Raw genomic sequence first — 256,977 nt, 5'->3', positions numbered from 1 at the left:
GTTGTCACTTTTCATTCAACAGCTGCATGCAGTTAAGAGAATAGGACTCAACGTCATGCTGAAATTCAATCGAATTACAGGTATGATGAGGGGATATAAAGAAATGATGTAGAATTTTGAAAAACTTAGTGGTTTTTCCCCCATTTTTGGTTTTGTTTTTTTTTGTTTTTTTTTTTGGTTTTTTTTTTTTTTTTTTTTTTGTTCTTCCTGAGGACTTGCTTATCTTTCTATTTTTCTCCCCCCCCAAAAAAAAAAAATGTAAATTCCAGTAGTAGAAAAGGTCAAAGAAAATATATCAAACACTAGTCGCTACCAGCATTTCAACAACTCTGATGTCTTGACCTGAGCTGGAGAATGCTTTTAATTATTGTAAATTATTCTGAATTTGAAAGTCAAGTTTATGGGAAACATATGTATATTACATAATTAATCCTACAGTTTTTGTAGGCTCTTTCTTTCAGCATGTTGGCTGATTGTTCCAGTACAAGATATTTCCTGATCCTAAGCCAATTTCTGCCCTCTCATCTGCACTACACTCTTTCAGAATGTTTCAGTAAACTGAGCAGCTGGCAATATTTTTTCATATATCTTATGATCTGACAACATTTTGCCATTCTTTAAAAAGCATGAATCCTTTGCATTTTGCATCCTCCAGGTTTGGATGGCAGTCCTCCAGAGAGAGACATGATTTGGCAAACAAAGTGATTTAGCAAAATGCTGATGTTCTGCATATGCTGCCATCTTTTCCAAGTGTATTTGGTCTTGAATTAAATGCCTTAGACTACATGGCTAGCTTTACAGAGAGTAACATTTTAGGATTCTTGTGGGTTTTCCTAGCCAAAAAAGCTATCTGATTTTGCAAGCAAAATTGTCACTGATATGTGTTCAAGCCCAATGTCAAAGGTAAAAATTTGTGACTTATGCTCTGATGGAAGTCAAATAAGTATGTCCTAGTTATCCAGGCAGTGGTAAAACTAGGGTATAATTTCATTCAGGTCTCATGACAAAAGTGATCAAACTCAGGAACAAACAAAGGTTTAAATTACTGAAAAAGTTTTAAGTGGCAAAACTGTTTTATAGAAAACAGCGAAGTATCAGTCCATGTTTTAAACTGATGCTTAAAATGTTTTAAAACTTCTTCAGTCAAAACATGTATTCCTACCTAAGGCTACTGTTAGCAGCCACTTTATTAAGAACTGAAAATTGGCTGATATTCTTCTGAGACTCTGAGTCTCCTTCTAACAATTCCAAACAGTGCTACTGAATAGAGAAGGCTGAACAACATTTCTATGAAATATACTGTGTTTCAAAGAACAGGGTTTATATGTTATTTCAGTCTAGTTCCTCAGTTTATGATTAACTGCTGGGAACTTGAGGTGTGAGGAGTAGATGGTCCAGAGAACAGATGTGGTTTACTCTTCTTTTAGTTTACTTTGTGGTTTTTTGCAACTACATTTGCATGTGCTAATTCTCACATTTTCAAAATAAGGATGGGATTAATGAATGTTAATAAAGTGCTTTTCATGCCAATAGAAAAGGAGGCTTTAGATCTCGGGATATGATCGTTAGAGTGGAAACTTACTTGTGAAACATTTAAATTATTTTCAAAGTACATTCCATATTGCACGATCTGAATGCAATATTGAAATACAGTATTGGAAGATAAGTAGGAGTTAAGTCATGCCATATTTGTTTTGGGTGGCCAAATACGTGGAGTCAGAAACCTTGCCACAGCTGGATCAGCTTTTCAGATAAGAAAGGGCAATGTTCCACCACAGAGCAAGCAAATGCTTGTCTGCATGTAATTCTTGCAGATCTCCAAAAGGTTGTGTTCAGGCCATGGCTTGACATCTACCACGGATCATGGAGGTTAACTGAAGAGTATTTGCTTCATGAAGTTATGTCATGGTTTAACCTCAGCCAGCAGCTAAATACCACACAGCCATGCCCTCACTTCTCCCCTGCCTCTCTGGTAGATGGGGAGGAGAATTGGAAAAAAAAGATGAACCCCACAGGTCATTAGCAATTAAAGAATTGAAATAAAGCTGATAATAATGGTGGTGATGATGATGATGATAGTAATAATAATATAGTAATGTAAAGGGGAGAGGGAGAGAGAGAGGGGAATAAAGCCCAAGAGAAACAAATGATGCACAACATATTTGCTCACCCCCTCTTGATTGATGCCCAGCACATCTCCCAGCAGTGATCAGTGGCTCCCAATGTTTGAAGGTGCCACCATCCATTGCTGTGTTCCATCTTTAACAGTCCAGTGTGTCAGTATATTTTCTTGGAGGCTGGCGCATTATAGGCAAAGTGATACAGCCACTCCATGCCATGCACTTCAGCCCAGGTGTCTTTTAAATTCTTTCAGAAATGAGTACCATTGTCTCTCTTTTTTTCTGGAGTATCATGTCACCACAGGCCTTGCTTTTCAAGGCCCAGGACAGCGTTCTGGGCGGTGGCTTGGGACACAGGATCTGTGTCCGGCCATCCAGGGGCTGCTTCCACCACTGTGAGCACATGGCCCTGGCCCTGGTGTTAGCTTCAGGAACGCATAATCACAGAATGATTATATGCAAGTGCTTTTATTGAAGAGCTCTGGGTGTCAGGGGTACAGATCCAAATCTGACTCCCACATGGGTTCAGGATGAACATGTTTTTATACCCTTATTGTTATATAACAACATATTAATTGTTAAACTTATATTGTTCTATTGTATACATTGATCTCATCTAAGTGTGGATTTTGTCATTTCTATCAAACCCCCTAAACATCGTTTCTCATTATTCTTGTTACAATTAAACAATAATCATATCCAATTACCAAACAATCATCACATTTAACAATCATATCATTTATCATATAATAATTATATAATTTATCATAGCCATTAAATTATTATACAGGTTCAGTTTCGCATGATCCAGTAAAGCCCAACATTTTCCCAAGGACTACCTTAACATTTTCCCAGGGACTACAAGGCCCAACCTTTCTTTCCAACTCCCTGAATATCCCATGATTTTAGAAACTTTTTATCCCTATACTATCACTGGTGGGTTGGTGGGAGTGTGTTACAGCCATCCTGCCGGGTCTCCCAGGGTTACACTGTAGACACCATCGTCCACGCAAGCTTGTCCTGCTTGATTGCAGCTCATGTTTCACATTCATGGATAACCTTTGTGAGAGTGTCCATGGATAAGTCCCACCCCTCAGTCATGAGCCCATCTGTGGGTTACATCCCTTCCTTATGGCCCAAGGAGTCATGGGCCCACTGAGCTGAAAATAGCTCACACTTATGTTGCCAATCCAGATATACCTGAGATACTTTAATCTTAGCAGCCTGATCCACCTGCTGGTTATTCTGTTTTTATTCAGTGACCCAACTCTTGGATACTTGAGCCATCTGCCTGATGAATTTTCAAACCCAGGGTCTCCACCCAGGCATCAGTAGCTTGCCACAGCAGCGTCAATTCCACGATGGCAGTGCTGCCAGTTATTCTGTTTCCATCACTGCAGCCACTCCCACAGAGCATTTGCCAATATCCATGAGTCGGTGTAGAGATAAAATGCTAGACATCTCTCTCATTCAGCAATGTCTAAAGCCAGCTGGATAGCTTTCACATACACAAACCTTCTCCTTCAGCAGTTTCTGTGACTTGTCGTAGGGAACTCCTTATGATGCTTCCCTACTATAGGAACAGAGATGGTCCTTACAGGACCCACCAGCAAACAGGGCATTTTGCTTCTCTCTTTCTGATAATGTATTATGCAGTGGGGCCTCTTCAGCACATGTTACTTCCTCCTCTGGTGACAAGCTATCAGATTGCACTCTGTTTCTTAAACTAGGCTAATAGACAAAAATAAATCAACATCTGAATGATTAATTCTGTATTTTATATTTGGCTTTATAGTATTGCCTGCACAAAAGGAGAACCTTATGAATACTTCTGTGCATGAGGTCACTAAAGATTATGGATTACCATCTGGAAGTGCTGCACTTTTCCACCTTCTTAGCCCATCCTTCATGTAGCCTATTCAGAATTCTCCTCGTGCTCCCTCAGAGCATGGAAGTTGAATGCGTAGGCTTTGCACATCACATACTCTCTCGCAGTCCCTCTTTCACAAAGTGCCTCTCACAGGTCAAGAAGTTCACGTCACTGTGAAGACAGAGAGGATCAATAATAAAGAACTGCTGTCATTTGACAGCTGCTCATTGACACATATTATGAGTATCCAAATTTATTTCATCAGCTTTTGCTGCCATTCTCTGCGTATAGACTCAAGGGACAAGAAAACAGCTACAGAAGCTGCATCATTAAAACCTGTTTGTGCAATGCTGTGGGCATGTCCAGTGTGAACAGCTTCAGATTCATGCTTTTTTGCATGTTCTCAGAGCTGCAGCTCAATTATTTATAGTATGTACAGTGTTTTCCTGAGAAAATGAATGAAGGCAGGTAAAGAGAAACTTTATTAATCCTGGGATTCAAGCTGTATCCAAAGGACACTGGCAGTTCAGAGGACTTTTCTAAACTGCACAGCTGAGAAACACTTATCCCTGTGCGCCTTACCCAGCACACAGAGAATACCACATCAAAAGTACCAAATCAGCTTCATTGGACTGCATAAACAGAAGGCTTTGTGTTTTTATTTGCTTTCCTTCTTGTTTAAAAAAACATCAAACTTAGGAAATTGCATGCAAAATTAAATAAATGAAGCTCTACATTCATAAACGTATACAGTTACCTAGTTAAAATGTAGGAAGTCAGGAAATGCAAAAGTTAATATTCTTATGTCAGCAATGCTGTACTGAATGGAGACAGTTTTCTGCTCTTGTTTTCCTTGTTATATTTATTCAAGTTTGTGGCCCCTCTCAAACTGCAGAAGCTTCACAGTTTTTGAGAAAAAGATAGTAACATCCGAATCAAACCAAGTAGACTGCTCACACTTGTTTGTAAAAATGTGATTAAGCCTTTGCTTAATAATAAAATAAAACTCGAATAAAATTAACTGAATACATTAATTGCTATACTTCTGCTGTTGATTGTATGCTGTAAAATAAACCAGATGTACACTGTGACAAATTAATATTATTATCAAGTAGAAGCTTGATATTCACATTCTGTGGTTGTTAATGTCCTACATTAGTGAATTAGAGAAAATTCTGTGCTGTCAGATATGGGGTTTTTAATTACCTTCTACTCATTAGTCCAAAGTGACCAACGTCCAGTAAGTTACTAACAAAGAGAGGAATTCCAGCACCTCTCTGCTGAAGGAGCTTCAAAATATATATCCTTCTAAGGACTGCTGAAATATCTTTATTAATTAGCATATTCTTCATTTTAAAATGTAAGGCATTTTGCAATTTATTAGCTGCACAACTTTTCAAACACAATAATGTATAAATAAAGGTCTGAGACCTGAGTTAACTGGTTAGCAATCTTTCTGAAGCATATTTACAATATGATTGATCACCAATATTTTACAATGCTAAATATACAAACAATTTCAACTGGTTTAGTCCAGTGCATATTGTATATTAATATGTTATTGGGGGGGAAGGTGTCCCCTGGGGGGAGTGTGGTCCCTGGTTTGGTTTAATTTTTTTAAGGGAGGAAACATTTGAACGTTTACTATTTGCTATTATTTTGAATTTGATAATGAATATTTCATTTGACTGAAAGGACCAATAGAAACAGCATGTACAAAAAATGCCCAATTATATTAAGATAAACATTGCTCTGCTGATCCCAAAACCTACTTACAGTTCTGTCTTCTAGTTGAAATCAAGTCTGCCAAGAATCACATAATTTTGATCTGTTTAGAAGAAAAAGTCATATGTTAGAGCTGGATTTGCAACCTAGCTTGCAAATAAGCCTACCCTGAGAATGTGAATGTTTCAAATTAACAGCTAGTCCCAAGCTTCTTGTGTAAGTCTGTTGTGAACGCTGAGTAAAGAAAAATGCAGCCTGCAGAAGCAAGTGGAGACCTTGAGTAGCTGTTATTTGGCCATTCAGTATTCATTGCCCATAACCAATGGCAGTAAAAATGTTTATGAACGCTGATCATTTCCCATGGGATTAGTAATGTCAGGATTTGTACAAGAGCACTTTATCTTCCATTTATGCATCATACTATAGTTTCTGAAGTTATAATTATCTGTGTGCTTCAAAACATAATGTGTGTGTAAAGGAGTCTGTTCCTTTTTATAATACATGTAAGCTATGGAATACACCAATTCACGAACAACAATGATTTTTTTTATCTGTTCATTTCAGAAATATGATCTGTTTAATCTTCTAGAATTCACATTTATTGAAAGAAAACTAAAGCCCACATTCTTGCTATCCACAGAGTAGCAGAAGGAGGGATCAAAAGAGCATTTAGTCCTAGTTATTAAGTAGTTGAAATTTAGATGGTATCATCAGTAGAGGCTGCTTTGGTGGATAGAAAAATGCTCAGATTTAGTCCCAGTACCATACAAAATCAATAATATATACACAATATCAAATATGAGTGTAAAAGTGGATAGTTGGGTGTAATTGAAAAATTATAGAGGGCCCTGTTGTGACTTCTTTATGAACCATCTGCCACATTAGACATATGTAATATATGCAATATAGAGATAGTGTAGGCCTGCAGAAAGTAGGCTGCAGTTTTACAAGATATTTTTCCGGTTTTCAGTCATATTAAAAAGCTGTTTGTCATGAGTAAATTCAGGGAGGATAGAGAACATCTGCCTTGTAAAATTTAACCCTAGACAAATTGTGTTTGACTTGACTTATTTTTTTTTTTCCTCTCTATATGTAAAAAAACATAAACAGATTTTTTTTTTTTCCTAGCACTGCAATCTTTTGACAGAGGCTGCAGAAAGGCTTGCAAACACTTAAGATAGTAATCTTATTTTCAGAAAAGCAGTGGTTGAACTGAGTATATCATTTGGTGAAGCAGTGGTTCCCCAGCCATCACTTGGTCATCAGTTCACTGTGCTGTGATGTTTAACGCCCTGCTCTGGCCCTGAAGCCTTCCATGCAAAGTTCTTCATCCGAGGCCGTGGACACACTTGAAACATTGAGAGAGTTTATATTGGGTTGGTCTTTCAAATTGCAATGGGCATTGTGGTTTTCATGCAATGCTGGTCTGTGTAAAATTCAAGTTTATCCTGTCATGAAATCACAGTCTGATTTTAAATTCATTTAGCATTGCATATGGCACTGAGATGTGATCCTACCTCATAAGATGCTAGTGTCCTAATTTAGGAAATAATGTCCACCAGAGACCTAAAATGGATTAGACCAAAATGTTAACACTGGGAATAACCAAAACTAATGCATGTTTTCTATCCTTATGGTTAATAACATTTTTTGGAAGCATGCATACCTTGTAATAAAAGGGGCAGCTTATTTCTAATTACGGAACCTATTTTTAAAGAAAAGGAAAGCAATATACTTGTTAGTTGACACCAAGATAAACTCTGAAAAGAACTGTGCACCTCCTTATTACTGGAAAACAGTTATAGATGCAGCAGTTTAGTCCAAGATCTTGCAAAATTGAATTTAATTGTTGCTATCTGTCTTGCTTCAATTAAGACATAGTGTTGTGTAAATTGAAAAATCCTAATAATTTTCTGGATTGTTTCCAAATGCTTCAGTTTTTGAAGGAGATCAACCAGCTGAAATGTCAAATTTTGCAAAATGATAGATATACTGTGTCCAATATAAATATTTGTCTTCCTTGATATGGCACAGGAATTTTTATAGTGCAAGAATATGATATCTCACTTCATCCAAGTGCTTTGTGGGTTTATTGGCTAAGTGATTTGTGCAAATACCTACACCTGTTTTATAAGTATTAACTAATTAAAAAATTTTGGATAGCAAGGAGTAGTATCTTCCAAGATGTTAATAAAAGTATTTTTAGTAGGATTTACCATTTAACAATTTTGTTTTATATATTATTCTCTTCAAGTGCTTTTCCACTGTTAGACCCATTTCCTGGCAGGCTTATCACACCTGTGAAAATCACGCACACACTGTTTTGTACTGGAGGAAGATTCAGGAGGAGCAGCATTTATCATTAAAAATAAAATTTACTAAACCAGTCTGGTCTGCAACATTGAAAGCTGTGACTTTGTCAGATTGTATGAAGTTCTCATGAAGGATTTAATCCTACAGTTAAAAGAGGATGATGGACATATAGTTTTTAGAATTATTGATGCTTTTCACTGATGTCTTATTTTATTGAATTATTGTCCTTTCTAATAATTGGTTTCCAGTTACTTCTTCCCTATTTTTTTTTCTGATGTGTTTTATTTAAGCTTACCCAAGCATAGATGAATTCACTCTCTCTTGCTTGAGTATCCTCACAATCAGCTCTTGAGCACTGCAGGTCAGGCTTAGCAAGACCACAATGTAATCACACCATGGTCTGAAACAAGGAATCAACAGCTATTTCTTGTTACCATATATTGCATACACATTCAAAATATGCATTGAAACCTGTAATAAACCAGAAAAAGTTGAAGATGTTTATAGTACAGCTGGTCAGCTTTCACATTTTACAAAGTGTATAAACTGTAAAGATGATTTGCAGTATAAAGCACACATTTGCTGTGCAGCACATTTAAAACAGTTGTAGCCTATCAGGTTTTGTTGGAAAATAAAAGAGGTATTTACAGTTGAGTTGTTTTCTAAGGTATAGAATCAAGGTTGTTTTCCTTCATCCCTTTTTTTGGAAGAGCTAGCCAGTTCCTTACTCACATACCCAGAGTTTGGGCTCCAGATGCTGAGAGATGCCCAGATCTCTGCTAGTCCCAAACTGATCAGGAAAGGACAGGAAAGTTGCAAACTTGTAGGGGATCAGGGAACAATAGTAAAACTTGGGTCTTAATGTTAGAGAGAAGTTATTTTTAGCAGAAGCCATGCTTTTGGGTACCTGGATATATCAGTGAAGACATAAACAGAAAAGGACATTTATTATAGGCCCTATTTTTATAGTTAGTAGATAAACTAGAAGTCTAGTTTCTAATTTAGTATGAATGTAAATAAATTCTAAATAAAGTCTGTCTTTAACTGATGGAATAAAACTCTACTGAGCAGTAAATTAATTCATTTAATAAATCATAAGACAATTCTGAGGTAAATGTGAAGCAACCCCTACTTTGGTGAGCCCACGGAGAGCTGAGATGTCATTGCAGCTGCAAGGTGTGCAAGGAAAGCCACCTGAGGTAAGTTTTGTCTAGTACAAATACACATTTAAGAATTAATTATGTAGCTGGGCATTTCCAGGGTTTCAGTTTGTGTCAGCGTTTTTAAGTGGCTTTGGTGTTCCTGAAATATATTGAAGTGTTAAATGTTATGCAAAGCTTTCCCTGAAATGGAGCTGCCCTGGTGCAACCGAAAAGGGGTAAGGACAAAAGAGAGAAGTAAGCAGCAGGAGGAAGGGAGCGTTTTTTCTGCACCCCTGTCAGGAAATCAGTGTGGAAAAGAAGAAGGAAATACAAATATCTGAGTGTAAATCAGTGAAAACCTGAGAATGGGGGTATGCATGAAGCAGGGAGGGGAAGGCATTGAGATGTTATGTAGCCTGTAAATAGGCAAAAGGAGAAAGAGTTATGGAGTCAGCTAGGGTTTAATTATCAATTGCAGGATGTAGTGCTTGTGGTGGCCACTGTTAGACCTGATGAGCTAGAAAATACCTTGAAGATTTCTGTCCTAAATAAAGCATCTTAGTAGCACTGCAATCTTGGGGGATTACTTTGAGGGGTATAGCACTGCTTTGGTTTTTTCTCTTTGCTTTTGGTCTCATTTTCTCTCGCTGATAATACGTCTGTGCTGACGGGATTTAGGAAAACCACCATCTTATCTACCAAGCATAAAGAAAATCAGTTCCAGCAAAATAAGTTTACTATTACCTCCTGTTCAAACTCACTCATAGAAATGTAAAGCCTACCTATCCTTTTTGTCTCTCAGTGGTGATGGTTTCATTGCTACACAAAAAGGAGACGGATGCAAATCAACAGGCTTTGGGTTTCTTCTTCACTTTCCCAGATGTATTTGGGTTTTGGATCCATTCACAGTTTTAACACCTCTTTCTTTATTTTTATATAAGAGAACCGATGAAATGCTGACTTTTATAAAACACCTCATAAGCCTTGGCTGGCAGAACATCAGATATAATTAAAAATTGGCTGAACTATTAGCTAAAAAAATTATTTTAATTTTCCAACATGATTTTTAAATGCCAAATATTCCCCGCAAAAATAATAGTAGTAGTAGCAGTAGTAGTAATAGTAATAATAGCAATGATGATGATGAAAATTCGCAGCTCATTGCACTTAATTCTTTTCCTATTGTTATTTTTATCTTTTTAAAATGAAAGTAAAATTTAGATATATGTCAGAATGTAAATGCTTGGACTGGCTTCATATAAATTTTGGTTACTGGTTTATGTAGGAAAATTAAGCAGAATAATATCATCTATTCCTTCTATACTGAGTATAATTTTTAACATATACAGTGAATACTGCAAGTTATGCAGTGGTTATAATGACAGGAGAATAAATTAATAATAGTGGTTTTTTTCTGGTTTGAGTTCTGGTTAGTGCAGGCAAAAACACAGTGTTAAAAAAAAATGATTGGGAAGCAGGTTTCTACTTAGAAAAATAATACTTTCCAAAAAATGCAGTTAAAACATTTGTATTTATAACTAAAATACTAGTTTTAGAATACTGTATTTATAATACAGATATTTAGACAATAGAAATTATTTTAAGCATTTGTTCTCAGTGTTTTGGGGGAAAAAAATGTTATTTTACTGTATGAAATATCTCATCTGTCCCTGAATTTTGCATGCTTGTACTGCTGACAAAACTACACCCTTAACTGCTTGTTAGCGCTCACAGAGCTGCAGAGCTGATGGAGAGCCAGCTGTGCTTTACCGATCCCCGCGAAGCCCTGACGAAAAGGCCATTGGAATGCCCATCCCTGCGCTGCCGGCGGCCCCGGCTGTGGCCGTGCGCTGACAGGGACGCTCGGCTCGGGCACGTCCCGCCCGGGCGCAGCCAGCCGGGCGCTGCCCAAGCGCCTCGCTCCAATGGCACTTGGCACGGGCACAGCCGCGCTCCCAGCGGGGCTTGTGAAAAGGCCATCCAGCATCCCGGGCCGAGGGAATCCCAGCCAGATTCTGTTTTAACCGAGAGAAAGCCCCGGTCGTTGTGCTGACGAGCACGAAGAAATCTGCTCGCTGGGGGTTCGGGCAAACGGAGAGCCGAGAGGATCCATGTTTATCCCGGTGTGCCGCCTGGGAGAACGCAGTCATGTCAAATCCAACCCCCTCCTACTCAAAACTATAGATTTTCTTACAGTTCTTCGCTTGCAATGAATATCTACTTATACATTCAAATGCTAATTATAAATGTCCATTGAGACTACTCACTTAACATCTTGATTTATATTCAGGCTTAACCGTCACTTCTAATTAATATTCTGTTTAAGCCTGTATAAATAATACATGCCATGATTTAAAGCAAAATAGTTAAAATGGTAATAAAATAAGCAGGTAAATTTCCATATGATGTTTATTTTTTGCACCCACAGAACAAACTCTTGTAAGCCAATGTGTTTCCTGGTTTTTATTATCTTTCCCTGCTTCCTGCAGAGTAGGAATAAATAATTTTAAATACAAGAAGAATAATATACTCAAAGATCCTATTTTTTTTTTATTTGACATTTGTTGTTTCATGGTTTGGGAGTTTTTATTGTCCTTTTGGTATTTTGCTGTATTTAAGACAATATATTCTCCCTCTTTGAGTCACCATTTCTTGTAATTATCCTTTCTAATATCTCTGCATTCATCTGCAGCGGAAATTGAGAACTGCCTTATTTTGTACACACTGAATGACCCAGAGAAGCTACTCTGCAGTATGGCTTATCACTGACAGATCATTTCTGCTTTACCATATTCGAAAGAAAGCTTAAATTAAGAATTTTTTATTTAAAAAATTGAAAGCCTTTAGACTATGAATTTGTCTCAGATACCTCTTTGAATATAATTGGTTTGGGGTTTTGAGAAAGCATAGTGTTATACCCCTCATAAAAATAAAAAAATAGGCCATAAAAGGACACTAAAGTTAAGTGACATGCATAACTTGAAATTGAAGTCCTGAAGATATGGGAAGAGCATTTTCTCTTAACACAGATGCACCTCAGCATTCTGCCCAGCAGCAGAAGATCATACTCTATATGCCTCGCTGGCTAGGAAAAATGGGAAGATTAAATTTTATGTTAAGGACATATCCAAGATAGCTGAGGTTATGTGAGTAATCTTCATGTCTTCTCTGTGTTTGTTTGATACACATGATATAGTAACATCTTTCTTGTAAAGGCTAAAGAGCTGCTGTTTTAGTTACTGTGAAGCCTGTGGATGATTTTACGTAAATGCTTAGATATTCATTCTGAATACAGCTCCAAACAAGACAGGGTTGTACATCATTTCAATTAATTTATTTCACAGCCAGTAGTATTGCTTTACAACCATCACAACAGTGGCAGAAATTAGAGCTTTGCTTCTCTCTAAGTGTGAATAACATTACAGTGAAATTTTTAAGCAAATAACCTCCAAAGAATAAAAGATGCTAGATGAAGTAATTAGATGGGATGCCAACAGGTTGGCCTCCAGGTTATTGTTAGAGTCATGAAATAATTACTTTCATTTTCATTGACTAGTTTGTTCCAGAAATTGCTTTTCTGAGGAGTTGCAACCAATATGTAGATACATGAAAAATAAGACTCATTTTAAGAACACTTTTGATTTTATTGTGACAAGGAAAGTGTCCACACTCCACAATGAACTGAACTGTCAGTGTGTGGAGCTGGTGCCAGACAGACAGAAAAGACACACAGTTTTCTGCGCTGGACTTTCTGGGACTGGGCTCTGCTTAGTTCCCTTCTGAAAGGCATTGAATTCTGCAGGACTATTCCAGATCAACTTCTCTTCATCAAAGTATTTTTGCTTAAACTTAATCATAAGTATTGCACCTACTAGCTTTGATAGACCCAATGAAAATGGGCTCTATACTCGTAAGTTTTATCTGCAGAATAGTTTCTGTTAGCATATCTTAGTCACTACTGGATTGCAGGAGATGAGTGTTACCATCTAGTGATTTTAATTAGTTAATCTATTTTGCAGTGGAGTTGGCTGGTTGAGTCAAAAATTTCTGGATGTAATTTTAAAAATAAAAATAAATGAAGTATTTATTTGCTGTTCATTTGTTTTCTATTAATTTCCTTTCCTGACCACTGATAAAAGAGAAAGACGAATCAGTGTTCCTTAAAAAATTAAATATCTGCTCAAGAAAGACAGTGACCAAAACTGGTTTCAGTTCCAGGTATTAAGGCACTTTACTCAAACTGTGGTAGCTGATGGCATGCCCAGGAGAGGAAAGTCAAAGCAAACCCTGCAGATGGGCCGCAGGAACACTGAAGAGAGGCAGGGAGAGAAAAAAAACTCCTCATGGGGGCTTTTAAATGAGAGCTGTGATTAACAGTGAATCTCATCTACCTATTTTTTTAAAGCTCATTTCTTGACCTCTTGGTTAAAATCAAGGGCAGATTCATTGGGGAGAGAAAGGGAGCTTCAGTACTGTACAATGGGTGCTGCCTGGGCTTTGCCAGCTCACAACAGTTTGTTTCCATCCTTAATGTAGATAATATCATGCAGCCAAAGAGGTCAGAAACCTGCAGTATATGCAGTTAACCCCTTTCCTTCCTGACTCCTGATTCCAAAGCCATGCTTATGCTTCTTTTGGAGACAGATAGGTGATGGGGTGATTTCTGGGACTGGCCACAGGGACCCCTCTGTGGGGAATTTTGGGCATCGCTGTGCTGAAGGCAAATGGCTTCCAGTGCAATGAGATCACAGTGGTGCTGTGAGATTTGCCAGGGTGTAAATCACAGCCAGTTGGAAAGGCAGCTACAGAGGGGCTGAAATCTGAGCACACATAACCCCATAATTCACAATTCCTGACAAGTCATGTCCCAGCCACCTTGCAACTCATCACCTCTGGCAATGCTGGCTCTCTCCCCTCCACAGCCAAACCACCAGGGTGGCCACAACCCCCTTGTCACAGCCCAGCATTTAAACAGAGAGCATCACTGACCTCAGGTTCAATATGTATTTAGCAGTGGCTGAAAATCAGATGCAGCACCATTCAGATAGTTCTTCTAAACCTGTGTGTAACATAAAGCTGAGTCTTTGTACTGCTCCAGTGAAAGCTGTGAGGTGGAGCCCAGAGTTATTAATCTGACAGAATACAGAATGATCAGGGATAGCATGGAAACTGGGAGTGGGAATGCCTCCAGACACCTCCCTGCTGAAGGTCTTCTGAGTTGCATCAAAAGGAGAATTTCTTTTTTTCCCTTCATTTTTAGTCAAATATTTCTAAAAATTATGTCATAATGTCCCCAACACATGTAATTAATACTTACTGTTTCTCTGTAAGACTTCCCCTATTTTACTGAATATTATTATGGGTTTTTTTCAGGAAATATGTGACGAAATTCTGTAACTGACAGCATTGAAGAGAGCTGTACTGGTCTTTTTCAAATAGGCATGAATCCATGATGTTCTGCTTTTTAAATGCCATAAAATTGAATTTATATGCTTTACCCTTTTAATTGCTGGCCCAGGTGCTTTAAAAATATCACTTTTTTTTTCCGAGTAGGTGTGTCTTAATATCAGCAGCTCTTTTTTTTTTTTTTCAGGTTATTTATTTATAATGACATCTTCTCAGTGATGTTCTTTCCAACTTAAGAAGGCGTTCAGCTTTGAATCTTCCTGTCTTATTCTTGGTTTAGAACGCTTGCTGACAGATAGACTGGAGCGAGCTGAAATCCAGAGCAGCACAATGGAGACATTCAGCAGCTCTAGGGCCAGGCGGTCGGTGTGAGGAAGGGTGAAATCTCTGTGCTCAGAGTAATCCTGAGATAAGCCGAGGGCCATGTTTCCTTTGTACATTGCTGCCATCTGCTGCATTTCACCAGCAGGCTCCTGGCGTGGGTTTTCCTTAACCATACGCGGAAGAGCTCCGAAAGCAGAAGCAGCCCCACAGAATCCGTCTCTCGGCAGCAGTTCCAAAGCAGCCTGGATTCTTTTTTAGGCGGTGACTAAACCTCTCTCTCGGTCCTCGCCCAGCTCTGCGCTGTCCCGCAGCACAGACAGCAGAGTTTACAGCTCGGTCATTTGCTTATATTTCCCATCATGCAAATTTGTTGCGAGCAAAGAATTAGTTCTGCTCTCTGAACTACCAAAGAAACGTGGAGAGGGCACAGGGACACGGTTTAGCGGTGCCCAGGACACAAAGTATATGATCTCCGTTAATCATGGTCTTTGCTCGTAGTACTTTGCATGGGTCATCCTAAACAGAGAGGAACAGTGATTTGAGAGAGTTATAGAAACATCTGTGCAGTTTTTACATTGGTTGATCTGATGGTAGTGGGTACACAGAAGTTATCGCTGTTAGTTATGCTAGCCTTACTATATTACATCCCACTGCTAACTTTGACTGGTCTTTTCAAAGCCTTTGAGGCGCCAGCTCTGCCCAGCAGGTTGCGAGCATCTGGGCATATTTATCTATCTGTACTTATACTGAGATGGGTGATTTTTTGGTAAATTCTGTGCTGGCAATGTCAACTTTCATTACCTACTGTGATACGTGCCAAACCAAAAAATTCATTATGTGGTACCACGTTCACCTCTGCAACAAAAAAAAAAAAATTAGTAATAGTTATAGTATAGTGCAAGGAGCATTGAATTTCAAAGTGTTTATGTTTTTTTTGGCAGAAGTAAATACTCCATCATGTTAGGTACTTGACCCATAATAGTCAATAAAGGAGACTACCTAAAAACAGAGATGAAAAATCTGACTTTGTCACCAAAGGAGAATCAGGAGTATGACACTGATCTGGCATTTATGTGGGTAATTATCTTGCACAGAAGGTTTTTGGTTTGGTTTTGTTTTGTTTTGTTTTGTTTTAAATACAATTACAAAAAGCTGAGGCTTGGAAAAAAAATCTTTTTATTGATTAGAAATTATTGCCTGCTTCTGTAGGAATTGGTCTCTAGATTGTTTGCCTGGTATGAGTTATCATACCAGATAAATGTTCTCTGCAGATCCCTGAGAAAGACTTTGCTTGTTTCTCAATATCTTTGTTTTCTTAGAGACATTTTGATTTTTTTTTCCAGTAATTTTTAGCTGAAAAATTCCTCAAACTGTAAGAGTGTAAGAATTCCTAACATTGTTCTCCAGATTTTGGGAAGATCCAGGGGCCACTATGTAAAATTAATGAAAACTTCCAACTGTCCCTAGAATGAGGTGGGTATATTTATTTAATTAATCTGATTGTCCTCACAGCAGTTGAGTGTCAGGTAGCATTTGCTAGGTAGGGGGGGAAATGAAATACAAACACATAAAATAAAATTATTTGTGGTTAGTAGTCTAAAACATATCCAATATCTCAAAGTTTTGGGGTTTTTTTTCCCCCCTTTGCAGCAGTGGTGCAAGACAGCAGAAATCACAATCTTGAAACTCGGAAGGAACTTCAATTTCTCATTCTATTTGATGTAACTTATCTGGAAAAAAAATATTTACAGTATATGGAAAGAAGTGTGGAAGGAAAAGCAGAATAAGGATCTCTGGCTCAACCTTGCGTACATTACTACAATTACTACTACTTGTCTACATTACTACAAAAGTAAACTGAATCCAAATGAGGCCTCCTTAGGTCATTCCTGAACGTTGTAGCACCATAGACATTACTTGTGCTTGAATATATGCAGTAATGTGTGTGTGTGCCTGCCCAATGCCATTCAATTCTTTACTAAAGTACATTCGCGAGGATCACAAAACTTTATCTTTCTCAGGGACCTTCAACAAATACTAAATTTCCTTATTAGCCTTGACTAACTCCTTAGAATAAAAACCTTTTAAATGAAGCTGCTGTTTTAAGGGTAACATACTGGTTATTATTTTTCCCCTGCTACAAAAACATATTAGTATCCTACAAAAATTTGAATCCTTCCTTGCTAGTGCAGTCTGTCACAATAAACTGTTTCCATATTCCATAGTGCATTCTTGAAGTGTAGAAAGTAGCTGTTATTTAGGTTTCTAGAATACTGGATGTCTCATTTTTGATGTCAACATTAAACTTAAGTGTTTAGGTAAGAGGAAAGGGTGAGATAAGAGGAAAGGAGACATAGCAGTTATTTTTGTTTTGTTTACTTTACAGCCACTTGGGAAAACACTGGGATCCACTTTTGCAGAGACATTTAGCACATAAAATTTAGGACGGACTCCACATCTGCCACCTAAGGACCGAATTATCCTAGTTTTCTTGTGTCTCTATGCCTCAGTCTTTTCTAACACAATGGTTCTGGGGAGAGATGCTGTGAAAACAGCAAGAGGAGTACTGGTTTCCACTTGTGGCACAAATATGCAACATGCCAAAGCCTTTGCAGGAAAACATCTGTAACCAGCACAGAGGAAACATTATTAGGCCTCGATTCAGGATTAAGCTCATGCACAATATTTTCAAAACTGAAGGGGAAGCTGCCTGCTTACAGTACTGGCAATATTTAAATCTTTTGCTGACTTCAGTTGACACTGTTGCCAAATGAGATTTGATTAAGTAATGCTTTGCCATAAACCATTGAATGGTTTTCATACTGTCATGAACTGCCTGTACAGTAAAAGGTGGCAGCTTTAATAAGAACATACACTGTAAATAAAACAGCAAATACATAAATAAATAATGAATGCAAAGAGGCTTCCATTTGTTTTTTAATTGAAAACCAGCTGAGTGCCAAGTGCTAACTGTGAAAATTATTTGAAACATTAAGTTAAAACCATTATATACTAAGCACTTCTCTAGGACAGCCCTAAACCTTTATTAGCTGGAACAGAGACATTTTGAAATATGATTTTATCAGCATCCCTGCCAATCATTTATATTTTTGTACTTAAATTCCTATTCTCACCACAACAGTCTTATTCCCTGATCAGGCCCACTCAAAGTAATTCAGCTGAGATGTTCCAAATGGCAAACGTAATTGATGTACCAGTTTATATAGGGCATAACATTACTACTGCATTAAGATTTCAGCATCTGTAGGGTCCTGAATAAGATGACATGACATAATAAATTAGGAAATTGCAATATCAATTTAGATTTGGAAGAACAAGTTGGATTAAAAAGATGAAGTACAGAGACTGTCAAGAGACTTCTTGGTAGGCAGTTTAAATGGCAATAAAAATTTCTGAGTAGACTTGGCCAGGGCTGTCAGAATAAAATAAAGAGAAAAATCATTTTCCTGTTTGAAATTGATAGAAATCAATTTTCAGGTGACATTTCCTAAAGTTGTCTGGACAGAAGCAAATAAAATTAGGTTTAATCCTGAGAAAATAATTTTCAAGTAGCTATTAATCATGAACATCACAAGCCTTTAAATATTTTGCTTGTGATCTCTTGCCTGTAGAGGTGGAAAAATTTGTTGCTCCATTTAATATTCTTAATAAGTTGCAACATTTAGTTTACTCACCTTGCTAAATGATGCTGTCCCTTTAAAATACAAAGAGAGAAATTAGAAAATAATTTTTCCCCATGTCTGAAAAAGCTTGAAAAGTAGTATTCAAATTTCTAATTATATAAATGCCAATTAATAGGTTTTTCCCCTTAGGTGAAATAACAAAGACTCCCTGCCCCCATAACTCATCATGCCCCTGTCTGATCACTCCTTCAATCTCTGAAATATCCTGCATTTACTACTGCATTTATAGACACAAAGCAAAAACAGAACAGCAGAGCAGTTTTTGTGCTGCTACATGTGACTTCTGATGATTCTGTAGTGTTGTGGTCTCACTAAATCTCCTGGGAAGGAGGCGGAAGCAAAAATTAAGTTATTCAGTAAATCTCTTTGTCTTCAGTGGACACTTGCAAGTCTGCAGTGCATTAGAGAGCTTACATTACAGAGAGCAAAAAGAAGTTATTTTAAAGAAAATGAGTGCCATACTGTAATATTTAGTTGATTTCAACCAGGAAGCTCAGTCATCAGTGGGAAATTTGTATCCCCAAACACTTGTTTTACTACTGCTTCTTGGCTACACTTATGATGCTTTTTAAAACTATGAATCCAGGGACATTCAGGAAAAAAACAAACAAACAAAAACCAACCAACCGACCAAAAAAACTCCACCCACAAACCACACCATGTTTCTCTTAGGAATTATAAGGTAAAGGAGAAAAGAGATGGTTTTGGGACCTTATCTCCACTCAGTGCAACCATATTGCCAGATTAGTTCACTTGGAAAATTCCAGAATAGGTCCCTCAGTGGGGTCATTTGACTCTTATTTTCTTAAGATAGATTAGAGCTGTATGGAAATTGAGGAAGTACTTCTCAGTACTTTGAAAGAGTATCCTGATTAACAAAATTCCTTTCTGAGACAGCAGCTATACTATTTTTTGCTAAAATCATCAATATTCATCAGGCATTTCTTCTCAAGCATCTACTTTCATTGAGGAAAATGCTTTGACTAATGTAAATTACTTTTCCCTTCCTACACAGTGGAAGGAGGCACCTCTCATTCTTTATATTGGCAGGTGTAAGGATCATGTGAAAATGCTCATGGAATTGTGTGTCTTCTTGCACTCCTAGGAATGTTGCTTGCAATGCATGTTGAAGTGTCAAGTGAGGTTATTTTATAATTTTATAACCTGTACCCCCATCACTGACATGAAATTTTTAGGTGCTGTGTAGCACGCTGTATTTGAAGCACATTTTAGAATCTTTGTCACCTTCCTTTCAGTTTGTAAAAATTAATTAAAAGTAACCTTACAGAAGTACTCCTAAAGGTTCCTGTAGCAACATTAACTCTCTGACTTAACATGTCAAATACTTTGGCAGTGTGTTAAGTCTCCAAAGACGCAGCTAAACACAGAGAGAGTGGGTCGCAAGAGAGGAGAACCCTGTGGGCTGATTTAAGGTTCCTGTTTTCTGCCAGGGTTTACAAACTTTTTGGGGTTTTTCCATGATTATTAGATTCAAGGATTTCATCCCTCGTGCATCTCTGCAATAGGTAAATTATGTGCCTGTGAAGAAAAGTAGGGCCTTGTTGTAAAACAATACACATGAAAAAAGGGGTATGAAAACTCAGGGAAAATACATAATTCTTCTTAAGGGGAAAAAAGATAACTTTCAATTATATTCACTGGCTGGACCCACTGTAACAAGGGCAAAAAAGTATTGAAAGGCAGCTGAGAGTGGCCCAATTTTGCAACTTTATTGAAGAAAATTAATTCCAAAAAAAGCCTACACAGATTTTGAAGTAGCAGCAAGTAAAGTGGATTCCAACTGTGATAAAGTCCATAAACTTGTTGTCAAATTAGGAACTTGTTTAAAGAAGCCTGGATACAATATTACTGATGTAAAACATGTGCACACAGACTGAGTTGAATAAACAAATCCCTAACCAAACATATTTGCAGCATTACCAAAGTATTTGACAAAAATGAGAGGTAGCAAATAATCTCAGGAATCATTCCAAATTGTGTGTGCATCCCTTGCACTGTATTTTAACTAATTTTCTACAGTGACATACTTTTTTTTTCTCTGCCTCCCTTCATGCACAATAGGTTTATGCAGCCAAAAAGAACTGTGTAAGTCTTAAAAAAAAAAACAAACCAAAAATCCAACCCAAAAAAAGACCCCAAACCAAACCAAACAAAACCCAAAAAACCCCAAAACCAAAACAAAAGAACCCAAACCAAACCAAAACAAAAAAACCCAAAACAAAACAAAAAACCAAACAACCAAAAAAACAAACAAAAAACCCACCAAAAAAAACCCCCAAAACACACACACAAAGAAAAAAAAACCAACCCAAACAAACAAAAAAAAAAAAAAACAAACAAAAAAACAAACCAAAACCAAACTAACCAGCACCCTACCACTTTTGATTTTCTGATAAATCAGGAAAGGTAATAATGTCTTCAGTATAAGACAAGTATAAGAAGGAAGACCAAAGACAAGAGATTTGGCAGTTGTTGCTGGCTGGAAACTACGCTCCCATGAAAGAGACACTGCTTTGGTGCCCCTAACTTGTTTTATTTTAAGCTTTCTCAGACCCAGGTTGAACCTTCTGGGTCTCAAGCACAACAGAATGTTATGCCTTCAAAAAGAACAAATTGGATGAAGCTTTGACTCTTCACTTCCTGGTTTATCTGGTTTCAGAATATAAAAATTCTGGCACTTAATGGGTATTGGAATGAAATTGCAGCACTGTTCTGAAGAAATTCATCCATAAATCATGATGCCATCAGGATACCAGTATTCTACAAAAAAACAACAAACCTAAAACTTTTTCTTCTGCTTCCACACTGATGCCATAAATACAGAGGCAGAATAGCCCAAATTTTGAAATTCAGACATTATTCCAAATATTTGAAAATAGCTCAATTTTCTATTCTCCTTTTGGAGCAAAGGATGACTGTATTTTCACTTTTTATAGCCCAAAGAAGCGTGATCGATCACAAACATCAAGCTGAATTGAGTCTCTGGAATATTTAAAACCAGTCTCTCTGAAATCACTAGGAGTGATGTTTCCTCTCTTTAGGATTATTAAACCTACTCCTGAGATGAGACAGTGAGTGCACACTGTGCACACAGCAGTTTGAAGACAATCTAAAATCAGTCTCCTGGAGATTTTCCAGGGCAATTCCTTCTTTCCTCCCCGCTGCTGTGTGCACTCTTGGGCTGAAAAGGTAACATTTGAACTGCTATTTGCCACTGTATCACTTTTCACGATTAGCTGTGCCAATACAAGGGGGACGGTGGGACTGCCGGCGGGAAATCAGGAGCCAAGGATGTGACCTCAGAGGTAGGACCTGAGAGGTAGGTTGGCAGAAGGGGCTGCAGAGCTGCTCAAAAGCAGCTTTCACCTTTCTGAGGTGAGCAGAAGGGGGACAGTGAAAAATACTGCAGCACAATGAAACAGCAGTGAGTGAAATGCTGATTTTGGAAGGTGGAAGAACGTCTGTCCCAGTGCTGTGGTTTAACCCCAGATGACAACTAAGTACCACACACAGCCACTTGCTCACTCCCCACCCTTCCACCCCTCCCCTGGGATGAGGAGAATGGGAAAAAAGCCCCACATAGGTTGAGGTAAGGACCACTTAATAATTGAAATAAAGTTAATGATAAGGAAAGACGAGAGACAGAGGAAAAAAGCCCAAGAGAAAGAAGTCCATTGATTGATGTCCAGCCCATCCACCAGCAATGGTCAGTGGCTCCCTGTCAACTGCCCCCAGTTAATGTGCTGGCACGGCATTCTATCCTCTGGAATATCCCTTTGCCCAGCTCAGGTCAGTTGTCCTGGCCATGCTCCCTCCCAGAATCTTGTCTCTCTGCTCCCTGGTGGAGCATGGGAAGCTGAAAAGTCCTTGACTTAGGGTAAGCACTGGACAGCCACAACTAAAACATCAGCGTGCTATCAGTATTATTCTCACACTAAACATAAACCACAGCATTGTACCAGCTGCTAAGAAAATCAACCCGATCCCAATCCAAACCTTTACACCTAGTGCTGGGGTGCATTGCCCTGGCAGTTGTGCTCTTTTGGACTTTAAACTGTGTAGCTCAGCTGGTCTGCACTAACCAGGACCCTCCACATATTACATGGGGTTTTTGCTTTGCAAAACTGAGACCGCTTTCTCCCAGGGCACGAGGGTGTGCTGCAGAAGTAGTTGCTGAGGGGCAGGTGGATGTGGGAATGCCTGGGGCAGGAGGAAGAGTCTTCTTCAGGTGATTTTGTTTGCATGGAGAGCATTTCACTGAAACTCTACCTTTTGGGTTTGCTTTTTCACTGGGGCCCTTTGGCTCTAATATTGCCAGAAAACAAAACAAAAAAAAAAAAAACCAAAACCCAAACTAACAAACCGACAAACCAAACCCAACCAACCAAAACAAAAAAACTCACCACGACCTTTTTTTTTTTTCTTCTTTTTTCTTTTCTTTTTTTTTTCTTTTTTAAAATGTGTTTATTTTACTCCTAATATAAAAGTACTATTTTGCAGCAACAGTTTCTTAGTAGCTGTTGAGATCCGGATCTCCCCTGTGCGGAGCAGGGAGCAAGGCTCCGGCATCCCCTCCCGGACGGAGAAAGGTGCGTGCTCTTTGTTACGCGCTGAAAGAACACAATAGTTCAGATGTATCTGGGAGACTGCTTGTTTGTGTCTGCCCACGCAGTAAACTCACACAGTAACGCTTCTCTGGTTAGAGATTCTCTGCGAGCAGCCTTTTTGCTGCTATCACAGACGGCCTGGATGCCGGGAGGAAGAGCGGCAGCGCAGCCTCCTCCCCCAGCAGCTTCCTCGTATTCCATGGCTCATCTGCATAGCGCTTACCCAGCAGGCAGCGGTGCCCGGAGATGCTTCCAGGAGAGTTCCCACACGAAATTTAACACGAATGGGGCTTTAGGGGAGACACAGCACGTTGTTTTCCAAAGAGAAACCCACAACCATTCGGTTTTGTCAGACCAGAATATTAGCAACGCCGTCATAACATAGAGAGAGCACTATTCTCGGAGCTATAAATACTTGTCTTGCTACAGCTAGTTTCGGCTGGTCCGATGGCAGTGGTATTTATAATTGATCACAGTCAGTTACAGATTTCTTTGTTCTTTCTCCACACCCACTGCTGCACTTGACTAGTCTTTTCTTCCTGAATGTCTACATTTTCTTAAAAATTCCCTTTAATTTGCAAGCTGGCAGTCTGTTTTGACAGTCTCAGTCTTTTTTTAACCTCTGATTTGCTGGAATAAATGAGGATCAAGTCAAGCATACGTATTTTAATCTTAATTCCTCATGGAACAGCCAGTACCTGCTATTTGATTTTTGCCATTGTTCACAACACAGGCACTGTGCTTCAAAGGCATTTGTGCAGCACCAGTTGAAAGCGTTACTGCTGGGGACAGAGGAGGAAAGAGGAGTCACTCACCTGAGATTCTGCTTTAATTACGTGGTTTTCATTTCTAATACACAGCATGCTTTTCAGTGATTAATGAAATAGTCAAAGGGATAAATAGCAAAAATATATGATGACTGCCTAAACCTTTCACCTATAAAACACAAGAATTACTGCTCTAGGTGCTTCAGACCAACGTGCCATTTGACTTCCAGAGAATACAGCAACTGAACAAAACAGCTTTCTGTTTTGTGCAGAAAGCTGCTTAATTTTTAGTTGTTTTGAGCCTGAAATATTTCCTTAATGATCACTCCCACAGGTGGTGGCTCAAAGCTCATTTCCTTGAGCCATCTTAGGCTCTACTTTCTAGACTGGGGGAAATGTGCAAGGGATTTTTTTTAAGTCAGCTGCAAGATATTAATTGCTGAGAGGAATATATCCTCAGCCACTACAGATTCATTTTCCTGTAGGTTCTTTAATCAGAATTTATCATCGATTTGAAATTTGTATTTATAGTTAATTATTAAATCTTTCTGACTAAAATGCTATTGTTCCTGTTGACCTTTCTCTTCCATTCCTCTTTAGGTTTTTTCCACTGCCTTCCTTTCAGCTATAGATACCTCATAAATGCCTTACAACCCCAAAAATGCATAGCTTGCAAACAAAAGTCCTTTTGTGGACTGAGCTGCAAAGTTGCACCGTGTGCTCCTATCACCACCTCCACAACCTGCCTCCAACCATGCCCACAGGCTGAACATGCCAAGGCACTGACAGCTCTCCTGTGCTCTCACACTGTGACTGCACCACAAGATCTGCAGGCACAGCTCTGGAAATCGAGAGCCACCTACTTCTCCATAAACCCAAACGACATTAATATCTCTGAATACACTAGAAACCTGCATGCTGTCATAGATTTAAATACTTACCCCCCCCCCCCCCCCCCATTCCCCACCTTCAGGATTTTCTTTACCAATTCCAAGTTTCCCTTGGAAACAGGTATGCTACTACAACCCTTCTCCAAGGGTGTAGAAGCTTTTTCCTAATGAAGGATAAACATAACCTTCCAATAACACTCCTTTATCACATATTAATATTTAACTTAACGCTGTTAATCACAATGGTAATAAGTGTGCTCCCTTTTCCTTTCCCAATTGTGCTCCCTTTCCTTTCAGTGGGTGTGGTGGTTGCAAACACTCAGCTCTGCCTGAATCACAGAATGAGCCCTCCCATTCCTACCACAGGGACACAGCCCTTCCAAATCTCAAGGGATATGCGTGCCAGGGATATTATCTCAGGATAATGCTGAGAGCCGGGTTAAACGATGGGAATTGGTATGTGAGGCATCCCCCTGCCAAGCCATTCATCACGGATCCCGCTGGGATCCCAGCAGAGAGCCTGCCTGTTCCCTCAGCGTTGAGACACCCAGCTTTGCCTAGCAGGTGTCCTGGAAGGCGTTTTGCCAAGTGGGCACAAGTTATGAAGCTTGTTCCGAACTCAACATAGCACAGTTTTAGGGAGGAAGGGCTGAAAATGCCAGGGAAAGCCCCTTTTCTCCCTCATGCCAGGCCCCGCTCCTTTAGCTGGCACTGCCGGCAGCCATGGCCCAGCAGCCGCATGTGAGGGCAGCCGGGAGCTGAGGGGCCTCTGTGAGTGCAGGAAGCATCCACCTCTTCTCTGGCATTGGCTTTTTTTGCCATCATGCCTCCTCCCTGCTTGTGTCGCCAGCCCAGCTGTCCTGCTGGCAGCCCCCTTTGCTCTTGGGCAGCCAGGCCACGATGCCATTTTCTCTTCCCTGCCTCATCCCGGCTTTCAGCCACGTATTTGGCCCTGGCTGGAGCCCGTCCCAAGCTGAGGTGCTGCCTGTGTCCCCAGGGTCCTGCAGGAAAGGCACCTCCATTACTCATCACTACATCCAGACACATTTATATTTTTCTGTTATATTACATTATATGATCCTAGTCTGCTCTGCTTTCATTAGGAGTTTTCTCTCGGTTTTCCCGCTTTGGAAACTGAATCTTGATTCTCTTTTCTAAGCACTTCTTCCTACCACTTGCTGCATCCTCCAGGCAAGCACAGCCATTTTTAAAGAAACCTTTTAAATAAGCAAGATGCAGCAGACTTTCTAACTTGAAGTGTTTGGGAGCCCAATAAGAATGTGTAAGCCAGCTCTGCTTATTATGTCTCCTGGTTGGATCATTAGGTCAGTAAATACACTCCTACTAAATACAACTCTCATCTCAATGCATTTTAAAACACTGTACTTAAGGTGAGGAAGGAAAAATGACAGCAAATGCTTTTGTATATATGTGGTGACTTTTTTTCTAAAAAATTCCTTGACTTCATACCACCTTGAACCTACAAAGTTTGTATCTGGGTGCTAGGTTTCAAATAAAGCTTTATAGGCTGGTTTCATTAATCATCCAGGGTATCAATTAATAGAATTACCAGAACATTGTAAAGGAAATTCTAGTGAACTTTTTATTACTGTGATATGAACTGCAACAGCCAAGTCTCATATAAATGAATGTGATAGAATGGTCAGTGACAGTGATAGTAATCACCTGCTCTTAGTTTGATCACCCAAGTGGAATTTTCATTGGGAATTTTTAATCACAGGCTCATAGTTCTTTTTATGATCGGAGCAGCTTATTTATGGAGCCACTGTTTTTCTGCATCTCAGGCCCACCGAGTTCAGCAGACCAAGAAAGAAAGGTTAAGATAACTTAATTAAGATCAATGAAATTTCCACTGGGAAGACAAAATCCAGTCAACAGCAATCAGTCCCAGTGGTGCAAGTCAGAGAGCTCCTTCCCTTTGGAGAAGAGGAGATATCCTGCCTCCTGCAGCACCAGGGGGCCTCACCACACTGCAGCAGAGCCACTCTGCCTGCTGGGACAGTCACTCACTGGGGAAAGCCATTGTGCAGGGTGATGGGCTCCTCAGACCTAGAGCTGATGCTTTCCATGCATCCCTGTCCCCACACACAGGTGTGGCACCTGCTGCACCTGGCACATTACCTTTACCTTCAGCTGGACAGTCTGTGACAGAAACAGCGCTATGTTTCTGCCAAAAGTTTGTTTACACCCATGCAGGAGGGAAGAAGTTTGTCCCCAAAATAGGCTGCAAAAGGAAAACTGTTGCCTTCCCAGCTCCGACACCAAACCATTTGGTCACATCTACACCATAAACCTGCAAGAGTCAATAGTGACAAATGAAAATATATAAAAATAATCTTCCTTGCAACACTATCAAGTTTCTTGTGAAATTTGCTCAATTTCTTTTAGCAGAATTTTATAAAAGGCTAACAGATTACAACATTGTCTCATTAAAGCAAAACAAACATTTTGAAGCGAGCACAGTTCAAAGTACAGTTAGGGAAAGTATCCTCTCTCTAGGCAAAGTTATCCTTTCACTACAAGTTTGTTTTGTTGTTTCAACTGAATTCTGGAAGTATTAACTTAGATGCTTAGTGTAAGAAATAATAATTGCAAATATGCAACATTATTACCTCTGCTGAAAAAGTTGAGCTGGTTTTTAGCAAGCATTCCCTAGGGAGAGATGTTAGAAGGCTGAATATACAAATACCTATAGTCTGCAGAGATTAAATAAAGTCATTTTAATTAATTCCCAAGGGGGAGAGAGTCTTTCCAATCTCTAAATTGTATGGAAGATCTGCAATATAAAAAAGAGACATGGTATGTAATTTCAGCTACTTCACAGGTTTTTTTCCACCCCAGAAAACACAAAATGTTTTCAGAGTGATACAGGTTATCTTTCTTAGGACTGATACCCTGAGAAGAGGAAAACCATGTCTCACTTGGCCTCAGAAGGAAGTGCTGCTAACAGTGTCACATGAAATAATTTTCTCTGTTGTCTTGAAAACACAGATCTATAATTTAAGAAGTTGTTCCCCACCAATTTATAACAATGTCAGGTTACACACCTAAAAGAGATGTGCTTTCAGAATGTGCTGCAATAAGTGTGTATCATCCCCTGTCACTATCCCAGTCCTGTGAATACTCCAAGGACTGGAGCTGCTGTAAATCAGAATGCATTAATTCTATGCCTTAAGGAGCTTGCAGGGAAATGTCTCTTGCCTGCTGTTGGTACTGTCATCTGTCAGAAGGGGAGCTGGTTTTGCTGAGGCATGTGGGTGCTCTTTCCGTGCCAATAAGAACTAACAGTAATTGATATTAATAAAGCAACACTCTTTTACACTTACTAAAGGCATGGACCTAATTATCAGCAAGCATAAAAATAAAACAAAATGGAAACTCATCATATATGTTAGCTAGAATAGAGCAGCTACAGTACATTAGAACATCCCTTTCAAAAAAATCCCCAAGTTTCAGAGAAGCCAAACTACGGATAAAATAAACCATTTTGCAAACAATTTTTTTTCCTGGAAATTTCTATAGTCACAATGAATGGCACTGTGGCCTCCAAATAAATTTCAATACTTCCTGCTGTTCTAGAATTCTCACCCTAAGCAGGAGGACTAGGCCACAAGTCTGATTGTATTTATGCTTCTGTAATTGGTTCCAAAAGAGAAAGCTGGTCAGGTAAAAATCTGAGTTCATGATCTTCTCATGGAAAAAGAGAAATAATAAAGAATAGAAAGAAAAAAGAATAAATTGACACGCAGGAACTCAGCATCTCAGTGATCAGGTGTGACCATACATAATTGTTACCCATGGTCTGAAAATACAAGGTAAAGATCAGATAAGAAGGTTTTAAATTTTGGATAACTAATTATGCTGCTGTTCCTGTGTCAAAAAACAAAACAAAACAAAACAAAAATTAAAAAAAAAAGTTAAAACCTTGCTACCAGCAATCCACTCAAATATTTAAACACCTATCCTTTGTTAAACCCCACCCTATCACTACTTCTCTTTACAGATGGGTATCTTCAGCTTTAAAAAAAATGAACATTCAGGAGAAAATGCAGGGAACATCATATGATTCCACGCAAAATACAGTAAGTCCAGCCCTTGGAGGATTTCTCTCTGCTTTTACATATTCTGTATTCCAGGCTTTACTGCTGCTGAGATAGTTCATCTAGCTGATAATCCTTTATGTGACACAAAACCATTCTGAAGGATGTCTGTGTGACAGAGTAATGAATTTCCTTCCTGTTACAGCCAGTTTTACCTGCCTCAGTTTTCATAATCACATCACTCCAGATCCGAGGGAGCCACCAGTTTTGTTCACAACCTATTTCACCACTCTCACTGTGGCTCCTCCCCATGGGTCACACTGTAGCAATTTCAGTGGCAGTTTGCAAGGCCACAGAAGGAAAAGAGCACCTGATGCCACGTCTCTGGGAAGGGTTAAGGGGGAGACAAGATGGAAACATAGCAGTGGGTGAGAAACAGGTAGTCTCCTCCTGCAGATGTATTGGAAACTCAAGGAGCAAATACTCCTGTCTTTTCTGTGGTGAGCATGAAAATCCCACACAGCTTGGGCATGTTACATTTCACTATACACTCACCAGAGCAGGACTGTGGAGATAAAACTCTGTGCTCTCCTACTAATTATTTGACCAGGACAGATTTTCCCCAGGATGTATGCTGTCACCATGGAAAGTTTCAAGAGTTTGAAGAGAGACTGAGGTGCAAAACATTCCTTGAAGTCAATTATGGAAACACTTCCAATGAAGAATTACACCAACAGCCATGGAGACAAGTACTCACAGGCCTTGAGAGAAAACCCAGGAATTTCTCCAAGTCCAGGAAAACCTAGCTTCCTTCAGTAATGACAAGCCTTTGGGGAAGGAAAAAGGTAGCAATCAGAGAGATTAACTACCAGTTCCTTCTGCTTATTACCTAAGGAAAGAATGCCACTGTGCCTGGGTCAGGGTTCCACTAGGCAGAAGAGACTATGAATTCCATAACAAAAGCAGCCCTCTTGAGGAAGGAGAGAGAAACCCAAAGGAAAATAAATCAGATGAATCAGTACTTATTGATGTCTGCATTCATTACAGGCAGAAGAAGCTGAAAAATAGGCTGAAGGGAAACTCTCAGACATGAAGTTCCTTTCCACAGCTGAGCTTGCTTCTGGCAGGTGGGGATGCTCTCATTTCCTATCTTATCCTAAACGTGCTGCCGCTGCTCCCCTTGGGCTGCCTCTAGTGCTCATCACGTTTCTCAGCGAGCTGATACAAACTTTCGAAAATCACAAACACATTGAACCACTGAAGCTTCTCCACAGGCCATTCTCTAAAACACCTTGGTTGGAAACTGCAGAGCTCCTCTCCATCGGAGTGCCTAGGAGCCTCCTCCTCTCCTCTCCTCCCCCTTCCTTTCCTCCCCTTTTCCCTTAATTGTTGGAAACGGGTTAGTTTTGCCATTCCACCGGTTAAAGCCATTAAAACAATCCGAGGGAGGGAGATGCAAACGAGCGGTAATTGTTTGTACCCAGTGGAAGCTCAGCTGTCTTCGGAAAATACAGCAGAGAGAGGTACAGGGGGGAAAAGCCAGCCCTTCGGATGCTCACAGAGAAACTCTCCGGAGCTCCGCCGCTCCCAGGGAATGGCGGTGGGAGGCGGCGCTGGGAGCAGGGGCGGGACTCGTGATTTCCATAGTGCGCTCCCAGAATGCGGCGGGGTTTCCCAGAGGGAAGGAAAGGATATTTCCTGTCCCTAAAAGCGTGTCTTTGCACCCGTGGCTTTCACCGCGCTGTCGGGAACGGACACCCGAATGCCTGGGCAGTGGAAAACGAAGGACACCGTTCGGCGAGTAGCCATAACTTGTAAGCTATGATTCCATGGGAGGTATAAATATCCCTGCGGAATACTGGAAGCTTCGGCTGGTCCGAAGGTAGTGGGGTATCTCAATTGATTGTTCACAGTCAGTTACAGATTGATCTCCTCGTTCTCTCTTTCCCCCCTTCCCACTACTGCACTTGACTAGTCTTTTGCACCCCAAACAGAGCAGACCCTCCCGCAGCGTTTGATCATCACCGCCACCATCCTCTCAGTTCTAGTGCAAGGAAAAGCACAGCCCCACATCCCAGCCAAAAAAACCACCCTTTTGTAAAATATTTATAGCAGTGCCTGCTATTGCAATACCCACATTTCCAGCCAAATTCTTGGTGGTTCAGCCTGCCAGGCGTTGCCTGCAGCCTCCAAATCTCTGAACATAACCTGGCTAATTTAGATTAACCTGGTGACATGCCAGAAGCACAGCAGGGTGCTCTGAGCAGAGGTGTCCCATAGGACTGGCTACAAGCTACATTAAATACATACCACTTAGCACAGTTAAAAGTGTTGCCAAGCATTTTTGAGAAGTAGTACAGGAACCTCATTTTCGAAACTACACCTGGTCATACAGGTGCAGCAGAATAGAGACGGCAGAAGGGACAGACTAGCTGTTTCTGATGGGTAGAAAGCTAAAGTATTGTCTGAAAAGATGCACATGTGAGCATTTTTGGGAAGAGAGAGGCATCTCCTTGGCCTTGGGCAGAAGGTCTAACCACTGTTGTAAAAGCACAGAGGGTCACACCTGCTGCTCAATAATAAATTCTTTGATGGAGCATGTCAGGCATCTGCTTTCCAAGAAGGAGTTTTATGCTGACGATCACGACAGACTGCACAGAACTCACTGAGTTCTGTGACCTCAAGAAATGTGTTTAGGTCTGAAAGAGGAATGGCCTTCAGGCCCTTTTCTGCTGGCTGGAGCTTCATTGGGCTTTACTCACCACTCTGTTTATTTTGGATTTTGTCCGATTCTCTCCCTGCAGAGAGATTTTTACCCCATAGGGGCATCCCAGATGCCAAACTTCAGGCTTTACATTCCAGTGCAGGTGCCAGTCACTAATTTTCTGATACTGAATCTTTTACTGGAATTAATGAATCATGGCTTGGGATGAGGAAAATTTTGCTGCATCCATAGTGCTGGATGGATCTTGTTTATTCTGAAAGATAACACTGGATTAAATTTAGTAGAAGGAAGAAAATTGACCTAAGAAAAAGGAAATGTCATAGACAGCAAAGAACCACATAATGACAACTCCTTTCTTGTGGCAAACTAATATAGCAGGATACTTATGAATGCATTTGATAGATTCTCTGAGGTCCAAGTGTCTGAACAAACTAAATTTTGCTGTTAGACTCTGTGGAGTTAGAAAATGTTCATTATTTAATCACTATTAAAGTGCATGGTCTAAATTAGTTATTTATTTCAGCCAGTCACCAGATGAAAGCAAGGAATGCTCCAAACCAAAAGAGTTTTGTGGCAATGCTATTTCCCCCCCTCCAAACAGTATCCCAAGATCTGCAATTCTCACTAGAACACTTTTGTACAGTGCTACTTATTTTATATCTGAGCTGATGCATGTTTCAGGCTAAATGTTTTCTCTTGTTTTTTAGCTCTCATATAGTTATTGATCTGTAGTTACTAGTGGCAAATACATGTAATTAGCTGTATTGTCTGGTACTGCCTGTGATTCATTTGTATATGTGTAGTAATCTTCACACATTATCCTAATTTCCTCTTTCCTTTCCAAGCAGTATGTTTTCCATCAGTGACTTAGGTCTGGCCTTTCAAAGTGCAGAGCTTCATGCACAAGAGGATGACTTGCTCCTTACATATGCACAGTTCCTCTTCAGGCTGAAGTGTTCAAGTACTGGATGTCTTGTGACACTGAAGTTTGACCATTCCTATAATTTTCAGCAAAACAAGTTGCATTGTTAGGAAAAAAAACTCCAAACAAACACTGATTTTATCCTACCACTGAAACTGTTACCACAGCACTGTGATCAAAGGAGGACTTTTTGATCCTTACCAGTTCTTTTGGCCATTTTCCTGCATGAGCAAGCACTACCCTTATACCCACTGTGTAGTCATGGCAAACAGCATGCTTCAAGGAGATCATTAACAATTATGGTGCACTTTGGAAGTGAAAGAATGAAAAAAAATAAACCCACTGTGACCCTTTTTTTTATTTAAAATGTGATTTTTCTGTTGAAAGATTGGATGGTTTGTCCAAATTGAACATTAAGGGTGATCTCTGAGAAAAACAAAGAGGCAGGCAGATTATAGTAAGGCCACTGACATTTCCATGGACTCATTAGCACACCAGTAAACAGCTCTCTCAATGTGCATCTGCTGAAGTCAGGTGCTGCTCCTTCAGGCTCAGGGAAAGGAGCTTAAACAAAGCTGAACCCTCTTGTCACTAGGCCCTCTGTGACAATCTGCTGGGAGAAAACCTACAGCTCAATTAAACTAGTGGAGTTTTACTTGCTATATGTTAGCATGTTTGAGACTGAAAAAGACCAAAACCAACTCAAAATCACCAAAGAAGTGCCAACCCCCACATGAAAATGCATCATTAAAGTCCACTGTCCAAAGGCATCAGCAAAAGTTACATATGAAATATTTCACATGGCAAAGTGAATGCAAAACTGAATGCAAACTTCCTTAATCAAAGCAGTAGTACCAATTTCTAGTGGCATGTCCAGTCTTCTGAATGCATTCTGTGGTTCAGAAATGAGTGTTAGTGCAGCAGAAGCAATCAGCAGAGCTCTGGAGCCTAGTTTGTGTTGCATTCTTTGCTTGGAATAGGCCCATAGGTTAAATGCAAGTTATTAGGCTGAATGTGGAAAGTAAACAGCAGAGAACTTGTGGTCTGACGTGTAAACCAACAAGATTAGCTGAGTAAATGGCCCTGTCTAGCCTCAATTTCTCAAACTTCAGGGAAAATTTATAAATTACCTTTTTCTCCTCCCCTGAAACCACCTTCTGCTGGTTCTTTTTTTCTTTTCTTTTTTTTTACTTTATCATTCTGAGCAGCATTTTACCAGGCTGTATTGCAGAACAATTCTCTCCTACTGTAAGGCAAAACATACCAGATTTCAGGAAGGCCACTATAACTTAGACAAAGGCAAGTAGAAGGGTATAAATGCAGGCCAGGCTGTCGAGTGCCAGCTTTCACTATGAAGAAACAACTGGCTGTTCAAAACCCCAGCCTGTGGAAATCCTTCAGAGGATTGGGTTACTGATTGTGATAACGTTTTTATTTGCATGTTTGGATTAATATAGCTTATCTCCTTTATGTTTCTGTTAACCAAATCACACACAGCTTGAGATGTGAACAGTATTTCTGAAACAGAAACACCCACCTTTCTAATGTAAGTATTTGGAGCAGTTCACAGACCAGACCCCTTTCTCTCTGAATGCAAAAATGAAAGTGGAGAGTGGCCATGTCCTTCCAGACCCAAGCAGCCTCATCTAGCCTCTACAAAGACATTATCATTTAGTTTTCATGATACATATAGAGCTTGTTCAGACATATTACAGCACAATGGCTTCACATAAAACCAGCTGCTCCTGACACAGAAAATCCAGCACTAACATTAACATGACATCAGTCTGTGGCCTGAGAGCAGGCAGAGCTCTGTCTAAAGGAACTGGCTTCAAGTGCAGAGCAACCTCCAAGGATGTTGAATGAAAACAATTGACCTGTCAGTGGGATTCTGGGCAGATATGAAGACAGGTCGTGCATGTAGAAGAACATTTCTTCTGCCCATGGTTGCATGGCTTCACACAACCTACCATGGGTCCAGGCAGGAAAAGAAGGGGAGCCCTTTGTAGTCCGCAACTGAGAGCCCTCCCCTGGCAAATGTGCTGCAGTGAATTGCAATGATTCCTGTGACACTTCAAGCTGTGCTGAAGTCTTGGAAATGCCTGGCAACTGATCCAAGATGCTACTGCATTGAGTTTTGCTTGGGTTGCTCACAGATCCCTGATCTGCATTGACAAAGAGAGTTCTGCCACTCAAGCAAAGCAAACCAAAGCGAAATTGCATAACAAATAGAAGGGTCTGTACCAGTTTGACTAGGCAGATTACAGAGTTTGCACAGGGCTTGACTTACTCACTACCCACATCATGGGCTGAGCACAAAAACTGCAACACTCAGCCCTCTGAGCAGTGTCCATTACCAATGCAGGCTGTCAGCAAAAAGCCTTTTGGAGCACAAACAGTTTGCACTGGCTTCTCTTGCCTACCAAAAAAGAAAAGACAGCAGTCTGATCACTACAGTAAATGCTACTTTCTGAGAAGCCCTTAACCTGTATCATTTATTCATGTTCTACTTTCTAGAAAGCTCTTTCCTCAGCACATAGCCTCACACACAAGAGGGCATCAGCTCTGCAGTGCCTTTCTTGCTTGCCACAAGCCAAATCCTGGGCCATACCCAGGGACTAACATAATTAGCAGTCTGGACATAGAAAATTGCTAAGAGTAGAAACCAGGTAACAACCTTGATTGCAAACCCTCTGCTGTTAAAAAATCTCTTCCAGTACTAAAAAAAACTATCACTTAATGCAGTATTAAGATGCCAGGCCAGTATTTACTGTCACAGACACAGTACAAATTCATTCCTCAAGGAGCAGCAGCTGTGCTACAGTTGCTGCCTATCTTAGTTCTTAACCCTTCAGGGAAAGGAGCAGACCCTGAAGAAGTCCCAAGTCTGACTACTTTAAGATGTACTACAGTTTACAGAAATAAGTTTGTTTCTGAGAGGATGCATGTGTGGGAGATACACCAGGCCAGGCTCTGTGGACTTTTAATACTACACAAATCAATCCTGTGCTGAAGCATAAACTGCAGGATCTCTTCCAACTGGAACCATAATCAAATGATGTCATATGCTCAAGCAGCTGTGGCAAAGAGCAAGTGAGGGGAGCTCCCTTATTATTCTCTAGCACTGCTCTTTTTTTTTTTTTCTTCTGTAAGAAGGGAACACCAAGGCTAATCAAGCAGCATTTAGGTAACTGTTTAATAAAATAATTTAAGATGTTTAGGAAAGCATCCTAATGCCTCAGGAAGGAAAAAGCAGGCATGCATAATGCATTTAACAAATTCCAAAAGATGGTATGACCTGTTCTCTTTAGAGTGCATCACATTAATATCACTTTCTGTACAGAGATAACAGATCTCATGGTGTATCCATCCCAGTGAGTTTCACAGAGGGTTCATGTGACGTTGACAGTGTACACAGCAAAGGAAAGGATACTTGTACTAAGAAAAGCAATTTGCTTTCCACTATGACTCTGCCCAAAGCTTAGAGGCAGCAGTATCCTCATCTTGCTGGGGAGTTAAAAATGCATTTATTATGACATGCAGGGCCAAGGTGAGTGGCACAGCTGAGGACTCACAGGAAATATGGCCAGGCAACACCTGTGTAAGGATGGAACAAATCCTCATTCCTTCTAGTGCTCATAACCTAAATCCATAACCTGCTTGGGGTAACACTGCCTGCTTTTGCAGTTCACTGTTATCGAGAAACTGTAAGCAGTACTAATTACTGTATTCCTATGCAGCTCCGACTTAAGCACTACTGCTCCTGAACAAGAGTCAGGTCTTTCAGCACCACACTGAAGGAACTGTGATACCAGGCTGCCTCCACCTGTGGAGGCAAGGAAGAGAGAGAGGTGGCAGGAGCACTGAGCAAGCACATCTAGGACACTCCCCCGGGCCTTGTGTCTTCTATTGCCGGAGGGGCTCCCTGGAGGCTGCAGAGGTTGCAGCCCAGAGAGGGGTTGTCTCCTGCTTCCTGGGAGGAAGCAGTTTAAAGGAACAGTACAGCATTGGCAATGACAATGTTAATAATTTAGCACCTGTCAGAAAAGACCCAAGAAATGCTCATGCTCAACTTTAACCCTTACTGTCCCCCAAGGAGAATGGTGCCTCAGCCCTGAGTGAAGTCCTTCAATAAGGGACTTTTCACCCTCCCTTCTACATGTTCTGTATTTATCCATATTCCCCTGTAAGTTAGACAGCAGCTGTTCTGGAATAAAACCCTTTAAGTCTGCAAACAACTAACAAGGAGCAATTTAGTTCCCCACAGCATTGTGTGAGGTATTTGCTTGGGCATAGAACCTGAACTAAGAATTGATTTTAAAAGCTTGTGCCTAGTTCTTTGAAGAACTGAATTAATAACACTGGCAGATAAGCAACAAGCTCAGTCCTGAGTTGTATGTATATTTTCTAAAGCTAAAAAAAAAAATCACCTTGGGTATTCAGCTAAGTCTGATCTCGCTCCTGTTGCCTGCACAACACATTTAGAATAGATTATAGCTTTTGAAAGCTCTACAGAAGAGCTGCAAAGAGAAATGACAGTAGATGGGAAGATAATGCACTTTATCTGGTAAGAGTCTTGTAGATGAAATACTGTCTAAGCTTAACAGCCATCTGTCCACTTAAGGACAGTAGAAAGAAAAAGCCCTCTAATGTGAAAAGAGGAGATGGGCAATGCCAGGGCCTGAGGTAAATGATGACACTGCTTTAACACTTACTTGCTTAGCATTTCCCAGCTTTTGCTGATAAAGAGTAGGAGCTGAATAGCATTCAGGCACAACCCAGCACTCCCAGGAAATTTGATACTGTCCCTTTCACTCATAATCAGCTGGTGAGCTTTGTTCACTATCTTTGGCTAAGCCATTAACTAAGGGAAAGCCTTTCTGCAGTCCCATACACCTCAGCAAGAATAATTTGATAGTTATGCTTTGCTGTGTGGGTTGTTAACAGTGGGGGACAGTCCCCTATTAAGGCAGAAGGGAAGGACACCCCTTCAACAGGGATGCCAAGTGCAGTAGGAAGGTGTAAGGACTACGTACCCCCTTGCAGTCCCTTTTGGGTCCTCAGACTCTACCTGAACAGCCACCTCCTGGACATGGATTTATCCTTGCTACGTAGAAGAATGCATGTCCCCAGAAGAAAAAAAAAAGATTGGGTAGTGGTTTTTGATTTGCACACTCTCGAAAATCTAAAAACTAATGCAACAAGCAATTACTGAAGGAAGACTGGTCACATTTTGCAAGACAAAACAGTGCTGCTAGGAGAACTACCTATAAAACGAAATGTGAATCAAAACTGCCTCAGGGACACTCAAGTTGCACACACCGCAGCATCACAGCTCTGAGGCAGACAGTGCTTCTAGAGTGCATAAGTCTGCAACCTCAACATGGCCCATAAATTTATGGACACATCTAAACTGGGCCATTCAAGATAAAAAGCCACTTTTAAATGCATATACTCTCAAGGGGAGCACAGGGAGGATGTGATTATTCTTTGCACCTGCAGTACCTGCTAGAGGAATAAAGGTCATTAGAAGGTTTCAGTCTGCTTGCCCAAAGAAGAATGACTATCAAACTTTCCTCTCTGCAAAAGGAAAGGAGACAGTAACACACAGATCTGACACCAGAATCCTAGCATTGCCACCCACTAGATGGTCTTTTTGTGCCACACTCCAATTACTCCAAAATATATTCAGGAAGACTAAGATGCAAATGAATCAATAAGGACTAGTAAAGAGAGGTACATTAGAAAAGCTTGGTATTTTACCATCACTCTCACTACAGAGAGGCTAAAACAGGTCTAGAGCACACTTAGTTAGCAAGTCCCTGTGTCTTATCTCAGTAGGACCAAATAATTCATCCACACTTTAGAAAACCTCCATTCTTATCCTCAGCTATGAACACAATGATAGAGTCACATGAATAGGTACAAAGAAACAACAGAAAAGACTAGCTGAAAAGACTGCTCCCCCCAGTAACCATAACAACAAATAAGAGAAAACTGTTTGTCTGAGGGATCTGCTTCTCTCTTTTTGGTAGTATCTTTTAACTTAAAAGCAGCTGCATTGGAGTCAAAGAACAAAGCTCAAGATAGTCACAAAAAATAAAGGATGTATTTTTCTCCAAAGATCAAAACTGTAACTAACATAAGACATTCATATTAGAGTATTAAGTTCAGTGTCCAGAAAAAAACTCATCTGCCATATAAAAAAAAAAGATACTGAAATTGCTTTACTGCTCAAGAATCTCTTTGCTCAAAACTGCTTAATTCTTCTGTCACCAAGTTTTGTCAGTAACTTGATTTTAACTACATTGTACAAACAACTTTTCTTCTCCACCCTCAGCTTATCTAAAGCTCTTCTTTTGTTCTGGAGAGTTTTGTTGCATGCTCCTCTATAAATTTGCTCAAATGCTCTAAATCTCTGTCCCCGCCTTCAAATTTAATTGGGTTGTTCTTCTTGTCCTTTGGAGCAAAGTAGATGGTGGGGAATCCCTCCACTTTGTAGCGGTCATTCGTCACATCGTTGGCAGTAGCATCCATCTTGGCTATAATCAGATTTTTCTCATTCTTGTATTTTTTGCCTAGCTCATTATACACTGGTTCTAGTTTCTTGCAGTGTCCACACCATGGGGCATAGAACTCTATGAGAACATCATTCTTTGGATCCATCACTATGGTATCAAAAGTTTTACCCACTACCACTTTCACAGGCCCTTTGTTATTTTTTGGCACTGGCTGAGACTTCACAATTGGCTTCAGTTTTCCTAGAAGGAAGCAAAACACACACAACACTGTTAGAATATGGTAAGAGCAGCCCTTACAATCTCCTCTAAGAAAGGGCAGAAGTACATCCTCCTGCCAGGGAAAAATCACTGCACCAGCAAATGAACTTACCTCAGCATGAAATACAGGCTAGTTAACTGGTGACCTTGTGGCCCAATAACCTCATGAAATATGGGCAACAGATTTTTTTTTGCAATTCCCTAGAACCCTTCTCCTCTTTTTATGGCTGTCCATCCACAAAGTAAATCATCCACCCATGATTTAATAGAGTAGTCCCAAATATGAATGACCAGCTCACGCTTTAAAGCCACAGACTCTGTTTACTGGAGCAATTACTTCAGGAAACAACTCTTGGAAGAGTAAACAAAATAGCTTAGAGAATCCTATTTTAGAAACTTTTTAGTACCTTTTTTGAATGCCACCACAAACTGCCTGAGTACATCAGAGTCAAACTCTTCTGGCTCCATGGCATACTTCTTGCCACCTTCATCCAGAATGGCAGCGTTGACATCCTCTCCACTCTCAAGCAGGCCCAAATCTTTTATTTCAGAAGAATAATCTTCCTCATCAGAAACAGCAAACACGTATTCAGGGAAGTCTTTAGCCACTTCCAGGACTTTGCTTCTCCAATACTGAGTAGCTGAAAAACCAGAACAGGACAGAATTAGTAATTTCTAGTTATTCTGCCTCCTCTCAAAGTGAAGGAAGGGTAATTGTAGCAAACCTACCAACGCGGTAGTCGAAACTGAAGTCCACAGAGTAGTAGACAACCACCAGAGGACGCTTGGAGTATCTCTTGGCATCGTTGGAAGGCTTGCGATGACCAACTAGAGGCAAAGCATGTTTTAGCACGTGCTCTTTAATCTCTGATCCATCCGTAGAGTCCTGTAAAGAAATAGTGAAAAAAGTTCAAGCAAACAGATTTAAGCAGCATTTCTGCTGCACACTACTAAAAAACCAATATTGGGACACACATGAATGCGAAAGAGTGAAGGATGTGTTATAAAAACAAGGCTGCCACCACATTTTCTTCAAACCTTTGAGCATCAAATATTGTATGGACAAATTATTATTTGAAAACATAACATCTAGACTAATTTCATAAAGTTCTCTTGAAAAAGAAATACAGTTTCAGTGGACAAACAGGTTGACTCAACTATCTAGTGGGAGTACTTCCAACAGGAAGATGCCAACTGATCACAATTACAGAGAAAGAGAACCTTCAATCCCACACACAAACACTTTAGCTCTGGACCATCTACTCACTTTAAGATTCAGAACGTGCATCTTGGGCTCATGCTTCGACTGAAATTTTTCGGGCTGCATGACAACCAGTTTCCCTGGAGAAACTTTCAATAGTTTTGCAATCTCATTGCTGAAGGTGTGATGGAACTTATAATCTTCTCTCAAACCATTAGCTGAAAAATTAAGGTGACGGTGAAGGAAAAGCTATTAGAAAGTGAACTGGCAGTCTGTAACTGAGATCTTGAGACTGTAACTGCAAGGAAACGCTCTTCCTGTTCTCCAAGTGACACAGAACAACCCAGTCTTAGACAACAGCTCTCACCCATGGGTGAGAAGCATGTGAATATACATCCAATTCCAGCAGCGCTATTTGAATGCTGTTCAACAACCCATCCACTTGGTGAGTTATTCTACACACTCAAACACCTTGAATAGCTTCCAAAACATATACAGCAAAACAGTTATTCTTTTGTCAATCTCTTACCTCTTGGCTTCCCCCCAAACTGGTCAGCTAGTCAAACTATTTGCTTTGGGGCAGCCTGGGAAACAGTTCTGTATCTTGCCATGCTGAAGCAAACAAATGAGCTCCTAATCCAACTATGACAGCAGCCCCAGAATCAGACATAGACAGGTTGCCAGGAATGGTCTAACTAAACTGACCCAGAAGTGGATGATGATCCTTTCTGCAGGCCTCTCATCCCAAATGAGTTTGGTGACTCTGGGCTGCCAGATATGAAACTAGTGTAATAGACAGCAAACACATCTAGGTTTTAAGCCAAGAAATTGTGGTTTGCTCCTCAGGAAACAATTTTTCCCTCCTCTCTAGTCCACATGTTTTTAGGGACACAATTACCAAGCAGAGGTGTATTCTGTGACTGGCTGACACTTCAGTTACAGCCTCAAAATCTGGTGAGAGCTTATTTTTTGAGTACAAGTAGATCACCCTTCCTCCTACTACTTCTCCTTTCCAACCCTCCCTACTATACTAGGAGCAGAAATAAATGATCTTTCCATGCCCAAAGTGCTAGGCAAAATCCCAACAAAACATATATTCCATTAATATTTTAAAACATTCTTTACCTGCTTCCTGATACAGCTGATAGGTTTTGTCATTCTCTCCACTAAAGACACCAATGATGATGACATCATCCCCATCCCTCAGAAATTCTTGTACCTGTTTGGTAGCCTGAATCTGTTTGGATGGAGGACCAGCCTGCTCAATCATGTAGTCGACAATACCTGTGAGAGAAACCCGCCCCCAAAAAGTTGCTTAGAACATTTACTGAACTGAAAGATTTGGGCATTCCATCTAAAACATTTACTGTCACATTTCCTACGAACACCTTTCCTCCAGTGCAGCCTCCCACAATAACCTAAAGACCAAATCAGCAAGGTTTCAGTCCAAGTTTTTAAAGCTGCAGTTCTGAATATTCCCTTTCAGGTTGGTTTCAGAAGAGGTGACCAAGCACACAATCCATGAATATCAGTTGATCTTGCAAGCAATGCTTCTTTCTGAAATTCCAGACCCTTCACTGTCTCCTGAACCTGTTATGAGCCAAAGCTACTTGAGTAGTCTTAAGTCTAATTAAAACTTAATATGGGGTATTTTTGCCAGCCCCCAAGGTGCATTCCAGTAAAATTAAAATCTGCCCATTTACCCATACTGCCACTGTTCACCATGTGTATTTAACTTACTTGATATTGAAAGGAGCTGATACTACCATCAAAAGATGTTATGAAGACTAGAGACAAATTTAAATATCCTGCGTATGTATGAGAGCAGAATTTTTTAGTTTTCCCCAGCTACTGCTGCTATGACATTAACAAGTCTGCAAGTCCTACAGATATGTCAAAATATTTGAGGCCAAGCCTGTGGCCTTCACATCGTCTGAAAAAAACCCTTCGCCGAGGATCTTTCTCCTGGGAAGCTGAGAGGCCTGAGAGGAAAGGAAAACAATTCTTATCTCATTTGCTTCTCCTGTGTTTGCTCACACGTGGAATGTGTTTGGAGATTGTTTACCCACAGGTGATTGTGTCATTGGATTCTGGTGTGAGTTGTTTTGACTCATTGGCCAATCAGGGCCAAGCTGTGTCGGGAAAGACTCTGGAAAGAGTCAAGAGTTTTCATTATTATCTTTTTAGCATTAAGTATCCTTTCTGTATTTTTTACTATAGTATAGTATTCTTTAATATAATAAAGTATCATAAAATAATAAATTAGCCTGCTGAGAACATGGAGTCAAATTCATCATTCCTCCCTGCCACGAAGATCCCTGCAAATACAATACAAGCCCTCAGAACACGAGAAAAAGCCTAAGTTGCAGTACCATATTTTTCCCGTGGACCGCTGTAGTCATAAGGTTTGCCCTTGCGGAAGATTTTGAGAGTTGGGTAGCCAGTAACATCAAACTTCTTTGCAAGCTCCGTTTCAGCTGTGGCGTCAACTTTAGCCAGGGGGATGGGAGGCGTGCGCTTGCTGAGCTCCTGGGCTGCCTTCTCGTATTCTGGAGCAAGCCTCTTGCAGTGTCCACACCTAGGGAGGGAGAGCAGAGGGCGCTGCTTACGAGCCATTAAGCCTGCCAGGTACCTTCTACCCCTGGAGTGGAAGAGTTAAGTCTTCCAGCATGCAGAAATGTGATCATTGAATCCACAGAGGGCACTTCAGCCTTGGAAAATGTGTCTCTGCAACCTGAAGCTGGCCTCTGTGCCTAGCCTCACATTACTACAGCTTCATTTTTAGAAGCCATTTTTAAGCTAAGGACCAATTCTCTTTGGTTTTCAGTATCTCAGTGTGTTCCCAAATCAGTAAATATTGTGAACCTCCAATGAAGATCCGGACACCACCCCTTGCTGAGACATAGATCCAGTCTAGTCTGCTAGTGATTTGCAACATGATCCCAGGTGCAGATTAGAAATCAGGTATACCAGAGCTTTGCACAAGACAAAGATGTGTAATGAGGCATAACAACGGTAGACAGGTTCACCAAGTGTGTTCAGGCCATCTGTGCTAGACAAATAGAGACCAATACATGGTCTTGCTTACCATGGAGCATAGAACTCTACCAGGATTATATCAGCATCATTCACAACTTCGTCAAAATTATCGTGGGTCAATACCAGAGTAGCTTCAGGTGGAGGGGTCCAGTTGGGGTCAGAAACCTCCTTGACTTTGGCCACAATAGCTGAAACACAGTTCAACAACCCAATTAGCAAGCATGCATTTTATCATACCAGTAGCATGCCACATGCATGAATTTGAAATCGGAAGGCAAGCACAGTACTGGACCAATGACTACACATCAGGTTTCCATGAGAACACTTTCTTAATCAAGCTCCTTTATGCCTTATTTCCTTGTTGGCATTACCAAGAAGGTCTTCTCTTCACCCCATAGAGTGTCTTATGCAGAGCACAGATCTGTACTTTGAAGCACTGAATTCCGTGTCAGATAAAAAAGTAAGTTTTCCCCTTCTGACTCGAGCTGGGCATATTAATTAAGCAAAATATAAGTGGGTTTCTGTACACTCAATACAGAGATCAAATGTTTATTGGCTGATCCTTCAGCAAACATGAGACTGTCTTCTCTTCTAGTCAAGTCATATTTCTAGAAACCTTCTGTCAATAACAGCACTACCCACTACCTGCAAAATTGTCCTCTAGCATGCAGCCTGTTGAAAAAACAGGGAAAATTTCAGCATTCGTAATATTACTTGCTTTAAGAGAAGTCAACTGATATCAGAGTCCTTCAAAACAGCCACATATTAAGAAACAAGATTATAGGCTATTTTCTTTTCTTACAGGGAGCTGCAAAGGACTGGTGCTTACCATCTTCTGTCCGAGACCCATCATAGTCAACAGCTTGGCCTTTTTTCAGGATTTTGATGGTTGGATAGCCACTGACATCAAAACGACTTGACAGTGAAGTGGCTGCAGTAGCATCTATTTTGGCTACTGGAATAGGAGGGTCATTTTCCTTCAGAGTTTTGGCTATCTTCTCATACTCAGGAGCAAACTGCTTGCAGTGCCCACACCTGTCAGAGGAAGACACAAGTAGGTAGGTAAATGCACAGCAGACATGCAGAGGTGCTCTGCTGCTCTGCAATTCCAGGATGCCTTCTAACAGACATCCACATTATAAGCACAGAAATGTTTGTCTTGCTATCTGTTTGGATCATGAAGAAATAGAGAGCAACTGTAGCTAATGTACTGTATGTTCACATCAAAACCTTTCCTTTTCTTAATTTTCATTCAATGTGGAATGTATTGCCATATGCTTTATAAAACCACTGTAAAAAAATTCAACAACTGCTAAAAGTTGTAAACATTATGCTTCTTCCTTTCTTCCTAACTTCAGCTTCTCCTTAACCAAGGTTTATCTTCTCTCCCTAGCACCCTAAATTGAAGGAAAGAGGAAATCAACCAGCAGTTAACTTGGCCTAATGAAATGTCCCACCCACCATGGTAACACAGCATCTGCCCCCTCTTTGGCCACACCAGAACTCTCTGGGAAGAACAGAGGCTCCTGCTGCAAAAGCAGGCATGACAGAGGATACCAGCATAATAAATGCTAAACAAGCATTTAGCATAATAAATGCTAAATGCTTCAGCCTGACAAGGTAAAGATGAAACCAGAAAAATGTAGGAAAACAGAAGGAAGTGTGTGGCAGATAGCCTGTGCTCCTTAGCATCTCAGCTGGCAGGAAGGGGAGTAGAAAAATAGGAGAGGTGTTTAGTCTATGATGATACACATCATTCTGCTCAGATAAATTGAACTTCACATTTAGTGTTCATGTAGGCAAACTACAGCTGCAGAATTAGTGCCTACAGCCAAGAAGGAATGGGATTCTCTGTGACAAGAATGGCGCAAGTTAAAATGCAGCTCCACCTCAAGCAAGATCATATTCCCCCTCTATTCAAAGGCTGGAGAAGGGCCAATGAGTAAGTCATTTTTGTTTCACCGAGCCACAAAGGAAAAGAGGTTCTGGCTGCATCACTAACTGAGCAACTCTAGCGACAGTATCTCCTACTCTTGTTTTCTCCCAGTTACCATCCCTAATGTTTCTGAACATAAGAATGCAAGAGAAGATATATCCTGGCCTAAATCCTTTGTCTTGGTTATATGCAGGTAAATCCACTGTAGCTCCCTGGAGCAGACCAGTGGTGCTGTATACCCCGGGATGCCAGCAGAACTGCCATCTTAGGTAGATGTATGAGGCACTGCTTAAATTGATAATACAAACAAGCTGTGTCCCCAACCACACCACACCCTTCTGTCAAGGGCAGAAACGTGAATTTGGAAAGGAAAACCTGGCAATTCCCCTGCTAGGGAAGTCTTCATTACTCCATCTACTCCATCACTCTCATGTGCAGATGAGCATTCTCAGTGGTCCAGCACTGGCAGGATGACAGCAGGCTGCAAGACCACACTGCATGACTTTTCTGGGCCTCACTGGGACCATTTCTTTTCCCTGACAGGCACAAAACAGGGATAGAATCAGGCTTGTGCTCCCCTTGGCATGAGATCCCTCAGTATGACCCACAGCTGTGGAACGGGAGCAGGCTGCTAGTTATTGCATGGTACAGGGGTGGGAAAAAAGTTTCTTCACCACCACCAGAACCATCTCTTTTTCTGGACTATAGCAGAGTCCTGAGCATCTCCTGCAGACAAGTTACTCCTTTCTCATCTTTAAAACGGCAACACAAGCTCACTTTTTAGGAGCTTGCCCTGGCAGAGAAGTGCTCTGATGCTACACCCATGGAGGTGCTGCTGTGAACCCACCATGGTGCGTAGAACTCCAGCAGCACGGTGTCCTTGTCCGCAGTGAAGGTGTCAAAGTTTGCATCATTCAAGACTAATACACCATTTTCTTCTTTAACTACAGAATCATCGTCATCTTCATCATCTTCTTCTTCATCATCATCATCACCTTCATCGTCAGCTTCTTTTGTAACAGATTCTGGAAAGGTAAGAATATGACACAGATTAGATTGTGTCAAGTTTAACGTTAAAGTGACAGTACCAGAATGAAGACGGATTAGATAACTCCTGTGGTTAAGAAAAGTACCCACATGAATTAGTTTGTGCTCCACATATGGTGACAGCTATCTCAGTTTGCAAAGAGCCTGAACTCAGATGTTTGACCATTTCAATTTTGTCCCCATTACACCAGCTAACACTATTAATATTTCAGTAAAGTATCAACACGTATTGCACATTTCAGAGAGAACTAACAAAATGGACACAAGAAGTATTAAAGAACGCAAATCTATGCAACAGTTGCCACAAAGGTTTGATGGACATCTTGTTGAAATGTGGGCAGTGAGATATGTTTTGCTGGGCAAGAAGGGCACACAGATGATACCTGAACTTCAAACAGAACCCCTTCATCATGCAACAGAGTAGCTGTCCTTTAAGTGTAGCCAACTTGAAGTTGGAAAAATTAGTGTCTTAAACCAAAAAAGCATGTGTTATCTGTTCCCATGGCTCCCCTCGTACCCCCTACTCAGGAGAGACCTGTAACACCACAATAGCCATGTGCTGCCTGCCTGCAAGGCACACTTGCTATAGACCCAAGTGTTACAATTTCATTTCTATCAAGGTGGTTTGGAGGCAGCACTTGAAAACTGTGCTTCTTTCCTGACTGCTCCATCCACCTCTGCCACTCTTGCTTTCAGTTACAGCGATGTTTCAGGTCTGCTATTCATTGAGGAGTCTTTCAACTCACAGGAGCATCAACCACTCTGCTCTGGATCAGCACCAGGCTGCAGTGAGTGTAAAATCAAGTAAATGACTGCAGGAGTCCCACAAAAACCCACTCCTATGCACCTGCCAAATGTACTCTTCTAAAAAAAAACAAACAACGAAAACTGAGGGCAAGCTTCTTCTTTCAAAGAACTTTTGGAGAGGCCTTTGAATTAAGACCAAAACCACTGGTCCAGAACAGTCCTTTAAAGGAGAAAGCAGATTTGTTAAATTACCAAAGCAAAATTAGCATGTGAAAGCTGAAACCAGCACATTTCTACTCATTCATTCTTTGTTGGCTTGGAATTTGAGATGGTTTTTTCATATCTGACCTTTCACATGTTCCTTTAAAGTTTTTTTTTTAAAAACAAAACAACTATCTTTCAAGGAAACCAGACCTTCCTGAAGGACTTTAAAAGAATTTCAGTTACAGAACAAGTAATGAAAATATCTCATCTCAAATGAAAACTGTAAAACAATGAAGTTAAGTGCCTTTTAATCAGTGGGACTCCGAGAAATTGGAGGAAAAAAAAAAAAAGAAAAAAGAAAAAAGTGATTAGGGCTTCTTGTTTAAAATTATTTTCTATTTAACTGCCTTTTGACTAAGCTGAGAGGAGTTACTGCAGCAGTATTCTGAAAATATTCTGATTTCATCAGGAAGTTGAAAGTTAAGAATGATAAATATGTACTATCCAGATATGAAAAAGCTAGCAAAACAAAACCCACATTTGTCAGACTAACAGCAGACATTAGGAACAACCTTACCATGGATAAAATTATGCCATTAAATTGCAATAGCTACTTTTATTTTAGAAGAAAGTACACAAAAATGAGCCTATATGCTCTCAGGAAACAGTACAGGCTCTTGGAGAAAATACGTTTATTTTAATTAGAGGCCAAATTTATGTAGCACGAAATACTAAAGCTAAAGATGGAGAGATCACAGGAGATCGTTTATCACACAACCACAGTCAGCTGGATTAGGTTTCTTTAACAAGTACTAGTGTTTCACCTGATCTTTGAGGCAGCTAAAAGCACTGTCTGCAAGCAGACAATGCCTCCTGTGTTGCAGCACTTGCTCACTCTTGAGAGAATCCATGCCTCACATACCTGCAGGACTGCCCCGGTGAAACAGCTGGATTTCAGGGGGCTCCAGCAGGCAAAACTTGTGCCTTACAGGGGTGCCCAGCAGTTCTGAGGGCTATGTTTCACCACAGGCTGTTCCTGGCTGGCCTGTGCCTGAATTCCCGACCATTGCATTCCTGGCAAATTGCTTCAGATATGATTTTTCCTGACACAAAGGAATGCGAGCAAAACCAGCCCGCCAGTTCTGCTCCTGCGCCTCAAACTATCCACCGGGTTGTGACCCTTGCTCCTGCTCTCTCTGCTCACCACCCACCCCCAAGAGAGACGAAGAACACAGCAGCTACAGTGGCACCTGTTTTTCAGAAAGAACAAGGTATCACCTGCAAAAACATCCATGGTGGAAAATGTAACCATCAAATCCACCACCCCTCAGTGAAATAATTTTGTATCTTTCCCTACAAGTGGCCGTACAGCCTGCGAAGGTAAAACTTCCCTGACAGTGACACATTGTCATGGGCATTGCACACACCCACTTCCTCCTCCCTGGAGATGGAGGCAGGACAATAGCACTGGAACAGCAGGGCTCCACCTTTTCCCAAGCAGCTTAAGGAGGGCGTGCACTAAAAAGAAAGCTAAGCACACTTAGATATCGGTCCTTAAGAGTGCAGACTTACTTTCTGTAGCTTCCAGCTTCACCAGCACCCAGGGCTATCATAGCTACCTCTGCCATCCCTTTCTTGTTGGGACTGAAAGACCTGTTTCAGGGACCTAACCATGGGAGAAACAAACATACCGCCCGTCACCCTCCTCACAGGCGCCCCCCCCCCCCCCCCCCCAATAAAAACCAAGAAACTTTCCTCTGCATTAAAAATTTACAATTTAAAGAGAACAGAATGAGTCTGTGGCACCTGAAGTGGCAGAAGTAGCTAATAAATACTTACATAAATCAGCCCATGAAAATAAAACAGCTGCCCCCAAACTGAAATATCTTTGTTTCTTAAAGTGACTTGTAAAGCCAGCGGACAGACCAACAGCTGTGACAACTGTGGCTAAAACCTGTCCTCTGGTAAAATATGGATAATCCTCTTATACTAAAAAAAAAAACCAAAACACACGCAAAAAATTTAAAAAAAAAAATTAAAAAAAAAAAAACAAAACAAAAAAAACTCCCAAAACCCCCACCAAAGGAATCCACAAATTTCAACACATTACTACACAAGTCCAAAAACATGATCAAGAAGGTACTTTTTTTGAGACTTGAAGTACACAATGCTGGCTGGCAGGCCTTCTTTAGGATGACAGCTACTCTGAAATTAATTCTTACAGTAACTTCACTGAACACTCAGCATTTATCAGAAATGTAGCCTAGTAACATTTTCTTAAACAAAGCAGATCCTGTACAAAAAAGTCTGCATCCAGACACCAATGACTTTGGGATGCTGCCTGGAAGTTTCCTTTTGAGGAGCACACTGTTCCCTAACTGGATGAGCTCCATTTTCAGAAACCCAGAACTCAGGACTCATCATGTGTTGCTAGGGTATTTGCAAGATTTTCAATATCATCAGCCCCCTTCAATCTTTTCTGTGGTGGATCCTCTACATGATCCTTCCTTTCCCATCATCAGGATGCTAAGGGTGTAGTGGTCAGGATCCAGACTAACCTCACTTCCAGCATATTCACCCCCCTGCCCTGCTCAAGCTTCCCAAATCCTGCAGCGCAACAAGCTGGGTTAATTCGGAACTTTTCATCTCCCCAACAATCGATGTGCATAAGATTACTTCCTTGTTGCAAAGTAAATTTATTCCACTTCACCCAAGTCTGCATTCCAAGGGCAAAAATTGAAATCCCCAACTATGTGCATTTTTAAGGCAAAGGCTTTGTAAAGGCTAGTTCATGATCTATATACAAATTCAAGATACACAATAGAACCTGGAAAACTATTCAAAGCTGGGCAGTGGATTAGTGTTCAGCTCCACACAGCAGGAGATACTTCCATCACTGTGTACCTTTGATCCTGAGAACTCCTAAGATGAGAAGAGCAGCAAGCACAGGAAATACTGATGAGAGCCAGGTCCACAAGAAGCTGGAGCCACTGCTGCCAGCCACAGGTAACACTGTAACATCACAGGTGTTACTTCACCCTTTGAAGGTGGCAGGGGAAATCAGTACTAGGCTTTGTCACATGTTACAAAGAAACCATAACCATGTTCTAGCTAAAAGCAGAGAAAGAGGCATAAAAATTGTATTCCAGTTTGCAACAGAAAAAAAGAAAAGAGCTCCACAGGAAGGTTCTGTATCTCCATCTCCTCACTGCAGATGCCATGTCATTTAAAACAAATCTCTTTACCCTTATTCTACAAACCATACACAAATAGGGTAACTGATCTAAATGCACTTCTGCAAGTTTTAGTGCCTGTTAGGCCAGCAAGAAGCTGCAAGACATGAGTTCAGAATCCATAATCCAGTCTCTTCAAAAGCCCTCTAATATTTAAAATACAGCAGTGTTCATGCAGGAAATATGAACGATGCATAATTTACCAAATTCCACATGAAAGAAACTTAAAACTGAAAAAAGAAACACCTTCAAATGCCTGCCTCCTACATACAGGCACAATACTCATTAAGCCTCAGCAGCTTTATTTCAGCTAATTTTGGAAAGGAGAAGACACACATCAGTGAGATCCAAAGACGGTAGGAAGAAACACCAAGAAGATGGTAACAATGGACCTTCCTTCTGTGAGGGGGAAAAAAAAATCAGTTTGAAACACGAAGAATGCACAGAGTTCCTGAACAAAGGAGTAAGGAAACGAGTGCTCAGTCACAGAACCATAGAATAAGAAGGGTTGGACGGGACCTTAAAGATCTCACAGTCCCAGCTCCCCGGCCATGGGAAGGGACCCCTCCCACTAGACCACTGCTTGGTGGTCTTGAACACTGCCGGCACTGGGGTACTCTGGGCAGCCTCACCACACCCAGAGAGTAAAGCATTTCTTCCTCATATCGAACCTAAATTTCTCCTTTTTCAATCTGCACCCATTACTCCTCGTCTTATCACCACAGTTCCTGATCAAGAGTCCCACTCCGCAAAACGAAATCGCAATCTGTCCGATAGGAGTCTGAATAAAGAAATCGCAAATTCCCCGGAGATTTAGAAGCCGGTGATTGCCAACATGGCTAATTGTGAGCTAGCTGTTAACTCCGTGCTTGGCAGAGGCGAGGCAGAGCCGCCCCACGGCGCAGGACAGCCGAGCAGCGCCGGGACAAGCGGCTCGCACCGACCTCAGCGCCTTCGCGGGGCGGGCTCAGCGTCCTGCACAGAGGCCTGCGAGGAGCACCCCGGCCCCAGCGACGCCCGCCGACCCGGGCTCTCCGCAGCGCCCAGCGCCGGGACCGCGCCGCCGCCTCCCGCGGGGGGACCCGGCGTGCGCTGCCGGCCCGGCCCCTGCCCGCGCTCACCTCCGTCGCCATCCTCCTCCTGCGCCGCCGCGCCCCGCGCCAGGAGGGCGATCTGAGCCAGCCCCAGCAGCAGCACCAGCACCCACATTAAGCGCATCCTCATCCTGCCGCCGCTCCCGGCCCGGCCCGGCCCGTCCGCTCCCTACGCTGCGCTCCCGCCGCTCGCCCCGCCCCCCGCGGCACGCCGCGCCCGCTGATTGGCTGCCAACTCAACACGTGCTTGGCGGGGTCGCCAATCAACAATCATCACGAGGGCCGGCGGTGCGGGGTGCGCGGGTTTCGCGGGCTCCGCGGCGCCCCCGGGGACCCCCGGCGACGGCGGGCGCGGCGCCGCGGCGGGACACGGGCGCCATTGATCGGAGCTGCGGCAGGAGAGCGGCGGCGCCACCGCGCGCAGAAGCGCCCGGCCGCTCTGAGGTGCTGCCCCGCCATTGGCCGCCGCGGAGCCGCCAACCGCAGGCCGCCACGCGTGGAGCGCGCGCTCCCGCCGGGGGCGGGAGGCGGGAGGCGGGAGGGACGGGGCGGGAGCGCTCCGAGCGCGTGCAGCCACATCGCCCTTCGGGATTGGCGGGCCGGCGGCGGGGGGCGGGGCCAGCGAGCCGCGGCAGCCTGTGAGGGCGCGCCGCGTGCAGCGGGGCGGGGGCAGGTGAGGGCGGGCTGAGGGCAGCCTCAGGGCAGCGCTGGCGATTCTCGAATTCCCGCAGCTGGAGAGGGACATTCGGTAATTTTGGGAAAGGTGGGATGTAGGCGCCGCCCTTGAGGTCCGCAGGGACCAGGGAGGGTGCGGAGCCGCGAGCCCACCGGTAGCGCCGTGATTGCACGGGAAGGTGTCGCGGCACAATTTCTGTCCGTGTTTGTCCAGATGGTTTGTCTGGTGGACGTCTAAGATGCAACAAGACGGTGCTAAAACCTTTTGGTGCTAGAATTGCCAATCTGTCCCCATGCTTCGGCTAATTACATAGGCTCATGGGACAATTATTTTCATTTTTATGAAACTTTTGACTCTTTGAGTTGGTAGGTTGTAAGCATAAAGAGCTGCTAAGTTCAGTGTGCAGCAGATACACTGTAAAAGAGTAGCAGTAGCTTATGATAAATTAATATCGTCAAGGTTTTGAAGTGCAAGCTTTAAAATGTAAACTCCACAATTTTAGACGATTAAGACACTGCATTGCTCTGAAAGGTTGCTGTTGCATCAGTTGCCATTTGGCATTTGTAAGTGGTCTGTAGGTTGGAAAAAAAAAAAAAACACATTAAAAGGCCTTCTATGTTCAACATTCATAAGTTATGGCCTAGAAGTCAGTGCCTTTCCTCAACTCAGCTGCCACACAAGTTATCTTGAAAATACAGCAGCTGATACAGGAGAAAATTTTTAACTTACTTGGCATATCACTAGAATGGAGTGGGACCTGATCTGAACCAAGTTAAAGCTGTCTGGATCCTGCCAAAATTGTGAGCCTGATCCTGCCTGGTTTTGGTGTTGATACAAATATTAGTTTGATTAACGTTGATATTCAGTAGTTTGATGATAGCACGTCATGAGATTGTACACTCCATATTCTCAGTGGGAAGAACTAAGAGTATGGAAGGTTCTTATTTATTTTTTATTTATTTAAATAAAACCTCGATTTAAATATCGTCTTGGGGTGTGACATATTTACTGTCTTTATCCTCTGAGTTTGTAAGAGATATATTGGCTGTTGTAATCAATTTTTTTCTGATTTTTGTTGAAGGTTTTCCAACTGACAGTGACCTGTCAAGGTAGAGAAGTACTAATACTTCATGACAGACATTGTCTAGGCCATTACAAAACTGGTTAAAGTAGCTTGCAGAAAAAGTGAGCATGTAAAACGGGGAAGTAGTGTCAGCATTGCTTTTGTCTGCTGGAGTGTGAAATACTGAATTAAATGCTTTTTCTTTCATGATGAGTTTTATGGTTATCGTGGTTTCTGTCACTCCAGGTTAACCAACTGAAAAAGGAGATCAGTAAATTTGCTAGGCAGTCAAAGGTGCCAAATACCAATATCCTGCCAGACAGTGGAAAGGAAATGCAAATAGTACAAATAAAGGGGAGGTGGGTTTGTTATTACTTATTTGAGCTGCAGGAGGAAAGCCTGGAAGGCAGAATCCCTGTGATCCCTGTTCAGCCAAGGACAGCCTGACTGAGAAATTTGCTGAATTGTCAGTTCACTGTGTGGGTGGTACAACACTGGTAGCCCAATGGATCTTAGGCACGTCCCACTAGACAAACAGGACCTTGGCAAAGGACCATGGTCTGGTCTGTCTTCAAACCAGCAGGGCTGTGCCTGTCTTCCTAGATTAGGGCTGCACAGGATGGCACAGTCAATACAGAGCTGCAAATGGCACACCAAGCAGACAAGTGATTCATCCCAGACCAGCTGGGGTGCCAGCTCCCTGCATTTGTCAAATATACTGGGCACTTGGAAGTGTGCCAGCTGTGCAGCTCTTCCAGGGGACTCCTTCCTGCTCTCTAAAGGGCTGGCTACCTGTGGGACTGACGAAGCTGAAAATCCTCTGGGCTAAGCACTACTGGTAAGAGCACTGCTGCCTTTTGCTGAGTGCTCATTCCTTATGCAAGTTAACGACAGGAACACTCCTCTTTGCCAGGAGGGTCTCTAGGCAGAAGGCAGGTGGAACACCTGCCCAGTATAGGGTCATCTATGGGTTAGATGCATAGAAAAGTGAATGGAACAGGTCTCCTGCAGCTTGTCTGATTGTGAGAAATTGACCATACAAATCCCTAGTCATGGGACACACTGGAAGGTCCAGAAAGCATGAGGTCGCACAGAGCACCTGTGGTGTAATTTCTGGGTAAAAGGCATTTCTACCTGATAACATTGGCTGTGCTGCAGAAAAATGCAGGTATTAGTGCACTCTAGTTAATAGAAAGTGGTTTGCATTTGTGCACTGTGCTTTCATATCCTGATAAGGTGTTAGCATCACTGCTGGCAGACCTGCATCCCCAGAAACAAGCAGATTATTGTAGTTCTTAAATATGCCTCCCCTCAAGGACATTCAGTAAGTGTCTTTCCTGTTGGTTGAAGTTGCCAGTGGTTACTTTAAAGTCTTCACAGGTTGCACCTGTGTTCTCCAACATCATTAAGTGGTGAACTGTGGAAATCTCTCCTTGTATCACACTGTACTTTTCTCCTTTAAAAGGTAGCCTAGACACTACTAATCCTATACGTCATTTTGCACATTCTGTGGGGCACAGCTATTAGTCTTAGAAGAGGCCTAATTCAGCAGTAAATGTCAAAAAAGAAAAAGCCAATCTTCTTCCACAAAAATAATGAAAATGGTAAGACATGTCAGACTAAGCTGTATAGGTTTAACTTCTGCTGTTAAAATGTATTACAATCTCAAAAGTAAATGTGGACGTACTTGGCCTTTCATAGGCTGTGAGTTGACACAGGCAGGCAGCTGGAACAACCACAATCTTACAGCAAGAACATAAAGAGTAAATTTGAGCTAAAAATGTAAGATTTAAAATGGCACAGTGTCACACAAGTGTTTTGGCTGATTTTTCTGGTAGTTTTCTTGTCGACCTTGGTTATCTTGTTTGCATAATATTTAAACTTTCCCATGATGCTGAGTTGCCTTGCACACAATCTTCATATAAATCATTTCAGTGAACCTCAAAACAATGCTTAAAATATTCTTCCTGATTGCATTTCACCTAAATTATTTGCATTTCACCTACATCTAAAACTTGTAGAACTTGTCATTTTTGCTCAGTGGTTGATTCATCTATTATGATGATTATTTTAAAATACCTTTCAATAATTTTCAGCCATCATTGTAGAAAGATGGTTAAAAGTTTGATGTGAAAATGTTCCACTTCAATACTACCAAATTCTTGTAAGTTAATGAAATATGGTAAGTGACAGTAATATTCCTCTATTGCTCTCTTGTTTGGCTGCAATGATTTTGAGTGTCTATATGGATGACTGCTTTTTTTTTTTTTTTTTTGCCTTTTCTTTTTTATTTCGGGGACCTGCTTCTTAGTTCTTGGTTCTCTGTTACCCCTTGTTCTGTCACTACCAGCCTTGTACAATTCTCTCTCCATCTTTCTTACAAGACCCCCTTCATCTGTTAAAAGGCTTCAGTGAGTGACCCTGGAGATTTCTCCAGGCTGAGAAATTCCCACTCTCTCAGCCTTTCCTCAAAAGAGAGGTGTTTTTCTCCTGTCATCATTTCTGTTGCCCTCCTCTGGAGTTGCTGTGACAGGTCCCTGTCTTTCTTGTGCCCCAAGAAAGGAGCAGGATTCCAGAGCTGGACATAGTGTTTCAGGTGAAACCACCACAGCAAAGCAAGGAGATCCCTCTGGATAGCATCCTGTCCTTCTGGCATATCAAGCATATTTGGACACTCCATGCTGGGAGATTTGGGCAGCATTTGTGGTAATAAGTTAACCAGGGCCCAGGCAAAGGAATGTGGTAACTTATTGTCAGTAAACTGAGATGCTGGCTGGCACAATGCTGGCCTGTGCCAAGCAGAGCACTTCCAAGGACATCTGAACATTCCTCTGGAGCTGGCACATTCTTGGAAGCTGTTTGTGTGCAGCCAGCCTGCTTGGAGAATGAGAGAATTTATTAGCACAGGCACCTCCACATTGTTTGGCCTGGGTGCCTAGGAATATTCCAGACATGCCCAATTTACTGTTGTAGGTGTGGCAGTTCAGTGATGTGTAGGTTGGTGCCAAGAATAGCAGAGAACATGTTGGAAAGTATGTACTCACTGAGGTAAGTGGCCTAAATGCTGACTCTTACTATATTTTTTGTTCGAGTTCTACATTGTAAGAACCAATGGATAATGAGACTACTTCAGTTGTCTGTGAAGTTACATCCTAAATTTTGATGACCACCTATCCAATACAGCTCTGTAAATGTAGTTCATATCTAAACTGTAGTTTATATCTATTTTTTCTTTTCTTCAGATTAAATATATACCTATGGAACACTTTCATGGAGTTTATTGGTAAATGAACATGGAATAATCTTCAGAACTTTCAGCAAAGTCACATTCTAGTGTTTTCTGTGTGCAAACCCAGTTTTACCAGTGCCAACCTCCAGGGTGCCGATAGCTTTCATGTAACAGGATGGATATAACAGTGACTGCTAGACTACCTTACTTTTTCAAAACTCATTCTTCACTTTTTGTATAGGCGACAGAATGTCCTGCCTCCTGTAGAGGACAATTAAACATTGAAGTTCAGTGCATTGCTGACTCCAGTGGCTGGCTCTGAGAGGCAAATATTGAAGGATACATCTTAAACAAGTGGCAGAGAAGAAGAGGAACTGTGTTTTTCTCAGCGAAGGTGCTGGTGAAAGACGTGTGGAGGAGCAGCTGTGCTAATGGTGCTCTGCACCAGTCACTGGAAACACCGGGGTCATTTTGGGGGGTTAGTGGAAAGAGATGGAAACACAGATTTCCCAGCATTGTCTGTTTATATTTCAGTGTCTGAGTGGATTTGTCTCTGGTCTTAATTTATCTTTACTCTGACCCTTTGGCCTGTGAAGAGATCCACTGATCCTACAGGAAAGAAAGAAGGGGATATAAAATGGGATGAGCAATCCCCTTGAAATGAGGGTCCCATCTCCATGAGAGTAAGTGAGTTGTCATATGCACAGTTGGTCACAAGATGTCAGTGTCAAAGAGCAAGTTGGAGTGAAGGGCCTGGGAAGCTGAGATCTCCCAGTTCCCCATTGTGGGAATACTGCAGGGAACATTTGCTGTGTTGGCTCTTGGCATTGCAAATTGCTGCAGTACTTTTGGGGCTTGAGACCATAGTGCAGGTGAGAAATCTTTCCAGCTCTTTGCAGGGTGGTTTTGGTTTGGGTTGTGCATAAGACCCAGCAAAAAGCTGAGAACTTTTTGAGACAAGGTGAGAGTAGGAAGCAGATAGGATTAGGAGCAGGAGCAGATTCTTGCTGGAGGAGGAGGCTGTTGCCCTTTGGACATCTATCTTCTGTGGTAGAGTACTCCACTAGGCAAAGGTAAGTATCCTGCATACAGCTTTCAGCTGACATGTGAAAGCACAGGCCTTCCAGGCTGTCACCTGTAAAGAGCCCATTTTTTTATCCAGGATCAGGATACAAGGGGTTTAAGACTGATCTGACTTGCTATCTGTTCCAGATGACATCAGAGGAAAAACTTCCTAACAAAAACTGCTGTGTGTAGCTAGCACAGCATGGCACAGTTTTTGCACCTCAGACTGCTGCATGGGAGTCGAGAGCAGGGGAGCAGGGGGCCATGGGAAGCCCACTCTTATAATGCCTTCATTAAAACCATTATTTTGGCCCATCCTCCCTGGTATTTCCAGGAGCTTCAGGAAGCAGCTGTTTTCCAGAAAGAAAAACATGTCAGGATTACTCCTGGTTTCTGCTGAAACATCATTTTCCAGAACTGTAGTTAGGATGTGGTCTCCTTGAGATTCAGTTAGATGCTCAGTACTTCCTTCATGAAAAACCTTTCAAATGGGTTATGGAGGAAGAGTAGAAGTCCCAGTTCTCTCTCTTCCACTGCTGACTAAAACTGTGTAATAAAACACGTACTACTATAGATCAAAAATTCCTTCTATTTATAGCAAATCAGAACTAGACTCCTTGAACTGTGAGATGTATTTGTTTTCTAATTAGCATCGCATTTTTTCCCAAGATTCTCTTGCTTTCTTATGCTCTAAAGGCTCAACCTAGTGTATTTTTTCTCCTATTTCTGTTCCCAAGCACATGCTTGCATTTGCAGTTTGTTGTGTATTGTATGTTTAAAAGCCATGTCATTCCCCTGTTGCCTCTAGCTTTTTTAGGAGTAAAAGCAGCAAGAGATGCTACTTCTTGGACTTCTGCTTTCAAAAAAAAATCAGGGCATGAGCTATCCTGAAATCTTAAATTCTTAAATAATTGCATTGGCTAGCTTACATCCATTTTCCTCATATACGTACAGTTTGCCAAAATAGGAGTCACATTATTGCCTTGAAAATTCCCTCCCTGCTCTCCAGTGCTGCTGTTCCAGCCCATATGGGCACAGCCAAGTTAACTGCTTTGGGTACCAACAGTGACAAAGCTGTTGAGAATCTGCCAGAGTGAAAGCCTTGGCAAGGCTTCTACAATTTGTCCTGGTCCAGATTCAACACCATGCAGCTTAAAGCTACTGGAAGTACAAGCAAGCCTGCAGGGCTGTACACTACATTTATGTGACTCAGTGTTGCTCAGTGATTTCCACTTCTCCTTTTTCAGAGCCTCTTACCAGAGCAGTACAGTAAGAGAGACCCTCTGTAATTCAATGGACTTCAGCCACACTTTGGCTGTATGTGAACACATGTGGCAAAGCCATTTTTATGCTTATTTCCATAAGAAAGCATATTGCTCTCTCACCTCCTTCTGTGAGTGGCAGCTGCTACCAATTTGTGATCAGTATTCTCAGGTGAATTGTGGGTGACCATGGGTGAGGTGAGTGGGTGTGTCTAAAATCAGTCATATTGGAAGTGTTAGGCATTTACACTTCAAAGAGAAAGTGTCCTGCAGTACATCTTCTCCTTTCTTTTGGTTTTTCAACTCTCTGACTATTATTGAAAGCAGTTATTTCTTCAAAATCCTGCCTGCCTCATGTTAGGGAGCCCCAGCCTCACCTCACCTGGCATCTATGGGAGGAACACATTATTTTAGTGAATGAGCCAGAGTCAAACATCTGTGATAGTATTGGCATTGCAATACCTGCTGTTATATTGGTTTCATGATTGTAAGGCAGCTTTTAACTGGTGATTCATCAAAACTGAGTATTTGGCATGTGCCTGCTTAAAGTCTGAGATGGTCCAGCTGGGAACAAATTTTATGTTATTCTTTGGCTGTTTGAGCAGGGCCTGTGTAGGAGGGGACTGTAGATGCCTGAAGGGACTGTGTGGAAATCCCATATTTTGAGCCTGCTGGTGATGCCATGAGGAAATAAAAACCACACATAGGGTCATATAGGAAAAGATGCAAATACAGGGGCTGTGCCTAATTTGGCTTTATGTTGGGCCATCAAACTGCCTTGCATTTCTTAAAATTTTGTGCCTGTTTGTCAGTCCTACAATGCCGTACTTCACTAATACTGTTACTTCTTCAATTTTAAGTATCCTCTTTTTGCAAATGAATATTTAAGTAGAAATTTCCACACATGGAAACTGATGAAAATGGGGAGACAAGGTTGTTCTATAAGGAAGGCTGATACTTTTTATTTCCAGTCCCCCCTTCTCATGTTTATGGAAGGTCCTTCCTGATCAAGTAACATCACTGGAGAGTGAGGCTTTTTTAACCTGACTTGCTAGTTTGTGCTGAAACTGACTTCCCTGCACGAAAAATCAAGAAGAAAATACAGGTAGAGACACAGAGACAGCAACAAAGAATTGAACAATTACAGAGGTAAATTCCCGTTCACAGCTTTTGAAGTCATCTTTGCAATACTTCTGGATCACCAAAGGAGAGCAAAGCGGAGAGCACTGAGGAACAGAACGGCGTGGGAGAGGAGGGGATTCTTTCCAGACACGAAGGAGAAGTGGGATGTCAGGCTGCAGTTTGCTAACAGGCTCCAGCTCCACCCTGGTCCGGCCGGGGCGCACCGTGGGGCGGGCGGGCACCAGGACCCCGCCGGGACCCCCGGCTCCGGCCGCTGCTGTCCGCGGTGCTGAAGCTTCGAGGGAAGGAGGTGGACGGGACGCATTCGGCATACCGACAGGTTTTAGTCTTTTTCGTGCAGGCGAATGATGGAATTACACACGGTGGCTTGTGCTGAGGTGGTGGCCGCGATAGGTCTGTGCGGGCTGCTGGTAAAGCCTTGGTAGTCGGACTGCCTCGTTGGTTGCTTATAGCTGGGATATCTGATCAATGCACAAAAGCCTGGATGAGGAGCTAGGGCATAAGTCCGACTTTGACAATGTAAAGAGTTTGGACTGAAGTATATCCAAGGCTGCAGCCTGTGTCCTGGAAGCGAGTCCAAGTAATGGCACTGTTGGGGGTCTCGCATATTACAACTTTTTATTTGCTGCAGCAATGAAATGGTCACATTCTCTGCTCACTCACCCTACCACACACACCCCCACCTACTCTCCTCACCCCCCCTCCCCACAAAAAAAAAATAAAAAAAAAGAAGTAGACTTTGCTTGTTTGAGAATAGTGCTTTTTTGCAATAAAAGTCAAGCTCTTTTTGCCCTGTTTCAAATCTGTTGCATGGTGCTAACTGGAGCCATTGCAGCAGAAACATTACTTGGAATCAGCAAGGAGCTTAATGAGGCTTTTAGGTGGGTTTTGTAGCATAGACGGGAACAAGCTATGTGTGTGTTTTGCAAGGTGGAAAAGGTGTGAGAGCAGGAATGCTTTGTGTTTAAAAACCTCAGCTCTTTAGTCACTTTTAATGTGTACCCTTAACCACGTGTAGTCACTGGAAAGCAGGGGTATACACAGTTTATGGCCATGTTTAAGATAATGACCCTTCCTGCTGGCCAAGGCACAGAGTGGATGGCTGGGAGTAACCCCAGGCCCCTTGTGCTGGGCTGAGCATTAATGTGCTGACCAGCCCAGTGCAGGTATGAGGTACTGCCTGCCGTCTCTTGGAGTGGGTCAATCCTTGATCTTACCGAGTGTCAATCTTCTGACCCTCTGCATTTCTCAGAGGAATGTGGTTATTTTTTTGTTGTTAGTCAGGAATATTTACATGACTGTTTTCGACTTCACAGCTTCTTTCTTTTGGTTTTGTTGGGGCTTTTTCATTTGCTTACCTTGCTCATTTTAGTGTGCTCCATTGACAGGAAATTTTTCTGACTAAACTTAAGCCAAGGGACCAGCCAAGCCTCAGGTCAGATTCAACTAAACCTTAAAAGAAATGGCTATGAGCTCCAGTTCCACTCTTTGAGGGTTTGATCTCTTTTGATTATTGATGCCATTGTTTTGTTGATAATTAGGTCTAGCATCAAGCTGAGTCTCCACTTACATCTCCATCTAGTGGGCTGCAGCAGGGTTTAGAGTCTTAATGGCAGCTCTCAATTCAAAATCTGGTATCACAGTGTATGCAAACACCAGCCTATTTAATACCCTGACTAACTGGGCATCTAATATCTTCACAGCCTACCTTCTGGAACCAATGCTTCTTTAGCATTTTATTAGCATTTGGTTTGGGGCAGTGATAGAGGTACAATACAGAGCTTGATATAGAACACAGAGTTCAGTGAACCTTTGGTCTGGCATGGTAGGGCTGTATTCTTGTTTTTAATATTCCAAGTCAGGTTGTCAGCTGATTTAGAGCACCTGAGACTGTTCTGAAAAGACAAGAATTCAAGATCCTAGTTTTGTTCATTGACAGGTTTTACAAAAGCATACAGGTGCCTGAAGTCTAAATTCATTGCTGCTCCTATAAAATTTAATTGTGTTAGGAACTGAAACAACAAGAGCACATCTGTTTGTTAGAGGTGCCTGTTTTTTCACAACTTCCATGTATGTTGGAGATTGGCAGACTGGGTGGGTATTTGGTGTAATTTGATGCAGTCTTTGATAAAAACAGGCTTCTTGAAAATATGCAAAGTCTTCTACACACTGAAAAGGAAAGGGACAATATTAGTACAACTGCTGGTGTAGGTGTCAACAGAGTGAATGTTACAATGGATACATGTCCAGTCTGTTTACAGCAATAATAATAAAAATAAATATTTTCAATTCACATCGTGTTTTTCAACTCAAAGGATCCCCAGGTGGTTTACAGATGACAGGCAGGATTTGTTGAACATGGCACTGAACTGCAGTCATAGGAATTGTCCAATAATATTTTCTGGTGCTGTCTGGCAGTCCTGAGTGAATCTGTAGGATTTGTTTGGGAAAGCAGAATGTAAATGACGGAACTGAAATATAATCAACACCCAAGTGTTTGAAATTTTGTAGCTAATAGTTGTTATTATTTCACACATCAGTCTTGAAAAGCTAAGAGATCTGCAAGACCAGGTCCTCTTTCCTGTGAAAAACAAATGAACAAAAAACACTCTCCCCAAACAAAAACAAATTAAAAAAAAAAAAAAGGCAACTCCAACCAACCAAAAAAAAAAACAAAAAAAAACCCCAAAACCCCAAAGCAATGATGTTTAAAAAGAAAACATTTAAACAGAATGTATAAAGAAAAAAAACAAAAACCAAAGACAAGTGCCAGATTCTGTATCTGGCATGGGAGACCCTGGATGTACGAGCGAATTGGGGGATGAGAGGCTGGAAAGAAGTGTTGTGGAAAGGGACCTGGGGCTCCTGGTTGATGGCAAGTTGAATGTGAGGGCACAGTGTTGCCAGCTGGCAAGGGAGGGGATTGTCTCCCTCTGTACTGGGGCAGCCTCACCTCGACTGCTGGTGACAATTTTGGGCACCACAATATTAAAAAGATATTTACCATTACATAAAGTAGGGGATGAGAGATATCACTCTGTCTGAGGCAGTCTGAGGTGCTCAAAGTCCTTTGCAAGTGATTCTTAAGGCAGTTTGGAAGTTGTTCTTCACTACATAAAGTAATGATTATAATAAGAGCTGCTATGCCAACTTACTTTCCCAAATTCAGGAAGAGCCCAGAGCAGGAATCCTTAGTGCACTATTTCCCGATCCTTGTTTTTACAAAACTGAGCTCATTTCCTGTTCAAATAGACATTTTCCACTTGCACTTCACAGCTGTAGAGTAAGACACATGACTTGAAATCACAGCCACCTTCAAAAAAGTACAGTTATTCCAAAGAGCACAATAATTCACAATGGTACAGCTAATCAAGAACATCCACTGTGGAACAGCCACAAAGGTCTTCAACAGCACTGGGATTCTGGACCCTGCTCTTTTACTCCACTGAATTTTTAGGATAAAGGGCAAGTGACTCCATAGCTTTTATCCCTGTATACCCTAGGTAGGTTTGAAAGAATCCTCACTCTTTGAACTTCAATGCCCGTAAAGTAGGAATCACCAAAGGGAGGATTCCATTTCCATTTACCTGCTGCTCCTGCTTTCTGCAGGGCCATTGCTTGCCCATGGAAACACCTGTGGCGCTCCAGCCAGTCTGGACATGAAGCAGATGACCAAAATGTCTACAAGTGGTCTTACAAGGTAGCATGGGATCTTGGTATTGATCTGTGAGGTTGCAGCTTTTAACTATTCTAAACCCTCTTTCTTTGGGCTTGACCTCTGCAGGGCATTCTAGGGGCAGTGGGCCAGGCTGCTACAGAACTCTAACAGAACAAAACTGGAGCAGAATCTGGCAGTCTTGGATGGTCTCAAATGTTAAGACTCCAAAGGATGAGTTAGCAGATGGAAATATGGGGGCTTCATGTCAGGGGTTTCGTCTTGCTGCAAAAAAAGGGAGGACAGGCTCCATAGTCAGTCAGAGCAAAGTTCAACATCAAAGTGGGCAAGAAGTAACCTGAACCATTCCATCTTGTGGAATACTCCTGAAATTAAATCTGTTTCTCTTTCTGGCCCCTAAATGTCACTGAAATGGTAACTTTTCTTTGTGGCTTGTTTTCAGAACTAACAGAGATGGGAGAAGCATTCTTATTCTCAGTTGGAAGCATTAGTGATCAAAGATTATGTTTACTTTTGTTCCTTCATGTCCTTATTTCTTCTCAGTGTTCAGATTGGCATACAGGGCATACTTGTTTGAAGTGTTTTACTCTTGAGTCCTTTCAGAAATGGGTTTTTTTCATTAGCTTTCCAGAAGACAGCATAAATTTGCAAACTAAGAACAGCTGCTACTGTGATGTCAGCAGAAAGTTGCCATGCTGTGCTGCTGCCAACAGAATGTTGCTGTGGTGCATGGAAAGCTGACTGACCAGAGCACCCCTTTGATATATGCTTGTTATGCAAGAGGGTTCTCCTGATCCAAGGGTTCTCAGCTGATAGGCTGCCCCTTGGCCCTGGGGGTCCCATATTTTCCTTTTTTAGTGCACAGTCTGCAAAACTGCTGCCCGAAATCACTAGAAATGTTTAAGCAAATCTTTGATGCAGTTAGTAATTTTTTTCCACTGGCCTATTCTTTCTATTTTTGCCCAGACAAAGTCTGGCTGGTGACTCACCTAGCAAGTAAGTAGAGGTTTTTTTCCTAGGTGCATCTGATCTGGCTTTTGTATCAAAGTGTTGTTCATGCTATCCCTTAGTAACTGAGTTGATTTTGAAATGAAAATGCCATTAAGATACTAAGACTTGGGTAAAGCTCATGTCAACAGATTCAGCCAAAAAGGGGATGTCTGTAGGTCTCTCATGGGGTGTGGGCAGCTTTTGTAATTGAACCTGCAGGGGTTCTTTTCCCTGCATGGGTTGGCCTGTGGCAGTGGGATCTGTGATTTCCTCAGCTGCTGATTCAACAAAGACAACTTCCAAAAGGCAGACTGGCAGAGCTTCTGAGAAGTCTGTCTAAAGACTCTGCAGTTATCTCCAGAACTGAGGGAAAGCAACTTATTTTCTAAATTCTGTGATTAAAAATTTGATGGTGTGACTTTACAATGGCTGGAGAAAAAGAACAGCCTAGTATATTGTGCTGCTTTCTTGCTTGCTATGTAAAAGAATCATTGCTACTGGAGGGACATCCTGGAAGAAAAATGCTCTTTATTTGGGTTGACTCATTCTGTGGGATTCTCCACAACAGGCAGTTTTCTAACAGCATCTCTTTTATTTTCCCTTGCCCATTACAGGTGAAGTCGCACATGGATACAGAAAAGCCCATGCTTCGGTGAGTGGCAAAGTAACCTCTGATGTTCCAAGCATTTCAGAGTCATGGAGCAAGCCATGAACTTTGCCTACTGCAATAGGAACCAGCCTTGTAGCCTGAAAGAAAGTTTCAGTGTCTTTGAATCAGCAAAAAAGGAGTCCCTGGCTGTTTGGTAATTTTCTTTTGAAGCGTTTTAAAGTAGGCTAAACCAAGGCCCATCTACCAAAAGCTGTCCTTGGGGCACATCAACATCTGGTGTAGCTTTGGCTGCATCAATGAGAGAACCTCATAAGAGGAGTGACATGTTCCACTTGAAAAATATCCCATTTTGACCTTTAGTGATGCTTTGAATTTCTCATGCACTTTTTGAACTCTTCTTGAGCTGTGTCTCAGAATGACAAGAAATGTTCAGTGGCAAGTTTCTTGAACTGGGCAATTTGTATGAAAAGCATTTCAACGGTGTCTGCAGGCACAGAACCCATTTCAGTCTTGCATCAGTGCCAGTTACTTACCTGAGCCTTTCAGAAAGTGCCTCTGCTTCTAGGAATGCCTTAAATATTCATTACCAAATCCTTTTCTAAAAGTATGTTTTAGCACAGGAATTAGCTTCATTAATGCATTCACTTGAGGATCAAAATTAGCAGAGAGTTACCATAGGGATATTACCTAGAGAGTTACCATGTTTCTTTTTCTGATTAGACCATTAAAAGTTTTTCTTTGACCATGGAAGTGAAGCTGATTGAGAATTTGGAGCTTGATGAAAGACAGAGTTGCAGGTAGCTCCTGTCTGCTTGAGCAGCCATTTCCATCATAAAATATTTGTGGATGTAACTAAATGTGTCTGTGTTGAACTGAGGTTCCAAATATTTCTGTTCCTTTAAGCAAGGAATAAGTTGATGGATTTCCTTTTTGGCATCTGGTTATCATTTTTATGAGGAAGAGAGCAAAATATTTGACCTTTTTTTTAACGGAAGCTATGCTTTAGAGACAAGTGAGCACTACCGAGATGAATTGTATGTAACAATGCTTGGAAATAATGTGGTTAGACCAAATTCACTCTTTAAAAGAGCCTGCAAAGCCTATAAAGTCAATCCTCAGGGCAGCAAAATCTGCTTTTGGCTGATATAGCTCCTACTAACTTGGTCAGCCCATGAAATCAGCTGTCGAAGCAAGATCATTTGCATGTTGGAATAGCTGTGGCTGCTATTTTGTGGGTCATTTTGTTGGTGCAGAAAAATCATCTCTAACCCTCTGCTGGGAAAGAAACTGCCACTGGATGCTGGAGCTTAAAAAATGGGGTCTGTGTGAGCAGTTAGGGATGTGAAAGGAACAGGTGGAGCCTTGTGCTTCCTTTTTCTCTAAGCCCTGGATCTCAGAGCTAGGAGAGGGATACTGAAGCTGGAGAGCACTGAGCATCTGCCTGCTGTGTTCCAGGACTTCCTGACCTGCTGCTTGCAGACCGATGAAGACACTCGATGGTCTGCTGAGAGGCTCCTGCAGGTACAACGCGAGGCAGCTGCAAGTGAAACAGCTGCCCAATGGATTGGTTTTCTCATCAGCTAGACTCAAAGGCATCCCATGAACTTCCCCTCATATTAATGCCCAGTCTGGGTGGTTTTCAAGAGAAAACTGAGTAGAATAATAGAATAGTTTGGGTTGGAAGAGACCTATAAGGTCACATAGTCCAGCTTCCCCACTATAAGTGGAGATATCTGTAAGGAGATTAGATTGCTCAGAGCCCTGTCTGACCTGACCTTGAATGTTTCCAGGGATGGGGCACCTAGGATCTCTCTGGATTACCTGTTTCCGTGTTTCCCCACACTCGTCATAAACAGTTTCTTTCTCAGACCTAATCTGAATGGACGCTCTTTTGATCTGAAAGCATTTCCCCTTTTTCACAGGCCCTCATAAAAAACCCATCCCCATCTTTCTTAGGATCCTCTTGAAGCCAGTGAGACCTCCCCAGGGCCTTCTCCAGGCTGAACATCCCCAGGTATTGGAGCCTTTTCTCATAGGAGAAGTGTTCCATCCTTTGATCATTTTTGTGGCCCCATTCTGTGTTTTGGTAACATGTTCAGTTTTCCCTGGTGGCAAGAGAACTGCAGTAGGATGATCCCAGCTATGGAGGCCTGAAATGGTGCTGGTGGTAAAGGAACCCACTGAAGCCATCCCAGCCAAGTAGTCCAAGACTTGGCTGTGGGAAGGAAGGGGCTGTTGGTGGGCTCCCTTTGAGCATCAGAAGGGCCTCAGCTTGTCCCTCCTACCCCACTCTTAGAGGTTCCTGACCTCAAAACAGGGACAACTGAGTGGGACTTGTTTTTGCTGCCTGGCACAGCTGAGTAGATGAGAACTGCTACAGGGTTGCTGCCAGGTTTTGTGACAGATTGGGAGCTGCAGAATGTGCCACTTGGCTGTCCCTGCTGTGAAGGTGCCAGCCAGCATAGGAGGGGCAGGGGATGCAAAGGTAGATGCTGCTCTCCCTGCAAGTCAGAACTGAGTCCACCAGTGCTCCACCACTTGTCTCCCTGCTCTTGGTGCTGAAAACCTCAGTGGTCTTCAGATGAATACATGGGCCCAAATCCTACTGGCATAAACATTTTTTAGGTGTCCTCTAGTTTCTTGAAGAACAGCTTATGCTCCTCATCTCTTTTGGCAACTAGAATAGCCCATGCCTACAAGAAAGAGGATCCCTAAGTCAATATTTTGTGTTTCCTGAAAGTGGAAAATTCCTGGACTGCAAGAAGCATTCCCAGAGTCTTGGCAGGGAAAAAAATGCATCAAGCTAGACATCTTAATAAATGGATTAATAGAATTATGGGCCAAGTATTCCAGGTACTGGACATGTGTTAGCAAGGTGCATGAAGATGGAGGTGCAGATTGTTCCTTCATACCTATATCTGCATCCTTCTGGTATCTCGAGGAATAGTACTTGAGCCCATGAGAAAATGAGTTTGGAAAGTTGCGGTTCATTTGTTTTCTTTTCCTTTGGGCAGCATCCATTTTTACTCTCAGCCAAGCCTCTTTCCAACTCACCCCACTGATCACTGTGGCAAGGCAGATGAGGGAGGACAGGAGATGCAACAGTGATGGAAATGCTTTGTCCAGTGCGAGCGATGAGTGGCTCTCAGAATAAAAACTGTTTAAAACCTCAGTTCAGTTGGAAGATACCCTTCCTTCTCACCCTGTGATAAAGTTGTACATTCACTTTTTAATTGTCACTTGTTTCTTAAAGATGCAAAGTCTCATTTATGGAGGGGGTTTGGTATGGCTTGAGATTGGAGAAGGGTCTCTTTCTTTCCTAAACTCAAGACTGCACTGCTTATGGAATACAGCCCACTGGATGTTTCTTTTTCCCCCCAGTCATGGTCCTCCTAGATAAGGAAGACAGCACATTTGCATTTCCTACCAGACATGAATGAAGAGTGTGGCAGACAAAATATCATGTGGAGATGCAGGATTTCAGCTGTAGCTCTGGAGGGTTTCAGCTCTCAGCCACTGGATTTGTACAACTAATATCAGTCTCTTTGCCTGGATGAGAGTCTTACTCAAATGAAAAAGCACCAAGATCAGTCAGTGCGCTCTGAAAGGGCCCATCTGATGCAAAGTTGTCAATAGAAATGTGAGATGAGAGTGTGCCCAGCCATGGCCAGTGCTGAGCCCCAGCAGAGCCCTGGCAGAGCACAGAGCAGCCTCAGCACTGGCAGCCTGGAAGAAGGAGTCTGTGGCAGCAAGCAGCAGCAGACCAGCCCTGGATGCTTGCCTCTTCCTGGGACCAGATCATTCATCCTGTATCAGAACCAAACTGGCCGTGGGCTGCTCTCGAGGGGGATCGTAGCCATGCCATGGCCTGTACAGCCTGGTGGGACTGGCTGCTTGAGTCTGTGCAGGTGTAGAGAAGTGCCAAAGAGAGGGGAGTGATGGTGCCACTGCTGATGAGTCTGCTCTCCTGGGAGACTTGCAGTTAAATATTAATTAATTGTCCTGGATTTCCTGGAAAGCACAACAGGCTTGATTTTTCAGCTGGCTGCTGAGGTGACCCACTCTGGTTTCCTGAACAGGGGATCCCCAGGGGAAGCTGAGAGAGCTGCCAGGAGCCTGCAGCTGGCACAACAGTGGCTGACAGGACTTGGGTGTTTCAGGAGCAATGGGAACCAAATGTCCATTCCCTCAGCCCCGTAAGAAGCTCCAGCATCGAAGGCAGGAAAACATCAGATCATGCAGAAGTGCACACAGCAAGGGCACTGAAGCTCTGCCAGCTTGACTAGGGAGCAGCAGTACCCAATGGGGAGAATGCCACGGCCTCTCTTAAGCTCTGCACCCACCACGACTGATGCAGCTGTCCAGGGAGAGCTCCAGGGGGATCCTGCTGCCACCCAGGTGTGAGCTGCAGGCTGTGCCTGCTCTCAGGGCAGTCCCAGATAGCAGCAGTGAGCACAGCTCTAGGAGCTGGGCCCAGGAACTCCTCCACCTAGTGCCAGAGCTGCACTCTGGGAGGAGATGGGTAGTCATACACTATATACAGGTGTATATCTATACACTTATCTATTTATCTGACCACTTAGTGCAGTATAAATTAGAGAAGTACAAATTTTCTTCCAAGCTCGGTGTTCACAGCCCATCCTTGTGGCCAAATCCAAATTCTTTCTCAAATGTTCAGTGTTTGGACTGTTGGCATGGGCTGATCTGTGTTTGTGCTGGATGTTGTAATTGCCTGGGCTGTCGAGAGTTTTTAAGCTTATTTTCTTCCTTTAGTTCTTCCCTGTTTCTGAACAGAAGGGACAATAATTAAAGACTCTTTCATTTCCAGGTTGTTGTAGCCTAAAGAGGAGCTGCCATCCTCCAAGGAAGGAAAAGAGGGAGATAGAGAGGTCAAAGAATGCCCCACGATTCTTTGCAGGATGTTTGAGACATATGAAAGTTGTTCCTCTTTCTGCCAGAAACTTGCTGCTTTTGACTTGAAACAGATTTTAATTTCCAAAGCCACCTGAGCGATGCTGAGGGCAGTAGGAAGATCATCCCTCACAGCCCAAAGGTCTTATTGGAACCTCAACCATCAGAAGGAAATTTTGGTGAACCCACAATGGGCAATATTTCATAAAGTCAAAATAACGCTTCTGGGTTTAACAGCATTTATGGAATTAAGAGAATTAAGAATGAAGGTTTGTTTTTTCTGACTTCCAGGGTGTTTGACACAACAAGAGGAAGGAGAACAAGTACATGAGAAGCCATGGCCTGTGAAAGGAAGGATTAAAACTTAATTTGGGGGTTTACTGGGGGTAGAAAGAGTTTGATAGGGATACTCATGGGATTGCTTTTCTACTTAGTTTATTAGCAAGGGTTATTGATCAGTAAATGTAAGAGTTTAGGGGCTGCTATGTTTGGTCTTATTGCCTCAATTAAATAATGAATTTTTAAAAATGTCACACTCAAACCAGACAGAAATTCAGAAAAGTAGAACTTACCAATTGAATTAGAAATAAAGGAATGAAAATGCCTGGATTGTTTTCTCAATTCCAGGATGACTGCCACAATGAGAGGAAGGAACACTTCTGTGAGAAGCCATCACCTGCAGGACAAGGAAGATCCTTTTGCCAAGACTTAAAGAAGAGTTTTGGGGCTAACAGGACATAAAGATGGAACAGAGAAATGAATGAGCTTTACTATCTGCTTTTGTAATAAACTTATAGTCATGTGCCACATTCCAGATGTCACCTGCCCTGTTTTTTTAACGTTTATTTTCTTTTTTCTGCTTAATTTATGTAATTGTGTTTTGAATAATGAATATAAGAGAGTTTTGGTTGGTTATGTTTTATAATGTGTTTTTATAATGTTATATGTTTTATTATATGGTTTACTATGGTTCTTATTTATTAAGTTTCATAATATGTTTTTTGTTAGTTAAACCCAAATTTGTTTGCTTCCTTCATGTTTCAAATGCAGCATTGTTTTGGAAAAAACCTAGGCACTCACTTTCCTCCCTTTGGAAAGAACTGAGCCCCTCACTCGGTGGGTGGGGAGTATGAAGATGGATCCTTCTTTCTCCAACCTGTGGGATTTTATAATTTATTCCTAAGAATTCTGAGGCATAAACTTGAAACTGCAAACTCTTCAAGCCTGGGGACTGAGCCAGGTTTAACTTGGTGTTGCATGGAAGCTCCTTTGCTTTCCAGTCCAAACATAAACGTTTCCTTCATTTTGCCATTTCAAATCCTTTTGCCATGGGGTTCCCTGGGGGTGGATGCCAGGGTGTTGCCTAGTTTATTTTACCAGCCTGTGCTGCTCCCTGTACTCCCTGTGGTGCTGCAGCCCCTGCTTCTGTGGCTCCCCTCACTCCTGGGAATCTGACTAGCAGCACACGGCACTCAGGTTTCAGTCCAGTAAGACAGAATGAGTCAGCCCCAGATCCCACTGCACCATCCATGGTCCCCAGCTTGTTGGAAATGAGATTACTTTCCTAATTGTTGGTTTTAATTAACTTATTGTTTTAAAAACTATAAGTAGTGTATTAGTCTTTAGCAGTGTAATTTGCCATTTTTTGCCAGCATGTATCTAAGTTTTTGTTTTTACAGACTGTTATTGTTAGAGTGTGATTATTAGATCCCCAAAAACTTTAAGCTATGATGAACTAACCCTGATAAGCTTCAATGAAAAAAGTCCTTGGGAGTTAAAGGCTGGACACCTGGAATCCAGAATCAATAGCCCTCCAAGGACACCTTGAAGTAACCAGAAGATAAAGAAGAGACTAACAAAGGTGATTCAACATATTCTGGAGGCTCTCTGTCTGGGAAAAAGATAATAAGAAAACTAAAAGATGTGGACTAATTAGCATGAGAATTGAGAAATCAATAACCAGTAGAAGAAAAAATAATAATTGATGGAAAAAAAATGTAATTTAGAGCCAATGAATATTAACTTATTTGCTAAAAATATATAAATAAGTGAAAAATTTTGCAAGTTGTGTGCATCTAGGTGGAGCACCCTGGCCTGGAATAAACTAATGCCTATTCCCTAATACTACAAAAACAGTGTCAGAAAGTTTAATTTATCTTCATGTTTTTGGCAAAATACTGGCAAGCCTCTAGGAATCAGCTGGCAGCAAAACTCCAGAAACTGTCAGGGAGTAAGAGCAGGAGTGACTGTGGGGACAGGACAACAGGCACTCACTCAGCGGGAATACTGGCAAAGTGAGCAACATCCACATGCACACACAAACCAGACTGTCAGGCTCTTCCTCCTCCTGGGGGCTCCTCCTGTGGTGTGTAAGCTCCCAGCTGCATCTTTGTTACCCAAAAAGGTTTAAAAATGGGATTCAGAGTGTTTACAGCCATGTGCCAGGAAGACCAGGAGAATCATCCCTATTCCATGCAAAGACAAAATGCAGAGTCCAGGCTAGCAGAGCTGACAACAAAAGGCTGGCAGCAAGCCAAAGTTCAAAGCCTGGCTGGGGACAGGGTGCTCAGCCCTCCTGTGGAAAGAAATCAAACTCCAGCAACCTCTGATGTTTTATTCTGGTTTGGTTTTGACTTTTGGTGTTTGCCTTCCCACAGGAAACAGGATCTGGGGTTCCAGGTTTCTCAGCCCTTTAAGCCTGAAGTGCGAAATAACAACTACTTAGATACAACATTTCCAGCACTTGCACTTGCAGGTGATTTTGGGCTCAGAAGGGCAGGCTCAGCTCAGTAATTCGTGAGAACCCCTGCTATAAGGGTAGCCACTGCAATGAAGAATTCTTGAGCAGCTCACCAGCCTCCATCCTGTGGCTGCCTCTGCTGAGAAATGTAGACAAACAGTCTAAGCATTAAGTGTTTCTAAGAAATAATTTTCTTCATGGTTGGTCATTGAGGTCACATACCTACAAAAGCAATAATACTCAGCCTAAGAAAGCAAATGGATAGAAAACTGTTCTTACTAGATGCAGAAAGCACAGGGTTAAATGTCATTTCAAGAAAAAGTAAATACTGGAACTGTCAGGGGCTTGGGTTTTGGGGATTTTTTTTTTTTTTTTTTTGTTATTTTATGGGGTGTGTTTTTTTGTTTTATTTTTAATTACCTGTGATGTCTCAGTTTAAAAATTAAAAAGAACAGACAAAGGTCTGGGCCTTCACTATTTGTCTAGTTTGGAAGCCATGCTAGCATTTTAAATGGCTCTACACAATTTTGTCCAAGCTGGAGGGTTCTCCAGCCCCAAGATCACCACTGATCAGTGCATGAGTCCCCAAGAGCAGTGGAGAGCAGCTGGTCCAACTCTGATTGTGAAATCTGGGAGGTTGTGTGTTGTCATAATGCAAATAATCTGTATGTATCAGACTGAAAGAACAATTCTGAAGAACTTCTTGATTAGATTAGGAACTTTCAAATTCTTTGGATCTACAACCACAGCTTTTCCCAGTTAATAATGATTATTAATTAATGTAACTGGACATCAGAAAATGTCCCAAAGCACTGCGCAGAACCGGCAGAGGATACACTGTTGGCATTCTATAGCTCTGTAGCTAACATTTGAAGTATACTTTTTCGGCAAGTATCCAAAAAAATGCAAAACCACTTCCCTTATAGATCTTCCACACTATTTTTCTTCAGGAAACCAAACATCAAACAGCAACCAGAGGCAGAAATAGTGCTTACAACTCTTCAACGCCTTTTAACACCATATCTAAAAGCGCAGTTTCAAGGGAAATAATGCCCAGAATTCTAGGACTATTCCAACAGCGCACTTATTGCCCGCCATCACAATATGAATGCGTGAACCTATGTCACAGGTTTTGTAGAGAAACACACATCACAAAAAAAAAAAAAAAAAAAAAACTTTTTCTTATGGACACGGGAAAAACAAAAAAAAAAAAAAAAAAACCTATTCTCATGGACACTGGGAAAACACATTAACGAAAAGTTTCCTTGCAGACGCGGCTCCGGCCGGGCAGCGGCACCGAGGCCGGCCGAAGGAGCCGGCGCTCCGCCCGCCCCCGCGCTCCCTCCCCGGGGCCGCCTCTCCCTCCGCCCCGGCCCCGGCCCCGCCTCTGCCCTGCCTTCGCCCCGGCCCGCCCGCTTTCCCTTCCCTCCTCCTGGCCCCGGGCCGCCTCTGCCCTGCCTTCGCCCCGGCCCGCCCGCTTTCCCTTCCCTCCTCCCGGCCCCGCGCCCCGCCGGCGGCAGCGACGTGGTGCGGTGCTGTGCTGTGCGGTGCTGTGCTGTAGCCATGTGGCTGGCGGCGCTGGCGGCGCTGCTGGCGGCGGCGGGGGCGCAGTACGAGCGCTACAGCTTCCGCAGCTTCCCGCGGGACGAGCTGATGCCGCTGGAGTCGGCCTATCGCTACGGGCTGGACCAGTACAGCACCGAGAACTGGCCCGAGAGCGTCAGCTACCTGGAGGTCAGCATGCGGCTGTACCGCCTGCTGCGGGACAGCGAGGCGTTCTGCCACCGCAACTGCAGCGCGGCCGGGCAGCCGCCCCCCGCGCCCGCCGCGCCCGCCAGCGCGGCGCTGGAGGAGCTGCGCCTCCTGTCCGGGGTGCTGCGGCGGGCGCAGTGCCTGCGGCGCTGCAAGCAGGGGCTGCCCGCCTTCCGACAGGCGCAGCCCGGCCGCGAACTGCTCGAGGAGTTCCAGCGCCGCGAGCCCTACAAGTACCTGCAGTTCGCCTACTTCAAGGTGAGCCACCCCCCCACCCCGTTTCTCCTTGATCCCTCCTCCTTTCTCCTCCCATCTCTCTGCCCTGCCTCCGCGCCCCCCGCCTCTGTCGGAGGCGCTCAAAGTCTCGCCTGGTGCGGTGCCACTCCAGGCACGCCAAGCGAGCCTGTCAGTGTCGTGGTGGAGGGGGACAGCATGGTGTGTCCCAGGACAGCCTCGACAGACCCCAGATGCCTCGTGCACCCAATGCTAGAAAAACCTCCTGTCATGCCGACCTCTTTCACCTGGCCCTCGGAGCAGGTTACTCTGGGCCACAGCCTCATTCCCTATCATCTCATCCACACCACTTCTCATCTGCCTCACCTCCATTTCTTCCTTGCCCCCCTAGGCTGCCAACCCTACACTTTGTAATTCTCTCCTTGACAAACCTTTCAGTTGTTTCCTCCCACTCCTGTAGCCCACAGTGGGATTAGCGTGTGCCTTGTCTTTCCCCCTGCTTACCCACATAGCATCCAGCTTGTTCTTCACCCGTTTTTTACAATTCACTCAGCACGTCCCCTAGAATCGGCCCTTCCAGTTCTTCCTAGACATCTAGGCACTGGATGCTGCTTCTGTGTTCAGTAGCTGTGTCATTCCTGCCCCTCTCATCTTTCCATCTGCCTTACTTTCTAACCTTCTCTGGAACCTTTTTCAGACTCTTCAAGTCACAGCTCTGCTATTGCAAACAATCTTCACTACTTCTTCTCCTTCAGCGTGTCCACCTTCTTCACTTGCTCGTTTCTGGTCCAGTTCTTTCAAGCGCAGCAGCCCCCAGCCTGTGACTTGCAGGTAGCCTCATGCCTGGAAAACTCCAGTTTCATTACAGCTGCAAGAAGGAATGACATGAAAATTGGCTGCTGAAGTGGGACACTGTAGTGCTAACCCTGGAATGGTATTTACCTTTTGCTCTTGGGTCAGCCAGGACTTGGGGACACACTTCTCTCTTAACAGATTTCATCCTGTTTTTCTACCTTCTTGTAATTCTTCTGTCCAGGATCTAATTGATTGTTTTCTCCCTTCTCATCTTCACCTTCTGTTCTCTATATCGAAGTCCATCCCTCCTGCCATCCCCTCAGATACTGCAGTTATTTGCATTTGAGATAAACAGGGCCTCTCTGTGGGGAGGAAACAAGCTGAGCTCTTTGGTTAGATTGTTTTCTCTTTTAGGGATTCACTCCCAACATATCCCAGTATACATTACATAGGGTTGTATGCTTGTGCATTATTTTGAGATTGCTTCTTGAAAACACACGTCTTCTAAACTTCTGCTGTGCCCTGTTTTTAGGAGTGCTGTTTCCTCAGCAGTTTTTCCAGACACTCACAGGGAAATGTGTTCTCTTGAAACCAGAACAGCATCCACATGCACAGTATGACACTGGCGTCTAATGCCTTCCCTAAGACCATGCAAAAGAACTTGATACATTTTAGCCTCTGCCTTTTCTTTTAACAGAGAGGGCAGGAATTCCTCGAATTCTCAAAGCCATATATGGATACCAAAATGACATCACCACAAATGTTTCCTCTTCTTATCTTAATTTAACTATTAATTCCCCCCTTGTGGCACGTACAAAGTTTGCAATGTACAGATAACACCAAATATAATTTCTTCTTATCATTTCAAGTACAGTCAAGTAACTGCCGTGTAGGAGTGTGAGAGGGGAATTGGAGGAATCCCTCCCCCTCCCTTTTAACTTTTTTTTTCAATCACATTTGCATTATGTTTGAGTAGTAGTTTGGTGGTTTTGCCTTTAGTCTCGGTTGTTTATATTGTGTTTCATACTGGATTTGTAGTTCAGCTCTGAGCCTTTCTCTGGGAGTTATAAATGGGCTTTCTAGAGCTACAAACTGCTGCATCCAAAGGGCTTTTTCCTGGCTGGTGGTTTCTGTGAAAGGAATGTCCTTTCCCTCACCCCTCCACCCCCCCAACAATATTTATAGTAGAGGAAGAAGCGGGAGGGAAATGCTTTATGTAATTTTTTAGAGTGACCATGTGTGTATTCAGGTGGGCTCCATAAAGAAATTTGCCACGTTGTAAGATTCTGGGAGTAGCTATTCCTGCACTGCTGCTTGCTCCTCTGGAGGGAGCTTTCTCAGAGCCACTGAGTTCTCTTAGGAGTGTGTTTCTACAAAACCTTTTTTTATTTTTTTTCCTAAGACGTGAAAATTGAAACCAAGAGTGAATCATGGATCTAAGTAAAAATGAGACTTGTCAGCCTAACAAAGAAGCAGGTTTACAGCTACAGCACTTCTGCCAGGCATTTGACGAAAGTGCAGCTGAGATTTCCCTTTGCATTTAGCATGCTTGGGGCGGACTGGAAACGCGTAGTTTTGGGACAGCCAGGAAGGGCAGCTGGCAGAGCTCCAGTGCTGGGACACTCCTGGCAGCACAGCAGCAGTGGCTGGGTTGAAGTTTTGCTCCTGTGCAGCCGTCTCTCAGGTTCCTTTCCAAAATGAAAGGGCACCTTTTATGGGTGTGAGCACAAGGGTGTGTGTGCACACTGTGATTCTTGCTCGTGGTTTCAAACATCTACTGCCAGGAGCTGTTTCACATGTGAGGAGGAGCTCTGTATTGCCTGTACATCAAAGCACTGAATAGCCTGGAAAAAGGGTTTTAGCTATTCACAAATACCCCACAAATACCCCCAGACTTTTGCTTTCTCTCTCACTCTTCCTAAATATGTGCATATATACTATATAATTTATAAAGATATACATGTGTGTATATATATATATATAAAATTTTAAGAAATCATAAATGGCATGCACACAGAAGTACAGATGTGTTTGGTACATACAGCTGTAAATGAGAAATGCACACTTCACAAAGTATGTCTAACGGGGATTAAAGTTAGTTTAAAAATGGGCACAGAAAGTTGCTTTAGGACACAGTTTTTGGCCAAGTCTCTGCAGTAGGATCTAATTTTGTAATGCCACCAGGAAGATATATTATTGTAATAATGTCCTCTGTGCTGCTAGGCAAATAAGTGACATAAACACGTACAAACAGTGAAGATCCTGACTACTGTCCATAGGTTAGCATCAGTACTTGCTGTGAGATTAAACCCTCCCAGGAGCCCTGGTATTTTGCCTTGTCAGCTCTGTGAACAGGGGAGGGGCAAGGGATAAAACCTAATATTTTTGATTTACAACAATCATCTATCTGCAAAAATGATAGACTTCTAAGTTAAATTGTTCTCAGTGATGCAGCTAGGAGTAAAACTGAGAGGAATTATATCAGTTTTACTGTACAATTTATCTGCTGAGACTGTGGTCTCAGTAGAAGTAAATTTGGGAGTATAGAGAATGCAGGAAAAATTATTGAGAAAACTGGGAACCTTTGAACTGTTTTTTTTTTTGTTTGTTTGTTTTTTTGGGTTTTTTTTCAGTTAATCTTTTTAACACCTTCTTTTCCCTATTCCTGTTTAGGCTAATAATATTCCAAAAGCTATTGCAGCAGCTCACACCTTTCTTCTGAAGCATCCAGATGATGAAATGATGCAAAGAAATATGGCCTACTATAAGAGTATACCTGATGCTGAGGAGCATATTAAAGACTTGGAGATAAAGCCGTATGAGGTATGCTTTTTATTCAGGAGAGTCTGCTCTTTTGGAACTGTTCTATTACTCTTCCTATTGGGTGAGATTCAGGCATCTCATTTGCTTTTGTGTTCTCAGTTCTTAATCTCCCTCTTTTTGTCCTCTCAGTCATTTTTGTTCTGCCTTCTTGGTGCATTCAGTAATTCTCACCTCTTCTGCACTTCATTGTTCCATAAATGAGTCACAGCAAATCAGAGAGTGGCCTACCTGAAAGCTGCTACACTGCTGGAGCTAAGCAGGTGCCTAGTTATCCAAATTCATGAGTGCTGTAGTGGCACAGCTGCAAATAGCGCAGACATTTGGCTTTAAGATTCCATTGAAAATCTCTGTCACAGCCTGTGCTTCAGAGTCACACCGTTGCTTCTCTCCAACAGGCTTTTCTTTTGATTGGAAATGGAATTACATACTCTGCTCTCTAGGAAATACCTGTTAAAATCCATTAGTCTCCTGTATTTGTTCTCACATCATCTGGAGAGCAGCTCGTACCGAAATGTGGCGCCGTCATTTACTGATTTGAGTTTACACAGCACTTCTCACTCCTGCCAATTTTTCAGAATCTCTTTGTCAGGGCAGTGAGAGCGTACAATGGCGACAATTGGCGGACATCCATCTCGGACATGGAACTGGCTCTTCCTGATTTCTTCAAAGCCTACGACGACTGCATAGCAGCCTGCGAAGGCTCCCGAGAGATCACAGATTTTAAAGACTTCTATCTTTCCATTGCAGGTGAGTGGTTACAAACATGAAGGAAAGATGTCCCCAAAGTGCATTTCAGTTTATTCACAGGATTGGTTCCCCAAGTCCTGTTCCTCAGTTTAGGCCAATAGGAGTTTATTAGAGTCACTGAAAACTGTTTGAATTCTGGTTTACTTTTTTGTTCTCGGCAGTAACATAAATGAGGAACAGAGATCCTCCATTAGCATGGAAGTTCTGTGTCAGAGTAACATAGATGTGTAAATAACAACTGCTCCATCTGGGTAGTGTTGTGAACTTTTTATGTGTGGAGATGCGAGGCTTGACTCCATGTTTTCAGAAGGCTGGTTTATAATATTATGATACATATTATATTAAAATACTACATTAACACTATACTAAAAGAATAGAGAGAAAAGATTGATTAGAAGGCTTGAAAGAACAAGAATAGAATGCATAACAAAATCTTGTGATTGCTCACAGCCTCGACACAGGTGGCTGTGATTGGTTGTTAATTGAAAACAATTTACATGCACTAATGGAAGATGCACTTGTTGCATTCTACAGCAGCAGATAGTTATTGTTTACATTTCTCTTCTGAAGTTTTTTAACTCTTTTACTCCTAGTAAAGGATTTTTCATAAAATATTATAGCTATAGGGTAACAGTGGTCATCCAGCCAGGTCTCTTGACCATCATTTCAGTATCAGTTTGGCCACCTTTGAGGCTCAGTGGTTAGTCAGCCTGCCTTTGAAATCAGCTTTGTGGTTTGTGTAAGTCTGGTGATCTGCATCTCTTTCCTCATAAGTATGACAAGGTTCTGTTGGCTATTTTTAATCTTTCATGCAATAGAGTTTTACTAGTAGGTAACATCTATGTTTTGTGTGTATAGCAAAAAAAAAAAAAAATCCATTGCTTTGCAAAGGAAAAGGGACACCAACTTTTTTGATTGTTGTCAAAATGGCACATACACATTTCCTATGCTCTTTGGCAGTGAAAGAAACAATTTCTGCAGTGCTCTGACAGCTCAGTGTTGTTGGCACTATTTTTGTGGAGAACACCTGCGTGTTTTCTCAATAAATGTAGAAATTCTCTTGCGCTTTTTATGGTTTAAGTTGCCCTAAGGAAAAAGATTCCAACTTTTTGTCCTAAAGCCATAATATATCTTGGTGAGGCGAAGCTTCTGTGAAGTATGTTTATGCATGAGCAGCTTCAGTTTCTCATGGTGTGCAGCTGGTATCCACCAGTACAGCTGACAGAGAATAGCTATCGCAGGCTATTTCTCAGGCCTTTACTTGCTCTTGGGAAAAACATGCAGGGGTCTAGGATAACAAATACAGAGTGAAGCACAAATCACAAGAGGTAAAGCGAGAAACATAAGACTTACTTCCCCAATGGGTCAGAGCTCTGATGTCAGGACAATCTTCCAGCCACTGTAAGGAGTAGTAGTAGTGTCTATGCTTAGCTGTGATTGACACTTACTATCTCCCTTCCTCTTCCCCCTTGGAAGGGAAGGACAATTCCCAGTAGCAGTGATGGGAAGGAAAAGCAGGAATTACTGCATGATGTCACCATGGCCACGTTCATGCATTTCAAGTATTTCACCCTTGAGATAAGAGTACATTCAAATTTATTTGCACTGCCTGGGCTGAATCATGCTCATGTTCCAGGGAGAGATATTCTGCCTCCAAGGGACTGCAGGAAGCAGATGTAGCAGTAAGTGTTAACCAGAAGTATTTGGGTCTTGCACTAGGTATGTATTTATCACTGAGAAGTGAGTTGCGTTAGGAAGCCAGCTATCCTCATTGCATGGGATCATTCACTGGGGGCTCGCATCTCTGGCTTTAACTGCTGTCTGGAATTGAACAATACTGTGCTTACAGAAATTCCACTGCTCTTGTAAAAGATGGGTCTGGGAATTTCATTTGGCCAGTAATTTTGAGTTCGCTTCAGCAGTTATATTTAGTTAACCTCAGTGATCTTCATGTTAGGAGTTTTCAGGGATGAAAAGTGTTCTTTTTTCCTGGTCAGAAATTTGCTGCACAAGCTTAGCTAACGTGCTTTCACCTGCCAAATGTGGCTAACAGGGAAACTAAGACTTTAAAATATTTCTTTTCCATGCTGTTGATGAATGTGGTATATCCAGAAAATGCTTGAAGCTTTTTGCTGAAAGGTTTTCTTGAAATGTATTTTCTTGAAGATAAAATCACCTATAGTCCTATATTGCATTATATACAGCAATTTTTAGACTGGGTAAGCTTGTGAACTTATATGTTCCTGGCTGAAAGTTTTTCTGTGGTGAGCAGCATATTCTCCTCTTTTTTTCTCCCTTAAAACACCCAAACTCTGGGCCCATAATGCAGCCATCTCTGGAGGTTTATTTTGCAGTCACCTGCTGTATCTGTCTGTGACACAGCTGTACTTAGCAGCATGGGGACCTTATTTGTGCAATAATGTAATGAAATTGCCATGGTTTGCAAAATTTAGAAAAGGAAAGAAAGCACCGTGAAGTTTACAGCTGGGACATAATGCAGTACTGTGTAATACTCTGTAAAACCCACCAACCACATGCTGCCTCTAGGTGTCAGTGAAACCTAAGTGCTCAGCTCTCTGGAATTCCAGCTCTGATGCCTTAAAAGTCAGCCACACAGATTTTTACAGAAGGGCCTAGTACCAACACTTGATTCATACTTCAGATGGAATTGTAGATTCTCAGTACTTCCAAGCAGCAAGAGCCAGATACACAGGACCAGGAGAGCATTATAAGGCCAAATTTTAATGGGTGACTAATGGGAGTGATTATAACAATTTGCTCTGTGCTATCCATATCCTCTGTTGCTGTTTTCTTCCTTCCAGACCATTATATTGAAGTCCTTGCATGCAAAGTGCAGTGTGAGAGCAATCTGACACCCATTATAGGAGGCTTTGTCGTTGAAAAATTTGTGGCCACCATGTACCATTACTTGCAGTTTGCATATTATAAATGTAAGTAGTAATTTTTTGTGCTTAAATAACACTGATGTTGGATGATGTGGGACAGATTCCATTCATAATCTTTTCCCTCTCATTTTATGCTTTTGAATGCAAGTAGTACCCTCTAGAATCTGCATTTTAAACTGTTCTGGGACAGAAAATCCAAGTTTCCTGATGTCTTTTGCTCCCTGTTATCACTGTAGTTAATAGACATGGGATAGAATTTCTTCCACAGACAAACGTACAGAGTATTTGTTTGGGTTTTTTTTGCTTTTTCCTAGTGGAAAATCCTGTTAAAATGGGGCTGAATGGATTTTGAAGAAAGAGGGGACCACTTAAAAGAAATTGTAGTATTCAGTGCTCAGTGATGACATGTTTGATAGGTAAATTAATCAGTGAAAGCTGTGGTTTCTTGAGGAGCAGCTTGCACTGTAATGAACACCCTTTCAGCTGTTCCTGCAGGCTGCAATATCAAAGGGAAGACACAGCAGCCATGTAGCATCAATCCATTAATGACTCTTGCTTGTATTGTTTGACTACACACTTTACACCCTGACTCTTCCCTCTTTATCAGTCCTAGTACAAAGAAGTAGGGAGGGGTTTAATGTATTTTATTTTGTTTTTTTAAATAAATGCCCCAGTGCGTATTACCAAGCTGTGGGCTGATACTGGGATACCTGGGAGGAATATTTGGTTAGGATTTTCATAGAAAACCATCAGAAGTTGATGATGAGTTGATATTTGAACTATGGCCTTATGTGTTTCAGAGCAAAAATAGCATATAGTTTCGGGGGAGCAATTTTTTTCCTCTATGCAGCTGGTGAGGAGGTAGAGTATGGGCTGTGTTTTGAGTTTTGAGTTTTTCAGAGCTTAGATAATAGCAGGAATTTGTTCATTTACCTTACCTGGATTTTTTTTTTTTTTGTGTGTGTTTATTAATTAGTGAATGACATGAAGAATGCAGCTTCTTGTGCTGCCAGTTACCTTCTGTTTGACGAGAAAGATGAAGTAATGAAACAGAACATGGTCTATTACCAGTACCACAAAGACAAATGGGGACTTAAAGAGGAGGATTTTCAGCCCAGATCGGTAGGTGGATTACCTAAAAAGCCTTCTAGACACATTCAAATATTTCTCTGAAATTCAGTGGGAAAATGTGAGATATCTTCTGGTTTGGGAGTTTAACATGTCCTGTTTTGTTAAAGTCATATAGAAAGTTGTACACAGAGGTGTAGTGTGTCATGTGAACAGTGAATGTCATTGTAACTCTTCCCTTTCTGTTGAAATATACTACGATAGCATATAATATATAATGAGAAGTAAACTCATGCTGGTACTTCTCTGACACTTAGGCATGTTTATGTCTTTATGTACCTTTATAAATAAAGCAGCGGGCCCCTGAAATCTCTCATTATGAAATCTCTGAGTGACATTCAGGCTTTTGTGAATCATTATTTGCCAACACATAGTTGCCCACTCGCTTGTTATTTCAGGTTCTGTGGGCATTGGAATGTGTCTGAATATGGTAACTCCAGCTAAACTGACTTTCCGCTTACTCCGTTTAGAACACAGTTGGGTGGATGAGGATGGAAAGAGGCTTGGGACTGTATTTCATCTAATTATCTAAATTAAAATGCTTGCTGCAAAGAAGACACCAGTCCATCCAGCAATAGATGTCATCCGGCTTTGGAAAACTATTTTAAAAATGGGTTTCCATGCTGTTCTGAAATTTCCATGTCCAAGGAAATTTTACAGCCTGGACTGTGACATCAAATTGGATTTTCTAATGTTTCTTGTTACCAGGATTTAAGTCATGCAGCTAAATTGTGACACTCACTGACTGCTTAGGCATCGGTCATATGGGCTGTACAGCTAGTTAGTCATTAGCAATACATGTTCCACAAATTAAATTTAGTGCCTTCTAGTCATGCCTCTTAGAGCACACACTTTATTGGCACAGTGGGAGCCCAGGCCTGCCCTGCAGGGCCAACTGAGACAAAAGGCAACAAAAATGCATTTGGTTCTTTCAGGCAGCAGCAGCAAGTCTGAGCTCACAGGGGAAGGGGACTGCTCCTTTGTCACTGCTTTTGGGGACAGAATGGTGCTTTATAACCATATTGGAGACAATGTTTGGTGGTGGTGGGAGTGAGGGGTAGCAACAGTATGAAACTGCAAACCGCAGACACATTTGGCATACTAGGGCAGAGAGGGCAGAACAAGGGTCCTACACATGCACTCTGAATGTTTCATTGATAACTTCTGGGGCTGGGGACTACAGATAATTTGATTTTAAAATACAAAATATTAAATGCACACATCTGTATTTTCTTGTACTTTGATCTATGTAGCTATAAACAGAAGTTGCTTGCTGTCCTAATCACTTGCCTCGAAAACCATAACGCGTCTGGTTTATTTTCAAAAAGTGGTAATGGGGTGACAGCAACATTTGGCTCTGGCACTAACCTTTAGATGTTCTTGTGAAAGAGGGAGTCTCCTGTTTTGTTCCGCAAGAGGAGTTAAATGGAATAATCAAAGCAGATGGCAGTTGGTATTCACAAATGTGAGAGTATGAGACTGAGCTACCCTGTGCTGTCCGGGCACACAGTGGGGAAGTGAGGAGGGACAGGTGAGTGACCTTGCAGAGTTTCCCTAGCCCAGGCTCAGGCTGGGTGGTGAGTCATTATCATCCAAAACAGCTCAGTGTGTCTCTTTCCCAGAACTGCCTGCTGCCATAGCCAGCACAGGGAGACAGAGGCTTTCTCCTGTCCAAAGCCCACTGGAATGCAGGCGCAGGCTGCTGCTCAGCCCTGGCAGTCTCATTCCTTATTCTCAGGCTTGCCAGTGCTTTGAAACATGAGAAAGAGGAGAGTGCTTTGTTCTTGCAGTGAGGAAGCCTGTGCTTAGGAAGATCCACAGAAGAGTTTGGAATATGCTGTTTGCTGTTTTGCTGCTTCCTTTCTCAAAGACTGTGAGCCCTGCCTGGGATCTGCCTTTGCTAGGTCTGGGTGTGACCTCACTGGGATGGTTTCAGGAGGCATGTGATGACACTCACCTGTCTTGCTACCCTAAAGTAACAGAAATTTGGGATTTTTTTGATAGGAGGCAGTTCGATACCACAACATTACCACGCTCCAGCTGGAAATGTATGAATTTGCGAAAGAACATCTGATGGATGATGATGAGGTGAGTTTGCCAGAAATGAAATCAGAGTCAAAAAAGCAGCAATCACGTTTAAAGTGAAGATGATACATAGCTGTAGTTCCAGGATTTCACTAATATGGAAAAATCTTCTTGTAACCACCACCAATTTATAATAAATTTTTGTTTGGTAAGTGGAATATAAGAACAAACCCGAAGAACACCATGTACCATTTAAAAAAACATGGACAGAATTAACACAAAGGTAAATATATAATGCACTGAGCCCACAGAAAAGAAAGGAAGCCCAGTTTTCAAGCTGTAACACCAGGGGGCAGAGAAATGGTGCATATATATTTAAACCAAATGTTTTTCTGGGTTTGGTGTTTTGGGGGGGGGTGAGAGGGGGTGTGGATTTTTCTTTTTCTGAAATGTTATTTAAATTAGATTTAAAGGTCCTTATGATTTTGTCCAGAAGTAACCACCTAAACTGTAGTTTTTGTCCAAAGGAAGTCTTGTTATCTGTTATTTTTTTCTGCTCAGTGGCATTTTGGTCACCCAGTAATGCTTTTTAGATGGTTGGAATTCATGGTCAAATAACATATAATAACTACTATTTACACTGGAAAATATGTAAGAGGGATTTTTTTATTTTGGTGCAAGAAAAGTAGTTTAATTGTTGAAAGGGCATTTCCTTCCGCAACTGAAATTAAAGTATAATTCATGGGAAGTTTTGGATTGCCTTTTGCCTTTTTTTGGGTCCTTTCATTTAGAGGTTTAGAAAAATCTTCAAATGATGAAATGTTGCTGGCATTGACAAAAAAAGAGCTGTGCTCAGTTATGACATGAGGCAAGAGTATCTGTAATGAGCATTGCCGAGGTCTTTTCTAGTTAGAAAAGGCGAAGATGGTTTATGTAAAAAATGAAAACACCTTTGCAATCTTTGTTATCCAACACAAAGGGAGTGAGAATCTTTGACAGCAGAGAATTAATGTCTATTCTTCCTTCAGTATTCTTGTGATCTGAAAACAACTCTGTGTGAAATTCCATTGCAAGGTTACCAGACTTCAGGAAGACTTTCCATTGTGATAAAACCCCCTGAAAGACAGGTTAATAAGCTTGCTTTAAGGTTAAGCTTAGATGAGGACTAGTCTGTATGGGTTTTCATCAAGGTGTGAAATACTTGAGCACTTTTTATATTCCCTTGTTGGTTTGTGCTTTGTCCATGATGTTTTCTGAAGTTAGGCATCAACTTAATTTGTACTTTTTTCCTTCTTTCTTATCTGCTGTTTCAAAACACAAGGATGAATAATTAAGTATGGGGGTGAAGAAGTCCTTTTTGAGGGTTTTCCCCATATGTTGTTAGAAGAAGGAGTTATTATAGAACAATCTTCAGTCTCCAGCACTGTGTGTAGAATAAACAAGCACTCAGTTGCTGGTGTTCATTCCTGTAGCCCCTGTCACCAAGGCAATTACAAATGACCTTGCAATCTGCAGGAGGGTGGTGCAGCGTAGACCTCAGTTAAACTGTTGGGCTGACAAGGAGCTCACATTACACTGGGTTATATGTTTGCATTAAATAACCAAAATTACTGGGCCTGCTTATGCCACAGATACCCCTACCTCACGCTCTCTTTGTTTAGGAAAGTTACCATTCTTCTTCTCGGGGGAAAAGCTGAAGGGCTTCTGTGCCCTCCCTTGCTAGGGCCCAAAAACCTGTGGGGGATGGAGGCTGTCCATGCCTCCAGCTTGGCTTTGGCTTTTGGTAGTGAACTCATAAATCCCTGGCTACCAGAACTTGTCTTTGGCTGCAGGAGACTTCCAGGGAGTGCAGACAGAGCAGGAATAGCACAAAGGTAAAACCACGACCTTGCAGTTTCTGCTCTATGGGCAGGACTGGTAGTATAAGTGGAATTTTTTATTTTGTTTAATATTTCTCCTGGCACGGATAGAAAAGTTTGTTCCATAGGTATGTTAAAAACTGATGAAAACCCCAGATAAGGCATTACAGTAGAAACTTTATTAAAAATTGTTAAGGATGGAGGCAAGCTCTCTTCTAAGTGCACTCTGTTTATTTAAACCATGTGCTCCTTGGGCCATAGGCCATACTTTCTGTGAGTTTCTGTGGTCCATGTTTGCTGTTTGTGAAGTTTCTTGTGGGCCAGTAAGATAGCCTGCAAGATAATCTGCAGAAAAAAAACAACTCTTTTTCCCTTGATGGAAGCAAAAGCATTGATGTGGCAAGAGGATCACTTCCTGTGTGAGTGTCATAATTTTCAAGTGGAGAATCTCATTTTATCCAGACTTCTCAGTGCTCCTGTATCCCAGATCATCCATGTGTCTTTCTAAATCCCCTTAGCAAAGCGAGTGAAAACATTTGGCTTCTTCAGGAATACATAGCAGTAATTGCAGAGGCTGGAACAGGCAGTAATGATTTTTGCATATGTTACTACAAGAAATACTGTCCTCCTAGTGTTACTCTATTAATGTTTTTCCACAAGGAAATGAAAAACTCTTAATTTAAACATTTAACACAGTAGAGGTGACAGAATATTAGTGCCAGCTAGCTACAAATTACTTTTAAGAAAATGTAATTATTCTTAAATATCCTTGCAGTTTTCCACAGGGAAGTTAAAAGAACATTACAGTGTTGTCATCTTGGTTGGCCATGGGTAGACAAGCTTCTTGATTTCTGTTCAGATGTGTAATGCATCAAGGTTATCATGGATACAGCTCCTGGTACTGCACAGATTTAAGTGGCAAACTGAAATGCTGTTAAGAGCCAGACACTCAGCTGGTGTAGATGTAACTCCAGCACCACACTAATTGTATGAGACATGTTTTTGGCCCATAAAATCAGTGTTCTTATGGAATTTTTTTGGGGGGAGATAGCTACTTAGCTGTTCTAAATTAAATAAGAACCACAAATATTTGGCGGGGATGAGCCTACAATGTAATTTTTCTTTCAGTATTTAATCAGTAGGTGAAAAGCTGTTGGCAGCTTTGACCCACTTTTTTTTTTTGACATCTTTATTTGTATATAGTGTGTGTTCCATTTGTGTAGTGGCTGAAATTAAAACGCTCTGTGTTTCATCACGTCCATGTACTGAACTAGTGTGGCTGGTGGAAAGAGGACATATGGAACAGCATCAAAACACAAGGGCCCCAGTGGGGTACTGATAGCAAATAGTAATCTGAATTTAGCCTGTTTTTCTGTTTGGGAATTGCTAACAACATACTTTGAGCTTTATTACCTCACTCCTTGCATATGTTCAAATGATTTACATGAGTGTGCTTGTAACAGCAAATTTTAAGTGCTGTAAACCATGCCCTGCCTGTGACCTCAGACCAGCACAGCTCCAACAGCACTGCTGCCCTGAGAAGAGCTGGTGGCAGCTGTTTCAGAGAGAGTTGCCAGCTAATGGGCAGTGCTATGGTCCCCGTTTAATACATACTTTTTAAGGAGAAAAAGAAGATGAGGTTGGTTTTATTTTTTCCATCATCATTTTCTAGTGGAGGTTGTTTCCGTGTGGCTGGGTCTTTCTGCTTTCTCCTCTTGCTTCTGCACTGTTGGATGTGTGTCTTGGTCAAAGGGGTTCCTCCTCTCATTTAAGCCACTTTGCATGGGAAGCTGCCGGCGTGGTTGGGTTCAAATGCCAGGATGGCTCCAAGCTGCAGGTACTGGCATTATGAGGAACTTCTGCTGCCCAGATTCTCTTACACTTCTGCATGCAACATAAAGCAGACAAGAGAGCATAAGTAGAGCTCAGAAACAAGGCCACTGGAAGGCTTCTGCTTTCAGTGCAATTGGAGCAATGTTGAAGTCCCTCTGAAATTGGGTTGACTCATGTTTTATAGGCATTATAAGTAAGTTAAAAGGAAGGCACGTGTACTGGTTAACTGTAAAATACTACTGTAATAACTGCAGTGTACTGTAATCTCCCGTAATATATGGGAAAAATAATTAAAGGTTCAGAATATATCATTGAAATGAAATGGAAAAATATTTGAGAAAGTAGTTAATATTCATGTAAAAAACAACTAAGCTCTCTTAATATTGAAAAAAAAAAAAAAAGCCCTATAATCATGTGGCAGTTGGACACACTGTGGACTAAGTATCTGAAAAAGAAATAAGGGTCAAATATTTTTTCTGCACAAAGAATTGAGGGATTTTCTTATTTTTTCCCCAGCTAGAATGTGAAGAATGTCCAGCCTGGACTGTACAGCTCATGGAAGTTCTGGCAGGGCTTTGAGGTGGTTACAGTTAACTCTCAGATTTCAACTGAAGGTTAGGTCAAGAAACCTTCTCTTGGTTGAAGGCTGAATAAACCTTTCAGGCTGAGCCACTCATTGACACATGCCTTACTCTTACCCTGAAATAATGTTTTCCCTCTCCAAAACATTGCTGGCCAGTGGGCTTTGTGGTGTGTGTATTTGCAGGCTCTGTCAGGTCCATGGAGCAAATGTCCTCCACAGTAATCCATATCAAACCTTTGGCTTCACTCTTGCAAGGTGATTATTTGTTCTTGAACAAAATCTGCTGGCTTTCATAATCTGATCATTGTGACTATTCCCATTACTTACTAGGGCAGTTACAGGACAATGATTAATTATAGGGCAGCTAGCTCCTCACCTAGAGGCCACTGTTCTCACTACCACAACCTGATCACCTACACCCAGTACATGAGGGAATCAAATCTGTTGCTGTCACTGTTGAACAAGTTTCCAATCATTGAGGTCTTTGAGCTTTAGCAAAATTTGAATTTTTGCTCTGAAGGACAACTGAGGGACATTTTGTGAGATAAGTATTTTTCATTCTAGGTCATAGATTATAAGGAAACAAAGTTCCAGCCAATTCTTCATGCTCTGTGTGTTGTTTCTTAAGGCTGTTGGATGAGTTAGTATAGAAGCTGGTAAAGAGCTCCTATTCATTCACTGGTAATCACACATAAAAGCATGTCCAGAATTACAATTTTCTGTGGATCATAATTCATTCTAGAGCACTGTCTTTTGTTGTTTTCTCTGTTGCTTCCCTGAAGAATGGGATATCCCACTCCAGTACATACGACATCCCAATAGGAGAGGCCATCAGCAGATCTGCATTGGAAAGTGTGGGTTATCACAAGAAAGCGAATTGTGTCCCATAACTTTTCCTGCCCACACTGAGAAGGGGCAGAACAGATGATAGGTGGAGGCAATAACCCATGAAGGATTAATGCTTCCATTGGCAGAAGGCAATCATTGCAAGCAGTGGCAAAGTGTCTGGGTCTGTCAGTGTGCAGTGCAACTGCTGCTTGCTACTGTTTTTAAATGGTGCTGTTGAAAGAAAAGTTGGTGCTGGACCATCAGCCTCAAGTGTGCCATAGCAGAGCCAGGTCCTTGTAGCTCTTCCACTTTGCTGTTTTATTTTGATAGTTGGCTAGGAGTCTCCAAAGTACAGATGTTTCTCCAAAAAAGCTGTGTTTTCTGAGTGTGAATGTGACATTTAATGTTGCATAAGGAAGGGCCTGGCCCAATGTGTATCATAGTCTTGGACACTCAGTACACTGAGGTGCTAAGTGAGGAGTTTTGCAGTCTTCTCCTTTTTAGGTATTTTTTTTCCAGTGCTCTAGCTTCTCATGAGATGGTGCCCCAGTCTCACTAGACTGGCTTAGCTTATTCAGAATTGACCAAGAACTCTGTTTTAAAATTATTTTTTTATTATAATCCACCTACTCACATGCCCTCTGTAAAACTTCTTGAATTAATTACTGTTGCACAAAACTTGTTCTTTCTGTCTGTGCCTCTGTTCCATTGTTAATGTACGCCAAGAGTGCTCACTTTGCATATCTAACAGATAATTAGAGGTTCCAGTTGGACAGATCAGCTTCTCTGATTCCTCCTGCCTCTCACACCAGTCTGGGAACATTCCCCTTTTTCTGCTCGATATCACACCTCTCATATTTCAGGCTATACCTGCTCCATCTTTTCCCATACATCCTTGGTCTGTCAGTCCCACTTTCCACTGACCATCCCTGGATTGGGAAAGGGAAGAGGTTGGAAGCACAGAGAGGGAGGTTGTGGGGTGCCTCAGAGCTGCTCAACCCGTACCTGGCCAACCTGGAGGACACGGCTGTGGCCCGAGGGCCAGGCAGGGAGGAGATGCTTCCCTGCAGCTAGCCAAGCAGCCCGCCTGTGTGTACTTCCACTTGTGGGCTGCCTAACTATCACTCCTGTAGTGGTCAGGCAGCAAACCCTTCTCTTCCTGAGCTAGGCAGTCTTCACCTCCTGATGTCCTACCTAGCAGCCAGAGGTCTGCCGTGCCCTTTGGGCCATGGATTGCTTAGCACCACTGACATCAGCACTGGGCTGGAGCAGTGTGCTTGTGTTACCTGCCTTGCAGCTGGTGGCCCTTGTGCCCTTGGGTAGCTGGCAGTGGAAAGAATTATGGGTTTGCTATGGTAGTTTCGGTAGATTTCTATGGAAATTATGGGTTTGCTGAGGAAGTTTTCCTCCTTCCGGATGGAAGAGGAAGGAATGAATCTGACTCCATGTTCTTAGAAGGCTAATTTATTATTTTATGATCTATATAATATTAAAGAATGCTATACTAAAACTGTACTAAAGAATAGAGAAAGGATAAATACAGAAGGCTACAAAGAATGATAATGAAAACCTGTGACTCCTTCCAGAGTCCCGACACAGCCTGACAGTGATTGGTCATTAAGTAAAAACAATTCACATGAAACCAATCAAACATGCACTTTTTGGTAAACAATCTCCAGATCACATTCCAAAGCAGCAAAACACAGGAGAAGCAAATCAGATAATTATTGTTTTCATTTTTCTCTGAGGCTTCTCAGCTTCCCAGGAGAAGAATCCTGGGCAAAGAGATTTTTCAGAAAATATGACAGTGACAGTTTGCAGCTGACTTTGCATGGAAAACTGGATGTTTTTTCCTGTAAAGGTATGGAGGAGCCAAAAAGCACAGCAGGTGAGAGGAGGGACTCTGTCCCAGTGAGGGAGTAAATGGTATCAAAGACTCATTTCAGACTCCAGATCTTCAGGCATAGATCAGCACAGAGTTACTAGATATCAGCAGACAGAAGGCTTCTTTCCCTGGAATGAGCATCTGTGGAATATGTACTGAGCTCAGCCGTGCTAGGTGTCTGGTGCAGTGTGAAGTGAGTGCTAATGGGACAAGGACAGTGCTGGCCTGCTCACAGCTGCCAGTGTGACAAAGCTTGCTTCCTCTGAGGCAGAGTTATCACCTTTTCATTGGGCTGCCAACCTCTCCAGTGGCAGCTTGCAGATGTTCTACATTTTGATTGTGAAGGCACAGGCAAAAATATTTTAACTGGGGTTTTGTTTCTCTTTAATCTAGAGGTTTTGCCTTTTCCAAAATAACCAACACCCAGGCAATTACACAGTTGTATTTCAGCATATTTTATGTATATTGTTTCAGCAACAGTTTTTATATTTTTTGCCATATTTCAACCTCTTTTATGTCTCAGTACATCTAATTAGACCACAATAGCTTCTGCAATGTTTTCCTTTAGAGCTCAGTTTCAGACACTAGAGATTTCAGATTTCAGGTTTGTTTGGGGGGTTTTCCCCTAATATTGTTGCATTTAAATATCCTTTTTCATTTCTTTCATGTTTCTGGATTTGAAAACATACCAGAAATCAAAAACTTGAATTTTGTCTGTATGTTGTGTGTCTTCTGAAAAAAAAAATCTGTCTTAGCGTTGAGTGTGACAATAATATATTGGATACTTAAATATTTTGAACAAATTCAAAGTACAACAAATTGCCATCCTTCAAGACTTGGTAAAATCACTTCATAGTTTCAAAGTCTCAGTGGCCTTTGAGATGGGACTGTGAAGCAGGAAACAGGAACAGCAGTTATTTCAGCCAGCTTTTCTCCTCCTTTTATTTTTGTTTGCTTAGTTTCAATATTGCTCTCCTGACTAATAATAGTTCCTAAAAGTGTGATGTTAATACTTTTTAATCACAATATCGATAATACCATTATTGTATTCAAAATAGAAAAAAATTCTCTATTTCCTCTTATTGTTTTGATTGACAGAGTTTTAATGCCCTTTTCTCACCAGAATAAAAAACAGTAAAATTTTGAGTCTCAGAATGTGTCTAGAAGATGCTGTCTTTTGAAGGAATGCCTATTTAGACAAAAATATGTTAAAAATGTAATTGGGATAACGTCAATTGAGCAGACTCAGAAGCCCGGTACAATTCACAGAATTGGAATGGGTGGTGAAGCAAAGTGAAAATGAGCATCCAAACAAGGATGACTTGATTTTAACATAACTGGTAGAAGTTGTCATTAATTTAAATATGAGAGTGAGTACGAGCTGATCAGGTTTTCCAGCAGAAAATGACAATTTATTTTGGAAAAAAACTAAATGACGTCTTAAGACTTTTTTAGACCATAGGTTTCTGTCAAGAAAGAAAGGACAGAAAGGTTTAAAGAAAACAGGTTTTTTTAAACCTCTTTTAAACCTTTTTTTTGTAGTTACTAGAGTAAAAGGTTGGAAATGTAGCATTGAGCATCTGCATCTCTCTGCTTTAAGTTGTATCAAAAAGTGAGACAGGCACAGGTATTCCCACAGGCTCTCCCCTCTCAGGCAGTGTTTCTGAACTGTGCATGGAAGGCAAACCAGAAAATATTTGTGTTTCTGAGGGTGCCAGGAGATGGTCTGCTACAGGCAGTTTTGAGTAGTTTGGGATGCTGCTGCACAGTTGCTGTTGACCACCTGCTTTCCACCACTGAAGGTGTTACCTTGTGCTGAAAGTGATCACAGAAGGCTTTAGCTCAGTTGCCACAGTTTTGTTGACAAGGCAGTGAGTTCCAGCCAGTGGAGCTGTATCATCCCAGAGTACTCAGGCTGGACTGCAGGAAGACATTTTACTAAGGTATAGGACATAGAACTACGTTAGGAGTGGTTTAAATAAAGTTGAATTGCTGCATTGCTTTGGTGCCCTGTGTTAGCAGAGTGGAGCTTGTAAATTTTCTGGTCTGAATCTAAATCCAGTGTATTTGTTTCCAGTGTGGAAAACATTCTAGTATCTCTGGTTCTTCACATTTTTGCTGCATTGAAGCATGGCTTGTGAAGATCCGTGGTTGAAAATGGAGAAGGTGTGTGTTGAAGGGTGTGACAAGGGACGTAAACGATTAGAGCAGACGTACAAAGTCAAAGTTATGGTTCTACAAAACTCTTTGGCTTTGAATTTTGAAGCTTTCTAAATTTTTTAATGTTTTATAGTATTCTAACAACCTCCTAATTTAACAGGTGCTTTAAACATTTATTCCTCTCTAAGTTTGAGGATTTCATTGTCTATTTAAGTACCTGTAAAAGTACGAGAGGATTTACTGTGAAGTATATAACATTGTGTCCTGTTAAGGTCTGTGTCACTGCAAGTCTTGTGGTACACTGGTATGGGTCATTTACTTGCATTTTATAGGTTTGTTATACTAGTGTCTGCATGGAGAGTGTTAAAAATATTTGCACACCTATTATTACCATTTATTTTTTAAAATTAAAATAGAAATTTCCCACCAATTTTGGGGGTTAATTTCTTTCTGTTAAATTTAATAATTTCTAGGGTGAAGTTGTGGAATTCCTTGATGAACTGTTAGAAGTGGAGGAAAAGAACGAATCCTGATGAATGAAATCAGCACGAAGTATTTTACAGAAGTGAAGACTCACCATTGCTCCTTACTATTATTTTTGACCACCTGTAGTTCCAGTTAGATATACCTCAAAGGTGCTTCTTTAAGCTGCACCTTTTGTCCCAAGATCCACTCCTGAAAGGTCACTTCTGTGCTGCACTGACTCTTCTGTGAGCGTGGCTTTTCACCGTGCAGAAATGGTGCACATGAGTTTCCCCCTTGAGCTTTCTTTCCCTTACACGAACACAACAGAACAGAGTATTTCTGTTTTCTGGGATGACACTAAGGTTCCTCATTTCAGTGCTGTTTTGCTAAGTTGTAGCAGTACGGCTAAATTCTCAAGAACTTTTGTCAGATTATGAACTATGGAAGATATAACAGTTCCTCTTTCTGAGCTATGAATTGTATTATTTATATATGTCTTTTTATGTGATGGTGAATAAAGTGATAATGAATCCCAGTGCACCTGAAAGATATCAAGGTACATTTAAATACCTGAAATAAGATGTTTAACAAAGCACAACTAATGATCTTGTAAACATTGCTCAAAGAATTCTGAAAGCAGTGTTGATCTTTCTTGAAAGCTAAATTAAATTCCACTATGTGAAACTGAGAATAAAAATAATTTTTTCTTCTATCTGTTCTTACTCTTTCTGTAAAAACAGCCTGTGGTCCCTGTTGAGGTGGGGCCAGTCTTGTATGAAATACCGATGACTGATGAATTTAGTATTCTCTTCTGTAAAAAAATAGTTTGTGTGTTTTTTTCAGCCTGGTGGGACTATCTGCATAGTTTTCATCCAAAGGTAAGTACAGGTGCAAACTGAAGTGATTTTCAGTAGAATAATGAAAAATATTTACATGTGAATTCCTGTCCTTTTTGTTAACTGTACAGCAGAGTCCAATACAGAAATATTGATACAGACCAAAATATGGTGTGATAGAGAAGAGTAATGAATTAGTGCCTAAGTTTACTGAAGAGAAAAAAACCCCTTGAACTCAGAGAAGGATACAGGATTTCAGCCTGTGCTTTCCTCTTTTGCTTTCAAGAATCAAGCCCTGCAAGTGGTTTCATCCTGCTTGCATCAAGGAGAGATGAGCATTCAGTGCATATGAGCATCCATTTGAGCATTCACCTCCTATGATGGAACTGTAACTCAGCTGAATGGAAGTGAATTACAAACCCTTAATCTGCTTTGAGTTTTTGAAAAGGCAAAGCATGATCTACATTAGCTTGCCAAGTAGTTGCTCCTATAGTTTATATAAGCTGTAGTACTCTACACTATTGGGTGTCTATAAGGAATAAGAAGGAGAATCCATAGGATGAGGTTTCAGTGTCCTTCAGCATATGGCATCAATGAAACATTTGAATTTGAGTGTGAAAGATGTTTGGAAGATCAGATTGGCTTTTTAAACTGCTTTAATATAAATCACAACTAATCCACTGAAGTTGATGGGCAGACTGTTTTAATCTGAAAATAAAAATCTATCCAGAGCCTTTTAACTTCAGGAGATTTGCCCAGCTCGGCTTGTGGTAAGGAGACCAGAATCTGGCTTGCTGTGTGCCTTGAACTGACAGAAGGTTGTATGTATCACATTTCCTCATGGTTTTGTTCTACACAATGTTAGCACTCTGCTCATTGTAATTTTATCTAAGAATTGAAATTTGCTTTTAAAAGTTCTTTACAAGCAGTTGATTGTAGACCATCACTTCACGCCATGAAATACATGTAATATCCTACTGGGGTAGCTTCTCCAACTTATCCTTAGTTTTCTCTTGTTGGAGGTATGTGTATGCTCAAAGGAGAGGTTACTGCTCAGGAGTCCTCTTTTGTCCTTCTGCCTTCCAGCCTGCATGGACAACTCCAGATTTTTTTCCTCAGGAGCTCAGCCAGTGATGAGAGACCTCATTGCAGTCTACAACTTCCTTGTGAGGGGAACAGGATGGACAGGCGCTGATCTCTGTGGTGACCAGTGACAGGACCCAAGGGAACAGCCTGGAGATGTGTCAGGGAAGATTAAGGTTGGATATTAGAAAAAAGATTCTTCACCCAGAGGGTGGTTGGGCACTGGAACAGGCTCCCCAGGGAAGTGGTCACAGCACCAAGCCTGACAGAGCCCAAGAAGTGTTTGGACAATGCACTCAGGCACATGGTGTGACTCTTGTCACATGGGCCTGTGACTCTCTTGGTGTCCTGTGCAGGGCCAGGAGTTGAACTCCATGGTCCTTGTGATCCCTTGCAGCTCATAAGATTGTGTGATTCTGTGATTCTGTGACAGCCAATAGCTTCATCTTTGATACTCTAGCATTCAAATTCAGAAATGTCACCATTAAAAGGTGTGGAGCTGGTTATTATTTCTCTCCTGTTAAAGAACTCCATTTCCCTTTCTAGCACTATTATCTGAGATTCCTATTATATTTTTTAAAGAGCAAAGGACATGATAAAATACTGCCATTTTTTCACTCCACCAGTAAAAACTAAGCACCAGAGTTACCTGCTTTGTGATTCATTTGACTTCAACAGATTACAGTGGGAATATATTTGGTTCCTATGAACCCTGATTTTTCCTCTTTGCTGAACAGTTTTTCGATGGTTATTGCAAGTCTCTCAAGTATTATCAATTTTCTGGCAAGCTTGTGATTTGGTCTTCAAGGCTTCCTTCGCTAATCCTTTCTCACATTCACTCATTTCTGCAGCTCTTGATCTTGCAGCTAAACTCCCCTCCCATTGTGCCTTCTCAGGTGGGGATTTAATGATTTACTAATTATTTATTTTTCTTAAGCCTACTTAAAGTAAGTCTGATGTCCTTTGCCATTTGATTTAACTTGAGGAGGCAACTGATGCTCTTGCAGTCTTGTGAGATGGCACCGTGATCCCTTTTTCATTTTGTTCAAGTGTCTGTGGATTTTCTTCTGGCTTTCTTAATTTCCACTATGTATAGTCCCAAGCCAGTTCCATCTTAATAAGTACAAGTAGTTCTCAAACCCTTGTTCTTTTCTAATGAGAAATAGCTCCTCTTCCAGTTCTTTAGTATTTATTGTGGCTTTTTTCAGCATTCTCAGGTTCTTTTAACTGATTTTTCTTTTCCTGCTGCTATAGTTAAATGCCAACATTTGCATGTGACTGTAATAACTTAGTGTCTCTTCTTCCACTTCTCTGATCCTGCCAACTCTTCTTGGGAGGCAGTGGGAATATTCCTGCCTCCCTTCTGCCACCCCAAAATCCTGCAGTTGTGAGTTGTCTGCCTCAGATGTTAGCAGCTTCTGCCTAACCTGATGGGATATTTAGATTTTTCTCCACTTTTGGCAGGGTTTACAGTGTGATGCTGATGCTCATGAGACCATCATCTGCTGAACACACCATGTTCATGTGACAGGCTTGAATGCAGCATTGGTCCTGTGTCTCTGTCCACCTTGGCGGTAGTATTGCCTGCTGCAGGGCTGTACAGCTACACTTTTTAATATTTACTCTCATTTCTAATAACAAAGCTGGCTATCCTGGTAGCTGCTGTTGGCCTCTGGTGCTCTGTCAGTGCTCACAAGCAAGTCTGCCATAATTCCATCTGCATGTTGTTCCGTCACCATTTAGAGGTGAATGCTGGGTGAAGTCCATCTCCTGGCAGATTCCTTACACAGGGGTCTGCATGCATGGGAGTCCTGAGCTTGTTTTCTTGTTGAATGGGGTCCTGCATGATCTGGAACTGCTTGGAAGCTGAAGATTAAACTGAGTCAGAAACAGTGTCACACTGAGGTGGATATTTGTTTAGGTGAAAAACACAACACTGGCTGTCAGGACAGTGTTTCTTATGTAAGCACTAAGTCTTGGGTAAGGGGAGGCATGCACAGGATGAAAATCAGTGCATTTCACAGACTCTGTTAAGAGTATAATCCTTTTCAAATTAATGCCTACTCTTGCTGATAGCAATTCTTTTTATTACTGGCTCCTTGCAAATTCATCCTCACAAATGGCAACATCCATTAAAAAAAAGGAAGAAGGATGGTAATGATTTTTCTCCTCAAAACTTAATTTTGCTCCAATAAAAGAGCATTTCAGGCTCCATATTTCTGTGCCTCGGCAATTCCTATTGCCAACAAAATCAACTATGAAAAACAAATACTTTTAGAATGATCAGTTCTGGCAAATTCAAAGGGAATACAAATGTCCTGCTGGGCCCTTTCATTTGCCGTAGCAATCCTGCAGGCAGACCTTCATTACTTCTGTTGACAAGGCATGAGCCAAAAGCAAATTCAAATTGCTCCATTTTCCAGAGCTTTACTGCTTTGGAATGCTAGAATATAAACCCAAAAGTCAGCCAGTTGCTGTTCTTAATTCACCCAAAGAGCCCATCCAGCCAACGAGGTGTCATTTCTCCATACTTTCCCAACAAACCATCTCCCTGAAAATCTGATAGCATGTCCTGCTTTACAAAGTTCTTTCTCAGTAAACCATTAGCATCAATACCCACCATTTATCTTCACATCAATTACTGTGAATGATTGATCTGTATTGATAATGGAGGCACATTTAGAAAATATTTCCATTTCAAGAGAGTCTTTATGAAAATTGGCTTAAATAGCATGCAAATTTTACAGCTCTGAAAACGGAGTTGTGATTAGACAAAGATTTGTTGGATTATAAAAGTACAAGTGTTTATTATGGCTGGTACTGAGAATAAACAGTTGCCTGCATATGCCAGCTTCTATGGAAATATGTTTTTAAGTTCTAATGTGAGCTGTAAACCAAAGCTACTTCAGTTAAAAAAATTCAATACTTAAACTGTGGGGAGGAGTAGTCAGTGCCAGAGAAAACATTCCCATTTAATAATGTTTGAACATAGAGCTGTGATGCAGTTTGTAGCAAGGCAGTGAGAAAAACCCACAACTAATCCTTCATTGCAGCTGTCTGAACTTTTGGTCGTCTGCCATACTTTGAACAGCGACTTCTTTTTCCCGGTGACTCAAGACTTGAATGACCTAGTGTGGAGAGTTTAAGCTCTATACAATAAAGGAGTTAAGTAAGAAATAGCCAAAGTAAGTTGGGTTGCACACCCCAGCAAATCAGGGGTTTGTATCTTAAGTCCTCTTCAGTGACTAGGAGAAAATATTAAAATAAATAGACACATTTTTATTTATTTATTTTTGGCAAGGAAATATTCAGTGGTTTAGCCATCCATCTCTCCTCCTTCCCCTCTTCTCTCTCCTTAAAGTACTGATGTTATATGGAAATGAAATTCTGTAGAGAGTTTGAATTTTGAAGTTTATAAATGCTAACCTTTCCTGTAGAAAAACTTTCTAAGCTTTCTTTGATTATTTTTAACTTCTTCCCATTGATATATCTCATAACTAGGTATTTTCAGCATCCTGAAGTAACAAATGTGTTTTTTTCCTGATTCTTGTGCAAAGTAATGGAACTTGCTTACTTTCAAGTGGAAATATGGGAGTCAGAGAAGTAATTTTATATAGCTGTTAACTTTAAAGGAAAATTTAAAAAAGGGGCTTTCTGCCTTTGCCCCATTCTCACTATCATTTATCTGAAAAAGGATTAAACACTTAAGTGTTATCCTGAGCTGGTGGAAACCCTGTAGTTTAACAAGTCTAATGATAGTGTAATAATTTCTTATTAAGGGGAATTTTTAGATGGTCATTCAAATTGGTCATCACATATTGTGATCTTCCACAGATATGTATTATGTTTTATCTTTGCACTACAAATTATTTGGTGTAAAAGAAAGGTAAATCATTAAAGAAAATAATCAATCTATGCTGGGTCCAATGCCCATGGCAACAAATCTCCAGCACAATAGGTTTTGAAGTACAGTAAGCAATAAGGCAGTACAACTCAATAACCATATATTGCTAGGACAAGCACAGAAATTGAGGGGATTTCAGCCCGAGAACTTAGAAAACACCTAAAATGCATGAAACTCAGTGTTTCTGTACAAAGGGGAGCAATCTCCTCTTGGTTGTGTGGGTTTGAACATGCAAACACTGCCAGTAGCTGTGATGTCACATCCCACAGTGTCGCTTTTCAGCTTGCTGAAGCGAATTTGTACAGTCTCTGTCCAGACACCGTAGCACAAGGTCTGTATGAAATGGGGGCCAAGTTAATAGGTTAACAAAGAAAAAGAGAGGAAAGGGAGATGATATCCCAGTCTTGACCCCGGTGGGAAAATTCTGACTAGCCTGTTGTAACATGTGGTTTCCCTAGAAGAGAATGCTATGTAACTTTTATCACAGAGTAACAGATCAACGGCTGGATGTCACCATCACAAAAGCACTTCTGGTATTCCCCCCCATTTTTTTCCTCTCCTAATTTCAACATGCCGTTGGCAGTTTCAGCTTTGATTTCTAATTAATTCATCTCCTACTCTATTTTGACCTTATCGTGTTAAGATTTGTATTCATTGTATAATGTGTATATTGTTTGCCATTCCCATTATCTGTGATTAGCCAAGTTTCACACACAGAAGGAAGTCTAAGTCAAATGTATAATTGAAGAGCTGTTTATCCCCGTCTGTTTATTAGTTTTCCCAAACTCCCTGGTAAAGTGAATACTGTGGATACAAACAGATGATGCTGCAAAGGAGGATAAATGTTCTAAAGCAGAACTGGGCTGCCAGTCTAAGCTAAACACATTTTAGCTAATATTTTTAATATCAAGGTGTCTTCTACAAGAATTGTGAAAGTAACAAGGCCTATCATTTCTCCATAAACTTGTGGGCAAACTGGATAACTTACACAAAAACACATGCACACGCTTCCTTTCCTGGTGTTTTTGTAACTTGAGTTTTATTTAAATATCTCCAAAGCATTATGTTAATGTACACTTTCTTCTGGTTCATGAATAACAAATGTTTCTAAGTCTCAAATAAGATCCTTGTACAATTTGTGTTTGTAATTATATTTTGAGTCTCATCTTTACACATTCGGTTCTTGGGACAAATAGAATTGGCTTTTCATTTAGAATGATGCTACATGGAACTGTAACACCTACTTGTACCTTTCAGTTAAGCAATATTTTTAATGGATGTTCCTGTGTTTATTTTTCAGCATATTTCCATGGGATTACAGATGATGTGTTTTGGCTGAGTTAACAGTCTCCATAAAGTTTCTTGGTGTGAAATCCATTGTTGGGTTTTTCTTTTTTAACTGGTTTTAAAAAATAGTTTACAACAGAAATTTGGAGTTATTTCATAGTGTAGAATGCATTAAAAGCATAAAGTCATGCATATGTCAGAGACATATTTACAAATCTATACAGTTTCTGTCATTTTTATTTACTGTGGCTCTTGCCAGGCAACAAGATTTAACTCTTATCCCTCTGGGGTCAAAATCTTCACGATAACCCATAGCCATTGTCTAAAAATGCTTTTTTTTTTTGCTTACCAGCCCTGAGATTGATGGCTGCATGTAAGATGGGCCCAGTTCTGCACTCCATTTCATAAAGCCTACCTTCCATGGAGTTAGAGGCAATTACCACTGCGATTCAAGCCAGAGCATGGAATGAACTCCACCCAGGCACCTTTTCTTGCTCCTTGACTAAGGCTGAATGGCAGATGAATTTATTTCTGACCTGCAGATTATTCACAGTTGCCAGACTTCCTCTTGTTCATTCAGAAATGTAAGGAAGAACTCATACTAAACTCACATGAGCTATGCTAAGGGATTCTAGAAAGCATGTTCCCCTCTCTTCCTGTTTATTTTAAGAACTGTTGGAGACGGAATGTGCTGTTGGAAAAGCCTCAGTGCTTTTACACCAACACCCAGTCTAAAAGCTCAATGCATTTTATCAACTAGATGCAACTTATTTCTTCCCAGGTCTGCTTTATCTTTCAAGCCACAATAAGCAGTATGCAAAAGGGCTGCCCATCTTCCAGAGCAAATGTCCACCCCTCCAGCCAATGCAAGAGCAGAATGGTGAAAAATCAGTCCTTCCACAGAGTTCACATGGCAAAAGTATTACACATGGCTTCAGCTGCCAGAGGTACTAGTGGCTGTGAATTAAAGTTCAGTATATTGGTCAGTCAATATTGTGTTCAGAAAGCAGCCGATTTTATATAAGGTTCCCCTGGAAAGTGCTTTATCCGTGTTTGGCTCTGTAATGAGAGGCTACTCATCATATCACCTACATTCAAAGGTGCTCTGACTCCTCTCCTTCTCATGGTCAAGGAAGAATGGCACTTACAGTATTCTCTGAATTCCAGGGAAACATCATCATTTCTACAGGAAGATTAGTTATAAGAATGGCATTTCTTCACTAAGGCTAAAAGAACACCTTCCAGAAAAGTAGCATAACAATCCAACATTTGTGGCTTGTTAAATTCACAACATTGAAGAAAATGACCTTAGTAATCATTGCAATAGTATCCATTAAAGTCTGGTAGCAAATAGTTTTTCTTTTTAAGACACATCAGATAATAATTTGTTATGGTGGTTTATCCTGACCAGTTTGGGCAGGTTCTAAAAAAGGAACAAACACCAAGTGTGTGGTTGCTCCAAAAAAATCCTTTTTCCATTCTTCCCTCCTTCTTTTCCACTGAGAGCAGACCAAAGACGCCTGACCAGCCCTACCATTACATTATAACCAGGTAACACAGAAATTAATCAATTAATTTATTATTAATAGGAGTAAAATGTAAAAGCGGAACAAATTGAAGATGTACTACTGAGCACACTGTGTCCTGCTGGTGTCTCCAAAAGACCCTTGTGATAAAAATGTACAGATTCTTTAGCTCTGAAAAGTCAAATATGCTAGACTGCAATTTCAAAAGGATGAAATCTTTTCTGTCTTCTATGTTCTTCTAGCATTTTTTCTTCTTCTGCTTTCTGCACTGCTGGATTTTAGCATCCATGAGTCAAGTGATTCTTCTAGCATCAGTATGTTTTTTCTTCTGATCTCTGCCAAAAGGCCCCTGGTTAGACTTTCTGCATTTCGATGTGCTGGTGGTGGTAGTGGTGGTAACAGTGATGTCTGGGCTGACACCTTCCATTTAGTTTATAAACAGAATTCTTCTGCTGCCTTTTTTTGAAAAACCACACTGCCAGAACAGCTGCAACCAGTAACAAGCAGAGAAGAATCACTATTACTGCTATGATAGCGCCTTTACTGGACTTGGGACAATCCTCTCCTTCGCATGGCTCAGAAGTGGGGACGGGCTTTTCTCCAAGGCCCTGGGTGAGATTTTCTTGCTCAGCTAATTCCTGGGATGCTGTGTCAGTAATGATGTCTGGAGCCGGTGCAGTGGTTGCTACTTGTTCTGGGTAGGTAGTTGTGTCTCTTTGTTCTGTGTATGGAGTGTGATCGGAGGGGCTGGTGGTCACAGAGGTTTCTGACAAGGATGTTTTTGAGCTGCTGATGTCGAACAGGATCGTTGTAGTGGGCTCCTGAGTCACAGTTTCCAGAGATGTAGCTGGATGTTCCCACACCGCATCACCATAACCCCTGCTGACACTGAAGTTCTCCAGACCACTCACTGATGTAAGTGGCACTGCTGTCTCTTCAGCCCCTTCATCATCTACCACTGTTGTTGCTGCCACAATCTGTGTCTGACCTTCCTCTGGAGCTGGGCTGCCATTTTCCAATTTTCTTACCTCCACGTGATTTGGCTGGTCAGTTGTGAGGATGATGTCATCTTCTGTTCCCATCGAACCATCAACTTTATCACCCTCTTCATCATCCTCTACCACCTCTTGTGTTACTGGATATCCATCTAACCACGACTCATCAGTGATGGCAACTGCATCCATCGCTGTCTTTGTATCATTAGTTGTGAGAATGGGTCCAATGGGGAAATCCTCACTGTCATAAAACATTTTAGTACCAGGTTCATCATAGACTGTCTTCACACCAATGCGGTTATCACCTTCAGAAAACTGTACTTTAGTGGAATCGTCTGTCTCTTTCTCTGATTCAGGCTCACTGAAAGTTTCTGATGGAAACCAAAACAAGTTTTTTTGGCTGAGGAGAGACACGGGGGACTCAGTTGGTGCCTTGCTTCCTTTTTCAGAAATGTCTGTGTGCTGAGTAACCCCATTGGTACTTCCAGTTCTTCCTTCCTCTGAAGTTTTACTGTAGGAAAGCTGTATTTGCTCCTGCTCAATTTCCTCTCTGCCATTGCCATGGTCATTCTCGGCAACAGGTATTGATCTGTCATCGGGAAAGTTATCTTCATAGTCAATGTGTGCCTCTGTTTCATCTAGAAAAATTTTAAAAAAACCTCATAAGCCAACATTTCATTCTCTGTCAAAGCACGGAGCTAATTTATTACAAGAATCCAAGAAGAAAAGTGCAATGCAAAGTGTCTTCTAGGCAGTATTTTTTATTTTGTGTAACTGTTTATTTGGAAAGAGTATGGTCCTTGAGCTGATACTCAATTTCAAGGTTTTTTTTTTTAAATCACAATAGGTGTCAATGCTAACTGCTAGTGTCTTACCTTTCCAGATTTAAAAATGAATATAAATAACTCAGTGTCTGCAGTTAGAGGACTTCTTTTGCTTATTGTTTTCTCAAACCTTTTCTTTCCCTAGTATGACTCTTTGCAAGATTTGAGGAAAAAATTTCATCCTATTCAAGCAAGAAATGTGTGTGGAGAGAAAGATATAGCAAAAAATTAATCACTTACTAATTGGTAATTTTAAAAAAATACCCCAGACAAAACTAGAAGTTTTAGAGCGACTTCATCCCTTTTGAGCCAGATGATTTTAAAGAATTATGTTCAGTACCTTATGCTCAAGATATCAAGGCACGTTCTTATCAGTTCTTATCAGTATACTGCTTTTCTTCAAGGACTTTGGTGTTACAGTGGTACAATGCCTGGGGCCAGAGCAGTATTTCTTATTCCATAAGAGCTCTTCAGAGCTGACTGAGGCAGACTCCACCACCAAGGCTGACACTGCGTTCTGCTTGTTTTCATCTGAAGAAAGCAAGATGCACCCTGCAAGGCTAGAAAACTCTGTCCCAAACACTTGAAGCCTAACTCCTAGTTAACATGATAATCCTATCTGTCAGTAATCAACTCTCAGGCTTCCAATTTTAAGGAATTAAATATTGCCATGGAGAAAAGAGAAAAAAAAAAAGAACACAGAACAAAATTGGTAAAAAACCCTGAGTGCAGCAGAGGGGTAGATTCATTACAAAAGTTGAGTTTGATTTAGAAATACTCAACAGACCTACCACTGACAGCAAAGTAGACTTGACTCAAAGCAAAAAGCTAAATGTTCTTGAATTTGAATGGAATAGTGCATTGTACTTGAACTTTCTTCCACTATTCTAAAGCCTTAGCTCAGTGAAAAATTTTCCAAACTAGACAGGGTGGTTGATTTTCAGTTCACACAAGTTTTATTCCATAGAAAGTTGATGTAATTTCTGAGATTTATGCTGGCATTAAAAGTCATAAAAAATAGTGCCTTGGGATGTGGAAAATAAACTGAATCATGGTGAGAATTTTTCTTTTTAAGAGGGTGTTTAGTCTTTTATGAAGACAGTGAAGCAATAGACCTGGCATGACATGGGAAACAAGAAATTAATAAGAGAACCTGTTTTACAGATCACTGCATTTGTAAACCCTTATCTTTTTTGCCTTTTTACAGTCAACCAATTTTGAATTACATTTTCATCTGGGGCCCACCTCAATTTCCGCCTGAGTCACATTCTCCTTGGAGACTGCTTCCCAGACTTCTGGCAGAGCCATATTTGGTCTACTCTTAAGAAAGATTAGGAATATTGTCAAACCAGTCTGACCAAAACCACTTAGCAGTGATACAGCTCACACCAGCTCACTTTTTGCCAGAACAGCTTAAGCCAGGTGCCAAAACAGAATGAGCATTAGCAAAAGGTATTTTCCTTGGAACAGCATCTGGGTCTACCAGAAACCAAAGCAGTTATGCTAAGGAAACCCAAATGTGTGTCCCAAATAGCCTGCAGAGAGTTAATGCCTCTGTGAAAGCTATCATGCTGGAGAGCTGGATGTTCTTAGCAGGTCCTCTCCTCTCACAGGAAGTGCCAACAACAGACCTCTCTTCTTCCTGGTCCCAGTGTTGTCATCTGCTTGTGTAATCCTCTAGATCCTCCCCATCCTCTCCAAAGCAAGAAAAAACTTCTGTCTTGTTCGAGGATGATTTAACAGGGAATAAAACTCTTAGAGTGGAAATCTTCCTGGGAGGACTCTCACTTTTCTAATACTATTTCCAATAGTATTTCAGACTTTTGCAAATGTATGGAGGATAACTCTGAATTCCAAGGCACTTTAGCAACATATTCATGAAGCTCTGCATGGCACTCTCCATCACAATGCAGCACTTCTACTAAGTGTCAAACATTAGCCTAACTTTGTCCTTTCTCTTGCTTTCACTTTAGAATTTTTCTGCCTGGCTGGCACTCTCTTTGCATGGAAATGGTGCCTCAAACTATTTTATCCTCTGGTCATCCAGACTCCTGCTAGAAGCTGATATCTGGCATGCCTGCTTCACTAAAGTTCAACATGTCTGAGGAGAGCCCATAGGTGTCTGTGGCATGTACATGAATGGAACATCACAATGTGAGAAGATACTGTTTACCAACCATTATGATCATGGTCCTATTTTTTTAATTGAATCATCACAACAGTCTGTCTTCACCTCTGTGTCTCTTGTAACCTCTATTTTTGCCACTCATTCACTTTCCACACTACGGTGATACAGCTGAGGTTCAAACAGTAATTTTTATGTTGTGGTGAGCAGGCACACACATCTGCAAACAAAAATTACATCCACGTGCTTGTGTTGTTTCCCCCAGACCTATTTTTTAGTTAGCAGTATAAATGGGCAGCTAGTATTCATCTCATGGACTAGTACCTTATGTGTGAATGGATCACTGGTGAATGCTTAACAACTGTAGTAACAAGCTTTTTAGAGATTTTGAAGTTCTTTCCCTTCAGTGTTTCTCCTGCCATGTGGTTTCAGTCCTCTAGGAGAAGGTCCTATGGAGGCACATCAGGAAAAAGCAAGAAAATGCAAGCCCCCAGTCTATCAGAACATATTAAAGGTCTGTTGAGCCATCAATCGAGTCTCCATCAAACATGCTGCCTTTGGGCATGATCCTGCCTGTAGAGAAATGAATTGCTGTTTTCTTAATGCAGAACTGGGGGAAGAAAAAGCCCATTGTAGTCTAAAGAGATCCTGAGATTGGACCTCATTATGCACTGCTCGTCACCACATAAGGGAGTCTTGTTCCCTCTCTCAATCAGATTGTGGCCCAAGTTGTAAAGCTGCTCGAACATCTTTTCATATTCAATCTCCCCTATTTGTAGAGTTTATAGCAGAGACTACAACATAACTAATGTTAGCTTATGGGATGCCAAAATGAAAGCAACTATTGAGCTCTCTAACCATCAAAGGAAATACAGACGCCCTTACTCTGGAGCTTTGATTTATACGATCCTGGATTGACTTACCCAGTAATAATACTCTATTCTTTCTTTCTGGGCCTCAGACCTTCAAATGGGACTTGGACTCAGTATTTGGTGACTCTGTGTTACCATGAAAATCTTTTAAGTCCACCACGATTTTTTGGGGTTAGATTGCACAATTTCTGCACTTCTTTTTGCTCACCTCCTCAGCACTTTCCCGAAATTTCCAGTTCCCTGAATTTTAGTGTTGGTACTGAAGAGCAACAACCAAACTAGATTCAGCTCCACCTCTTATCCAAGAAGTTGTAACCATCATTTATGCATATTTTTAAAACCACTAGCAATTGATTTTAAAGTGATTGCATCTTTCTTTTTACCTAAGTAGGTCTGGTTTTACAAAGAGCCAGCCCTGAAATTAATTTATCCAAGATCAAAATCTTTCTATATTTGGGCATTGTTACATCTTCTGGCAGACTCAAGGATCAGTGAGTTTTAATTCACTGTCTGAGGGATTACTGAGTCTGAAATGAACACATTGCAACAAGAGATACTGAAATGATACACTACCAAAAATGTGAAGCTCAGTTAAAAGGTAATATCCTTTTAATTATCAATTAATCCTTTTTAGGAAGCCTCCAGTCCTATAGAGCTTTCATCTCCTTCAGTTTTTGTTCCTAATGTGAAAACAGTAACCAAACATAGAGACAGGCAAAAACAAAGAGCCTGGTCTTCCATACTCTAGGATCAGTTTAATTTTTCTTCTAGATAGCATATTGGCATCCAAGCTCTATTTTGAGTGCTGCTATTTTGGGCAACCATAAAACACAGTGCATATTTTATGGGTGTATTTTTGGAGTACAGGAAATTGAAACCTGATTCTATATAGACCATCATTATAAATATTTGTACTGTATAAAAACATCTTTAGCCTTAGAATCTCAAAGTAGCTACAGCAAACATTAACAAGACAGCATCTGTCTTTAAGGATGGGAAGGAAAAGAGCATGTTGGCTGATTTGCTTAAGTCATATTTGTGAACTACAGCATCTCAAAGAATTATCCATTTAGTTTGGATCAGGTACACAAATTTCTCTGTAGCCAACCACAGTATGCTAGACAGAAATTGTGCCTTTTGTCTTTTACAATAGCTATAAGAAAGAGGATATTTTTTATTCCAGCAGGAAGCCTGCTAATATGAATAAATAACCCATCAAAATTTTTCAACTTATTCCATTTGGCAGAATCCATTCATGCCAGATCAATACTTTACATTAATCTAATACAACCCCTCAGTGACAGGCCTGAAAAGGGAACCAAAGTTTCTCATAACAATTGTTTTGATTGACCATGGACATATTTGCTGCTGATTATATTTGTCTGTCACAACTCTCCCTTTGCACACACAGAATGAACAAAAAAAAAAAAAAAGCATTCTCAAATCAGATCAAAAGCCAGAGACCTTTTGTTTGATTCCCCACATTAAAAATAAAAAACTAAAAAGAAATGGTGCTAACTAATTGTGCTTACAGAATGTGCACACATGAATGTGAACCAATATAATTCTTGAAAACTCCAGAAGTAATGTTTGAAGTAATGAGAATTGTTGAGCCAGGCAACAAGCTTGGTAGCTGCAGATTAAGTGGTCAAAGTCAGCCAAGTCCTCCTTACGCTGGCATATGAAGGGTGGTCCTCACCTTGGAACACATCCAGGTGTTGTCATTGGAAAGATTCCTTAGATGTGTAGAAGATATGGACTCTACTGCCGCAAGCATATAGCTGGAAAAACCCAAATAATCCAGGGAAAAGATAGATACATGACATTCTTCTGAGCCAGTTTTAGGGCAGAGATGGAACATGATTTCCCAGCCATCTCATCTGCCTTCTCTTTGAGGGAGCAAACCCTAGAGAATGCAGCCTAATGCAGTCCAGCCCTGACCCCTGCCACTGAAGTGTTGGTATTGATGCTTCTGATATTGAGATCATGGTTTATTTTGGGAAAAAAAAAAAACCCAAATGTCATTTAGTAATTGTCAGTTTAGTCCCTGTGCTTACAGGACAGCCACAGTATGGAACATATGCATCTGCTTTCAGACCTTACTACAATGTCTTTCTGGATATATTTTGTGAAGCAAATACATTCTCTCCACAGAAATAAAAAAAAAAAATAAACGGCAAAATCCATGTATTTCCCTGTTCTCTCCTTAAGGTTGCTTTGTTGGGCTAAATATCCCTGTGCTTTCAACTAGAACACAGTGCCTTTTCATGACAAGGAATTACAGGAAACAGAGTCACATTTTTTCTTTAAAAGCATATTAATTAAAAATTACTGTCTATTACCTGGTGTGCACAATGTACATTGCAGCCATTTGTAATGTACTGCTTTCCTAATTTCCATCATACTTTACTGTATCCAGAATCCACTTGAATTTCCATCTTACTTTACTGCATCTGAAATCCACTTAATGCAAGTCCAAAATTATTTTGTTCAGTTATGCCAGGTTTTGCCATGTATTTTGCATTAGGTGCCTATTTGATTATATATGTATTTTTTAAATTTTAATTTTCAAATCTACTGACTGTATGGCTGTACATTTATATCCCAGGTGCACTTATATTCCAGGTGCCAGAATGGACTGTATCTCTTCTTACTGGATCAAAACAGAGAGGAAAGATGATCACAAAGAGACTTCAAAGAACATTTAACTGCTATATTTAGACACTTCTATGGTGATAGTTCTGTGACTCCATATTTGCTCTGCGTGAGCAACTGGGAATGTAAAGCCAGTCTGATGCTTTTCCACAAACAAGAAAAACATGTAATTATTGCTTTCAGTCTGATATTCTGCCTGGACAGCTGGGTATTATAATGGGGCAGTTACCAAGTAGAACAATGGTACTCAAGGTGCAACATCCACAAATCCCAGCAAGCTTTATGAAATTGGATAAATGTCATCACTCTTCCACAGAGGAGGTGGAGTAAACAGCAAAGAGCAGTGCAGTGACTTGTCCCTAGGCTCAGAGACACTGCAAGGTGTAGGAACAGGCCTTATAGCTCTCAGTGCTCTGACCAAGGCTTTGTCCCCGTGGCCCCCTTTTGTTGAAGTAAGAACATCGGGACCATTTTACATTTCCCAGTTGCTCACCCAGCGCAGATGCAGAGCAAGGGCACTGTATCATCTTACCAGGCTCTAAACATAGCGCTTAAATGTTCACTGAAGTGGCTGCACAAACATCTTTCCATTGATGTCAGCCAGTTAGGACAGAAGTGCTCCAGTCTGCCAACTGGAATATAAATTCTCCCATCATTAAGTCCCGTCATTAACCTTCATGATAGGGAAGGTGCTCTCTTGCCTCAAAGGACTTAAAAATCAGTCTGTGTGCTGACTTCTGGAGTACTTAATAATTGTTCTCCTCTCACCTATGACCCCAAAATATCAGTCAACTCTAAATCAGGTTCCTTTTAATTAAATTATCTTTTTTTTTGTTTTTCTTTTTCATTGGATTCTTACTTTTTAAAAAATAATGAAACCTAGTATCACACATTTTAATCATCCTGTCAAGTCTTCTTTTTTAAAGAATTATGATCAGGAGGATTAAATACATAATTATTACTTGAACAATTATTGTGTTTTCTGTCCCATGTCCTTAAAGCATTTGAAAAACAGTAATCAGAGGAAGCCACCCAGCATGAAGTCTACATTTAAATAATTTAAAAAATTATAATCCACAATATCACATCTGCTGCCAAGTTTCAGTGTTGATGTTTGTGATTTTACAGCCATGTTTTCCTATTTTTTTAAAAAATATTTTCCTCTCCCCTGCAGCTGTGTGAAAGGCTTGGGCAAAACAGGAGAAATAGACTATTTATCCAGAGAAAACAGTGAAACACAGACAACTTAAATGGCCTGATTCTTTCCCTTCCTTATTTTGGTGGAATACAGCCTTATGTCTGTGTGTGATGAAGACAGCATTTCCACTAACCTCAGTAAAGAAAAAACAATTATCGATTTGGTGCAGATTATAGGAGGTTCAGTCCCATTGGGTAAGCTGAAGATGTCCCTGCTTATTGTAGGGGGGTTGGACCTTAAAGGTTCTTTCCAACCCAAACTGTTCTATGATCAGATGCAGATACTTGTTTTTCTCCTTTTTCCCTCCGCATTGTTCCTCTATGCTCTACTCTGTTTTGCATAATCATCTGAACTGCTGTTTGTAAAACAGTTTTAGAAGCTGAAAGAGCTCAGAAAAATGCTGGTGCTTTCATTCTTTTTTTTTTTTTTTTTTTTTTTTTTTTGTGTATCTATACTGGTTGGATGGTTTGAGAATCTGGTTCCCTGGTGCGCAGACATGACCTATTTCTGCTAAGAACAAGTTTGACCTTTTCTCATGATTATCCACTGCCTGATGGTATATTCACAAAAATAAACTCCTTGCAAGTCTCCAGACATTAAGTAATATATAGGTTCTGAAATGGATATACTAACTCCAGCCCATATAGATAGCTTAGATACCCAACAGCTGCTCATTCCTTTGCTTAAAATTTATCTGTTTTACCAGAAACCTTACTTTAAACATGCCTTCTCGAAAAAATGCTAAAATTTTCTGATTACCATTCTTAAATACTGGGGAAAATGGTGGGTTTATGCATTGAGCAAAGTAACATGAGAAAGCAGAATTCAGGTTGCATCCACATCTGAACTCATGGTACTGTTTAGCCTATGTTTAAACAAGAGGAAAGTTAAAAGACTGCTGTAGAATTTAACTAACACATAAAGGTGGTTTTTATTGAGGGTTTAAATTAAGGAAATGTCATTTTACAATTTGCTTGGGGGTTTTGTGGTTTGGGGGGTTTTTTTTGAAAAATCTTTTCTTGAGTTAAGTCAAGAAAGTAAGAAAATCCACTCCATTTTTTTAATGGAGTAAAAATCTGGTCAACTACTCTCGTGTTTGCAGACAAAAATCCTGAAGGCATGGTGCAAGATAAAAATTGTTTAGCTATTTATTGGGGCAAATTTTAAAAAAATCATAGAGTTTTTTTGTCTGAGCTGACCTTTGACACAGGCCTGGACCTGGCCATACCACTCCCCGCAGCTGTCGCAGAGCAGCGTGAACGCCGTCTCCTTGTTGCCCATGACGTAGCCTGGGGCACAGACGTACAGCAGCTCGTCCCCCATTTCAAAGCCAGTGTGGCCGTGCAGGATGGTGTGGGGGAAGGATGGCGGGTCCCCACAGGGCTTGTCTGGGAGGAAAAAAGAGATGACATTGTAAGACTTCTCAGTAGTCTTTTAGTACAATGCTAAGAGCAGTGCTAGGAGTTTTCCTGAGGATAAACTTATGCACGTCCACAGAAGCTGTACATCTCATCTGTTTCATGCCCTTTCACGATTATTTCCAGCTGTAATTGCCCATTACAGTTGGAAAGTATAAATTGGGCTATAACTGTGATGCCACTGCCGTGATGTTATTGACGTCTGACAGTTGTGTATCTAGAAGGGCTTTGTTTCAAACAAGGCAGGATGCCAGATCACAGTTGTCTTCCCTGCCTGATTCTACAAAAGCTAACAAGAGCTTGGGCAGGTTGGGGCTGGAATCCAACAACTTGGACACAGTCATTTTTCTTAACTCCAGAAATGCTTGTGGAATTTTTTAAGACTGGCACTTTGATCTCTTCTACACAGCAGAGGCTGAGCAATGGCCCAGTCCACACACACAGAAAGAAGAGGTCCAGGTGAACACCAGTCAGTTTTCAGACTATCTCTAATCTTCTAATCTTTCTCAAATCAGGCGTGTCCCCAGATATTCAAATCTCTGTTTTCAGGGTAAAGACACCCTAAAATAAATGGTGACTTGGGCTCATCAGCTTAAAAATACCCTGGGTAACATATCTCTGCTGTCTATGAGAATCTGAAGAGCTAAATTTGCAGCAGGGTATAAAACTCAAAAAGATGTTTGATAGTGTTTTTGCTGACAGCATTAGAAGCCAGGAAGAAAAGTTATTATGAACGAGATCAAAACTGGTGTTTGTTGCATTAAAGAAGTGTGGAGAGGAGGCAGGCTGACAGCTGACAGCTGCCACCACCAGTGTAAACTGAATTTTAACTCTCTTTTTCAGATTTGAATGATCTTGGCCATTGTTAACAAGGTAGATCAAGATTTTCTAGAGAACTTTCCTTTCTGAAAAGAGCTCTTCACAAGGTTTGCTGTGTCCCTTTTCCTCCATGTGTTTTACAGTCCTTTTTGGAATAGGTGTCTCTTGGTTACAGAAAAACAAAACAAATAAAAAAATAGAATGGAAGATGGATTTTACCAAGAAACCCAAGGGCAAAGGCTGCAGTGTTGGTACAAATTATCACTTCTATACTCTTTCTCAAATCTGTGAATTTTTTCCAGTAGTTCTAGAACCCTTATTGACTATGTTAGAAAAAACCAGCTGTTTGTCTTGCCAAAGTAACTGAAGATCCAAAACCTTCTTTTGTCCAGATAGAGAACAACCAAAATTAAAAGGCTCACGAGTTCTGGTAATTATATTGGATAAGGGAAACACGGGGCTAGGTCTATGTTTTAGTATGGATCTCTCCTGTTGAAATAATGAGCTTTAGTACAAAAACTTGATTGCTTAGCTGGTAAAGCAAAGATGATGTCTCTTGAAAAGACTTTTGTTTGGAAGCTGAAAAGACTCCAAGACTATGTTTCTAGACATGCAGAAGGAGAAACATCTTCAAAGAGCACCCTTGCTATTTTGCTAGAGTCTACTTGTAGGGCATCATCACCACAAGGTCTTGCAAGCAACAGTTTCATTAACACCAGTTCATGTCCGGGTTTTTCAATGGGCAACAGGCTTGACAGAAAAGCCTTTTCAATCTCACCTCTGCAAAAACTCAGGCTTTCCTGCTTTTGCCCAGGGACATTCTGCAAAACACTTGTGAGTCTCAGGCTGCAGCTTTTCCCATCATCTACCCACTTCTGACTCAGGCATAGGTAAACACATGCTTATTTAGAAATATGTTGTATTTATTTTGCCAGTCATTTACCTTGTAGTGAAATGAAAATCCTATGATAAACATCCACACTCTGTGAACGTTCCTTTGGATCAGGCTTTTGGAAATCGTCTGATAGACCTGACTAACCACTTCTCAACCGGGTATGCTGAAAAATATCTGCCACTAATGTAAGAGACATGCTACTGAAGTCAAACTTTGAAGCCTGTTCTCTGTACTGTACACTATATATATATATATATATACTGTCTAACACCTTCAGAAGTTAGTGGGAGTTATGCACACACACACACTGACAGAAAAAACAAGCTTTTGAGGCTACACAAAGATCAGTTTATATAGAATCTTATGGAGGTTTGACATCTGAGGAAGTGAGGAGCAGTTAGCAGCTAATGCTTTTCCTGTGAACTGGCCGGATAAATGGAGATTGATGTGGATGAAAGGTAAAAAAAATTATTTTATTGCCTCATAGGAAGGCTACAGAGCCTTGCATTTCATGTACTTTATTTATGTAGCTACTTCCATCCATACAAATGGGAGCTGTGTATCTGTTCTGTGGGAAGTATTGATCCCAAGGCGGTATGGAACAGTTATACATCAGAGAGTATTCTTATCTACAAAGCCTTGCTTCTTAATCCTGTTGCCAGAGGAAGCAGAAGAGCAAAACATTAGTTGACTATGGCAAACGCATTCAAAAAGCACATTATAACCTTCCAGGAAAGAAGAAAACTGAAGGGATCTTTACAGTAAAATTTGACAACAGACTCGGTAACAGAATTATGAACCCCTGAAAGAGCGATCTGGCTGATGCATGAGCAAAAAGAAAAGCAGAGATTTTAAAGATGTACATTGACTGACACTGTATGGGGAACTCTTGACCCTCTCACATGAGACTTTGTAAGGTCATGATTTTTCTGCATGGATACTGTCATACTGAGTGACAGCATGGACAAGCGTAAGTGAAAGCTGATACACTGCAAAGACAAACTCCAGTTCCTACATCCATTTTGTTGATGTCCTCTCCTGCAAAAAATGTACGGGAATTTTCCAGGTTACAGCATCTTATGGCTCCTCATCCTGCTGCAGTCTCAGTTGCTATGACAATTCCTGCTCACCCTTTTGCCAAACCTGCTCTTTCTGGCACACGTACAGAAGTGACACTGGCACAGCAACTCATCAAACTGAGCCACTTCTGGGGACAGGCTTCATGTTTTTGTGTGCAGCCTTTGCACCAGGAGCTGGAGGAGCATGGGCTTATTTGGAACAACAGTCTGTGCTCAGTGCTGGCATTCAGGCCATTTTCTTGCTGGAAGAGAGGAGGCAGATCTGGGCCATGGAGCATGACAGAGGGTGTGTTGGCAGCAGCTTGTCATGTGGAGGAACAGTAGTGCTCTTTGTTAAGGTGACCACAGGGGCTGCCTGCAGTGGTGCTCTTGGGTAGATGAGGGCTGGGCTCCTCCATCCATCTGGAGTACTGATTTTTACCTCATCTATCCTCCCATAAACCTACATATTTTCTTGCTTCTGGCTGAAAAATTAGCCCAACTCATGGTTCCCAGTAAAAAAGCTGGATCTTCTTGATACCGAAGAGCCATCCAGCAGAACATCAAGAAGGTCCCATGTTCTGCCTGCTTATGTCCAAGATCATATCTTAAACTTGAACACTTGAAATTGGTTTCTGGACATCATGACCCTTCCAGTATTTTCAACATGTTGGCACTGAGGTCAAACACATAACAGGCCTCCATATGTTGATAACTGACCTCCAGTAAGAGAGGGTGGATTGAGTTTCAGATCAAGTCAGCATAGCACAGATATAAGGAAATTTGTTAAAGTTCACAGGACATCCTCATGTCAGCAGTAATTTGGCACAGATTGTGTCCTGGAGTGAGAGTCACCACTACAGTCAAGAAAGATCTTAATATGCACATGCAGAAATCAGAACAGAGTCAACATCTGGTAAATGCATGGGAATAAGTGGCACAGCAAAGATATATATGGGTGTTGAGCACAGATATGTTAGGGCTAGTGACAGCTGTGGTTACAGACATCTTAGAGACTCAGTAACTATTTTTTACATGGGACTAAAGAGATCTCCTGTTAATTGAGTTAGCACATTCAGTCCTGATTGGTTTTTAGGAAAAATATCTCCTCAGAATAGTAACTTTAACCACAGAACACATGTGGAAAGGATTTTATGACAGGTGATTTCTGCAAAGAGTTGGCACATGTCACTTTAAGAACACAGCAATTCTCGTCCCCAGTCCAGATTACACCAGAAGCATCTCCTTTATTTGAACTATAAGCATCCCACTAGTCTGTAAAGACTTTTTTTTGAGATGTCTTGATAAAACACTGTCTACAGAAAGGATAGCCTAAGATCAATGCAAAAAATCAACGCGAAGGAGATGCAGACTTCAGCTTCCACACCACCTGAATTTACTGAATTTACTGAAATCTGATTATCTACCATTGTTGCTTTATCTGTGCACCACACTCTGAAAGCTGACATGAGACGTCCACTTTGAAATAAAATATCTCCTATTCCAACCATCCAGTTCAGTGATGTTTTTCCAGAGAGGACACTGGAATTTTTAGGATGTCATCTTGTCATTAAGAAATTAGAAAATGCAACTCTTAATGGCCAGACCTGTGAATGAGATGAGTGAGGATGTTTGTATTGCTTCTTGATTGCAGAGACCCTAAAGTAGATGGAATTTTTCTGTTTGGATAGAAGTACTGAGTATGAAGAATCAAAACTCAATTATGGCCAATGTGAATGTTGCCTGTAAGCTACCAGTGCTAGGATGCCAACGCCTCTCCCATCAGACAAGGCCTGTGGGACTTTATTAGTGTAATTTACATCACCAGAGAAGTGGGAATTAACTGTCAGCTCTATGCAAAGCCATGAAAAATAAAGCTGTAGCACTAAAAAAATTTCTATCTACAACAAAGCATGACAAATACAAAGTAGTTCAAATATTACAAAAAGCAAACTGCATTTTGATTGCTCTTTTAAAGCACACTCAGTAAATTTGCTGTAAAGAATACACTGATTTCTTTTTTTCTTACTGCTTAAAAAGGCTAACTAAAATATGTACATAAGCCATCAAGCTTTGATGGATATCTGGAGCCAGCAGTCATGTTTAAAAAAGTTTGATTTGCATTTATGCTGTACTCTACTACAAGTTGCTGCCTGTTTAGTTTTCCTGTGGTGGCTGCAAATCAAAGCCTTATGGAACAGATCTTATTTGTTGCCTGTAAATAACAGTGGGTCACTGAAAGAAAGAACCAGTAAAACCTGGGGGTTATTAACAAAGAGATCTTTCCTTTGCTGCAATAAAAAATAAGAAAGAAAACCAAGAGGATTTTATATATATATATATATATAAAATCCTCTTGGTTTTCTTTCTTATTTTTTATTGCAGCAAAGGAAAGATCTCTTTGTTAATAACCCCCAGGTTTTACTGGTTCTTTCTTTCAGTGACCCACTGTTATTTATATATGGAATTGAATAATATGGGCTATTACAAAAAAAAAAAATAAGGCAGGAAAAATTCCAGCTTTCTGGTTTTCTTGCTTTACCTACTTTATACTTTTAAGGAATTTTCTTATGAACTCTGATAGAGATACACACTCTGTGTGCCAGACCTAACTTATGTGTGATACTGCATTTTCAGAACTGGCAGAATCTAATGTATTTTTAGATATTTTTTTGGCACTGAGGGCCTAAAAGGGAAGTGTTCTGAACTCAGCAGATCCTGAGCTGGTACAGAGTTGTCTTGCTGACTTTAATGGCTGCATAAAACATGTGTTTATGAGAAGCTGAGAAGACGCATTTCTCTGTACTGTGAAAACTGCAGCTATACTCAGAGCACTCATAAAACATTACAGCTACATCTTTCCTTGTCAAACAGAACCCTTAGGATCAATTCCCCGTAAAAGACAACTCTTAGTCTCAACAATTGCTGTGATTCTTCTGTGTGTACAGATCAAAATTCATTTCAGAAACAAACCAAAAAACTGTCTCTCTCTTCAGGACTTCTGTTTGCGAAAGCCTGATGCTGTAAGCACACCCAGAGCTCTTGCTAGCATCTGACTTCTGCCCTGGTGTAGTGGTGTGCTGAGATGTGTGCTTAAGGAATTTGACTCCACTCATTTGCATGATAAAGGTTAATTGAGTGAAAAATAGTTATAAATCAAGGGACAAGAAGTCAATTTGGTTTGTACTAGAACTTTCATGGTGTTTCGAGATGCATTCTGCACAGTCCTAGGAACTGAAGGTAGAGTTGCAAGGAATTACTAATGTCAGCTTGGTTTCTGAAGTAGAGGTTGATGTGACTGTTCCCTCTGTCTGTTTTCAACCTACCAGTCTGTCTGAACCTTTGGCTCTTCTCAGCCAAATCTGACAAAGAAGGAAAGCTGCTGTCTGCTCATTATTATCTGGATGGATATAAAAGAAATGAAAGGGCTTGAAGAAATTAATATAGTTCTCAGTGTAAGAAACCTGGAATTTATCACATTCAGCAGGACAAAACAACTTGCCTCTTGCACTTAACTATAAAGTATTACTAAATAATAATTGCAAAAGTATAAAAGCGATGTCCACTTTTCTAAGACTAAAAAAATATTCATGAGGTTTTAAGAAGAAACAACTTATTAATCCAAACTTAGATGTGTAGTTATTAGCCACATGTACATAAGATCAGAACAGATATGCTGTGTGTGAGGTTGTGGTGCAGGGTTTACTCTTGCTGTTTCTTACTGGATATTTGCTAAAACTGGAAGTGGCATCCCTGAGGATATTCTTTCATCAGTCAACAGCTCTGGGCTGGCTTGTGTGTTACTGTTGCAATGTTAAGGCCGTTTCCTTTCCGGACTTTGCTCTTCTCATACCAGCTACAAACCAGGCTCTGCCACACAAATTCACTTATATCTTTCTGTTCAAACATCAGCTCTGCATCCCAATTTTTTAATATATTTAAGGAAGAGGGAACATTAGAGTCATCCAGAAATGTTTCTGTGTGTAAGGGCTACTTGAGAGCATTGGGATGATTATCTCTTTCTGTCATCAGAAAATTCCCTGCCTTGTATAAAACAAATTCTTCATAATTTGTGCCTTCTTTACAAAAGATCTGAATTCCCCCAGAGTTTAAAGCATGCAGTTTCTGAGTCCCATGTAGTACTCTTTTCCAGCATAGCCTTGTCTGATTGCATTCTTGCCTGCCCCTTTACCGTGAGCAGTAGCCAAACCAAAAGGTAAACACAGCTCCTTTTCCAAGATGCAACATCCTGGGTGGAGAGCAGGTGGGGACACATAGGGGAGCACAAGGGCACAATGGAACAATAGTGGCCAGAGCAATGATTTCAGCATCTCACAGCTGTCCCAACCCACTGCAAGGTTTTTCTCGAGGCGGGGGGATGATGACAAAAGAGATTTGAAGGAAGACAATGAGAGAGTTTTGCAGATGTTTACAGGGAAATGGTCCTGTGTGTGAGGAGCAGCATGGAGAAAGCACAAAGGTGCTTGTGTGACCACATTAGCAACTGGGTGACAGAGTTGGCATCGCTCACAGCAGCACGGAGCCTGGAGTTGATATGACAAGGGTTACTTGAGAGGATGGTCAAACTCTGCTAAAATCATTCTTTCTAAAAAGAACAATTTGGTATACATCAAATCAAAATGCATCACCTCCGCAACATTTCACTTCAACCATGTCTTCATCCCCACTCCTGTCACTGACAGTTGATCAGAATGACCCCCTTGTGCTGTGAACTTACTGTTTCTCAGTGAATGCCATCAGCTTACCCTAACTTTTCTTGGAAATCAGATACAAAAACTCACTGTGGATATCAACAATCTGTTTCAGGGGTTCTCAAATTTCTTTACGCAATCCTGCCTATCAGTAACAATTTACTTTTTGCCTCCAGAATTCATCTTTGTTTGTGGGTTCTGGAACTTAGATATTGAAAAATTTAAGCACAAATCTACATTGGAAATAATTTGGTTTTCAGAACCATCTGGGATATATCAGCATCCCTAGCAGCCTTGTCTACACTTGTTAAAAAATCACCAAAACCAAATCAAATTGAAACTAAAATGGAGCCAATGAAGTTATTTGCATACAAATGTTGCATACTGACAGATATACAACAGGGTGGTGTGTTGTAGCTGGAAACCAGCTTGCTGAGTTACAGTCAGCTACAGTGCTGAGTAAGGGACATGCTTCAGCCATCTCCATTAGATTGGTGCCAGATATATTCCTTTCCATAAAGTATGTTCTGTGAGCACCAAAATGGGTTCTGCCAGATCAGTAGTGCTGTTTGAACTCACTAAACTGCAGCAAAGACAAAAGACAATACAATTTATTTGCTGCAACCAATGTCTGTGCAGCAGTTGGCTCTTGTAGTGGGCGATTACTACAAAGATTTATCCTTTAACATTCCCCCTTTCTCTCTCAGCAGCAGAAAAATTGAAGGCAAAACTTTTAATGTTGCAAGACAGTGATGACTCTGTGTTATTTCAGAAGTATATCAGTGCTGACCTTCATCCTTTACACAAAAAGCATCATATTGGTCATTCACAAAGGGATCGGTTTCAATTTTAACATCAATGGCTTTCACGCTCTGCTGTTTGCTGCCCGTCTTTCTGCATATAATTGTCCTAAAATAAAGAAGAAGAAGAAAAAAATAATCAGAAATCTTCTGGAGTTGTACATGCAGGTGAAATTTGGAGATTTTTTTATCAGAGTAGTCAGACTTTAGCCTTAGCTGTTTCAGCATTGGCATGTAAAGCAGTAGTGTAGGAAGATCTATGAAAAAAAAGCCAAGGGAGAAAGAGAAGTAATTAGAAAAATGTTTGCTGTAGATCAGTTCAAGGCATAGGGAGCAATAAAGGATGTTTATCTTATTATGTTCTGTAATACCTCTAAATATCAGACCTATACCCAGAGTAATTAAGTCAATATTTTGCTCTCACAGTTCAGCAAATGGCACCTGGATAGAAATGAATACAAAACTCAAGACTTGATCTGAAATTTTATAAATAATTAGTATTTACATTAAAGAGCCATTAAGGCTGTATATTTAACTGCTCAAAAGCTACCACGGGCAAACTTAGAAAATTCAGCTTGGGTTCTTGGAAGAAAAACAGCTTTTCTTTTTTTTTTTTTTAATAGCAATTTCACACTTTTGAGTAAACTCCATTTCTTCTGGTTTGGTACTCAGCAGTACCTAATCCGTCCTGTTGCCCTGATAGGCTTAACAAAGGCGTTAGATCTGTATTGGGTTTTACAATCTTGTAGATGGTGATGATGAAGAGTTTACTAATTATCTCTTCTCTCAGCTGTACTGGGTGCTTAAAATTAGCAAATGGAAGAGAGTTTGTTGTAGAAAACATTGGTTTTACTGTTAGATTGAAGGTTACAAAGGCTGGGAAAGTCACTTCAGAGCAAATTTTTGCAGCTAGATATTAATGATGTGGGTTTATACTTTTGTGGACAGCAAGTGTTACACGGTCAGCTATTCTAGTGAAAGGAAGATAAAAACACTTTACACACTGCAGGAAAACCTTCCAGTGCAGGAAATGTATCATTTTGTATTGTGCAATGGTTGAACTAATGTGCCCTCAGTCCTCCACTAAATCTGAGGAATAAAATAAGATAAAATCCAATAATACAAAAAACCCCAAAATAAAGTAAATAAAATTCCCATTCATTGATGGTGAAAAAGATCCAGTGGAAACCCAGTGCACTTAAATGCTATATATAATGATTTACAGAAATAGGCTGAATTATGGTTGTACAGACTATTTTCATTTGGGCATGTGTTAGCTTTTGAGTAGTTACATATTTAACTTTAATGTTCTTTGAATATAAACAAACAAAAGCAACATGAAACGAGCCGTATGGAGGTGGTCACGCATATGCATCAGAACGGTTCCTGCCACACTTCTCCTCTGGAAAACAACATGATGTCATTCCCTGCTGAAAACCCCTTTATGATTTAAAACCAAATTTATTTCCTTTGTAAAGAAAGCTCCACTAGATTTTTTGAGGGGATAAAAAAATCCCTTCAAAAAAGTCCCTTTTTAAGAACAATATTGCCCCCACAAGTTTTAAATCCAGTTCTCTCAGAATTTAATGTATTTAAAGTCTGAGACCTCTAAGTCAGTAATTAAGCACTTAGGCAAAAACAACTTGATCTGCCAAAATGAGTTCAGATGACTGGGAGGATCAGGACATCAATTAGAAATTTTCTATATGTATGTAATATTCACATATTGTTCCACTGGGTCTTACAAGGTCTGAGAGAATGAGACACTTATGCTTCCCTTCACAAATTAACTCATCAACCTTAATCTTTCCAATAATTACTCAGTTGCTTAGATATCTGAATCAGTTGTGTCTTGCAGCACTAAGTAGACAGATAATGATATGACTGCAAAAAATGTGCTTTTCATATTTTTGTAATTTTGTACCTTAAGCTTCAGGCTCTCTCTCTCTCAAAAAAAAAAAAAAAAAACAAAAAAAAAAAAAAAAAAAAAAACCCCAAAAAAAAACACCCAAAAAACCCAAAAAAACCCCAAAAAAAAAAAAAAAAAAAACCCCCAAAAAAAAAACCCCCAAAAAAACCAAAAAAACCCCCAAAAAAAAAAAAAAAAAAAAAAAAAAAAAAAAAAAAAAAAAAAAAAAAAAAACAAAAACCAACTAAATTCCATTTTCTATGTTTATCTATTTTGCTTCTGCCCAAAACACTGTAATTTCTTTATCAGTTCTTCATCAGGCTACAAAGTTATCTGTGGGTGCCACATCCTTGTTACAATGAGGTAATCACCAAAACAGGCTACCTGGCTCATGAGTAATACCTGGTATTTAAAGTGCTAGTTTTTCTCACCTTTTTTTTTCAAATATTGTACAGTAAATTACAAGTTTGTAGTTGATAGATTTTAGCAATTAGCTAATTCATTTTAAGAACCTGTCTCAGGTGCTATCCAGTGTGACAAACTTACAAAGGTGTACCTTGCATATAGTTTCAACATTATACATAAAGAAAAGCTTTAAATTAAGATCTTTTACATGTATTTACATGTATCTGCTACTTAGGACTTTAATTTGGATTTTTGTCATATTAAAATTTATCTGATTAAAACTGCAAGCACCCTAATGCAATTCTTCTGAAATGAAAGAAATCTTGCCTTGTACATAAGACACAGTCAATGATTGGACTTGATTATCTCAGATGTGTTTTCATACCTTAATGATTCTGTGATTCTAAAAAACAGAAGAAAGAAAATATCTGTTTAACGCCTTTCATTTCTTCTTCTCTGACAGTAGTTTCTTGCCTCAAGCTCAGTCCTGCAAACTTTAAACACCTTCAGTAAGCTGTTATTGCTGCTGCTGAGCTTCAAGTGTGCTCAGCATTTCTCAGTAGCGAGTCAATCAGACCTGCAATGCCCATGGCATAGAAATAGTCTCCTTGCAGTCAGTAGGATTCCAGGTATGACTAAAAATGCACATTAATAGTCTATTTTCTGAGTTCTTGAGGGTTGCCCTAAATCCTAAAATGCTAGCTTTTAATCTATAGTTAGAGCTGAAATACACAGGTACACTTTTGTCACAGTTCTAAAAGGTTGAGTGTGAAGCTTTTAAGTTTGTTACAATTTTCATGACTGAAAAATGGCTACCAATTCAGAATTCATCATACCTTAAAATTTCTTCAGCAGCAGCACAGCTGTGCCGAAATAAGAGACGAAAAAATTGTACAGCAGTTCTAATTTTCCCAGCACCCTGCTGAGAGGTGTTGCTGCCTAGTTTGTTTCTTGTCTGTTTTCAACTATTGCCCTGGGGCATGTATCATGGCTGAGAGAATGTCACAAACTTTGTACTTTTTAAGGGATACATCCACCTACACAGCCATTCAGAAGAATGCAGTCATGTACGTTTAATTCTATTTATGGATAATTTCATGCATTAATTGAACTTAAGCTCATTTCTCAGCATACAATGTCATCTGATGCTCAGAGCAGTGTAATGCTTGATTTTGTGCCTTTTAGTTAAGAAACAGATTTGATTTCGTTTTCCTTCTGTGGAGATTTCTGATGAAGGCAGATGTGCTCAGAAGAAACATACTGACAGCGTATCACCCATAACACTTGTCTGTGGTCCACATCTGTCTGAAACATCTGTGCATCCCTGAAAATTACTCTTACATGGCCATAAACCCACAATCTCAGCATAAAAATCAATCAGAAACACTATCACCATAGACCATGAAAGTACCACATATCATCCAGTAAGATAAAGATGTGGTTAGTGGTGTTGACAGCAGCCCCTGCTCTCTGATGAAAAGTTGGAAGGTGCCTAAAGATGTCTCCTTTGTTTCCTTGACAAGATACTGAGAATCTTCTTAGTCTACTGCTACCCAGCTTGGAAGGACAAACTGCTTCACGATGCCTCTTCTTCTGTACTGTGTTGAACCTGAGCTTAACTCCTGCTGTACAACGTGATTCATCCAACTAAGAATGATTAACAGTCCTTTTTCTGTACCCACCTTGGAAAAAGATCAGAGCTTGGCCAATCTGATCATTGTTTTCCTGTGCCATGACTCAGACATTGCAGATATCATGTGCACACACACGGAGAAATTCTAATATGCGGCACAGTAAGGTATGAACCAGACTTCCCAGAAGCCTTCTGCTTACTCTTGTGCTGCTTAAATCTTTTTCTGATGTATTATGTAATGAATGAGTAACTGGTATATTTTGCCCCACTTTCAAAGATGGAAATAGCAAAAAAGCTGGCATGAATAGTACTTATTTTACAATATGTCATAATATGCCACAATATAATACATATTAATAAATATATGATAATTGTAGGCCTGAACTGTTGTGATTATAGTTAATGTCATAAATTTTATGTATGTATAATAAATGAATTTTTAATAAAGATCTACTATTTTAATGTAAATGATAACTTTTTTAATAGTAGTGTCCACTGATAATTTTGCTTTCTAAGAAAATTACAAGGCAATGTTGTAATATTGAAAAGGTTTCAGTGAGCCCAGGTTAAAACATATGGATTTGACAGCTGAGTTGATATGATAAAGCGTGATCCATCAGCACAGAAAACAGTAGGTGGGACATTTTTTGTAGTTGCTACTTTATCCACCAGTTGATTTTAGGTTTTGTAGTCTTAGTCAATAAATTCACTGAACTGAGTCAGAATGGTCTTATGACATTGATTCATAGTAGTATGAGCTTGCAATATATTCAGCTCAGAAGAACATCAGGAACAGTGTGTTTGTTGAGGCACTGTGAAAGTCTGGTTGATAACACACTCTAAGAAAGTTTCCCCTAGTTAGAAAGTTAAAAACTTCATCATTTTCTTAGTCAAGATAAAAATCTTTAACATGTTGTGCTAATTTTTTTTTAATGGGTCAGCTTTACTGTTTGTGTTTCAGTAACTAGGTAAGAGAAAAAAACCAACAGTAGTCTGGGAGCCAAACGAGGGGTTTTTTATTCTTAGTCTTTCACCTCTGTATTTTGGGAAACTGCAAATTATAAAGCTGGCTCTGATGAGGAATAAAATATAAATGACATGCTCATGATTACCAAAGGGAAGAAAATTTCCCTGAAAAGTCATGAAGGGGAGCACAGGTGGGCTTTGGAAAGTCCATTGCCTGGGAACTATAGAGGCTAATTTTGGCTGGATGTGTCCCAAAGAAAGCAGCTGCTAAGTGTGACATGAAGACATTCCAACAGCAATACTGCCACTGGAAATGTCAAAAAGGAGGTCTTACCAAGGCAGAACCAATATCCTTTAGATTCTTAAAAATATACACCAAAATGCAGCCTTTTGTACTTAAAATTGTACATATGACTACTGAAATAGTAAGGCCTCTGTTCATTAAATAAATATGGCCCATTCATGCAGGCTTTCATACTGTAGCCTAGTATGAAAGATTTTATGTAGCCATTTTGCTCTAATATCACTAGGTGCATATAATTTGACCATTCTGAGTGCATGCAAAGGAGAATCATGTTGCTTCCTGGCCTGGACTAGTTGGGTGCTCAATGACATGTCAAGCATCACTAGAAAGGTGGTTTCACACAATTTCACTTTACAGGCTCCAGTTTAGTCCATGGCTTTTATAACAGAGGTTACTGATTAGTTATTAAAGGGTTTAAAAAAATAAAAAAAATATTTTATGAATGCTATTAATTTACAAAACAGCTCCATTCTCAGAGGTTTCACATACAACAAAGCATTACAGTGATTCTAAAAAAAAGGCAAAATATGTGAATTTCTTTTGAAAAGTACAAAATCACCCTCATTAGACCTGTCCGATAAGTTACAATCCTGATATTAGCAACTCTTGCAAAGAATAAGTATATCCCATTTCTGTCTTCATTCATTTAGATAAATGAATGATCACCTTTAATCACCTTTTGATAAGAGAGGTGCTTTCTTTGTCTAATCCTAGTCTGAGCCCAGACCTCCTGAGCTTGGATGCAAAGAATTACATTAGACTATTGCAGGTGAGGTCTCACTGGTGCTCTTCAGTACTGCCCTCTCTCCTCTGGAACTGCTGCTGGATGTCTTTTAGGATGACCACATTTATTTTTCTCAGAAATTTTACCTGAGTTATTTCACTTTACAACAAGCCCACTGCTGTCCTGTGCTCTTTGACTACCCCCAGCTCATTCTCCTGCTGTGCCTTTCTAGCTGGTTTTAAGATGGAAATTCCTATTAGCCTTCATCAAATACTGTTGCATTGCACCCCATTTCTGTTACTCCATCTCTAACGTCAGGCTTGCCTTTCTGTTCAATATTGTGATTTTCCTTGGTCTTAGGAAAGATTTCTAACCTTCTGGCATTCATTAATTTCACTAACAAACCCATGCTTTTTGTGCCAAAGCTTGCTAAAGTTTTGCTAAATCCCTCAGAGTTCGTTACAAAACACCTTCCAGTAAAAATACAATTTAAAACTGAGAGTCATATCTCACTTAGTAAATGGCAACTTTGAGGACTGTGATGTTAACAGTTCAGCAGATGGTGCTTTGGGTGCTTGTCCTAGAAAATACATAAAAATATGTATTTTCTTTTGTGCAGTACTTTTCCTCAAAAAAATACATTTTCTAAAAAGTTATTCAATTATTGGCTGTCTCTTTCACAAGAAACATAGCTGTCATACTTTGTCCGTGCTGCTGCCCCAAGTTGTGCTAAGGAAAGGTTTGCTTCTCTCCTCCCAAAGCTGATGGAAAGTGGCTCATGGCTACATTGCTCAGTGATATCATCCCTTGGACTAAGATGGCCATGCCCTGTTTTCTAAATTCAAGTTTCCTGACTGAGCTTTATGTAGAAATCCCTATTCCTGGAACACAATTACTTTGTTTTTACCTTGCATGAGACTTACTGAGAAAACTGACAAGAAGTAGCAAGAAGACAAAGTCATGACACGAGCCGTGAGCTGTGGGACAGGAGTTTGTGACATGAAGGCATTCTGTAGTCCAAGACCTTCTCAGACAATTTCATAAGCAACTTCAGCATTTTGAATTGGACTATGTCCTGTCAGTTATGTCTGGATTTGTCTCTTGAAGGGAATTACTTGACCTGCCTCAAATACATGTCTGGGAGCAAATTCATGTACATTATCACCAGTCAGCAGAGCACAGCCTTGAAATAAAACCAAGAGCTTGCCAAAGTGATGTATCACCAGAACGGCTTCCCTGCAAAGAGCTAGAGGGCCTGTTCTAGCATGCACACCTGGATGAATTTCAAGGGACCCATAAGCCCAAGGCTTTACCAATACAGATGAGAGGACTGGCAAGGGTTAGCAACTGACCCTTCATTTCATTCCTTGGATGTTCCTTTTTTTCTTTCCCAGGAAATGTACTTTAATTATCATACTGTCAGGTACTGGGCAAGTCCCATGCAGCAAGCAGAAAAAGAAGTAGGTAGTATTGTGAAATGTCATATTTGAGTCTTATTATTACGTTTCCCACTGGTGTCATTTGCAGGGAGGGCCCTGTTGTGTTTGACACTGTAGAAACATTCAAAAGCAGCCAGTGCAAAACCCAAAGAGCTAACAAAAGGAAGGAAAAATAGAGACAAAGTAATTTTCCTAGCAACAAACACCTGGTCTGTGGTCAGCCAAGAAAAGAAACCCTGTCTTCTGACTCTCACAGCAGAGCTTATTCTAGCTGACTCTGCTTGCTCACTCCAGACTTATCCCCTCTGGAATAAATCCTCCAGGGGCTGCGTAGGAACCAGCCCAGGGCAATTTCACATAAAGGAGCAGGTTGACAGCCCTGCAGGAAGTCTGTCATAGAAGAAAAATTCTATGCAGGGCTTCAAAGCTGTTATAGAAGAGACACATGGCTCCATGTCTTTACAGGCAAATGAGGAACAGGATAGGGAATAGGACAGCTTCAGCTTTTCCATCTTACAAAAGCACTGGAAATGAGTAAATTTGCTATGGGGATATTAATACAAGGTGTTGAGGATGTTTAACAATTTCTAAAATAAATAGCTGTTTGCACGGGGTTGATATTCATACCAATTATGTCATGTTCACTTCCTAAATTTCAAAAACCCCAGAAAAGAAGACAAGACACTAGAGGACATGCTGTCTAGTGTTGGAAGACTCAACACAAAGTTTTCCAGCGTGACATCTGAATTCAAAAGATAGCAGTGAGAGCCTTTCAGAACTCTGCCACCTTTTTTTCATTTATATTCTGGCAGATCACTTGATGGTTTTACTGACTCACTTGTCTGACATGCAAGTAAGTCATAAGAGTGTCATTTTTAGTATAAATAGCTATTAGGGCTCATCTGACAAATGAGACTTGCCTAACGACGTTTCATTTCCTGAAATGCAACAATGTGTAATGCTTTATGAGTTACACATGTCAGGACTGACTTGTAAACGGCTTGCTGGGAGAAGTTATCCCTACCTACTTGTCAGTGGCTCTTCTCAAAAAGTTCCCAAGTCCCTGGACTGTCAGGGACGTGTCTGTGTGAAGAGCCTGAACCCTGAATTGGGTTGGCCCGAACAACTGCAAGGGAAAGACAAGAACATCTCCTTATTCCTGTGAAAGAAGTTCTGTTTCAGGCTGTTCAAACCACAAAACCACCCAGTTTATTGTGCCTTTGGATTTACTGGCAGAGATCTATTTGTTTAAGCAATTTCCATTCTGCATCAGTTGAAATGATTCATATTCATCAAGACCTGCTGCTTGAACTAGACTGCAGGGACTGAAGTGGGCATATTTAAATATGGATGACATGCATTTGCATGAGAGTCATCAGAAATTTGACAGTCACCCAAACTGGGCTGGCTCTTTAGTCCAAATGGTCCTCTTTGCCCATAGAAGAGGTATAGCCCAGAGAGCAGGCAGTATAAACATGCTCACACTGACTCAGTGAAGTGCCTCTGCCACAACAGGAGAAACTCCACAGGTTTCCAGGCTATGATTTGGCTGTAAAAATAATAATAAGGACAAAATAATCAACAGTGATGGATATATTTACCAGGAGTGGGATTGTAATTACTCACTAAAACCCACTAAACCATAAATAGCTATCAGAAGTGAACAAATCACAGACTTGTGCAAAACCTGGAGAATGGATCTAGCAGTGAAAAAGTCCTTACATGTCTGCTAGAGCTCCTGTTCAGTTTTAAATCTAAGTGGCGAAAGGTTCAGTTTTAAATCTAAGTGCAGAAAATCTGCAACACTGTAATAACGACTTCAATCACATCATTTGTTTGTGTTTACTTCTACTGCCAATGTCTAACCCATTTTTCCTCAGGGGAAAGATTGGGATACCTTCCAGGCACCAAATAAATAAACCAAACCTCATTCTTCCTGAAATTAGGAACTTTTATCATGCTCCCTCCTATTTGTCTCCTTTCTGATGTACACAGTCCAAGAGGATACAGGACAGTTTTCGACTAAAGCTCTGTGATCTGTATTGGATGCCAGTTAGCTGCTGGGAGGATTCCAAGGTTTTAGATCCAACTTACAAAGTCCTGAACAGCTCTGGACCTGGCAGATGTGGGGAGGTCACCTATCATTCAAAGATGTGGAGCTTCGTCAAGATAAATACACAAGGTGTGCGCAGCAAAGAGTCCTTTCTTTTGGACATAATTTTCCATACTTCTCTAACTTGTGGACATGCTGTGAAGCCTGATTTCCCTTCTCTGGGTTATATCAACTGAAGTGGAGAGGTTTTTCTCTGTACCAGCTATCCTTTATCCCTGCTGTCATGTTTCCAGTTATCAAGTAAATGCCCAAAGTTTTGAATCGGTAAATTTTAAAAAATAAATAACTAATTTAGTAAAATAATTGGAGTCCCTTGTTAATAGATTTTCTATTACTTTAATCATTTTTGAGCCCTTTTTGGAGACATTTTTAGTACCTTTCCCAAGATGCAGTAACAGTACACATAGTATTCCAAAAAAAAAAAACAAAACCCACAACTATTACACTGACCTGCACATATATTTTTTTCATATTCTTCATCCCATTCCATGAACACTCTAGCAACTTCTTTGTTTGCTTGAACATTTGTTTGTTTGTTTGTCTGTTTTTACTACAGCTGCAGTCTGACAAAGGTTTTCTTTGTGCTGTCCATAGCTATGTCCTCATATCTTTCCTGGCCTGAGGGAGGTAAATCAGACCCTGAAAAGATATTTTCAAGTAGATTGCATGTTTCTCCTGCATGTATTTTCATTGAACTCCTTTTGGCATCATTTTACCCTTTCATCTAAATTTCTCTGTAAATCTCTATATTGGAGCTGAACTTGCTCAACTTAAACAACTTTGTCCCATTTGCACACTTTGCACTCAAGAGCTCAGTTCTTTCTCCAGAGCTGCATTAACTTACAGTTGAAACAGATTAGCCTTTTTAGGCAGTATACAATTCCTATTTTTCCCCAGAGCCACAAATACCCAGTTCAATGAAACAAGAAACATACTTTCTGGTGCTTGCCCAACCACGGGTAAAATAGCTCCAGGGTATAAAATTCCAGCTCTGAAGAACTTTTCTCTCGGGTGAGGCTTTCCAGTGAAGGTCAGATCTGGTGACTGCGCAGCAATGGTGTGCTGATATGCCCCCACAAAGTTCTTTCTGATAAATAGTTTAGAGACTTCCATACTAAGGACAGGTTTATTGGAGGAAAGCAGTACATCAGGTTAGAAGGGATGAAAAGTCTCCATTTCCTTCCCATGCTTACAGTGTGTTTTTATCACAATGTTTTTTTCACAGTTTTGGTATTGAAGATATTCAGTCCACAGCTAATCTATTAATAGTAACAGCTCCAGTGCCCATAGCAATTAATTGAGGATGTGATTGGACTAACTAGTGATATTGTTTAGATAAAACAAGCTACGATTTTTTTCTCCGGCCCATCATGATTCTTCACTTCCAGAATACAGAAGTTGTATAAAAGACCCTGAAGAACAACTTTGCCACGGAGTTCTTACAGTTGTAGAGTTTTCCTGGCTCGTCAGCCTGCAAGACATCTCAGCAACTGTCTTAGGAAGAAGATTTTTGGGGTCTTAATCACTGTCTTTTATCCTTGGCTGTTTTTCCTTGAAATAGTTTAAATATAATGTTTCATTAATAGTAGTAATTTTCTGTCCTTTGGAAATTTTATTACTAAAAATACAGAAACACCAATGCTTACCTAAAAAACTGGCAACTGTTACAAAATCTAATAATAGGCTGAAGTTTGGAAATAATTTTTTCATAAAACAAAACTTTATCCCCATCAAGCATTGAAAATAGTTTTGATATACTCCTTCTGGGCAATTTCTGTATGGTCCCAGCTTCAGTGACATCAGACATTCCCTCAACACCTCCATTTACAATCCTGCTTTAAGTTAGGCTCTACAGAGGTAACAATGCTTTGTGCAAAGAAAAGCTCAGCTTGGTGCCATGTCAAGTCACCCGACTACCTCAAACACATTGAGGGACAACACCAGTTCCCTGGTGGGCTTCGCCAACAAACACTCTAGCACATGTGGGTTATCATATCTAAGTGCATCTGTGTCCTTTTGAACAGGTCTGCTCAGCCATGCATCGATATCTTAGACAGACACGTGGTTCCCATGAGAAGTTTTGTTTGCTGAGCTTCTGGAGGACTGGAGAATAACAGAGTCAGTGGGAGCACTGACACCAACTCCAGCACTGTGTCCTCAGCAAGGACATGTGTCCTGCAAGGCTCTTTAAGGCTCAGCACCCCACTATAGGCCAAGGGAACAGGAGCCACAATGATGTAATTCAGCAGGAAAGAAGAAGAGGTAATTGCATCAAATCTGTGAAATCATAATGTGAGACTGATGAATAATTGTGTACCTGCAATATTAGCTGTAAAAAACTAATTCTTGAGGGAGAGTGGCCAATTTAGCTGTATGTCATGGTGATTGAATTGTGGCCAGTGTTTTTCAGCAAATCTTAGTCAAGGTGGAAAACTTGCTTGACAACCATCATTCATACTTCCCAGAAAGAGTTATGCTGCTGTCCTTACCCAGCAGAGCCACTGGCGAGCCATCCTGTGGTGCAGCCAGCAAAAGAACAGTCCAGAACAGCCCTTTTCAGTTCTTCTGCAGTTGCTAAGCGAGCACTCAGGTCAACACAAGCTTTCTCAGCTTCGGCTAAATCCAGGCCCTGAGAGTTGTTCTTGGACTCAAGTGCAAACACTTTCCCTGCAACACCAAGAAAGGACATGTCATCCATCATGGGATTGTACTCAATACATATTCAACAGAAATATTGCAAATTATCACCAAATAAAGCCTTCATGCTTTTACTAAGTTTATTTTATTGGCCCACCTTTTTCTTTTTTTGGACAGCCTAATTTAATCAGGACTGTAAGTATCCTTGTGTTAGCTTTTCTTTTAATTTTGTCCACCACAGGAAAAGCAAGAATGGCTAAGCCATTCAGTCATTCCTAACTCAGAGGGGAACCTTGTCTTGCCTCTGTAGGTCTGTGCTTCAGATCTGGAGAGATAAAGCATGATACTCTCTCATATGTATGTATAAAGTCAAAATCTCAAAGAACAGCTCCTGTAGGCTACTAACACTGGAATCCATTACTAAACATTTTACAGTTACTTTATAACAGCTACATCCATAAAGTAAGCATGTGCTTGAAAGCCAGTATTGCAGCCCTACCTTCCACACCAGAAATAGATTTCTACTTAGTCTCTAAAATCAAAATTATGTCATTCCATGACATCTGGTGTCTAAATGCAGACTGCTTCATTTTGGAAAGAAAGAATTTTTTATTAATGGAAGGCTTTTTATTTATTTTTTTTTAATGAGCATGAGAACATATTTAGCACAACTTATTTTTTGTGTTATTTTTATTTTCAGTTCAGTTTATTTTACTTTAATTTATCTAACACCAGAAAAGCTGAAAGGGTGAAAGTTAGAGGTTTTGGCAACTGGGAACAGGTCAGTTGGGGTTTTGGCAATGAAGTTTGAGGAGTTACTGGGTTATGGAATAAGCATATTAGCTGAGTGATCCAGTAAATGAAATAAACAAAGAGACACTTTGCAGCTGACATTTAAGTTGGCATAACTATATTTTTTTCTGATGATAACATCCCTCAGAATACCTTCTAGATTTCAAAGGTACCGGCTGACATTGCTTGCAGTTGCAGGAAGAAAATTTTTAAGCACCACTTGTTCAGTAAATGCCTGGAAACTCTTATTTATGTCTTATTTCCAAAGGGGATTTGTGGTAGTGGTTATATGAATGCATAACTTCCAGCACATACCAAGTGTTTGCTATGTGGCCAGCTTCTCACTCATAGGAGATATTGACCAGTACTGGGAATTCTTCAGACTGATTCAGCCTGGTTCTGTACCAAGTGCTACTCTCACCACATACTCTTTCAACAAATTGGTAAATCTGATTCTAATCCTAAATAAAGGGAACATACACAGGGTAGGTCTGCTCCCGACAGCTTTCTGTTCTCACCTGTGCGCAACTACACCCACTAGAAGAATCACCGTTCTTACATTAAAAAATGTAGTTTCCCTCAAGCAAACATGTAATTTGTGTTTACATTAGCTAACAAGGGTAGATGGGTCCTAATGAAGACTCCTACCTTGGTGGGAATTCTACATGTGCACAGCAGGAAGCCATCCTGACTTGGGAAAATGGCAATTTAAATAAGCAGGACAAGCAGCTATGAGAAGGAACAGAAATTCAGAGTACCCAGAGCAATTTTCCTAAGGCATTTAGCAGTAGCTGACCAAGGAATACAATCAGAAACACTAGTCAGTGTGATAACCACTAGGTTACATTATCTTTGGACTCTCCACTGTAATCAAAACCATTAACTGTAATTAGAATGAGGGGTTTCACACAAAGTAGTGAAAGCAGCAAGACTCTACATCCCTGAGTACACAAACATCAGGATTCTTTGCAACATGTCCCACATAATGCACATGACACTAATGAAGCTCCTTTTGCCAAAGCCTCGACAGACACAGTGAAGTGTGCATGGCCTAGGGAGGGGGACAGTATAAACAGAGAGACGATGGTTTTGAACAGCCATTTTTAAGTGGCAAAACAACTTTTGCACCTGAAGGAAAACAGGGATTAAGTGTAATGATTTACAAGGCTTTGTCCCAACTAAAAACTTGTCCACATTCTACATTTTACCATTAGACTGTTAGGATTGAGGTGCATCATCAAAAACATGTAGGACACGTTTGCATAACATCTAACTTAAATTGTGAATGCTATTTTGACATGGTATAAACCTTATTTTCTAGCTAATAGTATTTCAATTAGAAGCCTTAAAAAAGGAAAATGGTCAAGCTTTTAGTTCCATCTAGATATAATTAGTTAATGATTTAGTTGTTTTACCAGTATGCAAGACTTACATGTTTAAAGTGTTACATTTTTAGCCTGTCCAAGATAGAGGCTGACAGCTTCCCTTGACTGCTGTTATGTTGTTTGCTAGTACTTAAGATACACTAACTTTTTACTAGAAACTATGAAGATGCTGTCAACACAGAGTCTTGTCCTTTGAAAAGGTATCTGGGATGATCAAATTGTATAAACAAGTGAATTATAAGGTGAGCTAGGAAAGACTTACTGGTTGGGAAGTCACAGTGAACTACTTTATAGGAAATTCTGGTTACCCAGAATTTGGTTAGAAGTGGGTAAAGAAAGATAATCTGTTTACCAGACCAACCTGTGAATTTTCTTCTAAGTTTCAGAAGCTCTGTGGCTATCTGCCCAGTTTTCAAGATGTGCTCTCTGATTTTGTCTAATTTCTTACTTAGAAAATATAATAGCAAGAAAAGCTCACTTATCAGATGCTGGAGCAATGGAATAGCGGAATCCTCAGTATCCTGAGATGCGTCCCATTACTGAGGGGCATTGACAGGGAAAAAATACAGGAGACAGGCTAGCACAGCAACAGGAAAAACACAAACCCACATGAAAACAGGAAATCCCCTTAAACAAAAAGAATGCAGCATTAAATTCTGCACCTTACAACGTCATGGCTAACATACTCAAGATATGGATATATTGAATTTTTCTCACTTTGAGTCTCAAAAGTGGTATCATTTTCAGTCTAAGGGAATCCCGACTAATTATTTGTGACATTTTTATCTGTCCTACTATTACTTATCTGTAATGAGATGTTTCTTAAAAAAGGAATGTCTCTTATACTTGATGACACAGCAGTCATTTTTTTTATATTGGGGTGGTTGAAATCACTCTTATCTCTGAGAGAGTATTAAGAGATGTATTGTCATTCTGTTTTAAATGTGAGACTGTTCTGTGTTTCCATAAGACACAGGATGAAGGATTATGTCTACATGAAGAATGTAGAATGCCTTTGGTTGTGGTACCTTTGAGCAGCCACCATGTCTCTGCTCCCTCACAACTCTGTCACTTCCTTTCTGCCCTGTAACATTTGTTTCCCATAATGCTTCCACCTCCACAGGTGTGTGGAAATTTGTTACCAAAACTCTACACAATTTGCTGAAGCTTTTCTAAAGAAATCAAGTCCCTTTGATTCAAAGGTCAAGCTAAAAATCCATGCAAAGTAGTATTTCTCAGGACGCTTACTGAACATGTTGAGTTTAGCAGGTCCAGAATGAAAAAGATCTTTGTCACAGTAAGATTCTTTTAGATTCCCATTTGAAACAAGTGATAAAGCTTTTAACTTCAACGATGAGGCATAAATAATAAGACATCATTCTTCCAACCTCTATTTGTCAGTGGGATTCATAGTTCACATGAAAAATTCTAGCTTGAAACAAAAGAGATTTCCTTTTTGATAACTATATAGCATATATTAGATTGCTACCCTCTGCCATTATCTGATCACTATTATTACAAAATATTGATTATATTTTGATTTATTGAGAATGTTTTAGTTATTTTTTTTTGCAATACATTAATATAATTTTTACTTAAGAGTAGCCCACTGTATTCTAATTGAAAACATATCCACAGAGATGTAGATCTCAGGGCTTCTAGGAATCATTTTTATCACTTTATTCAATTCCTGCCTTACTAGACTGTAGATTTCCCCTTGTAATTCCACCAAGTCCAAAATTTCATGGTTGAACTAGAGCATGTCTTTTCAACATGCATCCAGTCATGATTCAATGCCTCCAAGTAATGGAGAATTTACAGCACACTTTATAGTAAACTGTTCCAATGGTTCATTACTCTCACTCCACCTTATTTCCAGCTCCAAATATTGCTAAATTCAGCTTCTAACAACTGATCCTCATAATGCTTTCAAGACTTAAGAGACATGTACAATCAGATATATGGAAGTGCAAAAAAGATGTTATTCAAAAATAAAACCAGTCCAAAAGCTGTTTCTTCATATTTTACAGAAAATCAATGGGTTTAACAGAATTCTATTGGTTATCAAGAAAAGAGTTTGGCTGATGTATTCTTTTACAGTAACAGATACAAAAAGAAGTTCTTCTGAGGTGCATAGGCACAGTTCAAAGCCCACTGAAATGAGTTCAAATTTCTCCATGTCTTCATCAGGATTTGCATCATGCTTGAAGAAGGAACATAAAACTGAATAGTCAAATATACCTTAAGGTAAGAACGTCTCTCAAAAATAATATAAAATGAAAGCACTTTAAAAAGCATGCCCACTATGCTGACCTCACGACATGACACTTCCTATTTCAAAGAATAAAACTTAATCAGTTTCAACAAAACAAATTTGGTGAAAGATGTGCAAATGTGGAGTCCAATACATTTTTACTTGAATATTAAAAAATTCAAATTGAGGTAAAACAGAGCAGAGGAAAGAAAGGTCTCTTCCATATTTCGAGCGAAATTTAATTTTCATTTCTATGGATGTGTGTAACAATGTATCTTGATTGTGAGTATAAAGGTGGAAGATCCAGTAACTCTACAACTGCAGACAGAGATTTGGCTAATTACCTGTTCTACTTAATGTTCACAAATGTGTAGTCTATTTCTGTGAGAAACAACAGTGAATGATGTCTTATTCAATTAATAAAAATATTGTATCATCAGAAAAATAGTAAAATCAAAATGTCATCTTTGAGTTCCCCCCTGGCTAAACTCAGCTTGAGCCTAAATTTTGATTTTACTGGACACTTTAGGATCAAATAGTTGGAATTGTTCACACATGAATGTGTGTTATTTTGCAACCAGGAGAATGAAATGCGTAGACACCTGCTACAGAAATGTGAGCGTCGAGAGAGAGCAGAAAAGAACATACATTTTTTAGCTTAACTTAAAAAAAAAAAAGAAAAAAAAAGAAAAAAAAAAGATGCAAAACAAGCCAAATGAATTTCTTTAGGAGGGGGGTTTCCTTACTTTGGATGTCATCAGTTTCTAGTTAGAGGCATGTCTCTCAGATCCTATCTGTGCCCAGCTTCATGGACTCTGGATCCTTTCACCTGCAACCTCTGCAGGAACTACACATGGGCACTGCTGATGACTGGCTTGACCAACAGGGCTTCATGTGATCCAAATTTAGCCAACAGGCCAGCTCCAATTTGGCACAATTAGTAATGCTTTGAAATTAGCACATTTTTCATTTCAGGGGTGTCTCAGTACGGTAGATGCATCGCCATCACCCTCTCTTGACGTGCTCTGTCTCAGAGCAAGTACTCTACAGAAAACTACAGTTCATATGTGTGGATATTTTAGAAGCCTTGGAAAAACAAAAGAGGGAGGCAAAAAATAGTGGCAGCAACTCCTGTGCAGGATTCAGGAGGTCACATCCTTGTTCTCCTATTCCAGTGCAAATGGAAAACAATTTAAACCCCAAATTAAACCCCTGAATTTACACTGATACAATTGAGAACTGCCACAATAACACATATTATTCTCCAGTAACTACACTGGCAGTGGCACACCATGGTACCTCAGAGCATGAACAAGCCCTTGGGGAGTCTTCTGTCCGTCTGACCTGGACCTGAACAGCTTTGAGCAAGCAGATTTCAATTGGAAAAAAAAGCTGCAAAGCGAAATGAGCTATATTTTATTTCTGCATTTGCCTGGATATTTCTGCAGCCTATTTTGTGCTACAGCAATATGTGCCATGGTAAATAATGGTCAAAAGAGATCAATTAAGCTCCAAAGTTTTACGCCTTCACCAGACCTCAACGGCCATGAGTTTTATTGCCTACTCTCTGTCATTATTTTTGTGTGAGATAATAAAGTGAAAGTCTTCCTTAGGGAAATACATTGCAACCAGTTTCAGAGGTTTGACTGTAACAGGGGCCAGTCTGAATTTCACAGGTTTTTTACAAGACATATTTGAAATCCCTTTAGCAGTCTGCAAGACAGTCAGTTAAAAATGACAGATACACAAACACGTATGTGTCACTACAAATGGTCCTTTGGCACCTAAGTGACATTTACATGTACTAGAAACTAGCACCGTTACATTTTGACCCACACCTTAAAAAATGAGAAGGTGGTTTCTGACTGGATCAGACAAGAATTTGCTATAAAAGAAAGCATTAATCCTGTTTCATACTCTCAGATCTTCTTAAATACATAGCAGTAAATTTTAAAGCTGACATACAGTGTTTTTTGTGTTTTAAACCCAGATGGCTTGTAGGACAGCGTTACAGTTGTGTGCTCAAATATTAATATTAGGAGAACCCACTGAAAATCAAGTTAATAGCAGACTTACACATCTTTCACAATGCTACCTAGAATTTAAATGAAATTGCAAACCACATTATTATAATAATTCTTGACAACTGTAAAGTACTTCAGATATTCTGTCCTTTCATTCTATAAATGTTTTACCTCATGTGAAGTAAATTTGACGAACTGTTGAACGACAATTAAAATCTGTCATGACCTCTGCCTTAAAATGATCTCCAACAATTTTACCCTTTCTCTTTTAGAAGATGCCTGTTTAGGAATCAAAAAGTTAGTTTTGTTAATTTTATGAAAATAATAAAAATTGGAATGTGCCCCTGAAAAAAACAAGGGGATCTTCAAGTGAAGCATTCTTAGCAAGGAAAATTATTATTCCTGCCCTGTGTCCTTAAGTTCTGCAAAGAGTCCTTTTTCATGGATATGCTTCTCCCCCCCTCCCTTCTCATTTCAAAGGCATTTTGCTAAGGAAAGATTACATCCTAAAAACAGAATCACAGTTTTGCCTACTGCAATGTAGTGCAGTTGTCTGACATATTTCTTTTCCTTTATGCTTAATGAAATGTAACTCTCCTTAAACTTTACAAGAAAAGGGTTCTGTTGTATAAGTGGTATACATTTATACATTCTACTCAAAGCTGTGGAAACATACAGGCAAGATTAATTTTCTCCCCTTCCTTTGCCTTATTTTGTCATCAACTGAAAGAAATTTAAGTTAAACAAGAAAAATACTGTGAGAACAAAAAAGAAGAGATTTTTATTGCCTATAATGTTTGAATTCTGTTCTCTGGAATAATGCAGCAAACATCAATGGTAAAGGATTAGGGTGCTGGAATTAAAAAATCCTGAGATTGGGCATAAATCTATCGCAGCTGTGAAAGTGGAAAGACGTGACCATTCAGCATTGCTCTCCCAGGAAAACATACAGTTGTTTCAAAAGTAAGTGATTTGGTTTAGACAAGTTGGTCATCATTATCACAAGCTGAATCATTAAAAGGGTGTTAGGCTACTGGAAACTGTCAAGCAGCTTTTCAGGATCACCATCAGTGAGTAAAAAATCCCATTTCAGAGTAACTGGTAGCTGGTGCTTCAGCCAAATCCATGTCCTGATCACATCCCTCAGCAGTGAAGTGCAGATGAAGCTCATGTGCAGAAAGGTGAGCAGTCATTTTCAGCGTGTGTGGCACTGAACAGAAGAGGTTATCAAAGTCTTTCACTTCTTGGATTTCCTTCCTCAAGTACCTACCCGTATAAAGTGGCACATCTGAAGTGGGGAGATGGGAAAGTTCTTTGGAGAAAAGATTAGAAGGAGAGGTCTCCTAAAATATAGCTGAGTCTTCTTAGTCGTGTTCTGGCTTTGTTTCATTATTCTTATTTCCTCTGGAAAAGTTCACTATCCTGTCATTCTGTTGTAATAAAATAATCTGAGCCTTCTGGGATCTTATTTCCTTTCTCTGCTTAACCTCAGGATATTTGTAAAGTCTCAAAAAGCTCTGAATCAGAGGTTTACTAATGCAAACTGGGGTGTGTATTTAAGACTCTTATTTAAAAAAAAAAAAAAAAAAAAAAAAAAAAGTGGTTTTGGGTTTTTTTTTTTTTCCCTTTTCCAATAACACATTTCAACATACAGCCCTCATTCCAGCCATAGCAACCCAGCCCAAACTGAATGGGACACTCACCATCAGCCTGAACAGAGATGATCTGAAGTAAGAAAAAGACAGATCCCACGCCCTGGAGAAAGGTGAGAGAGAATCTCTGAGAGCCTGGAGCCATTGCCCTGCTTCCAAAGCCCTCAGCTGCAGGAGGTTGACTGCCGAGGCTTTTTCTCTCTCCTCCTCTGCACTTTCGTAGCGGGGTCTGCCGTGATGATTTCAAGGAGCACTTTCCCTCGGCAGGATCCTGCGTCTTGGGTTTGCACTGAAGGCGGGAGGGGTGGAAAAAGAAAGAGGGAGGGAGAGAGGAATCCTTGGCTTGGCCAGTGTGAAGGGGAGGGGAAGGTGGGGGGGAGATGTCCAGCAGCTGGGGTTGGGGAGAGCTTTATCCAGCCCAGTCTGCAGGGCAGCGCACACAGAGAACCGGTGTGAAAAGTCACATTGCCCTGCCGGTAAATACCTAATGGATCACGGCGGAGGAAATGCAAAAGCTGGGAGGGAGAGAGAAGCGGGGAAAGGACAAGCCACGGGCAGCAGCAATCCCTGTCTGAGAGGAGACGGGCGGCTCCATGGCTGATGCTGGTACACGGTGAGTTCGTGGGCTCAGCTGTGCATCTCCAGAGGGATGGTGCAGGCGTGAGGAGTGCTTTCCTCTCCTCAACACAAAATCAGCCAGCAGCGCCTTGCTGAACTGAGGTCAGTGGCTGCAGCAGTGAGGGTGATGCTACTCAGGAGGGCTGAGGAGAAGTGGCAAAGGCATGGGACCCTGGCGACCAAGCCTCCCTGAAGAGAAGCACTGGGATGGATTAACCCTCCTATTTCAGATTCCAGTTTTGGGATGGCCAAGAGGAACTGCAGGTTGAAGCTGGGGTCCATCAGCTGGTCTCTGTCAGCATTCCTGCTCCAGCTAAATGGTCTTGGTCAGGTTTGAACACTCTGAAAGCAGCTGATGAAGGGAGTTTCCAGTTCCCACTGGCACTTACAGAACTGACATCTGTCCCTCATTCTCATTCGTCTTGTATTTGTCCCAACACAAGTCAAAAGAAACCCCCGCAATAAGAGGAAACATACTAGTGGTGATGCCAGGATTTATTTAGCTAAATATATAAACGGAATAGTTTTGTGTTGCTGTTGGAACTCAGCAGGGCTCAGAAATGTTGTTTTCATATTCCCATCCTATTTTGCTTTTATTTCAGCTTCTTAAAATTTTTTCCCTTAGAAATTTGAAGCTGGGCAGAAATGTTCAGTCTGGCAAGAAACTATGAGCTACCGGAAGCAGAAATAAGGAGCTGACCCTTCTCACTGCCAGAAGCCCTGGTGTCCTACAAGGCAAGGTGCTGGTAGGCAGCTACAGGCATGGTCTGAGAATGATGAACTTGCACAAGGTTGGTTTCAGTCTCACAAAAATGACTCAAGGTCAGGAACTCCTGTATAAGAAATTCAAGGAAGCAAATAACGCCATAGCAGTAGAAGTTTTTAAAACACCTACATTTGATGAATTTGGGAAGATGATGCTCTGATCCTGTTGACTTTAAAATAATTGTAGCCTTCTTCCTCTCCTGTATACCCATAACTGGCATATGAATCTAGATGCTGAAAACTTGGAGATAGGTTTTAGGTAGCTTTGAATTTTCTGTTTACTCAGAGAATAGGAAAGGTAACAGGGTTTGGGTTTTTTTTTCGCATTGCCTTGCCAGCCTAACTTGTAAAGTTCCCCTGCAAAATTAGAAGGATGGGAAGTTTCTTTTTCACTTCATCCTTAACATAGGATGGTTGGCATAACACAACTACAAAAGAGCATTTCATTTCAACAGAAACTCCATGCTCTGTGTTACAGGAATGAACATACAACATAACAGAAAGGGAAACAGAAAACTGTAACATGCGTTGAATTTATGTTTCTTTTACCAGCAACATAGCTAATGGCAGTTTTAACCCTCTGATAGACCAATTGCTCTGTCCCTATTTTAAAAAGTGGTGGACACCTTTAGAGAGGCAGCAAAGATATTCCATGAAACTGAGTAAGTAATTACAGCAAGACTCACAGACATTAGCAGAGACCTACCATGACCACAGCAATAGCTCCAGGTTTCCCTGACACTTGTCATAGGGATGATGACTTTGTTGGCTCTTTGCTGCCTTCATGAGTTTGGCCAAAGCAGGTGGAGGAAACGGCAGTATCTTCCGGATTTCCATCTAAAATTCCTAAGGTCTGTTGGGTTAGTTTTTCTATAATTGGCTCATTTCCTTGTGTTGATATAAGTAAAGGCATGTTGCCACTCTGGCTTCTGTCTTGGAAAATCTCAGCTTGTATTCTTGAGTAGAACATCTTACTGATTTTAAAGAATTACCACAAGACCACAAGATCTGCTCCTTTTTGAAGGCATGAACAATTTGTAGAATGACCTGGTTTCTTCCCGCCACCCCATCTCAATTGTAAAGGAAGTTTGTAAGTGTGGAAAGGTAAGGATATTTACCAGTTATGAATTCCTGGAAGGTAAGTATTTCACTGCCAAAGAGTTGTCCTTCCAGTCTTATATTCCAGCAAAAATTCCTGGCCTTAGTGTATTTTGGAAGATTTTTATAGAGCTCAGCAGAGTAGGTTTTATACTTAGAAGATATGCATGGTTTTGCATTGAAATCAACATTAATCGAGGAAAAAAAATCCTGCTTTTAGAATCAAATCCTTCTTGGAACCAAAATCTCAGAATGAGATCTGGAAGTTAAGATGCTTAAAAGCAGATATAACCTTTTGCTCAGAACCTTTGGCATTCATGGCACCATAGTAACACATCAGTCAGACTGTTCAGTGTATCAAATACAATGTATTATGACAGATTACAAAAGATTAATTGTGCCTGCAGCTTTACACCACTGATAGATCGTGCCTGCCTTGGCAGCAGCGAAGGTGCCAGTGGGGATATTTTATAAAACAGTGTTTCATTGTGTGCAAACTTTTATGCAGTGAGTAAGACATGGGGAAGGCACTGGGCTATAAAGCATGTACGCACACATATGAATGCACACACAAAAGACACTTGTGTGCTGTGCAGCACACAATAAAGGTTTGGACATCTACAACCTGAACAGCATCTGTGCACATTTACATCTGGAATATGTCATACAAGTTAGAGTGTATTGTTAGGACTAAATAAAACATCTAAAAAAAATTAAAGTGAATAAAGACACATTTGCAAACAGCAACATATTTATTTACAGTAGATATTATTGTATTTGGTCTCTTCATATCCACTACTAGGAATATTTACTTTCTGACACTGAGAATTTATATACTGTAAACATTGCTCCAATTCTGCAGATCCTAACACTGATCTTGAGCCTCTTCAAGATAAGGACTAGGGTCCTAAAGTCTTGAACACATTGACACTTCGAAACATTTGCTATCTCAAGCCAAGCTGGGGAGATGTGGGGAGATGTGTTAAAGTGCTGCAGCTGGCCAACAAACTGATCTTTGAAGAAAGAATGCTGGAAAGTCACAGAAATGGTCACTTTTCATATCAGAGTAAAGCACAATAGAAATAAAGTTTATGTTCAGAAAAAGATACCTCTCTCTTCCATCACTAAAGCATGCAATTCTGTTTCACTTGATTCTCTGCATAATGCAATAGCTTCAATAGATGTTGACAGTCTGCACAATTTAGCTTGAAGAACTGAATTTAAATGGGATATATGTTTCAGGTTTACTTATCATCCTAAATTTTCACTACTTTCTTTTTAAGAAAGAGATCCAGAAGGAGAGCAAGGTGACAACTAAATTGCTCTAACCAGCATGGTTACTAGAATTTGTAATACAGTCTGGAAGTTCTGAAGTCTTGTCTTGAGCTGAAGTTGAAAGGAGCTAAGTGCACAAATAACTGAGGCATATAGTTTTCTCAGCGCCCTACACTCAGCTGCAGCATCTACACAGAATTATGGCACTATAGGATAACTCTATAGCTATTTGCAGTGATACCATGCCCAGGTATGAGTTCCCATTTCCCAACTTTCATATACCAGTTGATCCATGTACAAATGCAACCAAATAACTGGTTTCCTATGGGCCAGACATGTTGACAATGGCTCTCTGTAGATAATGGGGGACTGTGGAAACCAAGAGTGTTTCAGTTCTGCAGTTTAGTAGCACATCAACTCCTAAGCCTGCAGAGCCTCTCCAGACTCTCTCTCTTCACATATAAACAGAGATAACCAACTTTACCTACTGTTCTGATATACTCTTATTGAATCAACATGAGTTCTTTATAGATACTTCCATAGTATCATGTAATTGTAATGGGGGAAGCCTATGCCTTGTGCCCCTGCTAGAAAAAGGACGGAAAGAATTATGACTTGGCTTCCCAAGGACCACGTAAAGGGATCTAAAATACCTAACAGATTATACAGCATTTACACACAAGCACTGCAATGACATCTCCTAAAGGATATGGAGTCTGTGTGACTGAAAGGCAGGCAGGGAACCTTGGTAGTACTGTACATCTATTGTTTCCATGGATAGTACACCTACTGTATACTGGGATCCAAACTTATTCTGCAGCTGGATCCAAGCTTCTAACCCCCAAAAGCTAACTGGAAATGTGAGAGAAAAAAGTGGGAGAGAAAGATTTCTTTGTTTATAAAATGTGAATTATTAGGCAATGGCAACACAGACAAACATTTTTCAGTGTCTGGCAGTCTGCAACAGTCTACTAGCTGCAGAGAACTTTTTATTTTATTTATACAGAGTGTTTGCACCTAATTAAAGGAAAAAGTAGAAATGTGCAGAACTACCTGAAAGTAATTCAGGGAGCCGACAAAAAAGGAGAAATTTTTTTAAAAAAGGAAAAGACATATTTCCCCCACTTTGTGGGTGGTGGGTTGAACACAGGGATCTGTGTCATGGAGCTGCTGACCCTAAGAAAGAGTGTGATTCTTACACTTACATCATGCTATGTGGGGTCAGGTGTTGTCATGTGACAGGCCATGACCCTCATATAAATCATTGCCATATAAACTGTAAAAATCACACTTCATTTCTTGGAGACTGAGCAGTCTCAAGAAAAGAATTATGGTATCTGGTCATAAAATAGCAGCTGCAAAATTAATTCAATTGCTTTTTCTGACAAACAAAGGTAAGCCAAACAAAGGTAAGCCAAACTCTTTTGGCTGCTCTTGGTTGGTGTTATTTGGCTGGGGGAGTGTGGTAACTTTTACTTTCTTCTTTTTTTAAGGCCTTGCATCAGTTTAAAGAGTGAAAGTTACGTAGCAGTGTAGAAAATGATGTAATTTTACCCAAATGGTTTATCTTTGTTCTCTGTAGGCATCTGTAAAAGTCTAGGTGGACAAGAACCTAATACCTTGCCTAGATTTCTATGCCTGCAGACAAAACACTCCCACTTCACTATTTTATCCAGTTATTCTCACACTCTCCAACCTTCACTAGCCATGACCTGCGGTTAGATGAGAGAGAGTGATTAAATCCAAGGCTCCCTGCATCTACCCAGTCTATAGTTGCTGAATGCCTCACACTGTGGATATATGGCGTGGCATGAGCAAGTATGGAATGTGGCTCATCTTCTCACAGTCCCAGGGCACCAACCAGGTAAAAGACAGTCCCTTCCTGACCTCTCACTGGTGCTGTGAGTCCCCTCCAAAGCAGGCTGCCCACACCAGCACCTGTACCTGCATCAGCAGGTGCTGTGCTACATCCCCTGCACACACAGGGTCAACAGGGATGAACACACGAGAGCTGACCTTCAGTATTTATCACAAAACCTCACACCATCTCCATCCACTCCTGCTTTAACTTCCTCCAACCACCTGTGAGCTGCACTGCATGGAGACCCAGGAATACTACAGGGTCAGCTTTGGCCCCAGCAAAGTTGCCACTTCCCTGGCACACAGCTCATTGCATAGAGTTTCCTTCCCCTTGCAGAATTGTGCTCCAGCACCTCTGCTTTGGTTTTCAAAGGGACACATCCAGTCCTTCCATTTGCAAACAGATCCCTGCAAATATAGAAGAAGGAGGAGTCCCTCAGAGCTGCAAACGCTCCCAACCAGCAGTGGAGAATATACAAGGCCATGGTTGTAGGGTTTGTCATGCTTCCAGCATAGCAATTAATTTGTCATTTATTTTACCAGTCACCTAATATTTTGACTTTTGCATCTCAGCTTCCCTCTCCAGCTATTTCCAAGGAGTTCCTTTAACTGCATTCTAAGGAATGTTCCCTGGACCTTAAGGCACCCTAATTTCTCATCAGGAATTTGCTCTGCCCTCTAGTGCTGTGTCTGACACAGGGTGGTGTGTCACAGAGCCATGGCTGGTTTTCAAAAGCTGGCTGGTCAAACACTAAACCTCCAAAAACTTACGAGCTGGCTAAACTGACTTGACATTTTTTGTACCTCCTGGGAGTGGGTCACCAGTCTATTTCTAATCATTTAAACAGAAAACCTCTTAAACACAGCCTGCCTAAACCCCAGCATTTTACATCACCAACCAGTTCAACTAAAATCTATTTATTGTACATTTAAGTGGATCAACCTGTTGCTCTGATCCACCCCACAGGTTCTTGGCTGCTGGGGGTGTGACCAAGTGCTGTGTTGAGCAAAGGCAACTGAGAAAGTTCTTCACTTCAGTGCCTGGAATTAAAGGTCCTGGTGAAAGGAACAGCTGAGCCAAAGGGAGTACAGGGTTCTGCTGAAGCAGAGGGTTCTTATGGCAGACTCTCACGGTAACCAGCCATGGTACAGTCAGGAAATATAAGTAAGTTTTGGCCTGGATGATTTGCAGTTTGCAAAGCTTATGCAAGAACCTGTGACAGTGCTTTGCACTAAGCCAGTAGTATTTTAAGTAGAGTTTTATGCAGACTCTAAAGTGCTGTGTTTTCCTAATTCCACTTGGGGAAAATGACATTGCTCAAATGCTCTGTAGCAGTTAGGATAAAGCTGTTGTGTTTCCTAACTCTGCAGAACTGAGTAGAAAGATTTGAAAGCAAGGCTGTTGATATCAATATTTGAAATGCCTTCCCTCCATGCACAAGCCAAGCATGTCATTACTAAGGTCATTATAATTTTTGGTAAGACAATAAAGAATAGGAAAATGGGAAATGCTGAAGAAGCTGTAAGTTTTTCCTGTCAAAGCTGCCCATTTCTACCTGGGGAGAAAATAACCTTCCACAGTCCCCATCTTCCCTTTTTCCACACATCATGCACAGGTACTTGAGAAGCACAGAAATGGCATTTGGGAGCATCAGGCTTCTGAGTGATATGTAAAGATCATTGGAAGAATTAGCATAATAGAGAGTAGATTAGAAAAGCTCATGCAGATGCAGATGTTTCTAAGCTACTGTGAGAGTCTGGAGAATTGAAGCATGGAGAAGAGGCTAGAAGGAAAATTATCAAGGTCTTTTCCTCTTAGGCTAGGGAAGCCTAATTTCTGTTTTCTCAATTCCTCCACCTCCATCTTTTCAGAAAATATGTTTATCAGGTTCCTCCCAATCTCTTCTCCTGCATCTTTTTTGCATCTTTCCTCCAACATTTCAGCTTCTGAGTCTCATGGTGACACTCATCTCTTCTGGTGGGATGTGTGGGTGTTGGATGTGTGTCAAACACCCAAGCACTTATATCAGCAGACCTATCTGCCATCAGTTTTACAATAGTTAAGGGTCACTTTGGAAGCATCACCTTGTTCTTCTCCCTTTCAAAGCACCCTTCAGTTTGTCTCAGGAAAATGGATACACAACATTCAAACCATGTTCATACTACATGACAAATGCCATCCAAAACACCTGAAGTTCACTACACTTCCATCCTTGCAGTAAGTCCAGTCATCAGGAGCTAACAATGGAACAACTGTTAAGGCAAACCCCCTAATGGTGATGGGGGTTGGGCAATAACATAATTTGTGTACCAAAATATGGTCTTAAAAGTCTATGAATTACTGTCAGCCCCTGGAACTGGCCAGCTCTTGCAAATGGGTTTGAGTTAAATAATGTAAGGAACTGTAATTGGTGTGCCCACAAATGCCAGGCTACTAACATTGCAACCATTGATTTTTATTACCCACTACAAAAATAGTAGTGGATTATTATTAGCTAAAAAAACCCATGAAAATATAAATATGTTGTTACATTAAATTTAAATGGACACCAAAACATGCTCTTTTAGCAGTGGAAGTAGCCAGGATATTTTTTGATATTAAAATATTTATTTAGGAAAAAAAAAGACCTTTTATCCCTCTTTTGGTTAAAAAAAAAAAAGGAGAAAAATCAACACTGTGTGTCCTCAAAGAATTGATCATTTTAACTTCATAAGTAGAAGGAAATTTTTAATAACTCTGTATTCCTAGGCCAGTTCAAGGGTTCAATATTCCTATTAAGGAGATGAGCAAATTTTTTTTTAATGTATTAATCATATATTTCATTTGCAAACAAAACTGAGCCCTGCCCTGAAGTTTGGAACATCTGCAGTTTGTAATTGTACAAAGAGGCTGGCAGAAGGGAATTGAAACAGAAGCTTTTTGTGTGTACGTGCATGCATGCACACACACCCACACGTGTGGGTGGGTGTGCTCGTGTGGGTGTAGGAGAAGGAGGGAGGGAGGGAGGGAGGGAGGGAGGGAGAGAAAAAAGGAGAAATATTTTCCTTGGTTCTTTATGTTTGCAGCTCAGAACCTGGCAATAGGTGATTTCCAGGCATGGATCTAATGGTGCAGACATCACTATATGCTGATAATGCCTAAATTACATATGTGGCTAAGGCTTCCCACTTTGTATTTTGTAATTTTTGTATTTTTCCTGTGTGCCTCATGAGCACGTGATGTGTTTCATTAAATGTATGAAAAAGATGCTCTAAAGGATCAAATTAAGTTGGATTCAAAGTTCAATAATCGCAAAAGAAAAAAAAGTCTATGGGATAGGAAGGTTAAATAGCAAGCTATTTAATAAATACCCATTTTGATAAATAAACCAGTATTTAATTATACAATAAATATGATCTGGTTTCAGTAGCTGAGGTATTGCGGACCAAGTTACTTTACTAAAAGTCAATTTTAAAGCAGCAAAGAATTATTGACCAACACATAATGCCTGAAATAAGTCCTGTCTCAATGTTGTTTGGTCTTTAGTCATAACATATTTATCAATCCATCTTTTCTTTTTATTTGCCTGATCTTTTTTGGTCTCTTTCAGTCTATTTGTTGCCTTTGCAGAGCACAACCAGTACTTACTATTAAGCCAAGCAGTCTTAAGGGAGGAGATATGAAAGAGAGCTTTGCATGTGAATGCCAAGTGCAAATATTCTGTGCCCTTGTGTGCAATAGAGAGAAGTTAATGAAAATTCAAGTTTTTCTCTGTTTTGACCTTTTACTGGTCAGAGTTATATCACAATAGCCATTTTAGTTTTTTATCCAAGTCACAGAATCAGTGTTTCTCTGGTTATGTATTCATCACTCAGTGAGAACACCTCCTTCCAGGTAGACTGTATACAAGGAACCTTATTCTAATTTTGGCTTTGCATTTGAAATCTGGGAGGGGGGGAAGTCCTGACATTTACCAAGATTAAATATGGCTCACCAACTACAACAAAGCTAAATCCAACCTCCCTAACTAGATACCACATTAATTACTCTTCATTCCATAAGGACACTCCACATATGGAGTGGCTAAGCAGGTACTAAACATGACACACCTATTTCACAAGCTCTTTGCATGGTTGCAAAGAGAACATGTTATAACTCATGTTACAGAAATCTTGCAAACTCCCTGACATATTTAAAAGAAGATGGGAGGCAGTTCAATGTACATTAAGTCGGACAGCTCTGATTTTTGGGCGAAAGAGAGGAACATTAAAAAGTTAGAGCAACAGAAAGACAATTCTACATCACATGAAAGGGGTAAGAATGCTACAGGAGACGCAGTAGCAAAAACATACAGAAGAGTGAAAGGGGAAGCTTCTTCTAAAATAAAGAAGTAGCTTTTCATTTGAAGAAATATCCAGACTTCTGTGTTTTGCTGAATTGTTCCTTCAAATCTTCTGCAAGTCATGTATCGCATATACTCAGGCTGTCAAAAATCAAAGTGTAATAGCCCTCACCAGAGTTACCTGCTAAAGAAAGCAAATTTTGCAGGTTTAATTTCAGACCTAAGAATTTTAAGACTGCCCCTCCAACACAACTTTCTAAAGATCTCTGAATTTCAAGTTAACTTGGTCCTGTAGAAGACACATAAATGCAGAACTACACAAGTGTGCAGCATTTAGAAGTTTGAAAATACCTGGTCTTCAAAAGTCCACCTGCTGCTGCCCATTTGGTTTGGCAGCACTAATTCCTAGTTAAATATTGGCACAACTTGAAATAATTAATTACAGATACATAGCTATTTATAGCCCTAATAGATTCCAGAATTCCAAAGCTGCTGTCATACTAAAGGACAGGTATAGGCAGAATTATCTTTGCTCTTTGTTAGCTTTGCTTTCTCCTCCTAAATCTTTCCCATGGCAAATATTTCCATCCTCCTGCTTCATCTTGGTTTCCACCCTTGCCTTCCTTTCTCTTTTTTGCTTCCTTAAGTTGCCGCCTCTCCTTCCCTAGCTCTCTGTTCTCATGTTTTTATTCATACTAACTTGTCCACTTCTTCTGCCCTAGACTACAGCAAACAAAACAAAATATGAGGTGAACAAGATGGATGATTTTACCTGCAATGAGTTTATTGCACATCTTATGCTATTTGGTACATGAAACCTTAGCATAGGGCTAGGGCTGGACTTGAGAAATAGTAATTTTTATTTGGAAAAGAGAAAGCAGCTTTCTAGCACACATGGTTTCTGAGAAAACATTATCTGAACTTACCCTGAAGGCTAAGAAACCAAAGGCAAATAAAAGGAACCTCAAATTGATTATTTTTAAGCCAGAAGGCAAATAAAAAGTAACTCCAAATTGATTATTTTTAAGCCACCCTCATCACGTATGATTTTGGAACACTTAGAGCTGGCAACAGTGCAGCACAGATCAAGCAGAGGATTTGCCAAAAATCAGTCTGAGCTTTCTCCATATATTTGCTTCCTCTTCTACTCTTACCTTAAATCTTAGTGCAGGATTTTTTAGGACTGACTGTTAAAATATGTTGCCTGCAAGACAGCAGTGTGTACCCTGAAAATCTGTGAAAACAAGTGGTGATTGAAATAAGGAGTAGAGGAATTTTGTGACTGTCATGCTTCCTCCTTTCTCAGTTCCCAAGTGTGGATGGGCCCTGAGTCTCGCTCTGAAAACAATATACTCTTCTGCCTCATTTCTGTGGCTGGTCCCCCAGGCCACCTGTCATCTTGTGATCAAAAGACCAAATAATGGCAAAAAAGAGTGGCAGTGTGACAACACTGGCAAGTGGTGAGCGTGATTTGAGCTCAGGAAAGAAAAGGGAACATGCTAAGCCACAGCATCATCTATCTTCACCTTGGGTATGAGGGGTATTGCTTAGCTTTAACAGCCTCAAAGATGCCTCAGTAACAGCTTAGCTTACATAAAAAACTTCCCCAAACTTGACAAGACCTTTGTGGTGGGTGTTTAACTCTCATCAACCTTTGTATTTTCTGTTTTGTTTTATTATGAGAGGGAGCAGAAAAATTACAAGCCTGTGATGATGTTTCCAGTTCTCAGTTGTTTTCCTTCTGTTTGTGTAGACAAGGTGTCTGGCACCCTGGTCATACTGAAAATACCCCATGACATGTGCCTCTCTGTGCAGCTGCTATCTTATTTTTCAATCCCTTCCAGGCATGAATTTATCTCTTCCACTTTGAGCTGATCTAAAGCTCAGAAATCAGAAATTATGGAATCCATAAGGGAAATAGCATACAAAGAAGAAAAACAGCTATTTACAATTATAGCGACTGGGGTTTTTCCAAGAAATTCTAATTTTGTGTATTCCTCTGCCCACGGTGTTTCAGTTGCTGCGGCGGACAGTTTGATGGATCTGAATTGGAATGACGTGCAACGCCGTCAGGGCAGAAACAAATGCAGAAAGCTTGGCAGCTCTGCTGTGGGCTCCTGCTGGGGTCGAGCATACGGAGGCTAGCGGGCGAGTTAGGGCTCGGCTGCTGAGAGCCAGCCATGGAAGGGCTTCAGCAATTCCTGTCCAAGCAGAAGAGAGCATGAGGGTTTTGTGGGTGCACTGCAGAGGTGCGTGCCTGCCATGACTGCATACATGGCAAGAGGAAGATGGATGTCTCTAAAAGCCTCAGCGACGCTAGGAGATCACAGATTCAGTTTCACCTTTGCTGAAGTGCACCAAGCTGTTTCTGCATGCTAATGTCACCTTGTTCCTCTTCTGTGTGCAGGCACACCTGTCTCCTTCCTAAACATTCTTGTCATTTCTATGTTTTCATGTTACTGAGTAAATGGGAATAAAACCGGCTCTAAACTTAGCCTGTTCCTTTCCTGAGCTGCACAGGAAGATAAGGTGCTTAAAATCTGCTTTAATATCCGAGGCTGAATGGTGCATTTAAAAGCTGGCAGAAAGTGGCCTTTGAAGCAGCACCTTTTCGAGAGTCAAAGGGTCTCTCAGAGATAGAGCCAAGCTGTTGGAAAAATTCCTGACTGTAACATTCATTTGTCCAGTTCATAAATCTGCCTCCCTATTCTTCAAAGTGCCAAAAGTTATCTAGCCAGTCATCCAGCTTTTATAAGACAGTCTAACAAAGCTGTCTGGCTCAATTAGTTGAACTCTGATGGTGCTCCAGATTTTCAGTCAGCAGACCACTTTGTTAGGAAAATATCTACTTGCAGACCCAGTTCCCTTCCAGTGCTGGTAGCTTAACCTACAATGTTATAGTTCTTAAATGTTTTTTTCAATGAACCACAAAAAAAACCGAAAAAACAAAACAAAAAAAAGCTCGGCAGTCCATCCACACACCACAGTTTCAGCTCCTCAGTTCCTCAGCCTCTTTTTTTGTTGGCCTTCTTCACTGTAAATGGTGGAAGCAATATTTTCTATGGTCTGGTTGTGCAGAACACATTGTGAAAAAAAAAAAAAAAGCTACATGCTTGCTTATGACTGAGAAATTCTGAGTACAAAAGTACTATTTGGGGTTTCTTCAGCCTGAGCTCATCTGTTCTTGGATAATCCCTTAACAGACTGTTCCATATGACCACGGATGTAAATGGCCCCACAGAAGCTGGACTCTATTACCAGGTTAGGCTGTATAGCCAAGTTAGATCTAATTTCTGTTTCCATTATAACTTCTGGTACACGGCTGATATGCCTCAGTGAAGCAGAATCAGTCCTTATAAAAGCACAGTTAGGACTTTTGATCAACAAAGAGTAAAATAACTATTAGAATTACAGACTTGATGTGATGCCTCTTTCTAAAAAATGACACACTTAAGAATGTAACTTTTTTTACTAGGTACCCAATTAACTTAATTGTTCAAGTTTTACCTTTGTCAGTCAGCATACATACTGAAAGATACACTTTCTCTCCAGGCAGACAAGGGGCAGAGATGTTTTTACCTTCCTGTGTTTTTACTGTTCACCACTAATGACTTTGGGAACCTTCCCACCAGCGGTCCCAAGAACCCGTCTGCTCTGGTGATCCCTCACTAGTGATGTGGGCATAAATAAGGCAGCCACAGAGGCAAAACTTTAGGGTACAAAATCCAACCAGAAACCTGAAAGCTGGAGTTTCATAATGAATTGTTTCCCATCATTTCATGCACGGTTTCCTTTTTTTTTTAACATAGGTCATGCAAAACTTATTCAAATGTGTTCTATCCTCTGACTGAAGTTGAGAGCGATAAAATTCTGTCATGCAAAACACAAAGAAAAAAAGTAAATACACAGTAGGAATGCAGTGTTATTAGAACAATTATGTGTTCAAGATTTACTACATTTTAGCAAGCAAATTCAGCAAAACCATGTGGATTAATTTTTGTCTGTGTTTAGTTTTTGGATTTTGAACAACCTTTAGCAATACAAAGTGAATCCAAGATGCAACGTCTGTATAGCATGTCATTAACTTAATTCTGTACAAATTTTTCAGATAAAGGCTTAAAGTATAAGGCAGCAATTTATCATCCTCTATGAAGAAAATACCATAGAAGAAACGCTAAACTGGTTGCATGGACTTCAACACATTCTAGAGCAGACCTTATTTTCATAAACTTCACAAGTTAATATGCTATTTATATAAGAGATAATCAGCAGGATTATGCAGAAAGATGTTGGCACTGTAACACATACAGTAAAACAATTCCAAAATACTAGTCATTATTTTCAATTTTGTTTCCTATTTGATTGTTAGAAGCCAATCTTGTTGATCCAGCAGTATACACTTCGCTTTGCAGCCACTGTTGCTGCTTAATGATGTCTTGGGAAATCCTATGCCTTTGAAACCCCATGCAAATAACCTAAAAGGAGCCAACATTAACACTCAGGCTGAATTAGAAAATAGAAAAATACACGAAGAAAGTTGTTTAAGGACAAAGTTGTCTCCAGCTAAAATTAAGCACTGATTCACAGTGACATTATGAAAACACTGAACTGTACATTAAAATTCCTAAACATCGCTGCTATTCACAACAGGCCAATGCAAACATTTGTTACTTCTCTGTCTGAGAGGGAATTTGTAAGTTAGGAACATGATGTCAGTACAAAAGAATTCAAAACTAATTTTATCTGATTGGCAAGTGAGTTAAAGTACTGAGATACTAAATAAATATTTGACAGCACCATTCCATAGTATAATTTATTTCACATATGCACTAAATTAAAAGGAAAGCTTTCCTAAACTGCAAGCAATTTCCAGGCAAACCACTAAGCAGGATGGCGGTGATCGCTGCCATTGTGTCATGGCACAGCAACTTCCTACCCTTGCAAAGGTCACCAGAGTTTTGAGCAAATAATCAAAACCACAAGGCAGAGAATGGTAGAGTAGGTCCAGTTTTGTCACACTTGTGACAAGGAATTTAATTTTATACCACTGAGCATTTCTGCTTATGAGGATGAGGAAACAATGCTGAATGCCTGGCCTTGCACTTGTGTCAATAGGGCTATCACTATGGATAAGGAGTTCAGAGTTTTGCCTAGCAATTGGCATTGCTGGGAAAATTCATTCCATCATGATAGGCCTGTTGTTAAGATGCTATTTTAAATTTTTGGTGTGTCTCAGGAAGGGAGTGCGTGGAAATGTGTTATTCATGACCAGTTTTCATGGGCACAAAATGGAGATACAAGAGGTGGGCAAGAACTATTAGATGGGATGTATAAACAGACCCAGGACTGAGAAATACTTTCTGAGAGTATACCAAGGTACAGTGTGTGCCATTTCTCATTGTGTGGTGAAATCAAAGTTGCAGAGGTGTTACATGTTTAGGTCCCCACAGTTTTGGCAAGGTTGATCTGTTCAGTAGTTCCTTCCAAAGTAGATTTTCTATGAAAAGTTTGGAGATCTGAGGTACAAACAAAGGAGAAAGAGTCTCACATCATTACAAGGGCATAGAACTGCCACGGTAACTATGGAGATAGATATCTAGCCTGGTTTAGACCTTGCTGAAACTCTAGGGTCAAAGTTAGAACTGAAATTCCCTGAAATCGAGAGGCTTTTATGCAAGATTTTTATTAAATCCCCTGTAGATACAATAAATAGCTGCAAAGTTCAGCTTGTTTATATCCCAGAGGACTTACCAAAGGCAAGGTTTATAAGTAATTATGGGGAAATATAGGTAACACTCAAAAAATGCAAGCCTTAGCTAAATGTAATATCATATGGTCTGTAATATCATATGCTTTTACAATTGCTGTACACCTTACGACAATGTTTTGGACACTAAATGCAAAACAAAAAGTATTCAATTCTAATTTCACTTACAAAACAATCATCATAAAATCTGTGCTTTTTTGCCCTTTACAGAAAAAGGAGAGCTGTAGACATCTATTGTCAAAAAAACCAAAAGAAGTGAAATGCAAATGAAAACCCAATTTATACGGTGAGATTAAATTCAAAATGACAATTTTCTCTTTTTTTTAATAGTACATTTTATGGCTTTTACTTCATTTTCTCCCTTGATTTAGAGAAGCCAGGAATATCTACTGATTATCCTACAAATCATGAAACCTTAACTAACACGTCTTTAACACATTTGAACTATTAAAAGCAAAGTGAATACAGACAGCATTGAAGGTTGTACATTAATGTTCACTCTTGACACAACAATTTATATCACACATGACTATACATGCTCTCTTCCTGACATACTTTCTGGCATGTATGCAGGGTCCTTTTTCTAGAGAGTGCTAATACAGAACCATGCATTTGTTGTGAAGTTTTCTATTACAATCCTGGGTCTGTATGGCACTTTGGCATTATTCTGGGTGAAAAGCATTACGTGCACATGAGCTGTGCCATTTAAAAAAAACAATTTGGAGATTAGAAGGTGTGAAAGCAAGAAAGAAATTGGTGGTTCTGAAAGAAAACAGTGGTGCTAGGAAGTCAATGTTTTTTCTTCCTAGACTTGCAGTGCAATATAATCACCAGTCTGAAGTAGCTGTTCACTTTGTTTATCATTGTAAAATAAACACTCTTTGTGTGCATGTAGGCTCTGCCGCACTTTGGAACTGACTACAAATCATGTCTATGGAAACACCAGCAACAAACCATTTTCTAACAATGAGCAGGAGGAGTCAGAAAGTTGACTCATAAGTCAGCACCTACTCAGTTACCTACTACTGATTTCCAAACTTCAGAGGTCTCAATATATTTTGTAATTTTTCCTCTTTTAAAACTTCAGCCTAAATGTCCATGCATAGCTGTACATGCAATCTTATGGGCAAGTACACCTGTCCTCAAACTGGACACAGACTGGACACAACTGTTTGGTTTGTAGAAGTTGAAAGAGTTATTTGAATGACAGGTTTAGGTAATTTGATGTATAATTTGTAGCAGATGTTTGGACTGTCTGTAGTACTTCTAACTACAGGGAAAATAATAACTGTTAAATTTAATAGCATCTCTGAGAATATGAATGCATGGTGTAAAGTTGTGGCATACCACATGAGAGTAGTTTTAGTAACATTTTAATTAAACAACTACTGTGAATGCCAAATCATGTGCTCCTAAATTGGTGAAAGTCAACGAAAATATATTACAGCTACATCTACCTGTGACCACACCTAGTGTGAGCTGAAGTATGATATATTCTGGTATCTGACTAGGCTAAGTGCTACACAAGAGCTGATTTATTCTTTGGTTACCATAAAATTGTCAGAAAACACCTTGCTTTTGACAGGAAATAACTTTAATAAAGGATATTGTCACCACAATACCTCACTGTTTTCAATGTAATATTACTGAGAAATCAATTTTTGGTAGGTGAAAAATTTTACCATGGAATCTAAAGGCAATTGCACTGCTCTTCTTTCTCTGATCTTTAAGTACATTGACTTCCAGCTTTTCCTTCATTGCTCACTCCTGTCATGACCCCAGTGCAGTGCTGGGTAGTCCATCAAAATGAACTTGTTTCTCTTCTGGCCTTTTTCTGAGCACAGGCTTCACTTCCCGCTGATCTACATGGTGCCTGGAGAATTGGTTCCTTTTGAAATGAGGTTGGTTTACCACCCTGTGTTGTAAATGTCACTCTAAACAGTACAAACACAAACACATACATTGGTTTGGCTTATCCGTGTCTTTCAAATCCTCCATGTTCTGCTCCAGTAAATTCTACCACAGAACCTTTGCAATAGGCACATTCCACCCACCCAAAGCCTAGTTCTCTACAAATATGCTTACGCAAATGCCTTGCCTCTCAGTATCATTTCCTAGCTCATTTCTGTAGCTTGGCCATTCTTGCTGCCAAGCGTCATTTTCATCTGGAAAGGGTAAAAAGACAAGCAAAGAAAAACAAATATGTCTGCAAAATTAAAAAGTTGATAAGGCAAGTGGAGCTGATGTTTGTTTGTTAGCAATCTCAGATTTGCAACAAGGGTGTGAAATTAAGATTCTCAGACTTTTGATCAGCTGAGGAAAATCAAATGATGGGAGCAAAGGGGTTGCTAAGAAAAATTAAGACAGTCAGTGCCTCACTCCTGCCTTACTGAACAAGGAACCTGTCTGTCTCCAATCATTACAAAGGGAACACAGACACTGTGTTTGTAGAGCCAGCATGTGCAACACATGTACTTCTATGAGGTCCACAACACAAAGGCTGCAGCTCATCTGGCAATATCTGCAGCCCTAGACTATCCTTACCTTTTCTGAGAAGAAACACCTTTTGATTCATCCATCTGCAGGACAGCTGGAACCTTCAGGCTCCAGGACTGTGCCAACAAAAGAGGTAGGTGTAAGAGGTAAAGCCAGAACAAAGTAGCACTCCCTCATCTGGGTCATAGTTCTCTTGTCTTGGGGGTCAGCAAGACAAAGCAACAAAGAAGGCCAACTGCATCATGGGCTATATTAACAGGAACACATCCAGTAATTTCAAGAAATTATTATCTCCCTCTGCTCGGCACTTATTGGACCAGATCTGGAGTACTGCATAAAGTTTTCAATCCCCAGTACAAGATAAATTGGAGTAAGCGCAGCAAAAAGTCACCAAAATGGTTAGAGAGAGTTGGAGTGCTTGTGCTGTGGGAAAAGGCTGAGGGACGACAACTTGTTAAGCCTGGAGGATAGCACAATTTGGAACTAATAGAAGACTGTAAATAACTCTTGGGAGGCTGTTGAGAAGGTAGAGACAGGCTCTTCACACAGTGGTACAGGATGGAAGCACAAGAGACAACAGCTACAAGATAAAAAGCAGGCTTTCACCAGATATTAGGAAATCCTTTTTCTTGATTAGGGTAACCAGGGAGTGGAACATGTTACCTAGAAAGACTGTGTCATCTCCGTCATTGGAGGTTTTAAAGACCAAACTGGCTAAAGTCCCTAGCCACCTGCTCTGATCTTTGAGCCAATCCTACTCTGAGCAGCAAGTCAGACAGGATGACTGCCTGAGATCCCCTCCAAACTGAATTACTCTGTGATGCTGTAATACTAAATCATTATGTGTACTGTTCAGAAAAACAGCTGCTGGAAAAGGACACTTTAGCTACCTCCTATGTGTTGATTTTACCCTGTCTGACATTCTGCACTCAGAAGAATGCTGGGTTGCACTCTGAAAAATTTTAAGGCTCGTCCAAAACCATGCCTTTCTTCCCAATTAATAACCTCTATAGAGCTGACTCTTGGGAAATGTAGAGATTTCTGGCGTTTCCATTTGACTTTTTTTCTTCCAACATCCTATCTCCCAAATCCACACCTCAACCCTGTTCTGCTGCTGTAGTCTGTAAATGCCAGGAGTACAGCAGAAGGATGACCATGGTTAATTCCAGTGCAACCACATAAAATCAGAGGGAAAACATCAGGAAGAAATAATAATGCTGCAGAATGTTATAAAATAAGTATTTCCAAGCCAAGTAATTTAATTGGTATGTAAAAAGCCTTTTTTCTACCTTCCTTGCATAAGATGACCTTGTTTGCTGCCACTTTAGGATTGATACTTTTTCTCAGAAGAGAAGATTGCACTACACAAAGTCACACAATACATTATTGCTATTAATCTCTTAGCATCAAACTCACACTTTTAACAATGATAATTCTTTCTGTCTGAAATCTGCTATTGCTTCACCCCACTGCCACCACTCCTCTGTAAAACATCTGGTTTTCATCCATCCTCACTCTCCTCCAAATTCTGACTTCTCTACACAGTTTCAGAGATCCCAAGCCTGCTCATTTTCTGGCTGCTTCCTGCCTTCCTTGTTAGCCAGACTGTGACTGGCAGGAAGTGGAAGCATGTAAGGTCAATCAGTCTGCTGCAGAAAACCTACGCAACAGATGCAACAAATGCACAGGCTTTGCAATAACCCTACAGATGAACAACACAGGAGCTAAGGCATGCTTCAGCAAGTGACCTTAAATAACCCATTAACTGGCATAAGAAAGGAGACATTGCAGTTGAATGGCACCCAACATCTGCAGATATGTTGTCTGCAGATGTCACTTACATTTTCCGTAGAGGCAGGTGATGTTCAGGTGCTACAAGAAACAGCTGAGGGAACTGTTTGCCTCCTCCCATGAAGTCATGGGACATCACACCTATGTCAGATGGGACCAACAGCAATTATTGAAAGGATCAGGGTCCCTCCACACATGAGGTAAATGCTTTTCTATCACTTAGCACTGCATGTAAAATGTTCATGGACTTCCAAGGAAATCCTAAATCATGCCAAACCTTGACCCACTGATGTCTGCCATTTTTTCAATGGACTTATTGAAATTGGGATCTTTTTCCCCAGAGTACTTAATTGTTCCATTCTGTATCTCTGAAATGTTTTCTCTATGTGAGGTACACTGTGGCTGTTACTTGATGTTATTCTGGAAAATCTCTATCCCTGCAAAGTGCTTGTCCTCCAGAAAACTAAAACAGCATCATACTTTTCTATTTTCCAAATAAAGTACAATCAAAAGAAAAAAAAAAAGTGAATTGCAGAGTATGAATTCCTGAACTATCTTCATGAATGCCAGTAGAATTAGAATGCAGATTAATTTAATTATGTGACTATTGAGGAAAGAAAACTGATACATTTTGTATTATTTTGGTGTGCCTTTATTTTTCTGGCAGTGAAGGGACACAAAAATATATTCTGTATAGATCCCTATATTGTCTAAATAACATATTCAGTATGAAGTAAGTGTGATTCACCTTTCACAATTTATTCTTTCATGAATGTGCTTATTACAACAGCTAGTTGCAGCACTGCCATTAGGATTTTGTCACCATTTCATGTAAATCAAACTGAAAGCTATTTCTACCTCTTATGTATCCAATATTTAAGAGATATTTCCTACATAAAAATGTAGAAATTATGGAAATTCTTTAGAAATATGGTCTTGGCCTTGATTTTGCATGTTCTTCTACATTATTGCACATTTTTTTGGATATGTTACAACATTTCCAATCAACCATTAGTAATAGGTTTAGCAGTTGTTTCAACATCCCTCAAAACCCTTGTTCTCATTTTTATTCCACAGAAGGCAATTTAGGGATCCATCTGCAAACACTTGCTATCCAAAGCAGTGCTTGCTGCCATTGATAGTCCCTGCGAAATCAAAGTACAAGTACTTTACCTAGTAATGGGAGTCTGGAGGGCTGGAGAAGAGGTTGCAAATGTTCATTTAATTTTGGGAAGACATTCAGGCGGGCCATGTTTCACACCAGAAGTGTACACACCATGTTCAGTAATGCTTTCCTTCTAGTTCTAACCCTGCCTCTGCCCAGCTGTATGACATTGAACAGGGGTCATACTGGGCCATGCTGCAGTTTATCTTGATTTAGAACAGAAACAAAAACTATTTGTGGGCATTTGGGAACAAAATGCTCCATCAGATAATTTGAGAACTAACAGTGCCAACGACAGAAGTACACTGAAATTTTCAGTGGAAATATACCCTTCTGAAAATCCATGAAAAGAAAAAAATTCAAAAAATCTTACCCTATCCATCATTTCTATATGGACATCTAAATGGGCATCCCATTTGTGACTCCCACTGTTTCTGTATACAGTGGTCCCACCCAGGGGTCCATTACCCTAAACACTAAACATCCTGACAGCATTAATATTTATGCTTTGCTTTGTACATATATTTGTGTTTGCATCTTGAGGTATGTAATTCCAGGCTCCTTATACAGTTAATGGGGAGCACATGGATTCTTTACTTTTCAGAGGTCATTACAAAGACAGTATGTTCTTCTAGCCTAAGCAGCTAATTTAGATGCTTACAACTCAGCTATGTCCAAAACTGTGCATTGAAGCAACCGAATGCCAACAAAATAAAAACCTCAGGCATGAAGTTCAAACTGGTAATTTGGGAAAGTCTCCTTACCAAAAGGAGCAATGACTATATAAATTAGGTGTTTTGCTGCCTCTTCATCTGTGTTCTTTACTGTGCTCCAACCTTTTGCTGGTGAGCCAGATGAGAAGGACCTCTATGCATTTAAGTCTAATCCAAAGACTCCAGGGTTTCACAATGTTTAATTTTTCAAAGAACCAAGCACATTCTTCAAATTTAAGAAATCTCAAATAAGAAATATATCATAATGGAAATGCCAGAGGCATGAAATATCTCTTCTGTTAAAGCAACAGAATGTTTTCAAAGTTTAGAGAAAATAGATACCCTGCTTAGGCATTTGACCACAATAATTTTCATTCTTCATTTAAAATTCTAGTATTTTTCTTCTCCTTTGCTTTTATCCAATAAAACTCCATTCAGGTTTCTATCTCCCAAGACAAAACAGACGCAAGGATTTTTAGTTTAGTTAACTAACCACATTAAAAGGCTTTTATTTCACAGTTGCAAACTAACATGATTGGAAAATTCCAAGATACAATTTACAGCCTAGAATGGATTTATCACACATAATTTTCAAACAGCTGAATTGTTGGAAGCCATGACACACATAACCTAAATTCAAATGTTAGGTCTGCTAAATTTTATGAATAATTTGAGTGCAACAAGCTGAGATTTTTTTTCTGCAAATTTTAGATTTATTTTATGCAAATAAATATACAGGTGTTCCCCCAAAATACAAAGATCAAGAAAGAAAGCCCTTGCAAAGCATCTTTAAGAGTTCACATTTGTATTGTATCCTTTAGTGAGTGGCTTATAAATGTCTTTAAATTAAAAAGATAAAAAAACCCCACAAAGCACTGCAGCACAGTGTATAAAAAAAGGGTTTTATTGTACTTTGCAAAGGGTGTCCTATTCCGTTACTGCTCCTGCCACACTAATATAATCACATGACTGCAACAAATGGGAACTAATTCAAAGGAGTATTAAGCAGTATGTTTTATTGGTATTTATTATGACACAGACAGAACATTAGGATATGCAATAAAATACCACTCTGCTTGTGCACCTAAGTTTTATTTTTATTTGCAACCACACAAATCTTACAACAATGACTTTTTATACCTCTAATTTTGCTTCATTTTTTTAAACACAGCTCCAAGCCAGCTGTGCTAGGCTACTGGGGAAACCACACATGGTCACACTGCTACCAAATGTCTGTACCCTCTGTACTGTTGATAGACATATGCAACAGCAGCTAAACATATGTACTATGCCTTTCTCTGGAACCCAGGTTACCTTTCCAAACTTTTATCAGACTAGTTCTCCCAAACAAATATTTTCTAAGGGCAAATGTGATAGAAATTTCAACACCTCTTACTTAAACTGGAAATTAAATTAAAAACATCCGAGTGGAGATCCTTCTGCATGGCAAATGAAAGTGTGCTCTGAAATGCAATTTGAATATACCATATTAGAAGAAGTACGTCATAAGAAAATTCTGGAGCTGGATATGGGGGAACCTCCATAGCAGCCCTCTGGTTTTGTCCTTACTGAACTGTATCAGTTGGTAAGGGTAACCAATCACACAGACATTTATAGGACTGATGCCATGGCTTACCAAAGTCTCTCACACAGATGATAACTGTCAAACTTTGGCAACACATTATTATTATTATTATTATTATTATTATTATTATTATTATTATTATTATTATTATTATTATTATTATTATTATTATTATTATTATTATTATTATTATTATTATTATTATTATTATTATTATTATTATTATTATTATTTGAGTGACTGTAGTAAAGTTCAAAGACTTTGGTTGAATTTTTGTTCTTTTTTTGCATGAAGTAATTTTCTGCTGCAAAGATTCACTAACACAAAACTGAGTCTAAAAACACCACTTTGAATTTTTCTAGAATAATGAGAACACAAAAGGACCACCCTTGGCCTATCAAATCTAGGAAAAATGGGTGTTATGGGAATGTCTTAAGCACAAAGCTTTCACACATCATCTATCTGTGCCTGAAAATACTATCTGGTTGGCAATCTGACATTCAGAAGGCTTCCTGTAAGTCCTGTAAGAAAGCGCAGGTTACCCATGTCCTTGTCCAGCCACATGCTGAAAATCAACAACAACCACTGTCTCTGTGTTGCTTGTTCTAGCGCACAGCCACTCTTATTGTCATAAACCTGCTTATATCCAGTTGGAATTTCCCTTTTTGCAACACGTGACTGTTATTTCTTAGTCTTTCACAGGACACCTTCAAGGACAGTCTGGCTTCATCTTCTCTGTAACCCCCATTTTCGGTAGAAGAAGCTTGCAATTAGACCCCACCTGGATGTCTTGTCTAGATTAAATGAACACTAGGTCTCCCCTTGCTTGGCATAGTCTGCAGCCGACAAGCACTGTAGCGCTCTTACACCTTATTCTGCCCATTTTGTCAACGTCTCTCTGATGATGAGGACCCGGACCTGCTCACAGCTCTTCACAGGCAGTCTCATGGGTGTCGAATGGATGGATACAATCACTTCTCCCAGCCTCCAAGCTACTCCCTTGCTAATGCAGTTTTTTAATGCAGAGCTCACTTCTCACTCATGTCCAGATCATTGTCCACCAGAGATGGACAGAGCTGCCCCAGCCTGTGCTCTTGCAGAGGGATACCTCATCATAGATGCAGGATTTGGCATTTGCCTTTGTTTAGTGTCCTGAGATTCCCATCAGCATTTGAGGTTACATTTTTGCAGCTTGCAAAGGCCCTCTGAATGGTTGCTCTGCTTGGCAGCAAGTGACACACTTCTCACCATCTAGGGGTGAGGTGGCTGAGAATGCACCGTGCCACTTTGTCAGTGTTGGGAGGAATGGGTTAAATGCAGAAAACTGGCAAAGATGTCTGTAAATTGCTGTTGCAGCTGGGAATAACTCTTGATGAGCCTGAGTGAGCAGCAGCCAAGTGATCCTCTAGCATCGATCGAGTTTAACAGTGTCTGTGCCTCTGCTGGGGTGCCTCTGCCCAGGTGTTGCATTGGGGATCCCCTACAGAGTGAGGTAATGGAAATAAATTTACTCTTAAATTTAAAACTCTTATAAAAATGACTTTCTAGCTATGAGATTGTGGTTGTCCCACCTGGTGGACTTTTTCCACTCGCAGGGGTTTTTGATGGAAAATTTTTTGAATTTTCAGGTGACACCACAATATGGACAAAACAGAGTAAAAAAAGTCAGTAGTGTGGTGCGATAACACCACTAGTTGGTCGAGACCCAAAAGGCTAGATTTCTGTCTCTCACATCCTAAATATATACATAGGTGGCAAATGTATGGCTGCCTTTTCCTTCTTGTGGGATGAAACAAGAAACCTTTTTTCCCATAGTCTTTTTTATACATAAAATATTGATTTAAATCTATTTTGCAACAATTCGCTCCTTCTGACAGTTTTCAATCAAATGAGAAGTGATATTAGGCAATGGAGAGTCTGCTCACACATTTGCCTCCTGTCTTGTATCTCTTGCAAAAACACATCCAAATTTAGATAATTATACTGGATTCTTCATCATCAAAGATGGTGTATGTTTTGTAATGCCCCTTCTTTTTGCAAAATAAGATAATTTTTTTCCTTCAGGTAGCTGCAATTATAACTGATTCTAATTCCCTAGATTTCTTTATTTTTTACTGTAGTGATAGGGAAATTTGTCACTATCCTTACAATACCATCCAGATATTTGCCATGCAAAATATTTTTTTTTAAAAAATTGCATCAGGGGGTAGTAATCTTTTTTTCTAAATGTGAACCAATAGAATTTAGAAACTGCTAGTCTGGGCCTTCTGCAATGCAGCTGAACATGCCTAAATTGTTTATACATATTTCACATTTCTGAGGCTTTCTTCTCTACTATACAAACCAGATCAGCTGAATCAACCAGGTCATTCTCCAAAATCTGGAGAGTAGAAGACAGCAGATTCAAAGGTGTGCCAACAAATGATATGTGCATGTACCAACTATTTCCGTGCGGGTTCTGAGAAAGGACACTTTCATAAGAAACTATTTTTTACTGTTAATCAAACCAGAATGTTTCATTCCTTAAAGGAATGAACACAGCTCGTTCCAAATAGCAAACTCCTGTTCCTCTGCAATGACCACTTATGATTCTTAGAAACCTGAAGGACTGAATCAACAGAAAACAATACCTGCTGGGGCAATTTTTCCCTCACGATTTTTCCCATCTCCTCACTTTTGCATGGGGTATTGTGATTGCTGAACAGATGTGACCCGTAAGTGCGCTACTAACAATGTTGTATTTGGCTTTGACAGTGGTTTTACGCAGAGAGTGTTTGCAAAAGCCAGCCATGCTCTTACTGATAGCATGCATTGCCTGAAAACACTTGGCTGGCTGACAGACCGGCTTTTGTGGATTTTTCCATAGCGATTTAGGATGTTATGGTTCCCCGGTCATCTACAGCCGTGGTTGCAAGTTGCAGCCCTGGCGGTGGCCACGGCGGCATCTGGGGCTGAACTTTACATCGCTCCCACAGCTCCCACAGAGGGGAGGCTGTACCCGGGTGGGAGCTGGCCTCTTCTACCTCCTTGCAGGGAGACGACCAGATGTCATGGCCTGAAGCTGAGACCAGGAAGATTTAGACTAGATACTAGAAAATTAAAAAATCACTGTTAGTGTGGTCAAGCATTGGAATAGGCTGTACAGGGTGGAGTCCCCATCCCTGGAGGTGTCTAAGAGGTGTCTGGATCTGGCTCTCGGTGATGTGGTTTAGCGGTTTAGGGGTTCCAGTGGTAGCGCTGGATTGATGGTTGGACCTGCTGATCCTTAAGGTCCTAGCCAGCCTTGACGATTCCATGATTCTGCGTCTCCAGTGTGTCTCCAGGAGATCACTGCACAAATCCAACGCCAGGCTGCAGACGGGAAGCGCAGGGGGCAGCCATACCTGCACTGGCAGCACCCCGCCGGCAGAGCCCCGGGAGGGCGGGCAGCCGCCCCGACCCCCTCCCGCCCTCAGGGCCGCTCCCGCTGTCGCCAGCGCCTTCCCCCGGGAGGCGGCGCGGGGCGGGCCGGCCCCACGGCGCAGGGGCGGTGCCGGTCACGCGGGCGCGCGGCGGCCCCGCCCCGGCTCCGGCGGCAGCGGCGGCGGGGGCACCTGGCGCCCTCCTCGGGGCTCCTCGTCGCCGGGACAACCGGGATCGCCGCCGCCGCGCCTCTGCCATGGTGAGGAGCCCGCGGCACGGCCCCGCCGCCCGGCCGCAGCGGGTTGGCCCGGCCGCCCGGGGCCCGGGGCGGGTAGCGAGTGCCGGCCGGGCCGTGCGGNNNTCCCGGGGCCGGGCGGCTCAGCCCGAGGCGAGGGTGGCGGGCGGGGGAGCGCGGGTGCGGATGCGGGGCTGGGCGCGCGGCCCGGCGCGGGGCTGTGCCCACCCGCGCTGTAGGTGAAGGGAAAGGAGAGTGTCTGTCTGTCCCGCTGTCTGTCTGTCCCGCTGTCTGTCTGCGTGCCTGCCCAGAGCAGGTGGGGCCGCGCTGTCCCTCGCTGTAGCACATGCCTGCCTGTCTGTGCTGAGGTGTGACGGGCGCCTTGCCTCCTCCTCCCGGAGCAGCCATGGCAGGGCTCTGCCTGGCGTGTGACGCGAGTCAGGTGTGTTGTCCGCCGGGATAACACAGGAGGGATGGTGTGTTTATATGGGTGTGTAAGGCGGCTGGGGAATGATGAAGGTGTGTCGTCCCCTTATAAAGTCGAGAGGAAAAGCCAGGGCGTGTGTCGGTGCGCAGGGCAGGGATGGGGTGTCACCGTGTGGATGCACGGGATGCTGGGTTTGGGCGCTGTGCTGTATCCTTATGCATGTGCCGTGAGTCAGGGTGTGGCCTGGGATGTGTGCAGATAGCAGATACACAATGAGCGTAATGCTATGGCTCTGTGTGTATCTGCTGTGATTTGGGCTTCGGGTATGGTGTGTTTGTGTTGTAGCAGAGATGTGACATTGTGTGTAGGGCCATGACATGGCATCGTATGTATGTAGCTGTGTCTGCCTGCTGCTGTCTGGCACGGGCTTGTTCCTGTGTGTATATATAGTGAATATTGGGTGTGGCATAATCTGTGGATATTTTTAAAGGCATGTATGCTATGGGTGTGGCAAGGATTATCCGTAGTCCTGTACGTACGTAGCAGATACAGGGTAATGTATTTTGTGTGTACAGAGCAGCAGTGGCTTGGGTGTGAGCGTGCATGGCTGTGATGTTGTGATGTGTGGGCACGGATGCATTTCTAATAGATTTGTGGGGTGAGTGTGGTGGGCACAAGGTTTGTTTCACCTGTATGTGGGGATGGCACGACACGGAGCACATGTGTGAGGAGGGCTGCAGCGGAGGAGGAACAGCGGCTGTGGTTTGCTCTGTGGGGATGTGACACAGTACGTGTGTGCCACGAGTGACAGGGCAGAGATGCATCAGATGCTTGTGAAAGGAAGATGACAAGGCACGTAAGGGGGAGTGTGTAGGGACAGGCACAGCATGTTTGGAAAGATGATTGGTTTGAGCCCTGTTTTCAATTACAACTTAATTGTCTGATGCCTTACTGCTTCACAGTGATAGTTACAATGATAGATGCAGCAAGAAGGCACAGTTGCTGGCCTTTCCCACATGAGGAAGTACACAGTGTTTTAAGGCAATCACTTCATGTGTATATTTACGTGTGTGTAATGATAGTAGGTTTTCTGGATTGGGTTCTGGGGAGGCAGAGGGAGCACTCAGCCTCACAAAGGGAAGAACTATATTCCTGTGGTGTTGCAACTTTTTGTCCTTTACATGAAGGCTTGTTCATGCACTCTCTCTTTCTTCCCCTGCGCATTGCCTTCTGTTCCTTCACAATTCTAGCCTGCATGTTCTGAACCCAAACAAAGCAACCTTGAAAACAAAAATGTGAGGTCGAATAAAAATATGGATAGACTGTGCATGATTGCAGTATGCTTCTGTGTAGAACCAGTTTGGATTTGCTTTGCAAAGGTCTTAGGATGTATCTGTTGCTACAAGGAGGAGTAAACCTCTGTGAATGAGGCTGTGGATAGTGTAGCAAGGTGGAGTGATTGTGACTCAGTGACATGTTCTGCTTCACATTAATATTCCATCAGAGAAGATGCAGTATGTTAAGTCAGTTCAAGAAAATGGATTTCTCTCCTGTTCTAAATTTAAGATAGATTACAGACTGAAAAACAACTAACCAAATGTTTATAAACTGCACCAGGGGAGGTTCAGGTTGGACATATGGTAAAATTTCTTCACTGAAAGGATTGTTAAGCATTGGAATGGGCTTCCTAGGGACATGGCAGAGTCACCATGCATGAAGGCGTTCAGGAAACTACTGTAGCACTTAGGGCTATGGCTTGATTGACTGTATGGAGGTATTTGGACAGAGGCTGGACTCAGTTTTGGAGATGTTTTTCATTCTTAATTATTATATTATTCTATAAATGAATATTTTCCATTTACCAAATTCCAGGCATGGAGGTTTTATTTGTGGTCCATTTTGACATTCCCAATGAGATACCTTTAGTAGTCAAAACTCAGCAGACATAGAATCTGCAAAGCCACATTGGTGCTGTAATTGCACAGGGAAAATCTCAGAAATTATACCATCTGCTCTGCAGATTCTTATACTGGACAGCTTCCTAGTTGCACTTGACAGCTGTTAAGCTGTTAACCACCATTTTTGGTATTATTTTAAAAATTTTCAAGTATTTTATTCAATGCATGCTTGTACTCGAATTTTTCTGTCTTACAGGGTTAGTCCTATTCAAATTGTTCTTTCCTTCTTAATTCTTCATAGCTTCATAGAATTAATTTTGTGCAATTAACACCAGACCTTTTAGTACAGGGAATATCAATGCTCCTAAAAATCAGAAGGACTATTAGCTTACTGCTTGCTTATTTTACAACAGATATTTGGTCATCCTAGTTAAAATGAGGGATTACATGGGGCTAGCAGATGTGGAAAGTTGCTAATAAAAGTCAGGTTTTCTGTGAAGCATGGCAACTATTTTTAGGTAGGTGTAGAAAAGTAGTACTAGTCTTGGCACTGTGACAATATTGATCTGAATCCCAGCAGAAAGCTACACATTGACAGTACTTCAGCTGTTTCATCATTTGGAAGTCAGAATGGCTGCATTAATTTAATGTAAATTGTTATCAGCTGGTAATTCTGGTAGTCTTTCTACTGAATTAGAAATGCATATAAGTGGGATATGCTAAGTAGGACAAAACCAGGTGAAATTGTGACACCAAGGAGTTCTCCCTCAAGCTAGTTTAGACAATAGCCACAACATCCACCTGCATTCTTTCTAATAATCTTTTTAGGAAGGTGATCCATATTCTCCATAGATTTCTGCTTTTTTTGTTTTGTTGGGTTTTTTTGTTTGTTTGGGGTTTTTTTGTGTTTTGTTTTGGTTTTGTTTGTTTATCTTTTCAGGTTTGTTTTGTTTGTTTTGTTTTAACCCCTCCATGTGTTTTAGGACAATGCAAGAGCTGTTAAAATTTCTCATCATACCTGACGTATGTATTTTGGGTGACTTGATGTGAATGTGATAGAGCTTGAGTCCAGCTGTTCCTCTGAGCTTTTCCAAAACAACTTTCCCACTTGAACTTTTAATGCAGAGTGGGACATTCTCATTCTTTGTAAAGCTTCTGAGAAGGAAGATTGTAAACACAGAGTAACTTCTATGTGGTGAAAATCAGATTTGCATTCTTAAAAATGCAGAAAAACATATAGATGAGGCATTAAAAGTGTATAATGATGAACTTAAAATTCACTACATACTACTGGTATCTCCTCTGTCAATTCAGTTTTTTTCAGGATCAGTAAATTACTTGCATGTCTCACAAAGCTTAAACTAATTGTTCTTGAGACTAAAGAACAAATGGTTTGTAAAGATCAAACATTTTTCTCAGCCTAATTTTTCAAAACAATGTGCTGTACTATGAATGTCTGAAAATCTGTGTATATAGTGTGATTCTACAACACTGTGTGAAACCAGATGGATTATTTTTGTGACAAAATTAATCCAAAATGCAACTGTAGTTCCTGTGAATCATTTTGTGGTGGAAGCTGCCTTAGATTCTATTTCAGTATGTCTCTGTAGAGTCTCAAAGTTACTGAGAGTGGTCAAAGGAAAGTATCTTCCTCAGGTGTTTTGAATTTAGGCTTTTGCAACTTGCCTTTGAGTGTTTGATACTTAAGGAGGGATTTGTTATATACCTGGTCAAGGAAGAGTAAGCACAGGATCTGTAAAAGCTTAATTTTTGCTGTCTCAAATGACGTCCCTCTTATGCATCTGCCCCCACCCACCCAAACCAAAACAGAACAAAACCCATTCAAACAAAACTGCAGCATGAATTTAAATGTTTAAATGGAGTAAAATAATTTCTGTTGGGTACAGGGAGATAATGGAAATGCAGCAATAGTTGACACAAGGGCACCTCAGCTGACAAAATCAACTACAGCCAATTTCTTAAGGAATTCCCCCTGGGTTTTTATCTTTGCATTGGAGGAACCACTGCTCGAGGAGGACTGGAAATTTGCCCTTTTCTGGACTTGCACATTTTTGGCTGTTTGGAGCTATGAACTCCTGCTGTGTAGCCCACAATATTTGGTATTAAGCTGCAACACTCAAAATATTTGCCTTAATTCTAGTTATACTCTTCTTTTTGTATTCCATTGTTTTCCTGTGTTCTCCTTGGTAGGCAGAAGGAAGCAGTAAATTTGGTTTTCATTGGATTTGATTGCTGTTCAGCTGGTTACCCAGTATGTTCTGTAAATTTAAATCAAGGAGACAAGAACATAATCAAATATGCATAAATGTGAAACTCTACCAGTATGTCAAGTTTGTCTGTCTTCAGAGGTTGAAATTGAGGTCAGAGCTTCACAGAGAAAAGGCATTTCCATATCATAGCTTGATGTTACATGGTAGTTATATAAATATTAAGGGGCAAAATGTCCAAGTGTGCTTGCAGATTATAGACTATTTTCAGAACTACTTCTGAAACAAAAGTATCAAGATAATTTTATTTCTGCAGAAAGATACATTTTGGCAAATACTGAGTGTCCAGTTTCTCTTCTAAATCTCAACCTATTACCTTTCTTGAAACAGTTTGAAAAAGATGTTTTGGAAATGCTACTATGATGCTATTTCCTTTGAAGTCAAGTGTAATTACTGCTTGTAACCATGAAGAGGTACCTAGTTTTGTCTTTTATAATTGAAAGCTTTTATTAATAATGCATTACATATATGGCAGCTTTTATTAATTACGCACTACATATATGGTATATGTAGCCACAAAGCAGATTTTTTTATTGTTTCTTTCTTGTTCATTTTCTAGGGAGATTTGCCTTGCAGAGAAGATTTGCCCTTCATAGTAAAGATTTCATGCTCAGTACTGGGAAAAACCTCTGGCATAGTGTTTATGAGGCAGATCAAGTACTGCTTTGAAATGGCTTTGTAGAAACGATAGAGCTATTCCTGTAATAAGCCATACCTTTTATGTCTCAAATGTGTTTTTGAAGAGCAGTTATAGAGGGGGAGGATTGGCACTCAAAATTTCTGTTTTACAGGTGCTTAGAACAAGGGTTCTCACTGCTTTAAACATGCAGTCAGTACTTAAGCTGTGATTTCATTTACAGTTTGAACTAAGTGCAATAAGAAGAATTGCCTTTCTGGATATGGGATTGCGTGACTGGAGGGAGGACTCTGTCAGTTCTGATTAGAATGGTGCAAACTCCTGGGGAAATTGACTTGCAGAAGAATCTCTGTGTGAACACTCCAGGAGGATTTCAGGTCTCTGTTGTCATGCCATCAGCCTGTTGGTTTGTGTGCTGATATTGAAGACTGGGAATAAAACTTAGCCATATGTATGTCAGTAAAAACAGCTATATGTAAAAGTGGGGATTCAGAGAAGTTTTGATAGGTGTTCTCCTAAGGGCTCTGAATCTGTGATGTGGATTAAATTTGGATGGCTGAAACTACATGGCTATCCCTAGGCAAAAGTTGCTACATTGAAATGAATGGGCACTAACTTTTCTCTTGGACTGATTTTGTTCAGGAACATATCATGTTCTGAATGCCATTGAGAATGTGTATTTATAGCATGATTCTACAAAATGGCATGACACCAGCTGGATTATTTTGGTGATTACACAATTAGTAATTTGAGCATACAGTCCTTGTGGATGTTGTGATGGAACTACCTTAGAATCTTCTCCAGTGTTTTTGCTTACAGTCTCAAAGTTACTTGAGTGGTCAAAGAAAAGAACCTTTCTCAGGTGTTTCAAACTTAGGCTTTTGCAAATTCCATTGAGACTTTGCTTGATTCTTAAAGAGGGATTTGTCATTTACCTGGTCAAGAACTACTGAATCTGTATGATGTATAATCAACATTGTGAGGGGCTACTTTGTACCCTTGTGATGGGTTACGGGCAACAGCTGCTTCGACCATATGATTTTAATTTTCTGCCATTCTCCCATTAATTAATTAATGGGTCTGTTGCTTTCCAAGCCCATAAAGATGATGATATGGGTTTCCCCATATTCCACTTCAAAGTACTTTATACATTGGACTGCTAATTAAATGCTTTATTTTAATTTAGTTTTTTTAGGAATGATGTCTAAATGCATCATCATCTACTGTTTGGAAGGGTATAATCTTAAAAGATAAGTAATGGATAATTATCTGAAAAAGGAAAAGTTCAGTCATTCTTTTTTTAAGAGAAAGCAAATTGAAGGAAAGATTTGCCAATCAGTATATGACTAACAGATGATGAGGATAAAACTTCGTCAAACCTGTTTTTTCAGCTGTCTCTCTGCATATGTTTAAAGAATATACGGGGATACAATTAACAGCTTTTTCCAAAATTCTTAGTGTTTATCTGGTAGTTGGATTTTTTATTTTATTTATTTTTCTTTCCTCATCTGAACTAGGTAAGGAGTAGTTTATTTTTCTATGTGGTTTAGGTTTGTTCTGCCATCACTGATAGTGGTTAGAACTAGATGCCTTGAAAGGCAATTGTGAGCTGGGTGTACCTGAATGAAAGATTAGTCTTCCATGTAGCTCCTGTCTCAGAGTAGTGTGGGGAAAGCAGAGCTTTTTTGCCAATAAAGTGTAATGCCTCTTTTAGCGAGGTATGGGATTGAACATAATGTTTTCTGTCATGCTGGCTGCCAAACACCAGTTACATGATAGCAAGTATTGATAAAATGTTATCTTTCAACTGAATTTTAAGCCTGCAAGTAATTAGGTCAATCACTAATCTGCAAACCATTGGATTTCCCCTTTCTGACAAGCAAAAATAGGAGCTATCCCACTGGAGTCAGAGGATTGCTGTCTCTTTGGTGATTTAGTAGGAGAGGGTGAGTCTTGCATTAGGGTATGTCTCAGCTAACAGGTCAGTTTAACCTTAATACCCTGTCTGCTTGCAGGAATCAAAGGCTTGAGCAGTGATTTCCAAATATGCTGTTGGCAATAGGTGACAGCCCTTCAGAAAAACACACAGGAAAGGATGATGAGAGCTATTTGAGCAGCAAACAATGGGCTGGTGTGCTCGAGGCAGCAGGAAAGGCAACCTCCAAGCACTTCCTGCTCTGCACTGGGAGGCACTTGAGTTGGAACAGCCAGAGGCCTTGAGGTAGAGTTGTGCAGCTGTGGACATCAGCTCTGAAGTTCACAAGTGACCTTGTTCTGTCACCCAGTAAGAACAGAACCTTGAGAACCAGGCTGATGCCCTCCAGTAAAATGTGAATGATGTGGTATGTATACCTGTGCTGGCAAAACAAGAATGATTGCTTTTCTGGAAGAGAATCAAGCAGCAAAGTGGGCAGTGTGGCCAGCTGCTTCTGCCTGGAAGGTTTTATTATGTTAAACAGCACTTATTCTGGGGAAATTTTAAAAGCATTATGGCCCTTATAAGTGGCCTTAGGTCACTGGGAAACATTAAGGAAAAACAGAGAGATGTGCTCAGGTGCATTTGATCTTCTCTGAAGTTAAGCCTTAACTCTTTAAGATGACCAGCACAATAAGAACAGAAGTATTTGATATGGGGTGTTGCTTTTGTTCAGTCAATTTGTCATCACAACGTTAGAAGAGAAAATATCCCAAGGAAAGACCAGTGAAAAATATCCAGGGAGTATCTGGCAGTCAGGAGGAAGCTGTAAGGCTACTGAAGACCATGCCCTGGGCGCTAGTAGTGTGTGTCCAAAGGGAAGAAAACATTAGCAACCACAGCAGGCCGAGAAGGCTGAATTTTAAAATGCACAAAGGCATAGCCTGTGCCAGAGCAGGGTGAACAGCTGGAGCATAGGAACAAGAGCCTGGAGGGCAGACAGTGTCTGTGTGTTGAAATAAAAGATTTTGCCAGTCTGTCTCTGCTATAGACAAGCTTGGTTCAAGATGGGATTGCATTTCAAGATTAATTTTGGTGTGTTATAGTTTTTATTGATTATACAGAAAGCTTTACCGTGGGTTCTAGTTTAGCAGCAGTCCTGTGTCATCAGCTGTTGTGTCTTCGATGTCACTTACTTCACTTCTGTCAGCGATGTATATCCTGTCTAACGCTTCTTTTGTTGCCTGGATACGTTTTGCCACTTGCATGGTGTTAAATGGTTCTGCCTGTCTGATGCATTGATTGTACATTTCTGGAGGAAGCCCTAGCTAGCAGCAATTCCCTGAGCATCAGAGAATTTTATATACTGGAGTGTAACATGGGATAATCTGAAATTTATGGTAAAGGAAGGTTGTTTTGCCTCTTCTTCCTCCTCCATTTTTGTGGTGTATTTAAACAGAGAGCTTTTTAGGATGCCATTCGTTACTTTAGTTTGCTTGTGAGCTGCTCTGGGTAGCAAAGACAATTTGGTGGCTTTCCTACCACTATAGCACCGAGTGCTTTCAATACCATGGTAAAAAGAAAATTGCACAAGCAACAATTAGGTGTCTCAATAGAGGAGGAGAGATGTGCCGCAAGCTGCTGGGTTTTGTTTGGCAACAAAAATCTGCACATCATGGTACTGAATAAAACTTTATTTTCTCAGGATTTTCCTTTAGAATTTGGTTTTACCATGCCTATTACTGCATGGATAATACTTAATAAAATTTTTTCTTGCCCGTGAAAACCTGAAAGACTTGATACTTTATACATATGGCTGTATTTACAATTTAAATAGGATGTGTGCTCTGTCAACCATAGAAAGGAAGGAATATATGGATTTAATTCCAGCCTCTTGTCTTCTTTGGTGAAAATGGCCCAATGTTGGTTTTTTTCCTGAATTGATAAATACTTCAGCCTTGTTTTCAGTATATATCCCTTTTGCTGATGCTCTTTAGAGTCTTTCACACTTCATCTTCCCCAAACCTACTTTTGCCCATAATTCCTTTAGCATGCTACTAAGCAAGGCTATTTTTGAGAGTCTGGGTTTTTAATAACATTTGATTTGAGAAGTTGACAGGTTGAAAGTCCTTATCTACTCTGATTTCAGTGGAAATTAGATACATAAATATCTCAGTGGAACTGAGCCATAATGGATGAGCTGCTACCAAAACTGTTTCATCTGTTAAGAAAATAGTCCTCTTCAATAGAGAACTGAATGACAACTGAAATTGCATGCTTAAAAAAAAGATATATAGGGACTGTCACCAAAATTAGTAGTATAACCTTATTTTGATCTTGAAATAACTCTATCAGAAAAGATTTCTTTGTCTCATTAATTCTGGTGAAAACAGGAGACCCTTATCACTAGCTGCTAGACCAGAAGAGATTAATGTGCTGCTTTCAATGGTGGCATGCTAAGTGTGCTGTACCAAGAAGTTATGTTCTAGGACTAGTGGCAATTAGTATGTTTAATAATATGGAAAGGGAATTCAAATGGAAAAATTATCCTTTCTGGGTTTCATGATTTACACAACGGTTGCTTTGTTTATATTATAAAGAAATTTTTAAAAATGTAGTTGCTAAAGAAATTAAGTGTAAGAAACTATCAGGTAATTTTTAAAGAAAATGCTCCCTTTTTAGCTCATAACCAATCTTCCAAAAGTACAGGGAAGATATTACCAAGAGAGATCAGTTAAGGAATGTAAGAAATGCCTCAAGATTCAAGTAATAAGGAATTACAGTTGTCACTTGTAGATTTTGATTTTGTTGTTTGTTCTTGCAATTCTTTTAGAATGTAGAGATCTTCTGTAACTCTCCTTGTGTTCACAGGAAATTGAAAACTAGTTTTAGAGTAACATTTATTACATATGTTCAATTGCATCCTTTTTCCTTGTGCACTGATTTGTTGGTTGTATTTGGGTATTTTATACAGTTAAAATCATACTTTTGCAGAGTTTGAGATACCGTCATTAACACAGTCAGACTTGCTACCAAATACAAAAGCAATGAGAGGAGAAAGATTCGTTCTACATTCAGGGTATTCTTAATTGTTATTTTGGATTACTGTGTACAGGTATTCTGAGGGCGTGTCATTATCAGCACGATCTGTAAGTAAAGAAAAAAATATATATTTGGCAAGAATACTATAATATTGTTACAGTGATCAGACACTTCCTTAACTGAATGTTTTTGGTGGATTTTTTTTTTTATAAATAGAAACAGAAAACTAGAGGTTATGTGATAAAAATTAAGTAAAAAATAAAGAGAACAGTATATGAATATACTAGGGTTCTTGCTTCATTAATGGAAGTTTTAAATTATCAGAAACTGTTTGAACAATGAATATATTGTTGTTTGCACATTCTGCCTTCTTTCTCTGCTTGCATGCATTTGAAATCATATTACAAACATTTATCTAGAAAATTACTACTCCAGTTGTCCTGTGTCTGTTCTCTATTAGGGGAAAAACTTATTGAGGAGCCTTTAAAGCAGCCCCTCTCTTCTTCTGAGATGCAAATGGCTCTAGAGGCTAATAAACTTTCACAGAGTACAAGAGTACCATAAAGAGACACTTCCATTTTTCTAGATTTGCTTATTCCATAGCGATAATATGTTATTATATGAGAACTGCTGCTAATGCATGCAAGAACACAAAGAAGTTGCTGTTTGAGGGAAAACTTCTTTGAATGTGTTTGTGGCCTTATCTGTGGCTGGTGTAGCAGGCGTGGTATTTTGTGTGGCTGGGCAGGTCACACTCTTCTTGTAGTATGTAGTAAAAGCTGTGCTTTTTCCAGTTTGAACTGGGATTCCTAAATTAACCATATTGATCAGATAAGCTGTCATGTATTCAAAATAGTTTGTCCATCCAACTTTAACTTTAGAATGTTCTAACATAAAGATTATAAGCTTTTTTCCTAAGAGTTGCTGGTTTGGTTGTAGATTTAGCTTTTCAGCTTGGCCTCAGTGGGAAAATACTTACTACTGTGCTGTGATTTGTAGCCAATTCACTTCTGTTGACAAGTAGTTGAAAGTACTGTTTAACACAGAGAGCTATAATGCATGCTCAGGTCTTTAGAGCAACTTGCCTCATACCTCACTAACTCAAATCCTGTGTTATCCTCACACAATGAGCATATATATATGTGTGTGTGTATCTCTCTCTCTCTATATATATGTATATAATCTCCATGTTACTGTGTACTTGAGAATCTATAGTGTGAAAAAAAAGATACTAGATTATTTTTATACAGGCAAAATGACAGTACACATGTAAACTAGTAGCATTCTGAAAAGTAGCTTTATTTAAAAATATATGCTTATGCATGTATGTGTCTGCTAGATGATGTAACTTTTGAGGCATTACCTGCAGCTATAAATAATTTAAGTTAAAAGAGGATTTTTAAGTCTGTGATACTGAATGTTCAGATTCTCAACCAGAGTTAATGAGATGTAAGTTAACTTGCCTGTTTTGCCACAGACTTTGCATGCTCTCATGGAGGTGACATCCTTTTTTTGTGATTTGTGTTCCTAACCTACAAGACACAGGAATATTTACTTACTTGACTCTTTAGTGATCCCAGCTTCTATGAGGATGGCTTATTTCTGAATGAGTTTTGCTGTAAACACAATTAGGCATACAGACTCTTTTTACAAAAGAAAATTCCAATATATGCTATTGTTTTCAGGGCCCCAGCTGCAAATTTTGAGTAGCATATAATATAAAAATGGCACACATGTAGATAATTCATAAACCTATGAGTTGTCAAAGTCAGAAGCAGTCAACCAGTTCTAAAAATGTCATTGATGTACATGGTATATTTCAGCCTAAAGGCTGAAAGAATCAGCAGCAATGGATATTGGATCTAAAACAACGAGAGTAAAGTAGAGCCTGTGGTCAGCCATGTGGAACTGCTTAATGCCAGTGCCTATCCTCTGAAGGAGCTGGAATTGTCCTATTGAAATATGTGTTCATGGTTGTTTTATGCTTTGAATATCTGTAGTCCCCAGTCTGTGAATAAATGTGCTGCTCCAGTTGCTGAAAAAGGAAGCTTGATTAAACTTGTCAGTCCTATTGAAAGTTGACAGCTTTATTGTCTTTAGAGATGTGGATAGCCGTGCACAGAGGTAGTGGGTGAAGAAATCTGTATCAAAATTGAAACAGTAGTATGCAGTTAAACTTGAAATCAGTCTAGGATGTACTGGATGAGAAAAAAGGTTCTTGGCAGCAGCCAGGAGGTTCAAGTTTTCAAATCTTACAGTATTTTTTGGGGAGATATTTTCAAAATTCCCAGGTGTGTAATTTTTGCTGTTTCCCTTCCTTTATGAAGACAGAGCCAAGCAGATAGTTTCCAAGTATTCAATGTGTGTGGATAGAAGGATGAACAACAATACCCTGATGTCAAGACCAGCATATGCTTAATAAAGGGAGAAGATTTCTTCCAGTTGTTGTAATGTTTTGTGTGATTTTCATGTTTACCTTTTAGCATTCAGAAAACTCGTCTGTTTTGGATCCTTCTTCCTAGTTTTTGTTTCTGGTATTGTGGAGCAAAAGCTCTTCTCTTAACACAGGAAATGATTGCTTGTGACTTTGACATCTTCCAGTCTTTGCCATGGTTTTTTAAATTCCATTTCACCTTCTGTTTTGTTTAGTGCTGTGCTCCTGTGGTAAAATTTCTCAAACTTAAATATTTAGACTAAGTTGTAAATCTGGTCAACATCTTTGTTTTAGTTTTTCTATTTGGATGTTTACTATATAACCTTAGTATTGCCTGCTTTTTTCCTTGGGTGTTTTCTTTTAGGCTCTCTTTTTTTTCCCCCTCTTAGGATAGGTATTAATAATATGAAGTTCAGGTGAGAGGTACTTTCAGTTTTTCTTGTAGCATTTCTTGACTTGCTTACTTAGATTATATAGCAGTTGCTGCCCTATCTGTGGCACTAAATTCTTTAAACATGCAGATTGTTATATTTTATCCATATTCACATGCATGGGCCAAAGTATTTGCACTGTAGACAGTGAAAGGAATTCCCTGAATAAGTGGGAAGCATCCAGGTTTGTTTTTTTTTTTTGTAATGGGACAGTTTTAGAACTGTGCAACCAGTGTGTGTTTGTACATGTCTTGCTTGAAGTTTCCCTATTGCTTGAAATACTTCTTTGTGCAGTGTAAGTGTGCTTGCTTCGTAATTATTAAGTTGCTCCGCAATTTCTATGTGGTTAAATTAGCACTAAGGAAGAGCAGTTGTATATGGGGTTGTGGCTTTGTTTTGTGCATTGAAATAATTTTATAGTATTGACAACTAACATGTTGAAGACTTAATATTAGCAGTAATTGAAGAGAATTAAGCACCTAAGTAGAAGGTGAATAGCCTCTTCAAAAGATGTTTTTCTTGTTGGTTTTTAAAATAGAGTTTTTTCTTTCTGTTTCTAGGTTTTCTCAAATAATGATGAAGCCCTTATTAACAAAAAACTACCCAAAGAACTTCTGTTAAGGTAATTCTACATAACATTTTAAGGAGTAAAAACCTGAGGATTGTACATTGCTTATGTGTCTTACAGGCTATCAAGTGCTATACATTCTTTCTTAAATCCTCTTGAAATAAATAACACACCTGATTGAGTTCTTCGAATTCTTGACCTTGTTGCCTTGATTTGTTTTAATGTGTTCAAGTTATACTGTACCATGTCAGAAAAAGAAGTGAAATAAAATGTCCATAAAACTTTGGTGTACCAAATAGTCAGCTTTTACACACTCTCAATGTTTTATATCTGTCTGAAGAGCCTAATTCTCTAATGTGGTTCACACTCTTTGTGCCATGAACTTTATTGTAACAAAATAAAATACAAATTCAGTGTCAGAGCTTCCAAAAAAGTCACTGCTCTGTCTAAATAATAAAGTGAAAAGCTCTCTCTATTACCATTACTGCCAGTCTGTGTTGTATAAGGCAGAACCAACAGAGGGATCTTTCTTATTGTAGTCATTTGGTTACTCATAAATTTTATCAGCTTGCTGGTGTGTGAGTAGATCATCTTTGCAAAAGTTACCTAGAACACCAGGATCAGTAAGTGATTGGTGGATGTCTTCATGATCTCATATGGTTCAAAGTTGATTTCAAGCATAAAATAAACCAACTGCCAAATGTGGAGTTATTGCTTGGTTGGATGTGGCCACTGCAGAGCTGGAACTGAATCAGGCCAGCAACGTCTTCTGTACCTACAGAGAGGATTTGTTACAGACTAATCCTTAAGGTGAAAGAAAAAAAAAAAAGTTCGGTTATGATGGTGCAATTACAATTTTTAGTAGTGGTGTTATTAAAATAGAGCTGTTGATTTTTTCTTAATATACTGAAGAGGTGTTTGGGTCAGCTTGTGCGTATGTCACTGCTTCAGTCTGATTTGTAGTGGAAGAATGTCTCAATGGTATCCTGTGCACAGAGAAAATGCTCTTAAAATCATTGTGACTATCACAATGCTTTCTCAATGGTATTTAAAAAAGCAGACTGTTGTTAAATGAACTGAATTTTGAAAGGCTTTTCATTTTTGTTGAGATACGTTCCATATGGTGCAGACTTAATTAGACTCTTAGAACTGTTTAGAAAATGTGATGAAAAAAGACAGTCACTGAAGGATGCCCTGAACAGGAATTCTCATACCTTTTGCTTTGTTGAACTCAATGCCACACATGAGCCACAAGATAAAAGTCGATGTAGGATGCTGCCTCCTTAGCTAAAAATCTGCAAGCACTTCTTTTCAAGCATTAGGACTCCCCAATATTTGTGGAAATTACTGTCCTTTTCACTGTTATGGATGCTAAGTATCTCATTTATGTAATTGACTACAATTTGTTTATATGGTTTAGGTAGTGAAAAGTATCATGCACTGAAATAGTAAGGATCCCTTTTGGAGCATCTTTCCTAAGAGAGATGCTGAGGGAGTTGGGCCTGAAGAGATGACTGAGAGGAACCCTCATCAATGTTTAAGGAGGATGCCAAGAGGATGGAGCCAGGTGCTTCTCAGTGGTGCCTAGCAATAGAGCAAGAGGCAGCGGGCATAAACTGGGACACAGGAAGTTCCACTTGAATATGACAAAGAACTTCTTTACTGTGTGGTTGACCGTGCACTGGAAGAGATTGCCCAGAGAGGTGGTAGAGTCTCCCTCACTGGAGATATTCAGGAACCATCTGGATGCAATCCTGTACCATGTGCTCCAGGCTGACCCTGCTTGAACAGGGAGGTTGGACTGCATGACCCTTTGTGTCCCCGTTTAACCTGGCCCATTCTGTGATTTTCTGATTTTAAAGAATTCAGCAGGAATAAAATCCAAACAAGTCCAAGTAATTGGACTCTACCAGTGGCTTAGCTGTTTGTTCTTATATTCAAGATAGCTTAGTACAAAGAAACTTGAGGCTTAGCTTGGATTTGAGGAAGTGGTGCAGCTAATCCCTGCCACTACACTATTACAGCAGTGTCTAAAGAAGCTTTTTGCATGGTTGAAAGGCTTCGTGGGGCTGGAAAAAGAACATAAAATATCCCAGGCCAACCATATGCAGAGCTGATTCAGCCAACCTTCTATTTTTTGTGCACGAATGTCCTTTTTGCAATTGCATGGTGATTTACTAAAGTAGTGTTGCAGATGTAGCTAGAAGAGTTGATGATCTGAGAAACTGAACTGGGACTGTCAGCTTTCTCCATAAAGAACATGATGATCTCATGGATCTGCTCTGCCAGAGAGAAATAAAGCGCATATTTCATTATACCCACAAGACTGGTGATCACCAGAGTTTTGAAATGGAGTGGAAGGAGAAGTGTGAGAGAGGTGCTCTGTAAATCTCCTTTTGAAATTGCACTGCTGCAGGGACAAACTCACGAGGCCAATGGCAGAGCGTGTCAGAGACAGGGACATGCATCTGGGTTCTCATTCCTGCAGGGTGTAGATATCTAAGGAAGTTTCAGGGCACAGACCTGCCTGTCTAGAGGTTTATCAGTGGAGAATTTGTTTTATGAACCGGCATCTAAAGGCTGATGTAAGCCTGAGTCTGAATGCCTTTTGACTCCTGAAAGTATCTGTTCATGCTGCAACATGTTTTAAAATTGTCTTGCCCTATGGCAAGACAATGACAGGAGAGCTTAAATATTGCTGCACTGGGTGTAATTAATATTCTAATTATTTTTCCTTTATTAGCTATGCAGTCTACCTTTTAATTAAAAGGAGAGTAAACCAGTTGCAGTGGAAACATTTTGCTCAGAGAGCTGGAACTGAACAGTAAACACTACTGAAAGTATTATCAAATGTACTTATTTTGCTTTTTGCTTGTATCAGATATGTATGAAAGCTGTTAGCACTACAGCCCACTTTTAAAAAACCCCTATTGGACTTGTGGAAAAAATGTGATTAATATCTTGTTACAAATACCTGGAAATTAAATGTAAACACAGTTTCTTCTGTGGATTCAATTCTTCTGGAATTCAATTTCCAGAATCGGTCTTGTTCTCATTTGCATGAAGTATTTAAATTTATGTAATCTGCCTATAACAAGCAGTCAGTCCAATTTTTCCTCTAAAATTGAAAAACTTTTTCCTGATGGTAGACTTACAAAATAAAACCACTTTGAAATTTATTCATAGAATAGTGTTGCTATACTTACATGCTCTAAAGTTGAACAAAGTTTTCCTTTGGTCTTTTACTGCAGTTCATTATCATCATCACTTTTAATATTATGATTGCAATTATTGCTATTACTAATGTAACAACCAGAATTGTATTGGAAGGTTTTCAAGCCAGTGTCATGTCTGTTGCACATTTTCTGTGGAGTAACTACTATGCTTCGAAGTAAATGGTTGAGACCTCGAGCTTCTCAGGCACAAAACTCATTTGAAAGGATAAGAAATGAGAGATGATTTGTTCTTTCTCAAGCAGACTCAGATAACTGGGCTGAGGAGGAAGAGGATATCTGATTTATATGGACAGTGGTGCTTTTGAAGAAGACCCTTGTTTGGAGGGGCCAGTTATACTTTGAGGTTGGTGGTATAGCTGGAGTGGAGAAAGGGAGGTATTTAATTTGTAATTTTTTCTGGTTTATGGACATTCATTTTTATTTGTAATATTGGAGTATATTTTTACCTGTGAAAGAAATAGTTTGCTTCTAAAAATTTTTTTTGTAGTATTCAGGCTAAAGGAAAAATTATCACCCCTGTTAGCTGTGGTAGTGCTATTAGTTTGCCAGTTGGCAAGGAATGCTCATTCTCCTCTACTGTTACATATTGCAAGAAGTAAAAGGTTGAATAAATACTCATTTGTATGATGTTTAAGAATTGTGTGGTGGTATTATAAATTGTGTAATTTAAACAGTTTTTGGATGATTGTAGCTTTATTTTTTTTGTTAGCCTTTGTGTTTATGAGAAAGCATCAATTGAATATACAGGACATTCATTGTAGAATTGAATTGGTGTCTGAAATTCATAAACTCTTACCTGTCATCAGCAGAATGAGAAATCAAGTCAGGCTAATACAATAATACAATTTTAATGGTAACTTTTCTAGTAAGATGTCACTGCCTTAAAGTGGCTCATCTCTTTTTTTTTTTAATTGTGGGGGAAAACCCTAAAACAATGGATTATTACAGTTACATGTGCATTTGAAAATAAATTGAAAACAAAAAAAATGAAGTCTCTGTAATTAATGTTAGAATGTCCTGATTTTTTTGGGGGGAGGAAATTGATAAAAAGTACTAATGCACTTTTGAAAAGGGAAATACAACCAGTTCTTTTGGCATGTAGAAAGATGGATAACATTTGTTAATTTGAATTTTACCTGCTAATGCTCTGTACTGTGAAAACTGTACATTTTTTTACAAAAGTGGCAAGCTTAAGGAACAGAGATGTTTGTCCCCTTCAGCTGCTTAAACCATTTTAATTTCCTTTCTGCCTACAAAGTACCAACTTCAATAAATTGTTCCACAAATATAGAAACTATTGTGAGTTCTGTTGTAAACCATACTTTTTGAGTGCATGTACGTAAGAGTAGATCTTAGCTGTCAGTCTCAAACTTTGAGTGGTCAGTCAGATTTAGAAGAGGATAAGTAAAGTTCTGGGACTGAAATTAGGAGAGGAACCCAGGAGTGGCATTCCAGCAGCAGCTCTCCTTTTAGGCAATAATATGCAGCTTGAAAGTTGAAGTTTTCATGTAATAAAGTTTTGATTATGTTTTTCATTATAATAATGCCATGGGTATTTCTTAGCTAGGTCCTGGAGCTACTTGGATGGCCCACAATTTCTGTAAAGTTTGGCTGCTGTATTTTAGCATACAGAGTACTGACTAGTGAGTCAGAGAACTGAAAAATATAAAACTTTTGTCTGGAGCAGTTCTTGCTTGGTAAGAATTTTGTAAGCAGAAAAACAATGTATGTGTTTTGAAGGGGAAAGGAAAAAACAATCTGTCATCTCATACATTATTTTCCCCACTACAAGGATCTGTATAATTAAATAGGGAAATATTTCACCCTGAATAGCTGAGACTGCTGTTTAGTGTTTGACAGTCTCAGGGAAACATTCCAGTTTTATAATCCACATGCAGTCTTTTATTTTGATTTTAGAGTGTTTTGCAAGTCTTCAGTCCTCTATAGTAGTTTGCCAAACAATTACAGTAAAACCATTTAGAATTAGAAAGAGCCAAATTGATACAAGTATGTAAACTGTTCACAGATTATAAACTGAAGGGATTATATTTCTTATGAAAGTAAGATTTCTGTATATTTTCACAAATCTATGATTTTTGTTAAGCAAATTCTAATATTGCCTTATACAAGTAATTTTCATTAAGTCTTTTAATTTAACATGCCTGAAATACATCTGTCCAAAGAATTAGTGCAGAGCAGCACTAATTCACACTATTCAGTATGGTGTGAGTATCCTTTAAATATTTGCTAACTAGAAATGTGGAGGGTAACACTGACAAGAAGGAAGCAGAAACAATGCAACAGATGACAGCATAATAGTAAATCCTGACACTTCTGTGGAGTCATATATTCATTTCCAGTGGTCCTTACGTCTGAAAAAGTGATCAGAAATTAAACTGAGTAAGTGATCTGAATGAGCCACAGGCACAGGTCATGGACAAGATAAAGCCTTTGGAAATTAGTTAAACTTTTTGATCGTTACCTGCAAAAACAGTATTATAATTGTTTTAGGACTATATAAGATACACAGGGTTCTTTCAGAATACTTTTGTGCTTTGACAGCAATTTAAAAAATAGTATCACATTATCAATGGTATTTTTCTTTTAACATGATTTATGTAATGTTACAATATATAGTAATTTAGTTTCTCTGTGTCTTCAGACTTCAAGGTAGTGTATCTAACTTCAGATACACACAGACAATGCAGTAAATCTGCAGTAAATCAGCTTTTTGAAGAAAAATTTCCTTTTATTCTGAAGAGGGATAGTGTTTTAAAACTTCCCAGTGACTTATCTCATGTTCAGGACAGAACTTGGGCTCTGCCTCAAGAAACTGAAGGCTGAATCAATGCTTGGTGGTCAGTATACCCCCTTCAGAATGTGGAGAAGGTCTCACGTAGACCTTTTTTTTTACACTGCTAGATGCATTGTTTGTCTGCTTATGAAATTCTTACCAAGATCAGTTCCAGATGCAAGTTTGTGTTTTTCAGTTCTTTGCCTCACCAGTCGGCACTTTGTACACAATTTCTGCCTTCTTTGTACGAGATGCTAAGCATTTGCAAATGATTATATAAACAATTCAGTTTGAAATTGGAGTAGGTAGCTGCCATCATCTATTCAGTATTTTTAAGTGATTTGGTTTTGTTCACAAAACAAGTGCCAGTGTAAGCTCAAAATGGAATGTTTTGGGCAGTGATATTTCAAATGGAATTCCTTGAAAAATGTGAGTGAGAGGCTTGAAGAACAGATGCAGAAAATTGCACACTAGTGCTCTTGTATACTGTGTTAATGAGGAAGAGGAGGTATGGAAGTGGAAGTGGGATTTTATTGTGTCAAGGTGCTAGGTAAAATTTGTGAATTTTGAAAAGCAAGTATTTTCTTTAACATTTCTGCTTGGGGCGTCCTTATAAATGGAGTGCTTTAGCTTTACTTGGTTCAAGTTACAGGTATTATCTGTCAGTAAGAACATGATTGTGATAAAGGATTAGTCACACTGGAACAAAAAAAAACAAAAGTAAATAAGTATTTGAAGGAGGAGTAACAGCTCAAAGGAATATAGCAATGATTTACACAACCTTTGGAATTGTACTTTACCATTTATTTTGTTTCATTTTGTTTTTCTTTTATTTGCTACTAAACCTCTTTTTGGAATCTCATATATAGTGAAGACTTAATTCGATGTAGGGCTTTATTTACCTTGAAACTGGAGTTTATTTAAACTCAGCCTCTTAATTCGCTCATTATCTGAACTACATGTTCAGAAGTATTAGTGATACAATGAAATCTGCTTTTTATATGGAGGCAGAGGGGGGAATGTTCTTCCTCGTTTCTGTGTGAAAAGTGCCTTCAAAGAACAAAAAGGCAGTCAAAAGATACTCTTACTTTCTGAAAAGAAAAAAAAATTTCTTAAATATTGATGCTAGACAGTTTAAATAGAAAACCATACATAAAAATGCTTAGACTTTTTGAAGTATTTACAGAAGAGATGAACATTATTATCTGTGTTTTCATTATGCAAACACAGACATCAGGAAGAAAAGTCTTTTGTTCAAGATCATCCTTCAGGCCAGTAGCAGAGCTACAGGTTGGATCAGACCTGCTGAATCCAACTCCAGCAACTAACCAAAGCACATAATATCTGTGGTTTATGGAGTGTCCCTAGGCTGCATGTCACCAGTGCATCATGTTAGTTACCCACTTCTCTAGCTAGACACTAATGTGCAGGGTGGGTATGGTGGATTTTTGGCTGTTTGGTGCCCAGATTATAATCTCTTCACTCATGAGAAAAAAGAGTCTGTAAGACAGTTGAAATTGCCAGGACTGTGTGCTTCAATTTAAACCACTGTGAACTAATCATTAGGCTGACTGCTTTTATTTAGTAGGATGTGTTATAGTTGCCAAATTTGTACTTCATAAAATCACTTCATAAAAATAAAATCTATATAAAAAATTATAGACTAGCTGAGGCTGGAAAATTAAACAGAACTGGCCCTTTTTCCTTTTTGAATTTATCATTGGGCATTTTGTTTCAGATACTGAGAGTATCTGAAAAGGTTGCTGTTGTGTTGTTGTACATGGTCATACTTTACAAATAAATAAAACTCATTTTCAAAGAATGATTAATGGGATCCACTTGTCTTGCAAGTAACATGTAGACCATGAAAGGTTAGATGCTGTCCTTTCTAAAATGAATCCAGCAAAACTGATTTCTGTTGCAATGGAAAATAGCTGTCAGATCCTCTAGTAAACCTAGTATTTTGCAATTGCCAATACTTATGTCAATATTCTTTAGTAATAAGTACCTTAGTGAAAGAAAGGAAGTTTGGTTTGTAAAGAAGTGGTTTTTGGTGCTGCATTTGTTACTGAAAGACTTTTTATGGAGATCACCCGAGAAAGATCTGAGTTGTTTACAAGTGGAAACTGCAGGGTTAAATTAGTGGAAAGTTTTGGAGCATGTAACATAGTTCCTAGTTTAAATGCTTTACTTGACAAAAATAGCTCATCTGCAGTGAAAAGGGGTTTGTTTTAATAATTGACCTGGAAGGTCAAGCATTAGATGAGTCAATGGATATGTGCTTTGTGTAGCAATTGGTGTTCCTCAGCCTTTTGCTATTGAAACAATCCTGAGAGATAAGATACTTGGGTTTTTTTGTAGAAAATAGTCAAATTCCTTAAGATTTAAATATGCCTCTCTGTTTATCTTTCCAGGACAAGTGTTATTTTGTGATTTTATTAAACAAGGTATTTAGCTGTGAAGTTGGTGAAGTTCAAAAGTACACCAGCATTAACATTGCTAATTTAATCATATAGATATAAGTTTATTTATTGAATTTAATATTTATTAAAGATTCTGCTTTTCTGAATTATGGCTATGAGTTATTTATCTTACCTGCATGTTTTCTGGCCTGCATGTTTTTATTCTAGTATTTGTACACCCTGCTGGACTACACTTAACCATGAGATGCCTCCTACCTCTGTAGGGTGTTTAGTAAAATGGAGGACAGAAGGTGAAGAGAAACCTTCCATGTATAAAGAATTGTAAATATGGTTTGTATCTACCAAGTATGACATTTTAGGAGAAATACAAGGCAGTTTCTATGATGGTTATCAGACTTTGCCACTGTGTGTGTTCAGACACAATTTGTGTTCACAAATAGTGAACTAAGAGTGTCTGATGCCCACTTCCACTGTTACTTGGGCATACATGGAGAAAATGCTGAGAAAAAAACTACTAAAAAAAGAAAATCAAAGCTGTGAAAGCTGTACTTTTTCTCCCTGATACTTTTCCATGCATGTAGGCTTTACTCTTCCATATTGCATGTGAGGGACTTTAATGCGGACAGATTTGCTATGCAAGGAATTGTACAAGTCAGTAAGAAATCCATAGTCTAAAATGGGGAAGACATAACATATTTGTTGTGTGCATGTTTTGTAAAAACTGGACAGCGTGGTAAAGTTGAAAGGGTCTTCTAAGAAAGTTATCTAGTTGTTGTGCTGTCTTCAGTGAGGCATTTCTCATCCTTATTACTTTGGTTTTCATTTAGATAAAGTTTGTTATCGTCCTTGTGTGCAAAGCCACTATAAATTTAAACAGCATGAAAATCAAAAGTTCTGGTTGTGGAATTCTATTCACAAGTCAGTTATAAACAAATCCATATCTTAGGTTTTTGGTGAAGCTTTTTAGAAATTACCAGGTGTTTCTGTCATACCAAATTCTGGTGGTATGGCCAGAATTTCTAGGAAGTAAAGTATCTGTGTGTGGTACTCACTGCATGCATCTCATTATCCATTTTTTTATCAATCCTTTTAGCATTGTATCAAAATACCTACAATGAGTAATTGCTGGGGTATTACTTTAAAAGCTTATTCTTTATGTGACCAAATGTGGAAGTGCCTTAAAAAATAAGAGAGAAGCATTTTGACTCTTGCACAAATTGATTTGTCCCTCTATAGGAGGAACACTGTACATACAGTGTTGGGATTTTGAGAAATAGCTTGTTTCTTTCTGTTGCCCCTTAGGGAAAGAAACAATGTTAGGAGTCAGCTGTCTCTGTGTTTGGAAAGACATTGGGCAGTCTATTTATAGCACAAGGGAATAATGAAGCACATGTGGAAATACATGGGAAGATGCTGGAGACTGTAGATAACTACTTCAGCAGAACCATATAAATTGCAGTGAAAGTGTCTCAAAAAGGTGACCTAGGTCTGTGGCCCTCTTATGCTGAGTTTTGGTGGGTCTTGGGTATCAAGCAAATTCCAGAGTACAAGTATATAAATCCTTACTGCAGCACTTTTAAGCAGGCAGGAAATGGGTGAGATTCTGTAAGATTCTTGTCTGATGCTGTGTCAAAAAAGCTGTTACAATGGCCTGAAATGGCTTTGAAAATGGAGGTAATGAAATCATACTTCATGTCTGTGTACAGCCTTGTTGATACCAATTAATTTTTTAATGCTGCACATGCTTCTGATGTCTACAGTTGAAGAAACATGCTGAAAAAATAATGGGCAGAGAAAAGGAGATTTAAAGAACTGAAGTAAAACAACTGTTAAAATAGGAATTAAAGATGACATGATAAGTGGCTTTTAAACTTGGTGAGGATAAAGTATGAACTGCTAAAGCACTCTTTAATTTGGTGAAGAAAAGTAGAAAACAGCATAGAGCTGGGAGTCAGACATTCACCTTGGAAATAAGGGAAACATTTTGACAGAGTGATTAACCAGTGGAACAAACTACCAGAGAAGGTGATGATTTTCCATGTCTTGAAGGCTTTCAAATGAAGAATAGATCCTTTTCTGTAAGCTAGGCTTTGGTCAAATGCTGGTTTGCCGTGAGGGAGTTGAGGAACTCTGAGCTTGTACAACTCTTTGTGCCTTTGGCATGAAGCTGACATGTGCTGCAGGGACTGTTAACATTGAAAGGTCTCCAAGGCCAAACTCATGGGGCACGTGTCCAGAGTGGTGTGTGCCTAGGGATGAAAAGGCTTGAAGGGCTCCAAGTGTTGGTAAGTGTATTTTCCTTCTTGAGCTCAATGCAGGCTAACTGTGGAGAATTGAATAGCCTGGGACACTAGAACTCAGAACAGATGATCCTAAACATTACTGTGAATTTATTAACTTAATTTCCATTTCCTTGTGTTAGTACATGCCAAAGACTGAAGTGGAAATGAATCCTGCTGCTGGCTGCTTCTACCTATGTAGCTGTGGTCATAGAGGACAGAAGTGCTATACAACCAGCAGCTGCCCTGCTTGGTCATTTTTTCCACTTCTTAAAATTGCAAGTGCCTGCTGGTGGTCCTTCACCCAAATGCCAGACAATGTCACTGTCTGTTCCCATGTCATTTTGTTGGTTGCATTTAAAGTCTTTAAAGACTGAAGTTTTTTAAAGATTTGAAATGACTTTAAACCTCAGAGTCTTGTGCCTCCTTGATCAGTTTTCCTGTCTGGTAAGGATATGCTAGTAATTCTGTGGGACCTCAAGGAGACAAGCAAGTGCATGTTAGCGGTACACATGGAAGACTGATTATAGAGGGTAAATAAATAGAAGAGCATGGAAAAAAGTGTTTTCAAGCACATGTGCAAGATGCCTCTTTGGAATTATAAAGGTATTTACTGGCATCTCTTGTCTATTGTACTGTATAAGCGAAGAGTAATAACTGCTTTTGATTGCTGGTAATATATCTTAATGTTGTTACCTGTTTTGATGGGGACAGCTTGGGCTGCCTTGCAGGAAAGGTTTTTCTCTAGAACAAAAAAAAAAAAAACCGTAAAAGCATCACAAATGTTTACACTTGCTAAAATGTTTCTTCTCTTAATATGAATAACCACTTTCAGTTTTTACCTTTTGGAAAGTCACTTCATACAGAATGAAGCAAAAATAAATACATCTGTTCTCCATTTGGTTTTAGTTTAACTTTTTGTTTTAGCAGAAATCCTGCATCAGCGTTAATCTCTTAACAGCAATAAACAATGAAACATGAAGATAGACTGCCAGACAACTCAAGAGTGGTGGGGGTGTATAAAATACTCTTTCCTCAACATTTTACACTTTCCTCTGTTGTTTCTTTCTTCAGTAGAACTGGATACCTTGCTTCTAAAGCATGTCACATTCTTATTTAGGCAAGAGTATTGTGTCACAAGTTCTTTCATTGTGCAAATAACATGGAAATCTCTCTTTTGTGCTTCTATAAATCTGAGATAACCCTCAGGTTCCACTCTCACAGTGGTTCTATGAGGAAGCTTCTGCAAGCCAGGAAGCTTTTGCAGCTTTCTCTCGTGTAATCTCCACAACCTCATCTGCTGACATTTCCCTCATGGTGGGGCAAAAGGTGATGTCAGAAAAGGGTTCCTGTTGAGTTGCTGGTATTTATGCTGCTCTTAGAAGAGAGAGAACACTTTCCAGTGTTCGTCTGAACAGTCCAGCGATTTTCTGAGCACATTGTGTACTTTGTGCATTCAATGCTGCTAAGTTTCCTGAAGTGGATAGGCCTCAGAAAGGATGTTCAAATGTCAAAATAGATGCTATCAAAATAAATGTTATTGACAGGATTTTATAAACTGTTTCATAGCTTCTGAAAACATCTTTCCTTCTGTTTGCTTGGCTATTAGTTGTTTTGAGAAAGTATATTACTCTATGGTAAAAAAGAGAAGAAAAAAATTCCAGGTGTCAAATGAAACATTGGAAGACTACTATCTGAAGTGATCATAATAAATGTCCAGAAGGTTGTTATGTTTAAGAAGTACTTTCATTACATTTTTTGCTCTTATCACAGCTAAAACAGTGCTTAAGATGTAAGCATCCATTTTGAGCTCTAGCTTCAGATTTTCATTTGAAAAACAGTAACCAGAATGCTACGTGATTAAATTCAACATCTCTTACCAGTTGTTTGCTCCTCAATGTTAACATCTAACTATAATATGAAATTGTTCTTATTACTATTCATGATTGTGATGACTGAAAAAGTTCCTTGGCAATCAAATAGCAGTTTATCAGTGAATTACAGGAACATCTTTCATATATTTCATAGATTTCATTCTCTGTAATAGAAAATTATTTTTAATAGGATCTATATTTTATGCTTAAGCTAATGATTTCTTTTTCACTGAGAACATTCTCTGAACCAATTTCGTTTGTGTTTGGAAATGGTATTTTGCAAAATTCATTTTGATAGTGAAAAATTTCTTTCTGTAAACTGTTAAGAGTTGACAACCCTGAAAAATTGGTTCCATGATCAGAATAGTAAATCTGAATTTTCAGCTGTAGTTGTTTCTTGTAGAGTAAATTTTAAAAAAAGATACTATGTTAACTTGGTAGTCACTGTGTACCCTTTCAGAAATTTGGATCTTTGTCCTTTATATTTGTCCCTTACATTCTTGAACTTGGATTTATCTGTTTCTTACTCTTCCCCAACCTCTGAATACCATCAGTATCCGTGCAAGTTACTTCTTTAATTGTGCTACAATTAAAGGAATATAAGCTAGTTTCTGTGAATTAAAAAGAAAAAATTATCTGTTACTGTAGGGAGAGGGAACAGAAAATAGATTTTCAGAAGCAGTATCTGCTGGTTTCTCATATGTTGGTGTTGACTGTCTTTAGATGATAGCTATGATATTATTCTGTAAGTCTCAATAACCAAAAACAATTTGGTAAAACACTCATATAGCATTTAGTCTGTTTCTTGTGTAACTGATGTCTTTCCATAGAACTACAGAAACACGAATACATACAGTAGTTGGAATTTATAATTAAGCATTTTAATTGTACTTGTTTTCCTTTCTTTCTAGAATATTTTCTTTCTTGGACATAGTTACTTTGTGTCGCTGTGCGCAAGTTTCCAAGGTATGTATTTCTCTTGGAGTTTTTTGTTGTTCCCTATGCTGTTCTGTTAATTACATCCGAATCATGGGATTCACTGCAATCTGCTTCCTGATTAAAAAAAAAAAAAAAAAAAAAAAAAAAAAACGGTTTTCTCGGTCTCTTAGTTTATTCAAGCAAATGAGCAGGGATCCCAGTTTTGTATGTAGATGTGGGCTTAGTCGCTGTGTACAGGAGTTCTGTCCAAAGGCTGTGGAAAAGATATCCAGTCCTGTTGCTCTGTATCTGGAGAAGGGATTAAGCCCAGTTTGGCATGATGGCATTTGCTTTTTATAAAGCACGTGGCTGTATAACACTATTTTTCAGGTGTAATTGCTGCTTAAAATTCCATGTATGGAACTGGTTAATGTGCACCATGTGTCTAAGAAGTAGATCCATCATTTTCTTGCCAAATACAAAAGTAGATGGATGTTAAGTAGATGGGCTACTAGTGGAGGAAAAAAGCACACACAAGATATTAGTGAAGGCATGCTAAGTAAGTTTTTTATTTTTAGCTTGTCTTCCTTTTTTCTTCTTGAAATAAAATTAATAATACTCTGTTTCTACATCAGCTGCATACAATGAACTATATTATTATACAACATACAATGAACTATATTATTATACAGCATACAACTATATTATTATACACCATAAATGAACTTAATTTCATATTTTTCTTCCTTCTCTTACAGTTGGGTTTGGTTTGGGATTTAATTGATTGGTTGTTTTAATGTATAATTGTGTAATTATTTTATTCTTTACCCATATCGCCCTGTCCTGCAACTTCAGTAAGTCTTGTGAGTCAGGTAACATCAGGTTTCATCTAAAACCTACAAAACTGCATAAGAAAACCAAAGTGATTAAATGAATTGTATCTTTCTCTGAAAACTTGTCAGTGGGATGTGGTATTCTTTTTTCTCTAATTTTCTGCATATATCTGTGTTTCTCTGGCTTCCTAATTTTGCTTTACTTTGAACAACTATTGCTTTGACAGGGAAGGACAAGCTCTTAAATGTGTACATGTAACGTAGCACATGGAAAGGAAAGGCCTGGTCCTAATAGTGGAAAGTCAGCAGTTTTCTGAAAGGTTTCTGTTTTCTCAGAATAGTAACTAGTGAGGTTGAGGAACTGTGGTTTTATTGAAAGGAATCTCATCTGCAGCTGCTTTTTTTCCATTTAGATATAGCAAAAGTAACTAATTGGAAACCTTTACCAAAGCTTTTTAAGAATGGAAGGCTAAATATTTCTCTGTGTGTGCTTCACATTTAATATCTTGCTTTGCCATATGTTTTGTAGCCACAAGTTAACCTTTGAAATGTAATCCATTTAGGAGATTTGCAATTAATGTCTGCAAATTCTATGTTTTTAGCTATGTATGAGTACTAATATCTACAATTTTTTTTTAAATGCTGCCTGAAATTGTCAAGTTTGTAATTGCATTACTGAGATGAAAATGAAGGGAGTGGGCAGTGGAGCTAATAAATAAACTGTATTTGTTTTCTGTAGGCATGGAATGTTTTAGCTCTGGATGGAAGCAATTGGCAAAGAATAGACCTCTTTAACTTCCAAACGGATATAGAGGTTAGTGTCTTTTTCATTTTAACGGTATTTTTTATTCCTATGGAAATGTTGAAGAGCATAGCCCATTTGGAGTGCCCCACATACTGTGCTTGTTTTCACACATTTTAAAGACTAAGTTCACGAAAATAATACTGTGAAGAAGCAGATGAAAAAGAACTCTGTGTTTGCCTTTTTTTTTTTCCTGGATGTGTGTTTCAGTTTTGGTTGCCAGCTGTGTATCAGACGATTTTCATATATCACATACATATAAGGCTCTAGAAATTCAAGCCTGCTCATTTCCAGAAAGGAAAGGTGTAAATGGTGTCTCTGGATGGAGTGAGATTCTTGGAATTGCTTTTACAATCTAGAGGATAGTTTTGCTAGTCCCAAATCCTTCTATGAGGGGGCCATCTAGTGCTGGAAGCTCACTGGACACTTGGCTACAGCATTTGGAGATTTAGCCATTAAAATGGTAGACAACTTTTCTTACTGCAGACTTGCCTGGATTTGATTTGGTGTGTATCTGATTACCATTTTATGACCATTTGTTTTGTAAGGTTTAAACCTTGTGTGAATGCAGGTATATGTGAAGTAAAGTCCTTTCTAGTGTGTAATGAAAGGTTTAAGGGCAGACTTGTCTTCTGTAAGAAAAACATGTCTGCATTAATGCTATCATAGATGTGCATAACAAAATAAAATATGGCATCTGAAAATAAAGAAAAAAATTAGTGGGGAACAACAATTCCTTGATTCAATCTGAACTGGTTTATTATTTGTTGATACAAATTAAATGTAGACTACAATAATAGATTTGCTTCTGTATTTTATGTTTTAGCTTCTTAGTTGCATGAATAAAATCCAGATGTGTTTCATTTGCTGTATTTTGCTTACCATGGTACAAACTGTTCCTAAAGCTTTACAGTAACATAGAAAGTAAATTTTTTTCACCACTCTTTTAAAACTTTATTGCCAACTCCTGTGCTCTACTTACCTTAAACAAGAGGATCTTGCAGAGTTAGGAGAAATATTTTTGGCATCTGCCTCAATCTAAATGTGTCAAAGATTTGGAGCTTTAATGTCATGTTTTCAGTTGCCTTTAATTTTGTGTTCCTCATTTGCCAAGAAATAAAGCAAAACCCCACAGGTCTGCAGTCCTTCCTTTTGATAGGCCTTTTCTGTGGCTGCAGTCATTTTGGTATTTAGAAACACAGAATTGTATTTTCAAGTTTTCAATATTTTTGTCATATATTTTACCTAGTGGTGTTACCCTCTGAGATGCTGAGATATTTGTAACATGGGATTCAGGAGAAGGAGTGAAACTAAGTTATGATCTTCTATTGTTATAAAAAGCTGTTGTGGTTTGGAGCATTTCAGTTACTTCAGTATTTAAGTACATTTGCAATACGTAACTCTTGAATTTACTCATAAAAATGTGTTCAGCAAGAAATTATTTCACAAATCAATTTTTCAACAATGCAGTTTCACATTTGGTGTCTAAGAACTCTTTTTAGCTGTTTTAGTATCATAATTTTTTGTCTGTGAATTTATGACAGGTAAAAGCTCCCAGCTATATTTGGCAACTTTGTGCTCAGTTGGACATGGTGCTGTTTGGTGATTTTTCAGTCAGTATTTGGTCTGAGAATATCAAATTATGAAAAAGTAGCTTTTTGTGAAATTTTCTTTATTTAAGACTTCACATGGTGGAGAATAAAGTGGGGGGGGCTATAAAAAGTGTTTGTTTTATATAAAAAATGTATGATCTTGAATTTAAATGTACCTTAGGATTCTTGGTATGTGGAACCAATTGTAAGCTGGGCTAGGTTGAAAAACTAGTTTTTTTGAGTGACAAATTATTCAAACAGCTAAATGCATTTGAATGCACAAAAGTTGTCTTCTTTAGTATGCTGGTTTTTGGGAGATTTTACATGATTAAAGAAATAAATGACTTTGGGAAACTTATCTCATTATTTGTTTGCATTTTCTTTGAATAATTCTTTAGGATTTGCCTTTTTTCTGCAATGTACATTGAACTTGCATTATATATTATTCATTGAAGAATTTATCCTTACAGTAAAGGTATTTGGCCTTTGCTGAGAAGTAATACTGATTAATTGAAAAGCTTAGAAAGATTTAAGTTTTTAGTTTAAGTTTTTAGATTTTCAGTTTCTTTGTTTCGGTGTAAATTCATCAGAGTGGTAAGATAAGCAATGTTGCTTATGGACCAAGAAGCAAGCTCTCGTAAGAAAATATTTTCCTATGGTGATGGCCAGAATGTTAGTATTAGAGAAAGACAATAAAATGTAACAACATGGCAACAAAAAATCCACTGACCTATAATTCTACATATATTTCTTCTTTCAAAAAATAAAGGGAGTTAAAAATGCAGTGTGCTGCTAGGTATTAGTCCTGTTGTTGCTGCTCTCACCAAGGTGTTTGGCACCTTTCAGTTGCAAGCATCCCTATGGCAGGAGCTGTAAAACAGGGACTTACAGGAGGCTATTGTGATGTACTGGCCTAAGCAGGTCTCTGTGGGCAATTTCAACTTAGGTGCTGTAAGAGTGACTGGGACTCTTGAGGATTGGCCAAACCTCCCATTCCACCTCTGGGGCAATTCCCTACCCATCTGACAAACCTTGAAGATCATTTTAATAGCCTTAATGGGTAGCATCTGCTGTGACAAAAAGTTGAGCTGTGTGTGATTGAATGAAAAAAAGGAAGAGAGAATTAAAGATTGAATTGAATGGTACCCGAGTGTGAGTGGAGATTCTCAACAGGTAACTGTTCTTTCTTAAAGCAGAAAAAGAATTTCAAAGAGTTATAGTTCTTAGTGTAGTGGGGTGTAGCTGGGGCTAGTCTTAACTCCTGGGATTTTTAATTTGGCTAGAATATTGTGTCAGAATGAAACTCAGCTAAATCTTCCTTTTATTTGGTTTAAGGGTCGTGTTGTGGAAAATATATCAAAAAGGTGTGGTGGGTTCCTGAGACAGCTTAGTCTGAGAGGATGCCTTGGTGTTGGAGACTCCTCTTTAAAGTAAGTAAAATCCTTGATGGAGACATCACTTGTTTCCTAATGTGTACACCAACTGCAATTAGATTACTGTTATGTCTGTTTGTGTTTCTGAGTCCTGACTGATAACCAAAATGGGATACTTAGGTAAGTACTAAATACCTTAGTATTGACTAAATGAGACATCAGTTTGAGATCAAAATATAGCTTCTGTTATTTTCTAGAAATGAACTAAGAAATGAATGTTGTGCTTTTCAAAAACGTGGCTTTTTCTTTCATTAGGATTATGTTGATATTGCTCCATTTTCAAGTGGTTAAAATATTTTCAGACTATACTCTGGCTTCCTTCAATAATCAGAGTATCCAGATTAGTGATCATTTTATTGTTTATCATCTAGTCTGGACAAGAGGTGCCCCTAGCAATAGGAGGAAGGATAAAGACTGGTACCTACATGGAGTGCCTGCAAAATCAGGAAAGATCTGGAATTCTTTTCTTGGTCTAAATAAGAACAGGCAGGCGACAAGAACATCTTGGGAGGCTCTAGAGAGGACAGTGACCCTTCTTTTACACAGGATATGAACAGAGCTGTGCATTCTTTTGTTCCCAGAAGAATGTTTTAATCCATGTAAGCTTTTTCCAATGCAAACTGTTTAGCCAGGTTCCTCTGGATATTTCTGTGAGTATTTAAACCCTAAGATCCTATCTCCAGCTGAAGGTGGAGCACCACAAGTGCTTTAGGACTCAAAGAACATTTGGAAGAAGTCTTGGGGTCTGGCTATTTTGCAGTTATGCTTTCCTCCTCTCTCCCTGGAGCCTGGGCTGGATGGTGTTCAGTCTCAAGTACTGTAGCCATTCTCAGGTGGAAAATATCAGCACAAAGATTTTGTTATCAGTGGGCATTAAGCTAGTGTCCTGTGACCTTTAGCTATTTCTAAAATTTATAAGTAAGTAAATTCATAACTTTTGTCTCTAGAGTAAATTTATGCAGCATTAATTTTCAGATACTTGTTCTGAAAGTGATTTTTCCTGTAAGGCTATTTGCATTGAGTTGTTTCCAGATCTATTAGTTTTGTGGGCAATACTAATTTCTCTATTTATCCTTATTCTACATCAACTTTTGAGTAAAATAGTCAATTACTGATGTAGATATTGGCCATGTAAGCACTGAATGCTTGTGACAGGTCTGTCAGGACGGGCCCCATGCTTGAATCTCAGAGGCAGTTTGGTGTTCCTCCAAAGTGTAACATCTTTCCAAGTGATTTGAAGAGTGTTTTGACTGTAAATCTCCCTCCAGTATATGAATTTTGGAATAGCTGTTTTGAGTACTGAAGTGGAAACTCTCACCAATATAACTGCTTGCTGGGGTTTTTTTTCCATTGTTTGCAATCCATGCTGCAATCCGTCCAGAAGTTGTTACCAGCTGAGCGTGTAGTCAGATCTGTTAACCAGGTCAAGCCTCCAGACAAAACTGTTTTTGTGTGTTTCCTTCCCTCCTGCCAATAAAATCCATGCGGCTGAAGGAAACATGGGCATAAAAACAATGTTCTGAAATGCAATGTAGCTGTAAATATTACTTTGCACAGATGAAAAGAAAATGTATGCATTTCTTCAGACTAATTAGTATAATGATATATACAGGCTCTCAACAGTATAATAGCTCCAATCATCCTTAAGGTTCATACCCAGTAGTGCAGACTGATGCTTTTTAACTTTTAAAATAATAAAGAAGCAATTTGCAGCCTACAGGGCATTCCACTGGTAGTTCAATAGACTTAGGTCACCCTTTACTATTGTACCAGGTGTGTCCCTTTCCATTTGCTGTGGGAGCAAGCTCTTTATTAAGACTTGCAAAGGCTTCAGTAATGAGATGTGCAAAAACTCTTCCTAGAAGCCTAATGTTTAAGTGATGTAACTCTTGAAGCTTTCTGTTTATGACCTTGAGTTTTTTGTTACAGTATTTGAAGCAAGTTCTGACTTATATATGACAGAATTAACCACATTGCCCGAGTGGTATTTGAGAGAGAAACAGCAATTTCCTAAGACCAGAAACTTGCAGTAGGAAAAGGAAGAAGCAACCACTGAGACAAATGTGTTTGAAGCATACTTTGCAGTTACTCTGTGGCTTGAAGATCAGGCTTTTTGACCAAGGTGGGAGGAGGTACGGGACAGAGCGCGCTCTAGTGACTGCCTTGGACATTTTATTAATTCACTTTTTTGTTGCGTTTTAGGACCTTTGCACAGAACTGCAGAAACATTGAACACTTAAATCTGAATGGGTGCACAAAAATCACTGACAGGTAAGTCAAAGAGGTTTTTTGATTCATGGGAAAATTTGGAAAAAGAAGTAGCTGAAGGTATTTTTAGTGTGTCTGCTGTTTTGCAGCACGTGTTACAGTCTTAGCAGATTCTGTTCCAAGCTGAAACATCTGGATCTGACATCCTGCGTAGCCATCACAAACAGTTCTTTAAAAGGCTTAAGGTAAGAAGATTCAGTGTTCTGTGTTAAGGAAAAGTGTTTAAAGAGCTGTTCAGCATTTAATAAAGTTAAAATATTGGTGCTGAACTTTTGTGCTGTGGTCAGCAGGGGCTGTATTCTATATCTAAGACTTCTGGGGTGTAGACTGTGGTGCTTGTGTGTGGTCTTTTCTCATGACTTTTCTGTGGAGGCCTGGCACAGTCCACTGGCTATCATTAATTTCTAACAGTGTGTTTAATTTGGGTTTCCCACTGTTATGACTATTTGAAGGCTGGATTTAACTTTATGTATTTTTTTAATTCTCCCAGTGAGGGTTGCAGAAATCTGGAACATTTGAATCTTTCCTGGTGTGATCAGATTACGAAGGATGGTATTGAAGCACTGGTGAAAGGGTGTAGTGGACTAAAAGCTCTATTTCTTAGAGGTTGCACACAGGTACATAATTGCTTGGGTGATCCTTTAGGAATAAAATTTTATTTTGGGTTTTTGAAATCTCCATGAATTAAAAAATGTCATTTTTGTTGTAGTATTTTGTTCAATATTTCAAGATGTGTACATTTTTTGGGCTGCTTTGCTGTGCTTTTAATTTCTTGTTTCTTTTCCTATGTCCAATTTAATTGCTAAACACAGTTAGAAGATGAAGCATTGAAACACATTCAAAATCACTGTCATGAGCTTGTAATCCTGAATTTGCAATCGTGTACAGTAAGTATTTGAAGCTTCCAAAGGTACAGTCTGTAAAAATCAGAAATTATTTTGAATGCTAATCAATTGATCTGCTATGCATTTAAGTAAGATAGTACATTTCTAGAGTTTATAGGATTTTGTGTGAAATAGTAGCTTTAAATGAGCTGGCTGTTTCTACAGCTGAGTTTTGACTTGAAGTGTTGGGTTATTTTTTTCCCCTTCATTACATCTTTTAAGTGTGGTAAACTCTGGAGTAAGAATTAACTGCATTCATTCAAATTTCATTAGCTGTGTAGCATTTTGGTCTATTCATAATTCTAAGGTTTCTAATTGAGCAGAAGTCATCTTCTGGGCTACATAATACAGAGTAAAACATAATGGCATCATAACTGAAAATGATTCAGAACCATCTAAGTGGCAGAATGGCATGCCTTTCCAATAATAATGGAGAACACATTCATTAGTAATTAAATGACTGGGAATCATTAATGTCTTTGTAATTCTACTTAGAGAACACAAATTTTCTTTGCTCTGGTTTATATTGTCTTTTTCATTGTTTCTGATGTGACTTTTCAGGATTGGGGAAAGGACTCCTTTTAGATTTTAAATATATCTAAGTCATTCTTTCCTTGCAAATAAGCCTTGAAAGATATTGAAATCAATTAGAATTTCAGTGCTTTAGTCATGCAGAGTTGAATAATGAAATTATATTTTTGTTTGTTTATTTTTGAAAAGTTTTCTAGTTTTATTGCTAGAAGGTATCATAAAAACCTGCAAAACTTTCAAATCTGTTTTACAGATTGTTCTAGAATGAATGTGGCATGGGAACATTTTTTGTTAAGATTGAACCTAATAGGTTTCTTTAAAGTGTTGAGTATTTTTGAGTGTTAGGGATTATTTAAAGTTACATTAAAATTTCAGAAAATAAGAATAAGAATACAAAGCTTGAGCTTCCATGATACTGATGTTTAGTGAAAGAGAATTTTTCAGTCTGACTGTACGTGCCCACTGAAGCTGGGCACTTAAAGAGAACGACAGTAAAGTTCCTTCTTTTGGTCAGAACCCCACTTAAATAAAGTCAGTACATCGTTTCCTCCCCTTTTACTCTTCCTTTTGCTGCCCTTCTCACAAGTTCTTTTTCTGTTGTGTTTTGCCTGAGACTAATGAGATATATCAGGGCCAGCCTTTTCTGACTGTTTTTATGGAAGGATCTCAAGCGGTCGGATGATAATCAGTTCTTATGTCTCCCACTTAACAGTGGCATTGGCACAGAAGTGCACCAGAGCTTTCCTTTGGTCAGGATGTCTGTTGTAATGTAGTACAAACATAAAATCCTCCCAAGGGGAAGTATTTTTTCCTTTGAGTTTTCTGAGTTGCTAGTCTATGTGTCCTACCTAATTACATGTGCTTTAAAGCTGTATTTCTCTGGAGGTGTGTCCTGCTTGCTATGGCTTGGAAGCATGCTTCCAGAAGCATCCAGGCTCCATATCATCAAAGAGATTTTTATACAGCAGGTGTCCTTGTGCTTTATATGACCCCCCACTGTAATTCTAGTGACTCTGTTTTATGGGCCCTGTAAAATGCCAGGCCAGCCCCAGCAGCTGTGGAATGAGCTAGCATTAGCTTTGGAAACTGCACATCTGAAAGGTACCATCTTTAGAGAAAGATTTTAGAAATTTGCAGGGACTTGCAGGCATTTTTTGAACGCTTTTCTTTCCTGACAGTGATATGGGCATTGAAATCACAAGCAATTTCTGAGTGGAAAATTTTCATTTATGACTTGAGGGCTTGTTACAGCAGAATAAATTTTACATGGTCCTTGCCTTCGAAGCCATCCCGTTTTCCAGTAACAGCATCATGTGTATTTCTTAAAGCAAAGACAATAGTTCCAGAAAATAACATGGTTTTGGAGAGTCAAATCCAGAAATACCTGACTTGGACAGAACACCAAAACTTACCTTCTTACCTGTAGATTATACAAATCCTTCTGAATCCCCAAAAAGAAAATGATACTTCTAATTTTCTGCTGATAATAATTTGACTGAATTAGTTGCAAAATCTAAACTTCTGATATTATCTAGGAATGGTTATTTTTGTGGTAATAGCACCAGAAATATGCTACAGTTGTATGAGCATACTCAAATAAGGGGCTTATACAAGGCTTTCTATTAAAAATACAGCAGAGGTCTTTGCTACTATTGCAAGAGTATTATAAAGCCAGGAAATAAAACAACCTGTTCCACAGAGCAGAAAAATTAAATTCATAGTGTTAGGAGGAGGAGGAGGACAGAGAGCTTTTTTCAGGATAGAAGACTTGTAAACAAAATCTTATTTGCACACACACAGTAATCCAGTTCCTGTTGCTATTTTGTGTGCAGCTGCAATGGGGCTATTTCTTATAGTTCCTGTTTCAGAGAGAAAACTTATTTATTCATATTCTAAATTTGGAATTACTCCTGACAGAATATCTACTACAAAATGTTTTTGAGAAATTAAATGTCCACTTTTGAGTTAAATCTTTCATCTAAAGGGGTATGTATAGGTTAGGGCAAGTCTGGCTTTTACACTTACCTTCTGTAAAAAATGGATTATGTGTAATTGTTTCCCTGTAACTCTTGCTTCAAAAATTATCAGAGGGTGGAGGGGTTTGCCCTTGGGTTCTAAGGCTCCAGGCCAAATTAGGTAGTTAGCTCTCCTGCTGTGAGGCTTTGAAATCTCTTTTGCACTGTTCCCAAATGTACACAGTTACTGGAACAGAAGACCTGGACCCCACCAATATACAAGAAGTGAGCACAATTTAAAAAAAAAGTGAAAAATTATGAAACAAAAAGCAAAATGAAAGAGGAAGACAACAACAAACAACTCTCACTTTGTGATTCTCACTGCCTTACAGTAGAACTTAAGGTCTATGGAAAAATATGTAGTTAAGTAGGAATTGTAAATGTTGATTATCTTCAGTGGTTTCATGACTCCATTTTTTAGTTGAAAATCTAGGTTGCCTTGGTTATATACAGTGTGACAGTAGCAGTTCAGTGTCAGTGGTCTTGAGTTTTGTTCTTGGCTGATTACTTGATAAGGAAGTAACTTCAACCTTCTTCTGTATTGCAGCAAATTTCAGATGAAGGCATTGTGAAAATCTGTAGAGGATGCCATAGGCTGCAGTCACTCTGTGTTTCAGGCTGTAGCAACCTGACAGATGCTTCTCTCACAGCACTTGGTCTGAACTGTCCAAGGCTGAAGTGAGTATGTCATGAGTGTGTTGTATGTCATGTTCTTACTGGCCTGATCTAAGAAATTCACTTCTGAAGATGAGTTGCATTTGCTAACAAAACACTAGGTACATAAACTTGAGGGATGGTCCTCTATAGCTTCATATTAATGTAGTTCACTGTATATCAGCAAAACAAGAGTTAATATATAACGAATCAGATGTGCTGAACCCAGCAGTTTAATTCTGTGCTTCTAGCTAAATATTTTAGGTACTAAGTACAAGTGAGAAAGAAAGAAGATATAAAGCCCATTACTTTTTTAAAAGCTAAGATCATCTGTGGTTGTGTTGTTTCTTTTGATGTTTGTACTGTGATGTGGTTTTATGCAGTCATTTTTCTTAGAAAATAGCTAAATTGTATCTGATTATTATATTTAAAGATTTTATTATAAAAGTGCTTTTAATATACTCTGCAGTACAGCCTGGTGTTCTTAAACTCTGAAATAAAGTGTGCTCATGTCTTTGCAAGCATGGACTGATATTTATGAGAGATGTTTTGAACAATAGGGGCTTATCAGTTAAAAATAATATAAGCTTCCCCACTGGTGTAATTTATGCAAACATATATGTTATGGTGGGCTTTCAAACCAAGGCTCAGTTATGCAGCAGCTCCCTGGTTATGGAGACATATTGTAGAGACAGATAATACTTCTAATTTTAATGTAAATTAAATAAAAATATTTTTGGATCACAAATGGCCATTCATGATAGGAACATGCAGGAGTCAGAACTTGTTATTCTTAAATCACAGATAGGGGAGGAATGAGTAGTCTGTAAAAATTAGGGGATGCTGCATTCAGATGTCAGTGTACCGTATGCTGATACACAGTGTTCCTTTAGCTGAATGGATGAAAAAGAGCTTTTGGTACTGTAGAAAACCTGTCCAGGCTGACAGTCCCCTTTGTGTCCCTGTTCATATTTATTAGGAGCTTAGGAGCCTTTTGGCAAACTTACTGGAGTTCCCTAGAAAGCTGTGCTGTTACTGCTGGTCTTTTTCCACCATTGCTCTCGTTTTCTCAGTTAGCATCTCAGATGGGCAATAAAAGGAGGTCTAAACTGCTGCTAGTTGTGCAGTTCTTTCCAAGAGCAGTGCAAGTACAGCAGGAATTGTTTCAGCTTCAGTAGGAAAACTGTCAGCCACGAGGGGGAAGGCGTCTGCTGCTCTGCTCCTGTAATGAGGAGCAGCACAGGGAAAGAAAATGACCCTTTGCAGTGATTACTGCTGAAGATTACTGCATGATGGAAGGACAGAGGATACAGCTGGTTACAGCTAGACTTTGGGACCATGGATGGAAAGTACTTGATAAAAATTATGTTGGAAATCAAAGGGAAATGTAATTCCACACTTGTTCTGTACGTTCTGAATATTTCAGTGTTGAGTGTGAAAAAAAACTCTGCTGCCTCTGTTGGACTTGCTGACCTTGTCAGGAAATTTTTGAGTATTTTCTGTGTTGTGCTACTCTCACTTCACTTTGGGATCTTGAATGTCCTACTATGCTGCTTTCCATTATACTGCTGCATTTCCCTGATTCAGTTGTTATCAGTCACAAATATCTCCTTGGACAAAAACTTAGGTCAAGCTTTCAGCAGACCCTTCAGCTGTATTTCTTATCTCACATCAACGTACAAATGTCTTGTCATCCCTCTTTACATTTGCTCTTTCAGGTGGTTGGTACCATTTCTTTTTTTCTTCTTTATTAGCACTTTTTAATGCTATAATACATGTAGGTATTTTGGCAGGGCTTGTCAAGAAAAGCACCTGTGAGCCATGAATGCTTTTGTCTGGGTGGGACTGTGAAAGTTAGGATCATATTCCTTTCAGCCCCACCAGCTGCTTAATTCCACAGGAGCAGGGAGGTGCTGAGTGCAGAGACATTCCAGGTGTGCCCAAAAAGCAGCTGTAGGCAATGAATGCAACTCTGAATCTGACTCAGAGAACATTTCTTCATAAGAGTGGAGAATCCCCTTTGAATATCATTTTGCCTCATCAGCTCCTATGTTAAGTACTTTTTCACAAATCACTGGGTAGGAAATTCATGTCAGCTGTAACAGAAAAAAAAGAAGAGCCCTCTGTATTTAAGCACAATCACTAAAACAATAGCAAAAATTAGAACTTTGGTCATTATTTCCATGCAACCCAATGCCATCCTGCCTGTTTTTTTTCGTTTTGGGTCCTGATTAATGCAGCATGTGTGATACAGCTCACTCCCCATTCTCCTGCCCTGTCTGCACATGCAATTTCAGGAAAGCTAGACCTGCTTATATTCTGGTTTCTTATTCATCTGTTTCTATAGTTGCCTTTTCAACTGGGTGTGCAGGAAGTAGCGTCCTCGCTATTTTGGATATCAATGCAGCTGTCATTGCCTCTCCACCCCCCATTAAAGTCAGCCATGTAATGAGATGGGGTTTGTAGCAAGTAATTGATGAAAGGAGCTAGAAGGGTGACAAATGTGACCTGAATTGTGGGTGGTTTTTTGTGGTGGTGTTGTTTTTCCCCTTCTTATTTGGTATCACAGGCAATTTTCAGAGTAGCTGAGAGTATTTTATGATAGGCTGCTAACTGCCCTTGATGAAAGGGCACAGAATTCCTGAATCTAAGTCTGTAAAATAAGTCCCAGAGGTATTAGAACCATCCATTTGGGAAGAGATGCCTGTCTTGTACTTAGATTGAGTTTCCCTCATACTTCTGAACCTTGTTGAAGACTGGAACTCTGCAAGTGGCTTTCCAAGCCTGTGGTGCTGCTCAGCTCTAAACTTGGGTGCCCTCTTGCATTTGGCTTGGAAGAGGCTGATCCAGCAAAGTCATAGTCAGAGCCCCACATCCTGTACTTTGGTGGGGTTTTAACTCGTTCATGCACACAGTGTGGCTTTTCCCTTTGCACTTTCTCTCTAGAGAGAGTGTCCTAGTGGCCTCCCAAAGCAGTGGAAGGATCTGGAAGCTTCTCAGTATTGCCACAAAAACTTCTTTGGTCCCTCTTTTCCCTGCTTCCTCCCTGCCAGCCCCGGTATAGCAGCAGTGGTTGCTGTAAGTTGCATTTCGTTTGTGCTGCTCATCCCGTGGCACTGTGGTTTCCCCTAATCCATCTTGATACTCACTGCACCTGCAAAGGAAAGTGTTCCTTAAAAAAAGCACGAAGAAAACAAAGACAGCAAATGGGATGGAGGCCTGTTGTGCATATTAGTTGTGCTGTTTGGGGCACTTGACCTTCTGGGTTTTTTTTTTCTTGATGCTACTTCCCAGTGCCTGTTGGAAGAGTGTTAGGATTATCTTTCCAAAACACGGTCATTTTCTTTAAGGTTGTGTCAATATAGTTTGTTGTTCTTACTCCGGGCTTGGAGGTTTTTAGCTCCATGCTTTCTGGTAACTTGCTTCACTGTGCTTCATGCAGAGGCTCTGAGGGGATTTCTAGTAAGCACTTTCTCAGTTTTGTGGTTTCCCAGCAGCCTGTGTTTAGATAACAGGTTTTAGATGCAGGCTTCATCTGCATTTTCCTTAACTCAGGATTTATTTTTCCTTATCTTTCCTCAGATAACACACAAGAAAACTTGGTCACTATGCTTTTAGTGAAGCAAGAGGTTAAAATAACCCTAATTATGTATTTTTTTTTTCCATTAAATGTTCTCTGACTGTCAGAATCTTCTGATAAACTGGATGAAAAGTCTGCTTTTTAATTTCAAGTCACGGTGAAAAATAGGGGAAGGTGTGTGTATGTGTGTATTTCTGTATATATACACATACTTTTACTATGGAGAACTTTTAAGTTGCAGAAGAGAGATTTGTATCTCAAATGCATTTGCTTTTCTCTATGTTAATGTTTTCTTTAACATTTAAAACTTTTCCAGGATTTTGGAAGCTGCAAGATGTTCACATCTCACAGATGCTGGCTTTACCCTTCTCGCACGGGTAAGGGTCATTTCAGAAGGTCACAGCTCGCCCTGTTTCATTGCTGCCGAACAGCTGTGAATTGATGTAGTCCTGCTGGGAAGCAATATGAGGAGAGGAAAATTAAAGTAGAAAGAAGCCAGTGGAGGAGGGCACTATTCATTTCATTTCTGGATTATACTTAGATCTGCAACTTGATCTATTTTGCCATCTATCATTGCATTTTTCACTTTTTTCCTCTCTTTTTTCATTTGTTTCAATTGTGTTTATTTAACATAATTCTAAACTCATGTTACATATTCTATCCAAATTTCCCTTATATTGATGGCACACACCCTTGTGATATTTACATCCAAAAAATCAGCATATAATTGATTGTTCTGAAGATAACTTTAAATTACAGATCACTTACATTATACATTATAAGCACTTGTGCCCTGGTTCATGCTGTAAATATGTACAGTAAGCATAGTGGTAGTGTCAGAAGCTTCATGTTAGACTTAGGTGTTTGCTGGTTAGGAAATCTGAACACAAAAATTATACTCTGTAAATGGGATTTGCTGCTGATATTTAATGTGAATGGAAAGGGGTTTTTTTGGTAGCCACAGTAGTTAAACAGAGTGGTTTTCTGATTGTCCAGCACTATGTCCTCAGGCTCTTGGTAGTCATCTCAAGCCTGCTCTTAACCTTTTTTTTCCTATTCCTGGAAAAAGCAGATTGGAAATTGAGCCAAGCTTTGGCACTGTGTGGTCTGCTGCAAGGTCACAAGGTTACATCCTTTTCTTGAAGTCAGTCATGATCAGATATTGAAAGCACTTCTGAAAGCTTGCTGGGGTGACTCAGAATGTTGCTCTGAGAAAATTGTGCAGGTGTGACACACAGCTTCCTTCTGCCCTTACAGTAGACCCCATTTTAATATTTTCAGCATCTATTGGCAAAGCAATTTGGTTTTAAGGCTCCTTTCTAATGTATGACAACAAAGAGAAATGTGCCATGTGCATAAGCGTATTCCAGATGAGTTAGGTGCAGCTGATAAACGCAGAAGTTGGGTTCATGTGTGTGCAGAGGAGCTGGCTTTAGTGCACAGGCTGTAAATACCATGGGTTTGGAGTGAGGAGGGAAGGGGAGCAGGGCTGCTGAGCACTGGTGTGTCCTATTCAAACCTTACAGGACAAGGAGGAGACATTTCACTTTGTAGGAGAAAAGCTGAAATCTAGATGTTTCAGAGGGAGGGGGTATTGCTTGTTAATTCATCTGTTTATTTATTTTAACAGGTTTTTTTGTCATTTGATGGTGATCAAATATTTGAGGGGATTTATATCACAGTTTCCTCTTGCAAGCTGTACTATCCCATATTATAAGCCCTGTGCATTATTTTATGTCTATATGTTGTTTTACTTCATTTTTTAATCTGTTCTTTTCTTGTTTATTGTAGAATTGCCATGAGCTGGAGAAGATGGACTTGGAAGAGTGTGTTTTGGTGAGATTTAATATGAAAAGGAATATTGAATATCCAGTGTAAGAATGCAATACATTAACACCTTTGTCTAGATGTTCTCTGGTTTTTATAAATAGTGTTGTGTTTATGGTAGGAAATAAAAATAATTATTGGGAAATTCTACACAGGGAAATACTTGGAGAGTAACAGGTGATGAGTTGTTTTCCAGAAATAACAGAACCCTCATTTGGTAGAGAAAGAGATACCATTTTGGAGGGTTGCCTCTCCTGCCGTCTGTTGCTTATAGCTGATGTTTGGTTTCTTTTATTCCCAGATAACTGACAGCACATTGATACAACTTTCCATACACTGTCCTAAGCTTCAAGCATTGGTAAGTGTAACTACTGGTCTGTGGCCTGTGGTGCTCCCCCTGGAATGACACACAGGGACAACTCCTGCAGTACAAACCCAGGCTGTTCACTCTGTGTCTAGAAATAATTCCGGATGTACAGTGACACTGTGCAAAATATGTGCAAGTTTCATAAGTATTCTAAAAGCAGCACGTTGCTCCTAAAATATTTACATGCATTGTGTGATTAAAAAAATGTTACCAAATCAGTGAGTAAAAACCAAAAACTTTTACTTTTTGGCTAACATCCTTCATATTTGATTCCTTACATATTTGATTTAACTTAAAGCACTTAGATCCTTTATGGATATTCTCAAGTGTTCAGTAATGGTTTTCTTAGGGAGTATGACACTTTACATCAAATATTGAATAAACAAAACCACCCAGAGAAGACAAATGTAGTCACTCTGTAAGCAGTTTTTTCCAAGCACCTTTTTTACAATTACATAATAAATTATGGAAGGTTTCCTTGGACTTGACTTTTGAACATAATTGGAGAGGATTGAGAGTGGGGTACCCTGCTTACTGGATTTCAAAGAACTGTTTTCTAGGGAGTGGTAGCTTAGATCTTTCAGATCATCAAACCTAATTCGAGGTAATATAAATTTGTTTGTTCTTCAATCAAGGTACTTTAAAATTTCTGGATTGTTCTTACAGTGGGAGTTCCTGTATTTCAGGCCAGTTGTCCTTTTAGTGTAGATTTGTTATAACTACTTAAATCTACGTGAGAGAACAAGTATCTTTATAATCTGTTCTTAGATGGGATTAAAGGAAGGTGTTCTGCTTCCTTAATTAAGTTGTGTTATGATTAGTGTTACTTAGTGTTACTAAGGTAGCAACATGAGGGAAGATGGCTTTTAAAAGGAGCTTGTTCACTATTTAATGTTGTTGGTGTTTTTTATTTTTCCTTATTAACTATCCAGCTTCATTTCTGAACCATCATTCTTGATGTTAAACCAAATGAGTTGTCAGGAACTGTGGTGCCATTTATATGGGACACATTTTTATATTGTAATCCCAGTTGCAGCCAGTTCTTGCAAGACATCTTTTGTACCAGTTCTGTCAGTGCTTCAACAGAGATACCATAAAACCTCATAAATCCCAAGCATTTTTTTCTGAGCCTGCTCCTCTTTGCTGGCTTTTGTGTGTTTGCCTACAGACAGGGAAGTGTGGCATTGGTAAAACATCACAGCTTTTCTAAGGGAACCAGAAAAGCTGATTTCTTTGGTATATATATACATATATCTGTATATATAAACTGTGGATAGGAAGGATACATACTCAGAGATTGTCTGTGAACAGCAGTGGCTGAGAATTACGGGAAGAGACAAGACAAGGCAGGCAAGTGCCAAATACAGTGCATGAGCTAATCTTGGTGCTTCCAATGTCCTGTAAACTCCTTTGCAGCTGTGCTTTAGTGTATTTCTAGTTAGAACAAACATTTTGGAGTTGCAGAGACCAGCTCTGGATTTGCTTTTGTCATGTTTGGAGACTCAGTAGATGGTGGAAATAGGTAAATCTTCTTCAGTATTAGAGTGCTTTATTGCCTCATGCACTTAAGAAATAATTTCTGGTTAAAGTATTTAATTGTACATTTAAATTTGTAGAGATACTTTAAAATACTCATGATAGTCCAGAAGATGAGAAGACAATTGAATTTTTCACAGCATGTGAAATTCTCATAGTGTGTCATGCCATACTTGGAATTTATGCACAGCATTTAGTATGTATTAACAACAACAACAAAGAATTTGACCATATCTCTTTGTTCTTAAGATTTCAAGCAATTGTATGTGTAAAATTCCACATTATTAATGCTTTTTAGCAGGCTTGGAAAGTCAGAAAAATCCTGTGGTTTAATATGAAGTGTATATAATTTGGCATTTTTGTTCTACAGAGTTCTACAAACTCAGCTGTACATTCTGTATTGTCCTTGCAGTACCAAATACCGTGTCCCAGGAAAGCTGATTTTATAAGCTGCTTACTTCCTGGGATGGAACACTCCTAATTAGCCAACAGTTTCACACAACCTCCTGTCCTTCCTTGGAACAGCAGGTCTGTTATGAACGTTGGTTAACCCTGCAGCTGCTGACTGTCCCCAGGCTCTGAGCCAAACCAAGCGCTCAGAGCACGAACACAGAGAAAGGAGATAAAAGAGAGAGCTGATGTGTTTGAAGACTTAAGAGACTGCCTGAATGGGTGTCAGGAGTTAAAACGCTGTTGGGTAGGGGCAAGAGCTTCATTTCTGCTGTCTTTTGGAGATGGTTTGCCCTCGTGGTGTTGCTTGGAATCCCTGCTGAGTGCTCACACTTGGCATGTAAAATTGTACAAGCTGGAGCTGAAGGGAAGCTGCTGAGGTGGCTCCCATCAGACTCCAGGGGAGATGCAGACCTGTCTCCCAGCCTTTCTTGGGTTCCCTGTTCGTTCTGTAGAGCAAAAGCAAAAAAAGTTGAGGGCAAATTGTTTCACAGAGCAGGATGGACCCCGTGTGTCTGGTAGCAGGAAGGAAATGCTCATGACTGTAGCTGAGGTGAAGAAAATTGGAAATCCCCAGGTTGCCCTGTCAGGCTGGAATGAAAAGATGTGTTGTACCCAGAGAGGGGAAAAGTTACATGTTAGAGCTGGGGGATTGGCAGGAGGTCCTTTTTAAGCATTGCTATTTGCTTGCTCTGAGTTTAAAAGTGCTTTTGGACTGCTGCAAGTGTTTCTTCATCAGTTGCTGTCTGAATAAAACTACTTGGGGCAAGGAAATGCTACTTCAGAACTAGGCACTGTTAGACTTAGATACAAGTACAGGCAAAACACAGGGCTGAGCATAAAGCAAGGCACTAGCTCAGAGCCCAGGGCAAGAGGAGAAGAGTTCACAGATCCTGCACATTTCACTGAGGAAGACTTGAGAGCATTCATTTCAGTGGCGACAAAGAGTGGTTTTTTAAGCCGCCTCTGAGGAATGTCTGTTTCCTGTTGTTGTCATCATCCGTGCTTCTCCGAAAGTCATGAATTCCCTAAAGAAATGAGGAGAGTGCTTTATGTGGTGCCACTGCCCGAGATGCAACATCATTTTCCGTGTTCTTCAAATTCAAGGGAGTAAAAAAATATGCTGAAGAGGAGCAGATTTTTTTGGTTTATTGTGCTGACTGTTGCAGAAAAGACTGCTCCTGCAGCTGTACAAGATGTTTATTGCTCCTTGTCTGTACAGCCTGAGGTGCCAAATGTTCATGGCTTGCTTTTCTTTGAAATCATTATTTGGCAAGTCAGTTTATTGTGATTGTTCTCCATCTGTGTGGACGTGCACAGGCTTGGTCCTGGTGTATGTATGAGAACATACATGTTGCAGCTGTGCAACAGTAGCCCCTGAGTAGATACTCATCTATTCCCCCATGTTCTCAATCATCCTTTAAAGCTGTTTCTGGCACAGTGCTGTTTGCACTGTGTGGGACAATTGGAAAAGAATTCCCACATTCACAGAGAGCAAAGGGGCCTGAGGAGTTTTGCCAGTGATGTGTTTTGGGACTCAGCTTGTTTTGAAGCAAAGTTAAAATCAAGTACAGCCATTTTGTTAAGTAAAGCAGTTTCTTTTTTTACTCTTATGGGTTTCAGCTGTGCATTATTTGTAGCTATTTAACCACTGGAGCGAAGGAGGTTGAAGAGGACTTCTGATGTCCAGAGGCTCGAGTAACTTATGGCTGAGGGATGTTGTTAATTGTTTGCCTTTCTCTTTTAGAGCTTATCGCACTGTGAACTGATCACGGATGATGGGATTCTTCATCTGAGCAACAGCACGTGTGGGCACGAGAGGCTGCAGGTGCTGGAGCTCGATAACTGTCTCCTCATCACGGATGTGACTCTGGAACACCTGGAGAACTGCCACAACCTGGAGAGAATTGAGCTGTACGACTGTCAGCAAGTCACACGAGCTGGAATCAAACGGATCAGAGTATGTGTTTCCTGGCTTGTTCCCATGGAAAAGCCAGAGCTGTTGGTACTGCTTGTAGATTGTAGAGATTGTAGGAGTCCTGCAGGTGTCCCAGGCATGGAAGGCTGGATAAACCATCTGACTGTCCTTCTGTTAGGTCCCCATGTGTGTAACTTCCCTCTATAAACATCAGTAATTGTCAGTTCTAACTCGTGACATTTTGCTGTTGGAATGATGAGCTCGATCTTCTGCCTTCTGTATTTTTTCAAGTAGAGTTCCTTTGTCTTTAGGATGGTGTAGTGGCATGCTAAATCCTGAATATATGTTAATACACAGAGCCAATAGTAAAACATCTGCATGGGTATTTCAGCTGATGGGCTGTAGGGCCCTCAGGCGCTGGAATCCAGGCCCAAACCTTTTCCCTGAGTATCTCGCCCATTATATCAGGGGCCACCTGCATTGTGGAGGCAGCGTTTTAGCCTTGAAGTTAAACTTGTCTGCAGCTTTGTATCCCAAATTTGCATCCAAACACTTTTGCAACTGGAAAGATCATCCCTGATAGAGACTCAAATTCAAGGTGGAAGCACAACTTTATGTCATTCTCCTTTCCAGGATGAGAACAGCAGCAGAAATATGGGAGACAAGGTTCAGAGAAGCTGTCCCTCAGTAGCCAGGGTCCACCCCTCTCGCCCCTGCAGTGAAGCACGTGGCTCTCCTGATGCAGAGCTGTCTGGGCTCATCAGTGTTTTGTTGGGGAACCAGAGGGAGCCCTGTGCAAGCTGAGTGCCCAGACACTGGTGTGCCTTACTGGATGGGTCAAGAGGAATTACATGTGAGGAGAAGACAGCTTCGCTTGTATCCACTGTGTAGATGCTTTCTTCATAGCTAGCTTTAATAAGATAGCACTTGCTGGCACAACAGTTGAGGTGTGCTGCTTCTCTTTTCAGTTCTGTTTTCTCTCCCATTATAATGCAGCCTTTTCACCCACAGGCTCACCTACCTCATGTGAAAGTTCATGCTTACTTTGCTCCAGTAACTCCCCCTCCGTCGGTCGGAGGGAGCGGACAGCGCCTCTGCAGATGCTGTATTATCCTCTGACAGTGAGGGCAGCCACACAGAAAATGTTGTTGAAGAATGGGACAGCAAGTCAGCGGAAGGAGTCGGTTTCCTGACAAGTCCTAATGGTGGTGTTCGGTCATCCAGTTTTGTGACAAGAAAAGCTTTTTTTTTTCCAGGTAAAAATCTTAACGTAATGTGCAGCTGTGGATTAAGTTGGTGATGCTTTGGTTTGTATTAGTAACTCCTTCCTTCTGTTGGCATGAGAACTGCGGTACCGTGTCAGACGTGTGGGCATTGCAGCGTAGCAGCTACTTGGTGGAAGTTCAGAAAACTTGGAAGTTGATTTGCATTTGTCAGCACTACTCGGTGTGAGGTTCCGCTGTAACGTGGGGCTCGAGGCTGCCACGGCAAGGAACTGAGCCTGCTGTTCTGTAATAACACCACAGATCAAGTATCAGGTTTTAAAGACAATTCAGCTTTAGCAGATGTTGACCAAAAAATGCAAAGCAATCATAAGCTCTTACAGTAAAACAGCAGCTTGTTCTTTTTCATGATTCAGCTTCATATTTATGTAACAGGACATAATAGGTCAAAAGGTAAGGTAGTACCTCCAGATACCCATAGAATTAGAAATACTTCCCAAGTTTTTGGACTTGGTTCAGTTGAACTCTGCTGGTACAAAGCTTGCCCGTCGCCGACGCCCGTTCTGCCCGATGCCATCGGCCTTGAGTGGGGGTGAGAAATCCACTGTGGCAGAGCCTGTGCACTCTACTGAAGCTGCTGCCACGGCCATCCATGGTGCTTGCGCTGACGCCATCCCTGCGTCCCCTGGCACCGCCGCAGGGTAGAAGGAAAGGATGCAGCGCTTGCAGGAGGAAGGGGAGTAGCACATGTGCTTTTCTACAGATGAATGGAAAACAGGTGCAGCTACAGAAGACAGGATGGAGCAAGGAATTCAGTTTTGCCCACCCATTTTAGGGACAAGCATATGGGCTCATCAGTCTGTAGGCAGGAGTTGAATCATACCAGACCTGTGGTTTTCAAAGGCAGAAAGCCAAACTCTTCACATTTGGTTAAGAAGCTGTCAGCTTCTGAATAATAATAATAATAATGATAAAAATCTATGTATTAACTCTTAAGGCCATGCTTACATCCTTAGTTTTTCAGTGCTAGACAATTAGATAAACTTTTTACATTAAGCAATTTAATTATCTGAGAGAAACTACTTGACAATTCAGAAAGCTTTTTTTGTGTAAGTTTGACTGTGTGTGTGTGTGTTTTAAGAGTTCAGGGCCTGTGTTTACTGAAAATTAAAAAGCAGTTGGAAAAGCTACTACTGGACAGTACTGCCATTTCCCCCCTGCAAATTTTAAACAAATTTTAAGAAGGAGTGAGTGTGAACATGAACTTCTGTGGCCAGCAGTGGCTGGGTTGTGTGGACTCACAGAGGATGGGGACAGTAAATTAAGACCTCAGCTTTGGGGTTAAATTACACCTTAGATTACAGTACATAGATTTCTTTACTAGTACCAAGTAAGCCAGTCTGGGCTTCTTTTGCACAGTAGTGGAGTGCCTGTTACAATCATACTTAAGAGTTCCATTCAGACACTGCTGGTCTAATGAGAGTTTTAACTAGATTTTATTCTCAGCTGTACCAGGGCAGCCATTGGTACCAATGTCAATATGTGTTGCCTTTTGTTGGCTCATTTTTTTTTAATAAGACCATAATGAACCTTGTAAGTCTATTGCATTGAAGATGTACAAAAACAAATGGAACCTACTCGGATATAGGACACTTAAATAAACAATCAGCTGATGTCAAACTTGAATTTGTTGGAATTATTTCAAATCTAAGCAAGATTTCTACTAGAAGCAGAAGATCCATGTGAATGCACTGTGTGCAGGATATACTGCAGGGCTGGTTTACTTCCCTTCCTTACCTTGACCTACGATTCTTGCTAGGGCAGGTCTGGCAATTAATCTAAATCTTAACAATGGACTGTCTCTAATGTGGGTGTGGGGAAAAAAAAGAAGTAAACAAAAAGAAAAGCACATTTACAAAATTATTGAAAAACATTTATTATACTTAAATTGAAATGTGTACATCTTATTAAAAAACAAAAGCCATTTGCTGGTGCCATAATTTACTTCCAATTTCAAGTGAGCTGGACAAACTACTGTACAACTTTCAATATTCTTTAAAATTAGATATTTGGATACTTTCCAATCAAGGATTTTTCCACTTTTATAAAACATTTGGATTTGAATTATGGTGTGAGCTAAAAAGACACAATTGTCAGTTCAGGAAAATACTAGGACCAAACAATACCCAAAGATGAACAACTTATAGGCAGAAATGTTTAAGTACATAAAATTTTACTTTCAGTGCAGAAAAAAAAAACCCAACCAAAAATAAGAAAAAAATTCTAGGTTTGATGAATTTAAATTTTCAAAATGCTACAGCTTTCAGAAGCTCTTCTGCTAAGCACTTGAGCCAGCTATGGAAGGGGAAATGAAAAAGTCAAACTTGCTTTTTTACATGCTGTAGTATTAGTTTACATGGAACACTGCAGCAAAAAAAGCAAACTATTCCCAAGCTTTTAAGCCAGAGATCAAGTTGGAACTTTCCAAAGGCACAGAATAACAGCTCTGTTGCTTAATACCTCTGGAAATACTCCCCTCTAAGTACCTGACCAATTGAAACTTAATGTTAGCCTAGGAAATGCTGTGCCATGACTTTACAAGACACATCCAAAATGCCAAGAAAGCACATTGCCTGTTTCAGAGAAAAGTAACTATTTGGTCATATGGAAGAGGCACTGTAACAGGTGTACAGCATGGATGGATGGAGGGTGCAGGAAGGTCAACTGAAAAGGTAAGAAGAGAATCGTCCAGAATAGGAGCTCCAGCAGGGCATTCACCTGCTGGGAAGGAAACTTACAGGGTGTGTATTTAGTGTTTCTCAAGCAATTTATTTGATGCTGCTGAAAGCTATGACAGCCCTGTGGTGCCAGTGGGTCATCTTCCCTCATCTGCATAATTCCACTGAAAACCCCACTTCTCACTGCCAGTATTTTTAAACCCACAATTTTACAAGCAAAGAGTTAAACTGCAGCAGTGCTCTGCAGAAAACCTAGGAAACTAAACATAAAGGATGCATAGGCAATTCTTTTCCATTAAATTCATTAAAGCAAAACACAATTACTTGGTACCCCATAGGATTTATATTAATCCCTCCAATAAGGTACTACTGATAATGCAGTTTGCTGCATGCATATATTGCATCTGTCTAGGGCTTCTTAAAAGCCCTGTTCTGGCATTTACACTTCTTACATACACTCTTATACACAATTTACACGGGAAGCTGTTTTGACAGCTTTACTCTCAAAGACCTGACAACCTGATCACTATCACCTTAACTACTCATCTCCACACAGATTAGCATGTGCTCTGCTAACATCAAAAAATAAAACCAGCGTAAGGTACAAGCACGTAATAGACAAACTGGCACAGAAAGGTAAATGCCCCAAAATAAGTTTACATTCATCTCCAACTGGATACAGGTAATAGAAAAGCAGTGCTGCTTCGCTTCTATAAACTGTATCTACTGGCCATAGTTTGCCTTATTTCAGTGAAGGGCAAGCACCTTTGCTTACATTGTCTTCCATGCCTGTACAGAAGCTGTCATGGCATTATACCTCTCATGAGGACACTTAGCTATGGCAGTGATAAGAAAGTTCACCTATCAAACAGCTCATTAGAAAGGTCATTTTGTGTTTTCAATATGAAACATCTTATACAGTGAAGTTAGATCCTAAGGTTTTGGATGATCTTCAGTCTTTAGGCAGGACTTCATTCTGCGTTGGAGTATCAGTCTAGCAAGTCTGTGATGTCACTTCAGAATTATATGGAAGCCTTCTCCATTTTCAGCTGAAAAAACCCAAAGGAAATGTCTGTTTGTCTTTCCTGAACAGAATCACAGAAATACAAGCCAATGCACTAAAACACCCTCGTATGGACTTGGTTTTGAAAATAAACTAATCTACAACAAAAACTTAGAGGTTTCCTACTTGTGCTAAACAAAAATGTTATGATTAATGATTTGTAACTGGATCTTCAAAGAGGGACAGTTCTGTAGGTAAAGTTTGAACAGAGTCAGACTTGTCCACTGATAGAGCCATTTGCTGGCACCTTGTACCAGAAATAAATTGGAGTTCTATGGAAGAGTGGGATTGAACAACAGCCTATTGAATGTAGATGACTGTTGACTAGCAGAGAAATAACAGAATGTTATGCTCAGTTCTGCTGACTCTCGGGACTCAGTTAAGATTCAGTTTCTGAACTTCAGAGGTACTACTGCCAGGATTTTTGATTTTTTTTAACCTATTTTGAAACTTCACCATTCTCAACAATTATTAGCAGCATCCCTATCCAGTGATGGCTGACTGAATTTTACGTAAGATTTGTTACCAAATCCTGCACTGGTTCTGAACTGAAAGCTCAGAGAAGAGCCTGAAATGCTACACAGAGGCTGAAATCTGGCTAGGAGAGGAATAATTCTGAGTATCTTCTGCCACTGCGTATGCAAAACATGTAATTTTTAAAGAAGGCTGGAATAAATGATTAAGTTTTAGACTGTCAGAAAAGACAACATACCTTTTATTGTGGTGAATAAGAAACAACTCTCATCTTGAAAGTTTTGAACCATCTAAAAAAAAAAAAAAGTTTTAAAGCCATCCGAGTATGACCAAAACACAAAACAAAAACAACTCTCAAAAACCCCGATATTAAACACAGCCTTTTGTGAGCAATCATGTCTTTTTGGTTTTGTTCAGCAAGTGACAGGCATATACCAAATTAAAATCCATTATTATTAAAATACTGCTCTTTACTCTTGTGACAACCAGCTGGAAGCCTATTACTGCTGGCCATGGTTTTGGAACTTTGTGGAGCAGACACTTGAACAAGCAGAGTTCAACAGTGTTTAAATGCTCTCTGCCTTTGGGTGTGCTCAAAATAAATATGTACTAAATAACTGCTGCAGCTTCTCAGAACTATATAAACCAGCTGCCTCTGCCTTCTTGTAGTTTCAGTTTAGTCAGGCAGAGGAAAAGTCACATTTAAAGAATCCTTCTGTTCATTTTATTGTAAAGGAAAAAATACTCTAAATGCCAGCAAACACTAGGATTGCATTATCAAACAGAAAAACCAGTAATAAATGAGTGTTGTATTCCATTTTATTTAAATGGTATGCTCTGTCTCACCCCTCCGAAATGTATGGTATATTCTAAGCCTGTGGTCCTGCCCTGAACCATCCTGTACCTGTCATCCCATTGGCCCAATGTGATTCCGCGCCCACTTCAATTCCCCTCTTAAGCTGTGCTATGACATCAGTCATAGCTAAGTCGGCTCTTAGCCCTTCCGCTCTCTCAGCCTCTTCCCCCCTCTTGCCCCTTCCCTCCCCTAGGCTCCCTCCCCCTTCCCCCCTTCCCCCAGTAACCATGCTGTTCCCGGGGTTGGGATCCCAAATAAACCTTCATCTGATCAGAACCCTCAGAAGCCGTGTGGAGTCTCCTTGCCTGCCTGCTGCTGCCAGCCAGCTCACAGCCTAGGGGGCCCTCCGGGGACATCCCCGGGGTGCCCCCACCCCAAAACGCACCGCATCAAATGAGCAAGCATAAGAAAACCCTCCACTCCCAGTCATAAATGAAACGCCAAAAACAAAACAAAACAAAAAATTTCAATTACCTGATCACTAACAAGAATGTGGATGCCTGTGGGACCCTGTCTGTAAACTTGGTTGATCTGATGCAAAGGAATATTAAATGCCAAAGCAAGCTTGCGTGTGACTTCTGAGGCTGCCATCTCCTCTAAGTAGATTGCATGATAAACTACAAGAAAAAAAATCATTCACATAAGCATGGTACTAATGGATAACAATAGCTATATGAAAAATATTTGAATTTGTTTATTTCTTTACTTTATACTTTCAAAAATTTTAAAACCTAAAACTTGAAGATTACTCTCTGCCTCTTCTCATTAAAAGCATGAACTGCCCTAACTTTTCTTTCAGGGAAAAGTCATAAACACAACCCTAATGGGGGAGGCTTCTATTTGCTCTGAGACTGAAGGCATCTTCCACATTTTTTCCTGTATCCTGCACAAAAAGGCACAATCATGTCAAACAGTCTTAAAAATGGATCTTTAGAGTCACCTAAAGATGGTTTTCACAGCCATTTTGGGCAGTGTCAAAAGAATCAGGTAATACCTACATCCCACTTACGTGCCTATGCTGCTGCTTTAAATACAGATGTAGATTTTGGGTTTTTGGTAAATAAAGCCTTTTGCAACTGTCTGAATTAACTTTCTACAGATGACCTCAGAGCTGAATGGAATATAGCAAAGAGAACAGTAAGACAAAGCAGCTGTTTAGTTTGAAGCTGTATTTACAGTTCGATATCAGTGCAAGAAACCCTTGGCTGCTCTAAGTTTGCACGTTCTTCTGGCTGAAGATATCGTGAGAGAAAACATGTGCTTGACAAGCAGCAGTATTTTATTTACAAATCCTCCTCCACCTCAATTCTTGCAAGGAAAATCCACAAGCACTATTGAAATAGCCTGTGCAGATTTTTGCTGGGGAGAGTTCTCTCAAAGCCAAGAGCAGGTAAAGAATAATTTTAAATAGCTTCATTCTCTTAATTGTAAGAGTGACATGGATTTACGAATAAACAGTTACATTTCCATCTGTGTTGAATCAACAGTTGTCAGGGAAATAATACTAAAATCAAGAGCGCATTCACTACTTGGCTGTTTTTCCTTGTCCAGGCTGTACAGTTTTAGTTCAGTTGCACAGAAAATGACAGCAAAATCTAACAGAAAATGGGAAAGAATTGTTTTATTTGCATGAAGCTTTCACACGCACCTATATTTATATGGCTGATGCCTTGTCTGTAACAACATGCACAGCTGATTCCAGAGCGCCTTCATTCATGACCATGTAATTAAGAGTCAGTTTTATCAACGGACTGAAAACGCTCAATGGTTTAACCTTGAGAGGTTTCAGGTTCCGTTTGCTCTGTGCTGCTAAAGCAGCAATTCTGCTGTGATACAACTTCCCAGGGATGTTTTGTACACCAGGAGCAGCGACTCAGCCCCTTCCCCGTTGTTTTCCCTTGCCCACCTATCCAGTTTCACTGCCGTGACCCCAGCCGTGCCCGGCGAGCCCCGCCTGCCCTACCGTATATTGCACCGTTGCTGTCTCCGCTGCCCGCGTCCTGCCGTTCCAGTTGGATGCTCCGTAAGGGCTCCTGGCACACGTAGATTGTTAAACGGGGCCTCACGGACCTGCAAGGCAAGGAAATCATGCGTCACACAAAAGCAGCGTGCCCTGCAAATACAGAGGCTGATATGCCACAACTGCAGGTTTGTTATGATAACAGCACACTTGATATGGCTTTTATCACCAAGCCCAAAAAAATTAAATTAATCTCTACTTAAGTAAGTGGTCTCAGATGCTGCTGAATTTAAACAAAATTTCACCCCATTCAGAGCTCCTATGGATACTGCTTGTTGGACTCCTGTAAGAGGACTCCTGAGTAACAACAGCAATTCTTCCAGGAGGGCCTATAGTACCAAACACCCATTTCAGACAGAATTAGACATATCCTGGGACACTGCCTGTGTTAGCGCTCAACACCTGTAACCTCAAAAGGCCTCAGCGGTTGTTCTTAGCTCCCCAAATGACCAGTTTTCAGCCTTGGCAATAAATTCATCCATGTCCAAGAGACTGGCAGGGCCCAACTGCATTGGTGCAGCCTTACAGCCCACCCGGGCATACCCTGGAGGTGTGCACAGGAGGAGAGTTTTAAACACATTGCTGCCAACTCCTGAGGCACATCACACAGGCACCAAGGCCCATCCTGACACTAACTTCCCAAATCTCCCAGTTCCAGAATGCCCCATCTAAACCCACTCAGCCTCACAGTCAGCACATCACCTGGATTTCAGTGCATTATACAGCCGAATTCCATCGGCTGGACCACAGATTTGTACCAGATCTTCTCTTGTCAGCTTTAATAAATCAGCACCTGGACAAACACATGAGGATTTAATGAAGACTACTGCAGCACATAAATTCTTTCTAAAATAAATAGTATGTTCATTTAAACCAAGAGTGCCAAACTTCACCATGACAAAAACAGAATTTGGGACACAGGAATATTTAAACTTCAGACCAGGCTCTAGGGAGTGCCAAATAAATCAAACCTGTTTTCCAAAGGTGGTGAGTTACAGTTTATGCTGTTTACAGCTTTGAAACAATACGAGTCTGCAAGGCACAGAATTTCTGTGGAGAGAGAGGACTGTTCTAGAGAAACACTGATTTTTGCTGGCACCCCAGGGTAGTGTATTTTGTACATAATCAAAATACAGAGCAAAAATATTCCATGTTTTGTCACGCAGTGAATTACCCCAGACATTCAACTACCCATCCATCACTTCCTCAGTGCACTTAAGTTACAACAATGCACTCGAGTATAGAAGGTGCTGCTGAAGCAAAAAATGGGAGGACAGATTTTTTGAGAAGCAGCATGAGTATCAGAGAAGAAAACAACACTCTGAAATATCAGTCACTGTAATAGATTAGTGGGAAAACAGGGAAAAAAGTAGTCTTTATGCATGAAAATACTCCACAGACTATCCAGGAATGCACAAATAAAAGCCAGCAAAAATAACTGATCAAAGCCCTTAAATACTATAGTAAAAAAAAACCCAGACCTGAGGTAGCATAATAAAATTCAGATATGATACACCTCTTGCTTAAAAAAAAAAAAAAAAAAAAAAAGCCAGGCAGCTAGTATTTGACTTTTAAAAAGATGATAATGAAAAAGAAAAGTTTTCCAAGAGTCTTTGTTAGAAATTTGGTACTACACTTTATGGAAAAAGCTCAGCAACACTCATACAAGAAGCACAGGTCAAAAACTAACCAGCAGCAGAAGAATAAACCTTCCCAGAGAAAAAGCCTGGTACAAAGAAATTCTGACAGAAGCATGAGCTAAGCCAAGAGGCAGAGCTGGCATCATTCACAACACCATCCCCATCAAGTGTCACCAAAGAAAAATGAATTTACATATAGTGAGTACTGTGTCATACCACCCTTTGCACAACTCCAAGGAATACTGAGGAAGCAAAACACAGCCCCACACAGTTCATCTACTGCCATGTCTTGTCTTCAGACATACAGTGGGAACTGCACTGCTCTTTAACCAGCAAACTAGTAAATAAATATGCATAAATATGTACACCATAATGTTCTTAGAGAACTCTTTTCCCACAAAAAACCTGCTCAGTAACACAAAGAAAGAAAAAAGTAAACTACAGATACCTGAGAAATTTGAAAAAAGCCTTGTGTAAGCAGAGAACCTATTCTTGAGCAACCATTGCTGAGTTTCCTGGATTGTGGCTGAAGGATGAAGCTGCTGTAAGAAACAAGATTGGATACAATAATTTGGATACTAAAAAACCCAAACAAAACCCAAGCAATTAAAAAAGATCTCCCTCAGTTCAACACTTTCTTATAACATCAAGTGTAAATCAAATATTCTGACACAGTTATTCAAATACACTTATGATCAGTACCAGAAAGCAAACACTCACATCTCCTGACCCTTGAGAGGTTCCATCTCCTTGATGATTTGGGGAGGAAGAATTGCTACAGATTAAAAAATAAAACCAAGTATTACTAAAATTCTATAAATCAAAATATTTAACCCTTGTTGAAAATTAATTTGAAATTTCAAAAAACAATAAATATCACAGTTGAAAGAATTAAAAGATTGCAACTTGTTAAACTTAAGAGGAAGACCGTTCCACACCACTGCCAATAACTTTTGGATGAACTGCAGGTTTGGTTACAGTAGTTTAATTAACACCTGAAAACAAAATGCTTTCACCAATGCAATTTTTTGTTGTAAAGTTTTTGAAGATATTTGTTGGGCCTTTTTCTTGCAAATTACTAACTGTGTATGATGGAAATGAAGACTATTCTTACTGAAGAAAGCTAAAAATAGTTTCCATAGACAAGGACTAAATTACAACAGTGAAAAGGTAAAGTATTGGCTATACGACAAAGGACAAGAAATTGTTTAAAAAAATGTATACAAATGTCATACTCTAAAATGAATATATAGGTCAAAAGAATCTCCCAATTCCCCAGTGGAAACAGAACACAGTTGAATTTAGTCAGAACATGTTCTGAATAAGCCTGATTAAAATGCTGCCTTTAATGGGGATACAGAAGAGAAACCTACCTGTCTGGGACACTGTAGGTGTTATGCTGAGCAGAGGTGAAAGTTGGCGCAGGAGTAGGACTGTTGTTCACAAATGTTGTAGGAGTATCCGGCCATGGTGAGCACTGAAGATAAAGAATTAAAATTTAAGTTTCTCTTGACAAAACCTTTTTTACTCTGATTGTACACTTCTCTCATTTAAAGCCAGGGGTTTATCCACAGACTATTCTGATTTACACTTCCAAATAAAGACTCCCTCTATCCCACACATTACATGCAGATATTTCAGGTAAAAATCAGCTCTGTTTTATCTTGTTCTTTTATGAAGACTTCTATTTATACTGTTTTCTCTTTAAAAAAATGTACAGATTATTCAATTTAAACCAAAACAAACCAACCCCCACAGCCACCTGCTGGAAAAAAGAGTCTTTTATCCTGAACAGGATGCAAGGGCTGTTTAAACTGCCCCACAACAAATTGTGTACCATAATATTAAGTTATGAAGCTAGACTGCACCTTGTGGATTAATTTCATGTCTCTGCACTGAGAACAATCAAATACAAACAGAATTTTCAGTGGAAATTTTGTGAATTCAAAATTTTTAATCATTTACTGCAGGACTAAAATTATGCTTACTTACATGGACTGATTTTTCTGAACTGCTTGGTAAACTGGAATTTTTTAAACAAGCTTAAGTCATCACGAGTATATGATAAGCCATCTGTCTAATTTTGTCAGGTTTTTTTGGGTATTTTTTAAAATCATTGTGACAAAGCTTTTTGAAACAAGGCTACCTTTCAGTGCTTCCAACAGTACTAAAAATCTAGTATTTTAAAGAAAAACAAAAACCAAACAAGTTTTGATATGTTCAAAGACATGACTAAAACAAGCAAGCAGCCCATGATCAGGTAAGCTAAGACCATGCCTGTTCAGACAACAAAGATTTCTGATATACTTATCATGTACCAGCTAAATACCATGTAAGAAATTTCCAGATTTATATCACAGCCTTGTAGAACAGGGTGGAGGGGAACAACTATGACTTAATACCAATAGAAACTTGTTTCAACAATTTTGTGTTGAAAAAATCCTTCCTTTATCTGGGGGAAACAGTAAATAAGGGCAATACCAGCTGCCACCTTCTGTAAGAGAGTTAACAACATTTCTGTGCTGGACCCCAGTCTTCACTTCTCAGCATCAGATGGCAAGTTCCCCAGGATGGCACATAGAATTAAAATAAATTTGTCTTGCATGCAAATAGCTTAAAAATGAGGAACTTGCTTTATCTGTCTGAGATTTAGCATTTCTGTTCACCACAGAGTCCATAGTCTGATTACATGGTCAAAGCCACCCTTTGGGCTACAAACAGTGTCCCCAGACAGAGCATGCTCCTCTATAACCTGGTAGGGTGACACAGTCCTCCTCCAAATCTGTACATTCATTCCCACCTGTTGTCTCTCTTCTCAGGCTGATTTAATATTAACCTTAAAGATGTTACATCAGGTAGTTACAAGTAGCCTTCATTCCCTAAATATGTGATCCAAGGCTGTAATTTTAAAATAAAAGCTCAACATAGTAACATTAACTTTGTTCTGAAATAGTTTGAAAGTGCAATTAAAATTCTTTAATTTTGTCACATTCTCCTCCTAAACTTTAATCCAAGATATTTATGTGGACACACAGATGCAAGCTCCACATCCTTGGCAACCATTCCAATACAAGATTCTAGCCACCACATATTTAAATTCAGGGGCAGAGAACGCACGGGTGCCAGAGAACACCTTTTGAGCCATTTTCAAGGTAGGTACTGCAGCCAATCTTTCTGTCCTTCAAACCCAGCTGAAGTTCATCACAACGAAGCTCTGTGTTTAAATCCAGGAAGAAGCACATTTGAAGTATTCAGAAAACATTTAAAGTATTCAGAAAAAAAAAAATCCCAACCCAAAGCAAGTAGCCTTTCTTCTCCCATAAACATGGTTTCCTGCCTTGTCTCCTGTTCCAGCAAAAGCACCACTAACTATCCACTGAGACTCAACAGTCTGGTTAAAAAGAAACAGTAAATAATAAGTGTAATACTACTGCAACACATCTATTGCCTCTGTTCTCCTTGTTTCTGTCTTACAGGTTGGGGAGGGAAAAATGAGCATTTGAGCACTGAGATACTTAATTCTGAAAGGTTCAAGGAACAAGAAAGTCTTCTAGCAATCAACCTGAACTGATTATGCTTTTGGAATCACTCTCATGCACAAATGTCCTGCACTTCACAAACTGGATTAAGCAAATGCCTGGCAGACCAAATCCATTAACGCTACAAAGACTAAGCAAGGATGTGTTTTCTTTTCTAGCATGCAGCACAATGATTCTGGATTGAGGGGGTGAGGGCTACAAGGGGAATGGATCACAGAAAGCAGCCCTGCTTCCCTGAAAAAGCACCTGCTGTTGTCACTGTCAGGGACAGAACACGACTTCATCCTTGTGGACTGATCCATCAGGATATTTCTTACATTCCTAAGCCAAAACTGAGTTAACCAAAGGACATTCAGGAAGTTAATGATACTAATACAGAAGTCCCTGACCAGTAACACAAACCTAGGAGAAAATGCCACCCTGTCACAAGGAAGCATTCAACCCCGCCATCACAGAGCAGAAAGAAGACTGGCTTTGTGTCTTTACCTGTAATAAGCAATTAATATATACTGATGAATTTACCAAGATCATGTTTTTGAGGTCTCAAGACTAAATGCCCTCCATTACTAGCACACTGATACAATACTACTGATACTACTATACTCCAGAAACTATGTCTTATTTCCAAATGGGGATTAATTCAGGGAAAAACTATTTTGGTTTCAGATGTTTAACAGCCTTCTGTAAAGGCCATGAATGAACTTTTACTGAGTTAAAAAGAAATGTAAGAGATCTTTCTAAGTATGACTTATCAATCATTTAGGATTTAAACTCAGAACATTCTTAACTGCAGAGGAATTCCAAAATCTCAAGTTATTCTAAGCCGTGGTTTAATGTAATATCCCTTCCTACCTCCAATATACTGGAATCTGCCCAAATTCATGCCTTACAAGGGAGTAAAGCTGAACCTTAACAAAGAACTCTAGACTATATTCAAAGACCAAATAAACATGAAAACAAAATTCAAAACCAAAATACAGGAAGTCTTAATTTGTTCTCCAATTTAGACTTATACTTGGACACATACCACCCCTTAGAGAATAAAGCATCAATTTTCTTATACATGGTACGGAGCAATCTTTCATGTCTACAATTTAATACTCGAGTTTATTTCAAGGTCTATACCTGGAAGTCTTTTAACTTCCATCTGCTCTGTAATCAACTCTATCTGCAAAAAATGACCATTTGACCAAGTTTGATCAATTTGTATTTTATATATTCAAGCTTGTGACATATAAAACACAGTACTATAAAAATCAACCAAAATACTGCAGACAGAAAGAAGTGCAAAGGCCCAACTACTAAAACACAAATCTTCCTGCTTTTACAAATTCAAAGCAGGAGAAAGAAAACAGTGGGGTTTTTTTTACCCCTTTCTCATTAGATAAGAACTAACTTTTTTGTACAAAGAGAGAGGAAAACAAAGTGCCTCTTTCATAAAGTGGCCCCTGATTGAAGGTCACATGTACGTAAACACCCACTCTGAGGTGCAGAAGGCAAGGTTAAATTTGTAGTCTTTTATACCTACTGAATAAGTTAATGCTCCATAGTGTGAAGAGTGTAATGAGCAGTTCAACTGTGTCCTGTCTGTTTGGACAACACTGAGACAAACACTGCAGAACTGCAGTGAATGCACTGAAGTTTGATACATCCAGTGAATTCAGAGACGTAATGGAAAAGCTTATCTAGATGGCATTCTTATGAAAATAAGTGATAAGGGAAAGATGGGTGATGGTAGTTAGAAAAAAACCCTCTGGTTCTTTGAAAGGACAGAAGAGCAGAACAACCACTCAGAATGGAAGCTCCACTAAATTCCTTACATTATGTTAGAAAGTTATAAGAATTAAATTGGAAAGAAAACAGATTCAATGTTTTCTGAAGGAAGCGCAGTATCTGTCGAAATCCAATTGTGACTGTGCTGGAAATAATCACAAAGGAAGAAAAAAAAAAGCAGCAAAAAATTTGTAATATCTAACAAATAGAACAGAAGAATCTTGGAGGGTTAAAATAAAAAAAAGCCAACATACAAAATGAGATGCAAAAAGCAAATAATGAAAGGTTAGGTTAGATGTAGCAGGAAGATAAGAATTCACACTTTGATTAAAATCAAAGAGAATTATAGACAGGATCAACATTACTGTCAAAATTCAAAAAAGCTAACCGAGTACTATTTCTGGGCAACTAGTAAGCAGCACTGACTAAGTCAGCATATATACTATATATGGACATATATACAATGTTTCACATAACATGTGAAACAGTGTCCATCTCATACTTAAACATAGGGAAACAGGTCTTCACTTTTTGTGTCTCAGCACCTCTGTGACAACAGTACCGCACAATTTAGGACACTTGATCTGCATGTCTGAGGAAGTTTGGAAACAGCCAAAGCTTCTGATGGCCACGTTTAGGAAGACAGATTTGCAAGGACAGAACTGCTTTAAGTAGAATCATTTATCATCCCTGTCCATATTTACAGGGCCCACAAAAACAAGCATGTCTGGTGACAAAAGAAAAAGGTCAATGAATTGGCCTTCAAGATACAGATCAGATACTCCTTTTCTACATCAAGCAAACAAGTTTTACATTCACCTTCTAAAACCAGTACTGAGTGCATAGAAATAACCAAGGCTTTTCTATGAATACAGAAAAGATACTATTTCTTGGTATTTTTTATGGGCTTGGTGATTTCTAATAATTTTGCTAATGATAGAAAACATTGTAATGATGGAACTAGCATGTGTTGAAATCTGCAAACAACACAAAATTAACAACGCTGAAAAGATTTCATCCAGTGTGGATAAAATTCAAAATGGTCTCAACAAACTGACCAAATTATCTCAAGGCAGCATTTTATTACAGGCAAATGAGAAACAGGAATAGTGAGCTGCATGATTAAGAGAACTGAAAAGCTGTACATAGCTCCTATTCAAAATAGCCTGTGGGCCATTATCCTTGGTGTACTTTGGGTAAGACATCAGAAGTCCAGTACTGTTCTATCTAAGCTCTTCTTCACAACAATTAAGGAAATGTAGAATTAAGATAATTCATAGAAGCTTAGTATTCCAAGAGATTGTAAAGGAAAGGTTAGACAACTTCTAGCTAGGATTTACCTACAGTTTGTCCTACTCTGGACAACAGATTTTTGTCTTATCTGTTTAAAAATACCTTTCTCTGTTAATCTTCCTATAAGCAACAATCATTCAATGAAATATTTGTAACAGCATGAGAAAAACACAGAAATCCCTCCAAGGACAAGCTTCAGGAGACGCTTTATAAGCAAAAGTGATAAAAGTCTGTTTTCTCCGGCTCTCCCCCAGGGCCAGCTGGAACAAGTTAAAGAATGCACTCCTAAAGAATCATAGAGGTGCACTTCAAAAGAAAAAACAAAAACCAAAAAAACCCAACAGCCAAGAACATTAGAAGGTAAATTCAGACGGCTCAATGCATACAATAGTTTTGGGTGCACAAAACAAAAAATCCAAATATCCTCCAAAGAACCCATCTGACTAATATTGCTTGTTCCTTCCCACCCAGTTACATGGGTTATAAACAACAAGAAGCATATACTGAAGTATTTTATAACTGAAATATAAAACTTTACACATCACTTTCACAGATCATAAATACCAACCAAATCATGCTTAAGCACTATTGGTAAAGAGCTTCAGCACAGTATTGTGTTCAAAGAACAGTCAAATAACGGCCTTCCACAGTCACCTTATCAACTTGCCGAATGAAAGATGCGGAATTGTTCCTCCTTAAGGAACAACATTTAAGAAATCTAAAATGCTAACCGTTGGCAGGATGATTGCACAGGATATGTGTCGGGGGGGCATAGAATATGTCAGATTCCCTCTGAGGTGCACAGATAGGGTAACATAACACAGATCATGAAGATGAGCTGACTCTTCTAAACTGCACTAAACCTGCTTGGAGCACAGTATGTAGATGGCTAAAGAAATAATCAATAACAACTATCTGTAACACAACATGGCTTTTTAAAAATACTGATGTACAGGAAAACTTCTACTGAATGTAAGTACAAATAGGAACAAACCACTAAATTTAACTGTTCTTACTTCCACTAATTACACATGTATAGCAAAGCAAAATGCTACTTCATTTCAAGTCATATAAACTGAAAGCTCTTGACTCAAGTTACACAGTCCCTCTGCAACAGTTTAAGTGTTAGATTTAGGAAGGATTCCTTTGCTGAAAACAAACATGGAGTAATTGAGATACAAAGAAGTGAATTAAGTTAAGACACAGCAATCAAAGTATTTTTACTTTACAAAATGGAAGTTTCTCCTATATCTAACACTGCACAAGGTATCTTGCATAATCAAAAGGTAAGCAGAAGTCCCTTACACTGCCTCGCTTTGCCAGAGAATCACCGTAGTCTGCTGGCAAAGTCCGCTTGCTGGACTTTTTCTGCTCATGTTCAACTGCATCTTCAATTATAGGCTCAAGCCTCATCTGGACAAACACCAAAGATGTGGATCAATTTCTTTTCATTATACAGTGAGGAAAGATCTAAAAGCCTTTAAAAAACTTCTGAAATATTTAGAAAACTGCATAGAACTCACTGATGTTTAAATCAAAAACCTAATGAGGCTCTGGCCTTCAATTCAGTAATCTCTGAAAAACAGACTTTGAAGCTCAAATTTGGCAAATAAACTTTAAGAGTCCCCCCTCATTGTTTTGTTTTTTTTTACTTTTCAGCTGCAAGATTTTGAAATCTGTATCAAGTCTTGCTCAAGGGTTCAGTACAGTCAGTCAAACAGTGTTTAATCTAAAGTGTGTTTTAATACAGCATCTGTTGAGTATCTAAATCCAAGTTTACTAAACAAAACCTTAAAATTGAACATTGCTGCTTGCTGGACAAGTTTGTCAAATAAAAAGTTTATCTCTATGCAGAAATAATTCTTCCCCAACCCTTCCAAGCCTGCAACTCAGTAATGTGCTGCATCTATGTATATTCTCCTCAGTCAGCAAATGCAATTTTATTGTTACCTCTGTAAGAACTGTGGTGTCATATGAAGGCTGATACTTCTCTTTTTCATGTGCAGTTCGCTTTTCCATCTTTTCTCTGTCTGTTTTCTGTTTTCTGTCTGCTCCTTTGGGCTAAAAATGAACAGTTATGTGAACATAAACACAAGTGGGAAATGGTTTTATAACTGAAATCTGATCTCAGACATGAACCATTACAAGCAGTAACAACTTTATGAAAACTTAGAGACTTAAGGATCTGTTTTCTAATGTTACCTTAAAAACTTTGATTTGACAACTGGCTGAATGCAGATGATCTGTATATTCTCCATTTTCTGTCTGTTTAAAGGTGTCAACCTGAATCCTAAAAGGAACTCCTTTCTCTCCTCCGTGTTTACGAGGCGTAAATTCAGTGCTGATACAATGTACCTGAAAAAAAACAATGACCAAACAAAAAGGACCCTCAGAAGCATTTCAGGCATGAACTTTATTATATGTTACCTACATCACATGAACAGTTTCTCGTAAAAAATATAGCAAAGCTATAAAAGGTCACTGACTGGAAGAGTTTTTCATCTCATGCACCCTCACCTCAGAGTATTTTCAAACATACCCAACTCCTTTTAAAGTCCAGAGACCTTTTAATCAGTGTGCAATTGCTTCAGCTGCTACATCAGAGTGAACACTGTGTTTATAAGCTATAAAGACCCCTTAAGGGTATCTAGCGAGCAAATCAGTGCAATAGAAGGAATTAGGAATAATCTCACTGGACAGTGCTCCCAATTTATTGTGCTACCTTATGGAATTTTAAGTGAGCTGTAGAACAACCCACCTATAGTGGCATAATATCAGTTCCATTTTCAGTCTGTTACCATTTTTTCTAAGGAAATGTATAAACAAAACTATTCCCTAATTTATCTCACAGATCTTCAAGAAGACTACATTTTAACAATTATGTAACTCTTACTAAAAAAAGTATCTTTATCTAGCTCGCAGTTAATTTACTGACAATATAAAATTTAACCTATTTTGACAGCCAGAGGAAGAAACATTGCTACCTGAAACTTTACAGCCATACCTTTTTACAATGAAATCAGGTCTGAGACAAAAGTAAGCAATGTGAATATAAACATTTAATCTAAATCATTTCCAAAGAAAGCACGCTCATTTGCCCTGAATATCAAATACACAAATAATAGCATTCCTACAAGGAATCCTACTGACATAGTAAGAAACATTTTTGAGTGCCTAATTTAAAACCCTTTTCTTGTAGGACAGTACTTTTAATTTTGAATCCTTAAGCCAAGCTTCTGCTGAAAGCAGTAGTAAGTTACTGAGAGGAATTTAAGTTAATTCTTATACTTCACACAACTAAATATTTTAACTATGACAGCTTTCTTCAAAGAGTTGTTTGAAAGCTTTTTTTTAAAAAAATTTTCTACAAACCCAAATTAAATAGAAAAATTCTAATAGACCTATGAACCCATGTTTTTTCACCAAGATGGTATTTAATGGCCATCCCACAAATACTAAACCAAGAAGCTTTGTAATACAAGTATACTGCTGTTTGTGACCTGAAAGGCACCAAACACAGACATCCAGTCAAATAAAGTTTCAAACCTGAATAAAAGCAGATGTACATTTTGTTGGATCCCATAAAAATTCAACTGCGTTGAGTTGGCTTGGATTTGTCTTGATATCAATGACTCCAACAGACATTGGAATATCTATTAAAATAAGCAGCATATATTACAGAAAAGTATACAGCGAGTAAACACTATAAATAAATTGTAATACAAGGTTAACATCACCATACACAAGGTAGGATGGAAAAATGTGGGCTTTGGCGGCTTGACCAGTTTCTTAGGACTGATACAAAGAATCTTAGTAGATTCAACATGCAAAGTGCTCAAGGTTTTGTGCACTTTTTCATTCTCCTCCCCTGCTGCCACCCCTGAGGTTATGCACCAAAAATGATCAAGTTACACAAAGTACAGAAACCATGTTGGCACTGTTTCCACAATCTAACAGAGGAAGTTACTTCGGTCTGTGTTCTCCTAATCACTGCAACACTTAGCAACCAAAATCAGAAAGAATATTAAATGTGATTTTCTGATTTCTGCAGAGCTGCTATCTTACTTTTACAGCCCTTAAAATTCGAAAAGAACGTAGAAGTGGTAAGAACGTTTATATTCAAAACACACACTATGACAAAGCAGCATCCAGAAATCTGGTCTGTCCTTTTTCATAAGCCTCAGCATCAATGTGAACGTGATCAATTTAAATGTGGAAAGTGAATTCCATACAGTGGCAACAAACAGTAACAATTATACCTACCTAAGTCGAGCAGTCTGTCCCCAGGGCGGTTCCACTTCCAGCCCTCTAGCTGCTGGTGCTCTGTGTACTGCAACCTCCTGTCATGGAACACAACTCTTATAATGCTCTAACAAAGAAGAAAACAAGCCTGTGATGAGCCACAGAGTCACTACAGATAAAAGTACTAAACTATCCCAAAATAGCCCCAGTGCTAACAAATACATTATTTACAGCAAAAATTTGGCAAGCATCAGTATCCCAAAATATTCCAGAACACAGAAATAGAACGGAGCAGCAGCAGATACTTGAAAATGTGGTAAAAATGCAAGGGAGAATTACATCTGGTTGGATACTCAAAAGGTCACTATGAATTACATACAGTGAACTGAGCAACACTGTGTAGGCAACACCAAATTATTTTAGAAAGCAAACACCAAAGATTTCATTTAGTAAGAAAAGTGGTGAATATTACTTGATCATTCTTTCACTGGGAACTCTGTGAACTTGTACAGCATATTTTAAGAAATAAAATAGAAAATTCCCTTCCTAGTACTTAAAAGATATTTACAAAAACTCTATGATTTTACTTAATAGAATTAAAAAGTTCCAAACTTTCTCAACTACTCTAGATGAAATATTCATCCAGAACAACTACAACATGATTAATTTTATTCAGCTAGAAGCAATTCTCCAACAATACCTATTTTTGGGGGCAGTTTTGGCACTGCTAAATGAATGCACATATAAAGTAATTTGTTACAAAGAGGTTGGAAAAATACTGTATACATTCACTGTTACCCAACAAATAGAATGTAGAGAGATTTGCATATTTTTTTCCATTATTCTACAGTCTTCCTTGTATTAACAGAAGCTGAAAGTGTCCACAAAACCCAAGAAATTTTAAATGGAGTGCCTCTTCAAGAAGGATTACACTTCCTTGGGTTTATTTCAAGGATAATGGAAAGCAAATGTGTGTGCATGTACACGAACAAACAGACACACAAACACACCATTCCTTCTGCACTTCAAACTGGCATGTTTGGAACTTGGAAATATCTGTAGCCACCTTCACCTCCATGAAATGATTTATTTGGTAAAATACTAGGATTCCAATATTTAATTGTGCAAAATGGAAAATTCATTGATGCAGCATTACAATACCTTGCTATGGTAAAATTGACTTTTCTAAACTTTTACACTGCTTTGCCTTATTGTACCTACCAAATGACTCATCACCCACACACAAAGCTAGACAATTACATAAGTGAGACACTCAAGGCTACAAGGAAATAGCACCTAAGGGGGCAAAACAGTCCACATGCTTATTAAAGCAAGTCACCATGCCAGGATGTAAAAAGTTTATTACAGAACTCAAATCCCACTTTTATGCTCGTGCTTAACTCTTCCTGAAATGATCTCTAAACAAGCATCCCACAGGCAAATAAGAACAAGGCCTAGGACTCTATAAGCAAGCCAAAGTTCACAAACTACACAGCCCAAAGCTGGCAGGTAAACATTTAGCATCCCACAGGCACACTGCTCTGGCGCATTTATCAGCACCACTTTCAAAGTGACTTTAATTGAAGTTTTTCCCTTCTTTCCTAATACCTGAATAAGTTGGTTTTTTTTTTTGTTTGTTTTTTTTTTTTGAGAATTCAATAAAATCAATAATCATCAGGTGCTTAGAAGAAAAATCCAAATCCCTCCATCAGTTCTTTTAATCATTTGCAATCCAAATTGGTTAATTTTTTCAGTTTGCCTCATTTTCATACTTCATAAAATATCATCAACAGTACCTTCTACTAACACTGAAGCACAAGGAGACAAATCTGGAACTGAGGAAAGGGGCTCAGCTGTGGAACAAACTGCTCAACAAGCAGCAGAATTAGAGATCCATTCTCCTATGAATCTATCTCCAATATCCCACTGCCGCAAAACCCACAGGTTGGCTCCACATGTTTTCTGTAACACTTAAGAAACACGATCACAGTACCTCCACTTTTATCTAAACGATCCTCTACCTTCCTCTCACCTCTCCTAATCACTTGAAATGGATAATGTGATGGCTCAGAAGACACTGGATACAAAATCTACAGACAACTACCTTAAGCTTTGCATAAATACTTAGGTCTATAGCGTACACAAGTGCGCATTGGGTACTTTTATCCATACGTTTTTATTTGTAAACATCTAAACATCACTGGTCCACATATTCTGACCAATACCTAGTGACAGCAGAAAAAAAAAATTCCATCGAATATACAGTCTCAGGTTTGTTAGTAACACTATCTAGTGAACTTAAATTCACCTTCACCAGTTTTCCATTGATCTCTGGTATGTCTCCAGCTTTCCTATTATCTAGCATCCGGATCTCATAGGACTGACCTTTAAAGAAAAAAAAGTTGCATGGTTAAAAGAGCAAAAGCACAAGGTTATTTTGTATTTAATGCATTTAGATTAAGTTTTGGTTCACAGAACACGAGAACATCAGTACCTGAAACTTGAGTTTGAGAGACCCAGATAGCAACATGCACTTCACACTATGCAAATTAACAAAACAAAGTGACATTTTTCTTCCCCTTAAAACCAGAGACATTTTCAAAGTTTAATTATTTAATTTTGTGTCAAGTGTAACTACTTGCTTTTTTTTTTTTCTGAAAACAAAACATTTCAAGGCTGAATTCCTTTCTTTTTTTAAAAAAATGCTGAATGGCAACATACTGAGAACCATTAACTGGTCTTCCAAAACAAACTCCTGTAGAGTTCTCGTACTTTTTCCAAAACGTAAGTACTATTCTCCCATGTTTAATTTTGTCCATATACCTGCTGTCTTTGTATGATTTTATGCTCTGTATGATTTCAGAAATAGACCTTTAAAAGAGACAGTAACTGTTTATATCAACAGCATAAGCAAACCTATCTTTCCAGTGAATATGATAAACTGTTGTGCTTCAAAAGCAAAGCTTGTAGCAATTTATTTAATTACAAAGATTTTTTTTCCTTCCAGAGTGAGCAGCACATATTCATTTGCATAATCATATTTCCCTATCTAAAATATGGGACAAAATAAATTTCAACATCTTCACTAAGATGAAATGCAGTAAAATCATCACCTACACTGCCCTTCAGGCTACCTTTACAGTCCCACATATAACACATTTAAGACATTCTGACATGCCCTACAAGGCAATAACCCTGTGAATGAGCAGATAACTTCTTCATCTCCTTTCACTTTTCACAGACTGATGTTACTTCCAACTACAGACCGTTTCAGGGTTTTTATTTTTTCCTCAAACACAATAAGCATACTTATGTATATACTCTACACATGTACAGGCTTTCCTTACCCAAGCAGCATGTGAACATTGATATAGTCCTTGATAACATAAATCCATATGAAATATATGTTCACCTAGTGCAGCTGAGTAAATAATATATAATTCCTCCTCCTATATTTAACAGGAGGAAACTTTTCCTGTTAGAGTGATTTGTTCAGTTACCAGTGTTAGTCTACTCAAACAGCTATAACACTTAAGTTCAACTACATTTGAAGTCAGCATTTCTTGGATCTGGCAATATTAATAAACTTTCTCAAATATTTCTCTGTGCTCTCTCAACATTTTTTGGGGGGGGTAGGGAGGTGGATGAAGAAAAAAATTCTGATTGTTTCTTCAAGAAGTATGGCTAGCCTTTCATAGGTACAAAATAGTATTAAGACAGTAGAATTGGTAAAGGTAAAAATCAAAGAATACGAGACTTGAAAATGTAAAAACAGCTCTGGAAATTTTCAAGACAAAGGAATAAATACATTTTGGAGTTTTGGACACAGCCACTCTGAAAGTGTAAAAAGCACTACAGCACTGATTTTTGTCATCCCTATCCACTATATACCCATCCCTATATACACCTATATACATCGCTATATACATCTATATACACTACTTTCTCTGTTCTTTCCTAGAGAACAGCCAGAAGAACAAGGTGACACAGGCTATGGACAGTAAGTGAATCCAGTGTGAACTAAATTCACATTGAACTTGTGGCAGCTTCATTCACAAAAATCCCAGAATGTTCAAGTTTGGAAGGGACTTCTGGAGGTCACCTTCAGCAATTGCCCTGCTCAAGGCAAGGCCACCTACAGCCAATTGCCCAGCACTAAGCCTGGCTGGTTCTGAGTATCTCAAAGGATGCTCACTGAGACCATACTTCATAAGCTTCTTGGTAAAGATCACATGGGAGAAACCAGCAAAAGCCTTACTGAAGGAAATCACTTGTAAACAATGCCTACTACCCTCTCCTTGTCTACCAAGCTACCCAGTTCAGCACAGAAGTTTATCAAGCTGGTCAAGCATGATACCCTCTCGGGAAATTTGTGCTGCCTACTCCTGATGACCTTGTCTTTTATGTACCTGGGCTACATAAAGCAACCTGGGGTAGTGGAAGGTGTCCCTGCCCATGGCAGGGGGTTGGAATAAGATGAGCTTGATGGTTTCTTCCAACCCAAACCATTCTGTCCTTTAATTCTATGATTTTTCATTTACTATCAATCCTCAGAACTGTGTTTTGGTTCCCTCTGCAGGAGTGGAACCCTTCAAGCAAGGAGTACTGCAGCAGTATGATGTACCAGGAAATGGGTTACCAGGAAACACTGCTTCATCACCTTCCCAGGAAGCCTGTAGTTTGCTGGGTCCTCCTTTTTGAAGATCAGAGCAACATTAGCTTTGATGTAGTCTTTCGCACCTCTCCTAGTCACCAAGATCATTCAAAGACTACTAATGGTGGTCTCACAGTGACACAGGCCATTGCCCTCAGCACTCATGAGTGCATCCCATCAGGACCTGTGGATTTATGCATGTTCAGTTTGGTTAAGTATTCCCTGACCTGCTCTTCTTTCACCAAGGGTACATATTCCTTGCTTCAGACTTTCCCTTCATCTCTAAGGCCTTGGATTCCTAAAGACCAGTGATACCAGAAAGGACTGAGTCCAAGAAGGCATTCAGTACTTCAGCCTTTCCAGTGGCCTGTGTCATCATGGCAAATGTCCTGTTCAGCAGGGGTCCACTTCAATTGTTTTCCTCTTGCTATTTACATACTTACACAAGACCATCTTGCTTTTTACATTTTTCACCAGATTCAGGTCCAGCTGGGCTTTGGCTTTTCTGACTGCACTCCTACAGGCTTGGACAGTGTCTCTGTACTCCTCTCAGGTTACCTGTCCCTACTTCCACATTCTGTATGCCTATCTTTGGTATTTGAGTTCCCTTGCTTACCCATGCAAGCCTCCTGCATTTTTGCCTCACTTAATGTTCATTAGGATTTGCTGCACTTGAGTTTGGAGGAGCTAATCCTTGAACCAGCTATCTTGGGCCCCTCTCCCCTCCAGGGCTTTATCCCCTAGGACCCTACTCTCCTGAAGTTCAAAGATGTGATCTTGATCTCCTGCCTTGCTTCTTCCTCTCAAGATCATAAAGTCCTCCATCTTAAGGCAAACAAGCCTGACTGACCTTGACACTCGCAACCCCAATGAGCCTTTCCCTGTTCCATGAGGTATAGCAGAGCCATCCTCTACCACTTGGATCAGGAAGCTGTCAATCAGCACTTTCCAGTCACACCCTGATGTGCTGTCCCTGCAGGAGACATCAGGGTGCTTGAGGTCCTCCTACAAGGACCATGGCCTGTGAATGTGAGGCTACTTCCAGCTCTTCAAAAAACATCTCATCTACTTATTCATCTTGGTCAGGTGGCCTACAGCAGACCCCCATTACAATGTCATCCATATGACAAAATCCATCTATAATCCTTACCCATAAGCTCTCAATTGAAACATTACACATCCCTAAGCAGAACCCCAGATATTTCAGCTGTTCTCCCACATAATGCTTAACCTCCCCTCCCTTATCCTCTTGTTCTGCCTTTCCTTAAGTGCTAATATCCTCACACTGTAAGGTGGCACTTTGCAAGCCATCCCAACATGTCACCATGATCGCAAGATCACAGAGATCTCTAAAATCCTCATGCTTACTTCCTATGCTGCTTGCAGTACTGACATGTGCCCACTCCAGAGGAACCTCACCATGCTGATTCACCACAAAGGGCTTTGGTGTTTCCTTGGAATGATGCTCTACAGGCACTTACTTGCTCATATCCAAACACTGGAGATGACCCTGTTTAAGCCTCCTTTTGTTGATGGCTGTGTTCCCTTTCACACTCTTTGCTTATCAACCATGGCACTCACTCCCCCACAGTGCTCCTGTCAGTCACTCCCTTCCTCACTGTTCCTACTCCAAAGCCCTCTTTACCAGGTCAGCCACAAGCTGGCTAAGATACCTTCACTGCCCTTTCCAAGTTGGATTCTATCTCTCCCAAGCAGTTACTTGCATTCACAGAACTCCAGGCTTTGCTGCACTGTGTAAACCAACCTAAAGAATGCTTCCCTTTTAAAAATTCTCTTCCATACCACTTCTGCTGTTCCATATATATCTAGCTGAGCAGCAGCCAACCCAAAACACTGTCCCACAACTCCAATATGTTTCCAACGGACCCATTTAACAGATTTCACAGTAAGAACCCTGTAAACCCCTGAACAACCAACCATCATCGCTCCAGGATCTGAACTTCTAGAATAAGCTTCAGATGAACATCTAATCACTTTAAATATTCCATCACAGTCTACTGAGATGTAGAATCAAAATCCACAAGACAAAAAAAGCTGAACTAGATAAAGGATTGGAGATCCTAGGGCTTTAGAGCCAGAGGAGGGGGAAGAAGAGGTGGGAGGGTATGAAGCCATTGATATGGTCCAAAACAAATGATAAATGATTTTGAGTTCAGAATACTAGCTGACTAAACTTAGGATACCAATGTAATTTTCAATGTGAACTTTCTCAGAGAAAGGTTTTATCTTATGGCAATGACTACATTCAGATTATTCTACCCAGCAGTCAGTGGTCTCTCTAGGAAAAAAAAAAAACAAAAAACAACAATTTTCATGCAAATTAAAACCCAGGAAAAAAGGAAAAAAAAACCCAGCCTGATTCACATGAAGTATTTATCTAGTTAATTTCTGGTAAATGTATACAAACTCCAAAGGTGACTGCACTTGTGATCATGTTTAAACATAACACAGTTCTGGACAGACATGTCTGGCTAATTTGAGAGCTATTACAGTGGTTCCAACACCTCAGGGACTGACATCTTAACATTTATTATGACTTTTGAGGGCTGTCTGTGTGTACCTCATGCATATATCAAATTAACTTGTTCTTATCAATCAAATTTAAACATAAATGCCAAATTAGTCCCACATTTTCAGCTATTACTGCCTGAAATTTGTCTCCTAAAAGCTCTGTTGGCTTGATTTTATTGGGGGATGAAGAGGGGCAACACACAACAGGAAAAAAAAACCAAAACCAAACCAACAAAGGAAGAAAGACCACACCCCCACCAGAATCCAAAGGGAAAGTAACACTATATTATAGCTGTGAGCCCACAAATTGGACAAAAAGGACTACTAGTAAGGCATCCTTACAACCTCAATGTCCACAACCTCATTTCTGACATGCATTTATTTTGGATATAGACATGTGTATTAAAACATGAAATACCACTCCAGTTTCAGACTTGCACCACAAACTGCATTCACACATGTATACCAACCTTGATTCAAGTATGTGAGAGTTTCATCATATAATTTTACTGCTGGAGATGTTGCAGCACACATAACATACTGGAAAGGTGGATGTTTGGTCTCATTTTCTTGTGGAAGGCTGGAATCTTCTTGTTTGAAAATAGGCAGCGCCAAAACATCACTGAAAAGGAAAACAAAAACAGACAACTTCAAGATTGTTGGCCCTGTTTTGACTAAAGTTAAAGAAAAAAAGTTATTTGTGACTTAAAAAACCCCACAGTGAAATACATACAGAATTTTGTTACTCATTTTCTTAGTAAAATCTATATGAGCAGTACCAAAAACATTTTCCACCAGAACTTTAGGCGAGGATACATAAACAATACCATGGGACTTAAGCAGACAAACAGCTGGGCCGATCCTTTGAAAATCTAATCTTTGTATCTGTCTCCACTTAAAAAATTCAGTTTTCTCTTAACTTTTCACAGGTCAACACAGCCAAACTTGTCTAATAAACATGCAAATGAAAGCAAGGCTTTCATTTTCTTCTTTGAAACAATTTATTTCCCAAAGTAAGTTACCTACACTGTGAAAGTACCTCTCTCCTCATTCAGTACCATTATGTCTAAGCTATTAATTCTCTTGGCATTCTCAAGCTTTTCTTAGGCTTTCACACACTGATTAGCTCAAAAATGATTAAGCAGCAGCATATTTACAAAACATAAGCTATATAAAGTTTATGCCAGGATTCACTTCACTTATCTACGATGCATAACCACCAGAAAAACTTTGGAAATGCTACATTTCTAGAGAATAAAGAGCAATCCATGCTGTCCACAAGCTGTGGTAAGAGAGATAGCTTCACTACAACCAGCAAACACATTTTCTGCTTTCTACAGAAATCAATAATCTGTATTGGTAATAATCTTCCTTGTATACAAAAATACTTCATAAATTACAGTTTTAGGAGTTTTTCTTGCACTGAATTTTCATTCATGATGACATCATCTGCATATCCATGCAACTTTCTTTAAAAATGTTTCCAATGTGAATTAATATCTCACACCATCTCACCTGTTCATTTAGTTTTTAACCAACATGTAGCTTGTTTGTATCTTTTGCACTGATCACAAACATGTTCTCAATATATTTTGTAAAACAGTTATAATTGCCTGTATTGCACGACTTTGTAGGTTGTACGCTAAAATTTTTGAAGTAAAACTGGTTTTTTTACTGTTTCTAATGTCTGCAAGTCTGCTCTATTTAAAGAATACTCTATTAATTGCTCTTGAATTCCAGCTCATATCTGAAGAACGTATATCATAATAAATTCAAAAAATGAAATGACAGTCAATATTTTCGTATCACATAGGCTTAGAACGTAAGACTTGGTCTGCTTAAGTCTTAGATATGCAGAGTGCAGGTGGGGCACCCCAACTTTTTTTCAGAGCAAGTGCCACATTCCATTAGGGATATTACTCCCCAGGCCACTTGGAAGACATTTTATTGACAAGAAAATGTTTATGAAGGATGAAAAAGTCTAAGAAATTTGTCTATACCTTGGAGAGACTGTACCATATCTCCCCAAAAAGAGAGCAAAAAAAGACACCCATAGAGGTTCCCTTTCACTAGGAAGAAACCATAGGAGATGCTACAAAGACTGATGTAAGCAGGACAAGGCAGTACACTGTCCAAAAAAGCATTACAAGCCTACTGAACCGTGTCCTAGCTACTTCTGACACCACCTCCTCAAACCGTAGCCCAGAGAAGAATTAAGTAAGTTACAAAGGAATATGTGAAATAACCACTTAAGAGAAGTAGACACCCTTAAAAGAGTTTTCTCATACAGAGCCAAGGATCCGTGAGTAGGACAGCAAAATCCATATATATAATCCATATAGGTGGGTGCTCCTTGAGGATGACTCAGAAGAAACAAGGAGCTGCTACAAGCCCTGATGTCATCAGGAGGGCAGCACGAGCAGCCCAACACAAGAGGGAGTGCCGTGACAGTGACAAGCAGAGGGAAGCCTGGTCCCAAGACAGGACTGCTACACCAGGAACCCATGCTCGCCACACACTTCAGCACCCAAAACACAAGTGTCATTATGAGGAGGAACTTTAAAATGGCAAGAACACGGAAACAATGGCAATGTTTAAAATACACACATGAGTCAAAGTGCAACAACCAAAGCACGAGGAGTATCTCACCAAATAAATTAGCTGTAATTCTCTGTTGCAGAAACAACAATTCTCGACTAAGTTCTGCAGCACTTGCCTTCACATAACACACAAGATAAAAGAGAAGTCTTTTGTGTATTCATGAAAAATATCTTTAAAGCCTTCATTTTATACTCACAATTTGAAGTTTAAAATGTAGCTATCTGGCTTAAGAAAGCGTGATGTGGTTAATGAATTAGCTAAGAGACATGGCATTGGAAGCCTACAAATACAGCAATTTAGGCAGCTTTAAACCAGCTTTTGCTAATACTTACAAAGCATAATGACTAACTGCCACTGCAGAAGAAGAAGGAAAAATAAAGACATCCAGCTCTACAACCCTACAATTCAGCTGTAAAGAGAGCACAATGTTCATTCTTAAATGTCACCATTCTAAAAAATACTCCAGAAGACAGCACAAGGCAAGTTTTTCCTGTAACACTCTTCTGGATACTAGTACATTCCAAAGGAAAAGACAAGCCAATGCAATGTAAACTCCTTCCTAGACCATCTTTAAATAAATATCATTTAAATAATATTTTGATTCATTCACTTGCAAAGAATGAAATATTAGTGTTTTCTGCATTTCAACATACACTGTTTCCCCATCTAAAAACAGATTAAAGCTGCAATTAAAACAGTCAATAAGGCATGAGTAAAGTACTTCAAATTAAGACCTGAAGGATCAGTTTAAATAGGGACTAGCTACATTTCAGAGCGACAAGCATTTTCTACAAAATAAAATTCATTGCAGCACAGGTGAAGAAAAGATGCAAAGACTTTTCTCACAATGGGAAACAGAAACTTAGTATTTTTAATAGTGCTCTTTACTTAAGCTAAAGATGATAAACTGCATATAATATATGCTATTGCATCAATCACATTACCAGAAACTATGGAGGTGCTAAATCAGTCTTTTTACCACCTCTAATCTTATACTGATTCTATTTTAACACCCAACAATAAGAAACAAACAATTAAAAAAAAAAAAACCACACAAAGACATCCCATAAACACAATACAGAGAACAGATTAGCCCTGTCAGTTCCAGCCTTTTTCCTCTCAGACCCCCATTACAATGAGCCAATGTCCCTGCAAAACAAATCATCTGCCCACAGTCAATCCCTGGCAGCCTCCATGCTTATATATACTCATGTAGACATCCTTTAGTCATTTTCCTACTCACCTGGTGAAATCTTGTTTTTGCTAGGCCAGTACAGAGACAGGGACCTGTAGTGCCAACTTTGCTTAAGTTATTTCACACAGCAAAGAACCTCTTAACTAAACTGAAGCGCCCACTGGCAGAGCAGCCCAGATGGAGGAATAGCCAAGTGTTCCAAAATAGTTACTGTTGGAATTATTTCAGACTACAGGACAACAGAGAGCTTGAAGAGACTGATTCTGTTCCTTTTTTGCCATTATTAACTTTTGATCTTGTGAAGTAAAGACTCATTCACTTGTCTCATAAGTGAACTTTTGAACTGCAAGCAAGCTGCTGCATGGGCGAGTAGTAACCTTTGGAAAGACAAGTAGCACCTTTTGTTATATTTTCTGGCATCATTTGAGAAAGTTCATCTAGCAGGGTTTACTCTCCTCATGGAAGGAACTCTGAGACCAAGTTTTTGAAACTATTAGCTCTAGTAAGAAAAGTCTTATCTCAGTTCCTCAGCATGTGTTATCTAAAGCATTCAAATGAAAGGCATTCTTTTCTTCCTATAGGGAGGAGGAAAACTTACCCAGAAAAAACCCCAACAGAAACAGTCTTCATTACACCGCAAATGCAGGCAGCAAACCTATTCTCCAACACAAGTCTTAGCTACTTATGCTACAGAGGTGCATACATGCAACATCACCATACAAAAGCAGGAAGGCTTAGAAGAGGAAGCAAGGTGAACACTACCACTTGAACATCCAGAGGGATGCACCATATGTGAGAAGCTGTCCTGTGTCATGTACTCTAGATGAGCATAGTACAAAAAGACCAAGAAAAATGTAATTTATACCCCCCATGCTTGTGAAATGTGTTTGTAAGCCTTCAAAATCACCTTCCTTAAAAATCTGAAACCCTCTTTCCACACACTGTCCAAAGCATTTAAAAAAAAAAACCTAACACATACATACAAAAAAAATCCCCCTCCCTAATAATAATAATAGGGTCAAAAAACAAATGAAGAACTTCCTGTTCTTACAAGAACAGGACTTACTATGTCAACAAAATTCAAACTGATGTTCTATCAATCATCTGCCTTATCTATCTTCTGGATTGTATACTTTTGGGTGTGAGTACTAAAGAATCCCAAGGCCTTTTGAAACTTTAAAGCATGTTTTTTATGAGGACAAATACCTTTAAGAAATTTTTTTCTCAAGCAGTCTTTGAATTAAGAGTTATGATCCCAAGGCCAAGCTCTGAACTGTTCAGAGGTATGAGCAAGCCACAGGAAAATGTAAGGCAATGGGAGACCTGGTACTTCCTAACACTTTCCCTATGTCCACAAAAGCAAGTTTGATGGGGAGAAAGACCCATGGAATTAATTTCTGGGAAACAACCTTCTCTGCAGCAGCTGTCCAAGAAATCCAACACACAAGAAACAAGTGCAAATGTAATGCTGTTTCTGGGAATCCGACAGACCATCACACAGAAACTCAGACGGAGAATGGCTTCAATTTAAGGGGAGTCCGGCACAAAATACAAGAAACCACAAGTCAAAGAAACAAGAAAATACCAACAACAAAACTTGTGTCCTTCCTACTAAGGAAAATAAGTAAGAATGTTCACCATAACAAATCAATTCCTCTGACACAGGGAGGTCAGGCAGCCACTCTCATGTGCAGCAGGCTCCAGTACAGATGGCTCCTACGCAGGAGAATGCTTGAAGTGCACATGAAAGCAGACGTGCTGCCCTGCTCTCCATCTGCTATGTCCATCCAACATGAGCGGTGACAGGGGAACAGTTCTGCACTTTGAAGTCTTACCCTTAAAAATTAAACTGGCCCCTGACTTTTTGTAATGTATTCACACACTCAACTTGGAAGAAAACAACAACAAAAAAACTCAAACCCAAGCCAATGTCAATGATCTAGAACATGAGCTTTATCTTTCAACATGTTTTTTCTGTGCTAATAAAACAAGGAAGCTTAGGTTTATGGATACGCTTTTCCTTCAAATGCCTATTTCCTCACAGGTATTTACTTATTTGTGTGCTTGCACAAAGAATCCAGCTCCAAATCTAATCAGTACCTGACATTTCATTTTAGAGTCTATATGTGAGTGAAAATTATTTTTTCTACAGTGCAATGCATAAAAAAAATAGAACAGACCACTAAAACAGAAGCTTTATAATGTATTCTGCAGAAAACACTTTGTACATCTAAAAAAGAAGAAAAGAAAAAAAATCAGGATACCATCAGTAAACATTCCTCTTTCAAAAATCCAATAAAACCAGCAGTAGAGTCTCAAAAGAGTGGGAGACATTAGGGGAAACATAAACAGCAATTTGCCTGTCATAATGTAACAGCAGCTAAAACCAGGGTCTGAATGAGATAACTCTTTTTTGGTTCTGCACAGCAACTATGAAGTTAAGGCAGTAACTGTCATGACCCAATCATGTTTACCAGAAGCCAAAAAGGCTGTCAGGGACCCAAAAGCTGTGAGAAGAGAACAGCTCTAATGAAAAGCGAGATCCAAGTTGTAAGACAATGTTCCCCCAGCTCCTGACTAACAATCTTGGAGTTACTTCAGCTTGAACTGTACTTGAGAGGTTGGCACACAAAGTCCCCCCACCAGCCAAGGCTCCCCACACCACAGTAAGGAGACAAGGCTGAAGACTGCATTAGGCTTTCCCTCTTATCAACCAGCAGACAGCTGTGTTCTCCAAAGACACTTGAGTGTTTGGGAGATGCAGCAGAGTCAAACTGACTTGATTCTCCAAATACAACCCATTCTTCTGGATGTATTTTCATATAGTCTTTTGTAGAGACTTTTCCATTTCAGAACCAGAAGTCATTCTTTTTTATTTAGCTTGATAAACTTCAGGTTTTAACCTACAAATATGTACCAAAACAGCTATTTTGGAAAAATTTTCAAGTTCCCCATGACAGGGTTGCATTGTACCACTACAAACACCATTGGAACTGCAAGAATTTAAATAAACCCATATACTAAGCTTTCAAATTACACATAAAAATTTAGTCATTAAGGTACTTGTCTGTCTATTAATGCTCAATTAACCCAATATATAGTGATTTAATAATCAAATAATAAATTTGATTAAAAAATGGAATTCTGCTAGAAAGATGACAGGCAGTTCTTTGAAACTTGTCTTTAAATAGCATTCATTTTTTTGCAGTTCATAGCAACCATAAGTGATCCTCAAACACACACAACTACTTTTGTGTTACAACAGATATTATGAGGGATTCATAAGAAAACATGATGGGTGCCATTATCAATGGAAATTAACTCCCTTAAATTAACTCAAAACTCAGCATCACTGAAGGGTACAATGTTTTTATATGGGTTTTGGTACAGGTGTTATTTGACACATCTGACAACTGTTACTATCAATTGAATTTAATTTAGTTTTGCGATTACAGGCAGTTTCTTATTGCATGAGAAGGTGCTAGAACAGCAACCAGAAAAAATGGGTTTTGAGACTTTATAAGGAAATTTTGAAAACTATTCAAAACTGTGTGAATCTGCAGGGAAATTTAGGAGCCACTTAGCTGCCTTCTAACAAAAGTCCTACAATGAACTGATGATCAATGAACACGTGCAACTTTCTCAGGAAGAATAAACACAGGAGTAATGCCACAAATTCTGACTAAGGGCACTGACTTATCATAACCTCCAGGAAGTATCAACTCCTTTATATACAACCTCAACAGTTAAAGAAATTACATGCAGATCTTCCTAACAAAATCAAGGGAGCATATACCTTGAGTTCTCTGAGGACTATCCTCTAGGCAATATTTAATTTTCTTCTTTTTTTTTGTTAGAAAGCAACAAGTAACTAACTTCTAGTGGCACACTGAACAGTGACAGAGCAGTATCTTTCCTGCTTTGCCACTTCTCTAGGTTTTCCCCTCTCACATCACTTGACAGACCATAATTTCTCTGAAGCAGAAATCTAACCACTACATAGAATAACTTACACACGTGCTGAGAATCACTCTGAACCCAACAAACACTAATGGCAATTAGGTGACCCCTTTAACTATAGGGTCCATAACGTAAGCTACAAATACTACCACTACGCTGTATGTTTCCCAAAGATACTCCACAGACTAAGTGTGTAACAAGATTCAAGACTAATATACAGCTTAGCTTATACAATATTACTTTTTAAGTGCTGCTTTTAATGGCTACAACTCCTTCTGTGGTAATTCAAAATGTCCCAATAGACAGGTATATGTAACAAAAAGCCAGTCACCATAACAGGATTATTTGACCAGAAAAAAACAATCCCACAACAATAAGGATGATAATTCTTACAGTTCCTAGAAACTGAAGTAAACGCATTAGTGGGATGAGAAATGAAGTTATGAAAACACAGGAAAACATAAAAAACCTAACAGTCAAAATGCAGAACTTTTAATCATAAGAGTTCTAGAAAGAACTTCATCAAGATAGAGAAGAGCAGTTCTTGAACATGAGCACATGCATTTTCCACTGAGGTCTGCACTTAGAACCCATCCAGGCAACAACGAGGCACAGCTGCCCACAAAAACTGGCACACCACTTCATGGGATCAATGTCTGATGGTTTGCTAAGACAGAAACGGGACAGAAGTGGGATAAAATCCAGAAAAGCCGAGTATAAAATCAGGAATATTCTCTTCTAGAGAAATGAATCACTTTCTTCTCTGAACTGGCAAGTTCTCAAAGTTATTTTTAATTTAAAAAAAAACCAAAACAAAACAACAAAAAAACAACCAACCAACCAAAACACAACCTAAACCCCACACAGAACAAAACCCCCATCAAACACATGTCCCACCATAAACCCACTAAACTCACAACACCAAATTCTATCAGAACTGTCCGCATTTCTATCCAGCAGAAGCCCTTTTCTGTAACTTTCAGCAAAGACACTGTACTGCCAAACATTTTACCTGGGAAGTACTGCCTCAAAGCATACACAATAGATGAAGCTTGTGGTCACCTGCAAGCTTCAGTTTCCCCTGAGAGAGAACGTGCCTTTTATAAAGGCTAGGCCACCAAAACTATCAAACGCAAGCGTTTTACTTCTCCAGACACAATCCTTTAACACCAACAAACCCTGTCGAAAACCTTGGACTTAAAATGTCTGTCGTTGCCTCCAAAACAGTTTCTCTTTTTCACACTAAGTCGTCACTCAGGAATCAGCACAGTCTGCCCATGAGCAAGCTAAAATTTACTCAAACAAGTACACTTTTAACTTAGTTTCGAAAAGGCGCATCCAAATGCTACTTTAACTTTGTAAAACCTGGAAAACAAGCAAAAGGTAAGGAAACCGCCAAGTTGACTACGAACAGAGAGCTACATAGCAAGAAAAAAACCCCATCACTAAGGACATACTACATAGAAAAAACCCTATTGCTACACAGAAATACAGAATAAACAGACGGAATAAAGTGCAACCATACTACCACTCTATTAACTACAACGTTTACCTGGGCGAGAAAGAACATTTTTAAACCCGGCAGGAAACACCTATTGTTTATCACGAAAGAACTACATTTACCGAGTGTAAGATGACCATAGTTTGGAACGTGGGGTCCGGTTACACCCCGAAGGCACAGCGAAATGCCAGTTTTAGGGCAGGAATTTCTCATATAAAGGGAACAGCACCCCAGCGCAGGCAGCTGCCCGCCCTTCCCGAGCCGCCACCTGCCAGCAGCACAGGAGGGCAGGGCGGGAGCCCCTCCGACACGTGCCCACGCCTCGGGAAAAGCTTTCAGAATTAAATTATTAAAAAAAAAAAAAAAAAAAAAAAAAAAAAGTGGGGGGAAAAGGAGACTCTCCGGCTCCTTCCCGCGCAGCCTCAGCCTGCCCAGGGGCACGGACAGGGCTGCGCGGCCCGACGAGGCCGGCGGGGACGCGGCGCCCAGCGGCGGGGATGAGCTGCGGGGCGAGTTACCTCATGCTGTAGGCACCGGCTCCCAGCTCCTGCCCGATGCCCGAGAGGCTGGCGTCGAAGTCGTGCACCAGCCCGGACTCGATCACTTCATCCATCTTCAGCACCCACGCCATGTTCCGCCAGCCCCGCCGCGCTCCCGCCGCGGGAGGAGCCGGACGGGGCGGAGCCGCTCGGCACCGGCGCCGCCGGGGAGGCGGTGCCGGGCAGGCGAGGGGGCTGGAGGAGACGGGGGGAGAGGGGGGAAAAGCACGTGCGGGGCGGGGGGACAGGGGCGACTCCGCGCTCAGCCCCGGCGGGGCCCTTTCCTCGCGGCGCGACCAGGGCGCGGGGTCGCTCTCAGCATCCTGCGCCCGCCCGGCCGCCGCGGGGCGCTGGGGACCGGGCGGCCGCCGCCTCCTCCTCCTCCGACCGGACACTGCCCAGCGCCGCCGCCGCCGCTTCTGCCGCCGCCCGAGCTCCGACCCAGCCCAGCGGCGCCTCCCGCCGCATCATTCGCAGGGGGAGGCTGCGGCGGCAGCAGCAGCAGCAGCACCGCGGGCGCCCGCCGGGGACGAGCCGCCGCCGCCGGAGGTCACGGCCGCCCCGGGGGCTCGCGCCCGCCGCTTCGGCGCGTCCCGCAGCGCCCGCCGCCGCCGCTCACGACAACATGGCGGCGGCTTCCACCCCCGAGCGCCTGCCGGGGCGGCGCCTGCACGCGATCGGCGCCGCCGATTGGCTGGGCCCCGCCGGCAGGGCCAATCAGGGGCAGGCGCGGAGGGGTGAGGGGGAAGCCCGGCCAATGAGGAGGCACTTCCTCACGCCAGGTGACGTCAGCGTGACGGGCGCGAGCGATCCCTGCGCTCCTCCCCAGCCCCGCGGCATGGCGGGAGCGCGCCCCGGAAGCGGCGGGGCGGGAGCGGGGAGCGGCGGCGGGCCCGGGGCCCGGAGCTCGGAATGGCGGCTGCCTGCCCTCCCGGGCCCACATCGCCTCCCAGTGACCTCCGGGGCCGTGACTGCCCTGAGCAGCCGGGGCCGGTGTAAGGTGGCCCTTCCCATGGCTGGGGAGGCTGGAATGACATGAGCTTTAAGGCCCCTTCCCAACCCAAACCATTGCATGGTTGGTTTTTCCAGAGAACACCGAGGAGCCTTCCCAGAAAAACAGCCAAACCCCACAGAATCACTGAATATTCTGAGTTGGATCTCAGGTCTGGATCCTCGAGGAACACCAGGGTCAGGTTGGAAGGGACCACGCTGGGTCATCTGATCCAAGCTCCCTGCTCAGACATGGTCAGCCTGGAGCACATGGCACAGGATTGCATCCAGATGGTTCCTGAATATTTCCAGTGAGCGAGACTTCCACAGCCTCTGTCAGCAATCTGTTCCAGTGCACGCTCGCCCCCAGTAAAGAAGTTCTTTCTCATATTTAGGTGGAACTTGCCGTGCATCAGTTTCTGCCCATTACGTTCCAAGAACCTGGCTCTGTCCTCTTGACACCCTCTCTTCAGATAGTGATAGATACTGATGAAGGCCCCTCTCTATTCTGAAAAAAAATCTCTTCATATTTAAAAATTCAGAGAATACTTACATAATTTTAGGAAACATTAAAGTATTATGTCTGGAGAACAAACTACAGAACAGTATTAAGACTGTAAAATGTATTTTGATTGTATAGTAACATGCGTTAAGTACAATTGCACAAGTTTTGCAAAAGATAAAGGCAG

General features: G+C 40.0%; 5 protein-coding genes across 8 annotated transcripts; 2 read left to right on the top strand and 3 right to left on the bottom strand.

The window, feature by feature from the left end:
* Positions 1-38,684: 38,684 nt before the first annotated feature.
* PDIA4 (protein disulfide isomerase family A member 4) lies at positions 38,685-52,059 on the bottom strand. The gene is made up of 10 exons (XM_041466353.1): positions 51,905-52,059; positions 46,400-46,577; positions 44,446-44,651; positions 43,666-43,804; positions 42,950-43,155; positions 41,703-41,861; positions 40,644-40,795; positions 40,106-40,262; positions 39,784-40,017; positions 38,685-39,358 (listed from the first exon to the last, which is right to left on the bottom strand). Exons 1-10 carry the CDS (start codon positions 52,005-52,007, stop codon positions 38,943-38,945), a joined length of 1,950 nt encoding a protein of 649 aa, XP_041322287.1. The 5' UTR covers positions 52,008-52,059; the 3' UTR covers positions 38,685-38,942.
* Positions 52,060-74,736: 22,677 nt separating this feature from the next.
* LOC121353176 (cartilage associated protein) lies at positions 74,737-95,977 on the top strand. The gene is made up of 7 exons (XM_041466782.1): positions 74,737-75,252; positions 78,697-78,846; positions 79,422-79,593; positions 82,416-82,544; positions 83,476-83,621; positions 85,632-85,715; positions 95,274-95,977. Exons 1-7 carry the CDS (start codon positions 74,806-74,808, stop codon positions 95,331-95,333), a joined length of 1,188 nt encoding a protein of 395 aa, XP_041322716.1. The 5' UTR covers positions 74,737-74,805; the 3' UTR covers positions 95,334-95,977.
* Positions 95,978-104,254: 8,277 nt separating this feature from the next.
* SUSD5 (sushi domain containing 5) lies at positions 104,255-142,654 on the bottom strand. Its single transcript, XM_041466789.1, has 5 exons — positions 142,561-142,654; positions 134,255-134,432; positions 122,263-122,381; positions 113,770-113,958; positions 104,255-105,534 (listed from the first exon to the last, which is right to left on the bottom strand). Exons 1-5 carry the CDS (start codon positions 142,652-142,654, stop codon positions 104,255-104,257), a joined length of 1,860 nt encoding a protein of 619 aa, XP_041322723.1.
* Positions 142,655-169,518: 26,864 nt separating this feature from the next.
* Positions 169,519-220,369, top strand: FBXL2 (F-box and leucine rich repeat protein 2). 2 transcript variants are annotated; one of them, XM_041466678.1, is made up of 15 exons: positions 169,519-169,625; positions 183,234-183,295; positions 196,759-196,813; positions 198,338-198,412; positions 201,328-201,422; positions 203,628-203,696; positions 203,783-203,878; positions 204,184-204,310; positions 204,506-204,580; positions 207,671-207,801; positions 211,674-211,734; positions 213,149-213,193; positions 213,486-213,542; positions 217,285-217,497; positions 218,467-220,369. In XM_041466678.1, exons 1-15 carry the CDS (start codon positions 169,623-169,625, stop codon positions 218,572-218,574), a joined length of 1,272 nt encoding a protein of 423 aa, XP_041322612.1. In that variant the 5' UTR covers positions 169,519-169,622; the 3' UTR covers positions 218,575-220,369. The 2 variants fall into 2 exon arrangements, with proteins under 2 accessions (XP_041322612.1, XP_041322613.1); XM_041466679.1 differs by lacking the exons at positions 169,519-169,625; positions 183,234-183,295; positions 196,759-196,813; positions 198,338-198,412 and having other exon boundaries at positions 201,332-201,422; positions 203,764-203,878.
* Positions 220,370-220,589: 220 nt separating this feature from the next.
* On the bottom strand, positions 220,590-255,937 carry UBP1 (upstream binding protein 1). 3 transcript variants are annotated; one of them, XM_041466349.1, is made up of 16 exons: positions 255,278-255,937; positions 245,973-246,124; positions 240,625-240,701; positions 238,338-238,443; positions 237,621-237,727; positions 236,277-236,429; positions 236,025-236,135; positions 235,380-235,487; positions 228,843-228,946; positions 228,190-228,244; positions 227,918-228,011; positions 226,532-226,622; positions 225,773-225,879; positions 224,284-224,426; positions 223,192-223,243; positions 220,590-222,465 (listed from the first exon to the last, which is right to left on the bottom strand). In XM_041466349.1, exons 1-16 carry the CDS (start codon positions 255,388-255,390, stop codon positions 222,428-222,430), a joined length of 1,611 nt encoding a protein of 536 aa, XP_041322283.1. In that variant the 5' UTR covers positions 255,391-255,937; the 3' UTR covers positions 220,590-222,427. The 3 variants fall into 3 exon arrangements, with proteins under 3 accessions (XP_041322283.1, XP_041322285.1, XP_041322286.1); XM_041466351.1 differs by having other exon boundaries at positions 227,918-228,008; XM_041466352.1 differs by lacking the exon at positions 235,380-235,487.
* Positions 255,938-256,977: the final 1,040 nt, after the last annotated feature.

This window comes from Pyrgilauda ruficollis, unplaced genomic scaffold, assembly GCF_017590135.1.
Source record: "Pyrgilauda ruficollis isolate IOZ18807 unplaced genomic scaffold, ASM1759013v1 scaffold2, whole genome shotgun sequence".
NCBI lineage: Eukaryota > Metazoa > Chordata > Aves > Passeriformes > Passeridae > Pyrgilauda > Pyrgilauda ruficollis.
The sequence above is the reverse complement of the archived record's forward strand: the minus strand, read 5'-3'. Positions and strand labels throughout refer to the sequence as shown.

Bases quoted from the DNA above. Each gene is read 5' to 3' on its own strand.
- PDIA4 (XM_041466353.1), bottom strand. From the start codon at position 52,007: ATGAGGATGCGCTTAATGTGGGTGCTGGTGCTGCTGCTGGGGCTGGCT. The intron at 40,263-40,643 runs GTGAGTAGATGG...ATTTCTTTACAG, and splicing joins TGCACGTTCTGAATCTTAAA to GACTCTACGGATGGATCAGA. The intron at 40,018-40,105 runs GTAGGTTTGCTA...CTGGTTTTTCAG, and splicing joins CAGTTTCGACTACCGCGTTG to CTACTCAGTATTGGAGAAGC.
- LOC121353176 (XM_041466782.1), top strand. From the start codon at position 74,806: ATGTGGCTGGCGGCGCTGGCGGCGCTGCTGGCGGCGGCGGGGGCGCAG. The intron at 79,594-82,415 runs GTGAGTGGTTAC...TCTTCCTTCCAG, and splicing joins CTTCTATCTTTCCATTGCAG to ACCATTATATTGAAGTCCTT. The intron at 82,545-83,475 runs GTAAGTAGTAAT...TTTATTAATTAG, and splicing joins GCAGTTTGCATATTATAAAT to TGAATGACATGAAGAATGCA.
- SUSD5 (XM_041466789.1), bottom strand. From the start codon at position 142,654: ATGGCTCCAGGCTCTCAGAGATTCTCTCTCACCTTTCTCCAGGGCGTG. The intron at 134,433-142,560 runs GTGAGTGTCCCA...TTGGTGTTGCAG, and splicing joins CATCTCTGTTCAGGCTGATG to GGAAAGTGTTTGCACTTGAG. The intron at 113,959-122,262 runs GTCAGCACTGAT...TTTTCCTCCCAG, and splicing joins TTTTTGTGTAAAGGATGAAG to ACAAGCCCTGTGGGGACCCG.
- FBXL2 (XM_041466678.1), top strand. The intron at 201,423-203,627 runs GTAAGTAAAATC...GTTGCGTTTTAG, and splicing joins GTTGGAGACTCCTCTTTAAA to GACCTTTGCACAGAACTGCA. The intron at 203,879-204,183 runs GTAAGAAGATTC...TAATTCTCCCAG, and splicing joins AGTTCTTTAAAAGGCTTAAG to TGAGGGTTGCAGAAATCTGG.
- UBP1 (XM_041466349.1), bottom strand. From the start codon at position 255,390: ATGGCGTGGGTGCTGAAGATGGATGAAGTGATCGAGTCCGGGCTGGTG. The intron at 246,125-255,277 runs GTAACTCGCCCC...TTTCCTTTTCAG, and splicing joins GCCGGTGCCTACAGCATGAG to TGATGTTTTGGCGCTGCCTA. The intron at 236,136-236,276 runs GTAACATTAGAA...GTTCATTTTTAG, and splicing joins GTCAAATCAAAGTTTTTAAG to CCCAAAGGAGCAGACAGAAA.